The sequence below is a fragment of the Heterodontus francisci genome, chromosome 31 (genome assembly GCF_036365525.1).
Source record: "Heterodontus francisci isolate sHetFra1 chromosome 31, sHetFra1.hap1, whole genome shotgun sequence".
Lineage (NCBI taxonomy): Eukaryota > Metazoa > Chordata > Chondrichthyes > Heterodontiformes > Heterodontidae > Heterodontus > Heterodontus francisci.
This window is the reverse complement of record NC_090401.1, coordinates 51,405,947-51,694,304: the sequence shown is the minus strand read 5'-3', so window position 1 is coordinate 51,694,304 and position 288,358 is coordinate 51,405,947. Positions and strand designations below refer to the sequence as shown.

The 288,358-nt window shown below is 42.7% G+C and overlaps 5 protein-coding genes, 1 long non-coding RNA gene and 1 other non-coding gene across 17 annotated transcripts; 1 reads left to right on the top strand and 6 right to left on the bottom strand.

The window, feature by feature from the left end:
* Positions 1 to 27,495: 27,495 nt before the first annotated feature.
* LOC137347259 (syntaxin-12-like) lies at positions 27,496 to 56,813 on the bottom strand. Its single transcript, XM_068011574.1, has 10 exons — positions 56,726 to 56,813; positions 43,640 to 43,823; positions 41,567 to 41,636; positions 38,462 to 38,555; positions 34,627 to 34,764; positions 33,171 to 33,223; positions 32,517 to 32,622; positions 31,965 to 32,037; positions 30,791 to 30,873; positions 27,496 to 29,222 (listed from the first exon to the last, which is right to left on the bottom strand). The coding sequence occupies exons 2-10, from the start codon at positions 43,749 to 43,751 to the stop codon at positions 29,130 to 29,132; spliced, it is 822 nt and encodes a 273-aa protein (XP_067867675.1). The 5' UTR covers positions 43,752 to 43,823; positions 56,726 to 56,813; the 3' UTR covers positions 27,496 to 29,129.
* Positions 56,814 to 66,551: 9,738 nt separating this feature from the next.
* LOC137347258 (tRNA selenocysteine 1-associated protein 1-like) lies at positions 66,552 to 87,720 on the bottom strand. Of its 5 annotated transcripts, XM_068011571.1 has the most exons (10): positions 87,507 to 87,720; positions 85,312 to 85,409; positions 82,383 to 82,482; positions 81,389 to 81,444; positions 78,977 to 79,108; positions 77,791 to 77,910; positions 75,323 to 75,488; positions 74,271 to 74,304; positions 70,620 to 70,787; positions 67,980 to 68,070 (listed from the first exon to the last, which is right to left on the bottom strand). In XM_068011571.1, the coding sequence occupies exons 1-9, from the start codon at positions 87,531 to 87,533 to the stop codon at positions 70,651 to 70,653; spliced, it is 870 nt and encodes a 289-aa protein (XP_067867672.1). In that variant the 5' UTR covers positions 87,534 to 87,720; the 3' UTR covers positions 67,980 to 68,070; positions 70,620 to 70,650. The 5 variants fall into 5 exon arrangements, with proteins under 5 accessions (XP_067867670.1, XP_067867671.1, XP_067867673.1 ...); XM_068011569.1 differs by lacking the exon at positions 70,620 to 70,787 and having other exon boundaries at positions 66,552 to 68,070; XM_068011570.1 differs by lacking the exon at positions 70,620 to 70,787 and having other exon boundaries at positions 66,552 to 68,070; positions 81,389 to 81,441.
* A 7,513-nt stretch (positions 87,721 to 95,233) lies between these two features.
* On the bottom strand, positions 95,234 to 111,607 carry ppp1r8a (protein phosphatase 1, regulatory subunit 8a). Of its 3 annotated transcripts, XM_068011565.1 has the most exons (7): positions 111,512 to 111,607; positions 109,086 to 109,146; positions 106,445 to 106,598; positions 102,829 to 103,046; positions 102,159 to 102,303; positions 99,655 to 99,719; positions 95,234 to 99,117 (listed from the first exon to the last, which is right to left on the bottom strand). In XM_068011565.1, exons 1-7 carry the CDS (start codon positions 111,553 to 111,555, stop codon positions 98,758 to 98,760), a joined length of 1,047 nt encoding a protein of 348 aa, XP_067867666.1. In that variant the 5' UTR covers positions 111,556 to 111,607; the 3' UTR covers positions 95,234 to 98,757. The 3 variants fall into 3 exon arrangements, with proteins under 3 accessions (XP_067867666.1, XP_067867667.1, XP_067867668.1); XM_068011566.1 differs by lacking the exon at positions 109,086 to 109,146 and having other exon boundaries at positions 111,512 to 111,583; XM_068011567.1 differs by lacking the exons at positions 109,086 to 109,146; positions 111,512 to 111,607 and adding an exon at positions 103,749 to 103,858 and having other exon boundaries at positions 106,445 to 106,509.
* On the bottom strand, positions 108,118 to 108,278 carry LOC137347372 (small Cajal body-specific RNA 1). Its single transcript, XR_010968951.1, has one exon. It is a non-coding gene; the product is annotated as a small Cajal body-specific RNA 1 (non-coding RNA).
* A 26,953-nt stretch (positions 111,608 to 138,560) lies between the features above and the next one.
* Positions 138,561 to 170,703, bottom strand: matn1 (matrilin 1). 4 transcript variants are annotated; one of them, XM_068010986.1, is made up of 9 exons: positions 170,667 to 170,703; positions 169,649 to 169,884; positions 166,366 to 166,709; positions 156,353 to 156,575; positions 154,887 to 155,009; positions 151,838 to 152,242; positions 149,083 to 149,232; positions 142,715 to 142,802; positions 138,561 to 139,637 (listed from the first exon to the last, which is right to left on the bottom strand). In XM_068010986.1, exons 2-9 carry the CDS (start codon positions 169,752 to 169,754, stop codon positions 139,583 to 139,585), a joined length of 1,494 nt encoding a protein of 497 aa, XP_067867087.1. In that variant the 5' UTR covers positions 169,755 to 169,884; positions 170,667 to 170,703; the 3' UTR covers positions 138,561 to 139,582. The 4 variants fall into 4 exon arrangements, with proteins under 4 accessions (XP_067867087.1, XP_067867088.1, XP_067867086.1 ...); XM_068010987.1 differs by lacking the exon at positions 170,667 to 170,703 and adding an exon at positions 170,631 to 170,653; XM_068010985.1 differs by lacking the exon at positions 170,667 to 170,703 and adding an exon at positions 170,332 to 170,642.
* Positions 170,704 to 179,674: 8,971 nt separating this feature from the next.
* LOC137347254 (lysosomal-associated transmembrane protein 4A-like) lies at positions 179,675 to 229,563 on the bottom strand. 2 transcript variants are annotated; one of them, XM_068011563.1, is made up of 7 exons: positions 229,298 to 229,563; positions 200,731 to 200,839; positions 199,895 to 199,971; positions 197,075 to 197,206; positions 192,176 to 192,271; positions 183,724 to 183,822; positions 179,675 to 181,924 (listed from the first exon to the last, which is right to left on the bottom strand). In XM_068011563.1, the coding sequence occupies exons 1-7, from the start codon at positions 229,391 to 229,393 to the stop codon at positions 181,808 to 181,810; spliced, it is 726 nt and encodes a 241-aa protein (XP_067867664.1). In that variant the 5' UTR covers positions 229,394 to 229,563; the 3' UTR covers positions 179,675 to 181,807. The 2 variants fall into 2 exon arrangements, with proteins under 2 accessions (XP_067867664.1, XP_067867665.1); XM_068011564.1 differs by lacking the exon at positions 179,675 to 181,924 and adding an exon at positions 182,287 to 182,340.
* LOC137347256 (uncharacterized) lies at positions 228,996 to 250,677 on the top strand. Its single transcript, XR_010968913.1, has 3 exons — positions 228,996 to 229,372; positions 248,285 to 248,436; positions 250,432 to 250,677. It is a non-coding gene; the product is annotated as an uncharacterized lncRNA (long non-coding RNA).
* Positions 250,678 to 288,358: the final 37,681 nt, after the last annotated feature.

Here is a 288,358-nt window from a genome sequence, read left to right as displayed (position 1 = left end):
CAAGCAGGCTGCTTTGTCTTGGATAGTGTCAAGCTTCTTGAGTGTTGTTGAGCTGCACCCATCCAGGCAAGTGGAGAGTATTCCATCACACTCCTGACTTGTGCCTTGTAGATGGTGGACAGGCTTTGGGGAGTCAGGTGGTGAGTTACTCGCCTCAGGATTCCTAGCCTCTGACCTGCTCTTGTAGCCACAGTATTTATATGGCTACTCCAGTTCAGTTTCTGGTCAATGGTAGCCCCGAGGATGTTGATAGTGGGGGATTCAGCGATGATAATGCTGTTGAATGTCAATGGGAGATGGTTAGATTCTCTCTTGTTGGAGATGGTCATTGCCTGGCACTTGTGTGGCGTGAATGTTACTTGCCACTTATCAGCCCAAGCCTGGATATTTTCCAGGTCTTGCTGCATTTCTACACGGACTGCTTCAGTATCTGAGGAGTCACGTTTGGTGCTGAACATCCCCACTTCTGACCTTATGATTGAAGGAATTGGAGGATATGTCGGTTACTTCTTGTGTTTCTTTTAAATATAAAAACTTTTGTTTTTGTACTTTGCTCAGGTTTTACTCTTTGGCATCAGGAGATGGTTGAAACGCTTCTGTTGAAAGAAAAGCAGTCAAATAACGTTTGCAGAATTCCTGGACAGGCAGATTGTAATTGAAGCATTTACAGGAGTTCAGCAAAACAGGAAGACAGTTAAGGAAACACAGACATGAGAAGAAGCTACTACAAAACAAATGTTTGTTCCAGTTTGGAGCAAACAGTAGCTAATGCACGCGATGGAATCCTGCGCCAGTTGGCAGAACAATTTGAAGTTAACACCAGGGGTTGCTTTGTTTTGTCTGAATTATGTTGAAGTGGCACATGATATATGAGGAGCAGTGATAGGCACCAGGCCACAATACTGGCACATCCCATTACGCCACTAACTCTATTTGCAGGCCACACACACACATACCTTGCAATGACTAAGGACAACTGGTTCTCCAGGCTCTGGATCAGCACCATCAGCCACAAGGAGATCTTCGACATGGGGACTGATTTACCTGTGGCAGGCAAGTTCAATGCCACCAACAACTTTTTTTTGACTTTGCCTCCTACTAGGCCAGCATAGAGATCACCTGAAGTAACAGCCAATGTGGTGTCCACAATACCAAACAGAAGACTGATGCAAGGGTTAGCATGCCCAGTATTTTTAGCTTATTTCCCACTCAATAACAGGAATATGACATAGTTAGCCAATGACACCTCTGACGCTCGTGTAAAGTACAGCGATTGAAATTACAAGAACTCAACCTGAGGAATTATAAAAATGGACTTTTCTTTTCAAAAAAGTAGACAATGTGGTAAAAAGAAAATGGCCGTGGAAGGTTAAAAGACCTGGCTTTGTATATTCAAACTGTCTACTGTCTGGTACGAACTAAAGAATACATTCCAAGCTAAAAGGTGTCAATTGCATCGATCCTAAATCCATCTTGAAACATTCCTGAATTGAATGGGTTCTTCTGAAACAAAGAAGGTGTGAAGCAGCCACATTCTGGGCCATTGTTGGTCACTACAGGGAGGAGAATCTCTGTCTCCCAATAGAGGCAAAGATGTGAAACCATTTTTGACCTTAAAGGTGGTTCTCTGGAGCAAGAGGAGTGACACCCAGGAAGACGCATCACCAAAGCTTGTCCAGCTGAGAGTTAGGAGAAAATCCAACAAGCAAAAAAGGAAGGTGCCCTGCTGTGAATTCTACATTTTCAACTGATGCAGTAGAGAATTGGAAGTGATCCGCTGTCTTCAAACTGAACCTTTAACCAACAGAGACATCTACAAACACCTCAGGCATGCAACTAAAGAGAACTTGACCTCTGAGAGAATTCAACAGGTTTACCATAAACCCTGAAACCTACCTCACTTCGAGCCACTAACCTCTTTTCCTCTTTATCTGTCTCTTCGTGTGTGTGTGTGTGTGCGCGCGTGTGCGCGCGCGTGAGCACACGCAAGTGAATGCGTGAGTGGGTGCAGTTGCGACAATTTCGGGATAAGGTACGTTGTTCAATAAATAATTAATCTTCTGTTTTAAACCTACAAGAAAACCTGTCACTGTCTGTTTATTTGACAAATAAAACACAAAGGGGTTAAAACCCCAATAACAAAAAACACTTGCTGTGATGAGGTGGGAGTTGAACAGTGGGAATCACCCCCAACCCTCACCATGTGGCCATAACACACTGCATTGCTGCATTTCCCAAAACTGAGGGGTAATTGATGGTGTCTATATGGCCATCTGGGCCACAGATTCCTGTGCCTCCTGTCACACCATTACTCATTCCTTTTTACCCGGTGCTATCTCCTTAATTTCACTAACTCCATCTTTTGAGATGTGTGGAGCTGCACTGGTAATGTAAATGTTAGTGAGGTGGACGCAGTGTGCAGTGAGGTGGACGCAGTGTGCAGTGAGGCACTGTCATGTCTTGGGCCACTGGCAGTGTTGTCAGGTTCCTGCTTCTGGATTTCAGTGGCAGATAAGAAACAGGTGATACAATGCTGGCTCCAATATGTTGCAAGATACAAACTGTGTGTGATGTTTATGTGGCTGTGTGCATGCCTGTGTAAGTAGTGACTGATCAAGGGGAACAGATACTAGCCCCAAAGTTGGACAATGCATTTCATCTTTTTCTAATTCTTTCATCCTCTTATTGCAAGGATGGCCATGGTGGTTTCCTCCAAGGGAATATAAAGCTTTTAAGTTCTAAGCCCTCTTCCAGTTTGAGAATACTCCCTTGCAACTCTCTGCCATCTTATTGTGCTAACATTGAATATTGTGAGATGAAGAAGCCCAACTATTAACAGATATGTAACTCAAGCAGCAACCCATCCTGTGTGTCAATGAGTGGCTGTACATCACACTGTTAGTTTTGGGATCAGCTCAAGCTTTTACATGTCAAACTCTTCAAAAGGATTGAATATGCCAAAGCTTTCAGTTGTAAGCCACACAAATCCGGGGGCAGAGATCAGTTGTAATACTCCAACTGTTGCCCCAGCTGAGATCAGCTAACTCAACACAGTCCACAGATTGGACCTGAAACCTTTTAGTCTGAGTGGTTCAGTTTCAACTGAGAATCTGCAGCTTGAATGAAGGTAGCGCTAAAAAGAATTAACGTGAAATAATTGATCAGCACCAAACAGAAAAGGTCCAAAGATCTAACCTGACAAAGAAACATATTTATTCTAAACCTGCTAGTTATTGATGGTAACATCACTCTTTCAAATTGAAAGTACACGCCAGTTAACTGATAAGGCAGAAACACTTTTCAGACAGCGTGCAACACAGTAAAACATCCCTCCTGCCTTTTGAGTTACCAGCTGAGAAACACCAGGCTCCATCTTTCGTCACTTCTGAAGCTGTAATGTGTTTTGCTGGCATGAAAATTTCAGTGCTAATGTGCTTATCCATGCTAATGTTTGTTTGGTACAATGAAGTCTGTATTCCCCCACACCTCACAGCACCGGGAGGTACAACTACCATCTGGTCTGCAGGTGCAGGCCTGCTCAATCGGGCCTTACACTCACTTTTCCACAGTCATGTTTTGAACTCTCTCTCTCCCTCTTTTCTTCCTTTATTTACTTTCAATTTCCTGGCATCTATTTTGGTTGGAGGGTTCCCTGTTTAAAAAAAAATCAGTTTCCTTTTCAAATGATGCGTCTAATCTCATGAAACCAGCTGAAGTTCAAAAAGTACCATCAATTTATGATGGCTTTCAGATGCAGAAAAAATGGCAAGAACGGAAAGCGGAATAGGTGGTTACAGAATAATTACTTTATCAAAAAAATGAATAACTGTGATACTATTTTGGATCTATAAACAGTCATCCATTTAGTTTAGGCATCCTCAAGTACATTCTCAGCTATAAAGTGGCAGAAAGTAAATATACAGCAAAGCCTATGCAAACTTCAAATAGTTGACATTTTTTATGCAGTGTTTGAACTGCTGCTTCTTGCCACCTGAAAGAAAAGCAAAGCACGGCAGAGAGTTATGAAACTACAATCAAAATAGCATGTATTTTCTTTACGTTCTTTCATATTTTGTCTTCAATTAAAAAAATAGACCCAAACAGCTGGCAAGTTAAGAGAAAGTAGTTCTGTAAATTTACTTAGAATACAGGTAATACAAGCAGTTATCAGTAGGATTGTACACCTAATAATGCAGAACAAAATTAACGGTTCCTTCTACCCATATCCTTACAAGTTGGCTATACAATACCGAAGCCAGTGGGTACAGTAACCTGATTCTGATAGCTGGCTTTTCCTGTAAAGAATAAACATGTATCTAGATGGGGAAACATGGCGCACTGGAAATTTCATGTTTTTTTTTAAAGAAAGGCATAAAGAGTTCAGACATACTGTGAAACACCATGAAGTGAACTCTCCCTCTGAGCACAGCTTTGGGTGAATGGCAGGTGGATGTCCAGTCCATTGAAGAGGGTACACTGGCCAGAGATCAGTTGCCCCAGGGAGGTCTGTTGGGTCTGAGAAGCTGTATATCAGTAGGTAATGATTCAATAGTAACTGTTAAAAAGGGAGTTGGATATACACTTGGAAAGGAAAAATTTGCAGGGTGATAGGGAAAGAACAGGGGTGGTGAAGTGGGTCTAATCAGATAGCTCCTTAAAACAGCTATTACAGACACAATGGCCTGAATTTAACGCCCCCACCCTCGGCAGTGGGCTAGGAAGAGGGGAGGGGGCTGTAAAATCATGAGGGAGGCAGGGGGTGCCGTGCCCGTTGCCTACCCACCCCCCGCGGCTATTTTACCAGCGGCAGGGGAGAGGGCAAATGGCCTGCCCACCCCAGGCCAAATGAGGCCCTTAAGTGGCCAATTAATTTCCACTTAAGGACCTCCTCCTGCTGCCGCTGGTATCTTACCAGTGGTGGACAGGCACTTCAGCACCTGAGGAGGCCACCCTTTTATACCTGGAAGCCTCCTTGCGGGCTGGGGGAGCCCTCCTGATCGGGCATCCTGTGCCCCACAGAGAGCCCCTCCAGCAGCACAGGCCACCCCTGCTATAACAACTTCCGGTGCCCTACATTCGACCCACTCCCCTCCCACCCCCCACTTCGCTGGGGCCGAGCGAATTGTCCCTGGAGAGGCCGGCCTCCTACTTACCTTTTTGAAGGCCAGCCTCCATTGTCCTCTTCTTGCTGGGTGCAGTCTCAGCATTGGCCACTGCTCCGGGTGGCGCTGCTGGGATGAAGAGCTGCCGGCCTTCTGATTGGCTGGCAGCTCTTGGAGGTGGGACTTCCTGTCTCAGAGGGGCATAAGCCCCAACTGAAGCCAATTAAGGGTCTGGACCATACAAAATAGCAGCGTGGCTTTCAGGGCCTGCAGAAGTGGGCTCGCCCCCAGCTGGTTACTGCCTCACTGTTAAATTCCAGCTGATGGGCTGAATGACCTCCTTTCGTGCTATATGATTCTATGAGTGATAGGGATGGGCAGTAAATGCTGTCTTGCCAGTGACACATCCCATGAATGAACAAAAGAGATTCTAGAAAATAGAACTATTTTACTAGTTTTTTTTTTCACTTGTATGTAATTTGAGATAACCTTGATTCCTAACAGCTTGTTCTTGGCTTCTATGATTGGAAAGCAAGGAATAGGTCTAAATTTCACAGGCAGGTACACAAGGAATGGAGGTCCAGAAGAATTTACAACAGAAAATCTGACAACGGCCTTAGGTGTACAGAGGAAACTGTAAATAAGCTCTTGTAAAGTATTAGGACGATGACTGCCTCTACAGCTAAAAGCGATTCTTGCAGGAAAGGGAGATGGTTGAGAGTGTGAGAATGGCCAGTATAGTCTCAAGCAATGGCCCCTTAAAATTTTGTTGTAGTGTGTGGCCGATTTTTTCACTGCAAGGCGCCTTTAAATTTTTTTTGTTCAGATTAGGTGCAGTATTACAAGTATATTGTCAATATTTTTCATTAAAAAATGCTTAGGCATTTTCTGGTGTTTATTACTCCTCATTAAACCTACACCTAATGGATTGTGCAAAAACAAGTTTAGTCGGTATTGCACCCAGTAAGATTCTACATCTCATTCATTATAGACAAGCAAGGGATGAAACGGAAAGAAGCTATAAATAATGTATGATTCGTGATGTCCTTTGTGTCACTGTCACTCACGCCACTCTGGGCAACGAAAGTGGATGAGAATGCTCACCTTTTCCCATTTATTTTGCAAAAATAATGAGGATTGAAATAAAAGCGTACAAAAATAGGAATTATTTACTGGCAAAGATGCAGGGAGGATTTTTTTTACTTCAAATTCGTAAATTAGACCTTCAGGCTATTGCGAATAGAGATGAATATATTAAACATCTGAATGATGTTTTGTGAATTTTTACAGTCAACAGGGTGAGTAGGGGATGTTCATGCTGACGGACTGTGGAGTGGAATACTTTCTATTTTGGGCTGTGTTAATGTCAGCAGCAAACACCCTGGACATGGGTTCCTAGAATTCTGTGGCACCTCAAGCCCAATTTCTGTGGTAAACCAGACCAAATTCTGTGACACATCACCAAGTGAGCCACACATATTTATGTCTCACAAGCAATGCAGCAGCAGCAATTTCCAGACTAAAATAAACACCTCAGTTTTAAGAGAACAGCAATTGAGCTTACAGTAGCCGACGAGAAAAGTAAATGGAGAGCATCAGCTGAGGCAGAGATTTCAGCAACCAACAGGGCAGCAAACAGAGGTCAGCTAACCCATCTGCTTGCCAGCCAGTGAATCCGTAACTAGGCATCACCACACCCCAGCACAGCCACTCTGCTAGGTACCAGGCAGCCTGCAACTGCAGAGATGGATGGCTCCGGTTGCACAGGTTATGGGAGCAGGAACCATAGAACCTTGCAATGCAGAATGCAGCTATTCGGCCCATCATATCCGTGCTGCATCTTTGCAAGGGCAATCTAAAACTAATCGCACCATTCTGCTCTTGCCCCATGAGACTGTATCATCTTGTTTCAAGTTTTCCCTTGAAAGATGAAAGATTTTCTTGTGAAAATGTTCTCTGCACTGTCACCCCCTGTAAGAAGAAACTTCTCCTAACCTCACCTCACTGGCTGCATGGCAATTTTATATTGATGATCCTCAGTCATTCACTGCCCTACCAATGGAATAGCCTTTTCCTAAAAGCCTTCACAATTTTAAAAACCTCTGTTAAATCTCCTCTCCAGTGGAAATAATCACAGTATTGGGGCATGGGGGTCTGAGTGATTCCAGTGAAAGGACCTAAGCAAGTGTAATCATCAAATCTTACAGAAGGAGGCCATTTGGCCCATTGTGCCTGTTTGAAAGAGCTATTCAATTAGTCCCATTCCCCTGCTCATTCCCCACAGCTCTGCAGTTTTCTCTCCTTCAAGTAGTTATCCAATTCCCTTCTGAAGGTTACTATTTAATCTACCTCTCTTTCAGACAATGCATTCCAGATCAGAAAACCTGTTGCATTAAAGAAACCTCCTCATTGCACCTCTGGCTCTATTGCATAATATCTGATCATTATTTTTCTATCACTTACTGCAAACATACCTTTTCATGATTGTACATCTGCAGGTTTGACACCAGATTAAGCAGGCAGTATTTAGTATCTTCCTAAAAAGAAACCTTTCTACTGCACATGGGTGCAAAGCATTAGTCCAGAGAGAGGGTTAATTGCGGAATAATGAGCAGCTCTGTCTACATGAAAAACAGGCACATGGTTAAAAAATAAAATAATAAAAGAAAAATATAGAAAAGGCCAGTCATGCTCTGAAATTATTGTTTAGACTGCAAGGCTGTAGAGTGCCTAATCGAAAGATCAGGTGCTGCTCCTCGAGCTTGTGTTGATATTCACTAGAACATTGCAGCAGGCCAAGAACAGAAATGTGGGCATGAGAGCAGGGGGCGGGTGGGGGTGGGGGGTGGGGGCGGTGTTGAAATGGCAAGCAATCAGAAGCTCAGGGTTATGCTTTCGGACCGAGCGGAGGTGTTCCGCAAAGCGGTCACCCAATCTTACACCACAAGCATTAACACACTCTTTGCCTTTGTCCCATGACAACTTTGCTATGTAATCTCTCCTGCCCTCTGACCAATCACACATCTTCCCTTTTGTTCTCTTCCCCACCATCCCCCCTCACCCCCTTCATTTGCTTAAAACCTAATTCTTTTCTAACTTATGCCAGCTCTGATGAAATGTCACAGACCCCAAACGTTAACTCTACTTCTCTCTCCACAGATGCTGCCTGACCTGCTGAGCATTTCCAGCACTTTGTTTTTATCCCTTCTGCTGCACCATTTATACCATTGCTGTTTTTCATGAGGAAGACAGAAGACACTTCGCCACTTTCCAAGTTCTTAATTGTTTCCTACCATTATTTAGTAAAATGTGAGAGCCCCAAACTGAAACTGTGTATGGGGTACCTGCAAGGCAAACACTGCTGCAGTTCCTCAGCCCTGGCAACACTCTGATGAAGGTTTCAATGTCGCTAGGGTTGGCGCCTTCATGCTTCTTGAGGCAGGCGGTATGAGGAGAATGAGAGGAAAGAATAACCTCAGAAATAGGAGTCAATCTTTTTTTTAAAAAGGGTCTTGCTTTATACGGTACAGTTGCCTATTGTCTTCTTTCTTCCACCGAGGCTGAATTTCATGAAAAACCGAAACAGTATAAACGGTGTAGTAGAAGGGTTTCTGCTGTGGCTAAAGCTAAGGAACATCTACCCTGTCTGTCGCAGGGTAGATGGAGAGAAACTGTTTCCTCTGGTGGGGGAATCCCGAACAAGGCGGCATAATCTTAAAATTAGAGCTAGGCCATTTAGGAGTGAAATCAGGAAGCAGTTTTTCCCACAAATTGTAGTGGGCATCTACAACTTTCTCCCTCAAAAGACTGAAATTTTCAAGCCTGAGATCCTCATGTCACCTCTATTCCTTTTGCCAATCACCTTAAATCTGCACCTTCTGGTTATTGACCCTTCACACATTGGAAACAGTTTCTCTTCTCTTCAGCTTCTCTATCTAATCCCTTCATGATTTTAAAAACCTTATCAAATCTTCTCATCCTCTCTGTTCTAAGGAGAACAACCCCAGCTTCTCCAGTCTAACCATGTAACTGTAAACCCTCATCCCTGGAACCATTCCAGTAAATGCTTTCTGTACCCTCTCCAAAGCATTTACGTCCTTTCTAAAGTGTGGTGCCCAGAATTGGACACAATACTCCAGCTGGGGATGAATTAGTGTTTTATATAGGTTTAGAATCACTTCCTGGCTTTTATACTCCATGCCTTGTTTTTCACAGTGCATTTCTGCTGGATATTCCTTCAATTTTTGTTATTTTGTAAAAACTCAAGTTGCAGTCAATGAGTTAGAGAAGTATGTCAAGCACTGTCCAGAACTTCCTACCTGTAGCTAATCAATCTGTTGGAAGTAAACCACAACATTATGCAATTGACCTAATTAAATTTCAAACCTAATCTTGCATGTAAAAAATTTAAGGTTTCTCATCTCCCATAAGATTGATACATTGCAGGAGTTAACCAACAAGATAAAGGGGAGAACTGCAGCCATATTGTGCACTTTCTCATCCTGTTGCATGATGTCTAATGAAACTAAGTTTTCATATTGACCTTCACCTGGTTTTATTCCCTGGTATTAAATGTCCGTGCTAATTTTTTATTCGCTCACATGAAGAACTGACGAATGTATGACACCAGTTATTTAGCAACCCAGCCATTCCAGAGCTTGAATCTTTTTTTTTATCGTTCAAAGGATGTGGATTTATTGCCCATCTCTAATTGCCCTTGAGAAATTGAGTCGTTTGCTAGGCCATTTAAGAGTCAACCACATTGCTATGGGTCTGGAGTCACATGTAGGCTGAACCAGATGGGTTTTTACAACTATCGACAATGGCTGCGTGGTTACCGTTAGACTAGCCTTTTAACACCAGATTTATTAATTGAATTAAAATTTCACCATCTGCTGTGGTGAGATTTAAACCCATGTCGCCAGAGCATTAGCCTAGGGCTCTGGATTACTAGTCCAGTGCCATTACCTTTACACCACCACCTCCCTATAGCAGGTAATTGCTACAAGTGTATGTAATTTCAAATATGTAAAATGGATTATGCAATTCCCCCAAGACTATCTCACTGTTACAGCAACTCTCTGCTCTCAGTTCAGTGCCTCTGCTCATTGCTGCCAGAATACATTGCAGAATTTTGTAACCTTTTTTAACTTCTTACAGACTAGTTTTATGAAAGGTATCAATTTCAGGGGGTATCTGGAGAGTGTGATGTGGAGTCACCTGACTCGAGTCATGGTGCCAGCTTAAAGAACAGAGCACACTTTACTGACTTCCAGATGCTGGTTAAAAGTGGGATATTAGGCGAGAGCTAATGAAACAGTCAGCTCTCTTCGAACAACTAAATACCTCCTCAGCTATCCATTAGATAACCTGCAAAGTCCTTAAACTTGGCTTTGCATCAGGAAGTTGTTGCAGTGAAGCCCAGTATGAATGCCCACTTACTCAGCAATGAGGTTATCGATTGGAGGTGGTCCCTCACTTTTTGTCTTAACATGGTCTCACACTCAGATTACCAGCCTGACTCCAAATTATGCTACCGGCTTCACATCAACACACATCCTTATCCATTTCAAATCGATCAGCAGTGCAAGTGACTGCGAAAGAACATATAAGAACATAAGAAATAGGAGCAGGAGTAGATCATATGGTCTATTGCGCTGGCTCCACCCTTCAATATGACCATGGCTGATTTGCAGCTTCAACTCCATTTTCCCACCCATTCCCCATATCCCTTGATTCCCTGAGAGACCAAAAATCTGTCTATCCCAACCTTGTATATTCAACAGTGGAGCATCTACAACCGTCTGGGGTAGAGAATTTCAAAGATTCACAACCCTTTGAGTGGAGAAATTTCTCCTCTTCGCAGTCTTAAATGATCGGGTCCTTATCCTGAGACTGTGCCCCCATGTTTTAGATTCCCCAGCCAGTGGAAACATCTCAGTGTATACCTTGTCCATCCCCTTCAGAATCTTGTATGTTTCAATTAGATCATTTATATACAAGATGTGTAGAGTATATTCCTTGTGATGTGTGATGTTGACTAGAAGGTTAACCTGTGTGAATGAAAGCTCCCATATTTTTGCTGAATTCCTCAAGCGATGACAGAAGGCATGAAACAAAAAGTGAGTGCTTGCTAACTTGTTTATTAACAAACTGACAATCATTTAACTCCTAAATGATCACCTGAAACTTCCATTTCAGAAAAGAAAATCAGCTGATGGAGACACCAATAAAACAAATGATATGGCAATTCATTTCACTGCTGTTGGTGAGTGCTATTTGCTTGCCACATTTTCCTACATTGCAACAGTGACTACACTTTAAACAGACTTTATCAGCTGTGATCTGCTTTGGGACATCCTAAAGTCAGGAAAGGCACTATATGAATGCATTGATAGGATCAGTTAAAGGAAGGTGGGAGAAGTATCACGAGGGGCATGAATGCCGGCATAGGCCAGTTGGGCCGAATGGCCCTTTTTTGTCCTTTAAATTCTATGCAAGTTCTTCTTTCCTAATGGGAAGACGACAAAGGCTTGGGGAGGGCTACTATAGGGGGGCTGGGGGAAGGTGTATTAAGGAGTGCATGGAGATCGAGAGAGTAGCTGCAGCCTTGGTATTGGAAGCAGTTTGATGAAGGATAGATTGGAGTAACTGATGAAACATTTCATCACAACCAGTGTGGCCCTATTAGGAACAACTGTATTTTGCTCTCTGGTTTGTCTTCTGAATAGGTCTGATTGACAGTACAACTTTACCCATGCTCAATTTTTAAAACTTCAGTAGTGTAAACGTACAGGTTTTTAAAACACGGATATTACACTGATGCTTTATCCCTATTAAGGTTGCATCCCTGGTGGTTAGAGACCTGCATCATTAGCTCCATCACTTCATTCCTGATGGAAGGGCTCCATCTGCTGCTGATCCTGATATTTAACTAATCAGAATCATCCTTAAAGAGGAGAGGTATTTGCAAATAAAACAAAAAAATTCAAGTTAAATAGCTCCTCAGCTATCCATTAGATAACCTGCAATATATGTTTGGTTGTACTAAGGTACAGATACTATGCTTGCCAGTACTGACATTACAAGGATATAATGCCTCTCGGGCATTTATCATTGCTGAAACAGCTGAATAAGCAAGGAGACTGCGTCAGCGCTAGTACATGGAGGTCATTATGACCGACAGTGAGGTGCTGTTAGGTCCGCAGTATTTTGCTTTCATTTATTACTATTTAACAATGTTTTTTCCAGGAGAGCCCATTTTGTATAGTACATTGAGAGAGAGTACAAGAAGACTTGCATACAATATGCCAATTAGAATAGTGTTGGCTATATTACGCAGTAAAATTGAGTGATAAACTAGGTTCACCATTCTAGTTATTTCCTTTTGTTAGGACTCCGTGTATGAAAAAAACGACACTCAATATCCTTGGAAATGTGTTGCCCAGAACACTCCCTTTATGTCACTCACATCATTGACAGGGTGTATTAGCATGGTCCTGACACAGGGAAAATTTTGATCACAATTTTAAATAAAGGCACGGTATGGCATTGAAAACTAAAAAGTAAATGACAAAGTCATTCCCTGTAACAGAATATAGAAATTGCACAATGTGATATCAGTAGGAAAACCATAAACTGAACATGAAGATTTGGCAACTGTAGTAGAAGTGCGGTGGCCCTTTGACAAAGCACACCAGTGAAATGGCAATGATCAACCAATTGCTACTTTTCTTTTTTTAGGTGCTCTCTTCTCTATTTTACTAAATAACATGAGTCTGAGTACACATTATAGCTTGTAGCATAATCTCTAAATAATCTAAATGATTCAAGCTTCACCCAAATTAATAATGACATCATAATAAGCTCTGAGGTTTTTGGGACACTTCAGTTTAGAGGGTTCAGTCGCCTGCCATCATTTTTACAGTAACAAATAGTGATGCATGAGAGCATTCCATCTTGGAGATCTGGGACACTTCACTTACATATTTCAATATTTAAAAGAATATTTACTTTTAACAGCTGCCCTCCAGGTATCGAAATGGAGGCGGAAACTGCCGGTTCCAGAAGGCAAGTGCTTTTTAAGCACTCCTTGTGGGACAGGAGGAGGAATGTTTTCCCTGAGTTCTGAAGGAAACCTTTATCCTCCCTTCAGTCAATCTCAATCTCAGTCTCTCTCTCCCTCCCCCACCCCTATCATGATTGGTCATAATTAGATCCAGGTTGGGCAAGCAGTCTGCAAGATGGAATTATTAAGCTAGTAATGAGTTGTTGAATCCTGCTTTAAGTTGTTTACATCTGTAATAAATTTAGCAATTGTCCTTTTATCAGTAAATGCTGAATTATTAGAAATCTTAATGCAATGCAACTTTCCAAAGACTCGTAGCAATTTGCATCTTCATCTTTGGCCTCCTTATCTCGAGAGACAATGGGTAAGCGCCTGGAGGTGGTCAGTGGTGTGTGGAGCAGCACCTGGAGTGGCTATAAAGGCCAATTCTAGAGTGACAGGTTCTTCCACAGGTGCTGCAGAAAAATTTGATTGTTGGGGCTGTTACACAGTTGGCTCTTCCCTTGCGCCTCTGTCTTTTTTCCTGCCAACTGCTAAGTCTCTTCGACTTGCCACACTTTAGCCCCGCCTTTATGGCTGCCCGCCAGCTCTGGCGAACGCTGGCAACTGACTCCCATAACTTGTGATCAATGTCACAGGATTTCATGTCGCGTTTGCAGACGTCTTTAAAGCGGAGACATGGACGGCCGATGGGTCTGATACCAGTGACGAGCTCGCTGTACAATGTGTCTTTGGGGATCCTGCCATCTTCCATGCGGCTCACATGACCAAGCCATCTCAAGCGCCGCTGACTCAGTAGTGTGTATAAACTGGGGATGTTGGCCGCCTCAAGGACTTCTGTGTTGGAGATACGGTCCTGCCACCTGGTGCCAAGTATTCTCCGGAGGCAGCGAAGATGGAATGAATTGAGACGACGCTCTTGGCTGACATACATTCTCCAGGCCTCGCTGCCATAGAGCAAGGTACTGAGGACACAGGCTTGATACACTCGGACTTTTGTGTTCCGTGTCAGTGCGCCATTTTCCCACACTCTCTTGGCCAGTCTGGACATAGCAGTGGAAGCCTTTCCCATGTGCTTGTTGATTTCTGCATCTAGAGACAGGTTACTGGTGATAGTTGAGCCTAGGTAGGTGAACTCTTGAACCACTTCCAGAGCGTGGTCGCCAATATTGATGGATGGAGCATTTCTGACGTCCTGCCCCATGATGTTCGTTTTCTTGAGGCTGATGGTTAGGCCAAATTCATTGCAGGCAGCCGCAAACCTGTCGATGAGACTCTGCAGGCACTCTTCAGTGTGAGATGTTAAAGCAGCATCGTCAGCAAAGAGGAGTTCCCTGATGAGGACTTTCCGTACTTTGGATTTCGCTCTTAGACGGGCAAGGTTGAACAACCTGCCCCCTGATCTTGTGTGGAGGAAAATTCCTTCTTCCGAGGACTTGAACGCATGTGAAAGCAGTAGGGAGAAGAAAATCCCAAAAAGTGTGGGTGTGAGAACACAGCCCTGTTTCACGCCACTCAGGATAGGAAGTAGCAATTTAGTCTTACATAATGATGCATTGTTTAATATTTTGGTATATGCTCATTGTACCTCGAGCCTCTTAACTAAGAAATAAAATTCCCTGTTTCCTCCCTTACTCTCCCTCCTAGAATACACCTGCCCTCCTGTCAAAGAATCAGGCAGAAAGCCCAATCATACCAGAAAACAAGTTGCTGTTGGTCTCAACGTGAGGCCTGAGAGAGATTTCTCTTCTCTGTCTCCATTAATGGAGAGTCACCCAACCTCTATTCAACACCTCCTTACAGCAGTATGGTAATGAATCATGGTGGGGGATTAAATCTCCTTCTTGCCATTCCTTGAGAATATTTATCAATAGTGTTGTTTGGAAGGAAAATAAATACACTGGAAAGCAATCTTTTTTCCTTTTGATCGTGGATGACAGACAATTGTTTTAGTAGTACATGATAAACGAGATGTCTCCAGTTAATTTAGTAGTGTTATGGGAGAGGGGAGGTAATGTGGAACAGAGCATATTGTCATGCAGACCCCCACCTGCCAAGAATGAGGCATATTAATTTTGTCATATGAACATTAATTTTAAACTGCGGCTGGAGTGAAGAAATGACTTGTTTGAAGATCACCAGACACTGGGCTGGAAGTACATTTGCATACTAAGAGACGCTGCTTGTGGAGACAAAGAGCTATTCCTTGCTCCAATTAACCCAAATGGATTTTGATCACCAGACATTGAAGGTGGAAGGAAGTGCATTCCAGACACTGCTAAGATGATACAATCCACAGAGCCAGGACTGGTTAAACCAGCTGGTTACATGACTAACTGACTGGTCCAGGTTTTTTTGAACTAGCCACAGGACAGTTTGAATTGAAAAGGCAGTGTGCAACTGAAGCTGAAACAAGCAAGTGCCTCGCCTGGCTGTCTGTCTCCCTTGCTTTCTCCCAAGCCTCCGGACCCATGGAAGACACGAAAACCTCAAGAGCGAAAAGACTCCTACATCGGAACAAGTTGAAGTGTGAACTGGGCCCCAACAATTTGCAAGACTTACTGGCAACCAAGACTACACGCTGAAATTAAAGGACTGTAACTACCAGATATTGCCTCAAGCTTTTCCTCTTCATTCCATCTACTTTTTCTGTCTCTATCTGCGTGTGTGTTTATCACGGTCGCGTCACATATTTGTAGTTGTTAACTGGATTAGAGTTTAAGATTAATAAACTTTCACCTTTCTTGTTTAAATCTAAGGAAACCTGTTTGATTTCTTTGCCTTGCAAGTGGAACAGTGAACAAGGATTCACCAAGGGTGAGTTAAAAACACGGTGTTTTAAAAATTAAACCCTGTTACGGTTAAACCAGGCAAAGGCTGAGCAGGACCCCTAGACCCCTCCTCACCTGGTCATAACATGTAATTTCCAAAACCAACGGTTCTGACTGCATCCTAAGGTTGGTTTCCACATTAGAGCATAAAACTGAAGGTTCTGACAGTATTATGACTGGAAGGTCATCTGTACATATTGCTTTTAAGTACCCAGCAGTGGTCAACATCAGCACTGTACTGGGATAAGAGGGCACTCTGAAATATTTATTTTTTATTTATTTAGAGATACAGCACTGAAACAGGCCCTTCGGCCCACCGAGTCTGTGCCGACCAACAACCACCCATTTATACTAATCCTACATTAACCCCATATTCCCTACCACATCCACACCTTTCTCCTACCATCTACCTACACTAGGGACAATTTACAATGGCCAATTTACCTATCAACCTGCAGGTCTTTGGCTGTGGGAGGAAACTGGAGCAACCGGCAGAAACCCACGCAGACACAGGGAGAACTTGCAAACTCCGCACAGGCAGTACCCAGAACCGAACCCGGGTCACTGGAGCTGTGAGGCTACGGTGCTAACCACTGCGCCACCCTCAGATCTTTTATTAATTTTTTTTTTTAGAATGAAGCTTTGGCAAGTTAACTTTTTTTTTGATAAGATATGAAGAAAGATTGAATATGCTGGGGTTGTTCTCCTCAGAACAGAGAAGGCGGAGGAGAGATCTGATTGAAATGTACAAAATTTTAAGGGGCCTGGATAGAGTGGAAGTGAAGGGTCTACTCACCTTAGCAGAGAGGTCAGTGACGAGGGGACATAGATTTAATGTGATTGGTAGAAAAATTAGAGGGGAAATGAGGAAAAACTTTTTCACCCAGAGGGTAGTGGGGGTCTGGAACTCACTGCCTGAAAGGGTAGTTGAGGCAGAGACCCTCAACTCAAAAGGAGTCTGGATATGCACCTCAAGTGCCGTAATTTGCAGGGCTACGGACCAAATGCTGGAAGGTGGGATTAGAATGGGTGGATCATTTTTCGGCCAGCACAGACATGGGCCAAGTGGCCTCTTTCTGTACCTTAAACTTTCTATGATTCCAGCAAGTATAAAAGATGCAACATCGCAAAGCAAATTTGATTTGCCACTTTTAAATCATTGACACAAAATTCCCTCCAAGTTATCTTTGAAACACTCAGGCTTAATGATCAGTGTCACCCCCTTGTGCACAAGCTTGACATTGCATAATGATTTTTATACAATTTCGTTAGATAGTAGCTCAGTGAAATGTCGCAAAGCATGTTACAAAGAGGTGGACTGAACATCAAGAAGGTGAGGGAGATTAGCGGAGAAAATCAGTGATGTGATTGACAAGATAGGCTTTGAGGAGGTAGAAAGAAATGCAGCATAATACCACTCCAGTACAGTACTGAGGGAGCGCTGCACTTTTGGAAGTGCTGTCGTTCAGGAGATGTTAAACCAAAACACCGTCTGGCCTCTGAGGTGGCAATTAAAGACCCCATGACACTATTTCGAAGAAAAACAAGGGAGTTCTCATCGATGTTACTGCCAATATTTATCCCTTAATCAACATCATTAAAAAACAAACCTCTGGTCATCACATTGCTATTTGTGGGAGCTTGCTGAATGCAGATGTCAACCAAGAGCGACATCTCAACTCATTCCATCTTCGCTGCCTCCAGAGAATCCTTGGCATCAGGTGGCAGAACCGTATCTCCAATGCAGAAGTCCTCGAGGCGGCCAACATCCCCAGCGTATGCACCCTACTGAGCCAGTGGCACTTGAGATGGCTTGGCCATGTGAGCCACATGGAAGATGGCAGGATCCCCAAGGACATATTGTACAACGGGCTCGTCACTGGTATCAGACCCACCAGCCGTCCATGTCTCTGCTTTAAAGATGTCTGCAAACGCGACATGAAGTCCTGTGACATTGACCACAAGTCGTGGCAGCCAGTTGCCAGCGATCACCAGAGCTGGCGGACAGCCATAAAGGCGGGGCTAAAGAGTGGCGAGTTGAAGAGACTTAGCAGTTGGCAGGAAGAGAGAGAGTAAGGAGAGAGCCAACTATGCAACAGCCCCGACAACCAACTTTACCTGCAGCACCTGTGGAAGAGTCTGTCACTCTAGAATTGGCCTTTATAGCCACTCCAGGCACTGCTTCACAAACCACTGACCACCTCTAGGTGCTTACCCATTGTCTCTCGTGACAAGGAGGCCAAAAACAAAAAGTTTCCTACATTACAACAGTGAGCACACTTCAAAAGTACTTAATTGGCTGTAAAGCACTTTGGAATGTCCTGAAGTTGTGAAAAGCGCTATATAAATGCAAGTTCATTCTTTTCTGTTAATCAGTGGGGGAGCTGTTGTTCAAGCATATTTCTGAGTATTACTCCTACTGGCAACTTTAAACTTCTTGCACAGGGATGACATAAAATACACATCTTCTGTGATCTATTTCATTTGTTATCTGAAATTTCTCCAACCACCACTACCTGTGACAAACCTGTAACTACAATTTCTTCACAACACGGTTGGGGGGTGGGGGGGGGGGGGTGGAATAAGATCAGATAAGAGAATAGGCAGGTTCTACTGCTCAACATACTCTCCCCAGCCAGAACCAAAGTTTAGAATTGGGCGGATTTTCAACTGGCCGTTCTTGTGTAAAACTGGCGGAACGGACCGGCCGCCTACTATAGAAACAGAGCTATTTGTATCTCCATTTACTCAATAGAAATAAAAGAATGTGTGGTTTCTGTAATGTGCAGCCAATCCCTAACACTAGTATTGCACCTTAACAGCAAGTTGAAAATCTAATTTTGGAGCTATAATTGTAGTGGGTATTTTTCACAGTTCAAGTGGATCTTGTATGTATGTACAGTTCACACTCACCATGGTAAAATCACTCTCCTGTTGCAAAGCATTCTAAGCTATCACTTGCCAAGCAGATATATTTAATGAAACTTGTTTACTAAAAAGACTAACTTAATTAAGTTAAACATCATTACTATTGCGCCTGTAGGAAATGTGTATCAGTTTTATACAGAAAAATTGCTTCAAATTTAGGCTTTAAATTGCAGAATTTACTTTGCAATATTAATTAGCATTACTTAGTTTAGTTTCAAGATACAGCACTGAAACAGGCCCTTCGGCCCACCGAGTCTGTGCCGACCATCAACCACCCATTTATAGTAATCCTACACTAATTCCATATTCCTACCACATCCCCACCTGACCCTATATTCCCCTACCACCTACCTAGACTAGGGGCAATTTATAATGGCCAATTTACCTATCAACCTGCAAGTCTTTTGGCATGTGGGAGGAAACCGGAGCACCCGGCGGAAACCCACGCAGACACAGGGAGAACTTGCAAACTCCACACAGGCAGTACCCAGAATTGAACCCGGGTCGCTGGAGCTGTGAGGCTGCGGTGCTAACCACTGCGCAACTGTGCCGCCCATAGGTACAGGTGTATGGTCAATAATTTCGATCAATTCACAAATTAAATAGAAAAACCTCTGAGCTGATTAGCTGGCTTGATTCCATTCTTGGGAGTATATAAATTTCCATTTTTTATGCTACTATACATTACACTTATACTGAATTTCAGCTACCACCATTTTGCCCAATTACAGTTTTAATTTAACCTCATTTGTAGTTTCCTGCTGAATTTATCAGACTTAACTTTGGACGTGCTTTGCACTGTGATCGCTGCACACTTCTTTTTAGCCGTAGGTGTCCCAATACTAGCTGGAAAAAATGGTAAAGCAAAAGAGGTCAGTGGGTTTTATTACAGGTAAAGGCAGCAGCTGTCTGAAGCTGCAAGTGACAATTGTGGGCAGCTCTTTCCCAAGCACAATTCCTGATAGTAGAGAAGGAATGAAGAGATAAAAACAAGAAATGCTGAAATCACTCAGCAGGTCTGGCAGCATCTGTGGAAAGAGAAGCAGAGTTAATGTTTCGGGTCAGTGACCCTTCTTCACTCTTTGACAAGTCTATGTATTTTTTTTTTTAGCTGAAAACAGAACAAGATTGCCAAGGTATTCAGTAGCATGTAGCATATTCCCCTACCACTCTCTCACTCAAAGACATTGTGGACTAGAGCAAGCATGGACGCTATAAAAGTAGGAAAATTAATCCTGGGGAAGTTGCTTAAAGTTGTAGATGTAGTATTCCATTTTGGCACTAGAGGGTGCATATGGACCTAAAGTTCTCAATTCTCTATAATGGCCAAGTTGCTCTGCATCTATATCTGGGAGAGGCTCATCTGACACCTCTTATGCCATTAAGTAGGACATACGGGATGGCAAGGGTAAGAGGGAAGTCTTTATCTAAAATGATCCTTTTCTCCCCTCTCCAGGTTCCCTTTTTTCCTGGCACAACCTTAATCATAGAATCTTACAGCAGACAGAAGGGCACTCAGGCCACAGTGCAAATGCCAACTGTTGAGAGGACTATCCAATTTGTCCCACTCTTTTACATAGTCCTGCATATTTTTCCTTTTCTTTTATATATCCGATTCCCTTTTGAAAGTTGTCTGTTATAGCAATGCTGTCACTGATGTACTACTATAATGTGCTGTATTCTCTTGCCAGTCTGAAAATACTGTCCCCACACCTTCACTGTTTAAAGTAGACTCTTTCACATGACTGCTTGCATTGTTCTGAGGTCTCTAAATTGTGTAACACCTCATTAGCAGTTGTACAAGGCTCCCTGTGAACAGGCTATGCTATCCCTTGTGATCTATGATTTTTAGTCCTAGACTACACATTGACCCTATTTAGCAATAAACAGGATGCACTGGAATAAACATCATGTCCCCAACATCTGCCAATCGAAATCATGTTAGACCCACGCTGTATGGCTAAAAGCACTGATTCAGTTGATTCACAGAAACAAATATTAGGCAGATGCAATATAAATATATGCAAAGGCTCTATAAACAGAACACAGATTTTATCATTTTCCAAACTTCACCTTGGCTCATACCACTGTTGCCTTTGAATCAGAAGGTTATATATTCGATCCTTATTTCTACTATTATCTAGACTGATACAACACTAACTATGGCACTGTCAAAGATGCTGTACACGTGTGAGCCTGCTTCTGGCGAGCCTAGTGCAAGGTTACACTTTGGTAGTATGAATAAAAAAAGGGGAATATTTTTTCAAAAGGCGTGAAACTTTTAAATTTTGATGTTGAGAGACACTTGGGTATACTTGCACAAGGAACACATAATTAGCATGCAAGTACAGCAAGCAATTAGGACAGCAAATAGCATGTTGGCCTTTATTTCAAGTGGATCGGAGTACAAGAATAAAGAAGTCTTGCTACAATTGTATAGGCTTTTGGTTAGACCACACCAGGAGTATTGTGCAGTTTTGGTCTCTATTTAGAAATAAAGATATACTTGCCTTGGAGATGGTACAGCAAAGGCTCACTGCATTGGTTCCTGAGATGAAAGGGTCGTCCTATGATGAGAGGCTGAGTAAATTGGGCCAATAATCTCTCACTCTTCTAAATTTCAGAATGTATCTCATTGAAACGTACAAGATTCTGAAGGAGCTTGATAGGATAGACACAGAGGTTGTTTCCTCTGGCTGGGGAATCTAGAACACCGCGGCACAACCTCACAATAGGGGGTTGATCATTTAGGATTAAAATGAGGAGAAATTACTTTGCTGAGAAGATGGTGAATCTTTGGAATGGTCTACCTCAGAGGGTCCAGTACATTCAAGACTGCGATTGATCAGATTTTTTTGATATCTCAGAATCAAGGGATATGGGTTATGGGGAGTGGGCAGGGAAAGTGGAGTTGAGGTAGATCAGCCTTGATCATATTGAATGGCAGAGCAGATTCAAGAGGCCCAATGGTCTACTCCTGCTCCTATTGTACTTTGATTGAGGTGTGATGCTAAGGATCATATGATAGCATTCATAGAGCTGGGAGCTCTACCAACATGTGTCCTACAACCAGAACCACAACAATTTAATCGGGTCATTCTTCATTTGCTGTTTATAGATGCACATTAATGGTGCATGGATTAGATGTCATGTTTGCCTGCATAACAAGTGAATGCACTTCAAAAAAGAAAACTCTTTGGAAAGGGGAGGATGAGAATTTATGTTATGATAAATCAGGAAGGCATTGTGAAAGAATAGTGGAAGCAGATTCAATTAATAGCTTTCAGAAGGGAACCGAATATATATATATGTGAAAAGGAAAAACTTAACAGTGCTACATGGCTGGCGGGGGGTGGGGAAGAGCAAGGTAGTGGAATTGAGTATGTTCAAGACTGAGATTGATAGATTTCTACGTATTAAAAACATCAAGGGATACGGGGATAGTGCAGGAAAATGGTGTTGAAGTAGGAATCTCACTGAATGGCAGAGCAGGCTCGAAGGGCTGAATGGCCTGCTCCTGCTCCTATTCCTTATTTTATTAATTGGATAGCTCTCTCAAAGAGATGGGGGGGCCAAATGGCCTTTTGTGCTGAGAGATACAGTAAGGTGCTTTGGATGGCCGGAGGATGTGGTAAAATGCTATAAAAATGCTAAAAAAGCAAAATACTGCGGATGCTGGAAATCTGAAATAAAAACAAAGTGCTGGAAATACTCAGCAGGTCTGGCAGCATCTGTGGAGAGAGAAGCAGAGTTAACGTTTCAGGACTGTGACCTTTCATCAGACCTCAGAAAATGCTAGTTCTTTTCTACCAGTTCAGAAAAAGTAAAAATATAGAATATAGAAATATATTGATCACTACACCAGAACTAAAAGCTAGCTCTCAGGCCTGGGACATGTATATATTATTTCTGCATGAAAAGAATTGCAATTTTTTTGAAGATTGTCCTTAGTAGCCAACTTTAATGAGCTTACAGAACACAAATAATTGACAAGGTTGGTATTTGAAATGCAAGAAACCATTGAAAAATGAGCTCTATTTTGAAAGGATACTAATAGGTTGCAATTGTTGAAAATCTTAGTTCTGGCTGGAAAACCACTGTCCATCACTGAGCAATCATTTCAGAATTCAACAAAGTGAATGGAATCAATTGCCTATTAGTCGTATTTTAAGAAGTTTTACTCAAGTCCGATAGAACAAACTTTTGAATCCTCCCTTCCTCACACTTTTCAGTTATAACTTGATTTTATCTAGTCACTATTTCTCAATTTACCCAACCTGACTGACAGGGTTTCTCACTCTCTTTCAGCTCAGTATCTAATAAAGTCAGGAAAAAAAAATGACGGAGGAAAGCATGAGCAAATAATGCTTAGGATAACAGAATGATGAACTTTGGGTTTATTGCCCATCAGAAGGCTGTGAATTTGAGCTGACCATTCAGGCCAACATTCCACTGCAGTACCATTTTGTCCTTCAATTGAAAGGTTACACCACGTTCAGAACTGCGTGCTTGCTCCAATTGATGCCAAAGATCACAACACTATTCGAAGGGCAGGAAGTTTGCCTGAGAGTCTTGGCCAACATTTTCCTCAATCAACGTCAAAACAAATTTAACTGGTCAGTTATCTCATGGCTCTTTGTGGAACAAAGCTGGTGGAGAATAGCTACCAAATTTTCCAGGTTAATGGGCTTCAAAACCATTTAATTGTGAAAATGTTTTGAGGCACTGATGTGATAATTACATTTATTTAATGCCTTATTTGTATGATAATAAAAAGTAAATCTGAAGTCAAATGGGTAAATAAACACTTTCAAGTTCAGTAGGACATGTTTTGCTTTCTACCATCCTTCAAAGGTCCTCTAGGAAGTACTCCACTGATTTTTATAACTAAACTAGCAACCAAGTATAACCATTCAAACTGCCGCAGATCAGCGTTTATGCAACGTTGAACTGAGGTAATCACATGACTACAAAGGAAAGAGGGGGGCAGGGAAGTGCATCAATGCAGCAATTTTCCTTTGGTGGTTGAATTGCCCATTCCTGAAGGCAAAGGAAAAGCAAACGAGATTGACTTTGACAGTTTGAAAGTTATCATTAGAGGTCAACTGTGATGAATTACAGAGCATAAATATTTCTAACCTTGGTCATTATATTTATGATTTCGCATTGGTGAACATCTAAAGTTGCTTTGTATCAACATAAAGATGTTGTCCAGAGTCCTAATCACATCGAAGCCGTGAGATGTGCAACCAGTCTCAGGAAGTAGGCTCATACTAATTGGGGTTTGGGTCAGGTGCGATAATGTTCCAGTTTGGTGCAAAGTCAACTTTGAAACATTTCCAGGTGGTCCACACAGAGCCAGCTGGACAACTTTAAACAGGCAAAGGGTCCAATGCTTCTGTTCATTCTAAAAATTAACCAGCCCATTCTACAATGGAGCGAGTCTACCAAGTGCATATCACAGTCTACAGGAGAGCTCTCTGTAGTATAACAGCACATTTACTCACCAACATTTAATAAACTGAATATAAATATACACAGGCAACACACACACACAAATTGTCTGTTGACTTTCATCAACACACAGTCACTCACTCAGGATGGGGGGCATTTATTCATAATAGAATGCCAAAAACAAATAGCCAAATGTTGGCTTTTTCATAAATTATATATCGATACAATGGAAAATACAAAGAATGGAATGGCTTAGACTGGACATTTATGTTTCAAGTTCCTATTGAGCATGACCAAAAAAACAAACCATCAAAGCTGATGGCTGTTGGTTTTTTTTTTTTTAATTCATTCATGGGATATGGGCATCGCTGGCCAGGCCAGCATTTATTGCCCATCCCTAATTGCCCTTGAGAAGGTGGTGAGCTGCCTTCTTGAACCACTGCCATCCATTTGGGGTAGGTACACCCACAATGCTGTTAGGAAGGGAGTTCCAGGATTTTGACCCAGTGACAGTGAAGGAACGGCGATATAGTTCCAAGTCAGGATGGGTGTGACTTGGAGGGGAACTTGCAGGTGGTGGTGTTCCCATGCATTTGCCGCCCTTGTCCTTCTAGTTGGTAGAGGTCGCGGGTTTGGAAGACGCTGTCTAAGGAGCTTTGGTGCATTGCATCTTGTAGATGGTACACACTGCTGCCATTGTGCATTGGCGGTGGAGGGAGTGAATGTTTGTAGATGGGGTGCCAATCAAGTAGGTTGCTTTGTCCTGGATGGTGTCAGGCTTCTTGAGTGTTGTTGGAGCTGCACCCATCCAGGAAAGTGCAGAGTATTCTATCACACTCCTGACTTGTGCCTTGCAGATGGTGGACAGGCTTTAGGGAGTCAGGAGAGGAGTTACTCGCCTCAGGATTCCTAGCCTCTGACCTGCTCTTGTGGTCACAGTATCTATATGGCTACTCCAGTTCAGTTTCTGGTCAATGATAGTCCCTAGGATATGGATAGTGGGGGATTCAGCGATGGTAATGCCATTGAATGTCAGGGGGAGATCATTAGATTCGCTCCTGTTGGAGATGGTCATTGCCTGGCACAACTGTTACTTGCCACTCATCAGTCCAAGACTGGATATTGTCTAGGTCTTGCTGCATTTCGACACGGACTGCTTCAGTATCTGAGGAGTCACGCATGGTGCTGAACATTGTGCAATCATCAGCAAACATTCCCACTTCTGACCTTATGATTGAAGGAAGGTCATTGATGAAGCAGCTGAAGATAGTTGGGCCTAGGACACTACCCTGAGGAACTCCTGCAGTGATGCCCTGGAGCTCAGATGATTGACCTCCAACAACCACAACCATCTTCCTTCGTGCTAGGTATGACTTGAGCCAGCGGAGGGTTTTCTCCGATTCCCATTGACCTCAGTTTTGCTAGGTCTCCTTGATGTCAAGGCCAGTCACTCTTACCTCACCTCGAGTTCAGCTCTTTTGTCCTTGTTTGAACCAAGGCTGTAATGAGGTCAGAAGCTAAGTGGCCCTGGCAGAACCTAAACTGAGCGTCCCTGAGCAGGTTATTGCTAAGCAAGTGCCTCCTGATGGCACTGTTGATGATACCTTCCATCACTTTACTGATGATTGAGAGTAGGCTGATAGGACGGTAATTGGCCAGGTTGGACTTGTCCTGCTTTTTGTGTACAGGACATACCTGGGCAATTTTCCACATTGTCAGGTAGATGCTGGTGTTGCAGCTGTTCTGGAATAGCTTGGCTAGGGGCTCGGCCAGTTCTGGAGCACAGGTCTTCAGTACTATTGCCGGAATATTGTCAGGGCCCATAGCCTTTGCAGTATCCAGTGCCTTCAGTTGTTTCTTGATATCACACGGACTGAATCAAATTGGCTGAAGTCTGGCATCTGTGATGCTGGGGACTTCAGGAGGGGGACGAGATGGATCATCAACTCGGCACTTCTGGCTGAAGATTGTTGCAAATGCTTCAGCCTTATCTTTTGCACTGATGTGCTGGGCTCCCCCATCGAGGATGGGGATATTTATGGAGCCACCTCCTCCAGTTAGTTGTTTAATTGTCCACCACCATTCACAGCTAGATGTGGCAGGATTGCAGAGCTTAGATCTGATCCGTTGGTTATGGTATGCCTAGCTAGGTCTATCACATGCTGCTTACGCAGTTTGGCATGCAGATAGTCCTGTGTTGCAGCTTCACCAGGTTGACCCCTCATTTTGAGGTATGCCTGGTGCTGCTCCAGGGCTTGCCCTCCTGCACTCTTCATTGAAGCAGGGTTGATCTCCTGGCTTGATGGCAATGCTAGAGTGGGGGATATTTGGGCCACGAGGTTACAGATTGTGGTAGAGTATAAATCTGCTGCTGATGGCCCACAGCGCCTCATGGATGCCCAGTTTTGCATTGCTAGATCTGTTTGAAATCTAACCCATTTAACATGGTGGTAGTGCCACACAACATAATGGAGGGTATCCTCAATGTGAAGACAGGACTTCGTCTCCACAAAGACTGTGCGGTGATCACTCCTACCAATACTGTCATGGACAGATGCATCTGCAGCAGGCAGATTGGCGAGGACATGGTTAAGTATGTTTTCCCCTCATGTTGGTTCCCTCACCACCTGCCGCATACCCAGTCTAGCAGATATGTCCTTTAGGACGCGACCAGCTTGGTCAATAGTGCTACCGAGCCACTCTTGGTGATGGACATTGAAGTCCCCCACCCAGAGTACATTTTGTGCCCTCGCCACCCTCAGTGCTTCCTCCAAGTGCTGTTCAACATGGAGGAGTACTGACTCATCAGCAGAGGGAGGGCAGTAGGTGGTAATCAGCAGGAGGTTTCCTTGTCCATGTTTGATCTGATGCCATGAGACTTCATAGGGTCAAGAGTCAATGTTGAGGACTCCCAGGGCAACACCCTCCCTATATTTGTACTGTATTCTACAAAAACAATGAGGTGCAAGGTTATTCAAAGATTGATGGTCACTGAAAATTAGTTAGGAAAAGCACTTTAAAAAATTCCAGAACAGATTATCCTGGTACTGCTAGAGGTGCTATTTTTATATTGAGTAATGTGCATTATTGACTGGACAAGACAAAAAAATTCAAAAATAACACCTAATTTTACATTGAATTTTATTTCTTTAAATTTTCCCTTATTCTGGAGATGTTTATTCCTTTCAACCCATCCTCCTGCACATGAAGATGCAAAAATGGTATCTTAGTTTGCAATTTCTACTCCATTCCCAACTAGAGGCTCCATTACCTTGTGACAAATCCTGGTGAAATATCTTGCATATTCCCTCAGAAGGTTGAAATATATACATTGCTCTGACCCAGAACAGACAACAACAATGTTAGAGGTGCTGGCAGAGTTCAAATCCACAGATCATCCATTTGAAGCTTCACATTATTAGATCCATTTTTACAGCTCTGTTATACCCCTAATAATGTAATGATACATACATTGAATAATCAAACTTGCCCCACAAGCACACCCCAGCCAGCTAATCATAAAGCTCTGATGACTGCAGACACCTCAGTAGTTTATGCTCCTATTGTTCCAACTGAGCTACTTGGTGGACTGAGAAATTAGCAGGACAATTAAAGTATTGTTTTTGTAAATCACATAGACCAACAGTTCTGGTGTACTGGTATCGGTTGGACAGACACCTGTGGCTTTATAGAATAGAGGTGAAAGGAAGTTTAAGGGCTTTAGAATCGATTCCTCATTCCTTGCTATTTCTGCACCACTAGAATTGGAATTAGACCATCACACTGAAAAAAATTACTAAAATCTTAATGTTTTATGAAGAACTCTATTCAAGCCCACATGAAAGACACATAGCCCTGTAACAGGCAACTTAGTCTTTCCAAGGTTGAAAATTAGTCTCTTTTTCCACTGTTCATTATAAGCCTTTTGTTTTGATCTTGGAATGCTATAAGAAAACTAAAGTACAAAAAAATGACTGAAACAAAGCATTTTGGAAATCTGGAAGACCAATACCCATATGAAGGTTTGCAATGCACAACTCAGATTATTTTCGTAAACTAGGAAGGAACAAAAAAGTGGTAATAACCATCTCAAATCTATTTGACAGCAACAGTTTGATTACAGGAAGGATTCTTGTTCTCTGCTTTCATAGCATTGGCCAGGGATCAGTGATCTAATGTTTGCCAATTGCTGAAAAAATTGATATCCCATTGTCGATAATCCATATTTTACACTATTTTGCTTTAGACAAATTTAAGTCAAAGTATGTTGAACAGGGAAATTACATCATTGTGGCATTTGACCAGATGGAGAGGAGAGCAGTGGTGGTAGTTTTTTGACTTGCAATATTGATAAAAAGGATCATTGCCGTGTTGGACTCCCCCAAGTGTAAAATCTAGCTCAGTGACATTGAAAATCCAAGCCACTTGCACGTAATTACAAAACACATTTGATGATATAGCTTTACAGGCTTATTTTTGTTGCTTTAAGCAAGTAGCAATTTTTTTTTTTAATTTCACAGTGCACAAGCATATGGAAACAAAGGATAAATATTACATTAACTGATTATTGTGCACATAAAATAATGTAACCACTTTCTAGGTGTTGGTCTCACTTCATGAAATTCGCAACGTTCATAAGTTACACACCCTTCTCGTGAACTGGCTGAGAAAATTGTCCATGACTTTCATCGGTGTACAGTTCCAATTTTTCCCATGTAGAGAGGTGTAGTGTTTTGCATGGAAATTCTATTTGGCGGCCCACCAGATGATAAGGCCCAAAACGACACCAACCACTGCAAGAACTATAATCAGGATGCACAATTTCTTGCGGGATTTCTTCTGAAAATGCGAAAATACAATGACGAATAAGTCAATTTTATTTTAATGCTCTATAACACAAGTAGTATTACTGGAAAGTGGACACCATCCACTTTGGTCAGCCTCCATCAGCACCAAGCACTCATATTGTATAGTGCAATTATATATAGAGTAACTCTGCCTCAATGTGTCCAAACCTGAACCCAAAAGGTACACCTGCAATTGTACTGGTAAAACATTTTGCCTTTTCCTACATAGCAATAATGAGGCTCCTCTGAGAAATTGGTTAATTAGAGGGAAGTACTGTGGATCCATGTTCACTAGGAAGTGGATCAAGTGAATTCTCATTCACTGTGTCTTTTTTTTGGGAAGGCAAGACTTCCTAAAACATACAACTGATAAAATCAAATGAATGCCCAATACATTCAGAAGTGGAAAATTAAACTAAAGGGAATTATAAGGGTGATCCAAATTAAGGCTATAACTTGTCCTAAAATAACATTACATAAAAAAAGTGATAATGGCTTTGAACAAATCAGTAAATTTACTATTGTTTTTTGGGAGCAGCAATTGTGAGTGGCAGAACTGACTGACTCCCTTTATTTTGTTAGATACACTGCACCATTTCATTTTAAGTTAACACAGGTAAAAGGATCAAGGTCAATAAAACAGGAGATCTTCAACACTGAAGAGTAGACTGGAAATGCAGGGGGACAAAAAAAAATAAATAAATACTGGCTAGCCAAAATAAAGTTGAAGTTTTAAACAATTGAAGAGAAAAAGGTGAGGTTAAGATTTTGTTTTTGAGGTGCTAGGAAAAATAAGTTAAAAGAAAGAAATGGTGCAATTAATCTCAATTTCAACATAGAAAGAATGCAGGAGTTCCACAATATTACAATGTTCAGTGCAGGCAGAACATTTGGAATTTAGAGTACAGCGTTATAAACTTGTATAAAATATGCTACAATTAGAGTACAATTTTGGAAACCCCATTACAGGAAGAGCATTAAAACCAGAGAGTACATACAAGAATCAAGATGATGCCAAGGATGGGATAGTACAGCTATGAGGCGAGACGTGATATACAAAGACTATTTCCACTGAAGCACAGAAGATTTAGTCGTGATTTTGAAAACTATTAAGGGTTTTGATAGTCTTGCCCTATTCACCCTATTTCCTTGATTCAGGAGTCAGTGACAAGGGGTCAATTGAAAACTATTAAGAGTCGTGGAGAAGTTAAGGGAAATTTATCTATGCAGTGGGATTTAAGGGCATGCAATGTTTTGCCATGGACTGTTTGAGGCAGAGACCATCGAGTCTTTAAGAGAAAATGGAAAAAAAAATGTTTTAAACAGAGGAAGATGGGGAATAAGAGGGGTAAATCTGATTAGTTCTGGACTGTTCTAATAAAGAGCTGGTATAAACACAACAGACCAAATAGCCTCTTCCTGTACAAAACCTCTGATTCTAAAAACTCAAGAACAACCAAAGTAAATGTATAATGATGATATAATGGGAGGCAAACTTGCAATTTGAAAGAAGATTGCAATAGTGAGCAATGTGTTATTGAAGGAACAGTGCAATCCTACCTGATAATAAGCTGCCCTCTGCAACTGATGAGATCCTTGTTCAACATGTACTTCTGCGCTCTCCACATTTGCTTCTATGCTATCTGTAAGAAACAGGACAGTAAAAAAAACTTCAACCAAATGCGAAGTTTTAGACACAAACACCACAAAGCAATGTTTGAGGGAAACGTGTTTGGTATGAAATAGGGAACAGTTTCTTAGAGGCATCTTTAACAATGGTGATATGGGAGATCTATTTAAAGTCAAGGATAGGGGAGGCCCAAAATGGTTAATAGCTGAAAGTGGACTGTGAATGGAGCCACAGATAAGAACGTGTTAGCTGTCAGTTAGACTTGTTAAAAGCAAGAAACAACCAGACTTTATTGGTATTCTGTAAAATGACTGGGATGAGGGAGTGTACACAGAGGGTCACAGACGGATACAAATTACAGCTCAAAGGAAGCCATTTAACTCACTTGTAGCTCTGCTTGCTTCAATTTGCCATTAAGAGTAATCTCATTTCCTAGCTCTTTTCAGGTATCTTTATTTGGTTCTTTTGCAAAATCTTCTACCTCTATGGCCGTTTACTTCCTCTTTTTGGGACAACCGCACCGCCACCATCATCATTACAGAGCAGGACGCATGAGCAGCTTGGAAGCTGAAGAGCCTACAGTTGCTCAAAATGACACTGAAAAATAACTGGAACGGCGCATGGGCAAAACGTTCATCCCCTGCAGTTTTGTTGTCAGCAGATGCGTCCTTTTATCAAACACAAAATCATCTAGTGCCCAGTGATAATAGGCCCACAGTAGAATTACAACAGCAACTACACTTCAAAAGTACTTAATTAGCTGTCAAGCAGTTGTGAAAGGTGAATATGAATGCAATTGAATTTTATGCCTATTATGCAATTTTTTTTAAAACTAGGCACTAATTGGCAATCGCACTCAGTAGAATAGCTGGTGTGAAAAATGAAAAAAATTTACACTTATGTAGTAGGTGATTCTCTTAGGCTTGGGCCAAGGAACACTGGCTCTGCAGAGCAAAAATAAGCCTTACCCTGTGTCCACAGTGCTGTAGCTGGCCTGGGAGTCAGTGATGCTGACACAGGTGGATTCCAATTCCCAGCATCAACAACCCTCAACTTGAACACAAAAAGCTGAACAAAGGGAAGTATTCAAGAGAATTAATTTACCAATCATATCTCCTTGATCATGGATCATCATTGCTAAGTCTTTAAAAATCTGGTTGACATCCAAGATGTTAGCCTGGATAAGAGAATAAAGTAGTTTGAACACATTGCTTATACAATCAAGGAGAAAGTCTATGGAATTCACAACAGAGGTTAACAGTTTGTAATAGATAGGAATTTAAATTTTGCTGTTGTTTTACTTTACAAAAACCATTTCCAGTATTGGTGAATTTGCCTAGGCATAAAATATCATCTATATCTGGTACATATACAAAGATGCTAGATCATATAAAGTCTGGTGAAATTATAGAAGCAACAAGTCACTGCTCACAACTTTCTCTTCCTCCCTTCCCAGAAGCTACACAGGAATTCATTTTTAAGTTTTGTAGATTCAAATACAAAGATACCAAAAGATCAGTGACATCTGCAAGCAAAAGCTCAATCAACAGAAATTAACAGAACTTCCATCATTCAGTCAGCTTGTGTTACGCCTATACCCCACACACCCTAAATACACAATGCTGTATACATTTGACGAACGAATGAAAACTGAACCTCAAGCTGCTGGATTGCAGTCTCTCGCTCCTTGATGAGTTCCAGGTCTTCTTCAGTTATTGCCACCTCTTGAGACTGAGCTTGTTTCTGACTCCAGTCTTCGTTACTAAGAAAATAAAAACATCACTTGTCCAGTGCAGCTTTGAGCATTTTGTTACAAGTTGTAAGATTGTCTATTTTTCAGCCCACATAAAACGTTAGCAGTCATACATTCTTTTTTGACAAATTTTTGCATTTACTTGGTAAGGGATGTCAGTGCTGTGGACTGGTCCAAGATGTGGTACCAGGGCATTTAAAGCTTCCCATATTTTACTCCAATTGCTTGATTCATACTTCAAAAGCAATCATACAGTGGTAAGAATCTTTTCCCAATTCCACCATCAGGAATCTTTCGCATCTTATGAGTCACCCAACTGATGAAAATTTGCAAGTCAGTCCACTAGGAACAAGCTGAGACGATCTCAAATATGTACATGCAGTACACCCATACAGCCTGAGGGAAGCAACCTTCAACCAAGTAGTCTGAGGTGGATTTGTAAATGGAACCCAGAAGTGAAAAGTGTGCTATCCCTATTTTAGCACGCTGCCCCACACAAATATTTCAAAGCAAGAATGTTTTAAAAAGCTTTTTTGATAGTAAATGCACATCCTTACCTTTCGAATGATACAAGTGGTTCTTCCTTGTGCTCGTCATCACTGAAGCCACTCTGCAAACAGAAATTTGGTAACAAAAAAAAAAGCTGCATCATCTAAATTCGAGCATTTGGGGAGGTTGGGGCAGAGAGGATAGAGAAGAAACAGACATACATCCAGAACCTGGCTGAAAGTGTCCTGGTCCCCAATCCAAATCATATACAAGCTCAGTGTTGTTCTGTAGTGCCTCACTTCTGCCAGTATGCAAAGGAATAGAAAACTGCACTAATAGAGACAGCTCCATCAAAATGAGTGTGCCTGGCAAGTGAAGTATTCACTCCTTTTGGCCCATATTACACATTCAGGTTTGCAATCCTAATTACTGCCACTTTCCTGCAACAAACTGCCAAGTTACAAACAAGTAAAACTACTAGCTCATTTACAATTTTTCCATTGTAATCAAAAGTATTCAAAGAATTGCAGAACATAAAATTACTGTTAACTGACATTGGGCTTCCAAATGAATAAAATGTGCAAATATAAATTGACTAGTTATTTTCCCACTGCTTAACCAGATTTGCATGAATATTTCCTGTAGATGTAAAACATCCAGAAAAGTAAACAGGGGCCTCACACTTACAAAATTTTCTGTTCTTTAACCATGCTTATCGCCTTATTTTCAGTGACTCAGTTTAGCAACAGCATTTCCATTCCCCAATCCATCCCAAACTTAAAAATAAATTAAAGCTAGATATAAAATGGCTTCATTGTGCTGTGCAATAGCATGGTATACTACGTGTTTGTGGGGTAAAGGGAATAGGGGAAGAGAAATAAGATGGAGTTGCTATTGCTCACAGTTCACGGGCTACTCTGGCTTAGGTCTCAATCAGGGAATGAAATGCATTTCAAGGGAATCAGTAACCAAAGATTGTTGGTATTACTCAGCAATTAATAAAATCAAAGCACTTAAAAATGGAATACAGTTCTCATGATCAACCCTCAGATTCGCTTCCATTCATTAGAATTCATTCTATACCTTTGTATACTTTGCTTTTGCACTAAACTATTTGTCACATTTGAGTTCTAAGGTTAGAGTTGTGAAAAATGTTAATACCACCATGCCTGATCTTAAACAACATACTGGTTTAAAGTTTGAGGTATGGCCTGTATGCACCTTGCACATCCCCGATTGTCATCGCTCCACCATTGCCAGCCGTGTCTTCAGCTGCCTGGGCTGCGAGCTCATGAATTCACTCCCCAAACACCTCTCATCTCCTTTAAGACACTCTTTAAAACCTACTTCTGAACAAGCTTTTGGTCACCAGTTCCAATATCTCCTTATGTGGCTCTATGTAAAAAGTGTTTGGTAACTTCTGTGAAGCATCTTCACTTGTGAAACAGCTTCAGCTGTTAAACGATGTTAAAGGTACTATATAAATGTATATAAAGTTAGACTTCATGGACTGTTTTTACTTACTGAGAGGCGTGACGCTGCTCTTGCTCTAGCTACAGACTCTTTCTCTTTTTCTGCAGCTTTCCGCTGTGCTGCTTGGAAGTTGTTCAGAGCTGCAGAAAATTCATTCATGAGACGCTCCTTCTGCATTCGCTGCTGACGCTGAAATCGGAAAAGAAAACTCTTTAGAAAATTTTAAAACGTGCACGACATATTTGACATATTAACTGTGCATGCTCCAAAACAAGGTACAGAATTTAAATATTTGAACTTGTTCTACATTTCCATTTAACCTTACTGATCTTCCTACAATTATTTTGAAGAGGCAGAAGGCAGAATGCTTTCTACTTTGAATATTGTATTAATTCACACATACCCCACATTTTTTATTTTTAAAATTTGCTGAAGTTGGATGTGCTGCTGATATGCAACAAGGGCTCAAGTCTGTGGGATAGGTTACATGCAGGGACTGCCTACATGAGCACCTATTTCATAAATTTACCAGTAACCTGTTTGGCCAATCCTCCAGAATAGTATTTTCACACCTGGATACAATGCCAGAGCAGCCAGTAATGTAGAAGTACTGTATTGTTCAATAATCAGCCAGTACTGACTTTGTATGTAGAGATTAAAGCTATTAGGAAAGACTGCACAGAATGGGGTTTATTTTCTTTAGAAAAAAGATTTAGAGGTGGCCTGAGAAGTCTTTAAAATTATGAACAGTTTGGACAGGATGTGGAGAGAATGTTTCCACATTGGACAGAACTAGGGGCCTTAAGTACAAGATAGCACTAATAAGGGGAGATGCTGGTGTAGTGGGAATGTCAGATGCCCAAGCTAATGCCCTGGGACATGGGTTCAAATCCCATCATGGCATCTGGTGGAATTTAATTCAGAATAATTTAGAATTGAAAGCTAGTCTCAGTAATGGTGCCATGAAACTACTGTCGATTGTCATATAAACCCATATGGTTCATTAATATCCTTTAAGGAAGGAAATCTGCCATCCTTACCTGGTGTAGCCCACATGTGACTCCAGATCCACAGCAATGTGGTTGACTCTTAAAATGCTCTCTGAAATGGCCCAGCAAGCCACTCAGTTCAAGGGCAATTAGGGATGGGCAACAAATGCCAACCCATGGAAGAAAAGAAAAGTCTAATAGGGAAATAAAGAGGAATTTCTTTACTCAATATTTAGAATGTGGAACTCATTACCACAGAAAGTGGTTGAAGTATAAAACTTAAATGCTTTCAAAAGGAAACTAGAGAGCATGAGAAGAAAGGGAACTGAAAGCTATGCTGGAAGGTTGAGATGAGGTAGACAGAATTGGGGGGGGGGGGTGGCGGGAAACATATGTGGAGTATAAATACCAGCACAGACTGGTTGGCTGAATGGCCTGTTTATGTGTTGTATATTCTATGTAGGGAGATGGGGGGCAAGCTGTATGGAAGGCCATCAATCCAGAATCACAGTAAAATTTCCTTCCAAACTCAGCATACGAGTCCACAGTTAATTCATGATGCATTTTATTCCCTCACGTTCCCTATATTTTTCGACTACAACAGGAGTCTGCACCCTTCGGTTCCGCAGTCGCATAAGGCTGTTTAACATCTCATTTTCGACTCCCAACCTTTTCCAGTTGGATCGCATCGACATGCAAAAAGCCCCCAAAAAATTAAGTATAGTAAAGTAAGAGTTGTGTTTTTATTGTGGAGACAAAAGGCTAATCATTTTGCTGCACTTTATCGTTTCAAATGATTATTTTAACGAAAATCATCATGCTCTAAATAAATCTGTTCAAGTGGTATAACTACACCATGGTTATAGATAATGCCTTTGATTTGAGAAGTGTGTTTTATAGTTGTGAACATTATTGATTCTGAAATAGCTGAGATGATAAATTCTGAATATGCTATTAGAAGCTTTTTAAAAAGAAAACATGAGAATCAATAGCCAAAAAAATTGCCTCAATTCTACACATCTTAAGTTAAAATTTGTTTTAGGCTTGTATCCACTGGAATTTAGAAGAGTAAGAGGTGACTTGATTGAAACATACAAGATCCTTAGGGGGTCTTGACAGGGCAGATGTGAAAAGGATGTTTCCCCTTGTGGGAGAATCTCAAATTAGGGGTCATTGTTTAAAAATAAGGGGTCACCCATTTAAGACAGCAATGAGAAGGTTTTTTTTCTCAGAGGGTCGTGAGTCTTTGGAATTCTCTTCCTCAAAAGGCAGTGGAAGCAGAGTCTTTGAATATTTTTAAGGCAGAGGTAGATAGATTCCTGATAAGCAAGGGGGTGGAAGGTTATCGAGGATGGGTGGAAATGTGGAATAATCAGTTCAGCCATGAACGTATTGTATGGCGGAGCTGGCTCGAGGGGTCCAGTGGCCTACTTCTGCTCCTATTCCATATGCTCATAGGTTTTAAAGACTGACAAAATTATAGTTAAAGTCAAAAACATGGTAATTCAGAGTTAGGTCTATTTTAATTTTGATTTCCTTTCTATTGATATGGTTACGATCGAGGCGGGAGGAGTGTACTGTCTTTTCTAGTTCCACTTCACAGGTCACAACATTATATGTAAATGTTTATCCAGTACAGCCAATCGTATACTCTATTTTTTATCCCAGAATATTAAAGAAACCTGGTTGGTGTATTTTAAACAACAAAATTATCAGTTTATGATGAAACAAGATTTAACCAGTAACGAAGCAAAGCATTAAGACACGGATTGAAATATGGAAATTCCCTTTTTAAATTCCCCAATTTTACACACACACGAAAAAAGCAGAAATTCTCTCTGCAGAGGTCAGTTGCAGAAAAAAAATTACTTTGTCCAAATACTTTCTAATTCTTGATGAAAAAGAGAGAAGATATGGAAGGATGTCAGTTGTCCCTTCTTTGGTCTGGCGTCTGGGTAGAGAGAGACAGGTCACTGGGATCGTTTCAGAAGCAATCCACTTTGGAAATGTAGAGTAGGCTTTCTAGGAGAAACGTGGCATCAGGGTTTTCCGCCAGCACACGCTTGAATCACAGGATTTTTTTTCCCGGCTTCTCAGGAGCTATGCAACACCAGGGATTTTAGCTCTCCCACACTGGATCTTTGCAGGATTTCTTCAGAGGTAGAGAAAGAGGTGAGCTGGGTGGTTTATTTTTCCTTGGCAGGAAAAACACCAGCTGTCCTCAAACAGTTCACGCCCAACTAAACTGAAAATGTCCAAACCCCAAAGAGAGATTCGACCTCCTGACCTCCATAAACCTGGACATGTGGCTTCTCCAACCATTTTTTCCCCCAAGTCACCAAGGGTTCTGTTGTTTACGGAGCCCAAATCACAGGTGGTTTCCAGTACAGGTGGTTTTCAAACAACATCTAAAGTTCCTTTTGGTGAACTTGGAAAAAAAAAAATCCAGGGAATCTTTTCAGTTTCAACACAAGCCCTCACAAAAATAAAATTTCAAAAAAAGGAAGCATTTTCATAACATTATATAAACACATTTTTATTATATATGCATTTTACCAGAGAAATGCAGCAATTTGCAATGTATTTGGTTCAGAAATGCCAAACTTTTGTCTTGTGGTTCCCAATAGTTTTTAGTTTAGGCATTTTTTTTTTTTAAAAAGGCTCTTCAGGTTAAAAAAGGTTGGAGACCGCTGGCCTAAGAGAAGAACTGTTAAATTCATACCAATTACTGGCTATTCTGAGCTTGTTTGCATCAACTGGAATTTGTATTGAGATTGTGACTCAGTTCCATTTTAGACTGCCAAGGCTTTAAGAGTGAGGACCATCATTTCTTTGTCTGGACTGGATTCCAATTCAGGCTCCAGACATCGCAGGTCATCTTCTGTACAACTACGCACCTGTTCACTGTATGTTAAAGGCAGTGACCCGAGCTCTTTCAGGTGCTTGTTGGTTTCCTTGGCGAGCTGGTTTGTGTAGTGCTGCAGCTGTTGCCTACAAAATAAGGATAACGCATTAAAATTAAAGTGAACAAGTTTTCATGTTAGCTGATTTAATGGCAATTAGATTTTTTCTAAAACTTGGGATCTATAGATGAATATTTCATTGTAAAAATCTGTAATGATGATAATATATAAAGGACATAATTTTACAGTAGTGTATTACTGGATTTGGTATGAATGGAGCCAAAGGAAGTTATATCCATTAGTTGGACAATTACTGTATTTCAGTTTTTTAAAAAACTAGATGAAAGTCAGTATATCGCATGTCAGCTTTTCCCTACCAATACCATCTCCTTAAACCCTATTCTTCTGCCCCCTCTACCAATTGCATGGAGCTTGTGGACTTCTGCAACAAAGATGAAGACTATCCATTCAGCAGCCCTGCTTCATCACCACTCCCTCTTCCCACAAAACCAAACCTCCTCCCCCAAGTTCTCGCATTCCATAGCTCAAAACCTGCATTGCTCTAGGTTCTCTCCCATTTCCCCTCATGCCCTCACCAAGCTGGTCTTGAACACCTCTGACTTCCTCTACCCCATTCCCACTAAACTAACTAACCAATTTCTGTTCCTGGCCTCATGGCTAGATGACGTCATAAATAGTCCCTGCCACTCGCACGCTGTTGTCCTCTCTTTCAAAACCACTATCACAAAAAAAATCTTGAACCCCCACCCCCAGTCCTTGCAAACCACCACCCCATCTGCGGTTTCCATTTCCACTCCATAGTCCTTGAATATGTGTTTCAAATCTGTGACCATCTTTCCTTCAACTCCTTGAACCTCTTTAATCACCTGCTACAGTCTTGAAACAACTCGAACTAAATACAAATGATATCCTGTGACTGCAAATGTAGTGCATTATCCCTCACTTTTCTCGACCTCTTTGCAGTTATTGATGATCAGACACATTCGCCAACGCATCCTTTATTGTCCAGCTCGATGGCACTGGCTTTGCTTTGTTCAACTCTTGCCTATTCACAGTCAGACCATATCCAACAATGCTTTCTCTTCCTGCCTCCAACACCATTACCTCTGGACACCCACTGTGTTGTGAGACTGTCTCTCCAGCTAAACAATGGCAAGACCAAAATCACCACCTTAGGCAAGTGCTACAAAATCCATTGCCACAGGTTCCATCCCCTCCCCAGCCACTATTTCGGCTGAATGCTATTGTTTTCAACCACGATCATCTATCTGAGTTGAGATTATGAACCCATACCCTCTCCATCAAAGATGTCCACCTCCATAATGTTGCCAGTCTCTGTCCCTGCCTCAGTCCATCTTCTGCTGAAGCCCTCATCCAAGGCTTTGTAACCTTCAGACTCAACTATTCCAATGCTCTCCAGGCTGGTATCCCATCTTTCACTCTCCATAAACTTCAACTTATGCAAAACTCTGCTGTCTATATTCTATCCTGCAAAAAAAAACCTCTGCAGCCTCCTAATTCCACAACTCTTCCCAAAACTCTTCTTTCCTCCAACTGTGGCTTCTTGTGCATCTCATATTTAGCCATGGCCCTTCCTCGAAAGGACAGCATTTTGTATTATGTTCTGCCATTAAAGGAGAGCTATTTTAAAGACAAATATCCCAGCGATGCGGGTAAAACCTAAAGAATACTTCTAACTCTCTAGATAGAATCCACAGTAGGCATCAGTATTTCAAGGAGCTTTGTGCCAGTAAAAGCTGAAGAACTTTTGATCTCATCAGGGCTAGATTTCCAAAACTTCCCTCTGCTTTGCCAATAGACCATAAGACTTTATAAAAGTAGTACCAGTAACTGCAGCACCTGTGGAAGAGCCTGTTACTCCAGAATTGGCCTTTATAGCCACTCCAGGCGCTGCTTCACAAACCACTGACCACCTCCAGGCGCGTATCCATTGTCTCTCGAGATAAGGAGGCCCAAAAGAAAAGAACCAGTAACCAAAGAAATCCAAACATTTTGGATGCATGACAAACAGTATTTGGCGTCACACAAAAATAAAAGCAAAATACTGCAGATGCTGGAAATCTATACTAAAAACAAGAAATGCTGGAAATACTCTGCTTCTCTCTCCACAGATGCTGCCAGACCTGCTGAGTATTTCCAGCATTTCTTGTTTTTATTTGGCTGCACACAACTCAACTTCAACTCAGCAAAAGGTTTCAAAGTTACACATGCTCAGTTATTCCAAGACCACCAGAGGATTTCATATGATACTAATGCCGAAAGCTCGAGGACAGGACAAGTGGAAGACAGCAGTTCAAAAAAAAAAATCAACAAAATACTGACTCATTCCCAAACTCTGAGGGACAATGAACAGGGGTTACTTACAGTATAAGTTCTGCTTTTGCCCAATTTACTTAGTACCCTAGATTTTCCATCTGTCGTCCACTAAGAAAGCAATTATGGAGAACATTCTGCTAAGGCTAATTATGCTTTGCAAAGACCAAATCTGTAAAACACTTAAGAGGCAACTGAAATACAAGATCGCAATGTAGAATGCAGCATCTAAAAGAACCAAAAATTGTTCCTCGATACACCATGAAAACACGCCCAACTGCAAGAACCGGCATAATTGTGGCAACATTAATCAGGTTAACTAACTGCACACATATCCACTGATAAGTAGATATATAACATGACGCCACCCCATAAGGTTGAGCATGCAAGCAAGCTCTTAATCCTTCTCAATTTAAACCCAGACCCTGGGGCTCAATAAAATGAATATTTAAAACGCTTTTAAATTATTAAAACTTTTCCACTCAAGCTAGTAAATGCTTCTGTAGAACAACTGTTCGTTTGATTTAAAGAGATGCCTTGAGTGTAATATCTACTCTGCTAATAAGCTAAAATGGAATTATTGATAGATTTGTAACTTAACACTCACGAATGTACTATAAACAAGAGGGTAAAAATACATGGGTTTAACAGTTGTACAATTTGGCTGCAGATCTCGAATATTGATAACCTGTAGTACAAGCATACACGACTTCATTGTGCACACATATGCGCATATATACTTACAGCCTGTCCTGAAGCTCACTTGTATCTTGTTGCGTTCCTAGTTGTTGCACTATTGTATTTATCTGTGCAGCTGTAGGCAATAAGATAATTAAATTGACTTTGTATTTAAACACAATTACAGCAAATTCCTGAGACATCAAAATCTCTGATCAATGCAATTACTTAAGCATGTTTTGTCCAGCATAACCACTGCTGAATTATACAATAACAGAACAATTTGATTTTATCCAATTAACTGCTAACCTAAAGGGTACATTACACAGGGTTTTAACATTGTCCTTATAATCAGACTGCTACTTACTGGCAGGTGTAGCATTTTGCTCGGTGACAAATTTATTCTAAGATTATAGGGTTCAACTTACAATTCCAGGCTTTGAAATGTGAAATAAACACCATCATGAGAACAGTATACTAAGCTCTCAAAGTTCAGTATTAAAGGAACTTTTTAAAAACTACTTTTGTTCATGTCTATATATACACTTACATTGTCAAGAGCAGAGAGCTCAACTTAATAGGTTCCACAGTTTCTCGCAGTGCAAGATCCTAGAACTACTTTGTTGCAGGCAAATTTACAGGCAGGAATGCCATTCTAACACGGACATTTCCAATTATTATAATATAGCCATTAGTTTGATCGGAAAAAGGAAGCAGTGCTCAATTTTTAGTTCAGTTTTAAGTTTCTTCAACTTGAACACTACCAAAAATAGAGATGGAGCTGAACCCATTTTGTGCCACTAGCTCACTGAGATTATAAAGCATTAAGATTTTGTAAAACATTTTAAACAGACTGGCAGATGTCCCTGGCACTACTATTGGTAGGTGCAAAGACATAGTTTTATAAGGACAGAAGCATTACTGTCCATTGTTACATTAATGCAGAATGTACTATTCAGGTAAAGTGCATTTGTGTGTACCTTAGTGTCTCTAGTGTCATAAGGTGTAAATTAGAGGTCAATTATTACCAAGCAGATTCTCAGGTCCCTTAGAGTTCAGACTGACTTTCTTTTAAATATATTTTAATGTGCAATTCTGGAAGATGATTTCTAAGCATTTTTGTTGACAAATTTTTCCTGCATGTTAGAAATCAGGAACACTTAGCAAAGTACAGACAAATTTCCATAGACATTTTCCCTCCCCTAAGGCGAGCCAATCATTAAGTCTCCCATCTGGCAACTCAGCTCAGACTAACAAAACTTGCCCACTGAGATTCATTAAAATTACACATCAATTTAGGTAGCATATTATACTGGGCTTTGGCATTTTAACTAACGTGCAACTGTTACTTATGTTTACAAGTGATGTTGAAATAGCTTATGAATTGGATGTGCTGTATGGTGACTTTGCCTAGATTCTAACAGGATGGTGAGGCTTTACAGAGTGTACATGTGAAAACAGTAGAAACAAATATAAAAAAGGTCTCAAGCATTAACCAAATGGTGTGCTCAAATTGATGAACAGATTTGTGCTAATGAATTAGCCAAGTCTCAACATATAATAAACTTATTTTATCGGGAAATACAGAACTAAAACCCTCTTAGCAGGAGAAAAGTTATACAAGGAGGGAATTAAAGCCCAATATCATAGCTGCCAACATTCCAGCCCCACGTGAGGCAGGAATCCAGGAGTCAATTAACCCCTGCAATGCAATGTCCATTATCTCTTCTGTGCGCGCACACACACAGCCGAGATCTCTTCCCTTCAGCACAGTTCAAGTTAGAAATATGGCACAGCACACTAGTTTTGTTTTCCTGAAGAAAAGGAAGAAATGTTTAAATAGATACTTTACATAAAGCAAGTGCGGGCTAGATCCCAGGTTCCACAATGTAACTAATGTTTACTGTAGTTTAAAGCTTCATCCACCTCAAAGCAAAATTGATCCTACTGAATCAACATTAAACATATTTCACATTGAATACAACTTCCTTTCATTGCGCACATAAAATTCTCACATTAGAAGTCAGCTTGATTGAATGGCAAAATAACCATAATCCAAACAGGCTTTCCTAAGGCGGAAGGTAAGATTTCAGTATGACCTCTTCCAACGTCCTTGTAGCAGAGCTGATTGCAACTTACTATTCCGTGTGATCTTCTGGATGTTGGCACTGCATGTTTGAGTGAGGGTGTTGAAGTCCTGGGATTGAGAGTGGTAGCTGAAACGATTGTCCTCAATTCGTCCATAAGACATGGCTGCGTAAGAGGTCAGCGCTGACCCAAAGCAAACAGTGAACAGTCAGAAATGTCAGCACTTCCTACAAACCTGTGAGGATGAGATTAGGTAAGGAAAATGTTTAGAACTTGAAGCTAATATATCTGGTAAAACAGAACTAGTTAAATGCTTTGTTACTCCTAATAAGAACACAAGAACATAAATGAGAGTAGGCCATTCAGTCCTTTGACTCTGCCCCATCATTCAATAAGATCTACCTCAGCTCCAGCTTCCTGCACTACCCCAGATCCTTTGGAATCCAAAAATCTATCCATCTGTCTTGAATATACTCCACAAGGAGCATCCAAATCTCTCTGCCGTAGAGAAGTCTGAAGATTCCACTAACCTCCGAGTGAAGAAATTTCTCCCCATCTCAGCCCTGAATGCCGACCCCTCATTCTAGACTCCCCAGTCAGAGGAAACATCCTACCAGCAACTATTCTGTCAAACCCCTTAAGAATTTTATGTTTCAAGGAAATCACGCTCATTCTTCTAAACCCAAGAAATGTAGGACAATCCATTCACTCCCACGAATCAGTATAGTGAACCTTCATTACACTCTCTCTACGGCAAATATATCCTTCCTTAGGCAAGGTGACCAAAACTATATACAGTATTCTCACCAAGGCCATTGTAAGATACAAAAACAAGAAATGCTGGATTCACTCAGCAGGTCTGGCAGCATCTGTGGAAAGAGAAGCAGAGTTAACGTTTCGGGTCAGTGACCCTTCTTCGGAACCAAGATATATAGCTGACCCCTTCCACCTTCAAGAAGAACATTTTTCTGATCGGTTACCTGTAATAGCATCTGGCAAACCAAGACAAAATCTTGTTATTAAAAAAAAGTGTTATACCAGATATGTTGTAGAATTTAGCAGTACAAGAGCGGGCCATTCAGCCCATTGCACATGCCACGGCTGAAACTGTGGACATTCTTACTGAAGTTCTATGAATTTGTTTTTAAACAAGGGGCATCTCTAGCCTTGGTCTTCAGGTCAGCTGGAACAAGACAGAAATGCAAATCGCCAGGGCGCAATATCATTCCAGCTGCCTTCATAATAGATGACGATCCACCCATGACAGTAGAATCACTGACAATTCACACACTTAGGTAGCACGATTTCCTCCGATTGGGACAGTTTTCCTGATTGTCATAGATGCAGTGAACAATGAACATTGATGGAGATTGAACACAAGTCACAGTCTCAAAGCACGTCTCTACAACACATTAGTAATATTCATATTTAAATACAGCTCAGAAACATGGGTACACAGTATCAAATAGGTGAACCAATGGATTTGATTCCAGACCACTTGGCATACTAAAGATTAAGCCTCAGGACAAAATCTTAAAAGGAGACACGAAATGTCCTGGGCGGCGCAGTGGTTAGCACCGCAGCCTCACAGCTCCAGTGACCTGGGTTCAATTCTGGGTACTGCCTGTGCGGAGTTTGCACGTTCTCCCTGTGACCGCGTGGGTTTCCGCCGGGTGCTCCGGTTTCCTCCCACAGCCAAAGACTTGCAGGTTGATAGGTAAATTGGCCATTGTAAATTGCCCCTAGTGTAGGTCGGTGGTAGGAGAATGGTGGGGATGTGGTAGGGAATATGGGATTAATGTAGGATTAGTATAAATGGGTGGTTGTTGGTCAGCACAGACTCGGTGGGCTGAAGTGCCTGTTTCAGTGCTGTATCTCTCTAAAAAAAAATATGACTAATCGATGATCGCTGATTAATAGGATTTCAAGACCTCCGCCCCGGTTGGTCGATCACTACCAACTGTATGGACATCTTATGCGCCACCTGAGTCTGACCCAGTTAGAGCAACATGGAAGAGACCATGAGGCAGATCCAGGGCAAGATGGGATAGCAACGTAAGGGCCATGCTGATAAGGAGCACTTACTACTGATGAGGCATGTGAGGGTGCTGTACCATAATAGTTAAATGACACTGGCAGATTATCCCATTGTCAACTTGTGCCAGCTCCAAGTGAGAACTATCCAAATGCAGTCCACCATTAAAGGCAAATAAAAGCATTGCGTGCTATCATCTGTCCTCGGTGCGCTGCACAAACCAAACAAAGCTCAGATTAGGCCTGAATCAACTAACTAGCCCACACTAAAATAAAAGCAAAATACTGCAGATCCTGGAAATCTGAAACAAAACCAAAAAGTGCTGGAAATATTTAGCATGTCTGGCAGCATCTGTGGAGACAGAAGCCAAGTTAACCTTGCAGGTCAGTGACTTTTCATCTTTGTGTCAGACAGCTGTGGGTTCAAGATCCACTTCAGGACTTCAGCAAATTTTCTCGGCTGACAGTTCAGTGCAATACTGATGAAGCAGTGTATTGTCAGAGGCTAAAGGCCCTACTTGCCTGTTACGATTTGAAGGTAAAGATTCCCATGGCACTATCTGAAGAGCAGAGAGTTTCCCCTCATATCCACAGCCCTATGAAAAGCAGGTCATTTCACTGCTGTTCATGAGATCTTGTATGCAAGATGGCTGCTGCATACGAGTTATTACTTATAATAAAGTTTTTAATCTGATGGGTTTATTTGGTGGGTGGTGCCTGGGTACACATAGTACCCGAATGTTACAATAAAGTTTTGAAATATTTAATTAACCAACTGTCTTCCCACAATTACAGAACAGAATTTTGCAGAACAGCCTCAACAAGGTGGGGAGTGGGGGCAGAATGTAGCACGGGAGGTATGAAACAGGGATGGTGTAGGAAGGAGGATGGATGGGGACGTTATGAGACGGATGAAAGGAATGTGATGGGTATGGCATGAGAGGGATAGCATGGGAAGGATGGAATGGCGATTTAAAGAAGCACTGTTGCAATAAACTAATTGCACCGCAAATGTTTTGTACATCGCTGCTAGGTTAAAAGTAACTCTGCCCCATCATCAGGTAATGTTGCCATACTGCTGGCAGTAGCTGTATGAGAATCCCAGAAGGTTTTCACGATAAATACTTATTGGCCCAGATTTTGCAATGGTAATGACGGTAATATTGTCAGCATTTGCCATCATTACTCCACCAAAACTGGCAGCAACACCTGGAGTCCCCACATGTCTGGAACAATGTGAAAATCCAGAAGTTGCTGTCAGTGATTCTATGCTTCTCCAGAGGGTGAGCTGTTGAGGCAGCCCCAGACTGCAATCAATGGGAAATCAATTGAACGGAAGAGAGCTTCCACCTCTATGCTGTCAGTCTCACTGTTAAAAACCCTTTTAAGTTAAATCACCTTGAAATGAGGAGTAACTGGGTTTTTAAACAACATACAAACTTCATAATTACTGCTAAACACCCTCACCGGCTCTGGAAAGCTCATTTTATAATTGTGAAATAACGAATTACTCCATAATGATAATAAAAATCCTGCATTTTAAAAAATATATTTGAAGAAAATCTCAATTTTATCTTCTAGCGTAACCTATTTATTTTGCTACCTGAATATTTAACTTAACAAGGATACTGACTGATTTGCTGCCTGTCAATACTTCAGTGTGATTGGCTGCTTACCGTGCTCGCCAACCTCACTGCTGCTGCACACCGAGACATTACCTTGACTTGGCGTCACATTTAAAGTGCTGTCGGGAAAGGGGGAAAACAATGACACGGATCTTTGTGGGCAGATTTCTTCAAAGTCAACAGCAAGCACCCTTGCTTCGCCGCTGACTGCAAAATCCCAACCCTTCTTGCAATGAGAGATAGCTATTCATGCACGCACATGTCCTGTTTGATAACTAATTAAATATCTAAATGAAGTAGGTCACTTTATGAAGCTTCACTTACAATTTTATGCAATTTAATATGCAAATGCTTTCTACATCTATGCAAGCAATCACTGGACTACCTATTGACTGATTATTTCAGATTTACAGCACATGAGGGTTTCCTTTTCAGTTACAGCATTTTGTTTTCATTCCACCTATTCTCTCAATTTAAAAAAAAACTGGATAGGCCACAAACTAGCAACAAATAATTCACCGACAGAGTCACAGAATGGTTACAGCACAGGTCACCATTCAGCTAGTTAAGCCCATTCCAGCACTTTGCAAGAGCAATTTAACTAGTCCCAGTTCCTTGCCTTTTCCCATCACAAACCCACTACTCAGGCTGAATTGCTTCAGACTCCCTTTTCTTACTTTTAGGGAAAAGAGCAATTAGCTGTGTGTGACTGGATTTCACAAATGCTACAATTCCAAAATTGTATGGTCAATTGAAATCAATAATTGATCCAATTGGCAGCGAATATTCTGCCTTTAAATTATGGGCTTTCCACATTCATGAAATAAACTCAGCAGGTTACTGTTTACAGCATTCCATTTTATATGTGATCGAGAGGTCATTTGTGAATAGGAAACAATAGTTCAATCTGAATTGTGGATTGCACACAATTTCAATCAGTGCCGTTTAATTAGGCGAGTGATAGCCTGGTAATTTGTTGCTGAAGGGTTCATCTATCAGATAGATCAGTCTGCTAGCTTTATTGCCCTGACTGAGATAATGCTGCTGATTTCTTAGTAATTTGAAATAAAATTATTTTCCAAAGTTTAATTCTGAACCTTTGCCAAGTTATCTGATCTCAGCTGAGACAGCAACAGAAGTTCAGATGGAGATAATCCATCAGGGTTCTCATTCCAAATCATTAACGAGTTACACTTGCTGGTAAGTGTGCATATCAAGGACAGGACAGGATTGGGCTCAGCTACAGAACTGGACCCCAACAAGAGACAGCAATTTCAGGAAGGGGAAATGGGAGAGAAAAAGATATTTTTTAAATTGTTTGTGGTGCATTTATGGAATCCAGGACTTGCAATTTACTGATGAGTTCAGAGATTAGGATGTGATAATTAACAACTTTGAAAATAAAACATAAGTGCAATTACTTTCACCCAACACTTCACACAGCATGACACATTCTGAAATGCATTTAGAAGCAAACTCAAAGTACAGGAACATTCCAGTGTCTTGAGTGTGATGGCCTTGCAGTTATGTATTTACTCACTCATTAAACAGCCAGCAATGATGTTATGTCCCATATTCAACTCAGAACAAGTGCCTCTGCCTTGAAGTACATTTCCAAACCACACATTTTTCACATGGATCTTAAGTCAACAAGCTGACCTCATCCCATTAGGTGATCCAGCCAACAAAATACAGCAACATGGTTAATAAAAATGGCACAAGAGGCTTGGTATACCAAATGGCCTGCTCTGGTGAAAATCTGGTTCCCCTTAGCAGCATAGTTTGGTTCCATTCTAGGAGCATCCTTATCCGGTTCAGACATCCGTGGGTTCAAACCCCACTTCAGGATTTAAGAACATAATCTAAGATGACACACCAGTGCAGGACTGAGTGTACAGCATCAGAGGTGCTAGTGTTTGCATGGGGCATTACACTCATGCATCATCCACCTGTTCAGCTGGATGTAAAAGATCCCATGATATTATTCAAATTTGAGCAGCAGAGCTCTCCGAGTGTTTTGGCCAATATTCCTCCCTCAATAACCTCCAAAAAACACATTAACTGGTCAAAAGATTTATTATAAAATATTTCCTTCCTGTCCCAAGTACAACAGCTTACTTATAACTCCAAAATGCACTGTAACCTACAGACAGTAAGAGTTTCGATAGATATTTTTAAAAAAGAGTTAAAGTGAGCGTTGGTCCTATAGTAAGTGAGTCTGGGGAATTAACAACGGAAAAGGAGGAGATGGCAGATGAATTGAACAGGTATTTTGCATCGGTCTCCACCATAGACAATACAAATAACATCCCAGAAATAGCTGTAAATCAAGAAATGGAAGAGAGAGGAACTCAAGAAAATTACAATCACCAGTGAAGTAGTACTGAGCAAATTGTTGGAGCTGTGGGCTGACAAATCCCTGGTTCCTGATTAACTTCATCCTGGAGTCTGAAAAGAAGTGGCTAATGAGATAGACGATGCATTGGTTTTAATTTTCCAAAATTCCCCAGATTCAGGGAAGGTTCCATTAGATTGGAAAATAACCACTGTAACTTCTTTATTCAAAAAAGGGAGGGAGACAGAAAGCAGGAAACTACAGGCCAGTTAGCTTAACATCTGCCATAGGGAAAATGTTAGAAGCGATGAAGGACATTATAGCAGGGCACTTAGAAAAATTCAAGGTAATCAGGCAGAGTCAGCATGGCTTTGTGAAAGGGAAATCATGTTTAACCAATTTATTGGAGTTCTTTGAAGAAGTAATATGTGCTGTGAATAAAGGGGAACTGGTGGATGGACTGTTCTTAGATTTCCAGATGGCATCTGATAAGGTGCCACATCAAAGGTTATTGCGGAAAATAAAAGCTCATGGTGTAGGGGGTAACATTTTGGCATGGATAGAAGATTGGCCAGCTAACAGGAAACAGAGAGTAGGCAAAAATGGGTCATTTTCTGGATGGCAAGATGCAACGAGTGGGGTGCCACAGGGATCTGTGCTGGGGACTCAACTTTTACAATTTATATAAATGATTTGGATGAAGAAACTGAAGGTATGTTTGCTAAATTTGCTGATGACACAAAGATAGGTAGGAAAATAAGTTGTGAAGAGGACATAAGGCGGCTACGAAGGGATTTTAAAAAAAATTCATTCATGGGATCTGGGCGTCGTTGGCTAGGGCAGCATTTATTGCCCATCCCTAATTTCCCTTGAGAAGCTGATGGTGAGCTGCCTTCTTGAACCACTGCAGTCCATGTGAGGTAGGTACACCCACAGTGCTGTAAGGAAGGGAGTTCCAGGATTTTGACCCAGCGACAGTGAAGGAACGGCAATATAGTTCCAAGTCAGGATGGTGTGTGGCTTGGACGGGAACTTGCAGATGGTGATATTCCCATGCATCTGCTGCTCTTGTCCTTCGAGGTGGTAGAGGTCACGGGTTTGGAAGATGCTGTCTAAGGAGTCTTGGTGCATTGCTGCAGTGCATCTTGTAGATGGTACACACTGCTGCCATTGTGCGTCGGTGGTGGAAGCTGTGAATGTTTCTGGATGGTGTGCCAAACAAGCGGGCTGCTTTGTCCTAGATGGTGTCGAGCTTCTTGACTGTTGTCGGAGCTACACCCTTCCAGGCAAGTGGAGAATATTCCATCGCACTTCTGACTTGTGCCTTGTAGATGGTGGACAGGCTTTGGGGAGTCAGGTGGTGAGTTACTCGCCGTAGGATTCCTAGCCTCTCACCTGCTCTTGTAGCCACGGTATTTATATGGCTGCTCCAGTTCAGTTTCTGGTCAATGGTAGTCCCTAGGATGTTGATAGTGGGGGATTCAGCAATGATAATGCCATTGAATGTCAAGGGGAGATGGTTAGATTCTCTCCTGTTGGATATGGTCATTGCCTGGCATTTGTGTGGCGCAAATATTACTTGCCACTTACCAGCCCAAGCCTGAATATTGTCCAGGTCTTGCTGCATTTCTACACAGACTGCTTCAGTATTTGAGGAGTCGCGAATGTGCTGAACATTGTGCAACCATCAGCGAACATCCCCACTTCTGACCTGATGATTGAAGGAAGGTCATTGACGAAGCAGTTGAAGATAGTTGGGCCTAGGACACTACCCTGAGGAACTCCTGCTGTGATGTCCTGGAGCTCAGATGATTGACCTTCAACAACCACAACTATCTTCCTTTGCACTAGGTATGACTCCAGCAGAGAGTTTCCCCCCCAATTCCCATTGACTCCAGTTTTGCTAGGGCTCCTTGATGCCATACTCAGTCAAATGCTGACTTGATGTCAAGGGCAGTCACTCTCACCTCACCTCTTTTGTCCATGTTTGAACCAAGGCTGTACTGAGGTCAGGTGCTGAGTGGCCCTGTCGGAACCCAAACTGGGTATCACTGAGCAGGTTATTGCTAAGCAAGTGCTGCTTGATGGCACCGTTGATGACACCTTCCATCACTGCTGATGATTGAGAGTAGACTGATGGGGTGGTAATTGGCCAGGTCGGACGTCCTGCTTTTTGTGTACAGGACATACCTGGGCAATTTTCCACATTGCCGGGGAGATGTCAGTGTTGTAGCTATACTGGAACAGCTTGGCTAGGGGTGCGGCCAAGTTCTGGAGCACAGATCTTCAGTACTATTGCCGGAATATTGTCAGGACCCATAGCCTTTGCAGTATCCAGTGCCTTCAGTCATTTCTGGATATCACGCGCAGTGAATCAAATTGGCTGAAGTCTGGCATCTGTAATGCTGGGGACTTCAGGAGGGGGACGAGATGGATCATCAACTCGGCACTTCTGGCTGAAGACTGTTGCAAATGCTTCAGCCTTATCTTTTGCACTGATGTGCTGGGCTCCCCCATTATTGAGGATGGGAATATTTGTGGAGCCACCTCCTCCAGTTAGTTGTTTAATTGTCCACCACCATTCACAGCTGCATGTGGAAGGGCTGCAGAGCTTAGATCTGATCCGTTGGTTATGGGATTGCTTAGCTCTGTCTATTGCATGCTGCTTATGCAGTTTGGCACGCTAGTCCTGGGTTGTCGCTTCATCAGGTTGATCCCTCATTTTGAGATATGCCTGATGCTGCTCCTGGCATGCCCTCCTGCACTCTTCATTGAACCAGGGTTGATCTCCTGGCTTGATGGTAATGGTAGAGTGGGGGATATGCCAGGACATGAGGTTACAGATTGTGGTCGAGTTCAATTCTGCTGCTGCTGATGGCCCACAGCACCTCATGGATGCCCAGTTTTGCATTGCGAGATCTGTTCAAAATCTATCCCATTTCGGGCGGTGATAGAGCCACACAACACGATGGGCGGTACCCTCAATGTGAAGGCGGAACTTCGTCTCCACAACGATTGTGCGGTGGTCACTCCTACCAATAGTCATGGACAGAAGCATCTGCGGCAGGCAGATTGGTGAGGACAAGGTCAAGTATGTTTTTCCTTCGTGTTGGTTCCCCCACCACTTGCTGCAGATCGAATCTAGCAGTTATGTCCTTTAGTACTCGGCCAGTAGTAGTGCTACCGAGCCACTCTTGGTGATGGACATTGAAGTCCCCCATCCAGAGTACATTTTGTGCCCTTGCCACCCTCAGTGCTTCCTCCAAGTGCTGTTCAACATGGAGGAGTACTGACTCATCAGCTGAGGGAGGGCAGTAGGTGGTAATCAGTAGGAGGTTCCCTTGCCCATGTTTGACCTGATGCCATGAGACTTCATGGGGTCCGCAGTCAATGTTGAGGACTCCCAGGGCAACTCCCTCCCTACTGTAGACCACTGTCCCGCCACCTCTGCTGGGTCTGTCCTGCCGGTGGGACAGGACATACCCAGGGATAGTGATTGTAGTGTCTGGGACATTGTCTGTAAGGTATGATTCTGTGAGTATGGCTATATCAGGCTGTTACTTGACTCGTCTGTGGGACAGCTCTCCCAACTTTGGCACAAGCTCCCAGATGTTAGTAAGGAGGACTTTGCAGGGTCGACAGGGCAGGGTTTGCCGTTGTCGTTTCCGGTGCCTAGGTCGATGCCAGGTGGCCTGTCTAGTTTCATTCCTTTTTATTGACTTTGTAGCGGTTAGGTACAACTGAGTAGCTTGCTAGGCCATTTCAGAGGGCATGTAAGAGTTAACCACATTGCTGTGAGTCTGGAGTCACATGTAGACCAGACCAGGTAAGGACAGCAGATTTCCTTCCCTAATGGACATTAATGAACCAGATGGGTTTTTACAACAATCGACAATGGTTTCCATCATTAATCTAGCTTTTAACTCCAGATTTATTAATTAAATTCAAATTCCACCTTCTGCTGTGGTGGGATTCAAATCCATATCTCCAGATCAATACCCTGGGTCTCCGAGTTACTAGTCCAGCGATAACACCACTACGCCACTGCCTCCCCATATAGATAGGTTAAGTGAGTGGGCAAAGATCTGGCAAATGGAGTATAATGTGGGAAAATGTGAAATTGTCCATTTTGGCAGGAAGAATAAAAAAAGCATTTTAACTAAATGGTGAGAGATTGCAGGGCTCTGAGATGCAGAGGGACCTGGGTGTCCCAGTGCATGAATAACAAAAAGTTAGCATGCAGGTACAGCAAGTAATTAGGAAAGCTAACTGAATGTTATAATTTATTGCGAGGGGAACTGAACACAAAAGTAGCAGGTTATGCTTCAGCTATACAGGGCACTGGTGAGATCACATGAGGAAAGGTTGGACAGGCTAGGCTTGTATCTGCTGGAGTTTAGAAGAATAAGAGGCAACTTGATTGAAACATACAAAATTCTGAGGGGTCTCGACAGGGTGGATGTGGAAAGGATGTTTTCTCTTCTGGGAGAATCTAGAACTAGGGATCACTGTTTAAAAATAAGGGGCCGTCCATTTAAGACAGAGATGAGGAGAAATTTTTTCTTTCAGAGGGTCGTGAGTCTTTGGAACTCTCTTCCTCAAAAAACAGTGGAAGCGGAGTCTTTGATTATTTTTAAGGCAGAGGTAGATAGATCCTTGATAAGTAAAGGGGGTGAAAGATTATTGGGGGTAGGCTGGAATGTGGAGTTGAGGTTACAATCAGATCAGCCATGATCTCGTTGAATGGCAGAGCAGGCTTGAGTGTCCAAGTGGCCTACTCCTGCTCTGAATTCGTCCGTTCGTATGTATGTTTGTTTGTACCCCACTGGTAGTGGAAAGTACATTAGGGAAGTTGAAAACAGGCTGAGTTAAGGGCCCAGAGGAAAACAACCTTTTCTTGTTCTTGACTGACCTTGTATAAATAATTCTTTGTAGACAAATAACCTCTAAAAACTGAGGCTATTTGCTAAAAGATTAATGCCAATTATAAAATGTCTAATTTAACTCAACTGAAACTGTACTAAAAAGGGTATTTGAATGCATTTAAAAAACACAACATATCAGCAAGATCTTTCAGCCACATCTCAAATTCAAGTGGCCTGTCAGGAACTGGGATGAGGCAATATCATAATATCGCATTTGAAAGAGATAAATACACAAGGCCCATGAGCAACTGAAAGAAAAACAGTAATACTTTGAATGGAGGCAGTTCAACAGCAACAATAACCAAACTTACTGGCATTAACAACTCACTGGTTCCAATTTGCAACACTTTTGCTGGATAAATGCTCTCTTAGAACAGACCAGCCACCCAGAATGATCTCATCTACTTTTTCACTTTCAATTTTTAGACACAACGGTCACAGGCTGCCAGCCGCACACACTCAATTATTGCAAGTTTTGAGCCCCATATCTTATCCATTACCAAGACAATGCACCTGCATCATTATCCTCCAACCTCACTGAAACCCATATCCATGCATTTGTCATCTCAGACTCAACTTCTTGAATGCCTTCCTCACCAGTATTCTGTCAATGCCCTACATCAAATCCAAATCCTACCCTGCACTGAATCTTACCTAGCAATTTTCCAGTCCTCACTGGATACAGGCGTGGTGCCACAGGATTGGAGAACTGCTAATGTTGTACCTCTGTTTAAAAAGGGAGTGAAGGATAGACCAAATAATTACAGGCCAGTCAGTCTATCGGCAGTAGCGGGCAAATTATTGGAATCTATTCTGAGAGACAGGATAAACTGTCACTTAGAAAGGCACAGGTCAATCAAGGATAGACAGCATGAATTTGTTAAGGGAAGATCTCATTTGAACAACTTGATCGAAATTTTTTTGAAGTAACAAGGAAGATAGATGAGGGAGAGCAGTTGATGTGGTCTACATGGATTTTAGCAAGGCTTTTGACAAGGTGCCACATGGCAGACTGGTTAAAAAAAAAATCCCATGGGATTCAGGGAAATGCAGCAAGGTGGATACAAAGTTAACTCAGTGGCAGGAAACAAACAGTAACTGTCGACAGATGTTTTAGCGACTGGAGGGCTCTTTCCAGTGGCATTCCGCAGTGCTCAGTACTGGGTCCCCTGCTTTTTGTGGTATACATTAACAATTTGGGCGTAAAGAATGGAGAGGCTGGGATTGTTCTCCTTGGAACAGAGAAGGCTGAGGGGAGATGTGATTGAGATGTACAAAATTGAGAGGGGCCTGGTTAGAGTGGAGGTGAAGGGTCTATTCACCTTAGCAGGGAGGCTAGTGACGAGGGGGCATAGATTTAAAGTGATTGGTAGAAAAATTAGAGGGGAGATGAGGAAAAACGTTTTCACCCAGATGGTAGTGGGGGTCTGGAACTCACTGCCTGAAAGGGCAGTGGAGGCAGAGACCCTCAACTCATTCAGAAAAAGTCTGGATATGCACCTCGAGTGTTATAATCTGCAGGGCTACAGACCAAATACTGGAAGGTGGGATTAGAATAAGCACAGACAGAATTAGCCCATTGACCTCTTTCTGTGCCTTAAACTTTCTATGATTATCTCTGCCCTTGAAGTCTGCTGTGTTCTCATCCCCAATACACAGAATTCAAAATCCTCATCTCATTTAAGAGTCCCTCCATGGCCTCACCCCACCTTACTTCTGCATCCTCCTGCATCACAGTTCATGTTCCAGTTGTGGTCTCCAGTATATCCCCTTGCGCCTACAAACCTTCATCACCAACAGCTAAATTTGGCCCTACTCCCTTGTTTCTTCTCTCTCCTTTAAAGGCTCAAAACCCTTCAGCCACTGCTCTATTTCCCCTTCAGTGAAGCACCTATATTTAACTACATTATAAAGGGTGCCATATGAATGCAAGTCACCCGTGGACGCCTGCTGCCAGTAGCAACCAGTTAGGGCACAGGCAGCTGGCCAACCTTGGGAACTGCAAAATCATGTACCCAACACCAAAATTGCGCACGCGCAGTATCACCTACCCCCATAAGCTCACTATTTAGCAGCTGAGAGGAGTTCCCCGCCTCGAAACGAAAACAAAAACCCACCGACCGAGTGACAGTCCCTCACAGCGGTGGGGACAAACAGTTCACAACGATCGCCACATTCTCTACCCAAGACAGCCTAGCTTTATTTCAGAGCTTCCTACCAGCGGTGGGACTTTTTTGTCTCTTGTCGTTCTCGGAAGCCGCCGCTGACACCAACCGAGGCCCTGTTACGGTCACGTGATATGTATGTCACGAACGTAACCCCACCCTACCCATGCGCCATGACGCCATTGGGTTCCTGTCAATCAAATCATGACACCAGGGAACATGGAATTGAATGATACAACGAAGGAGGCCATTCAGCCCATCGTGTCTCTTTGAAAGAGCTATGCAATTAGTCCCATTTCCCTGCCATTTCCCCATAGCCCTGCAATGTTTTTCCTCTTCAAGTATTTATCCAATTCTCTTTTGCAGATAAATTTTTGGGATTGTAAACCCTGTCATCATACTTAGGGGGAGATAGCGGCGTAGTGGTAATGTCACTGAACTAGTAATCCAGAGACCCAGGCTAATGCCCTGGGGATAAGGGTTCAAATCCCATCACAGCAACTAATGGAATTTAAATTCAATCACTAAAGAAAGCTAGACTCTGTAATGGTGCCATGAAACTATCCTTGATTGTTGTAAAAACCCATCTGGTTCACTACTGTCCTTCAGGGAACAACATCTGCCATCCTTTCCTGATCTGTCTATGTGACTCCAGACCCACTGCAATGTGGTTAACTCTTAACTGCCCTCTGAAATGGCCTAGCAAGTAAAGGCCGGCTACCCGACTCGAACCCGACGGGACCCGATGACATGTATCGGGTTCGGGTCGGGTTGCACTTCCGGGTCCTGCATTCGGACTCGGGTCGGGCTGGGTCGAACATGCTCTACCACAGGTAAGTGGCTCCACCGTTAATTTAATTTTTGGACTTGAAAGTTGGTTTTGTTACAGTTATTTTAAGCTTGTGCAGATCAGCAACAAAGTGAAAAACAGATGGTCGGTTCGGGTCAGGTTGGGTGCGGGTAAAAAGGGAAGGACTTGGGCCGGGTCGGGCTCAGTTCGGATGTGGTTCCGTTGGGCTTGGCTTGGTTTTTTTTTGCAGACCCGAGCAGGCCATTACTAGTAAGCCAAGCAGTTGTCAAGGGCAGTTAGGGCGGGAAACAAATGCTGGCCTTGCCAGTGACACCCACATCCCATGAATAAAAAAAAAGAACATAAGAAATAGAAGCAGGAGGAGGCCATTTGGCCCCTCGTGCCTGCTCTGCTATTCAATAACATCATGGCTGATCTGATTGTGACCTTAACTCCACTTTCCAGCCTGCTCCCCATAACCCTTGTCAATCAAAAATTTGTCCAACTCAGCCTTGAATATACTAAATGTCTCAGCTTGCTAGGGAAGAGAATTCCAAACACTAACAGCCCTCTTCCTCATCTCTGTCTTAAATGGGAAACCCCTTAATTTAAAACTGTACCCCTTAGTTCTAGATTCTGCCATGAGGGGAAACATCCTCTCAGCAGCTAACCTGTCAAGCCCCCCTCTCATTCCCAGGGTTGCCAATCCTCCAGGAGATTAATCTCCTGAACACTGCTGCAAGCAACCGAGGGGAAAAATTATAGGGACATGGTATAGATAGACATCATGGTCGGCATGAACGCAGTGGGCCGAAGGGCCTGTTTCTATGCTGTATGACTGTATGACTCTATGACATTTTAAAAGAATGTTTTCAATTATTTATCAAAATATTGGAGACTTTGACTGGTTGGGGCAGTTGGAGGCAGGAGGTCATTGATGAAATTTTCAATAATACGCAAAACCCTACTCATTCCTTATCACAAGAAGTCTTCACTGAAGTAAAAACATTTATCTATGCTGAAGAGTACAGAAATATTGCAATGTCAGGCAACATTTTGAAATCTCAGCAGCATATTCAAGCAGGAACGGAGCTTCCAACTACAGACTCTCTCCATCACAAAGGCCATTTACTTCAACATTTGCCTGCCTCTGGCCCTACCTCAGCACGTCTGCTGTTGCCATGTTCAAGCCCGCATTTTTCACCTCCAAAATTTAAGATTTTCATACTCTCCTATCCTCCGCCCTCCTTAACTTTCAGCATAATCAAAACTCTGATGTCTATACCTATTCAGCACAATTTCTGCTCACTCATCACCCCTGCCCACACTGATTTATATTGCCTTTTCATCCCTCAATATCCTGGAATTACCTCCCTAAACTACTCTGCATCTCCACCTCCCTCTCCTCCTTTAAGATTGATCTTAAAATCCATGTCTTTGACCAAGCTTTTGATCACTCCTTCAGCTCAATGTTCATTTTTTAATTATGCCACAATGAAGTGCTTTGGGATGATTTTCCACATTAAAGGTGCTATATAAATGCAAGCCGTTGTTATTGTTGTTATATACATATAAGTGTGTGGCAGAGAAGCCATCATTCAAAATACCAGCAGAAGCAGGGGTCCAGCTGATGAAAGCAAACACATCCATTGAATGCCGAGGAACAGACACCTCTGCTGCAGTCATTTGAGGAGCCAATGATATTTTGATGGGATGTCACCTAACAAAGGTTTCCTACTTCAAAGATAAATCTTCACCACTTCCCCTTCCGAATTTGACTCTTCCACAGACATTTCATCATCTTTAATCCAGAGTTTGCTACAATTATCAACAAGGTTATGTTTTCCATAATCACTCTTATCTCCTTGCCAATGGTTCTGGATGATCCCATTTATCACCTATTATGTTATTACTAATGAAGAGCTGACTATTGCACTAGGATCAGATGGGGTTGGATGGGAAACTGGCTCCTATCCTACCAGGTCAGATCAAGCAAGGAACTAGCTGCTTCTGGGTCCAGTTGACAGGGGCTTCAGAATCAATTCAGGAAGATGGTCAAATGCTGAAAACCTCCTAAGTATGTAAATTCACTGGTCAAAAAAACTGAGGAAACTCTGGGAAAGTTGGAGATCACAAATTCACCTTGTATGGAAAGTTGGCATCTCTAGCATGTATGTATAGCATCTGTCATTCTGGTGGGTTGAGAGGAGTGGGTGAGTCAGCCGGGTTGTTGTGAATAAGTGCTCATTTGAAGTCAAGACAGACTGCTGCACTATAAATTAATGGCTTGATATTGTCCTTAATATTTTCCACTGTACTCCTTTCATGTTCGTTCTTTGCACTCTCATTTTAGAGACCTCCCCTGACAAACAATGCCACCTCATACCCTTTCTTTTCTTCTTGAAGCACAGATAGCCCTGCAGGTTTGACTTTACCCATCCATATATAGGTTACATCTTTACAGCAGATAAGAAAGTTTCTTTACGTTAGTGAATAAAACCTGCAAACATGATTTGTGAACCTGGAAAGTCCTAGATTCAATTCCTCCTCTATGTTTTTAGCTGATCTCAGCCAATTGGAGTGCTATGATTCATCTCCACAATTCTGTGCTAGGGAGAGGGAAAAAAAGCCAGGATTGTTACTTCTGACTACTATCTAGTGATCTCTGCAGGAAAGTACACATATTTGGATGTCCAAAAAGAGAAAGCAATGTGGTTAAACCATTCACATGCCTGAAGCTGGTGTGTGAAGCCATCGCCGACTTTGCAACTGTTTTGGTCGCAATCCAAATTTCTTGGCAATAATTTCTAGGGCCTCAGCGGTTTCTTTCCTGAGGTTCCCAAAACGAATCGCATTAGACTCAGGCACTTTGTCTTCTTTTGGCCTAATTAGCTTACCTGAAATTTTCATTTTATCCATCATAATATTGCTCATCTCGCTCTCAACCATTTCAGGATTCACCTTCTCAACTGATATTCTTTGTAGTAAAGGCCAATGCAAAGTAGGAATGGGCTCTTGTATGTCTAATGTCATTTAATACAGATAAATGTAGTGTTATATAGGGCTACTAACAAGCCTTGGAAATGTATGGCTGTTAAGCAGGAGAAAGACCTAGGCGCTATCATACATCAATCTCTTAAGGAAACAACAGGCATGTTATCACCACAATGACATAACTGTTAAAGGTAGTGCCATGTGGTTGTAGCAAAAACATATACTTGGACTGTATTACCTGGATAATCAAATGCAAAACCAAAATACTACATTGTTGTTGTATAAGATCTTGGTTAGGCCTTATCTAGAACAGTGTGTCCACTATTGGTCTATAAGAAATAGGAGCAGGAGTAGGTCATATGATCCATTGACCCTGCTGCATTATTCAATATCATCAATAACTTTTACACCAACTCCACTTTCCTGTCCTGTCCCCAAAACCCTTGATTCCCTTAGTTTCCTCGCATGCTAGGTGACAATAGAGGCCCTGGAAATTGCTCAGAGGGGCCCCTAAATTGATACCTTAGTTGCCATGACAGGCTTAGCGAGCTGGAGCTGTTTACTCTAAACAAGTATGAACTTAAAGCAGATTTGGTCATCTTCAGGAGTTGGAGAGGAATTTCCCAAATTTCTCCCCCCAGACCACCTCCAAATTGGCCTAGGGGTTTTATCACCTCTTCTAGGAGCTTGTGTGGCTAGCTTGTGGAGTGCAGGGGAGGGGGAAGTCCTGATGTTAAAATTGTACCACGATAGTATGGGACACGTTCAATGGACTAGCTGGTCTTTTCCTGTCTGCATTTTTGTATGTTTGCATTTGACCAAGTCTTGCACTGCAGCTCTGGACAAAGAATAGCCACAACATTGAATTTTACCAGTTGCTCTGCCCCATAAATTCCTTTCTCTCACCAAAGCAAAGACCAGAAGACAGGGTGTTGCAACATGCCAGATCACCGTTCTTTTAACTGCTGAAACTAGGACAAACTGATTGGAGGAATAACTTCAATCTACTGACTGATTTCTTTTTTAATTCGTTCATGGGATGTGGACATCGCTGGCTCAGCCAGCATTTATTGCCCATCCCTAATTGCCCTTGAGAAGGTGATGGTGAGCCATCCTCTTGAACCGCTGCAGTCCTTGGGGTGTAGGTACACCCACAGTGCTGTTAGGAAGGGAGTTCCAGGATTTTGACCCAGTGACAGCGAAGGAACGGCGATATAGTTCCAAATCAGGATGGTGTGTGGCTTGGAGGGGAACCTGCAGGTGATGGTGTTCCCATGCATCTGCTGCCCTTGGCCTTCTAGATGGTAGAGGTTGCGGGTTTGGAAGGTGCTGTCTAAGGAACCTTGGTGAGTTGCTGCAGTGCATTATTTAGATGGCATACACTGCTGCCAATGTGCGTCGGTGGTGAAGGGAGTGAATGTTGAAGGTGGTGGATGGGGTGCCAATCAAGCGGGTTGCTTTGTCCTGGATGGTGTCGAACTTCTTGGGTGTTGTTGGAGCTGCACCCATCCAGGCAAGTGAAGAGTATTCCATCACAATCCTGACTTGTGCCTTGCAGATGGTGGACAGGCATTGGCGAGTCAGGAGGTGAGTTACTCGCCGCAGAATTCCCAGCCTCTGATCTGCTCTTGCGGCCACAGTATTTATGTGGCTGGTCCAGTTCAGTTTCTGGTCAATGATAACCCCCGGATGTTGATAGTGGGGGAATTCAGCAATGGTAATGCCATTGAACATCAAGAGGAGATGGTTAGATTCGCTCTTGTTTGAGATGGTCATTGCCTGGCACTTGTGTAGCACGAATGTTATTTGCCACTTATCAGCCCAAGCCTGGATGTTGTCCAGGTCTTGCTGCATCTGGACACAGGCTGCTTCATTATTTGAGGAGTCACGAATGGTGCTGAACATTGTGCAATCATCAGCGAACATCCCCACTTCTGACCTTATGATGGAGGGAAGGTCATTGATGAAGCAGCTGAAGATGGTTAGCCCTAGGATACTACCCTGAGGAACTCCTGCAGTGATGTCCTGGGACTGAGATGATTGACCTCCAACAACCACAGTCATCTTCCTTTGTGCTAGGTATGACTCCAACCAGTGGCGAACAAGAACACAAGAAGTAGGAGCAGGAGTAGGCCATTCAGCCCCTCGCGCCTGCCCCACCATTCAATAAGATCATGGCTGTTCTGTTCCAGGCCTCAACTCCTCTTTTGGGCCTGCTCCGCATAAACCTCGATTCCCTGAGATTTCAAAAATCTATCTACCTCCTCCTTAAATACAAATAGTGACCTAGCCTCCACAACTCTCTGAGGTAGAGAATTCCAGAGATTCACCACCCTCTGAGAGAAGAAATTCCTTTGCATCTCAGTTTTAAATGTGTGCCCCTTTATTCTGTAACTATGTCCCCTAGTTCGAGATTCCCCCGCCAGTGGAAACATATTCTCAGCGTCTACCCTGTCAAGCCCCCTCAGAATCTTATATGTTTCAATAAGATCACCTCTCATTCTTCTAAACTCCAATGAAATTAGGCCTAACCTGTTTAGCCATTCTTGATAAGACAACTCCTTCATCCCAGGAATCAGCCTAGTGAACCTTTTCTGAACTGCCTCCAATGCTAGAATATCCTTCCTTAAATACGGGGACCAAAACAGTACGCAGTACTCCAGGTGTGGCCTCACCAACACCCTGTACAGTTGTAATAAGACTTCCCTATTTTTAAACTCGAACACCCTGGTAACAAAGGCCAAAATTCCATTTGCCTTCCTAATTACCTGTTGCATCTGCATGCTGACTTTTTGTGTTTCCTGTACAAGAACACCCAGATCCCTCTGTACTGCAGTATTTTGTAGTCTTTCTCCATCAAAATAATAATCTGCCTTTTTATTCTTCCTACCAAAGTGGATTACCTCACACTTTCCCACATTGAACACCATCTGCCAAGTTTTTGCCCACTCACTTAACCTATCTATATCACTTTACAGACTCTTTGTCTCCTCATCACAACATGCCTTCTCACCTATTTTTGTATCATCAGCAAATTTGGATACTCTACACTCTGTCCCTTCCTCCAAGTCATTAATATAGATAGGAAATACTTGAGGCCCTAGGACCGATCCTTGTGGCATCCCACTAGTTACGGCTTTCTAACCTGAAAAAGACCCATGGATCACAACTCTTTGCCTTATGTGTGTTAGCCAATCCTCAATCCATGCCAACACATTACCCACAATACCCTGTGCTCCTATTTTGTGTAATAACCTTTTATATGGCACCTTATTTTTTTTTCCTCTGATTCCCAATGACACCAGTTTTGCTAGGGCTCCTTGATGCCACACTCGGTCAAATGCTGCCTTGATGTCAAGGGCAGTCACTCTCACCTCACCTCTGGAGTTCAGATCTTTTGTCCATGTTTGGACCAAGGCTGCAGCGAGGTCAGCAGCTGAGTGGCCCTGGCGGAATCCAAACTGAGCATCAGTGAGCAGGTTATTGCTGAGCAAGTGCCGCTTGATAGAACCGTCAACGACCCCTTCCATCACTTTCCTGATGATCGAGAACAGACTGATAGGACGGTAATTGGTCGTGTTGGATTTGTCCTGCTTTTTGTGTACAGGACATGCTTAGGCAACTTTCCACATTATCGGGTAGATGCCAGTGTTGTAGCTGTACTGCAAGAGCTTGGCTAGGAGCATGGCTGGTTCTGGAGCACGGCTAGTTCTGGAGCACAAGTCTTCGGTACTATTGCCAGAATGTTGTCAGGGCTCATAGCCTTTGCAGTATCCAGTGCCTTCAGCTGTTTCTTGATATATGTGGAGTGAATCGGATTAGCTGAAGACTGGAATCTGTGATGCGAGGGACCTTAGGAGGAAGCCGAGATGGATCATCCGCTCGGCCCTTCTGGCTGAAAATGGATGCAAATGCTTCAGCCTTGATGTGCTGGGCTCCCCCATCATTGAGAATGGAGATATTTGTGGAGCCTCCTCCTCCTGTTCGTTGTTTAATTGTCCACCACCATTCACGACTGGATGTGGCAGAACTGCAGAGCTTACATCTGATCTGTCAATTGTAGGATCGCTTAGCCCTATCATGTGCTGCTTCCGCTGTTTGGCATGCAAGTAGTCCTGTATTGCAGCTTCACCAGGTTGACACCTCATGTTTAGATGTGCCTGGCATGCCCTCCTGCACTCTTCATTGAACGAGGGTTGATCCCCCAGCTTGATGGTAATAGTAGAATGGGGGATATGCCAGGCCATGAAGTTACAGATTGTTGCTGAATACAATTCTGCTGCTAATGGCCCACAGCACCTCATAGATGCCCAGTTTTGAGTTTCTAGATCTGTTTGAAATCTATCCCATGGAGCACGGTGGTAGTGCCACACAACACGATGGTGGTATCCTCAATGTGAATTCGGGAGTTCACCTCCACAAGGACTGTGCGGTGGTCGTTCCTAACAATACTGTCATGGACAGATGCATCTGTGACAGGTAGATTGGTGAGAACGAGGTCAAGTAGGTTTTTCCCTCTTGTTGGTTCCCTCACCACCTGCTGCAGACCCAGTCTAGCAGCTATGTCCTTTAGGACTCAGCCAGCTCGGTCAGTAGTAGTGCTACTGAGCCACTCTTGGTGACGGACATTGAAGTCGCCCACCCAGAGTACATTCTGTGCCCTCGCTATCCTTAGTGCTTCTTCCAGTTGGTATTCAACATGGAGAAACACTAATTCATCAGCTGAGGGGGCGGTAGGTGGTAATCAGCAAGAGGTTTCCTTGCCCATGTTTGACCTGATGCCATGAGACTTCATGGGGTCCGGTGTCAATGTTGAGGACTCCCAGGGCAACTGTATACCACTGTGTCGCCACCTCTGGGATGGTGATGGTGGCGTCAGGGATATTGGTAATGTATGATCCGTGAGTATGACTATGTCAGGTTGTTGCTTGACTAGTCTGTGGGACAGCTCTACCAATTTTGGCACAAGCCCCCAGCTGTTAGTAAAGAGAACTTTGCAGGGTTGACAGGGCTGGGTTTGCTGTTGTTATTTCCAGTTCCTAGGTCGATGCCGGGTGGTCTGTCTGGTTTCATTCCTTTTCTTAGACTGTGTAGTGGTTTGATACAACTGAGTGGTTTGCTAGGCCATTTCAGAGGGCATTTAAGAGTCGACCACATTGCTGTGGGTCTGGAGTCACATGTAGGCCAGACTAGGTAAGGACGGCAGATTTCCTTCCCTAAAGGACATTCGTGAACCAGATAGGTTTTATAACAATCGACAATGGTTTCATGGTCACCATTAGGCTAGCTTTTAATTCTAGATTTAATAATTGAATTCAAATTTCACCATCTGCCATGGTGGGATTTGAACCCATGTCCCCAGAGCATTAGCCTAGGCATCTGGATTACTGGTCTAGTGGCATTACGACTATGCCACCACCAATGATGGGAAAGAAATCCTGACATCACTATCTAAACCCTTATTTGCTTTCCCTACAGTCCCCTCATAAACATGAGGGAGGAGATATTACGTGTCCGGGGAGCAGGGTGGGAAGAGATAATTAGAGCGGGAGGAAGTTTGTATGCAGTATAAACAACAGCATAAACCAGTTGGATTGAATGGTTTGTTTCTGAATTGTTGACTCAATGTAATTCTATGTAATCTCATACTGCTTGTGCTTCTTTAATGAGTGATCAACTACTTGGCCCAAACCTCTTTCTTGACCTGTTACCTTGAAGACATACATTTTTATGCTACTAACGTGGCTGGTGTTTCCTAACCCGAGTTATGCATTTGTCCACATCAATTGACATCTGCCATGCATGGGCTCATTCGCCTAACTTATCCAAATCAGCGTGCAAACTATTGATCTGTTCTGAATTACTAAACCCTAGTACATATACTTATGACTCAATAAATTTAAAGGCGCTTCAGTTTAAGTCCTCTCTGTCTCATCAATGAAAACAATGAACAGACCCAATACAGAGCTCTGCAGAACTTCACCCATAATCAGGCCCCAATAATTTTTGACACTCTAGTTAGAAACAGATACTGTATTATCCAATACCAAGTGCAAATAAAGCTCAGAATGTAATTACATTAAAAACAGAAATGATAAAAGAAAATTGCCTTTATTTTACAAAATAAAATTGTTTTTACAGGCTCCTGGGTATGATAAAATCAGAATTTCAATAAAAGTACAACTGGAAAAATTAAAACATCAACGTTTGCGAGCAGAACTTAGTGACCTTAAATTAGCGCCCGACGACTACTTTTAACAGATAATTTCACAATGTATTGTACCCATTCATGAATTTACAGATCTGGAGCCCCATTGCATACTTCGTAACTCAGTAGTACTTTTAAGTGAAAGTGCAATCAGGGCATCAGAACTCTGCTGGAAAAAAGAACACCTGGAAAAATTTGGAAAATACAGTGAGAGATACAGAAGCAGAATTAGTGGCATTTTTTCATAAATCTTACATGCCCTGCTCACTGTAATTTTTAAACTTTAGCTAGGGTAAATTGTGCCTTCTTTTCCAACAAAGATGCAGTCTGCTATATGCATTTCTGAAAGTCAGAAGCAAACCAGACCCCATGGCTTATCCAAGTTTGTAAGCTCAAAAGTTTGGGTTGGAGGTGGATGACCAGGAGAATCTATACCAATATACTACACGCACTATAAGCATAACTTCCATTTTGATCATCCTAAAACCACAACTAAAAACATTGTTAAGAGGTCAGTAATGACATTTTAGCTGGCCTAGGGTTAGAATTTGACCAAAAAAAAAAAGGATAACAGGTACTCAGCAGTATCAAAATTCTTGACTTATATGTACATATACACACACACACCAAATGTAGTTAATAAACCAGTACTGTTTCAGACTGTAAAAACAGAGGTCATAAGTTGATAAACTTGCTAGACAAATGTCACATTTTTCACAAAAAATTAATCCAGATCTTTGTGTAAGGAACCTCTGTGTTTGTCAGTGGGTATTTGAAGTCCTTAGTCCTAAAACTCAAAATTGCACAAAAGTAGCAATAGATGCAAAGAAATGAGTTATAAGGCACTTAGCAGTGTCATGGTTCACACAATATTTGAGAACCTCTACTGGGGTCTAGGTGTGAGACACGTAGCTTACTTCTCTGGCTCACCTATTCCTCTATACAATTATATTTTAAAACATTCCTGAACTGTGAATGTATTATTTGGACAGCCTAACATTTTGGGAATCAGTTCTATTTTTGTTCTTAAAAAACAAAGGAAGAACATTTCTTCTGAAATCATCGATTTGCTTCAAACTTTGCATAAAACATGAACAAGAGGATGCAGCATTTATTAAATCTGTTTTGTCACAGTAAGAACCATATTAAACAAGAATTGTGCCGGAACCAGAAAATCTTGCGAACCAAGGGATTAAAACAAAATCCCACGATGGCGCTGATCATCTGGATGCTTTATGACTTTGCAGTAGCAATATTAATCTGCTAGGCTATAGCCGAAGCAGGAATTTCAGATGCAACACTGTCCAACGGCTGCCAATGGCAATTCATTAGGGCGTCATAGAACTCCTCACTCTGTTCCATGAACTGTGTGTTTGCTTCTTCGATATCCAAGTGAGGAACTGGATCTGGAACATAATAAGTGTGACAATGGCACTTCAATACACACAGCACACAATGGAGAACATGCTTTACTCTGTACGTCAGAGAAGCCTCATAGCTCAAATAACAAAAGTTTATGTACTGTGAAACCTTCTGAGGCCAGTGTGGCCAAAACATCAGATCAATAAATCACAATTCACGCTTTTCTCGTCACTCACTTCCCCTTCTTCTGACATTTGGAAGCACATCCTCTTTACTTATATTGTATTTCATTCCCAACATTGTCATTTGAGTATCTGTCTCTACTTCTCGTCATTCATTTCTCCCCATCTCCTAGTTTAATTTATTTTCATTTGCTTTCTGCTTCTCACTTTTTCTAACCTTTTAACCATGTCTCTTTTAGTTAGGAATATAGAAACAGCAGTAGGCCTTGTGGTCTATTGAGCTGGCTCTGCACTGTGTTAGCCACAGCACCTCTACCTTTTTAATCCCAATTCCCTACCAGTTTTCTTTATTTTCCTTGCTATGGCTCTTAAGCCTCCTTCCTGATGCTCTTTTGTTTCTTCTGAGGTGGAATGAGATGCTCAGAAGCTGATGTGGGAAGACTGTGGTGTCTGTTTACATATGGAGGAGGGCAAGCAGCAATCATTGGATGTTACAAAATAAAAACTGGAAGATTGACTCCAGAGCTTCCTCCCTCCACAATAAATCCTGGAACAGAAGACTGTGCTTCCCCCAAAAATCTTTCTAGCCCAAATTGTCAAATAAGATTCTTATTTCCTGCCTTCAAGTAACCTTGTTAACCTCTTGCAGAGTCTACTACACATATTTATAAGCTAGGCATCACCCCTTTTTTCTTCAATGCACAAAATACGATCAAGGCTTTAATTACAAATGATGGTGGCAATTATCTTCCTGTCAATGTTGCTAGCATTGTGGGGGTCACTGAAAAAGAAAGAAACTCACTTCAGATTAAATACAGCAAAACAAGCTTCAAAGTGGACAAGCAGTCTAATCAAGAACAAGAGGTCAGTCTCACACCTCATCATTTTGCTGTTGCAAGAACCAGTGAAACAGCTGCAAATGTAACAGACTGCAACAGTAGCTCAATACCTCATTCAGTTACCGCAGCACTGTCAGTGTCAATGCTACTGTATCAGGATCTGTTGTATTATTGTACCCCTACTCATAGTTAGACCAAGTGACCTCGCAGGACATGACAGATTTTCTATGCATACGCATCCAAACTGCACCAGAGCAGCCTTTCTTCTGCTCATGTCTCCCGATGCTAACCTCAGTAGGTACTGAGGCCAACGTCATTTGCATATCTTTAGCGGTGGGATGCCTGCAGCAGTGGAGCATGCCTAGCTTCCTCTTGTAATTCTAACACCATAGCAACACTGGACGTTAAGGACAGGAGATAATGCATAGTGATGCCACATTGTCGTTAGTAGACAATATGAATATGCTGGCCAATATTTGTCAGATATATTCAACGTCCGCCATGACTACTGGTGGAAAGTCATGAAGTAGTGGTCAGCAGGAGGGGCCTTAGTGGAGTGCCTCCTCCCATTTACTCCAATTTCCTCCCACTGTTCCACTTGCCATCTGAAATATAAGCTATAGCTCAGTGGACAGCACTCTTGCCTCTGAGTCAGAAGGTTGTGGGTTCAAGTCCCACACAAGGGACTTGAGTACAAAATCTAGGCTGCCACTCCAGTGCAGTACTGAGGGAATGCTGCAATTTCAGAGGTCCAAGACACCAACACCATTGCATTATAGCATCTTACTGCTCCAGCAATATTTACTTGCAGCAGAGAAACTGGAAGGAAACTGTAGCCTGGGGGGGAAAAAAAAAATCAAGGAAAATAATAAGAATGCATACAGGAAGAAGCAAAAACAGCACAAAAAAGATTACAGAATTGAGGAACTAAAACAGAGGAGGAAAAGAAATCCAAAGAAACAAACTAAAAGTTTAACATGGGGGAGAAGATGGTAGTGGTGTTAGGTGAGGGGAGAAATGTAAAGTTCGATCTAACACAGCCAAACTTTTTACATTTGCTGCAAATTTCTGGACCAGTAACCTCTTGCTGCAATAGCCAGTGGACTGCTGTGGACACTGAAACAGGACTAGTAATTTGGGGAAAAGAACATTTGGACACTTGCAGTGAATATCGATGCTATACTGTTCTTCATGAGTGTCTTCAACAAAGATGTTGCTTTGTAGAAGTGAAGAGGGCCACACTATGCGTTTGATTGTTGTACAAAGACTCACTAAGTGCCACAATCAATCACCAGTTGAATCCATTCATTGCAAACAGAGGTGAGAATGCATCTTTTCTAACCAAAAACAATGAAATAATCTGTTCAATTTACTCAAATCCAGGCATTGTCAAAACAAGGAAACTGGCCCATCATGATACTGTTTGGATTTAACCACTTGCCTCACATCGAAGCAGTTACAACTTCAAAGTCACAGGGATACTGGACATCCAGCCACTCATGAATCTCCCACAAGGCATTTAGGAGGGGCACCCACTGGAAGTAAAGTTTCTCATTGGAGACATAAACTTACATTGTCTCGCCGAGGCAAATGCGCCCCCTTGTCAGCAGAACATGGAACAGCACTGGTGATTGTAGTCGTGGAGAAGTCCTTGGCTCTGTCCACCCCATCCTCCTGGCTGAAGGAATATACCCGGAAAGGAGAGGCCTTGAGCAGGAAGAGGCATATTCCCATGATGCACTGAGCCAAATAAGCATAATCAGTGCATTAATGAGTCAGTTCCAGTAATGATCCCTTACAACGAACAGGAACTCTATTTGGCCAGCATGGCAGATGCTATGCCCGTTGTCTAACAATTAACTTTTCAATTTCTTTTTATCCTTGAAAAAATAGCCTTAAGCAACTGCCAAGATAAGAATTTCAGTTTTGCGGCAAAACATTCTTTCATGTGTTTTTTCTTTAGAATTTCCAAAGGAGGATGTGTTTTTACCAAATAGTTTTATATATGGTAACACTGTTAAAAGCAGTGGCACTGAGCCATACAGACCAGGAAGGTCCCAGATTCAATCTCAGTCTGTGATGAATTAGCTAATCTGAGCCAGGGTTACAGTTAGGGTGCTATAAGCAGCCTCCCTAGTTAGAGAGGGGAAAAATCAGCCAAGGTTTTCCACTCCTAATCTTTACCCAGTGCCTCTTGCTGAAAGGTGTGTGCATGGATGACAGGATTGTGCTCAGCTGTGGCATCCCCGCAACTGAACAGCCTGTCCAGATTCACACATTATGAATACCTACTTGAGTGAGGTACCATTGGGTGGCTGGTGCCCAAGGAACTGCAGTGCAGTCAGTGACTTCAAGAGAAATGGGAGAAAAAGGGGGGAAAACAAACGTCAAAGGCACATTTGTATAATTCCAATTTCACAGGGGAAGTTCCACCCTCCTTGAAACACAATAGAATAAGTCTCGATTGGCGCAGTGTAGGTTGTACAATAGTCCTGCAATATACTGTTCCATTAATGGTGTGTACGAATGTTCATGACACATTGTGGTGGCATGAAACCGATTTGAACAGAAATAGATTTTTCCAACTCAATGCAAAATAATGGTTAAGGACTATGTAGTATCAATTTTCTGTCAGTGGGTGCTTGGACACATTTCAGAATCAAACAGTGGCTCAGATTTTCCTACAATGGCAAGATCAGTGACAACACTATAAATCTCACTTTTAAGTGTGTCGATCTCCTACATCTTTTCCTGCATTTTTCATTGTAATGCGCTACAGCAAATCAGAAGCGGTGCAGTGAATGGCCGATGTTTACGTTTTAGCGCTTCTAGGTAGTGACCAAACATTGGAACTTAATACGACACCTGGCTGTATATTTAGCACAATGTTTCCTACAATGCGGTAATCTTATTGTGACAGATTGGAGTCGATAATGAAGAGGGAAAAACATTTTAAAATTTTCTAATGTACCTGCTCTGAGTTCCTTGTCAAAGCCAGTTAATCCCTGAATGCAGAGCAGTTTCACTGGCTGTATCAGAACAGAAACTGATACTCATTGATTGTCATGACTCCTTCTCTGATGTTGGCAGTACAGTAACTCTGATGGCTTGACTGATGTGGCAGCAGCCCAGGTGGGAATCAATGAGTATCAATTTTAGTTCTGTTACGGCCAATAGAACTGCTCTCCACTGTGGCAAAGAACTATCATTGGCAAGGGTATCAGAGAGAGTACGTCAGAAAATTGAAGTAAATTGTCCACTGAGTTATCAATTTTAATCTGTCGCAATAAGACCACCACACATCAGGAAACTTTTGTGTCTTGCCTGCCCCAGTTCTAATTATATTGTTTCAGTAATGTTTTTCACCTCAAAGCTAATCCAATCAGAGTCAATACTTTCTGATTAAGTAAATCGCTCATTTGATTTGAAATAAATTCTAATAACACAAATCAATTTTTCATAGTTAATACAGAATGGATCCTTTGAAATAAATAAAGAGTCTTTGTAAGTTACTGGGAGCTAAGCAAACAAGCTCAAGCCAACTGGGAAGCAAGAGGAAACTATCTAGAAGCAAAAAGGCACCCTGCTGCCAGGTCACCAAAGCCATTATGTTTAAATCAATTTGGAGCAGCACGAGAAATGACTTTAATCCAGGAAAATGGTGATTGCCATTGATTTTAATGGGGGTGGCATACAATAATTAACTTTTTTGGCAAGGGTACCAGTGACAGGATAAGGTTCCAGCAAAATATGACACAACGTAAGTCACTTCATAATTTTATTATTTTGCACCTTTTATGCGTCACTGCATCATAGAGGTAAAGTCCCCAGGAAAATCTGGACCAGCGTATTTAGGGGATTTTAAAAAAATGATTTAAAGAGGGAGTAGTACCCATTCAATACCATGTCAGAGGTCATGCTGTTGTATAGCTGAGTGTTATAGTGAAGGTCTACAGCAATCAATAGGTTAGCTTAGGGACATGTTTGGGAAATTCTACTTGCCTGAGTGAAAGGATTTAAGAGTTCCATATCCAATCAATCTCTATCACACATAAGTTAGGGTAATATGGAATACATTACCACAAACAACTATTGAAGGAGAGTTAATTACAAAATTTAGGAGGGAATTAGATGAACATAGGAAATACAAAAATATTAAAGGGTATTGGTAAAGGGCAAAAAAAATGAGATTAGACAGCTCCAATGTGGAACTAGCACCAGCAGATATGATGGGCAAAATCGCCTTCTTCCGTGCTGAAATTTTTTTACAAGATAGAAAGATTTTTTAAAAATACATCAACAGAGTCCATGTGGTGTAGATATACCCACAGTGCTGTTAGGGACGAAGCCCCAGGATCTTGACCCAGCAGCAGTGATGGAGCAGTGATATAGTTCCAAATCAGGATGGTGTGTGACTTGGAGGGAAACTTGCAGGTGGTGGTGTTCCTATATGTCTGCTGCCCTTGTACTAGGTGGTAGAGGTCACAGGTTTGGAAGGTGCTATTGGATAAGCCTTGGTGAGTTGCTGCAATGCATCTTGTAGATGCTGCACACTGCTGCCACTGTGTGCCGATGATGGAGGGAGTGAATGTTTAAGGTGGTGGATGTGGTGTCAATCAAGCGGGCTGCTTTGCCTTGGATGGTGTTGAGCTTCTTGAGTGTTGTTGGAGCTGCACTCATTCAGGCAAGTGCAGAGTATTCCATCACACTTCTGACTCGTGAGATGTCCTGGGGCTGAGATGATTGACCTCCAACAACCACAACCATTTTCCTTTGTGCTAGGTATAACTCCAACCTGTGCAGAGATTTCCAACGATTTCAATTTTGCTAGGGATCCTTGATGCCACACTCGGTTAAATGCTGCTTTGATGTCAAGGACAGTCACTCCCACCTCTTATGTCCATGTTTGGACCAAGGCTGTAATGAGGTCTGGAGCCGAGTGGTCCTGGCAGAAGCCAAACTGAACATCGGTGAGCAAGAGTGGAGGGATCCACATACAAAAACAAAGGTACCAAGGGTGAGAGGCTTCGCTATGGACTGCTGTTTTCTGACTGCTTTATTTTAGTATACTTTCTGAACTACACCTTAAACTTTAAAAATCTTTCATTTTACTATAAGAAAACATAAGATCAAACAAAGTACAGAGTGATCGAAACCACTTGTGTAAAGTTTGATTATAACTGTATTGAAACACTGAAGAGAAATGTTCAATTTTGCACTTACCTTCCAAAGCATCATCTCCTACTTCTTCATAATTCTGCAAACAAAACAAGTCATCTATAAATGAGTTTTTGTTTTAATATCTTCAGATAACAATATACTGCAGCTTACCTTTTCCCTCTGCCACCTCCTCACACAAAATACAATTTAAATGATACTATCAATGGTCATCTAGAATGCTAGGGCCCAAGTGAAATCGTTACTATTAATTTAAAGGCAACATAACTGAATTGTTTCATCAACAGGCAGGAGAAGCTCTGCATGCTACAATTGTGCAGCAACAAAGCTTTTTAGCAAAGCCAAATTAAGACTGTAGGTGGCCAAACATTGTAGCTGTTACAAAACCTCAAGAGGGGTGCAAGGGAGCAGTGGAAATAACAAAAGGAAAAGTAGTACATCATTATGATGGGCTTAGTGGCTGAATCTGGTGGATAGTTTCAACCCAATTCAATGCAAAAAAAACTTCATCTTTAATCACCAAAGCATTCAACCAACTTTACATTGTCCATATGCTTAGCAGCAGCAATGAAAGCGTTTTGTAGGAACTTAATTCTTCCTAACCAAAACATACAAAGAAAATGCACAATAGGGGGTATTCTGTAGAATAACAAGCCCACAAAGATGAAGATTTCAAAGTGCTCTCCACATTTAACACAAGACTACACTAATTCTATTTCTTACCATAATTGCTGCACTAATCGAATACTTGTTGGCAAGCTGTTTAAATATGGAACTCATAAGCAGGGCCTACACAACTCTTTCATACTTGCTGCACATGATTCACTTGGCTTCCTAATTGTGGAATAACTTCGATATTGAATAATCTGTCATCAAATAGCTTCAACTTATCGTCCATAGTTTCGTAATTTCAAATTGCTTCAGTATCGAAGTAGAAGGCTTACACAGATGCTATAAAATATTCTGTCTAGGACACATTTGACTACAAGACATTGTTGATTGTTTTTCATGAGACTTGTCAAACATAGCGTAACATATATACAAATTATGGTGGGGGGAGCTGGTGGTTAAGGTCTCTCAATTTTCAATAACTTTACCTGCATGGTGCTTTGAGTATAACCATATTGTTGGTAGCTGTAGCTATAGCTGCCAGTGTACTGATCATATCCCCACTGTGTATAGTAGTTCTGGTATGGCTGGTAATACTGGCTGTAGTTGTAGGTATATGTCTGGCTGTAGTCTGGTGGCTTCACTACACGATTTCTGAAAGTTAAAAGACATTTAATTTGTTACAACAGGACAAAAAGATAGTGTTATGTACACTAAATAGCTGAAATCTCTTCCATTTCAAGTTATTGCTGACTGCATGTTCTAGTTACCAAAAGAAACAATAAGGAAGCAAATGCATTTAACAAACATAACTAAGACCGCCTGCGAAACAGAACTTGACTATAATTAGACTCTTTTGGAACTTAGATCTTATTTTAATATCTTACACGCTGGATTTTAAATGTTAAATACTATAATAATATGCAGTGAAGCGCATTTCCAGCAAAGCATCTGCCAAATGCACCACTTTTTCAGAACCTGAACTATTTTGCCATTAAGTCAATGTTAAATGTTCTGGCTAAATGCACAGTGGTGTTAAAGCAAATTTGCTTAAGTGCAGAATTTTTCACAACTTCTAATGAGCCACTCACACAAATTCACAGATTCTCACTGCACCAAAGTTAATCACTCCAGATATACTCCTTTAAGGTCCCGATAAGTCCAAGTGATACATGACTATCGATCAACCACAATGCTCCTGAACAACTGCTTAAGTGAATGTCGACACTGCTACATTGCCAAACTGTTCTAAAGGTAGACCATTTAAATTCAACAGTGCAGATAAACGAAAATACTACCTCTTTAAACTCTAATTGCTCAAGCTATTAACATTTAAATATTTCACACGCACATTGCATATACTTTCTTTTGTCTCAGATAAACTTCAAGACTGGTGATCAGTCCCAGCTGACCAACACCCACTTCTCATCTGTTAGAAGCATTCTATTGAAACAGGAGAATCTCTAACAGTAGACAGAGAGAGACTACGTTTAAGAAGTCAGTCTTGGTTAAGCATTCTTGCTTGAGTCAGAAAGTTGTGGGTTCAAGCTCCACCTCAGAGTTCTGTGCCCATAATCGAAGCTGACACTTAGTGCAGTACCAAGGGCATGCTAAACTGTCAGAGGTGCTGACTTTTGAACGAGACGTTAAACTGAAGCCCTGACTATTCTCTTAGATGGACGTAGATGATCCTGTGGTACAATGCAAAGTTCTTCAGAGGATCTATTCCGGTGTCCCTCAACCAACACTAAAAACAGATTATCTGGTCATGTATGACATTGCTTTTTGTGGGACCTTGCCAGCTACAAAATGGTTACACAATTCCCTACATTACAATGGTGACTACACTTCAAATGTACTATATTGGCTGTAATGCACTTTGAAATATCCCAGAACATGAAAGGTGCTATATAAATGGGTTGTTCCAAACAAACTTAACAACGGTCTTGCTTTTCCTAGAGACTTCCTTACACTACTGTGTATTAGCTGATTTTTTTTTTTACAAAACAAGGATTCTCTCCGATTATCAATGGCCCCACTCCTCTCCAAAGTCTCTTTGGGTGCTCTGACTTCCACTTCTCTCACAGGGAATCAATCTGACTACCCTTATTCCTCCTGCCAAAATCACAGTGGTACAGTGCCTTGCTTGGTTCTTTTTTTTTAAATAAAAAGGAAGATTGTCTGACATTTTTCATCTGAACCAACTTGTAGCATTATTTTACAGGTCTGTTTATATTTGCCATGTACAAAGGAATCTCCTCATATCATGTCACTCATGTATCTACTCACTGGCACTCAGCTATTTCAATGACAGTTCAGCTAAATGTACCGCCTACTTAAGTGTATAATTTTAGTTGGCAAAAACAAATTGCTTAAAAGCAGGCTTCACTAAGTATAAATACATGAATTTCTCAAGAGTTTGGAGATTGGTACAGGGTTTCAAAGATGATAAAATCATTTTTAAAACCTTCTATTCATTGATTTAAATATAAACACAGGACCAGCTAAATCTTATACGTAAATAGATATTACAGCAACACCACCAAGAGATTTAATATGCTGCTGCTAATACTTTATTCTACTGCTTCAGTTACAGCTCTGTGAAAAAAATTAGGTTGTTGCAGTGAAACTTGTTAGGCTTTCTTTAGCTAGTGATAACTGGAGAGGTCAGCATGTAGGAACCAAGGGGAGATGCTGATGGTGAGGGAAGGAGAGAAACAGAATTAGTGAGAATGATTAAAATAAGCCACTAAATCGTGGGAGCAAATAAAACATGCTAAACTCCACCAGGTTTCTTGTATTCCATGTTCCTAGCATTATCAAGTTACAGAAAGTGAATTTTGCAGATTTGGTACATATAAAGTTCAAGAGTGGCAAAGGAGTAAAGGTTCAGAAGGGAAGGATAGTATAGAAAGTGTAACACCCAACTTTTGTGCTTTTCTCCAATGTTGCTTACGTTTTTGGTATTGCCACACTCAGTCTTAAAGCTTTCCCTCCAACTCCAACAGCACCTTGACACTCAGCAAGTGCTCGTTTCTGTTCAGCTTCATCTGAAAACTTCACAAAGCCATAGCCTCTGCAAAAGAAAGAAATTCTATTATATTTCTAGTCACTGTTATATTCCTAATCTAACTGCTTTTAGATGGGTGACCTGGGAAGGGGTGTCGGGGCTGGGGAAGGACAGATTGAAAGGTTGGGCTGCACAGACTTAGGAGTCAAGGGTTACATTAAACAGATAGATGAAAGTGAGTTGCAAGGCTCCGATTATGTCATGAACTAAAAAAGCTGCAGTTTGAGTAATTTATTTGTATTAATCACAGTTTAAATTTTTTTGTTTCAACCTCAACTTTCCCTTGCATCTAAATGCTGTTGAAATATACAAAATACAGACTTATTTTAATTTGAAGACATTGCACTTACTAAAGCACTAAGTGGAGCAACAAGTTAATTAATGAGATACTGGAACTAGCAGATAAACAAGTGCAGGATGTAAACACCATATAATAAGCAAATGTGTGACTCTTAATGCCCCCGGTGCAACTAGGAATGGGGGCAATAAATGCTACCTTGCCAGTGTCACCCACATAGCAAAAATTTAAATAACATTATATTTTAAAAGAACAGTTACCCCCAATCTTGCACACAGTTAATTAAATAACTGTTGCTGACCACAGCTTTTTTTAATATTGTACTATTCTTCCTTCCTGAAGTCTCCCTATACCAAACTTTTACTGGCAATAAAGATAATTGCAGACCTGATTCCAACCCTCTTTACACTATAGCCCGCAGCTAGAAAGGATGAAAAAGAGTGACCTAGGATGGCTTTCCCTTTAACTTTGGACCTCAGTGGGCAAGTGCTAGATTCTGCTTAGCGTCTACCCATTATGGTGTGGTTGACAGCAGGTTCTTGATATGATGGATTGTAAGCATCAACTTTCATCCTTCCACTCTCTGGCACGGTGTGTAAGTGTGTATAATAACAATGCATTGTGTTGCTCCATCCACAGTCATTTAAAACATTTGGTTTTAAGGCATTGCAAGTATAGATACTGGCTACATTGACAGCTTCTAGACTTTAACAGTGACGGCATCACAAAGAATATTGAATTTATTGCTAATGTAAATAGGTAACTGCTACATACTTGGAGTTTCCCAGATTGTCCAATACCACTTTTCCTCCTCTACACGTGGGGTACTTTTCAACAAAAAACTCGTAAAGCATCCCATCATCCACTTCTGGTGTTAAGTCGCCAACAAACAGAGAGTATTCAGGACTAGTGAAAATGTATGACAGAATATTAATACCCAAGTATTAAATTTTAAAAAAGTTGAAGTGAAAAGATTTAATATAAAAGCAGCTATTACTAAAATGATCACAAATGCATTAAACTAGAGACCAATTCTGCTTTATTTTCAGAAGTAGGTATATACTGTAAAAACATGCAAGTGCACAGCCAATCCATCTTGTTCCCTGAGATAACCAATTTAAATATCTTAACAGATTTGCAGCATGATTTTAATACAAGTAATGTTTAGTTTTCATATTTAGACACTGGTCTTAGGTCTTCATCAGTTTATGGCTCTTGGTTGGCAGGAATTAAGGTTGGTAATCGCAGAGACTACATGTTACTGAAATTTGTCACTGTTGGATAAAAAAACAGCATGGCTATTACACTGCATCACTGGCATGAATACCACCTCAACGTTTCTGGTTAGACAACAATTATTACGTTAAAGGTGCTATATAAATGTAAGAAAACATTCCTGTATTTCACAGGATGCAATCAGAAAAGAAACTGATATCAAGCCATTAGGACTGTTGGTTAAAAGGTTGGTCAAAGCGGTAGGCTTTAAGGAGAGTCTTAAAGGTGGAGAGGGAGATGAAGATGTTTAGGGAAAGAACTCCAGAGCTTTGGGATTAGATGGCAGAAGGCAGAGTCACCAATGGTGGGGCCATGGGAATGGGTAAAAAGACAGAGTTTATGGAGGGTAGAAGATGGGATGCCATCAGGAGATCATAGGAGTAGTCAATTCTGGAGAAAACAAAGGCACGGATGAGGGTTTCAACAACAGATAGGTTGAGGTTGAGGTAGGAGTGGAGACGGTGATGATACAGAGGTGGAAGTAGACGGCCTTGGTGGTGGAAACAATACGGGGATAAGTAGCTCAGCTCAGAGGCAAACAGGGCGGCAAGGTTGCGAACAGTCTGGTTCAGCCTGAGACGGTAGCCAGGGAGGGTGAGACACTTGTTAGTGAGGCTGAAGACAATGGCTTCAGTCTTCCTAATGTTTAACTGGAGGAAAGTGTGCCTCACCCAGGACTAACAGAGGCAGTAGAGATGGTGGTGAGATAGAGCTGGGTGTTGCAAGCATACATGTGGAACTTAATGTCATATTTTTGAATGTAGTCACCAAAGGTTGATGAGAGGTAAGAGCCAGCCAAGGATAGATCCTGGGGGGATTCCAGAGATCATGGTGTGGGGATGTGAAGAGGAACCATTTCTAGAGATTCTCTGGCTACAAATATATACATAAGAGTGGAACCAGGCAAGGACAGTCCCACTCACCTGAACAACGGAGTGGTTAGAGGAGGATTGAGGTGATCGACTGTGCCAAAGGCTGCAGAGAGTTTGGGAAAGGTGAGGAACGACAGTACACCTCGACCACAGTCACCAAGGATGTTATTTGTAACATTGATTAGGGCCGTTTCAGTGCAGTGGCAGGAAACCTGATAGCAGAGATGCAAACACGGAGTTCCAAGAAAGATAGGCAAGGATTTTGATGAGGAAAGGATGGTGGGGCAACAGTATGCAAGGACAGTGGGTGGATGTTTTTTGAATAGAGGATGATGACAGCAGATTTGAAAGGGTGTGGTAGAGTACCTAAGGAAACAGTTTACAATGTCAGTGAGTATGGGGGCCAGGAAGGGAACTTCAGTGATCAGCAGTTCAGTGGGGAGCAGGAGGTAGATCTCATGAACAAGATGATGTAAAAAAGAAAATGGTGGGAGATAGAAAAGCAACTAGAAAAAGGTATGGGTTCAAGGCCTGGACAGGATGGGGGGTGGGGGAAAGCTTGCAGAAGCTTGGCTTGGTGAGCAAAGGGAAGCAAGGGATTCAGCAGAGGCAGCTGAAAAGATGGTCTCAATGTTAATGACAAAGCAGTCCATGAGCTCCTCGCACATTGTTGGAGATGAGGATGAAGTGAGCATGGCAGAGGGTTTAAAGAGACAGTAGGTAGTGGAGAAAAGATGCCAGTGTTTATCTTTGCATCCCAAGATGATCCTGGAATGCAGTTTTGGCACAGCCGGGCAGGGTCTCATTGTGCTTGATGTCGTCACCCACCTTCAGTCATGAATGGCTAAACTAGCTGTATGCCACATGCATTCTAGTCTGCATCCCCTTGGACTTAAGGAAGCAAAGGTGGGGGACATACCAAGGGGAACAAACAGGATGGGAGAGAGCAAGGGTTTTACTGGGAACAAGGGCATCAAAAGCAGAAGCGAGGGAGTGATTGAACAGATCAACAGCTGCAATAAGTATTGTCGTGAATTACCTGTTATCTGGTTGCTTTCCATAAGTAGCATAGTTAAGCTTAAATCTTCTGGGCTGCTAACAGAAACAAAACAAATTGTTAATTATCATACTGTAGTTTAATATACAATTAACAAGTGACTGTATATTCAAGCATAAGGAGTGATTACTGCTTGTCCTCACCTTTAAATACCTCCACAGTGTTGCCCAACCCTACATCAGTAACCCCCTGCAGCCCGATGTTTGTCTCACATCATTGTCCTGATATTGATCCACTCTTCTTCATTCCATCTCTGGCAGATACTATTTCAATGTCTGTCCTCTGGAACACCCTCCTGAAATCTCTCGCGCCATCTGGCTTTCAAGCACATGCTAAAGAATATTACTTTCATCCCATTCTTTAAGCCCTTCCCTTTACTTCTATTCTGCTTATATTTTTCCTCTTCCGCACTATCTATTTTGGTCTCTGATTTATAAGGAACTGGGATGATTTTTTAACACAAAGATTGATATGCAAATAGATGCTATTGTAGAATGTCAGTTGTTTAAATTAATTTGAAAATTCTTGAATCCTGTTATCTTTCCCATCAAAACTTGAATTTGGGGCTGAGGTATTATGTGGTCCTAAAAAGTCACCAATCTCTGCATCTCTTGCGAAATAGGCCTCCATCAATCCTCACTCTTGAAGTAAAATATGAAGCACTCTGGGCTAGAAATGCACTGCAATGATACTCTGTTAGCCACTACTTATGCAATAGGCAAACTCTAGAATGTCCCAGTTAGCAAAGCTATTCAAATTAGGCAGATTAAGATCAGACTTGTGATGGTAGAAACATATTCTTCAGGTATTAAAATTCTCATTTGGCCGAGTAGGCAATCGGAGGGTCTGAGCAGAAGTTTACATTATTACAAACTAATGTATCACTGCCACATCACAGAGTCTTATTACTAGATTCATTTGCTACTTCTTCCACAATAGATATCTTTTTCCCTAACATGTTCACCAAAATACTTACAGGTGAAGCACCTGGAAGTTTTTTTCCATTGATTTTAAGTAGACATCGCTCTGCAGCAGCCTGGTCTGTGAATTCAACAAAGCAGTAACCTGCTGGCGTCCTGAATGTAAAAAAACAAAGTTAAAACCTTAACTGAAAACACCAAGAAATCATAACTTCAGTCTGAATGATGCACGTTACACACAATTCCAAAAATTTTCATGCTGTTTAACATGGGGAGTACCACAGAACTATGGAGTAAATAATGCAAGTTGAGAGGACCTAAAAGTCATATGCTTACCAATTTATAGCTTGTGGGTTTTTTTTTTTTAAAAACAGGTAATAAGAAAGAAAACTCGTATTTACATAGTGTCTTTCAGAACCTCAGGATATTCCAAAGCGCTTTACAGCCAATGAAGTACTTTAGAAGAGTAGTTACTGTTGTAATATAGGAAACACGACAGCCAATTTGCTTACACCAAGGTCAAAATGATCAAATAATCTCTTTTAGTGTGAATGGTTGAGGGATAAATGTTAGCCAGGACACCATGGAGAAATCTTTGCATAGTTCCATAGGGTCATTTATGTCCAACTGAGTAAGCAGACAGGGCCTCCTCAGTTTAACATCTAAAAGACAGCATCTCTGACACAGCCCACAACCTTCTGACTCAGAGATGACAGTGCTATCACCGAGCCAAGGCTGTACAGATTTGGGGGATAATCATGCAGACAAAAAGTTCTAACAGTCAACGTGTTAAAGTTATGAAGACAGAAAGAATTATTTTTTGTACTTGAAAACAGTGTTGCCAACACTTGTGATTTCATTACTTATTTACTGATTTCAGTCTATTGTTCTAATGTGTACAGACCAAGGGGATATACTGTATATACTTGTGTAGAAGTTGAATTTTTGAGATTAAATTGGGGAGGGGGGGGGGGGGGGGGGTCAACCTTACACAATTCATATTTTCAAACTTTTATTAACAAAATAGCCACCAAAGAGACAGACATAATTATTGCAAATCCATTTGTTTAAACAAAATTCATATACAATTTTACACAATTATTACAGTAAATTAAACAATTTAATAAAAACTAGTTGGAACTGAACATGCATTAAATCCATCAAAATCACTCATCATTGTCTGCAGCTCTAAATAATTCTGCCCAATCATCTGCTTGAATGACATCATATGGCTCATCATCAACAGCAGTTATGCTGTCATCATCATTCCATAAATATGCATCCCCTGTACCAGCGTGCATTGGAAATACCATATTTCTTAAAGGATCGCATGACAATATTGGTTTTGAGCTCATTCCAAGCATCTACAAACCATTCACATAAAGTTGCTAATGTTGGAGCCCACATGCTGCCTCCCTTGGCGAATGTTTCCTCTCCCTCTTGCATCCAGTTGCTCCACCTATTTCTGATACTGTCCTTGAAGGGCTTGTTGATACTGACATCTAAGGGTTGGACCACGCTGGTAAAGCCGCTGGGAATCACTGCAATATCGGTGTTCTGTGATCAAACTTAAGCGACATCATCATCTATTAGGTGCAATTTAAACATATCCCAGATGGGCAAACCTTTTTTCTTTACATAATCCACCTGATCACAAATTCCACCTTTTCTCAGCTATATTCTGCAGCCGCCTTCATCCATCCATCCTTTTTCATGAACATGGATAACAATGCCTCTTGGAAATTTCTGTTTGGGGATGGTTTTTCTCTTAAATATCACCATCAGCTTTAGTTTTGTCACTTCGGACATTCGAGAAAGTATGGTCGCGAATGTAGTCATCTCATGGCTGGTCGTTTTAACTAGTACTGTTTTTTCTCCAACTTTGTTCACGGTTTGATTTGCCGGCATATCAAAATTCACGAGAGTTTCATCCGTGTTGCCAATGCAAGCCAAACTGTATCCATTCTTCTTTCGATGTCAGAGTATAAATCAGTGGAATTTGGTGATCTTGTTGTCATACTCAGCAGGAAGACATTGTGAAATCTTAGTCTTTTGGGGAAGAACAAAATCGTGTCTCTGCATGAACGTGGTACATCATCCAGCGCTAACCTTGAAATCTGCTATGCATTCTTTCTTTGCTTCTTTCAGGGCACAGAGTCGGGAAACTATGTACCCATTCTGGCGACGTTCACTGACCCATTCTGCAACTTTACTTTATTCTTTGGCATCTTCATGAGCTGTGTGGAAAGCTTTCTCCAATCTCTGACATTCTTCTGATCGTTTGAATTCTCTTGCTGCCGCACAATTATTTGCCTTCTCTGCTCACAATGACTTTTAGATTAACTGCGCTGTGTATTTGTTGTCCTTCCTTGGCACCATATTAAAGAGTAGTGAAATTCCCTCAGTGTTTTAATTAACAGTTATCCTCAACCAACATTATAAAAATGAATCATTCTGATCAATTATCTCATAGCTGTGTGAATTAGTTGCCACATTTCACTACCTTATGAATGTGACGACGTTTCGAAAAGTGCTCCGCTGGCTGTGAAGTGCTTTGGTGCTATATAAATGTAAGTTCTTTGTTTCTGTAACTTTTTAACAATGTTTTTTAAAACACAATTCAGTTATAAAAAGAACATGTTTCAAACAGTCAATTCCACTTAACTGAATGGAAATTGTAAATCCCAAGTTCTTGCCACTTTCAAAAAGGTATACCTTCACTTGTCTTTTTGCTTTATAGGTGCATTTCCAGGAATTCAGTTTTATTCCAGTTTTTCAATATGTGCAGGCTTTTTAGTTATACCATTCTAAATCATTCCTTTTAATAAAATGTTAACTGCAAAAAACATGTGCACCTTCACTGGACTTTTCCATTGAGAGAAGAAAATTGAGGCAATCAAATAACTAAATCAATAAAATTTTAAGTCCATGGTTATGATATATAACAAATGATTCATCATTTATAAATATAAACATAGTTCTTACCCTGTCACTCGATTACGAATAATTTTTACACTTATTACAGTTTCACCCATTGTGGCAAATGCTCTGGAGATAAAATTTTCGTCCATGTAATTTTCCAACTGCAGAAAAAAGTACAGAATGAGGACAATGGTTATTTCAGTGTGCATCAGGTTAGTAGGACATCCATTTAACTTAAGGTGAATGATTTTGATTTTAGAAAGAAGTTCTTTGCTCAAAAGCCGATAACTGGCAAATTATTCTGAACAGTTAGAGGTACTTAGGATGCAGCTGGATGTTGACTGGGAGAACGAGAGGACTGGCAGGACAAGTTTTCCTTTTCTCACCCTAACTTTTAAAAAAAATCTTAGAGGGAAAGTTTATATTCGCTCCAGAACAAAACTACAATTTAAAAAAGAAATTAACTAAACTACACCATATTATGAGGGTCATTCATCACAAAAACAGATTATCTGGTCATTATCGCATTGCTGTTTGCTACGCTTCCGACAACAGTGACTACACTTCAAAAGTATTTCATTGGCTGTAAAGCGATTTGAGACATCAAGTGGTCATCAAAGGCACTGTAGAAAAATGCAAGTCTTCCTTTTTATGACAACACCCACCCAACTTTCTCCACTTGCTGCTCCCTTGTGTTACATATCCAAATGGAGGTGGACATTCTGCCCTCAGGCCATGGTTAATTCTGTTCTTAGCCAATTGCCAGGAGGCACATAACTGCTCCCTGACGTTTCCCCCATTCTTCTAAGGAGCCACATGTTGCCTACTCTGTGCATTTCTGCATTTAAGATTAAGTGAAATGAAGGAAACTGTATCAGTGCCCATAATACATTGGTGCTGTATGGTGCAGCTTCTGCATATTGCAGGATTGCTTATTTAAAAGCCTGTGCTCTCAACCATAATCTACACACACACACAAACCATCTAGATAGACCAGTAAGAACACTCCAGCATTTTAGCAGGGGAGCGGGTGAAGATGTAAAAAGGTAGGTTAACCACCATCCTCTTAGCTAAGGATGGTGAGAAAAAACTTTTAAATGACTCTTCAAAGAATAGACATGGTAGCATTGTAGTTATGTTAATGGACTAATAATCCAAAGAATGAGAGTTCAAATCCCATCATGGTAGTTGAGAAGTTAAATTCAGTTTTAATAAAACTTAGTACCAGTAAAAAAGTGACCATGATTGTCATTAAAATCCCAACAGATAATCATTAATGCCCTTACCTGACCCAGACTGTATGTGACTCGAGTCCCACACCAGAATGACTGACTCTTAACTGTCCTCTGAAGTGGCCTAGCAAGTCACTCAGTTATGGACAACTAGGGATAGCAATAATTGCTAGCCTTGCTAAAAACAAAAATAGAGAAAACCCTCTGGGTGAATGAGCGACATTTCCTACAAAATCCATCCTACAATATAAGAAATAGGAACAAGAGTCGGCCCCTTAAACTTGCTCCACCATTCAATAAGATCATACTGATCTGTGACCTCAATTCCACATTCCTACCCAATCCTCATATCCCTCGATTCCCCTAGAGTACAAAAATCTCGCTACCTCAGCCTTGAATATACTCAATGGCTGAACATGCACAGCCCTCCAGGGTAGTGAATTCCAAAGATTCACAACCCTCAGAGATTGACAATTTTAGATCAGTCAGAAGTTGTCCTTGGCATCACCAACAACCAGTCGATGAACATCAGATCTATAATAATGAACATAATCTCATTCACATACAAGTTGCTAATGGAGGTGACCTGCACTCCAGACTGGCAATTACACTGTGACAGTTGACACAGCAAAAAATATTGGCAACGAAATGTGACCTAAAGAATACAAAAGGAAGCAAAGGACAGGAAGTGGCTGCTCTATACATGTTCAACAATACATAGGTACTATCCACATTATATGATTCTTTACCTCCAAATATTTGCAAATAAATATTTAGAATTATGTATCAATGGATTTGATAAAGAATTACATTATACATCGAATTCACAGTTATTGTTTCTGTACATGGCAAAGTTATTGACTATTAATTCTATATTTGCTTGGCCAGTGGGCCTCAGTTGGCTTGTTGCAAGGTTGAGCTGCTCCCAGGGGCTCTCCTACCCTGGTTGCCCACGGCCGCTGATTGAGGTCGGCAGCTGCCAATAACCCTGGCAACGCGGCGCCGGCCTGCCGTCCTCACACTTACATCGCCCATCCACAGACTCCGCGACATCTTCCCCTCCCTCTAACTTATTTCGACAGTGGAGCTCCGGTGCTGGTCAGGGAGTATGAAATTAAAAATAATAATACACCGGCTTTGAAAGACAGAAACAACTAGAGAACAGCACAGAGTCAGCCAGGCCTGACTGGACTCGCCTTCCGCCTGAGCAGTAAACACCGGCGGAGCCTGCCCACCTTCCTCGCCCCACCTCCGCACCACAGCGCCACCCGCAGCAGCGGAGGACTCATTGCCTCGCCTGATATTTTTTTTATCCATTCGTGGGATGTGGGCATCGCTGGCTAGGACAGCATTTATTGCCCATCCCTAATTGCCCTTGAGAAGGTGGTGATGAGCTGCCTTCTTGAACTGCTGCAGTCCATGAGGGGTAGGTATACCCACAGCGCTGTTAGGAAGGGAGTTCCAGAATGTTGATCCAGCGACAGTGAAGGAACGGCGATATAGTTCCAAGTCAGGATGGTGTGTAGCTTGGAGGGGAACTTGCAGATGGTGGTGTTCCCATGCAACTGCTGTCCTTGTCCTTCTAGGAGGTGGATGGGGTGCCAATCAAGGAAGCTACTTTGTCCTGGATGGTGTCGAGCTTCTTGAGTGTTTTTGGAGCTGCACCCATCCAGGCAAGTGGAGAGTACTCCATCAGTCTCCTGACTTGTGCATTGTAGATGGTGAACAGGCTTTGGGGAGTCAGGAGGTGAGTTACTCGTCGCAGGATTCCTAGCCTCTGACCTGCTCTTGTAACCACTGTATTTAGATGGCTACTCCAGTTCAGTTTCTGGTCCAGTTTTGTTAGGACTCCTTGATGCCATACTCGGTCAAATTCTGCCTTGATGTCAAGGGCAGTCACTTTCACCTCACCTCTTGAGTTCAGCTCTTTTGTCCATGTTTGAACTAAGGCTGTAATGAGGTCAGGAGCTGACTGGCCTTGGCGGAACCCAAACTGAGCGACACTGAGCAGGTCATTGCTGAGCAAGTGCCGCTTGATAGCACTGTTGGTGTCACTTTCCATCATTTTACTGATGATTGAGAGTAGACTGATGGAGTGGTGGGGGGGGGGGGGGGGCGGTAATTGGCCGGGTTGGAATTGTCCTGCTTTTTGTGTACAGGACATACCTGGGCAATTTTCCACATTGCCGGCTAGATGCCAGTGTTGTAGCTGTACTAGAACAGCTTGGCTAGGGGCGCGACAAGTTCTGGAGCACAGGTCTTCAGTAGTATTGCCGGAATATTGTCAGGACCCATAGCCTTTGCAGTATCCAGTGCCTTCCGTTGTTTCTTGATATCATGTGGAGTGAGTTGAATTGGCTGAAGTCTGGCATCTGTGATGCTGGGGACTACAGGAGGAGGCCGAAATGGATCATCCACTCGGCACTTCTGGCTGAAGACTTTTGCAAATACTTCAGCCTCATCTTTTGCACTGATGTGCTGGGCTCCCCCATCATTGAGGATGGGGATATTTGTGTAGCCTCATCCTCCTGTTAATTGTTTAATTGTTCACCACCATTCACGACTGGATGTGGCAAGACTGCAGAGCTTAGATCTGATCTGTTGGTTGTGGGATCGCTTTGCTCTGTCTATCGTATGCTGCTTACGCTGTTTGGCATGCTAGTAGTGCTGGATTGTAGCTTCACCAGGTTGACAACTCATTTTTAGGTATGCCTGGTGCTGCTCCAGGGCATGCCCTCCTGCACTCTTCATTGAACCAGGGTTGGTCCCCCGTTTGATGGTAATGGTAGAGTGGGGGATATGCTGGGCCATTAAGTTACAGATTGTGGTTGAGTACAATTCTGCTGCTGCTGATGGCTCACAGCGCCTCATGGATGCCCAGTTTTGAGTTGCCAGATCTGTTCAAAATCTATCCCAATTAGTATGGTGGTAATGCCACACAACACGATGGTGGGTGTTATCAATGGGAAGGCAGGATTTCATTCCACAATGACTGTGCGGTGGTCACTCCTACCAATACTGTCATGGACAGATGCATCTGCGACAGGCAGATTGGTGAGGACGAGGTCAAGTATGTTTTTCCCTCTTATTGGTTCCCTCACCACCTGCTGCAGGCCCAGTCTAGCCAGCTCAGTCAGTAGTAGTGCTACCGAGCCACTCTTGGTGATGGATGTTGACGTCTCCACCCATAGTACATTTTGTACCCTTGTTACCCTCAGTGCTTCCTCCAAGTGATGTTCAACATGGAGGAGTACTAATTCATCTGCTGAGGGGGGCGGTAGGAGGTAATTAGCAGCAGGTTTCCTTGTCCATGTTTGACCTGATGCCATGAGACTTCATGGGGTCCGGAGTCGATGTTGAGGACTCCCAAGGCAACTCCAGCCGACTGTATACCACTGTGCTGCCACCTCTGCTGGGTCTGTCCTGCCTGTGGGACAGGACATACCCAGGGATGGTGATGGCGGCACCTGGGACATTGTAAGGTATGATTCCATGAGTATGACTATGTCAGGCTGCTGCTTGACTAGGCTGTGGGACAGTTCTCTCAACTTTGGCACAACGCCCCAGATGTTGGTAAAGAGGACTTTGCAGGCTCGATAGCACTGGGTTTGTTGTGGTCATTTTCAGGTCGATGCAGGTGATCCAGCCAGTTTCATTCCTTATTGACTTTGTCGCGGTTTAATACAATTGAGTGGCTTGCTAGTCCATTTCAGAGGGCATTTAAGAGTCAACTACATTGCTGTGGGTCTGGTGTCACATTTAGGCCAGACCAGGTAAGGACGTTAATGAACCAGATGGGTTTTTACAACATTCGCCAATGGTTTCAGGGCCATCATTCGACTAATTATTTTTAATACCAGAATTATTATTTGAATTCAGATTCCACCATCTGCCATGGTGAGATTCAAACCCATGTCCCCAGAGCAATTCCCTGGGTCTTTGGGTTACTTGTCCAATGAGAATACCACTATGCCACTGCCAGCACCCCCCTCCCGCATCCCCCCCCCCCCCAGACTGCTGACTAAAATAAAACATGGGCAATGTTTTGTGGGGGGGGGCGGGGTCGTCAGGTCAGGGCAAGTGGGAAGAGATGGGTGGGTTGGAATGAGAACGTCTGATGAGACACAGATAATATTACACTGCAAAAGTACTTAATTGACTGTAAAGCACTTTGGGGGGGGGGGGGGGGTGTTCCACGGTCATGCAAGGCGCTGTTATTGTAACTTTAGCACACTGCTGCAGGAAATCTGTAATAAAAACAAAAAAATGCTGTAAGTACGCAACAGGCCTAGCAGCATCTGTGAAGCAAGAAACAGAGTCAACGTTCCAGGTTATTGATTGAGATTGTAAGTTTCTTCTATTGGTTTTGTTCAATTTAAAATTTTATGTTTAAAATGTTCTTAGTTGTGCCTCCTGAAAAAATGGAAAGAGTTATGGGTGGGCTGGCACTTGTACATTTGTTTCTCTGAAGATGACACTAGGAAAACCCCAAATGTCATCTCACAGTTATTGATTGATTGATTCTGCTGTACCTTTCTAGCTTTATATGTTTTTTAAATATTTTTTATATTTAGAGATACAACACTGAAACAGGCCCTTCGGTCTGTGCCGACCAACAACCACCCACTTATACTAACCCTACAGTAATCCCATATTCCCTACCACCTACCTACACTAGGGGCAATTTACAATGGCCAATTTACCCATCACCTGCAAGTCTTTGGCTGTGGGAGGAAACCGGAGCACCCGGCGAAAACCCACACGGTCACAGGGAGAACTTGCAAACTCCACACAAGCAGTACACAGAATTGAACAAGGGTCCCTGGAGCCGTGAGGCTGCGGTGCTAACCACTGCGCCGCCCGATTTAAATGTTTCCAATTTAAAGTTATTTGGGACGGTCATGTAAGCCCCCAACTGCCAAGCATGAGGTATATTAATTTTGCCACATGGTCATTAAATTTCAAACAGTTGTTGAAATGAAGAAAGGACTTGTTTTAAAAAATTGCCAGATCTTGGCTGGAAAGACATTTGTATATTAACAGAGTGCTTGAAAGAACAAAGGACCATTCCCTGCCACATTCAACCCACAATGGACTTTTGATTACCAGACATTGAAGGTGGGGGAGCTCACATTCCAGCTTGACTGCTAAGATGGCCGAATACACCAACGGACATGGTCAAACCAGCTAGTCACATGACTAACCTGAGTTTTTTTGAATTTGTACAAACAGTTTGGGCAGAAAGCAGAATGCTCCTGGACTGAGAAGATCTCTCCTGGCTGGCTTGCCACAGCCTCTCCTATCTGCCTACTCCCATCTCTTTCCTCAAGCCTCTGAATCCACTGAAGACACATGAACCCCAAGAGAGAAAAGTCTCCTACAGTGAACAAGGTTTAAGAAGAATACTGGGCCCCAACGAAAAACAAGCTCTACCCACAATCAAAGACTCTAGAGTGAACTCTTCAGATATTGCCTCAAACTTTTCCACTTTATTTTTCTTTTGCTCTTTTCTGTCTCTATTTGCATGTGTGTCTCACATATGCATGCTAGCATGGGTGTATCCTGTATCTGTAGGCATCAATCCAATTAGAATTCAAGTTTAATAAATTTAAACTTTTCTTCTTTAACCCTAAGAAAGCCTGTTTTTGTGCTACGTTTTTTTGCCTTATAATTGGAAAGCAATGAACAAGGATTCACCAAGGGGGAGCTAAAAACACTGTTTAAAAATTAAACCCTGGTACGGTAAGACCGGGTAAAGGCTGAGAGGGACCACTTTCTCACCTGGTCGTAACAGGGATGCTGTCAGGATTAGCCAAGTGTGAGACGTAATCCTATTATCCAGCATTCAACTTGCACCTTTAGAAGATGAAGGTGACCGCTTCATTACAAGTTGTCTTCTGTCCGCCCTTCCATCAGACTTTAGGTCGACACATGCCAGCTAATCTACCATGATCAATTTGGGAGGCAAGCAGTTGCTTGCTATGTACCTTCAACAGATGGCATCAGTAATCGATGGGGAACGATACATGTCCAGGCTGTGGCCAGAGGACAGTGACAATACATCCACACATTCAATAGCAAGTTATACTCATCACCAGGCTGCTCGAGAGGACCTCATACCTTGTCCTCAAATGCAGGCTAGTTGATGTCTATCCCTTTTGAGAAAGCAAGAAAATAGTATCCTTCTGGGGACTAAGTGCCTCCTAAATGTCATGACTGCTAATGGAAAATTGGAACATTAGAACCCATCGTGGTATTGGCAAGCCTGGTTCTTTAAAAAAGGTTCGTCCTTTTGTTAAAAAAGGCAAATCTGCCAAAAATTGTATCTAAATCTAATTTTGCATTACCTGCATGCAAAGTTTTTAGCACAGTAAATTGTTTATGCAAGTCATTTGAACAACTACAGACACGTTGCAGTGATAAGCACACTGGTGGGGTTGGATCACAAGCGAGTCTCATGTTCATTTAAAATAAAAAGGTGGCTTATTGCACTATGTTTGTATTCTTTAGTAATAACAGGTCAAGCTCTCATCAGTCCTCACACTCAGAATTTTCACTAAATTTTCATGGAACACAATTCCCAACAGCTGTTGAAGGATAATACACAAAATAACTAGATTACTTCAAAAAAACTAAATCTATAAAACTTCAGTGAATGAAACTCCTGTAGCAGGTCTTTTTTTCCCTTCCCATCAGTTACTTATATGTCCCACGACAGATTTTAATCAGGAATGGGAAAAGGCAATTTCATCTCTTGTTTAAAAGCAATTATCATTTGCAACAAAAGGCAATAGAAATATACCCACAGTTTCCAGAAACAATGAAAATGTTATAGTTTATAGTCAAGTCCAACATATTTGTGGGAAGTGTACAAAAACAAACTAAATGAACTATGTAACAGAATTGAAGGGTTATATGAAAATGCAACAGCAATCAGTCTCCTTAGCAAAACATATGGAATTTTGCTGGCTTCATAATATAAAAATTCTCTTTTGCCTTCAGTTTCTATAGTACTCATGCTCTCACTCCACTCAATAATACAGCTGAACACTCACACTACTGTTTCAACATTCAACTGTGTGTATATACACTGAAGAAATATTCCCCGTTTACATCAGACACCAGTGTTATTCAGATAGGTTAAGATGATCAAAGTTTACTGAATTTTTTTTGGAATGCCTAAATAAAAGATCAAAGCAAGGAATATATGCTAAACTTTAAGTCACCGATTTTGTCTCAGCTGGAGTCTGGTGTCCAATTCTGGGCTCTACACTTACACTTTAGGAAGGATGTCACAGACTTGGAGAGGGTGCAGGATATTTATCAGAACAATTTCAGGGATGAAAGACTTCAGTTATCTGCGAGAGACTCAAGAAGCTGAAAGATTTAATAAGGGTGTTCAAAATTGAGATTGATAGAATAAATGAGAAACTGTTCCCACTAACACTGAGGACTCAGATTAGAATCAGTGTGGAGTTGAGTTTTTTTTTTAAAAACAGCAGCAGGTTACGATGATCTGGAATGCGCTGCCTGAAAGGGTGGTAGAAGTAGATTTAACAGTAACTTTTAAAAAGATAATTGGGTAAATACTTGAAAAGGGCTATAGGGAAACAGTGGGACTAATTGGGTAGCTCTTTCAAAGAGCACAATGGGTTGAATGGCCTTCTTGTGCTATACATTTATACTATTCTAATTGCTTGTACACTACTCCTTAGAATTCAGTTTTATTTTGCATTTAATAAGCAAGAATTTGGTTAAAAATTGAATTATCAGATTATTTCAATTCAGAGTAGACTGCAGTTAAGATCCTCAAATCAAGTTTGATATACAAATATTTCATTCAGAAAGCTAGTTTCACAAAATACCGTAATCGAAGTTTTCCTAGTTGTAAATATTCTGATCTACTGATTTTCAATATCAAGTGCCAGTGTTGATCCGATCTATTTTGAAATTTTGGTTGGAACAGAAAAGACAGTGGTCATATCATAGGACATCTGGGTTTAAATATGCTTGTAGTTGAACAATTGCTGAAAGAGTAGAGATATTAATCAAATGATAATATTCAAACTGTCTCAGTAACTCAGTTTCTAAGATATAGTCCTTCTGTATTAGCTGATTTATTTCAGTAATGCTTCAGTCATCTTTCTTAAAAATGTCCCAGCACATCAGGAGAAAGTACCCAATGTAAATGTAACTTGCAAAAGTACACAAAAACTCAAAGTCAGGTCATGTCACATAATAGTAACCAAGTACAGAACAACTAATATATAAAGAACAAGCGTTCATTTATAAATTCCTGAACTAAACCTCAAGCTACCCATAACTGAAGCTTCTCTTTATTGCAAAATTATGCAATTAATCAGTCTTTGTAGAAATGGATCAATTGCATCATGATCTCTTAGTACAGACATTTTATTTCTGTCACTGTGAAATCACTGTGAAAGAGTAAAAAGAAAACAGCACAAAGCAATGCTACAAATAGTTGTCAATTTGCAATTGTACATCAGGACACCAAATGGTAGTATTCAAATAAGTTGGACTCAAAATTTTGAGCGCAACAATTTTTACACAATGTTTTTATATAAACCTCATGTAATTCAGATGTTAGTGTCCTGAGCAATTAAGCCTATTGTGCAAATTACCACACAACTAATTCTTACCCAGACCGAAAATGGTTAGCAGATAACCTCAAATCAATACCACAGTCATTTATATGCCTCATTTTGCTTACCATGAATTTGAAGATGGTCATATTTTTAGTTATGCATTTTATTTTTTCTCATGACTTTTGTGGAACAAACTTATAACCAACCAACATATTTGTAACTCAGTATTTGATGTCTGAATGAGAAAACTGAAATTGCAAGTTTACATAAAACATAACATTTATTCTCAAAATTTTAAAGTCTCCACCAAACACAAGTCTGCTGAAAAACATAAGTTAATGTACCCTTCCGTACTTTCAAAGGGGACCAGTCATACAAAAAATAATTGTGTTAGCTACCAATTACAATAATGATCACACCCTCAAACCTACATTTAAAAAAAAAACTACAATCAACTGTTGAAACACAAAACAATGTTAGAGATCACATAAGCTGCCATACTGAAGTTCAGGACTGAGAAGATCGAAGGTGATGTAACACGTGTGCATTTGCAGTTGTTTGTCGAAAAATACCATTAAGATTTGGTCAAGTGAAAAACAGAAAAAGAAAACAAGCATATAATGATGCAGGCAACATACTAAAGCTATACATTTTGCCTTTATTTTGCATCCCCTCTTCCCCTTCCATTCTGTCTTTATGTTTCACATTTAAGTGCACTGGCCATTTTTTGCTGCAGTTAATCCAGACTTGCAACCTTTGAACATAATGAGGCTTCCCCTTCCCAGTGGGTCCTGCCCCAACCTGTTACTCATTCAGAATGATAAAATCTAACAATGCAGGCATATCACACTTTAAGCAAGTTTGCAAAAGATCATGGACCAAACTTTAAGTGTCTTTCATGAATGGTACAGCACAAAGAACGCTGGATTGAACTGAAGATAGCAGGTAACTGCAGATAATAGAACATCTTTCCGATACTGCTAGCTCCAACAAAGATGCTTTTCTCTTCCTTTCACCCTTACCTAGCACTTCTGTCTCATCACTCTTGAACTTTCTTGGCATCACTATTCTCAAATTTCTTCACCTTGTTTACTTTATGGGTCTTGGCCCTTCATCAGAATTTCAGTTGAAATAAAACTGCAGATATAATGTGCCATCCTCACCTCATCTATCGGCTAGTTTAGCCAAGTGCAGAAAACTGCAAGAACAGTGCAGTGCACTAACAACTTCCACACATTAAATGCATATCCAGGGAGACTGTTCCATGGAAACAGCAATTGGGAGATCAAATAGAGCTGGGAGTGGGATGGCGGTGGTTGGAAGAAATATGAAATCAAAATACATCTTCAGAAGCATAACCTGCTCTAAATTACCAGGACTTCCAGACACAGCTTTACCAATCTGATTTGTTTTTGGAAGATGGGTTCTTCACATGAAGTTGCTTTTTCTTTTAAAAATACTTTTGTTTCTCAAAATGCAGAACCACAATGTTAAAAAAAAATTGGTTGGAAATCTCAGACATAAGATGATTGTTCCCATATTAAACAGCCCCAAAACTGAACATTGGACTGGGACTACTTATCCTGTACCTGTCTCAAACAAGCTTCAATCTGTTTCTTCCATAAATAGGAGTCTGTTTTTCAAAGTTTCTCCAATGAACAAGGGAGTCCCTCATCTTAGCACATCTCATAAAATATCACTCCTCATAAAGACACAAGATGCAAACTCAGTGCTGGCAAGCAGATATACTTTTTAGCAACTTCTGATTTAACTCACTAGAACATGTTAAATACTGGGATGAATGAATGACTCAGATTCTATGGAGGCAAATTTCAACCAGTCTGAGTAAGACATGATTAATTATAAAGTAAAATAAAAGCTAAAAGTGTTGGTAACACACAAGTCCACCCACAACATTAACCTGTCTTTTCTCTTACTGATGCTGACTGAGCTGGTTCATATTTCCAGCTTTTGAGTAAATTTACAGTTTAATTGCAGTTTTTCTTTTTATCTATAATGATTAACTTCTAGATAGAAAGAGTCAGATTTGAAGGTTAATGCCAATCAAAACTGATTTGGTCTTTATCATAAAAAATAGCCCAATGTATATGATCGCAAACATTTGATTCAGTAATCCTAGTTCTTTTTTGGACTAGGACAAACCTTTAGAAAGGCTGGTCATATAACTCAACCAGCTGAGCTGATTTTGCACTTTTAATTTAGAACATTTCTTAAAGCTCTAAACTTTGCAAAGCAAGACATAGCATTGTTAGTGACCTCAAGATGTCCCAAGGCACTTTACAGCCAATTATGTAAATTTGAAGTGTAGTCACTGCTGCGATGTAGGAATGCGGAGCCACTTTGTGGACTGGAAGTTTGCACAAATGGTAATGAAATAAATGATTAGATAATCTATTTGAGGGATAAATGTTAGCCAGAACACAAGGAAAACTCCCCTGCTCTTCTTGGAATAGTGCAATGGGATCTTTTATCTCCACCAGAGGGGGCAAACAAGGCCCTGGCTTAATATCTCGTCAAAGATTGCACCTCGACAGTGCAGCATCAGCCTAGATTATGATCTCTAGCCATTAAGTACTTCAGACTTTGCCAGACCATTTCATCTATATTTCATAAAAGGTAATTTTAAAAATGGTGAATAATTAGTAATACATCCTCAATCACACATCAAACACCAAAGAACTTTATCCTCAAGTTAATTCATCATCCCTTAACACAAAAGGCACACTGGTGATAGCCTAAGGTATTTAAAAAACCAACAGTTTGAGTGTAATAATAGACCTTTTAGCACACACCAATGCAGGTAATTTATGCAGGGCTATTTGTTTTCCAAAAAATTTGCATGGTTTTAATATCACAACTGCCTGCTTCATAATAAACGCAACAAAAATGTTCATAATGGTTCATCTCACAACAAAAAACAGACACAAGAATAAAGCCCCATAAGAAAATTACCTGACTTTAGAACTAATTTCACTTTAAAGCAATTTGAAAAAATAAGGTTCTGGAAACTGGCATCTACAAAACATTGCAACCAGCGAGTTTCATTCCAGAAAAGAATCATGCAGCAATCAAAATAGGCCAAACTGTTAATTGTGGAAACCAGTTAAAGATCACTCAGTGACCCACTGAAGTAAATCATAAATAATTTGACTTGGTATAACATCTTACAATTTTTTTTTTTTACACTTACCACATTTAAGTGCAATTTGCTGAGTACTGCAATGAAAATCACAGTTTCAGAGTATATCTAAGCAGTAATAAATGACTTTCCCCAATCATAAACAGTGCACAGGTAGCGTCAGTGCTCTGCTTTCCCTACTAATCTAGAAAGCTGGATATAAAAATGTACAGTCCCTCACCCATTATCCTATTCTAGACACAAACAAAGCACACATGGCAGAAAAATAGTTTATGTGATTTTAGTCCAACAAACTTGCAATGCTGTACGTAATTTACACTGAAATACAGGTTAGAGGTACAAAGCAGTAACAGTAAATGTTGAAAAGGCTGTGAATCTATTACACAACTGTACAAACATCTGTACAAAGCTCATATAAATCTTAGGCATATTAACAGAATTAAAAGAAAGCCCCTCTCGGTCCTCAAATCCTAGGTGACTTTGTTCATTTAAAAAAAAACAGAACAGATGATCAAATAAGCAGTGATGGAGTAGGCTTCTTGCCAGGCCAGGCCTCCTTGGCATACTTCTTTTTCTTCGGCTCATTAACAGATTCTGCATTGAACACACCAGGGTTGGGAACGGGATTTATAGTCACAGTTGCTGGTACTACTGCTGGTGCCAAGTCTACTTCTGGGGCAGGATTTGGGAATGGCATGGGCAGTCCTCCTATCATTGCGGTTCCCATTGTATTTCCATGTAGTTGAGACGCAGAATCGCCACTAGTTGGAGGGAGGCCACCATATAAGCTAGCATTGAATGGGAAATTCTGCATACGCCTAGCAACTCCATCTTCCAGACCTAGCGAACTGGGGCTCTCCGTCTTCTTTTTCTGTAATTTTCCCCAAAAAATAAAAATGAAACTTTGGAAACAATATCGCTTTTGCATTCAACAATGAGGATTTTCTCATAGAACATAGAAGAATTCACAATACAGGAAGGCTAACTCCCGCGGTGAAACAATATTTGACACAACAGAATGTTAAAAAATGCATAACACTGATGCTGCTACTTGAAGTGCAACCAGTCTTGTAACAGTAATGTTTAGCATCTCAGGAAATTATATGTTATTTGAAAACCAGTATCCTATATATGTGCCTCCTATAAAAAACACCAAAGCGCTTTTTGTGTATCCAGTTAATTTAGCAAATTTAAAAAATAGCTGTTACAAAATACATTAAAAGATTGCTACAATTATTTGGTACAGGAAGTTAGGGTTTAAAAAAAGTTTAGAGCAAGTTTGTTGATAAGCAGTAAATACGAACTTGTCTGGACTGTGATCTGCAACAGTGAGCTCATTAAATCTTGAGCTCAAATATTTCACTTCCTAATTTAATTTAAAACAAAGCCAAGTATTGGCTTAGTTTACCTTGAGTGGAACCACTGCTGTCTGAACCATATTTCTGAAGCGACCAACTGAAGGATCAACATCCTCTGAAAAGGGAATGGGGCATTGCATCAGTTCAAGATTACTACAAGGGCAAACAAACTTGCATTTATACATCACATTTCAGAGCTCAGGCCATCTGAAATAGGTGCTTCACAGACAAGTAATTACTTTCCAAGCGTAGTCACTTTTTTTTTTGCAGGCAAATACGGCCATCAATTTGCCCTGCAAAACTGCAATGAGAATGACTGGTTAATGTAGAATTGGCAGTGTTGGTTGAAGAACAAATGTTGGCCAGAATTGCAGAAGAACTCCTTAGTCTTCTTCAAATAGTGCCTGCCACATGAGTTTTTACATGCACTCGAACAGGCAGACACCACCTCAGTTTAACATTTTGCCCCAAGAAAACAGGAACTTCTCACAAAGCAGCACTCCATTGCGGCTGTACTGAGATATTGGACAATAAAAAGGTGCATAGGTCCCTGGAGTGCGGCTTGAGCTCAATGTTCTGACTCAAAGGCAAAAGTGCCACCATTGTGCCAAGTTATTATGGGTCTTATTTAGGGAATGATCGGTGTGATGTTGTCATTTCCACACACCCACACCACCACCCCCAACCCATCCCCACGTATATGCTACTTTAGTTACAATAAATCATTATTTCCAGATAATGTGCCTGTTCAAACAACTATATAATTGTGGGACTAAATTATATTCGTGCAATTTTAGAATTACAAGAAAACATTAGCAGCTTACAATGTTAGAATTTTGCCCAGATCCAAATGGCATTTGAACACTAAAAGGATACCCTTTACAGCAGTTCATAACGTTGATAGCATGGACAAATTTATGCTTGACACAGCACCGCACTTTCAGTTAATATCTCTCAGGCAGATGCGGCATTAAGGATTTTTACTATGTTCACAAAAGTTAAACAAACAAACAGACAGCTACACTAACGACAAATGATTTGGATTCGGGAATCAAATACAATCTCAAAATTTGCAGACAGCACAAAATTAGGGGCTACAGTTAATAATGAGGAAGACGGCCACAAAATACAAGACAACATAACTAAACTTGCAAAATTAGTTAATACAGGTAAGTATCATGTGATGCATCTTGGTCAGAAGAATAAGAAGGCCACATATTCCTTGGAAAGCGAGACACTAAATGGGCTAGAGGAACATATGGGTCTCAAGCTACAGATACACAAATCATTAAATGTTCTAACAGATTAAGAAGGACACTTAAAAGTAAAAGCACTGGAGATTATTTCTTGGGAGATAGAACTGAAAAGCAGAGAAGTTATGTTAAAACAAACAAGAGAATCTAATCATCTCCCCTCGACATTCAATGGCATTACCATCACTGCATTCCCCACTACCAACATTCTGGGGGGAGAGAATGAGTCACCTTTGACGAGAAACTGAACTGGGCCAGCCACATAAATGCTGTGGCTACAAGAGCAGGTCAGATGCTGGGAATTCTGTGGCGAGTAATTCACCTCCTGTCTCCCCAATGCCTGTCCATGTACAATGCACAAGTTAGGGGTGTGATGGAATACTCTCCACTTGCCTGGATGGATGCAGCTCCAACACTCAAGAAGCTCAACACCATCGAGGACAAAGTAGCCCACTGGATTGGCACCCCATCCACCACTGACACACAGTGGCAGCAACGTGTACCATCTACAAGATGCACTGTAGCAACTCACCAAGGCTCCTTCAACAGCACCTCCTAAACCCGTGACCTCTACCACCTAGAAGGACAAGGACAGCAGATGCATGGGAACATCACCACCTGAAGTTCTCCTGCAAGCCACACACCATCATCCTGACTTGGAACTATATCATCGTTTCTTCACTCACTGGGTCAAAATCCTGGAACTCCCTTCCTAGCAGCACTGTTGGTGCACCTACACCCCAAGGACTGCAGCTGTTCAAGAAGGCAACTCACCACCACCTTCTCAAGGGCAATTAGGGATGGGCAAATGCTGGCCTACCCAACGACACCAACAGCCCCCAAACAAATTTAAAAAAAAAAACTTGTATAGAACCTTGGTTAGACCACACGGAGTACTATTCACAGTTCTGGTTACCGTATTATGAAAAAGATAGCGAGGCACTGACTGGAAAAGGTGCAAAGATCTACAAGGTTGATACCAGAACTAAGAGGTTATACCCATCAGTGAACTGTGAACAGGTTGGGGTTTTTATTCTAGAAAAGAGATTGAAAGGTGACTAAGATGTTTGCACATGTGCGAGACACCAAAACTAGGGGCCATAAACACAAGATAATCACTAATAAATTTAACATGGGCACTCAGATACATGCTTATGTCAGTGGCACACCAGAGCTGACCTGTGCTAAATTTTATTCATCTTGCTTGGCATTGCAGGCTGTGGAAATCATATGCCAAGTGTGTAAGCTGCAAATCATTATTTCGAGTGAGGGAATTGCATGACGTTTAAAGATGGTCATACCTGGATTTATTATCTCTTCATCGTCACTGAACGATACACGGTAGCTCTTTCTTTTACGCTTTGGCCTCTGGATCTCCAGATTTCCTTCTTCAATTGTCAGTGTAGATATTCTTTTGTTATGAGCTGTGTTAAATTCTGTCAAATTCTAAAGGAAGCAAAAAGAACATGAAATCTCAGACACATCTTTCACTAATTTGAAAATGCACTCTTCATGTCGAACTGCTTGGCCAATAAACTAAATTGACAGATATTGCTTGCACTTGCAAAATGGATTGCCAAACAAGTTTCAATCCTGTTCCAATGAAACATAGACCATACTAAAAAATTTCCCTCCTTGGTGGGAGCAGAAATGTAAAGGATAAAGAAACTGGTTAAAACTTTAAAAATGGGACTGATTAGGATGGGAAAACAAAATTGTATACTTAGAGTGGCAATTATATGACATTTTGTTGTACTGTTTGAAACGGGAGCTCAAAAAAGTTACAGGTCTTCATTATAGCTGCAAATAGTCAGTAATTACATAATTCTACAACTCTACACTAGTTCTACAAAAACCCAGTTGCCGTAGAACTAACTTAATTGCATAGTTCTAAGAATTTTTGATGTACTTCCTTAAAAGTCTATGTAGCTCAGCAGAAATTGATAGATGCTTATATAAACCTGTACTTACATCTAATTCCGTCTCCTCTTCAGGCAAACCCAGCAACCCCTTCAATTCATCATCTTCCGCAGCTATATCATCACCCTTGATTGCGGATGGCATTGTCTGTGGTTTTTCTCGTAGCGTGTATGCGCGTGTTGAGGCTCCAAATGACAACGTGGAGTCTATGGGAACCTGCTGTGGTTTGTGGGGCTCCAAACGAAGGTGCCCCAGGTACGTACCATGAGCTGCAAGAGTAATTACTTATTTAGCTGGTAAGCCAATTAAGTACTTAATGCAGAAATAAATGATTAGCTGGTTAGTCTAACTCAACCAATTTAAAGCACAACATCCTTCAATATTGGGAGGGGAGGGGAGGCAACAGAATTCCTCCATCCTGATGACTGAGTCAGCTTCAAAGAAATGAAGGCCTTCTCAATAAATCCATCAGTTCCCTTCTACTCTTCACTTAACAGAATTAATTATGTTGTGCCTCCCTACATATCCACATGCACATCCCAATTATACCAATACAAGAACATTACCAGGTCAAAACAATTGGGATAGAAAGAAAAAAGTATTGTGGTAAAGCAGTACTAAAGGAAGAGAAATGTAGCTGGTTTAAGATGGAAACCAACAATTTCAGGAATACAAGGGCAGTTGGAACTGAAATTGGGATACAAGAAATGGAATTTGTGAACCATCATTCAAGGAGGAGGATGACGACAATTTGTTCAAGTCACTGATCAGATATTCTGGGGCAGTAAGAAGAGGTGTAAGTAATAGTAAAATTATTGCACAATGGTGAAATGCTCTTAAAGCAGACAAAGCAATAGGCCCTGACACCACATTCAGAAGTAGCATTTAAAAACGTGAAACACATTTCAAAGAGATTCTCTGATTGAAAAGTTGCTACACAACTCCTGATCAAAAACAAGCAAGCAACGTACCTCAAAACTACAGGACCTCAAGATACCACTGCAAGGAAAATGGCTAACATAACTCCTCTTCAAAAACAAGCAGGTAACGTACCTCAAAACTACAGGACCTCAAGATACCACTGCAAGGAAAATGTTCAAAATTATTTTTAAGTGAGAAAGTGGTTTGGGATGGTGGGGAAAAACATAGCTCAACACCTTTTTAAAAGGAGAACCAGTAGGCATTCTGGGAATTGTGATCATGGTTAACTAAGTTATTTTTGGAAAATTTCTAATTGCCATACTGGACAAGGAAATGCAGTGTTATGTACATGCAACTTAAAACTTTCAAAAAAACATTTGAAAAGACAGTAAACTGGAACTTAATGGCTGAGATAGAGAGTTGTAGAATAGGGAGTAGGGTGCATGACAGAACAGACTCAAATAGGCAACAAAGGATGGACAAACAGAAGTGTTCAATCTGGTAGGGGTTGGTCTTGGAGGTGGGTTGTCTGTTGCTTGTAATAGAGATAGAAAAGCCTTATTTGGGCCTGCTCACAGTAAGTCAGCATATGCATATAACATTTCCAACCTTATATACAATGTAAAGCACAATGCATCATTCTGCTGAAGTGTAGCTACATGCTCCATTAAGGCAGCAGCATTTAATTGCTGTTAAAGAATGGGTGAGTTTATGCGGAACTCAATTAGAATCTGCAAAAAACTCTGACTCTGGTATTGGCTGTTCCTGGAGTTCAGTTACAATTTTTGTTTAAAGTGTGACACACTGAAACATAGCAAGACATTTTAGCATGACACTTGGTGTGATGGACAAAAATATATACTGGATAGGGGTTTTAACAAGTGGTGTGCCACAGGGATCGGTGCTGGGGCCTCAACCTTTTAGAATTTATATAAATGACTTAGATGAAGGGACCGAAGGTATGGTTGCTACATTTGCTGATAACACAAAGATAGGTAGGAAAGTAACTTGTGAAGAGGACATAAGGGGGCTACAAAGGGAATTAGATAGGTTAAGTGACTGGGCAAAGATCTGGTAAATGGAGTATAATGTGGGAAAGTATGAAATTGTACACTTTGGCAGGAAGAATAAAAAAGCAGCATATTATCTAAATGGTGAGAGATTGCAGAGCTCTGAGCTGCAGAGGGATCTGGGTGTCCTAGTATATGAATCACAAAAGTTAGCATGCAGGTACAGCAGGTAATTAAGAAAGCTAATAGAAGGTTATTGTTTATTGCGAGGGTCATTGAACACAAAAGTAGGGAGGTTATGCTTCAGCTATACAGGGCATTGGAGAGACCATATCTTGAGTACTGTGTACAGTATTGGTCTCCTTATTTAAGGAAGGATGTAAATACGTTAGAGGCAGTGCAGAGAAGGTTTACTAGACTAATAGCTGGAATGGGCGGGCTGTCTTACGAGGAAAGATTGGACAGGCTAAGCATGTATCTGCTGGAATTTAGAAGAGTAAGAGGCGACTTGATTGAAACATATATAAGATCCTGAGGGGTCTTGACAGGGTGGATGTGGAAAGGATGTTTTCTCTTGTGGGAGAATCTAGAACTAGGGGTCACTGTTTAAAAATAAGGGGTGGCCCATTTAAGAGATGAGGAGAATTTTTTCTGAGGGTCTTTGGAATTCTCTTCCTCAAAAGGCAGTGGAAGCAGAGTCTTTGAATATTTTTAAGGCAGAGGTAGATAGCTTCTTGATAAGCAAGGGGGTGGAAGGTTATCAGGGGTGGGTGCAAATGTGCAGTAATCAGTTCAGCCATGAACTTACTGAATGGCGGAGCAGGCACGAAGGGCCAAGTGGCCTACTCCTGCTCCTAATTCGTATGTTCGTATAACAATTTTTAAAAAACCTTGCATCTGGGTATCCAAAACAAGATCCTTTGCTCCATTACAAATTCTTAACCAGTCTGTGGGCAGAAGTTATGAAAGAAAATTGTTCTTAATAACCTGTATTAGAAACAGAAAAAGACCTAGTGTTTTTCCTTACCAATCAAGCTTTGAAGTCAATATTACAAAACTACTGCCTGGAAAATGCCAACAGGTCGTCTTAGTGGGTGGCAGACTTCAGAGAAATTGACAAAAGCTCAAGTTTTACAATTCTAAAGAGCGTAGTCATAGAATTATATCGCACTGGAGACAACCATTTGGCCAATCATGCCTGTGCCAGATCTTTGAAAGAGCTATGCAATCAGCCCCATTCACTGCCTCTTTTCCCCCATAGCCCTGCAAATGTTTCCCATGTGAACACAGAACAATAAAACCTTGTTTTGCAGTCCTTCTACCATTTGCCTGTCATCATTTTCAAGTGGTTTGAAGCTAGCCATAAATGTATCTGGAGTTTGGACTCCAAAGTCTCCAAAGCAGGAGCATTCATAAGAGATGATCCCACTTTACCCACGGCCTGCGTCATTGACTTCACAACTGCAAATGCCAATGACGTTGTCACATGTTTAGAGGCAGACAACCATTCTTACTGACATGTGGAAAAGCCAGCACAATGGAGTGGACTCTTGCAATTTTTCTTATTTAATTTATCTCATCAATAAACAAATGTGAATCACTGAAGCTCACCTTTATCTTATCATTTAACACAGCTTCTCAAATTGGTCACTTTTGAAACCCTGGAGTTCCTTAAACTTGGCTGCTGCAAACGTTTTCCATAAAATACTTGAAATATACAATATAATAGCACTTACTGCTGTTCAGGTCTATGATGAAAACTCGTTTCAAATGTTTGTGATAGACCAATGCAGCGTGGACTCTTGAACATGACTGATGGTCAATGGTAAAATCACATATGTCAGGGTTTCTTCCAAAGAGGTAGTATTTTTTCTCATCAATGATGAGTTTCTGGAGGAAAAGAACCAATACAAACTTACGATTTGTACCATTTAACCATCTTTCATTATTTACTGATCCTGTTAACAACAGTAAAAGAAAACAATATTATGGCAACAAATGGCAAAATATTAGAACTATTCGTTCAAGGATAGATGAGAGCTACTGGCAAAGGATTAGAAATGGCTGAGAATATTTGCATTTTACCTCAAGTACAGCACTTTTTAAGCCTTAGAAGGTATTTTCCAATACAAATTTATTGAATTTTTGGCAATTTAGGATAATATTGGCACAGAGATTTAGGGAAAAATACAGCACATTTAATGCAAAATGCTAAGAGCGTGTAAAAACAACTCAGCAATTAGTGGTGAGGAAGAGATACGCAGTGAGTTGTGAACCCCACAAATTGCCAGGCAATTTGCATCACTCCATCAGCCTCACAACAATGGGATTTTGACAATCACCCGTTGAGAGTTAAGACATTGCTGGATTTGAACCTTAAATATGAATTAAACTCGCTGCAGAAAGTTAGGGCTGTTATTTGACGACGCAAGGACCATTAATGACAAGATTTATATTCTTCTAAAGTCATTCGACTGCAGAGCCCCAGAAAAGGGAACTGAAACTGTGGAGTCTCACTCCAGCAGGCAGTAAATTGTTCCTAGAGACTTTTCTAAATTTTAACTTTTTATTTTTTCTTACTTTTCCTACCTGCCTTTTTTTCTTCTCACTCTTTCTTCCCCTCCTACATTATCTTTAATACAAAATGCCTGGCGCAGTGGTTAGCACCACAGCCTCACAGCTCCAGCGACCCGGGTTCGGTTCTGGGTACTGCCTGTGTGGAGTTTGCAAATTCTCCGTGACTGCGTGGGTTTCCTCCAGATGCTCCGGTTTCCTCCCACTTCCAAAGACTTGCAGGTTGATAGGTAAATTGGCCATTGTAAAAATTGCCCCTAGTGTAGGTAGGTTGTTGGAGAATTGAGGGAAGGTGGGGATGTGTGAGGGAAAATGGGATTAATGTAGGATTAGTATAAATGGGTGGTTGATGGTCAGCGTGGACTCGGTGGGCCGAAGGGCCTGTTTCGGTGCTGTACCTCTGTGACTCTATAACCCAGCCAAGCACAAAATGTAAAAAGCTGGCTGCAATAGGTTAAACTGAGCAAGTCATTTATAACAACTTGCATTTATATAGTGTCTTTCATGTAGAAAAATATCCTAATATCCACCTATCTTTAGTACCTAATTTTTGACTAACTTGCCATACTTTCTTCTCCGTTGTTGGCTCTGTTTCTTCCTAAATCCTTAAATTTCATTGGTTGAGACAAGATTGTTGCTGCAGTCATTGACCAAGTTTCCAGATACCCTGTTGAAAATTTGCACTTCCAGCAATGAAGCGCAAAATACGGAGCTGAAGGATGAGGAAAAAACACAACTCTGGGCATGCCACAGATGCCCCATTCCAGTAAATTCTGGGTCATTAATTCTAACAAATATAAGCTAAGAGATTTCTAACTATATTTAACTACAGGAGTTCTGTGCCTCTGAGGTATAACCCACAGTGTTCCTCTGCACACTGAGCTAATATGCTCAAGGCTTGCTTTGATTTAGCACCACTTGGACCCAACAATCACAGATTGTCTCAGATCTACAACAGAGCTGGGACATCGACAGCCAGGTTAGTATCTGGTGCATTCCTCCTAGATCATCTTTAATACAAAATGCCATGCACTATAGTAACCCAGCCAAGCACAAAATGTAAAAAACTGGCTGCAATAGGTTAAATTGAGCATATCATTTATAACAACTTGCATTTATATAGTGCCTTTCATGTAGAAAAATATCCTAAAGCGCTTCGCCTGAGATGCGATCAAAAAACAGATGCCAAAACAAAGGCTGAGATATCAGCAGCACTGGCCAAAGAGGTGTGTTTTAAGGAGAGTCTTAAAAGACAGGAGGGTGGTGGAGACAGAGGGCTTTAGCAAGGGAATTCCAGAGCATCGAGTTTTGGTGGCTGAAGGTGTACACACCAATGGTTGGGCAAAGTATAAGAGGCTAAAGACAATAGAGAGCATGGGGGTTGGAAGGTCATGAAGTGATTTAAAAATGAGGATGAGAATTTCCAATGCATTACCTATACTAGTTTACAATGCAGGTGGTTGAACAGTAAATCACCTCTTCAAATATTCAATAATTTTTCATACAATTAGACCATCACCCCTATTAGCTACTGGTTTTAGGTAGTTCCAAAGTAAAACCATCAGCTTCAGAGTTTACACTTTAAACTTGGACGATGCTTTAAACAGTATTCCCAGTTTATGGGGACAAATCAGATTCATTCAAAATCTGGACACAGCCCTGTTAAATGTTTGCCAGGCACGCTCATCAGACTCAATTATCAATGCAACTGCACTGATACTCCTGTGCAGCAATGAAGAAATATGAAACACCAATTTCCACACTTTTTCCCCCCCCAAAGGGAAATAAAACTCAAGTGTTCACCTCTACTAGCTTATCTCCTTTCACAACATCCAAATGAAGTCCTGGTGGAGGCTTCCCTGCCCTGAAATTAGAAGCAGCTTGTTAGCACATAACTGTATTTTAACAGAAAAGCAGTTACAGCACATCATCCGAAATCTTTGGATATTTAAAATCTTCAAATCCAAAAGCAAATTCTCACGAGTGCAGTCAAATCTTTCATACTAGAGGCAGCAAAATGACATAAGTCACTCAGAATGGATCCTTATTAAAGGACCTCTATGGTACAGAAGACCTGAATGAGCAAGAGGTTTGTGCATTACATGCAGAAGTAGTCAATAGCACAGCCTAAAGAGACTGGGTCCCTCTCGAAGTTTGTTTTATATTCCAGATTTAGCTATTTTGTTTTCCTATTGCTAGCTACATCTTTCAAACTCTCAAATTGTGTCATCTTTATACTCTAAATTGTGCTGTAATTGAAGCTGTTTCAATCCCTGATAAGACAGATAGACTTGCATTTCACATCCTCAGATCATTTCAAAGCACTTAACAGCCAATGAAGTTAGTCACAGTTGCAATGTAGGAAACACCGAGGCCAATTTGTGGACAGAAGCTCCAACAAACAGCAATGAAAGAAACAACCAGATGATTTTTTGTAGGTGTTGGTTCAGGGATAAATGTTGACCAGGACACTGGGAGAACTCCTCTGTTCTTCTTCAAAGAATGCCCTGGGATCTTTTACAATCTCCCCCATTCCCAGGCAGGGAGGTGGGTGGGTGGGGTGGGGGGCAGGGAGGTGGGTGGGTGGGGGCCACAGGGATTGGGGGGGGGGGGGGGGCAGAGGAAAGGGGGGGACGAGAGGATGGGAGGTGGAGGGGGGGGATGAGGTGGGGGGGGGGCGAGAGGGGATGGGAGGTGGGGGGGGGGGCGAGAGGGGATGGGAGGTGGGGGGGGGGGGCGAGAGGGGATGGGAGGTGGGGGGGGGGGGCGAGAGGGGATGGGAGGTGTGGGGGGGGGGCGAGAGGGGATGGGAGGTGGGGGGGGGGGCGAGAGGGGATGGGAGGTGGGGGGGGCGAGAGGGGATGGGAGGTGGGGGGGGGGGCGAGAGGGGATGGGAGGTGGGGGGGGGGGCGAGAGGGGATGGGAGGTGGGGGGGGGGCGAGAGGGGATGGGAGGTGGGGGGGGGGCGAGAGGGGATGGGAGGTGGGGGGGGGGGGCGAGAGGGGCATGGGAGGAGGTGGGGGGGAGGGGGCGAGAGGGGGATGGGAGGTGGGGGGGGGGCGAGAGGGGATGGGAGGTGTGGGGGGGGGGGGCGAGAGGGGATGGGAGGTGGGGGGGGGGGGCGAGAGGGGATGGGAGGTGGGGGGGGGGGCGAGAGGGGATGGGAGGTGGGGGGGGGCGAGAGGGGATGGGAGGTGGGGGGGGGCGAGAGGGGATGGGAGGTGGGGTGGGGGCGAGAGGGGATGGGAGGTGGGGTGGGGGCGAGAGGGGATGGGAGGTGGGGTGGGGGCGAGAGGGGATGGGAGGTGGGGGGGGGCGAGAGGGGGATGGGAGGTTGGGGGGGGGGCGAGAAGGGGGATGGGAGGTTGGGGGGGGGGCGAGAGGGGATGGAGGTTGGGGGGGGGCGAGAGGGGATGGGAGGTTGGGGGGGCGGGGGGGGCGAGAGGGGGAGATGGAGGAGGTGGGGGGGGGCGAGAGGGGGATGGGAGGTGGGGGGGGGCGAGAGGGGATGGGAGGTGGGGGGGGGGCGAGAGGGGATGGGAGGTGGGGGGGGGGGCGAGAGGGGATGGGAGGTGGGGGGGGGGGCGAGAGGGGATGGAGGGTGGTGGGGGGGGGGCGAGAGGGGATGGGAGGTGGGGGGGGGCGAGAGGGGATGGGAGGTGGGGGGGGGCAGAGAGGGGATGGGAGGTGGGGGGGGGGCGAAGAGGGATGGGAGGTGGGGGGCGGGGGCAGGAGGGGGAGAGGGGAGGGTGGTGGGGGGGAGGGCGAGAGGGGATGGGAGGTGGGGGGGGGGCGAGAGAGGGATGGGAGGTGGGGGGGGGGCGAGAGGGGATGGGAGGTGGGGGGGGGGCTGAGGGGATGGGAGGTTGGGGGGGGGCGAGAGGGGATGGGAGGTGGGGGGTGGGGCGAGAGGGGATGGGAGGGTGGGGGGGGGGCGAGAGGGGATGGGAGGTGGGGGGGGGGCGAGAGGGGATGGGAGGTGGGGGGGGGCGAGAGGGGGATGGGAGGTGGGGGGGGGGCGAGAGGGGATGGGAGGTGGGGGGGGGCGGGAAATCAGGTAGCTTATCCGTAGTTGCAAGGCAGCCACACCGCGCCTAGCGAAACAAGGCTGCAGCCTTCAACACAAAGCTGCAGCACTGGCCATCTCAATGCGCTGCTAATTGAGGGCTGCTCATTCCCTTCCCGCCCCCGGAGCTGGTTATAAAGGGCAAGTAGCGATACAGACTCACCATGTCGGGCAGTCAAAGACGGGTTTGAGCTGAATCGCCTGCATTTGAATCACATCGAGAAGCGAACCCGCTCCGGATTCTGGGTACAGAGGTGGGGGGGCGGGGCCCAGCCCAGCGTCATACGCATGCGCGCATGCTCCTCTCACGCCGCATTGCATACTGGGAATTGTAGTTTTGCCACCTGTGATTGGCTCAGTTCGGATGCGGCGTTTGAACTATAAATCCCAGCATCCTTTGCGAGTAGTGCTTAAAAGGGGCAAAAAATGTCGACATAGTCCAGTGGACAATGTTGGAGAGATTTGGCAGTGTGCATGATGCAGCTATGGGTCATATTGATTATACTGGTAGATTATTCTGCATGAGCCATAATTTTCTCCAGCTAAACATTGCCATAACCAACCCCTTGCCTGGCCATGTGCCTCTTTTTTTCTGTTTTGGCCTCCTTGTCTTGAGAGACAATGGGTTAGCGCCTGGAATTGGTCAGTGGTTTGTGAAGCAGCGCCTGGAGTGGCTATAAGGCCAATTGACAGCCAGTTGTTGTTGTGCACATCTTTTGGGCCTCCTTATCTCGAGAGACAATGGATACGCGCCTGGAGGTGGTCAGTGGTTTGTGAAGCAGCGCCTGGAGTGTCTATAAAGGCCAATTCTGGAGTGACAGGCTCTTCCACAGGTGCTGCAGAGAAATTTGTTTGTCGGGGCTGTTGCACAGTTGTGCACATAGGCACCAATGATATAGGTAAAAAACGGGATGAGGTCCTACAAGCAGAATTTAGGGAGTTAGGAGCCAAGTTAAAAAGTAGGACCTCAGAGGTAGTAATCTCAGGATTGCTACCAGTGCCACGTGATAGTCAGAGTAGAAATGAAAGAATAGTCAGGATGAATGCGTGGCTTGAGAGATGGTGCAGGAGGGAGGGGTTCAGATTTTTGGGACATTGGGACCGGTTCTGGGGGAGGTGGGACTATTACAAATTGGACGGTCTACACCTGGGCCGGACTGGAACCAATGTCCTTGGGGGTGCTTTTGCTAACGCTGTTGGGGAGGGTTTAAACTAATGTGGCAGGGGGATGGGAACCAAATGAGGTCAGTGGAGAGTAAGGATGTAGTAACTAAAGCCTGTAAGGAACTAGATAATGAAGTCAGCGTGACTAAGGGAAACAGTAGGCAGGGAGCAGATGATGAAAGCAAAGGGATTGGTGGTCTGAGGTGTATTTGTTTTAATGCAAGAAGTGTAGTAGGTAAGGCAGATGAACTTAGGGCTTGGATTAGTACCTGGGAGTATGATGTTATTGCTATTACTGAGACTTGGTTAAGGGAAGGGCATGATTGGCAACTAAATATCCCAGGATACCGATGCTTCAGGCGGGATAGAGAGGGAGGTAAAAGGGGTGGAGGAGTTGCATTACTGGTCAAAGAGGATATCACAGCTGTGCTGAAGGAAGGCACTATGGAGGACTCGAGCTGTGAGGCAATATGGGCAGAACTCAGAAATAGGAAGGGTGCGGTAACAATGTTGGGGCTGTACTACAGGCCTCCCAACAGCGAGCGTGAGATAGAGGTACAAATATGTAAACAGATTATGGAAAGCTGTAGGAGCAACAGGGTGGTGGTGATAGGAGATTTTAATTTTCCCAACATTGACTGGGATTCACTTAATGTTAGAGGTCTAGATGGAGCAGAATTTGTAAGGAGCATCCAGGAGGGTTTTCTAGAGCAGTATGTAAATAGTCCAACTCGGGAAGGGGCCATACTGGACCTGGTGTTGGGGAATGAGCCCGGCCAGGTGGTTGAAGTTTCAGTAGGGGACTACTTTGGGAATAGTGATCACAATTCCGTAAGTTTTAGAATACTCATGGACAAAGACGAGAGTGGTCCTAAAGGAAGAGTGCTAAATTGGGGGAAGGCCAACTATACCAAAATTCGGCAGGAGCTGGGGAATGTAGATTGGGAACAGCTGTTTGAAGGTAAATCCACATTTGATATGTGGGAGGCTTTTAAGGAGAGGTTGATTAGCGTGCAGGAGAGACATGTTCCTGTGAAAATGAGGGGTACAAATGGCAAGATTAGGGAACCATGGATGACAGGTGAAATTGTGAGACTAGCTAAGAGGAAAAAGGAAGCACACATAAGGTCTAGGCGGCTGAAGAAAGACGAAGCTTTGAAAGAATATCGGGATTGTAGGCGCAATCTGAAATGAGGAATTAAGAGGGCTAAAAGGGGTCATGAAATATCTTTAGCAAACAGGGTTAAGGAAAATCCCGAAGCCTTTTATTCATATATAAGGAGCAAGAGGGTAACCAGAGAAAGGATTGGCCCACTCAAGGACAAAGGAGGAAAGTTATGCGTGGAGTCAGAGAAAATGGGTGAGATTCTAAACGAGTACTTTGCATCGGTATTCACCGAGGAGAGGGACATGACGGATGTTGAGGTTAGGGACAGATGTTTGATTACTCTAGGTCAAGTCGGCATAAGGAGGGAGGAAGTGTTGGGTATTCTAAAAGGCATTAAGGTGGACAAGTCCCCAGGTCCGGATGGGATCTATCCCAGGTTACTGTGGGAAGCGAGAGAGGAAATAGTTGGGGCCTTAACAGATATCTTTGCAACATCCTTAAACACGGGTGAGGTCCCGGAAGACTGGAGAATTGCTAATGTTGTCCCCTTGTTTAAGAAGGGTAGCAGGGAAAATCCAGGTAATTATAGACCGGTGAGCCTGACGTCAGTGGTAGGGAAGCTGCTGGAGAAGATACTGAGGGATAGGATCTATTCCCATCTGGAAGAAAATGGGCTTATCAGTGATAGGCAACATGGTTTTGTGCAGGGAAGGTCATGTCTTACCAACTTAATAGAATTCTTTGAGGAAATGACAAAGTTGATTGATGAGGGAAGGGCTGTCGATGTCATATACATGGACTTCAATAAGGCGTTTGATAAGGTTCCCCATGGTAGGCTGATGGAGAAAGTGAAGGCGCATGGGGTCCAAGGTGTACTAGCTAGATGCATAAAGAACTGGCTGGGCAACAGGAGACAGAGAGTAGCAGTGGAAGGGAGTTTCTCAAAATGGAGACGTGTGACCAGTGGTGTTCCACAGGGATCCGTGCTGGGACCACTGTTGTTTGTGATATACATAAATGATTTGGAGGAAAGTATAGGTGGTCTGATTAGCAAGTTTGCAGACGACACTAAGATTGGCGGAGTAGCAGATACTGAAGGGGACTGTCAGAGAATACAGCAGAATAGAGATAGACTGGAGAGTTGGGCAGAGAAATGGCAGATGGAGTTCAATCAGGGCAAATGCGAGGTGATGCATTTTTTTTTTAAGATTAGATTAGAGATACAGCACTGAAACAGGCCCTTCGGCCCACCGAGTCTGTGCCGAACATCAACCACCCATTTATACCAATCCTACACTAATCCCATATTCCTACCAAACATCCCCACCTGTCCCTATATATTTCCCTACCGCCTACCTATACTAGTGACAATTTATAATGGCCAATTTACCTATCAACCTGCAAGTCTTTTGGCTTGTGGGAGGAAACCGGAGCACCCGGAGAAAACCCACGCAGACACAGGGAGAACTTGCAAACTCCACACAGGCAGGACCCGGAATCGAACCCGGGTCCCTGGAGCTGTGAGGCTGCGGTGCTAACCACTGCGCCACTGTGCTGCCCAACTGCGCCACTGTGCCGCCCATTGAATTGGAAGATCCAATTCAAGAGTGAACTAGACAGTAAATGGAAAAGTCCTGGGGAAAATTGATGTACAGAGAGATTTGGGTGTTCAGGTCCATTGTTCCCTGAAGGTAGCAACGCAGGTCAATAGAGTGGTCAAGAAGGCATACGGCATGCTTTCCTTCATCGGACGGGGTATTGAGTACAAGAGTTGGCAGGTCATGTTACAGTTGTATAGGACTTTGGTTCGGCCACATTTGGAATACTGCATGCAGTTCTGGTCGCCACATTACCAAAAGGATGTAGATGCTTTGGAGAGGGTGCAGAGGAGGTTCACCAGGATGTTGCCTGGTATGGAGGGCGCTAGCTATGAAGAGAGGTTGAGTGGATTAGGATTATTTTCATTAGAAAGACGGAGGTTGAGGGGGGACCTGATTGAGGTGTACAAAATCATGAGAGGTATAGACAGGGTGGATAGCTAGAAGCTTTTTCCCAGAGTGGGGGATTCAATTACAAGGGGACACGAGTTCAAAGTGAAAGGGGAAAAGTTTAGGGGGGATATGCGTGGAAAGTTCTTTACGCAGAGGGTGGTGGGTGCATGGAACGCGTTACCAGCGGAGGTGGTAGACGCGGGCACGATAGCGTCTTTTAAGATGTATCTAGACAGATACATGAATGGGCAGGAAGTAAAGAGATACAGACCCTGAGAAAATAGGCGACAGGTTTAGATAGAGGATTTGGATCGGCGTAGGCTTGGAGGGCCGAAGGGCCTGTTCCTGTGCTGTAATTTTTCTTTGTTCTTTGTTCTTTGTTCTGGAGTGACAGACTCTTCCACAGGTGCTGCAGGTGAAGTTGGTTGCCGGGGCTGTCACACAGTTGGCTCTCTCCTTACACTTCTGTCTCTTCTCCTGCCAACTGCTGAGTCTCTTCGACTTGCCTCTCTTCAGCCTGCCTTTATAGCTATCTGCCATATTGGCGATTGTTGGCAACTGGCTCCCACGACTTGTGGTCAATGTCACAGGACTTCATGTCGCGTTTGCAAACGTCTTTAAAGCGGAGACATGGATGGCAAGTGGGTCTGATACCAGTGACGAGCTCGCTGTACAATGCATCCTTGGGGATCCTGCCATGTTCCATGCGGCTCACATGGCCAAGCCATCTCAAGCGCCGTTGGCTCAGTAGGGCGTACATGCTGGGGATGTTGACTGCCTCGAGGACTTCTGCGTTAGAGATATGGTCTTGCCACCTGATGCCAAGGGTTCTCCAGAGACAGCGAAGATGGAAAGCGTTGAGACGTCGCTCTTGGCTGACATACGTTGTCCAGGCCTCTCTGACGTAGAGCAAGGTACTGAGAACACAGGCTTGAAACACTCGGACTTTTGTGTTCCATGTCAGTGTGCCATTTTCCCACACCCTCTTGGCCAGTCTGGACATAGCAGCAGACACCTTTCCTATGCGCTTGTTGATTTCTGCATCGAGAGACAGGTTCCTGGTCACAGTTGAGCCTAGGTAGGTGAACTTTTGAACCACTTCCAGAGTGTGGTCACCGATATTGATGGATGGAGCATTTCTGATGTCCTGTCCCATGATGTTCATTTTCTTGAAACTGATGGTTAGGCCAAATTCGTTGCAGGCAGCCGCAAGCCTGTCGATGAGTCTCTGCAGACACTCTTCCGTGTGGAATGTTAAAGCAGCATCGTCAGCAAAGAGGAGTTCCCTGATGAGGATTTTCCGTACTTTGGTCTTCATTCTTAGACGGGCAAGGTTGAACAATCTGCCATCTGATCTTGTGTGGAGGAAAATTCCTTCTTCTGAAGATTTAAACGCGTGAGAGAGCAGCAGTGAGAAGAAGATCCCAAACAGTATATGTGCGAGAACACAGACCTGTTTCATACCATTCAGGATGTGAAAGGGGTCTGATGAGGCACCGGTACGCTGAATTGTACCTTTCATATTGTCATGGAATGAGGCGATGATACTTAGTAGCTTTGGTGGACATCCGATCTTTGCTTGTAGTTTGAAGAGACCACATTTGCTGAGGAGGTCAGAGGCTTTGATGAGATCAATGAAAGCAACGTAGAGGGGCATCCGTTGTTCGCGGCATTTCTCCTGTAGCTGGCGAATGGAGAACAGCATGTCAATAATGGATCTCTCTGCTCGAAAGCCGCACTGTGCCTCAGGGTAGACATGCTCAGCCAGCTTCTGGAGTCTGTTTAAAATGACTTGAGCGAAGGCTTTCCCCACTGTGCTGAGCAGGGAGATTCCATGGTAGTTGTTGCAGTCACCGTGGTCACCCTTGTTCTTATAGAGGGTGATGATATTGGCATCGCACATGTCCTATGGTACTGCTCCCTCATCCCAGCACAGGCAAAGCAGTTCATGGAGTGCTGAGAGTATAGCAGGCTTGGCACTCTTGATTATTTCAGGGGTAATGCCGTCCTTCCCAGGGGCTTTCGGCTGGCTAGAGAATCAATGGCATCACTGAGTTCTGATTTTGTTGGCTGTACGTCCAGCTCATCCATGACTGGCAGAGACTGGGCTGCATTGAAGGCGGTATCAGTGACATCATTTTCCCTGTAGTACAGTTCTAGGCAGTGCTCCACCCAGCGGTCCATTTGCTTGCATTGGTCAGTGATCATTTCCCTGATTTAGACTTGAGGGGGCCTCCATTGAAATAAAAACAGAAAGTGCTGGAAATACTCAGCAGGTCTGGCAGCATCTGTGGAGAGAGAAGCAGAGATAACGTTTCAGGTCTGTGACCGTTGATTAGAAAACTCTCCACAGATGCTGCCTGACCTGCTGAGTATTTCCAGCACTTTCTGTTTTTATTTCAAATGTCCAACATCTGCACTTATCTCTCTTTGGTCTACTTGTCTCGAGAGACAATGGGTAAGTGCCTGAAGTGGCTATAAAGGCCAATTCTAGAGTGACAGACTCTTCCACAGGTGCTGCAGATAAAATTGGTTGTCGGGGCTGTTACACAGTTGGCTCTCTCCTTGCGCTTCTGTCTTTTTTCCTGTCAACTGCTAAGTCTCTTCGACTCGCCACGCTATAGCCCCGCCTTTATGGTTGCCTGCCAGCTCTGGCGAACGCTGGCAACTGACTCCCACGACTTGTGATCAATGTCACAGGATTTCATGTCGCGTTTGCAGATGTCTTTAAAGCGGAGACAAGGACGGCCGGTGGGTCTGATACCAGTGACGAGCTCGCTGTACAATGTGTCCTTGGGGATCCTGCCATCTTCCATGCTCACATGGCCAAGCCATCTCAGGCGCCGCTGCTTTAGGAGGGTGTATATGCTGGGGATGTTGGCCACCTCGAGGACTTCTGTGTTGGAGATACGGTCCTGCCACCTGATGCCAAGGATTCTCCGGAGGCAGCGAAGATGGAATGAATTGAGACGTCGCTCTTGGCTAACGTACGGTGTCCAGGCCTCGCTGCCGTAGAGCAAGGTACTGAGGACACAGGCTTGATACACTCGGACTTTTGTGTTCTGTGTCAGTGTGCCATTTTCCCACACTCTTGGCCAGTGGAAGCCTTTCCCATGCGCTTGTTGAATTCTGCATCGAGAGACAGGTTACTGGTGATAGTTGAGTCTAGGTAGGTGAACTCTTGAACCACTTCCAGAGTGTGGTCGCCAATATTTATGGGTGGGGCATTTCTGACGTCCTGTCTCATGATGTGCGTTTTCTTGAGGCTGATGGTTAGGCCAAATTCGTTGCAGGCAGCCGCAAGCCTGTCGATGAGTCTTTGCAGACACTCTTCAGTGTGAGATGTTAATGCAGCATCGTCAGCAAAGAGGAGTTCCCTGATGAGGACTTTCCGTACTTTGGTCTTTGCTCTGAGACGGGCAAGGTTGAACAACCTGCCCCCTGATCTTGTGTGGAGGAAAATTCCTTCTTCTGAAGACTTGAACGCATGTGAGAGCAGCAGGGAGAAGAAGATCCCAAACAGTGTAGGTGCGAGAACACAGCCCTGTTTCACGCCACTCAGGATAGGAAAGGGGTCTGATGAGGCGCCGCTATGCTGAATTGTGCCTTTCATATTGTCATGGAATGAGGTGATGATACTTAGTAGCTTTGGTGGACATCCGATCTTTTCTAGTAGTCTGAAGAGATCACATCTGCTGACGAGGTCAAAGGCTTTAGTGAGATCCATGAAAGCAACGTAGAGGGGCATCTGTTGTTCACGGCATTTCTCCTGTAGCTGGTGAAGGGAGAACAGCATGTCAATGGTGGATCTCTCTGCTCGAAAGCCACACTGTGCCTCAGGGTAGACACGCTCAGCCAGCTTCTGGAGCCTGTTTAAAGCGACTCGAATGAAGACTTTCCCCACTATGCTGAGCAGGGAGATTCCATGGTAGTTGTTGCAGTCACCGCAGTCACCCTTGTTCTTATAGAGGGTGATGATATTGACATCGTGCATGTCCTGTGGTACTGCTCCCTCATCCCAGCACAGGCAAAGCAGTTCGTAGAATGCTGAAAGTATAGCAGGGTTGGCACTCTTGATGATTTCAGGGGTAATGCCGTCCTTCCCAGGGGCTTTTCCGCTGGCTAGGGAATCAATAGCATCACTAAGTTCCGATTTTGTTGGCTGTACGTCCAGCTCATCCATGACTGGCAGAGACTGGGCTGCATTGAGGGCGGTCTCAGTGACAACATTTTCCCTGGAGTACAGTTCTAGGTAGTGTTCCACCTAGCGGTCCATTTGCTTGCGTTGGTCAGTGATTGTGTCCCCTGATTTAGATTTGAGGGGGGCAATCTTCTTGATGGTTGGCCCAAAAGCTCTGTTAATGCCATTATACATTCCTCTGATATTTCTGGTGTCAGAGGCCAGCTGAATATGTCTGCATAGGTGTTGCCAGTAGTCATTTGCGCGGCGCCTGGCTGTTCTTTGTGCAGCGCTTCTGGCTGCTTTAAGTGCTACGGATGTCAACTCGCTGGGCGCTTTCTTGTAGTTCAGCAGTGCAATGCTTTTAGTGGCTATGACAGGTTCCAGCTGTTCAATGTGAGATTGAAACCAGTCTGTATTCCTCTTCACACGTTTGCCATAGGTGGTCATTGCTGAGTCATAGATGGCGTCTCTGATGTGGGCCCACTTGGTCTCTGCATCCCCTGTGGGAGTGTTTTGAAGGGCTTTTTCAAGTGAATTTAGAAACTTGCGTAACAGCTGTGGATGAGAAATTCTGTTAGTGTTGATGCGCGGGCGGTCCTTCTGCTTGGAATGATGCAGCTTCTTTGGTTTGAGTCTAACCTTGCTGCACACCAGGGAGTGGTCGGTGTCGTAGTCTGCACTGTGGAAGCTTCGTGTGATTTGAACGCTGTTTCAAGAGGCTCGCCTTGTGACGATGAGGTCCAGCTGGTGCCAACGATGTGATCTTGGATGCCTCCAAGAAACCTGGTGACATCTGCACTATTTGGCTTTTATTTTAGTCTTCCATTGAAATCTTTGTACTGTCTCTGTCATCTTCAGATTCCACTACAGTCCGCCTTCCCATTCTCTACCTCCATAAACATCAGCTCTCTGAAAAATCTGCTGCCTGTATTTTATCCTGCATCAAGTACTTATCCTGCACCAAGTACACTATCCATCACTGCTATTCTTGCTAACCTACATCTCAGTTCCCCAGTGTCTGAAATTTAAAATTCTTATAGAAAGAGAAGTAGGCCAATCAACCCCTCAAACCCGCACCACCAATTAGATCATGCAATCTGTATCTCCATGTCCCTTGATCTTCTTCCCTATTAACAATGTATTGATCGCAATCTTAATAGTACCTTGTATTTAAGTCCTCTCCTTATCTCTGTAAGCCTCCACAAGCCCTACAACTCTGCCCCAAATTCTCAGTAACACTGGCTTTAGCCACTTGTGCGTTCACCCCTCTCTTTGGTACACCATTGCCATCAGCTGCTTTGGCCACATCTCTGAAATTTCCACTCTAAATGGCTATACTTCTCTACCTTCTTTTAAGACCCGACTTAAAACCCACTTTTTTGACCATAATTTGATCACCTTTTCTAATCTGTATGGAAAACCAAACCATTGTCTTAGACTCAATGGGCTGAATGGCTTCCTTCTGTGCTGTTATGACTCTATGATTATTCCCTAGCCACCAACTCCATCTCTCTTCCTGCCAACTGTCTGAGGCTGAAGCAGACTGTTCACAACCTTGGTGTCACATTTGGCCCTGAGATGAGCTTCAGACCACATATCCGTGCCATCGCTAAGACAGCCTATTTCCACCTCCGTGAAATCGCCCGACTCCACCCTGCCTCTGCTCATCTGTTACTAAAACCCTCTTCCCTGCCTTTATTACCTATAGACTTGGGTCTTCCAATGCAGTACTGGTCGGCCTCCCATATTCTACCCTCCATAAACTTGAGATCCAAAACTCTGCTGCCCGTGTCCTAACTTGCACCAATTATGTTCACTTATCACTCTTGTGCTCGCTGACCTACATTGGCACCCTAAGTAACTCCCCAATTTAAAACTTTTCATCCTTGCCTCACTACCTCTCTCTTCCTCATTTCTTTTTTAAGACATTCCTTAAAACCTACCTGTTTGACCAAAATTTTGGTCACCTGCCCTAATATCTCCTTATGTGGTTTAGTGTCAAATTTTGTTTGATCACCCTCCTGTGAAGCGCCTTTGGATGTTTTACTATGTTAAAGGTGCTATATACAGACAAGTTGTTGTGGCTGTTGTCCTTTGATTCAGCATTCATTTACACCTCTGTGAACAACAACAAACAACAACTTGCAAAACCAAGAAGCTTCACGGGAACGTTATCAAACACAGAGCCACCTTAGGAGAATGAGAACAGGTGACCAAATACTTGATCAAAGAGGTAGGCTTTAAGAAGCATCTTAAAGCAGGAGAAAGAGGTAGAGAGGCGGAGAGGTTTAGGGAGGAAATTCTAGAGCTTAGGGCCTCGGGAACAATGAAAATCGGGGGCGCGCGAGAGGCCAGAATTGGAGGTGCGCAGGGATCTCGGAGGATTGTAGGCCTGGCAGAGATTACAGAGATAGGGAAGGGGTGAGGCCATGAAGGGATTCAAAAATAGGGATGAGAATTTTAAAATTGAGATGTTGCTGGACCAAGAGCCAATATAGGTCAGTGAGGACAGGGGTGATGGGTGAACATTACTTGATGCAGAGCCTTGAGATGCTTTTCTAACTAGAATAAAGAAAGATTTATATAGTGCCTCAGAATGTCCCAAAGCGCTTTTCAGCCAATGAAATACATTTATGTTAAAGGTGCTATATAAATGCATGTTGTTGGTAAGGTCAGGCAGAAAAGGGATGGGTGACCACCAGGCGGAGTATTAGGCGCAGGCAGGTGGTACAGGTGTCCCCTGTGGCCATCCCCCTCTCAAACAGATATACCGCTTTGGATGCTATTGGGGGGATGGCCTCCCAGGGGAAAGCAGCAACAGCCAGGTCCGTGGCACCAGGGATGGCTCTGCTGCACAGCAGGGGAGAAAAAGAAGTGGAAGAGCTATAGTGATAGGGGATTCTATCGTAAGAGGTACAGATAGGTGTTTCTGTGGCTGCAAACGTGACTTCAGGATGGTATGTTGCCTCCCTGGTGCTAGGGTCAAGGATGGAGTGGCTGCAGGACATTCTGAAGGGGGAGGGTGAGCAGCCAGAGGTCGTGGTACACATTGGTACCAATGACATAGGTAGAAAAAGGGATGAGGTCCTGTAACAAGCATTTAGGGAGCTAGGTAGCAGATTAAAAAGCAGGACCTCTAAGGTTGTAATCTCTGGATTACACCCGGTGCCACGTGCTAGTAAGATTAGAAATAGGAGGATAGAGCAGATGAATACATGGCTGAGGAGATGGTGCAGGAGGGAGGGCTTTAGTTTCCTGGATCACTGGGTCTGTTTCTGGCAAAGGTGGAACCTGTACAAGTTGGATGGGTTGCACCTGAACCGGAATGGGACAAGCATTGTGGCTGGGAAGTTTGCTAGTGCTGTTGTGGGGGTGTTAAACTAATTTGGCGGGGGGTTAGGATACAAAGTGGAGATATAGCAGGAGGTAATATAGAACAGAAAGTGAGTCTGTCTGGAAGGCAGAGCAAATATAGAGCTGGTAAGGCACAAGTGAAAAATGCAAGGTTGGATTGCATCTATTTCAATGCAAGGAGTCTACTGGTAAGGCAGATGAATTTAGGGCATTGATTAGCACATGGGATTATGATATTATTACTATCACAGAGACATGGTTGAGGGAGGGACAGGACTGACAGCTCAATATTCCAGGGTATAGAATCTTCAGGTGCGACAGGGGAGGGGATAAAAGAAGACGTGGCATTGCACTGTTGATCAAGGAGTCAATTACTGCAGTAAGGAGGGATGATATCTTAGAAGGTTCCTCAATTTGGGTAGAACTTAAAAACAAAAAAGGGGCAATCACTTGGCTGGGTGTGTACTACAGGCTGCCAAACAGTCAGGGAGAGATAGAGGAGCAGATATGTAGGCAAATCTCAGACAGGTGTAAAAATAATAGGGTAATAATAGTAGGGGATTTCAACTTCCCCAATATTAACTGGGATAGTCTTAGTGCAAAAGGTTTAAAGGGGGCAGAATTCTTAAAATGCATACAGGAGGGCTTTTTGAGCCAGTATGTAGAAAGTCCTACAAGAGAAGGGGCGGTACTGGACTTAATCCGAGGGAATGAAGCCAGTCAGGTGGTAGAAGTGTCAGTGGGGGAGCATTTCGGGGATAGTGACCATAACTCTGTAAGATTTAAGGTAGTTATGGAAAAGGACAAAGATGGATCAGAAATAAAGGCACTGAATTGGGGGAAGGCCGACTTCAATATGATAAAACAGGATCTGGCCGGAGTGGACTGGGAGCAGCAACTGTAGGAAAGTCTACATCACATCAGTGGGAGTCATTCAAAGATGAAATTGTGAGAGTTCAGAATCAACATGTACCCGTTAAGGTGAAGGGTAGGACTAACAGGCCCAAGGAACCCTGGATGTCAAGGGATATAGAGGATTGGATCAGGAAAAAAAAAGGAGGCTTACGGCAGATCTCATGCGTTGAAAACAGCAGAGGCACTAGAGGAGTATAGAAAGTGTAGGGTGGTACTGAAAAAAGTAATTAGGAGAGTGAAGAGGGGACTTGAAAATACACTGGCGGGCAAGATAAAGGAAAATCCTAAGGCATTTTATAAGTATATTAAGGGTAAGAGGATAACCAGGGAAAGAGTAGGGCCCATTAGGGACCAACGTGGTAATCTTCGCGTGGAGCCAGAGGACATAGGTGAGGTTGTAAATGATTACTTTTCATCGTTCACTATGGAGAAGGACGATGTAGGTGTAGCGATCAGGGAAGGGGATTGTGATGTACTTGAACATATTAGCATTGAAAGGGAGGAAGTATTAGCTGTTTTAGCGGGCTTAAAAGTGGATAAATCCTCAGGCCCAGATGAGGTGTATCCCAGGCTGTTATGTGATGCAAGGGAGGAGATAGCAAGGGCTCTGACACAAATTTTCATATCCTCTCTGGCCACAGGAGAAGTACCAGAGGACTGGAGGATGGCGAATGTGGTACCATTATTCAAGAAGGGTAGCAGGGATAAACCAGGTAATTACAGGCCAGTGAGTCTAAAAATTCTGAGGGACAGGATTAATCTCCACTTGGAGAGGCAGGGATTAATCAGGAATAGTCAGCATGGCTTTGTCAGGGGGAGATCATGTCTAACTAACTTGATTGAATTTTTTGAAGAGGTGACTAGATGTGTCAATGAGGGCAAAGCAGTAGATGTAGTATACATGGATTTCAGTAAGGCCCCACATGGGAGATTGGTTTAGAAGGTAAGAGCCCATGGGATCCAGGGCAATTTGGCAAATTGGATCCAAAATTGGCTTAGTGGCAGGAGGCGGAGGGTAATGGTCGAGGGCTGTTTTTGTGATTATAAGCCTGTGACCAGTGGTGTACCGCAGGGATTGGTGCTGGGACCCTTACTGCTTGTAGTGTACATTAATGATTTAGACGTGAATATAGGAAGTATGATCAGTAAGTTCGCAGATGACACCACAATTGGTGGTGATGTAAATTGTGAGGAGGAAATCCTTAGATTACAGGGAGATATCGATGGGTAAAATGGGCAGTGGCAAATGGAATTTAATCCTGAGAAGTGTGAGGTAATGCATTTTGGGAGCACTAACAAGGCAAGGAAATATACAATGGATGGTAGGACTCGAGGAAGTACAGAAAGTCAGAGGGACCTTGGTGTACTTGTCCATAGATCACTGAAGGTAGCAGCACAGGTAGATAAGGTGGTTAGGAAGGCATATGGGATACTTGCCTTTATTAGCCGAAGCATAGAATATAAGAGCAGGGAGGTTATGTTGGAGCTGTATAAAACGCTAGTTAGGCCACAGATGGAGTACTGTGTACAGTTCTGGTCACTACACAATAGGAAGGATGTGATTGCACTGGAGAGGGTGCAGAGGAGATTCACCAGGATGTTGCCTGGGCTGGATCATTTCAGCTACAAAGAGAGATTGAAAAGGCTAGGGTTGTTTTCCTTAGAAAAGAGGAGAATGAGAGGGGACATGATTGAGGTGTACAAGATTATGAGGGGCATTGATAGGTTAGATAGGAAGAAACTTTTTCCCTTAGTGGAGGCGTTAAGAACCAGGGGGCATAGATTTAGGGTAAGGGGCAGGAGGTTTAGGGGGGATTTGAGGAAATCAGTTTTCACCCAGCGGGTGGTTGGAATCTGGAACACACTGCCTGAAGAAGTGGTTGAGGTAGGAACCATTACAACATTTAAGGAATATTTAGATGAGCACTTGAAACGCCATAGCATACAAGGCTACAGACCAAGTGCAGGAATATGGGATTAGAATAGTTGGGTGCTGGATGGCTGGCACAGACATGATGGGCCGAAGGGCCTGTTTCTGTGCCGTATAACTCTATGACTCTATTCCCTTCTATCTGGTTAATTTTAAAGGTTTTGAGAGCATCAGGAGGAGCATTTTTGTGTGGAAAATATTTAAATGGGCTGTACTGTCAAAGGGATCTAGAGCTCCCCTGGAAGCAAACAAAAACTATCAGTTGAGCCATGCTAACACTTTGGACAGTAAGCTACCCATTGGAGACTCACAGAGATGAACTTGCTTTGATTGAAACGAGAAAATTGAGGCAGGGTGTAGTCCATGTCTTTAAAACACCCAAAAAATCAACTTAGATTGTGAACCTAGTATCCTGCCGAGCTCAGCTGTCTGTGTCCTAACTCGCACCAAGTCCCATTCACCCATCACCCCTTTGCTCGCAGACCTACATTGGCTCCCAGTTAAGCAGAACCACAACTTTAAAATTCTGTTCCTTGTTTTCAAATCCCTCCATGGCCTCACCCATCCCTATCTCTGTAATCCGCTTCAGCTCCACAACCCTCTGTGATATCTATGCTGCTCTAATTCTGATCTCTTGAGCATCCCTGATTTTAATCCCCCCACCATTGGTGGTCATGTTGTCAGCTGCTAGGGTCTTAAACTCTGGAATTCCCTCCCTAAACCTCTCTGCTTCTCTACCTTGCTTTCCTCCTTTAAGATGCTTTTGGTCATCTGTCCTAATATCTCCCTATGTAGCCCAATGTCATAATTTGTTTCATAGTGCTCCTGTGAAGGACCTTGGACTTTTTGTTATGTTAAAGGTGCTATATAAATACAAGTTGTTTTTGTAGAGGACTGAAATGGGTCCTGGGCCGTAGTGTAAAATGGGCACTAACCAACTGGCAGTTCGTTTTACATGCTATCTGATTTTCTTTTCCATTCAGGTTTGTGGATGTTCCCCTCAGCTTGCCTTGAGCAGAACTAGAGATTTGAAGAATTTTTTTCCCCAGAATAAATGAATATACTTGACCTGACTTTCAGTGGTGGCGTTTGCCAAAAAGAGCTGGCTGAATATCTGGTTAGAAATCACGCTGAGGTTATACGGCAAGTATAGTGAGAGAGATGATGGAATAAAGCGTGAACCTATGATGGTTCCTTGGCTGCTGACGACAGGGACTGGGCATTGTTTCAGGCCGGTCTCTAGGATCGCTGAAAGTTCTGCAGTTTTGATTGGATGGCTTTGACGGAACTGGCCGTATTTCTCCTGTTTGATTGAATGGATGAGTTATGAGTCCATGATTGGCTGGATTGTACATAATCATGCAAGAAGTTGCTTGATGATCTGAATGGTCCTTTATCATTCTCTGCTTTTGCATGTTGTGGCAACACTGCCTTTTGGACCATTTAGGAAACCTGAGCTTATACAGCCAGCTGCTATGACAGTTGTGTCCACAATAAATGTAAGTATCATCACCTCATTCCATGACAATATGAAAGGCACAATTCAACATGGTGGCTCCTCATCAGAGCCCTTTCCTATCCTGAGTGGTGTGAAACAGGGCTGTGTTCTCGCACCCACACTTTTTGGGATTTTCTTCTCCCTGCTGCTTTCACATGCGTTCAAATCCTCTGAAGAAGGAATTTTCCTCCACACAAGATCAGGGGGCAGGTTGTTCAACCTTGCCCGTCTAAGAGCGAAGTCCAAAGTACGGAAAGTCCTCATCAGAGAACTCCTCTTTGCTGACGATGCTGCTTTAACATCTCACACTGAAGAATGCCTGCAGAGTCTCATCGACAGGTTTGCGTCTGCCTGCAATGAATTTGGCCTAACCATCAGCCTCAAGAAAACGAACATCATGGGGCAGGATGTCAGAAATGCTCCATCCATCAATATTGGCGACCACGCTCTGGAAGTGGTTCAAGAGTTCACCTACCTAGGCTCAACTATCACCAGTAACCTGTCTCTAGATGCAGAAATCAACAAGCGCATGGGTAAGGCTTCCACTGCTATGTTCAGACTGGCCAAGAGAGTGTGGGAAAATGGCGCACTGACACGGAACACAAAAGTCCGAGTGTATCAGGCCTGTGTCCTCAGTACCTTGCTCTACGGCAGCGAGGCCTGGACAACGTATGCCAGCCAAGAGCGATGTCTCAATTCATTCCATCTTCGCTGCCTTCGGAGAATACTTGGCATCAGGTGGCAGGACTATATCTCCAACACAGAAGTCCTTGAAGCGGCCAACATCCCCAGCTTATACACACTACTGAGTCAGCGGCGCTTGAGATGGCTTGGCCATGTGAGCCGCATGGAAGATGGCAGGATCCCCAAAGACACATTGTACAGCGAGCTCGCCACTGGTATCAGACCCACCGGCCGTCCATGTCTCCGTTATAAAGACGTCTGCAAACGCGACATGAAATCGTGTGACATTGATCACAAGTCGTGGGAGTCAGTTGCCAGCATTCGCCAGAGCTGGCGGGCAGCCATAAAGACAGGGCTAAATTGTGGCGAGTCGAAGAGACTTAGTAGTTGGCAGGAAAAAAGACAGAGGCGCAAGGGGAGAGCCAACTGTGCAACAGCCCCAACAAACAAATTTCTCTGCAGCACCTGTGGAAGAGCCTGTCACTCCAGAATTGGCCTTTATAGCCACTCCAGGCGCTGCTTCACAAACCACTGACCACCTCCAGGCGCGTATCCATTGTCTCTCGAGATAAGGAGGCCCAAAAGAAAAAAGAAAGAAAATGTGATAAAAATGTGAAGATTAACTAAGTGGATACCTTGAGAATAGAAACAATACAAAAAAAAGGATGCAGAAGCTATGCCAATCTGCAAACTATCAAGCAACTTGGTTAGAAGCAAGTTTCTCCCATGTCTGGATTTCTCTGCACTCATTCCAAATATGTTAACTCCCATTTGTGACATTTTTTCCCCTTATGGCCTTGCCAACTAAGGCAGCCAATTTAGTCCCCATTGGTGCCAATTTATAAGCACGCTGACAGCTATGCAGTCAGCACCCGCTAAGTTCTGACAAAACCAGCAAAACACATTGCAATTAGAGTCCTTACAGCTGGGAGAGAGAGGAAATATCCAACCTGGCTGGGATGGATTCAAATACATGTTCCAGACCTATAATGTCAATGTCCTGTGCCAGTCTCTTGCTGTAAGCTCTTTCCTTAACAAAATAAATTTAACTTTGGCAGGGATTAAAAGCCGAAACATAAACTTAACCATAAGGATATGAATGTTTAGTCAGAGAAGTACGTTTTCCTCCTCCAATGTGAGTTTATGCTGCTATTGTCTCCTTTACACACACTTTTATTTTGTCACTAAAATTAGCAAACTGAGGTTATGCATTTAAAAATTTTAAGTAAGTACTGAATTGGTATTACAGTGAGTAAGTGTGCTGTATGTGGCTCCAATGACCCTGTCTAGAAAGGAAAAAATTAACAGGCAGAGTTTCTCATCCTGACTGTTATCCAGTGTAATGACCAGGTGAGAAGGGGTCTAGGAGTTCCATCTCAGCCTTTGCCTGGTTTAACCGTAACAGGCTTTAATTTCAAACACTGTGTTTTTAGCTCCCCCCTAGTGAATCCTTGCTCACTGCTCCAATTTTAAGGCAAAGAAATCAAACAGGTTTCCTTAGATTTAAACAAGAAAGGTAGACGTTTATTAATCTGAAACTTTAATCCGGTTAACGACTACGAATATGCAATGCGACCATGTTAGAATGCATACGCGATAAATACGCACGCAGATAGACAGAAAAAGTAGAAGGAATAAAAGGGAAAAGTTTGAGGCAATATCTGATAGTTACAGTCCTTTAAGTTCAATGTGGAGTCTTTGGTTGCTGGTAAGTCTTGCAATTCGTTGGGTTCCAGTTCAAGCTTCAACTTGTTCCGATGTAAGAGTCTTTTCTCTTTTTGAGGTTTACATGCTTTTCGCGGGTACGGTGGCTTGGGAGACAGAGACAGAGAGAGAGAGAGAGAGAGAGGCATCCTTGTTCCAGCTTCAGTTGCACTGCCTTCTGTTCCTTTCTCTGTGGCACAATTGAAAAAACCCCAGGTTGCCCAGCAAGTTAGTCATGTGACTAGCTCCTTATTTGGAACAGTCTCTCTTGCAAGGTATTACCTTAGCAGTCTCTGGAATGTGCTTCCTTACACCTTCACTGTCTGGTGACCAAAATCCATTTGGATTTGGAGCAGGGAATAGCCCTTTGCCTCCACAAGCAACGTCTCTTAGTATTCAAATGTCCTTCCAGCCCAGTATCTGGTGATCTTCAAACAAGTCATTTCTTCACTCCAGCAACAGTTTAAAATCAATGTTCATATGACAAAATTAGTATGCCTCATTCTTGGCAGGTGGGGGGTCTGCATGACACCAGTGACTTAGAATCATGGAATGATATATCACAGAAGACTCATCGTGCCTGTGCCGGCTCTTTGGTAGCATTATCGAATTAACTCCACTCTCCATAACCCTGTAATTTCTTTCCTTCAAGTATTTATCCAATTCTCTTTTGAAAGTTACTACTGAATCTGTTTCCACCATCCTTTTGGGCAGTATACTCCAGATCGCAACAACTTGCTGTGCAAAAAAATGTTTCCTCATGTCACCCCTGATTCTTCTGCCAATCCCAGTAAATCTGTGCCCTCTAATTACTGACCCTTCTGCCACTGGAAACAGTTTCTCTTTATTTACTCCACCAAATGATTTTGAACACTTCTATCAAATCTAATTCTCCTAGAAAGTACATATTTGGAGATTGGTGTAAGACAACACTGGACTTGGCTCTGTTACCTTCTGTAGTCAAACAGGTTGCTGAGACACATGGAAAAATTAAACTTGGGCAAAGATCTGGAGGATTGCGTGAAGAAAAGCTCTTTCAGGAGAGGAGGGGAGCAAAGAAAATGTAAGAAGAATAATTGTTTCAGTTATTTGCCATTGAATGGAAGAATTTTCATGCATTTTAGCAATGAGCAACACAATTTCATCTCCCTATTCTGCTATGATGTTGGTCATGCCTGCACTATTGTGGAGTGATGTTTAGTGCAGAACATGTGGCATCACATAGGAGAAGGGCAATAGGATGTGGAGGATGAAGGATTCAAAAGAGACGGATCTGCAGTTCACTTTTGTGCTTTTCCAAGTAGCCAACTCAGTGTTGGATTGGTAGGGGATACAGGATATGCTTAGCCCAGGAAGGTCAGTTGCATACTGCATAAGAAGCTTCTCTACAAGATTAAAGCATCTGGTAATAGTTATAATATATTGAGCTGGATTAAGAACTGGCTGGAAGGCCATAGGCAGAAAGCAGTTGTAAATGGATTCAGATCTGTTTGGAGACTGGCCCATAGGGATCGTTGCTCTTTGCCATTTTTATTAATGGTCTAGATGTATGTGTTGGGATACAATCTGCAAGTTTGCAAATGATGCTAAGGGTTGTGTGAGTATTTGGGCTGTCGGCAATGCTTGACTGCTTCAGATGGATCTTGATGTGTTGGGGGATTGGGCTCAGACCTAGCAAATGATATTTAACTTAGCAAAGTGTAGTGTTGTGTGTGTGGGCAGGGAGAATGCTGAACATAGGTATATCATTCAGGGAAAAACATTAAAGCAGGTCGAGAAAGTAAGAGTTCTGGGTGTTCTGGTGCATAGACCTTTAAAGGTTCATGAGCAATGCTGTGAAGCAATAGCTAGACCAAATGGGGTGCATTTATAGGACAATTGACTAGAAGACAAAGCATACTATTTTGACCTTGGACATGACGTTGGTCAAGCTTCGTTTAGAATTCTGTGTCCAATTTTGTTCTCCTCACTTGGTGGGTAATTTTGAGGCTTTGGAAAGGTGCAGAGGAGGGTCACTAGACTATTTTCCAGTTTAAAGCATCTTGGTTATCAAGATAGGCTAAAAGAGCTGGGACTCTACAATTGAGAGAAGCGCAGACTGGAGAATGATTTGACCGAAGTTTATAAGATAATGAAGGGAATAGATTCTGTACAAGTAGTCAGTTTGTTCCAATTAAGTAGCTTAGGGAGGACTAGGGATCACAATTTTAAGTTGTATAAGGCCAGATCTAGGTTAGATGTCAGGAGGAGGTTCTTATCCCAGGAAACAGTGAACCTCTGGAACAGGCTGTTGGTTTGTATGGTGGACGCTGATGTGCTGAATTCCTTCAAGCAAGAGTTAGGCCGCTTTCTGGCTGGGTGTAGATCAACTTGTACATAAGTCAAGTACTGCAGGAAATTCAGGGCCAGAATAATTTCCTGGACTAGTTCTGATCACCTAAACTGACCAGGGAGAAATTTCCCAGATTTTTCCCCCCAAATTGGCTCTCCCAGAAGATCACATGGATTTAGGTGGACTGTGGAGTTGATATTTTGTGTGGGTCAGGCTGGTCAGTCAGAGGTTCTTTACCTATCCATCATTGATTGTATGCTCATAGCTGGTGAAACTGAAACTGAAGCCAGGTTATGCCAATGTTTCTACCCCTCCATTCCCAACCTGCTACGTGTCTTTCTTGGCTTTGCTGCTGCATTTGACTTCTCTTTTATCCACTTCAACTAAAGTTACCTTTTTACCAAAACCAAATATTTGTTACTTTAATGTATATAATAAATGTCTTCTTGATTCAGTGTTAGCATACTTAGCTCTGACACAGGAAAGTCAAGTCCCAATCCACTCAGAGTGCAGCATTGTTGCCTTTTGCTGTCTTTTGGATGAAATGTTAAACTGAGGTCTCATATGTCTGTTCAGATGGTATTAAAGATCTCGTGGCATTATTGATCATGTCATTCCTTAACCAGCACCAACAAAGAAGGTTAACTGATCAGTCAACTCATTGCTATTTGTGGGACCTTCTTTGCACACACTGCTGCCACATTTGTTTTAGAGAAAAAGAGTGTATAACTTCAGAGACATTGGGCAGGATTTTCACTGCAGGCTTCTGGAACCCACTGTCAGGGTCAAATGGGGGATCAGAAGCCCGCACTTTATGGGAAACAGACACTCATTGTGATTTTCCTGGAGGGGCCAAATAGTTGCCAGAGGACGGGCTCACCATTGAATTCAGGACGGGGGTGGGCTCTCGAACCTGAAGGGTTTATAGGAGGCTCTCCAGCTTGGAAGGAGATGAAGCTTGCAGTTCAGGTAAGAGAGAGAGGCGCCTCCATTATGAGGCAGCCCCTCTCCAAATTTTTAAACTTTTAAATTTAAAAATTAGCAACTGGGCCACCATTTTGGAGGGAAAACCCTTCCACAGGAAGGCCCTGCAGCCTCAGCTATAACCAAACAGGTGGGGAGAGCCTCAAAGCCTGCCTGCAGTGCTGGCTACCCCGGTCTGTCGCCGGGAGACTACCTCCAGGCAGCTGGCCTAGTCCCCGATGCTGTGGTGGGCCTGCAGGCTGACTAGAAAATTTAAATCAGTCTCTGACAATAGGTCTTTCACTAGCTCAATTGGTTACCTGCCACTTGCGGGCGGGTACTCTTGCCAACCCCCATCTCACCTCTGGGAAAATGGCCCAGGGGCAGGATGGTGCTGGCAAACTGGCACTCCGGCTGACGGTGGAAATTTCTGTGCCTGCCCACCTCTGTACTTGCCCCCATATAGGGCTAAAAATTCTTCTGCAAGTCGAACCACCCCACTGTGTTTATTTTTTAAACCTGCAGTAGAATAGACACTCCAGTAGTTATCTTACTAGACTTATAATCCGGTGGACATGAGTTCAAATCCCAATTCAGCTCAGTTTTTTAAATAAATGGAAATACAAAGTAAAAGTAGCCATGAAGTTGTCTGCTTGTCGTCAAACACCCAATTAGATCACACCTGCTGTTCTTACCTGGCCTGGCCTATATGTGACTCCTGCACAACATGGTAGATTTTTAACTGTCACTCTGAAGTGACCTGACAAGCTAATCAGTTGTACTAAACTGTTCTATGGTTGAAAAAGATGGCCAACTTCCACCATTTCAGGGCAACTAGAAATGGGTAATAAATGCCACACTTACACGCAAAGAGCGACCCAACTTTATCAATGAATTTTTGAAGAAAGGATATCACCAGAGTTGAAAATATGAGGTAAATCAGGAAATGGTGATTAAATTGAGACATTACTTGGAGAGGTGGTTGGGGGCGGGGTGGGGGGGGGGGGGGGGGGGGTGGTGGTGGTGTGGGTGAAGCGGGGAGGGGAGAGAGTGAGTAAAAACCCTTCAGGCACAGGAATATCCATGGTCAACTTAGTAGTGTCCATGAGAGGCGCTGTTGCTATAGTTATCCATAAGATGTAGAATCTCTTAGACCAAAACAGGCTAGGCAGGTTTAGTTTAGTTTAGAGATATAGCACTGAAACAGGCCCTTCGGCCCACCGAGTCTGTGCCGACCATCAACCACCCATTTATACTAATCCTACACTAATCCCATATTCCTACCACATTCCCACCTGTCCCTATATTTCCCTACCACCTACCTATACTAGGGGCAATTTATAATGGCCAATTTTACCTACCAACCTGCAAGTCTTTTGGCTTGTGGGAGGAAACCGGAGCACCCAGAGAAAACCCACGCAGACCCAGGGAGAACTTGCAAACTCCACACAGGCAGTACCCGGAATTGAACCCGGGTCGCTGGAGCTGTGAGGCTGCGGTGCTAACCACTGTGCCACTGTGTAGGGAAGGGGAGTATTTGCGGGGGCACTGTATCACTGTTTCTATCAAGAGTTTCATTTTATGATCAGTTGGTTATGGTTATGGTTTTACTGAGTTTTCAGTGAAGGATTTTTCTTAAAGTCAACAATTTATATTCTTCTTTGGCCTCCTTGTCTCAAGAGACAATGGGTAAGCGCCTGGAGGTGGTCAGTGGTTTGTGGAGCAGCGCCTGGAGTGACTAGAAAGGCCAATTCTAGAGTGACAGACTCTTCCACAGGTGCTGCAGAAAAATTTGTTTGTCAGGGCTGTTACACAGTTGGCTCTCCCCTTGCGCTTCTGTCTTTTTTCCTGCCAACTGCTAAGTCTCTGACTCGCCACACTTTAACCCCGCATTTATGGCTGCCCGCCAGTTCTGGCGATCGCTGGCAACTGACTCCCATGACTTGTGATCAATGTCACAGGACTTCATGTCGCGTTTGCAGACGTCTTTAAAGCGGAGACATGGACGGCCGGTGGGTCTGATACCAGTGGCGAGCTCGCTGTACAATGTGTCTTTGGGGATCCTGCCATCTTCCATGCAGCTCACATGGCCAAGCCATCTCAAGCGCCACTGACTCAGTAGTGTGTATAAGCTGGAGATGTTGGCCGCCTCGAGGACTTCTGTGTTGGAGATACGGTCCTGCCACCTGATGCCAAGTATTCTCCGGAGGCAGCGAAGATGGAATGAATTGAGACGTCGCTCTTGGCTGACATACGTTGTCCAGGCCTCGCTGCCATAGAGCAAGGTACTGAGGACACAGGCTTGATACACTCGGACTTTTGTGTTCCGTGTCAGTGTGCCATTTTCCCACACTCTCTTGGCCAGTCTGGACATAGCAGTGGAAGCCTTTCCCATGCGCTTGTTGATTTCTGCATCGAGAGACAGGTTACTGGTGATAGTTGAGCCTAGGTAGGTGAACTCTTGAACCACTTCCAGAGCGTGCCGCCGATATTGATGGATGGAGCATTTCTGATGTCCTGCCCCATGATGTTCATTTTCTTGAGGCTGATGGTTAGGCCAAATTCATTGCAGGCAGCCGCAAACCTGTCGATGAGACTCTGCAGACACTCTTCAGTGTGAGATGTTAAAGCAGCATCGTCAGCAAAGAGGAGTTCCCTGATGAGGACTTTCCGTACTTTGGTCTTCGCTCTTAGATGGACAAGATGAACAACCTGCCATCTGATCTTGTGTGGAGGAAAATTCCTTCTTCTGAAGATTTAAATGCATGTGAGAGCAGCAGTGAGAAGAAGATCCCAAACAGTGTAGGTGCGAGAACACAGCCCTGTTTCATACCATTCAGGATGTGAAAGGTGTCTGATGAGGCACCGTTACGCTGAATTGTGCCTTTCATATTGTCATGGAATGAGGCGATGATACTTAGTAGCTTTGGTGGACATCCGATCTTTTCTAGTAGTCTGAAGAGACCACGTCTGCTGACGAGGTCAAAGGCTTTGGTGAGATCAATGAAAGCAATGTGGAGGGGCATCTGTTGTTTGCGGCATTTCTCCTGTATCTGACGAAGGGAGAACAGCATGTCAATGGTCGATCTCTCTGCACGAAAGCCACACTGTGCCTCAGAGTAGACGCGCTCGGCCAGCTTCTGGAACCTGTTTAAAGCGACTCGAGCAAAGACTTTCCCCACTATGCTGAGCAGGGAGATTCCACGGTAGTTGTTGCAGTCACTGCGGTCACCCTTTTTATAGAGGGTGATGATATTGGCATCGCACATGTCCTGAGGTACTGCTCCCTCGTCCCAGCACAGGCAAAGCAGTTCATGTAGTGCTGAGAGTATAGCAGGCTTGGCACTCTTGATTATTTCAGGGGTAATGCTGTCCTTCCCAGGGGCTTTTCCGCTGGCTAGAGAATCAACGGCATCACTGAGTTCCGATTTTCGTGGTTGTACGTCCAGCTCATCCATGACTGGTAGAGGCTGGGCTGCATTGAGGGCAGTCTCAGTGACAACATTCTCCCTGGAGTACAGTTCTAGGTAGTGCTCAACCCAGCGGTCCATTTGCTTGCGTTGGTCAGTGATTGTGTCCCCTGATTTAGATTTGAGGGGGGCGATCTTCTTGATGGTTGGCCCAAAAGCTCTCTTAATGCCATCATACGTTCCTCTGAAGTTTCCAGTGTCTGAGGCCAGCTGAATGTGACTGCATAGGTGTTGCCTGTAGTCATTTGCGCGGCGCCTGGCTGTTCTTTGTGCAGTGCTTCTGGCTGCTTTAAGTGCTACGGATGTTAAATCGCTGGGGGCTTTCAACAGTGCAATTATTATTCAATATATTAGGAGAGAAAATAAAGCAAGTTTCAGTTTAAAAAGATTCTGTTGCAAGTCTGTCCACTGGGTGATTTACCCATCCTGGTCAACCTATGCTTCTCAGTGGAGCAAGATTTTCAAATGAATATCAATCCCCACTGTGGTTGACAGGGTCCTCAACCGTGTCCGGCCCATTTCCCACACCTCTGCTCTCACCCCTTCCCCTTCCTCTCAGAACCACGACAGGGTTCCCTTTGTCCTCACTTTCCACCCCATCAGCCTCCATATCCAAAGGATCATCCTCCGCCATTTCCGCCACATCCAGCGTGATGCCACTACGAAACGGATCATTCCCTCCGCAACACCCTGGTCCACTCCTCCATTACCCCGACACCTCGTCCCCTTCCTATGCAATCGCAGGAGGTGTAATACCTGCCCCTTTACCTCCTTTCTCCTCACTATCCAAGGCCCCAAACACTCCTTTCAGGTGAATCAGCAATTTACTTGTACTTCTTTCAATTTAGTATACTGTATTCGCTGCTCACAATGTGGTCTGCTCTACATTGGGGAGACCAAATGCAGATTGGGTGACTGCTGTGTGGAACACCTCCGCTCAGTCTGAATACATAACCCCGAGCTTCCTGTCGCTTGCCATTTCAACACCCTCCCCTGTGGTCATATCTGTCCTGGGCTTGCTGCAGTGTTCCAGTGAACATCAACGCAAGCTCGAGGAATAGTATCTCATTTAACAATTAGGCATGCTACAGCCTACTGGACTGAGCATCAAGTTCAATAATTTCAGAGCATGACTGGCCCCCCTTTTTTCTTTTTATTTTTCTTTTTTCTTTTCTTTTAGTTTGCTTCATCATTCATTTTTTTTTACCATGTGCCTGCCCACTTTTTTTTTCATGTTTGTGCTTTTGACCAGGACTGTTCATTATTCCGTCATTTAACACCCTCTGTGCACTAACGCTTTGTCTTTCACCATACCATTAACACACCCTCTCCCTTTGCTCCATGACCTTCTGGTCAGTTATTCTTTGTGACCCTCTGTCCTATCAACACCTTCCCTTGTGTTATTTTTTTGCCCCACCCCAGCTTTATTTGCTTAAAACCTATTACATTTCTAACCTTTGACAGTTCTGATGAAAGGTCACTGACCTGAAACGTTAACTCTGCTTCTCTCCCCACAGATGCTGCCAGACCTGCTGAGTATTTCCAGCATTTCTTGTTTTTATTTTAGATTTCCAGCATCTGCAGTATTTTGTTTTTATTCAATCAGTAGTGGGCTTGACTAGTTTGATCTTGTGATTTTGCTGGTCTGAATTCAGGCTACTCCCATTCATTTCATTTGGCTCATTCTTAACGTACCAAAAACAATATTCTAAATGTGGTTTGATCAGTGCATTGTAAAGTACTTACAATTGCTGTGGACTGTTTGCACCTCAGTCAACTTAAAACTCCAGTTTTTAGTGTGAAACAAGAATATTCTAATCAATGGAATCGCTGGGTTCAACAATCCAGCCAAAGAAGAAAAGTAATAATCTAAATAAAGAAATCATTGACTGGAACTTGGAATTTTTTAGGCCATTTTTATTTGTCTGTTTTACTTCCTGACATAAACTGGGTTTTACCAAGATGACAAAACAGAACATCCATAAAACCTCTGATACATTTGTATGATACCTTTTTTCTTAAATATACTTTCATAAATATTCAGATTGTAAAAAAGACATAAGACACTTTGCTTCTTGGTTTTGCATAACAATTTCATTTCTTTTAACTGTTCATCTTGTAATTATTCATAAAATCAAAGCTGATATAATGCAACAGTTTGCTTCCGTACTTCATGTGGTATTTCATTTTTGGGTCAATATCAATAACACATGTTCTGTATTGTGAGGCTGTTATTTTTACCAGTGGACAAAATGTATAGGCTTTGAAATTAAATATAGTTGAGAGATCAGAATATTTATTTATTTATTTAGAGATACAGCACTGAAACAGGCCCTTCGGTGCCGACCAAGAACCACCCATTTATACTAACCCTACAGTAATCCCATATTCCCTACCACCTACCTACACTAGGGGAAATTTACAATGGCCAATTTACCTATCACCTGCAAGTCTTTGGCAGTGGGAGGAAACCAGAGCACCCAGCGGAAACCCACGCGGTCACAGGGAGAACTTGCAAACTCCACACAGGCAGTACCCAGAATCGAACCTGGGTCCCTGGAGCTGTGAGGCTGCGGTGCTAACCACTGCGCCACTGTGAATATCAGTATCAAACAAGTAACTTACAATATAAATACAAATTATGTTTTAGTTTTACACTTGGTGACTTTCTTCTTTAATATACAAAATATACTGCAAAAATATTCAAAAGTTTCTGGCATATTTCACAGTGTGTTGTCCATTTGGAAACGACTGTAATTAACATTATTGGGTTCCTGTACTAGGAGAAGGTTAACTAGACTAGACACTTTAAAATAGATGAAAGCATTTTAATAGTTCAAATGCTTTTAATAATATTAAATAAGCAGGTTTTCAGTATATTACAATAGGCTACTTCATGATGATGTTAAGGGTGTCAGGAAAACTGCACCAGAATCTATTAGGCGAGAAGTCTGTTCTCAAGAGCTGCCAGTTTCTTTGCGAAGGCACCTAGTATAAAAATTGTTAAGGACAATATTGCATGAATCAAAACATTAAGCTGTAGTGCTTTATACAAAAGTGGCTTCAAACTTTTAATGAATTATTTATCTACATTATCAATCTTACATCTGCACACACTTAAGCTGGTCACACCATGATTCTGCCCTCCTGCCAATGATGGCACTGTAGCACCCAATTTCATTTCTCCCAGTTTGTCAGCCTTAACGCAGAGAAACACCTGTGCTCCAGCCAACTCTACACCGCTTCTTAAATCGCAACATACTGGGTGGATCAACTTCCTAAAATGATAAATAGTTACTTGTAAAGTAAGAGTATTAAGGGATAGAGAGAAAGGGCAATGGGTAGGATTAAAAAGCTGAAAGGTTGCCATTGCTAAACAAATGTAGAACAGGCTTGATGTCCCAACTGGCTTCCTCCAGTTCCAACATCACTATTATATATTCCTGAAAAGTGCTGGTGGCCTGAATACTGCTAATTTCACAGAACTTAAAGACCCAACTCCCCTACTGGTCTTCTAGTCCAGTTAAATTTATGGTCGCCATTGACTAGAAGAATAACCAGACCAGCCATATCAACATCATAACTGCAAGATCAGGGCGAAGACTGGGTACACTGCACTGAATAGTTCACCTTCTGATCCCTCAATGCCTCTCCACCATCCACGAGGCTCAAATTAGAAGTGTGATAGAATCTGCACCGCTTAGCTGGACAGGTGCAAGTGCAACAACACGGGAGAGGTTCAACAGCATCCTGGACCAAACAGTTTGCTTGATTGCTGCCCCCTCCACCGGCCTCTATATCCATCGCTGGTACACCATGGCTGCAGCATTTACACTCCACGAATACACTGCAGCAACTCACCAAGCTTACTTTAACAGCATTTCCCAGTCCTGTGACCTCTACCACCACAGATGTACCATCGCCTTGAAGTTCCCCTTCAAGTCATGAGCCATCCTTCATCATCACTGGATCGAAATCCTGGAATTGCCTACCTAACACTATAATTTTTTTTTATTTGTTTGTGGGATGTGGGCCTCTCTGGCTAGGCCAGCATTTGTTGCCCATCCCTAATTACCCTTGAACTGAGTGGTTTGCTAGGCCATTTCAGAGGGCATTTTAAGAGTCAACTAGATTGCTGTGGGTCTGGAGTCACATGTAGGCCAGACCAGGTAAGGACGGCAGATTTCCTTCCCTAAAGGACATTAGAGAACCAGATGGGTTTCTAAAACAATCGACAATGGTTTCATGGTCATCATTAGACTAGCTTTTTTTTAAAATTCCAGATTTATTAATTGAATTCAAATTTCACCATCTGCCGTGGTGGGATTTGAACCCATGTCCCAGAGCATTAGCCTGGGCTCTGGATTACTAGTCCAGCGACTATCATGGGGCATTATCACCACAATGACTCAGCGGTTTAAGAAGAAAGTTGACGAAAAACTTCCCAGGTCACCTAGAGATGTGCAACATATATAACCTTGCCAGTATTACACATGAAGGAATAATTTTTAAAAAAATCTTGATGCTAACTATCACAGCTGCACAGACAGTAAATTATACTAAGTACTGAGCATTCAAGTAACAACTATTTCTGCTGATCACAAATTCAGTGTGTGAAAAATCAATTAAAACATACCTATAAAATTCTTGTAGATAATTGAGAGTTTTTTTTATTTGTTTGGGGGATGAGAGTATCGCTGGCAAGGCCAGCATTGATTGCTCATCCCCAATTGTCCTGGAGAAGGTGGTGGTGAGCCGCCTTCCTGAACCGCTGAAATCCATGTGCTTTAGATACACCCACAGTGCTGTTAGGGAGCGTGTTTTATAGAGTCATAGTCATGTTCCAGGATTTGTACCCAGTGACAGTGAAGGAACAGTGATATAGTTCCAAGTCAGGATTCCAAGTGACTTGGATGTGAACTTGCAGGTTGCGGTGTTCCCTTGTTCTTCCAGGAGCAGAGGTTGCGGATTTGGAGGGTGCTGTTGAAGGAGCCTTGGCGAGTTGCTGCAGTGCTCTTATAGCCACAGTATTTATACGGCTAGTCCCTTTAAGTTTCTAGCCAATGGTAACCCCCAGGATGTTGATGGTGGGGGAATTCAGCGACAGTAATGCCATTGAATGTTTATGGGAGGTGGTTAGATTTACTTTTCTTGAAGATGATCATTGCCTGGCACTTGTGTGGCATGAATGTCACTTGTCACTTATCACTTATCAGCCCAAGCCTAAATGTTATCCAGGTTTTGCTACATGTGGACACGGACTGCTTCAGTATCTGAGGAGTTGCGAATGGTACTGAACACTGTTCAATCTTCAGCGAACATCCCCACTTCTGACCTTATGTTGAAGGGAAGGTCATTGATGAAGCAGCTGAAGATGGTTGAGCCAAGGACTTTGCGCCAAGAAACTCCTGCAGCGATGTCCTGGGGCTGAGATGATTGACCTCCATCTTCTTTTGTGCGAGGTATTAATCCAACCAGTGGAGGGTTTTCCCCCTGTTTCCCAATGACTTCATTTTTTTTTTAAAGCTCCTTGATGCCACACTCTGTCAAGTGTCACCTTGATGTCAAGGGCATTCACTCTCACCTCACCTCTGGAATTCAGCTCTTTTGTCCATGTTTGGACCAAGGCTGTAATGAAGTCTGGAGCCAATGAGGTCTGGAGCTAATGAGGTCTGGAGCTGAGGAGCCCTGGCAGAACCCAAACTGAACAGCAGTGAGCAGGTTATTGCTGAGTAAGTGCCACTTCATAGCACTGTCAACGACACCTTCCATCATTGCTGTTAGGTGTGTGGGTCGGTCACAAACAGCAATATCTGAATTACAGTAAAAGTTCAGAAGTGAACAGTTTACAAATTTTTCCCTCCATTACGGTGTTAAACCAAATTGTGGATAATTCTAAAATAAAAACAAGAAATGCTGGAAATACTCAATAGGTCTGGCAGCATCTGTGGAGAGAGAAGCAGAGTTCCAGATTTCCAGCATCTGCAGTATTTTACTTTTATATTATTGTAGATAATTCTATATTACTATTTTGTTATGATGAACTACACATGGGATAAAAAGGATATGTTTTGATGTCAGTGTTTTAATTATTTTCTCAACCTTTGTCTGGAACTCCACAAGTGACTCGCAAGCACATGGGTCTTTGAGTGGTGCAGCTGAAAGCAAAAACAAAGCACGTTAGGAAAAGCTACTAACATATTCCAGCCTTGCCATAAGTCACTAGCTGTAGTTGCAGCTGCAGGTTACGGTATAGACCTGTATAACATGAGCAGTGAAATGGCAAATGGAGTTTAATGCGGAAAAGTGCGAGGTGATTCACTTTGGAAGGAGTAACAGGAATGCAGAGTACTGGGCTAATGGGAAGATTCTTGGTAGTGTAGATGAACAGAGAGATCTTGGTGTCCAGGTGCATAAATCCCTGAAGGTTGCTACCCAGGTTAATAGGGCTGTTAAGAAGGCATATGGTGTGTTAGCTTTTATTAGTAGGGGGATCGAGTTTCGGAGCCACGAGGTCATGCTGCAGCTGTACAAAACTCTGGTGAGACCGCACCTGGAGTATTGCGTGCAGTTCTGGTCACCGCATTATAGGAAGGATGTGGAAGCTTTGGAAAGGGTGCAGAGGAGATTTACTAGGATGTTGCCTGGTATGGAGGGAAGGTCTTACGAGGAAAGGCTGAGGGACTTGAGGTTGTTTTCGTTGGAGAGAAGGAGGAGGAGAGGTGACTTAATAGAGACATATAAGATAATCAGAGGGTTAGATAGGGTGGATAGTGAGAGTCTTTTTCCTCGGATGGTGATGGCAAACACGAGGGGACATAGCTTTAAGTTGAGGGGTGATAGATATAGGACAGATGTCAGAGGTAGTTTCTTTACTCAGAGAGTAGTAGGGGCGTGGAACGCCCTGCCTGCAACAGTAGTAGACTCGCCAACTTTAAGGGCATTTAAGTGGTCATTGGATAGACATATGGATGAAAATGGAATAGTGTAGGTCAGATGGTTTCACAGGTCGGCGCAACATCGAGGGCCGAAGGGAATTCTAATTCTAAATGTACTGCCGAGTGAATGTTACTTAGATTTACACAATGCAGTTCCCATACCTTCCACTGTGATGCTCTTCAATATAGATATGTTGGTTGTAACACAATGTAAGTTTATTCAAGTGTAGCACTGTTGTGCCGAACAGACATGGCATAACAATAATGCTGGGGATTGACTCTTCTCTTTTCTCCTCATCTCTTTTCTAGGCCTGATGCTCCCATTCTGGGTCTCTTTTCTGAGCTAAAATTCTGTTCTGTTCTGAAAGGAGTTTGTTCTATTCTCTGAAGCAACTTCACTGATTTGTGGGGAGAATTAATACCAAATTAGCAAATTGTGGCCTTTATCCCTGATACACAAGATTATTTATAATAAGCACCTTGGGCGTAGGAACATAGGAGCAGCAGTCGGCCATTCAGCCCATCGAGCCTGCTCTGCCATTCAATACGATCATGGCTCATCATCCACTTCAATGCCTTTTTCCCCACACTATCCTCATATCCCTTTATGTCATTTGTATTTAGAAATCTGTCAATCCCTGCTTTAAACATGACTGAGCTTCCACAGCCCTCTGTGGTAGAGAATTCCAAAGATTCACAAACCTCTGAGTAAAGAAATTTCTCCTCCTCTCTGTCCTAAGTGGCTTCCCCCTATTTTGAAATTGTGTCCCCTGGTTCTAGACTCCACAACCAGGAGAAACATCTTACCTGCATCTACCCTGCCTATCCTTTTAAGTATTTTGTAAGTTTCAATGAGATCACCTCTCATTCTTTGAAACTCGAGAGCAAACAGGCCCAGTTTCCCCAATCTCTCTTCATGGGACAGTTCCGCCATCCCGGGAACAAGTCTGGTGAACCTTCGTTGCACCCCCTCGATGGCCACACACAGTACTCCAGGTGTAACAAGGTTCTATACAATTGAAGCAAGACTTCGCTACTCCTGTACTCAAATCCTCTTGCGATAAAGACTAACATACCATTAGCCTTCTTAATTGTTTGTTGCACCTGCATGTTAGCTTTCAGTGACTTATTGACAAGGACACCCAGGTCCCTTTGTACATCTACACTTTCTAATCTTTTACCATTTAAGAAATACTCTGCACATCTATTCCTCCTACCGAAGTGGATAACCTCACATTTTTCCACATTATATTCCATCTGCCATGCTCTTGCCCACTCACTAAGTCTGTCCAAATCCCCTTGAAGCCGCTTTGCATCTTCCTCACAACACACATTCCCACCTAGTTTTGTGTCATCCGCGAACTTGAAAATACTACATTTGGTCCCCACATCCAAATCATTGATATATATTGTGACCAGCTGGGGCCCAAGCACTGATCCCTGCAGTACCCCACTAGTCACAGCCTGCCAATGCTGTGACTCTCTGTTTTCTGCCAGTTAACCAATCCTTAATCCATGCCAGTTTATTACCTCCTATTCCATGTGCTTTAATTTTGTGTAGGAACAGAAAAAAAAAATCACACGACTGAAAGTCGGTAAACCTAAATCCTCTGTAAGGATTGGTGTGTATTCTTTTAAAAGGTAAATATTTACTATTTATTCTTCAAGTAATTACGTATGTTGGATGGTATGTAAATCAGTCTTTTGGAATGTAATGTTCATTCCTAGTACAGAAACAGACACTATTTACCAATAGATTTACCCCCTCTCCAGTTCTGGATGGAACAATTTAGGCAGAGTTTTATTGGGGGAGTCCCGACATCAGGGCCATATGCGTGTCCTGAGCCTGCACGGGCTAGCAGTCGAGCAGTGGGACTGCACTGGCAATTTTTCTGGAGGCAGCCATCTAACTGACTGCCACCAGGCCCGCTGTCCAATTAAGGGTGGCAAATGGGCTCTTTATGCTGCTGGCTCAATCAGAGGGACCGACAGCTCTAGCACCTCAGCAGCGAGAGGTGGTCACTGCTGAGGCAGGCGGAGAACATGAGGATGCTTCAACATAGATGGTCATTTAAATTTAAAAAACTTAGGTGGCTGAGGGCACGTAGGCCTCACTGATTGGAGGGGAAACCCCTCCAGCAACAGTGTTGGGGTTGCAGGAGCAGCTTTGCTGCCGGCCACCCCCTCCCTGGGCCATGGAGCTCCGGCTCTGATGCCCCTGAGGGAAGCGCTCGGAGACTATCTCCATGCAGCTGGTGGCCTCCCCACATGGCGGGGGGAGGGGGGTGGGGGACACTCTGCTGCTGGCAAAGTGCTGGCGGTCCAGGAAAAGGCTCTTAATAGGGCAGTTAATTATTCAAATTGGCTGCCTGCGTCCGCTCAGCAGGCAGCCGTTCCAGTATGCAACCCGCCCGCTGGAAAACGTCCCCAGCGGCGTGACTGCATCAGGGAGTTGTCCCACTGCGGGTCCCTGGCATTTTACTGGCCCATCTGCCTCCTGGCCCATCTCCCTGGAACAGGTAAAATCCCAACCCTTGTTTATTGTGTGGGTTGTCTAGTAATTTTTAAGATGTTAATTGGATACCAAAAACCTATTTTCTTGTAAACAGAGGTCCATTTTTCACACTTTTCTGCCATGTGTCACGATGTGGAAGAACTAATTGTTAAGATTTGCAACAAATTTTAATCTACAAAGCAAGCCATGATTGTTTAGGGTTGATTCTGAGATTGGGCAGTGTGGCATTCGCAGGGAGCACTGGTTATATAAATCATGGACCTGCAATGCTTCGTTTTCTATCAGTTTAAATTAATGGATAGAGAATCAGACACAATGGGCCTGTGATCACCTGACTAGCACTCTCTGTGGGCACTGGTCCATGTCAGGAATGCGCAGTCATAGATTTAGCCTTTTGTGTCTCTGTCCTGCTCTGTGCTCAGTTAGGATTTGTGAAAAGCTGGCTTGTTAACAGCAGGCCAGCAGAATGATATGATTGTAATGCTACAGAACATAAAGATCATATAAGTCACAGCAGTAACAGAGATTAAAGCACCAACATCCGGCAAGATCTTCCACTGGATGTTTTCGGATGCATGTGCTTAATACCATAGACACTGATGATTTGCCCTCTGGTTATAATAATCAGGAAATGCTGTGCATGCTGCATATGATTTTCCTCCCATCAAAATGAATGGACTAAAAATCTTGGAGAGACTTTTACAGCATAACGAATAATACTGCCAAGATTCCTTTCTCTCTCTCAATAGATGTTAATTCAATACTGTTGAATGTGTAAGTAGATTTGGTATTGATCCAGCCTAAGGCCATTACCCTGCACTTAACTAAGTTAGAGAACATCTGCCAGAATTTGGCCCAATGTCCCAACTCGTTTAGATCCAATTATGGAAGTTTCTTCTCCTGCACAGTCCTGATACTCGCGCAAATTTTAGTGTCATCTGCGACCCTGCAGACCATTCGCCCAACATCTTTTTCTAGGCCAGTTAAGAAAATAGTGAAATACAACAGCCCCAAGACCATCCCTGTGGGATATCAGTAGTAATGAGACACAATTAGCAACCAGCCTCCAAGCAAATCCACAGTCATTAATCACAACTTTCTGCCTCTGGGAGTGTAGCCAATTCCTAATCCATTGTCACAAGATTTTGTCCTATTGTTGGATACCTTACCAAAGGCTTTTTGGAATCCAGGTAAATGATGTCTAGTAGATGCCCTCATCCACTAACCTTTACACTTCCTCAAAGAACCCCAGTTAAACACAACATCCTTTTCCAGAAGCCATGTTGAGTGTCTGATGAACCTTTCCTATCTTGGGAATCACAGAGAACATTGCTTAGTATCCCTTCAAGCATCTTACTTATGATTGACATCAGGCTTATCGGCCTGTAGTTCCCTGGATCTGACTTTCTGAAAAGCAGCACCAGATAAGCATCTTCCCAATACAGAGGAAAATTTCCAGATCCCAGTGAGCTATTAAAGATAAGGGCAAGGGGCTTGCAAATCACATGCTCCAGATCCTTAATCACCTTTGGGTTAATGTCATCTGGACCTGCAGCCCAATCAACCTCAAGGTTCTTCATTCTATCTAAGTTATCTTCCCCTTTTATTGTAATATAACCAATTTTCATGTTTGCACACAACCCATGTCTGATAGTTAAGCATTATCCATAGGAGTATTAACTGATGCAAAGCTATCATTGAACACCTCTGCCATGATTTGAGATTTGAGATTCCTTTTGAATCTGTCTCTCAGTGATTCTAAGCAGTCTTTTATAGCCCTCTAACTCATAACGTGACTAAAAATGTCTTTGCCATTACTCCCACAGTTCTCAGTAATCTTTTCCTTTAATCTTTTAGCTGTTCCAATAGTTGTCTTTAATTGCATGTGATATTTATCTCTATTTTTTGTGAGTTTTCCTTTAATCTGTAGAAGTATTTTCAGCCTAATTTGTGCTTGCACATTTCTGGTTAACCGTTTAGGTTTAGTATTGCTATGTCTTATTATGCTGTTCGTTTGCAAATAGCCTTAAAAATAACACATTTATTCTCAGCATCTATTTTCCTACGTAATGAGGTTGTCCAATCAAGTTTTTTTTACATGAATTACATGAAATATACATCTCTGAAACAGGACATCTGGTCAAACATGTCTGTGCTGGTGTTTGTACTCCATTCCACCCACCTCATCGCTGCCTTTCAGCATATCTTTCTATTCCCTTTTCTCTCATGTACTTGTCTAGGTTCCTTTTGAAAGTATTTTTCAAGTCTTTAGGCAGTTTCTTGAAATTAGACCTCCTGATGTCAGGAACCAACATTAAATTGTTAATAAACATTGTTTGGCCAATAAGATTAAATCTAATTATGTTATGATCACCGTTGCCTAGGTGTTCCCCCACATCGGGTTGCGATACAGCTACAGGATCAGTACTGAACATAAGAATATAAGAACTAGGAGCAGCAGTAGGCCATTCAGCCCCTCGAGCCTGCTCCGTAATTCAATAAGATCATGGCTGATCTCATCTCGGCCTCAACTCCACTTTCATATAAGAACAACCCCATGTCACATCACTAACGTGTTGAGTTAAAAAAAATTATATTCACAAATGTTTCAGCTAATTTACATAGCCCACTTGATGGTTCAAATTTGATCTATTTTATACAAGGAAAGTTGAAGTCACTCATAATACAGACATGGCTAATCTAGAATTGCCAGCAATGTATTTCAGTTGCTACAAGCTAATCAAAACATTTTCTGCAATGCTAGCACCGTAATTCTTTGAGTAGCTGACACTGTCTTTTTGAAGTTAAGATATAAGTTCATGGATATAATTCAATATTTGCAGGCTGTTCTCAAGCTTTTGGCAATATTGCAGAGTCTTTAGAGTGTGCCAATATTTGCAAGATTTCCCGAACCAAAAAGTTTGAAGGTCTCGATTAAGACAACTATAACAAAAGACTGAATCGTATTGAAAGAATATTCCTTACCGCATATTTTAACCTGTAATTTGTCTGCAATTTCATCCATTGTCTTGAAATCTGCAGTATAATGATAATGATCCTTAACTGGATCTGAAGCAATTATCCTTAATTCTTCCTCAAGTGCATTTCCCACTCCAATCGCAAACATCCTAATTCCTGAAACAAATAAAAATGAATTTCTAATTACATTTTGAAAAGCTTTCAAGTATTTTACGCATAAAAATGCATTCGGACAAATATCAGCATTGCTGAACTGTACATTTTGTACTAAGAACTTGATATGGTGCTGTCACTATTGCAGACTTGGTTTTTTAGGATCATGTAACAGAGAATAGCAAATGCTGTAGTGCCATCCACTTGATGGATAATTGCAATAGATGCTCAACCCCTAGTCTTTGCTGAATTAACCAATTTTATCTGGAGCAGTAGTGTGTTAGAATTGGTCTTGGTGTTCTTGGAATATGATGGGGAAAAATCTACTCCTCCTGACCATTCAATGACTCCTGTTGGAAATGTGGGGAATGTATGATTGTTGGAACAGGAGGGCTTCATTATGAGGACCTCTCTGATTGATTAGTCTGCCATCACTTTTTATGCTGGCTTGCCAAAGGGCCTACTGTGCTTGAGGACTGTGATAGATAGACATGTTGAGGACTGTGATATATTCACAGAAATAGATGTTTGAGAATGTGATAGCTACACAGGAAGAGATGCAAAGGACTGAGATAGATATACAGAGACAGCTGTTGCAGAATGTAATACACAGGAACAGACATTTAGGGTGTGTGTGTGTGTTTCACATAAAGACTAGATATATAGGAATGTGTTACTTGGAATAGTTAGACATTTAGAAGTGCATTAGGTAGAAAATATTAGTTAATTCAAGGTGCGTTACACAGGGTAGCCTCATAGTTCAGCTGTGACGCTGGTACCTTGCTTTTGGAGGAGCTATCACATGAAATGTCTATAACTCAGTTCTTTAATTTAAATCAAATCTATTGCTTAGAATACATGATGTTTTTGTTTCACTGGTCTATTGATAACTATAAAGCTGAATTATTATATTCTATTGAGCGGAACAAAACATGTCCTTTACAGAATTTCATTTTTTTTTTGTTTCCATACAGCTTGTTAAATAAATTGAAATGTTGCAAATGTACCGGAATAATAATGTCATAAAATATTTCCTTATTAATGGATTCTTCTAAACATGTCCTTTAAAACTGTGATTCCTTATTAAATTTAGAAGAAAGTGGAACTTAAGTAAACCTTTTCCTTCCAAGTTGGATTAATTCAATGAATGAGTTTGCATTCCTAGTTCTTTATTTAACAAAAGCAATGGTTACATTTCTGTGAATGAAGAAGACTGGAAGCTGAAGAAATATAATGACCCCAGCAGGATTTAGAAGAGGTGTACTGGGAACAGTAAGAAATTATATAGTTTAAAACTGAATAATTGATGTTTAGGAGTGCAATTTGCACAATAGTGAGTGTTTAAGATTCCAATCGTAAACCTCATGAAATGCCACATAAAAGAGAAATTCAAATTGTATGACCCAAATCCATTAAAAAAACAGCTCAAGTCTGAGATGGTGTAAATCCAGTTTGCAGTGGGCATGAGCCCATACAATAAACCTGGTTCCATAATTTGGCTAATGTGGGAAATGGAATAATGCCACGCTGCTACAGTAGGGTGACTTAACTAAGACTAGGGCTGTGGAATATTGTTGGGATAGAGGAAGCCCTACTCTGCGTTTACATTTGCTACGCCTCACCTGGGTGTGCTTCATCACTGACAGTAGGTGTCCAAAACAATAATTATTTTACACAACAATACTGATGTCCGGAGTTCAAAAAATTAAGAATTTAGATTTAAGAGCAAAAATGCAGAGGCTAAAGAAATGGATACGTGCTCATTTGCATTTTCATTAGTTTGAATGAGCACTCTACAGCCTATTATTGCTCACAAGCACTGTCTGGTCTCCAGGCTCTTAGCAACATTGCCAGAAATAATCTTTAATTCTGCAAGCGATTCCCTCAGTCTATTAGCATTGATTTATTTTAAGTAGCCTGTGCATCACAAATGTGGTGTTATGGAGCAGCAGGTTCAGCCTGTCACATGGCAAATTTGGCACAATGGGAATTGGGTTACCATAGAAACCATAGAAAAGTTACTGCACAAAAAGAGGCCATTCAGCCCATCATGTCTGCGCTGGCTGAAAAAACTAGCCGCCCATTCTAATCCCACCTTCCAGCACCTAGTCCATAGCCTTGCAGGTTACAGCACTTCAGGTGCAGGTCCAGGTACCTTTTAAATGAGTTAAGGGTTTCTGACTCCACCACTGATCCAGGCAGCAAATTGCAGAGACCCACCACTCCCTGGGTGAAAAAGTTACGTTAAGGAACTAAGGACTAGATGGTAATTAACCTTGTCCTGAATGGTGAAAGGAGAAGTTGAGTTTAGTGGGGAGAGGGGAATTTTGCCTTGCTACTCTCTTACATTTTGTGGCATTTAACTTAACAGTGGAATTCGCAGCAGCCTGGGAAACAGGTCATTCGTTCACGTCCTGATTATAGAATCTTAAAGCACAGAAGGAGGCCATTTGGCCCATCATGCCCAGGCTGGCTCTTTGAAAGAGCTCTCCAATTCATCCCACTCCCCTGCTCTTTCCCCATAGTCCTGCAATTTTCTTCCTTAAGTGTAAAGATTACGAGTAACAGCTACATTTTTTTTTAAAGTTTATTTTTCTGCAAGTATTACCTTGATCTTTGACCTTCTGGGCAAAAGCATTAATGTAATCCTGTGAACGTCCATCAGTAAAGACGATTCCGACTTTTGGGATATTCTCTCTTGCTCCTTGAGAATGGATGAAAATTTTTTCAGACAGATGTTGCAGCGCCAGGCCTGTCATTGTTCCTCTCTCCATGTACTCCATTTTCTTGACCGCTGACTTGATGCTTTGTCTTGTTTTGAACTTGTTGAGAGGGAATTCTGTCCTGACTGAGCTTGAGTACTGAACGAGGGCAACACGTGCGTTCTGATCACCAATTTCTAGGGAATCCACAATCTGATTGATGAATTTTTTTACCAGTTGAAAATTTTCAGGTCTTACACTCTTCGACCCATCGATAACGAAGGCTAAATCAACACCTCCTGAACTGCAAGCTGTGAGCAAAATCAAAACCAAGAGTTAAAGAAAGAAAGAACTTACATATTTTAATATTCCCCTTCCTTCTCCCGGCCCCACTCCTTCCTGTGTCCACCACTGGGAAAAACTCTCCAAGTCACTTACCACTGCACTTTCAAATTCCCAGCTTTCTAGCCTTTGGCCCACAATTCATCATGACATTACTGCGGCTACCAATTTACTAAATCACAGTCTCTCCACTGCTTTTGATGCCCTTGTTCCCATTAAAACCACTACTCTCTCTCACCCTTGTCATTCCCCCTGGTATGCCCCTCATCTTTGCTCCCTTAAGTATAAGGGATGCAGATGTGAACATGTTTGTTGGACAACTGGTTTAACCATCCATTGCCAGACCTGGCTGGACCCACATAAAGCATTATCAGGACCTGTCTCCATCGCTAAAGCTGATCATTATTCAAAGAGCATCCAGAAATAACCCCTGGCTTATCTTCTCCGCTGCAAATTGCCTCCTCCACCATCCTCCAACAAGTGCAAGCAACTCATGGACTTTTTGTCACAACGATCAAGACCATCAGTTTAGCTGCTTCTGCTGCTTCCCTCCCTTCCCCTAGCCCCTTGGGCCAACTTCCCCCAATGATCCCTGCTGCCCCAGCCCTGAACTAATGTCTTTCACCAGATTCTATCCCATCTCCTGCCTTGCTGTCTCTGAGCTCATCTCAGAGAGATGACCCAACTTCTGCTCGCTCAATTCTATTCTGACCAAACTGACCACCCAACTTCCCAGGGTGTGTAAGTCTCTTAAATGACAGGTCATATTACATCTGAATACGGACAATGAAAGGCTCCCTTATTAAAATCTAGTGGCCAGAGATTTGATATTACAGCTTCAATAATGCACCCAAAGTTGTGGGCTTTCCCTCTTTTTTTATGAATTATTACATTATATGATATCATGAGCCAGAGAGATAAGCGAGGAACATTTCCTCTGTGCGCTGTGGAGATGAGGCCAAACAGAAGATATACTCAGGATCAAGGTCTTTGACAGACGATCTACGATGTAACTAGGTTTCCCCTAATCTTAGAAGAGGTAGGATCTAAAATGATAAAAGTTGGTCATTGTGTTGCATTTGGGTTAGAATGTTCAATCTAGACTCCTTTAGAAGGTTACTGTTAATAGGTGCATAAGTAGAACGACGGGAGAATGTTAACCCCTGATCCAAGCAATATTTCCAAATATTTGATGGACAGTGCAATATCCATTGAATCCCTCCACCATATACATCAACACAGGTGTGTTAACTTGTAGGAAGCATTACCCCCCCACCTCCCGATGCACCCCCCCACCCACCCCAGCCAACAACTTAATATTGTGTACAGATTTAGGAACAGTATAACGGGGGCATGCTAGCCGCAGAGGCAGTACAAAGAAAGAGGGGTAAGTTGATAAATGGGGTTGGGCACTAACGCGAGGGATATGTACATTGGACTAACTGCAGTTTAGAGTTGAACATATTGACATATTAAAGATCTTTGAGGGAATAGATGATTGGATCCCAGAATGATGTTCATTACCAACATATGCTCCAGGACAATAAAGTATGGATTCAAACTTATGAGAAAAGGTGAATACACAGTTAAGATATGACTTCTTCACACAGAGCGTAGTAAACACATGGAAAGCCCACTGAAGGCGATGTAGCACAGAACAGAGGACGAGCCTTATCACAAGCATCTCATGCAACATCACCTCTACTTCAGTAGCCATCAAACACAGGATTGGGTACAGGGCTATTCCATCACTTTCCTTCAGACTCATGCCTACATCTTGCGTTTCACTTTCACCTACTGACGCTTGCACCATTAATGTGTTCCCTACACATCCAAATCTACAGCTGTATTCATGCTAATGGGCTGATTTGAGAAGCTTGAGCACTGTGGGGAGACAGTGGGGGCATGGTGTCAATGTCACTGAACTAGTAATCCATAGGTCCAGGCTCATGTCAAGGGGACACAGGTTCAAATCCTATCATGGCAGTTGGTGGAAATTAAATTAAATTTGGAATTGAAAGCTATTCTCAGTAATGATGCCATTATTGATTGTCATTAAAAAACCCCATCTGGTTCTCTAATGTCCTTTAGGGAAGGAAATCTGCTGTCCTTACCTGGTCTGGCTTACATGTGATTCCCACAGCAATGTGGTTGACGCTTAACTGCCCTCTGAAATGACCTAGCAAGCCACTCAGTTGTCAAGGGAAATTAGGGATGGGCAACAAATGCTGGCCTTGTCAGTGACACCCACATCCCATGAAAGAATTTTAAAAAAAACGCAACTCAGCTCCATTTTTAAAACCTGCCAGTAGCATTCTGGCAAAAACTAGGACAAATTTAGACTTGTACATCCAGTCATGCACCATGAACAATCATGGAATTTACCTGATCATTTTAGTGAGTTGGGGAGGAATTTCCCAAATTCATCCCTGAAAATAGCTACACATTTATTTACCGCTGCTGTTTGGTCCATTTCAGGTGTTAGCATCACTAGCACTAGGATGGGAGGGCAAGCATTGGAGAGTCTGATCGTCTTACCTTGCCAGCGTTAAGTACAGGTTAGCTAACCTTCAGTTTAAAAACTTTTGGATTCCATGCTGAAACAAAACTTACTGCCACATGTTCTTCCATCCGGATTTAATGTGTATCCTTCATTGCAGGCACATTTGTAAGAGCCAGGAGTACTCACGCAGATATGCTCACAGTCATGGTCCCCGCTGGCACACAGATCCACCACTGAAACACAAAATTCAAGCTATGTCAATCACAATAAAAGAAAATATATGGAAACTTGTGTATCCAGACTCAGCTACAGAGAGTTTCAATAGGAATATTTGATAATAGAAATGTTTTGAGCTACAAGCAAAAATTGCCAGATTATGTTCCTCTCAAACTGTTCTATCTGTGCCTCGGTTGGTGATTTATCCTCAGACTCTTCTACTATTCACTTAGGTAATCATCTCATCTCCTATTCATTGTTTTTACCCATTAATGGCCTCCTCCATTCTCCTCCCAACCCTATAAACTCAGCTTCCTTCAGATCCTACATCTTCACTGCACACAAGCCCAATTCCCCTTGTGAAGCAATGGCTGAATCAACACAACCTGACCTGATAGAGATATTCAAAATCATGAGGGGTCTGGACAGAGTAGAGAGAGAGAAACTGTTGCCACTCGTGAAAGGATCGAGAACGAGAGGACACAGATTTAAAGTATTTGGTAAGAGAAACATAAGTGACATGAGGAAAAAACTTTTCACGCAGTGAGTGGTTACGGATTGAGTGGACCACCATATATAATGCTTTGCGATAGATAAGAGTTTAAACTGGGTGTAATTTTAATATACATGGCAGAACAAGAACTTAGGAGCAGGAGTAGGCCATTCGGTCCCTCACGTCTGCTCTGCCGTTCGATAAGGTCATGGCTGATCTGATAGTGGTCTCAACTCCACTTTCCTGTCTGCCCCTCATAACCCTTGACTCACTTGTCAATCAAAAATCTATCTAACTCAGCCTTGAATATATTCAATGACTCAGCCTCCACTGTTCTCTGGGGAAGAGAATTCCACAAACTACTGCCCCTCAGAGAAAAAAATTATTTTCATCTCAGTCTTAAATGGGAGACCCCTAATTTTTAAACGATGTTCCCTAGTTCTAGACTCCCCCACAAGGGGAAACATCCTCTCAGCATCCACCCTGTCAAGTTCCTTCAAGATCTTATATGTTTCAATAAGGAAAGATTACATGCAATTTGAGTTTTTGTTTTGAACTGTAGATTCTAAGCTTCAATTTGAATAAAGTACACAACTGCAAATGCCTATTTTGAAAGTGCTGCTCAGCATTCTATCTGGTAAACCTCCCGACATGAATCACATTATCAGGAAATAAAATGATTCTGTAAATGGAAGTAGACTGTACTTGCTCGAGTAACTATTTAATATGAGTACTAGTCCAGTGCGAGCACCCGCTGGTCAGTGCTCACCCAGAATTATGACCTAATGGGCATGAAGGCTGAGGCAGCCTCTTAACTGCTATGCTCCTGGACTGACACCATTCACCCATCTTTGGTGCTTTACTCACCGCAGAATGCTTCCTGGAATTTTTTGGAAAGTTTCTCTATCGCACTGTAGCTTTCCACATAGTCCAAGTGGTCTTCCAGGGGTTCACTGGCGATCTCACGCAGTGAGTTCATCTCCGCCCTGCCCACACCAATGGCAAAGATCTCAATGCCACTTTGTTTGGCTTGCGTGGCTGACTCCTGCACTCGGTCCTGGGGCCTGCCATCGGTCACAATGATGGCTACCTTAGGGTGGATGGGGCACAAAAATGGTCAGTTTCTTGCAGTAATTGTGAATGAGTGGACATCAGTACACTGGTGATTTTATTCTGTCGATGATTTTTGCTTTGGCATAAAGTGAAGCCAGGAAGGCACATGCGTCTGTGCTCATTACTATCATCACGTCATAATCGATAAACATTTCAAATGTAATTTTAGTCAATGCTTTTAAAAGTATTTAACCTTAGAATGATACTGGCATCGACAGTGGGTATTGTCCTTAGGCAGAAGTACACAGAGGGCACAGTTCCAAAGTCAGTGTTCTGGGCAGAGCGTATTAGATGCTTCACTGCTGTCACCATATTGTTACATTCAACTATTGGAGATTTTATGATTGTTGCTTGATGCATATTGAATTAATCTGTTTTCACAAAATAAAACTCAAAGCCGTGAAAGTAAATGATAGATTTAACATATCATTTTGGTAACTAAGTATTAATAGAAATTAATTTTTGTTTGTTTTGAAGAACTTTTTTCCCCAAAACAGTCATTGATTGAGGTACATTGTCTATTTTTTAATGTCATAGGAGAGCAGTGTGTAAATGTCTTTGGCCTGTTTTACCTATTGAAGAGGATGACATGTTACCAGTTAGTTCGGTTGTTGTTGATGAAGCTACCCAGTAGGGGTACCAAAAGCACCACACCAACTCTTCCCACTGTGTACTTTGGGGAGGAAGAAACTACAACGTCTTCACAAGAGTACAATATGTTTACTAAAGCTAATATTTTGCAAGATATACAATTTGTGTAGGGTTTAATAATTAAATGTAATGAGGCCCAGGTGGAACACTGCAATGTTATGATACAATCCTGCTCAATATTACTTCATACTCCCATTCCTAAAATAAAAGCAAAATACTGCAAATGCTAGAAATCTGTAATAAAAACAGAAAGTGCTAGAAATACTTGGCAGGTCAGGCAGCATCTGTGGAAAGAGAAGCAGAATTAACGTTTCAGAACTGGCAAAGGGTAGAAAAGAATTAGGTTTTAAGTAAGTGGTATGGGGGAGAGAACAAAGGGGAAGGTGTGTGTGATAGGTCAGAGGGCTGGAGAGATTAAATAACAAAGCTGTCATGGGACAAAGGCCAAGAGAGTGTTAATGCTTGTGGTGAAAAATATAAAAAAGGCCAGTCATGCTCTGAAATTGTAGAACTCAAGGTTGAGTCCACAACGCTGTAGAGTGCCTAATCGAAAGATCAGGTGCTGCTCCTCGAGCTTGCATTGATCTACCCTGGTCCACTCCTCCATCACCCCTGACACCTCGTCCCCTTCCCATGGCACCTTCCCATGCAATCTCAGGAGGTGTAATATCTGCCCTTTTACCTCCTCTCTCCTCACCATCCAAGGCTCCAAACACTCCTTTCAGGTGAAGCAGTGATTTACTTGTACTTCTTTCAATTTAGTGTACTGTATTCACTGCTCACAATGTGGTTGCCTCCACATTGGGGAGACCAAACACAGATTGGGTAACTGCTTTGTGGAACACCTCCGCTCAGTCCAAAAGCATGACCCCGAGCTTCCGGTTGCTTGCCATTTCAACACACCTCCCTGCTCTCATGCCCACATTTCTGCCCTTGGCCTGCTGCAGTGGTCCAGTGAACATCAATGCAAGCTCGAGGAGCAGCACCTCATCTTTCAATTAGGCACTCTACAGCCTTGCGGACTCAACATTGAGTTCAATAATTTCAGAGCATGACTGACCTTTCGTTATATTTTTCTATTTTTTTATTATTTTATTTTATTTTTTAACCATGGGCCTGTTTTTTCATTGTGGACAGAGTTGCTCATTATTCTGCCATTAACACTCTCTCTGGACTAAAGCTTTGTCTTTCACTACAAGCATCAACATGCTCTTTTCCTTTATCACATCACAGCTTTGTTAATCTCTCCTGCCCTCTGACCTATCACACACACCTTCCCTTTACTTCTCTTCCCCACCAACAACCTCCCTTCATTTGCTTAAAACCTAATTTTTAGATTAGATTAGATTAGAGATACAGCACTGAAACAGGCCCTTCGGCCCACCGAGTCTGTGCCGAACATCAACCACCCATTTATACTAATCCTACACTAATCCCATATTCCTACCAAACATCCCCACCTGTCCCTATATTTCCCTACCACCTACCTATACTAGTGACAATTTATAATGGCCAATTTACCTATCAAACTGCAAGTCTTTTGGATTGTGGGAGGAAACCGGAGCACCCGGAGAAAACCCACGCAGACACAGGGAGAACTTGCAAACTCCACACAGGCAGTACCCGGAATCGAACCCGGGTCCCTGGAGCTGTGAGGCTGCGGTGCTAACCACTGCGCCGCCCTTCTTTCTTAATCTTTGCCAGTTCTGATGAAAGATCACAGACCTGAAATGTTAACTCTGCTTCTCTCTCCATAGATGCTGCCTGACCTGCTGAGTATTTCCAGCCCTTTCTGTTTTTATCTCTTATTCATAGCCCATTGTTGCTTCCAGTTAGAAATGTTGCTTACATTCATACTATTCCCGAAGAAAGGTGACTACTCTTACACTTGCAACTCCTGTTGCAGTGCCCTTATGTCTCTATTTTCTTATGTTATGCAAGCTGCTGTTAACTATCTATTTCACAATGCAGTATAGTTTTCAATATGCCAGTCTCACTGGTCATCTTTTGCTGATGTAATGCAATCTGGCTCTCTGTGTTAATACTTTGTTGAGTCATTTGCCATTGCCTTACACGTCTTCAAAGCTTGTGAGAGGGTCTAGCACAGTGAACTTCTAAATAATCTGCCGTGATGTGAATAGCATTAGCATAGATGCATTTAAGGGGAAATGAGATAAAGTTGAGGGAGAAAGAGTAGAAGGATATGTTGATAAGATGAAATGAAGTAAGGTTGGAGGAAGAGCATGTGGAGCATAAACACTAGCAAAGACCAGTTGGGCCAAATGGCTGTTTATGTGTTATAATATTCTATGTAATACCATGGTTCCTCTCAAACCATGATCTGTGCACTAAGAGTTGATACCTGATCAATTTTTCATCAAATCAGGGTTCTCAAGGACTTTGTTCTCATCCAACACTATCCACTCTTTTACTGATGTCTCCAATCTACATTCATCAATTTCCTACAGTTACATGCCCTCAGCTCACAGAAACTCAATTGCTCTCACTGTACAATAGCTGTTATTACATCTCAATTTCCTCCAAGCCCTCTAATTGGTAAGTAAAATCTTTCTTTAAATTCATTGTGTGGTTTCTTCATGTCTTTGACAAATCCAACTCTTACCTCTAATGGCTGCACCACTAACGATTATTTGTCTGCCACCATATCACTAATGCCACTGATCTTAAAATGATCTCTTCCAGTTCTGAAACTTGACGAAAATGTGTTCCCTTTTTAATTCCAGATATTTCTTCACTCAACAGCTTCTGGCTAGTAATTAAAGTGTAACTCTGCCCAAGTCTTGAAACACTGGGTATTTGTTTCTATATCTGGGGCCGTTCATCTATCATTTATTTTTCAGACCAGAACAGAAGAGAAGAAATTAACTGATGTCTGATAGATTTTTCTTTTCTTTTATTTGATCATGGGATGTGGGCATCGCTGGCTAGGCCAGCATTTATTGCCCATCCCTAATTGCCCTTGAGAAGATGGTGGTGAGCTGCCTTCTTGAACCGTTGCAGTCCATGTGGGGAAGGTACACCAATAGCGCTGTTCGGAAGGGAGTTCCAGGATTTTGACCCAGTGACAGTGAAGAACCCAGCAATATAGTTCCAAGTCAGGATGGTGTGTGGCTTTGAGGGGAACTTGCGGGTGGTGGTGTGCCCAGGCATCAGCTGCCCTTGTCCTTCTAGTTGGTAGAGGTCGCAGGTTTGGAAGGTGCTGTCTAAGGAGCCTTGGTGCATTGCTGCAGTGCATCTTGTAGATGGTACACACTGCTGCCAGTATGCGTTGGTGGTGGAGGGAGTGATTGTTTGTGGATGGGGTGCCAATCAAGCGGGCTGCCTTGTCCTGGATGGTGTTGAGTTTCTTGAGTGTTGTTGGAGCTGCACCCATCCAGGCAAGTGGAGAGTATTCCATCACACTCCTGACTTGTGCCTTGTAGATAGTGGACAGGCTTTGGGGAGTCAGGAGGTGGGTTACTTGCCTCAGGATTCCTAGCTTCTGACCTACTCTTGTAGCCACGGTATTTGTATGGCTGTTCCAGTTCAGTTTCTGGTCAATGGTAATCCCCCAGTATGTTGATAGTGGGGGATTCAGTGATCATAATGCCATTGAATGTCAAGGGGAGATAGTTAGATTCTCTCTTGTTGGAGATGGTCATTGCCTGGCACTTGTGTGGCGCAAATGTTACTTGCCACTTATCAGCGCAAGCCTGGATATTTTCCAGGTCTTGCTGCATTTCTACACCGACTGCTCCAGTATCTGAGTAGTCGCGAATGGTGCTGAACATTATGCAATCATCAGCGAACATCCCCACTTCTGACCTTATGATTGAAGGAAGGTCATTGATGAAGCAGCTGAAGATGGTTGGGCCTAGGACACTACCCTGAGGAACTCCTGCAGTGATGTCCTGGAGCTCAGATGATTGACCTCCAACAACCACAACCATCTTCCTTTGTGCTCAGTATGACACCAACCAGTAGAGTGTTTTCCCCGATTCCCGTTGACTCCAGTTTTGCTAGGGCTCCTTAAATGCCATACTCGGTCAACTGCTGTCTTGATGTCAAGGGCAGTCACTCTCACCTCACCTCGGTTTCAGCTCTTTTGTCCATGTTTGAACTAAGGCTGCAATAAGGTCAGGAGCTGAGTGGCCCTGGCGGAACCCAAACTGAGCGTCACTGAGCAGGTTATTGCTAAGCAAGTGCCACTTGATAACACTGTTGATGACATCTTCCATCACTTTACTGATGATTGAGAGTGGACTGATGGGGCGGTAATTGGCTGAGTTGGACTTGTCCTATTCTTTGCGTACAGGATATACCTGAGCAATTTTCCACATTGCTGGGTAGATGCCAGTGTTGTAGCTGTACTGGAACAGCTTGGCTAGGGGTGCGGCTAGTTCTGGAGCACAGGTCTTCAGTACTGTTGCCGGAATGTTGTCAGAGCCCATAGCCTTTGCAGTATCCAGTGCCTTCAGTCATTTTTTGATATCAAGAGGAGTGAATTGAATTGGCTGAAGACTGGCATCTGTGATGCTGGGGACTTCAGGAGGAGACAGAGATGGATCATCCACTCGGCACTTCTGGCTGAAGATCATTGCAAATGCTTCAGCCTAATCTTTTACACTGATGTGCTGGGCTCCCCCATCATTGAGGATGGGGACATTTGTGGAGCCATCTCCCTCACCTCTGGCCTCCAACTTCTTCCAGTCCATCACAACCCTTCTTGTATCTCTCTATTTCATTGCTACTCCTATGGTCAGAGCTCCTCTGCCATTCCTCCCATGTTCCTCCCAGACAACAAATACCCCATATTATGTACTATTCCTTTCCGCTGTCTCCAAGTATGTTGAGATCAGCACTCACTTTCGCTCCTGTTCTAATTCATTCTTTTCTAGAACCTGAGCACCGTGTAACTCCTGGACTCCCCAGACTTCCCTTTCTTCTACAAACTGAAGGCTTGGATTCTCCAAATCAGGGTTTTCTCATTTAATTCATTTTTTCAACCTTGCACATCCCCGATTTTAATTAAAAGCAAAATACTGCGGATGCTGGAAATCTGAAACAAAAACAAGAAATGCTGGATTCACTCAGCAGGTCTGGCAGCATCTGTGGAAAGAGAAGCAGAGTTAACGTTTCGGGTCAGTGACCCTTCTTCCGAAGAAGGGTCACTGACCCGAAACGTTAACTCTGCTTCTCTTTCCACAGATGCTGCCAGACCTGCTGAGTGAATCCAGCATTTCTTGTTTTTGTTCCCGATTTTAATTACTCCACCATTGGTGGACATGCCTTCAGGTGCCCGTCCCTCAGCTCTGGAATTCCCTCCCTAAGGCTCTCCACCTCTCTGTACCTCTCTCTTCATCTTTACAACCTTCTTAACTTTCTCCTAGGTTTCTCAATTTAATAAAAAGTATTTTTGATCTTACCAACATTAAACTCCTGTCATTACTGAGATTTCTCTAACAGCAACCAGCAATACTCTGACTTAGTTTAGTTTAGTTTTGAGATACAGCACTGAAACAGGCCCTTCAGCCCACCGAGTCTGTGCCGACCATCAACCACCCATTTATACTAATCCTACACTAATCCCATATTCCTACCACATCCCCACCTGTCCCTATATATCCCTGCCACCTACCTATACTAGGGGCAATTTATAATGGCCAATTTACCTACCAACCTGCAAGTCTTTTGGCTTGTGGGAGGAAACCGGAGCACCCGGAGAAAACCCACGCAGACACAGGGAGAACTTGCAAACTCCACACAGGCAGTACCCAGAATTGAACCCGGGTCGCTGGAGCTGTGAGGCTGCGGTGCTAAGCACTGCGCCACTGTGCCGCCCATTTGGATGAAATTGGTTGAATTTGGATGAAATTTCAGACTCAGGAGGTTGAATTTTGTTTAGAGAACTGGGATTGGGATGTAAGGATACCAATTCCTTTAATTGTATTTACACTGTTTGACAAGTTTTTTTGAATTCATAAAATCATTTTTCTGGATTGGGAAGTATTTCCTCTCAAGCGGTCCAGCAACTTAATAGTGATAAACTTTACACAATTATCAGAATTCTGTATAACAGACCAGTATTAACATTCGTGACAGTGAAATTTCATTCACACTTTGTTAGAGTGTGCAGCCAAGCTTTTTATATATAAGGATCTGAAATCTGTAGGTCTTTATTTTGATTCTTTCTGCAGCAGCTGAATTGCTCCAGGCTTTTGTCTGTCCTGTTCCTAAATCAACCAACTGTGTAACTGTGACTCTGTAACACCAAACCTGTGATGATGCTCCTTCTGATTTTCCTCACTCCTCGTAGCCTCTTAATGGTGCCCCACCATAGCATGACTTAGATAGATGATCTAGTGAAGCCTGGGATGTAACAAGTGAAGCACGACATTGAATGAGTGACTTATGGGATTGAGCTGGCATCTCACTATTCTGCATTGCCACATGCTGTTGTCATTGCAAAGCAACAACAGTAAAGTTTACATTTTATGACCTTTTAGCTGGATGCCAGTTGCTGTTCACTGTGGCCCAATTTGTTTAATTTTTTTAGATAACATTTTCTTAAACACTGATCCTTCTATAACTGTAACCTCATTCAGTGTTGTGTAGACATACCTTGTCACACAATTCCACACAGCACACACACTGTACAGTACTCAGACTGTACCTCTAGAACTACGACAGGAGTCTCTTTGTATTCTGTGCAATTTTCAGATTGGTATTTACCATTTGAAAGAGATCCTTTTTTACTTGATGAAAGTCAAATGAAACCCAGAATTCTTAGAAAATATTGCTTAAGGGAACAGAAATGTTTGGACACATTGAACAGTGCATGGCTATGATATAGTTTGATGTGTGACAAAAATGACATTTGGAACTTGAAATTAGTTCATGGTAAAAGTAGTTGTTAATTTGTAGCAATTCTCATGAATGTCATCGACCTGAAATGTTAACCCTATGTTTCTCTCTCCGCACTTGCTGCCTAACCAACTGAGTGTTTCCAGCATCTTATGGTCTTATTTTGGATTTCCAGCATCTGCAATATTTGGGTTTTTGGTTGATTTTGTAAGGAGACAATTTTTAGCTTGGTTATGCCTAACTTATGCCTAACTTTGGAACTGTAATAATGAAAGAAAAAACAAACCAGCCGCTAAAGATAACCGCATCCCACCAACTTTCAATAAAATACCAGGGCACCGAAATAGCACAACTTTGAGAAGACAGAAGAACACTCCTTTTTCTTTAGATGGTAGTCAAGGGACAGAAGGCTCAGACAAAGAAAATCTCTTCAAAAGGTATCCCAAAACTTTATAAAAAAGGGCTGATGAGTGAATGGGACTTTGTGCGAGTTAAGACACAGGCAACAGAGATTTGGATGAGCTTAAGTTTATGGAGGGTGGAAGAAAGGAGACAATCTAGGACTGTGCTGGAATTTCAAGTCTAGAGGTAACAAAGGCATGGATGAGGGCTTCAACAAGAGAGAGCTGAGGCAGGGGCAGAGTCAGGTGATATTATGGAGATTGTAGTAGATGGTCTTAGTGATGGTGCAGATATGTGACAAGGGGGTTCCGTTCCTGATTGGTATTTTACGACTACTGCTATAGGTCCTAGTATTTGGGTGAGAACGGGACCAAGCTTCACACTAATGCTTTCCAGGGTCAAACAGCCTGTGAATACACGTTAAATTTGAAGAACTTGGGAGGGTTTGGAGGACAGCCTGCATTCATGTAAGGGTACTTTACTGAAACTTTGCCCCTCCAGGAGAGAAGGGGAGAAAATATTTGGGTCTGTTGACTAGAACTGAGCCTAAGTACCAATGACATACGATTGAATTTAGGAGGCTTTTAAATTGTGCAAGATCCCTGCGGCAGGTACTAGTTATGATTCACTGCATGAGCACCCAACGTCATTGGCGTAATAGGTAAGCACCCTTGAATGTCACCAACAAATGGCTTGTTTCATGTTCTTTTATATAGAATTATCTTTGTTAAGTCACAGGTTTCAATCTCCCATGGAAAATGTGGACAACCCTCAACCACTTGAGGATGGGCCAGGGAAGATGTGGCTACTTGCTTCACAAGTGAAACATGAGGACCAGCTCAAATTGTGACTGTGGCCATCCTAGTCAGACCATCGCCCACATACTGAACCCTTGTCCTGAGAGATCCATTCCTGGTGGTATCACAATCATTCACACTGCATCAGCTGAAGCTGAATGGATTGCTAACCTTGACGTTGAACTATGACTGCTTCCCCAGCCACACACATATATATATATATATATACACACACATAAACATACACATACACATACACACACATATCTTTGTTAAGTTTAAAGCTTCCAGTGATCCATACAGCCATATTGGTAGATTAAAATGTGGAATTAAACTTGCATATTCAATAGCCACAAAAATAAAACAAAGTTGACAATGTAATCTGTTTGAAAAACATCTGTTTTTCTTTTGAATTGAGATTCCTGGGTGTGTGCATTGTTCACAAATTACAGACCCTTGCTGCAGCACCAGGTTCTGCTGATCCTAAAAGTAGTGATCCTATTGTGATTGGGGAGTAGGAATATTGGGTGTCTTTTAAATTGCTTGAGAAGTGCACATGGACCTCAATGGATGTGTTCCTCTCATTCCCACTAACCTACTATAATGGTGCTTTTTTACCCATTGATCTGCCAACTTCTTCAAAGATCAGTATATTTAAAGATTTATCATACAGCTGACCTTCAGTTCAACCTTCTTCCTAAAATAGTCATCCGTACTGAATAAATGGTAAGCATAACATTTGAATTCTTTACACTTTCTATTGTGACTGCCAGAACATCAGTAATAGTGGAAAAGAAATCAGCTTTGTACATGTCATTTGATGAAATGTGAAAACTGTTCTTGGAAGGATGGGAACCTAGTGCTGCGCGTGAACACTTCGAGAACCATTCAAACCTTGCCATAAAATAAAACTAAGAGGATAATTATATTGGTACTGATCAAATTACTTTAAAAAAGTAACAATTTTTAAAACAGAAGGAGGAAAATATGAAAGATTTAAAAAATATTATTCAATTCCAGACTTTTCTTTAAAAAGAAGTTTATCATAGTTACCTTGCTAGCGGCATTGGATTTGACCCGTGCCCCATGAGACTCACTGAAAGCAATGTTGGTTGCGAATTGGATGGCCAGGCCTGTCATGGTGCCGGAAGAGAGTGGCTGGATCTGGGAGACAGCTCGCAAGATGCTGGCCTTGTTGCGATGTGCATTGAGGGTGAATTCGTTTTTGACAGTACTGGCATAGTTAACCACCCCAACTCGGGTGGCGTTTGGACCGATATTGAGGGATTCGATTACCTGGGACACAAACACTTTCACCTGTTCAAATTCAGAAGGGCGAACACTCCGTGAACTGTCAATAATAAAGACCAGGTCGGTTGGTTTAGTGCGGCACAGGCCTGTAAGAGAGAGAAAGAAAGAAAGGAGGAAGTGAAAGAAGGCAAAGCAAAAGTAAAAACAAAAGAGTTTTTAAAAAACTGGCTCTTAAGATGAAATTTAATTGCAGGGCATATTTTCATACTCTAGATAGATGCTAAAATCAGATATTGTGCTGAATTTACTGAAAAAACAAGCAATGCCTGAAATGTTCACTTTTGAATAATATAATACATTAAAGCTGCTGTTAAAAGCACTGACAGTATTGTTTTATTGAAAAATTCCCCCTCTTCCTCTTATCCTGAACCTGCTGCTTTATGTTGGGGTGCGGTTCTATAGTGAGAGCTCATCCTCCAGTATTTCACCCAACTGTGCATTACTGGATGTATGAACCTATACAGTAAGTTTCAACAGATAATTATATCATGAAGGGACCAGAGTTGAGGCCCTGTCCTCACCCAACATCTGTGTATGTTTCACCTTCCAGCAGGGGTCACTGAAGTCATGTTCTCCACTCTAGCCTAGGGACGCTGAGGCCAATTGAAGTATCTCTGCCACTACCTTGGTGGAATCAGTTAACTTAATGCAGACCAGGAATGAACCAGGGTCATTTTAGCTCCGCTACATCAACTGTTTCAACACCAGCTTTAATAACTGAGCCACTGTGGAAGTAATAACACAGCATCCTTTATTAATAATAGGTTCTGCTTGTAAATTGGTAGCATAATCTTTGTAAACTATTGCAGAATGCTGGGATCATGCACACACAATTCCATACAGATGGGTTGAATAAAGGTATTATGACCTTGAAAAAGCAAATTATTTTCAACATACAAGCCCATAAGGATCGAGTTCAACAAACATTTCACTTCCAAGAGAATTAGTGCTGATCATCCAAATGCTTGAAACTGATAGAAACATAGAAAATTCATAGCACAGAAGGAGGCCATTCAGCCCATTTTGAACATGCCGGCTGATAAAGAGCTATCCAGTCTAATCCCACTCTCCAGCTCTTGGTCCATGGCCCTGTAGGTTACTGTACTTCAAGTGTATATCCAACAGTTTTTTATATATGCGATGACGTTTCTGCCTCTTGACCCTTTCAGGCTGTGAGCAGCTCCCACCATTCTCTGGGTGAAAAAATTTCTCCTCAACTCCCCTCTAAATCTTCTACACCCCTATTTATTGACATCTCTGTTGAGGGAAATTAGTCCTTCCTATCTATTCTATCCAGGCCCCTCATAATTCCATGCATTTTATTTGATGTTACATAATAGTTTTCGGTTTGCAAACTGACTACTCAGGAAGACTATTGTTGTTTCTGAGCAGGTCTGGCAGCATCTGTGGAGAGAGAAACAGTTAACGTTTAAGGTTTGTGACCTTTCATCAGAACAGTTCTGATGAAGGGTCATCAACCTGAAGCATTAACCCTGTTTCTCCCTCCATAGATGCTGCCAGACCTGCTGAGCATTTCCAGCATTTTCTGTTTTTATTTCAGATTTCCAGCAATGGCAGTATTTTGCTTTTGTATTGTTGTTTCCATTGAGAACAGCAAGCAGCACAGTACCATGGAAAGCAACCTTAACAGTGCCATAAATCATGTCAATCATCTAAGAACTTGATAAAGAACCACACTATTCAGAGTAGAGAGGATTGTAATAGCCAATCTCAATACTGTTGATGGCACAAGCCATTATAGTGAAAGTGGAAAAAATAATTTTGGAACACTGAAGATGTTAGCAGCAGCTACTTGATACTTTACATTATTATTTTCATTGATGTAAAATACTGCTATCAGGGACCAAGAAAATGCCAGCATAGCTGCAACACCAGTTCTAGTCAAGTTAACCACTGCAGTAGTGGACATGAAAAGATCCTTTCCATTGATTTTTCCCCAACAAAGACATTATGAAGCAATAAACATTATTTAGAGGGCTCTCCTGATGTTGTTCTTGCTGTAGTCCCAAAAGGATCATCGGTATCTCTCCATTAAAGAGAGACACTTGGTAATATATAGCTTGAGGGTCACCATCTGCAAGTGTGGGGCGAGGCAAGGAGGCAGACCTCCATGAACTACCACAGCAGGTACAGGGATTGAACCCACACTATTGGCATCTTTCTGCATCATACTCTAGCCAACTGAGCTAACTAACCCCATCCCACCCCAGTGTATAAATAGGTAAATGCCCCATGTGTTGTAGTACAGAGCCATACAGACATGGAGGGTCCCTAGTTTTGTATCTAGCCTTTGTTGAGTTAGCCCATCTCAGCTTGGGTAGCTACATTGATGCTCCAATTGGTACTAATGTCTTTGGGATATTTTGAACAGTAAATTTAATTGATACAAAGCCTGATCCATACCCTACATGTTTCAGAAAAATTTTGCCTAGCGATTCAGTATACCCACAAAGCTGCAGAAAATTAACCAAAAACTCTAGTCCTTTGGCACTTTGACCAGTCAGGTTACTACATTATTAATTCTTCAAATTAGCATGAATATTCACCTGCATATTGAGTTTAAATGCCAATTACAATACACCTCAAAGGATTTCCTAAAGTCTAGTTGCACTCTTCAGCCCATTCAGCTCATTAGAAGTGACAATGATAGCAATAACAAGGATTTCAGCATTAAATCCCTGTAACCAAGATACCTTATAATGTACAGTCAAAATTTTACATTGACCATAATTTCAGAAGCAAAGTTGGAATACTGTCACTAATTGTACTATTTATTGATTTGGATGCAGCTGAATTCTTCCAAAATCATTTCAAGTTAGATGAAAATTCTTGACTGCAACTTAAGTAAACTAGTCTTACAAATTAGAAAAGAATAGCTTTTCTAAGGACTGGTGATCTTCAGTACATTATGGATTAGAAGGCTCTATACACTATAAAAGAATTGGGTGAAATATTTAGAAATCCTAGCTTTTTAAAACAATCATACGTGAATATATCCTCTTACCAGCTGGAACCTGTGGACCAGGTTTTACAGGTTTGAGTTTGGGTGCCCCATTAACCTGAACCAGGATTAAGGCAGAGAGGAGCAATCCACTGAAAAGTCCCTTCATCTTGATCAGAAGCAGTTGCAGGAGTTCAGGCTACAGACAGAGTGTGGCAGGCAAAGAGCGGTACTTGCTCTAGGTATTAACATGCCACCCCTCACAGAGGTTGGAACACAGCCTGACACGTGTAGAATACCTGAAAGGAGTCCAGGAAAAGCGTTGAAATCTAACTCAGACAAAAATTATTCCCCAGTCTTCAGCGGTTTATAGATAAAGAAAAACCGCGAGAATAAGAATGCTAAGAATTAAGCAGGCGAAAAAAGGAACTAAGTGTTAGAACACATTCGAGTGACATATTACTGTACTTAACATTTGAAGCGATAACAGTTTTTGACAGTTTTTGATCAGTATATAAAAGCTACTTTGTTTAGAGCTTTCTAATAGTTTTGAATTGTGTAGAGTGCTGGGTTGGAGCTTTTGTTTCAATAGTTTACATTTCAATATTTATTTTCCTTTTAACACTGTTACCATAACCAGCCGCACTTGGACCTAACAATCAGGCGGGTGACTCTGTTTTGTAAAAGTCATAGATACAGACCAGCAACACCAGATTAAAACCCCACAAGAAAGCCCAGTTCCTTACCTTTCGGGGATTTCATTTAAACGGCACGAGTACAAATTTGTCCACTAATTCCCCCCACCAACAGTGAATAAGCGGCAGATGTTATTGCACACAGATTTCAGACCGCCTGAACTTATCTGAAGTTTACTCTTCAACCCGACCTTTTGACTTTCAATAATCTCAAGAACGACGTGCTAAAGTTATTCTTGTTTTGCGATTGTGTCTATCATCTCTTCGTATATTAACACTATTTAAAACAGAACCCGACTCCCCACCGACAGTTGCCTATCATTGTGGCCCCATATGTGGCTTGTTCTCACCATTGACCATTTTCCACATGGTCTGAAAACACTGACCTTTTGCTCGGTAACCTATCTGTGCGATGCATTAATTCCTTCAAATTCTACAACATTGCTTAAGCCAATTTCCAAACTTCGTCTGATTTAATGATTGATTAACTGAATGGTTCTCATGTGTGGGTACATTCCAGATTACACATTCATAGAAATACACTAGGTTTGCCGGGATAAAGGAAATAAAATGATCGAAGAATACAGTTAGTTATTTTGGCTACTACCAGTCTCTATACATAATAGTTTAAATTGTTAAAGGGATAACGAGGAATAATTAAGAGCGGCACTCGTATACAGCAAGTGTTGAGTTTTAAAATCTGTTTAAAATTCCTGGTTTAATTTTGTTTTTATAGCTTTTTGGTTTTATTGCTTTCATTCGGAGATAAACAGGAAAATAACCGATTTTCCCCAAACCTGTTTAAATGAGGTGGGGACAATTATTCTTTGCATCAGTTTAAATGACTGGAGGAATTAAAAAAAAACAATTATAAAAATAACTTTGTCTTTTTTTGTTGCATTTTCTCCTATTATTACATAGAATTTAGAGCACTGAAACTAGCCATTCAGGCCAACTGGTATATGCTGGTGTTTGTGCTGCAGGGGAGCCTCCTGCCACCTTACTCCATCTAATCCTATCAGCGTATCCTTCTGTTCCTTTCTCCCTCATGTACTTATCTAGCTTCCCCTTAAAATTATTTTTAGAGATACAGCACTGAAACAGGCCCTTCGGCCCACCGAGTCTGTGCCGACCAACAACCACCCATTTATACTAACCCTACAGTAATCCCATATTCCCTACCACCTACCTACACTAGGGGCAATTTACAATGGCCAATTTACCTATCACCTGCAAGTCTTTGGCTGTGGGAGCAAACCTGAGCACCCAGCGGAAACCCACACGGTCACAGGGAGAACTTGCAAACTCCGCACAGGCAGTACCCAGAATCGAACCCGGGTCCCTGGAGTTGTGAGGCTGCGGTGATATTATTCGTCTCAACCACTCTATTTAGTAGTCAGTTCCAGATTCACCACTCTCCGATTAAAGTTTCTTTATTGGATTTATTAGTGACTATCATATTTATGACCCCCAATTTTAGACATTCCATAAGTGGAAACATTACAACCCTTCATAATTGTAAAGACAAAAGGTCACGCCTCAGCCTTCTCGAGAAAAGAGCCCCAGTCTTGGCTGATCACTGTAACAGTTCAGCTCTATTATCCTTGTAATCCTCCCTGTGCACCTTCTCTAGTGCTTCCATATCCTTTTGGTAATATGGAGACCAGAACTGTATACAGTACTGTCTGGTACCTTGAAATGTTTAAATATTTGGCCCTCCCCGCCAATTTGGAACACTTGCAAGCGCAATTTCAGCAAATGTTCTGTGAAATCTTACATAGCCTGAGGCAAACAATAAGCTGCTTACATCCAGCATCGGGGGACGCTACACCAATACTAATTAAAGCAGGAACAAACTTCAGCTCAGTAAATATTTACTTATTGACACTTTTCCAGGAATGCGTTTTACAACAGATCTTCATCTATGTGAAATGCACTATGTAAAAATGGCTTTTTAAATGGTAAACTTTTAAGGTCTGGATGAAAGCGGTTTCAGTGCAGGTGCTTGAAGTTCCTGCGTTTGGAGATTTACGATTGATCAGGCGATCTGAGCAAAGCTGCACCTTTTGCACAATTACACATTTTATGCCGAGAGTTTAACATGGTCAATGGGTGTAAAGGTGATCATTGCTTTCGGTATCCCAGGGCTCAATCACATTACAACTCCAACATTATTGCAAAGCTTTGGGATGCATGTCAGCGCCATTCCGATGCCTGATAACCGAGCATATCTCGAAACCGAATACTGCGAGGTTCCATCCAAAAGTCTATCTCACCCCATCACACTTTTGGGTTTGCTGTAACTCCAGCCCGCATGCATGAAGCTACGCTTCGAAAGTGTCACTGCGCTCCTTATACTCAAACTCGGGTTACCAGTAACTATGACAGCTCTTTGTTGACCATATCAGGTTGGCGGTTGGAACATGACCAGAGTCTTAGCTTTGCATATCTCCAACAAACTAGGCAGAATCCGAAAAAAAAATCCAGGTGGTTGGATGCTTTGAATTTCAAAGCTATGCCAACCTACACTTATTTGCAAAACTTTGAAAAGCAAACCGATTTCGCGGTCAGTTCTGAATACACACACGAGTTCAAAAGGCCGAGTCAATGATACGGTGGTGAGAAGTTTTACTCTCTGGGAAAAATAAATCATAAATGCTGCGTTGGATATCTGTAAAGACGAAGAAGCAGTCTGAAAAGTGACCACTTGCTGATCGGTGTCCTGAGTAATAATTATCGTTTAAAATATTAGCAACAGGAGAGAAAGGCTGTAAATAATTCAAAAGCCAGAAAAGACACTGCAATAATTAAACTAATTGTATTGAGTTTAGGATGCCCTATGGAGATTCCCTGGATCCATGGTCAGGTCCTTTATTTGACCTTCTGCTATAAGCTACGTGATGTACTCACTTAACATCATGCAAAGCTACTACTGAAAATCACATCGGGGCCAGTCTGGAAGATAATTTTATATGCATTTCTTTGTTAATTAATAACACTGCTCAGCTGCTAGACCCTATTTCCCATCCCACAAAATCCTGGTAATGCATAGGAGTGTATTGAGAAGCAGAAGCTGGCAAAGAAGAGACATTAGGCACCAGTTTGACTTGGTCAATCCTGACGACTGATCTGCTTTAGAAATGCTCAAATTTCTCTCTCCATTTACAAGTTGTACTTTTGATTTTTGTAGTCAAAGTAGTTTGTGAGGTCATTTTATAAAACAAGGACATCTGTTTTATTTGAGACCTGTGACACTATTGTCACAGTCGGACATTAGGTGCATCTTCTGTACCCTGACGCTTGTATAACATACTGGCCCAGATTTTGTGGTCAGCAATGAAGTGGTGGTGTTTGCTGCTGGCCTTGAAGAAAACTGCCCATAAAGATCTAGTAATCTCTGTGGCCTGGATTTCACCTTTCCTGCTCTTAATTTCATTCTGGTGTTAACTATCGGGGATCTCTGGCTTTCAGCAATAGTGGTGTCATCAAGCAAACTAAGCAGCCAATCACATTTAAGAATTCTCAGACCAGGAAGTAGGTTTTATTGCTCAATTCTTTTTTACAGAAAGCAAAGATTGGGACATACACATAGGATGAAGGTAGAAACTGAAATGTTAAACAAATGTTAAAAAATCTATGGAATTTATAGCATGAAATGGAGAAGTTTTTCAGGGCCAGAGAGGTAATCAATAATTATGATTTAGTATGCTGTTAAAAGCAAAATTACACAGTGTAACTTATTCCAGGGGTTTAACAGAAAGCCTAATGACACAAATGTCACATCAAATCAGTGATTTCTAATTGATTTCCACCTATGAGGACTTCAACAGCACACCCAGTGGAGGAGCAGGGAATCACCGACAGCAACTTCTGGAGTTCTGCGTTTAACTATGCAGATACAGACATCAGAAGTTGCTGTCAGTTCCACAGCATAATGATAGTGAAACTATTTGCATTCGCTGTCACAGAGGCTCTTAAAATAAAAGTTTTGGTGCAACGACACATAGGCACACTTTAAAAGCTTTTGAATATTATTTTTAATTTACAAAAATACTGTACACCAATATAACTAAAAATGGTTCCTTTTTAAAGAAAAAAGTCACTTTGTTACGACCAGGTGAGAAAGGTGTCTAGGGGTCCCTCTCAGCCTTCATCTGGTCTTACTGTAACGGCTTGATTTTAAACACACTGTTTTGAGCTCTCCCTTGGTGAATCCTTGTTCACCATTTTCCAATTATAAGGCAAAGAAATGTGCACAAACAGGCTTTCTTAATTTTCATTGGCCTCCTTATCTCGAGAGACAATGGGTAAGTGCCTGGAGGTGATCAGTGGTGTGTGGAGCAGCGCCTGGAGTGCCTAGAAAGGCCAATTCTAGAGTGACAGGCTCTTCCACAGGTGCTGCAGAAAAATTTGATTGTCGGGGCTGTTACACAGTTGGCTCTCCCCTTGCACTTTTGTCTTTTTTCCTGCCAACTGCTAAGTCTCTTCGACTCGCCACACTTTAGCCCCGCCTTTATGGCTGCCCGCCAGCTCTGGCGAACGCTGGCAACTGACTCCCACGACTTGTGATCAATGTCACAGGACTTCATGTCGCGTTTGCAGACGTCTTTAAAGCGGAGACATGGACGGCCGGTGGGTCTGATACCAGTGGCAAGCTCGCTGTACAATGTGTCTTTGGGGATCCTGCCATCTTCCATGCGGCTCACATGGCCAACCCATCTCAAGCGCCGCTGACTCAGTAGTGTGTATAAACTGGGAATGTTGGCCGCCTCGAGGACTTTTGTGTTGGAGATATGGTCCTGCCACCTGATGCCAAGTATTCTCCGGAGGCAGCGAAGATGGAATGAATTGAGACGTCGCTCTTGGCTGACATACGTTCTCCAGGCCTCGCTGCCAAACAGCAAGGTACTGAGGACACAGGCTTGATACACTCGGTCTTTTGTGTTCCATGTCAGTGCGCCATTTTCCCACACTCTCTTGGCCAGTCTGGACATAGCAGTGGAAGCCTTTCCCATGCGCTTGTTGATTTCTGCATCTAGAGACAGGTTACTGGTGATAGTTGAGCCTAGGTAGGTGAACTCTTGAACCACTTCCAGAGCGTGGTCGCCAATATTGATGGATGGAGCATTTCTGACGTCCTGCCCCATGATGTTCATTTTCTTGAGGCTGATGGTTAGGCCAAATTCATTGTAGGCAGCCGCAAACCTGTCGATGAGACTCTGCAGGCACTCTTCAATGTGAGATGTTAAAGCAGCATCGTCAGCAAAGAGGAGTTCCCTGATGAGGACTTTCTGTACTTTGGACTTCGCTCTTAGACGGGCAAGGTTGAACAACCTGCCCCCTGATCTTGTGTGGAGGAAAATTCCTTCTTCAGAAGACTTGAATGCATGTGAAAGCAGCAGGAAGAAGAAAATCCCAAAAAGTGTGGGTGCGAGAACATAGCCCTGTTTCACGCCACTCAGGATAGGAAAGGGGTCTGATGAGGTGCCGCCATGTTGAATTGTGCCTTTCATATTGTCATGGAATGAGGTGATGATACTTAGTAGCTTTGGTGGACATCCGATCTTTTCTAGTAGTCTGAAGAGACCATGTCTGCTGACGAGGTCAAAGGCTTTGGTGAGATCAATGAAAGCAATGTAGAGGGGCATCTGTTGTTACCGGCATTTCTCCTGTATCCGACGAAGGGAGAACAGCATGTCAATGGTCAATCTCCCTGCACGAAAGCCACACTGTGCCTCAGGGTAGACGCGCTCGGCCAGCTTCTGGAGCCTGTATAGAGCGACTCGAGCAAAGACTTTACCCACTATGCTGAGCAGGGAGATTCCACGGTAGTTGTTGCAGTCACCGCGATCACCTTTGTTTTTATAGAGGGTGATGATATTGGCATCGCGCATGTCCTGAGGTACTGCTCCCTTGTCCCAGCACAGGCATAGCAGTTTAATTTTAATGGTGAAATTTATTACACTTAAACTCTAATTTGGTTTACACCTAGAGATACACGACGGACCTATGCTAGCATGCAAACACGCTACACACATGCAGATAGGGACAGAAAAGAGCAGAAAAGATAAAGTGGAAAGGTTTGAGGCAATATCTGAAGCGTTTGTTACGGTTCTTCAAGCTCACTGTAGAGGCCTTTTGTAGGTTGATTTTGCTTTTCGTTGGGGCTCAGTATTCTTCTTAAACCTTGTTCACTGTAGGAGACTTTTCTCTCTCGGGGTTCATGGGTCTTCAGTGGGTTTCAGTTCCGTGAGAAAGAGATAGGAGTCAACAGGAGGAGAGGAGGTCTTCTCCAGTCCAGGAGAACAGAACTTTGTCTTCACTGTTTCTCCAACATAAAACTCTCAGTTCAAACTCTGCAACAGTTAGCCATGTGATTAAACTGGTCTGACCACATCTGTTCTGTGTATTGGGAGCAGGGGATAGCTCCTTTGTTCCAACACTGTCTGCTAGTATGCAAAAATGTCTTTCCAGCCAGGGGCCTACAACCCCTTGTAATAGGCCTTCTCTTCTTCCCAGCAACAATTTGAAATTTAATGTCCATGTGGCAAAATTAACGTGCCTCATTCTTGGCAGGTGGGGGCCTGCATAATACACTTTGTTATTTAAAATCAAGTTAATTACAGGTGACAGACTAGATACTAGTTTAAAAATGCTTTTGTGATAAACCCATTTTCAGCTGTATCAAACAAACTGTATCGTTAGCAATCTTAAATACATCCTGGAATATATTTTAAACCAAACTTTAAAAGAAAAAATTTTTCTGAAACAGTACCTGATTACCCTCATTCATGGCAGATTTTATGTTTGCTGATATGCAAATGATTGAACAGAAATTTTGGGGAAAAAGAACCACTTCTCAAAACTAGTACAATTTTGGGTGCAATTTGTACCTGGATTGCCGATGGCACCCAAAGCAGAAACCAGAGGCCACGGTGCCTGTAAAAGTCATTCAACAATTGTAGGTGGAAGTGCTCTCAGGCTAACAACTCTTTATTAGAGACTTGCGAGAGAGACTAAAGGATTTATGAGATAATGCCAGATGGCATTAATAAAATTTCCACATGCTAATATGATGGAAGACTTCATCAAGATGGAGAGTGGCGTAGTTGATTCTGAGACAAGGGTCCTGAATCTTAGTAAAGGAAACTACGAAGGTATGAGATTCAAGTTGGCCATGATGGATTGGGAAACGTTACTTAAAGGGATGACAGTGGATGGGCAATGGCAAACATTTAAAGAGTGCATGGATGAACTGCAACGATTGTTTATCCCTGTCTAGCACAAAAGTAAAACGGGAAAGGTAGCCAAACCATTGCTTACAAGGGAAATTAGAGATAGCATTAGATCCAAGAGACATATAAATTTGCCAGGAAAAACAACAGACCTGAGGATTGGGAGCAGTTTAGAATTCGGCAAAGGAGGACCAAGGGATTGATTAAGAAGGGGAAAATAGAGTATGAAAGCAAGCTTGCGGGAAACATAAAAACTGACTGTAAAAATTTCTATAGGTATATGAAGAGAAAAAGATTGAAGACGAATGTAGGTCCCTTACAGTCAGAAACAGGGGAATTTATTATGGGGAATAAAGAAATGGCTGACCAACTAAATGCATACCATTCTGTCTTCACAAAGGAGGACACAAATATCATACCAGAAATGTTGGGGAACACAGGGCTTAGTGAGAGAGGAACTGAAAGAAATCAGTATTAGCAGAGAAATGGTGTTGGGGAAATTGATGGAATCGAAGGCCGATAAATCCCCAGGGCCTGATTGTATGCATCCCAGAGTACTTAAGGAAGTGGCCCTAAAAATAGTGGATGCATTGGTGGTCATCTTCCAAGATTCTATAGACTCTGGAACAGTTCCTACAGATTGGAGGGTTGCTCATGTAACCCCACTATTTAAAAAGGGAGGTAGAGAGAAAGCAGGGAATTACAGACCAGTCAGCCTGACGTCGGTAGTGGGGAAGAGCACTTAGAGAACAGTGGTAGAATCGGGCAGAGTCAGCATGGATTTACGAAAGGGAAATCATGCTTGACAAATCTACTAGAATTCTTCAAGGATGTAACTAGTAGAGTTGATGAAGGGGAGCCAGTGGATGTGGTTTATTTGGACTTTCAGAAGGCTTGAGACAAAGTCCCACATAAGAGATTAGCATGTAAAATTAAAGCGCATGGGATTGGGGGTAGTGTATTGTGATGGATAGAAAATTGGTTGGCGGACAGGAAACAGAGTAGGGATAAATGGGTCTTTTTCCGAATGGCAGGCAGTGACAAGTGGGGTACCGCAGGGATCGGTGCTAGGACCCCAGCTATTCACAATTTACATTAATGATTTAGACGAGGGAACTAAATGTAATATCTCCAAATTTGCAGATGACACAAAACTGGGTGGGAGGGTGAGTTGTGAGGAGGATGCAGAGGTGCTTCAGGGTGATTTGGACAAGTTGAGTGAGTGGGCTAATGCATGGCAGATGCAGTATAATGTGGATAAATGTGAGGTTATCCACTTTGGTAGAAAAAACAGGAAGGCAGATTATCTGAACGGCTATAAACTGAGAGAGGGGAATATGCAGCGAGACCTGGGTGTTCTCGTACACCAGTCGCTGAAGGTAAGCAGGCAGGTGCAACAGGCGGTTAAAAAAAGGCAAATGGTATGTTGGCCTTCATAGCGAGAGGATTCGAGTACAGAAGCAGGGATGTCTTGCTGCAATTATACAGGGCCTTGGTGAAGCCACACCTGGAATATTGTGTGCAGTTTTGGTCTCCTATCTGAGGAAGGATGTTCTTGCCATAGAGGGAGTGCAGCGAAGGTTTACCAGACAGATTCCTGGGATGGCGGGACTGACAGATGAGGAGAGATTGAGTTGGTTAGGATTATATTTGCTGGAGTTCAGAAGAGTGAGGGGGATCTCATAGAAACCTATAAAATTCTAACAGGACTTGACAAGGTAGATGCAGGAAAGATGTTCCTGATAGTGGGGAAGTCCAGAACCAGGGGTCATAGTCTAAGGATATGGGGTAAACCTTTCAGGACAGAGATGAGGAGAAATTATTTCACCCAGAGTGGTGAGCCTGTGGAATTCACTATCACAGAAAGCAGTTGAGGCCAAAACATTGTATGTTTTCAAGGAGTTAGATATAGCTCTTGGGTCTAAAGGGATCAAAGGGTATGGGGCGAAAGCCAGAACAGGCTACTGAGTTGGATGATCAGCCATGATCATAATGAATGGCGGAGCAGGCACGAAGGGCTGAATGGCCTACTCCTGCTCCTATTTTCTATGTTTCTATATTTCTACAGCGCAACATGTATTTTTGCACTTGGATCTCACATCGAATATGAACTTCGAGTTTCCAATATTTAGGTTTTTGAACAACCCTTAGCAAAAAAATGTGTTGTTTGTATAATTTATTTATGTAAATAATCTCAATTTACAGAAGCAGAACCAGCTTAAGAAAATCATAAGTTACTGATTGCACAGAAATGTGAGGACAGCTGCATTTGCCACAATTTAGCCATAACAAAGTATCGCAGATTTCAAAATGTTAAGTAAACCTTCAAAAATATAAGCAAAGATTACATTCTATTCGTTGCACTTTTTCCACTCAAATTTAAAAAGGTACACTTAAATGATCTTAGAAATTTTAACCATTTAATGCTTCATCTCATTCTGGAAAGTTGTAGATTTTAAGTAATGCAAACAGCTAATATTGAAGCCAACCCTCTTTTCAAATGGTTTATGTCACAGATAAATGGAGAATTTTATAATGGATGCAACCACATCACTTAAAACACAATATAAATATGCAGTATTATAGAAACTGAAAATGCTGAGTCAGTATTAATCATAAACAGGAACAGACAATACCAAAACCTCTTGGCTATCCCATGCCTCAAAATGCAACAGTAAACACACAATGGTAAAAAATGTGATATTGAACATGTTTGTAAAGTTTTCATAAATAGTCCTTTCAAGTGGAAATGAAAGAAACCAACTGGTTGTCCAAGAAACCTCATTATATATGGATTTGACCAAATCAATCTTGAGGGAAGAATTTGTTTTTTTTAAGCTGTGGCAAAATCAAAGATATATAAAGAATAGGTTTATGATTTCATTAGAAATTAAGAAAAAGTCTTTTTCCCCCACTTACATGAAAATGAATTACTCTGGAGCAATATTTAGGAAAGTCAGCTCGACGACAGCTCAATTTTAACTTGTGGATCTTTAGCTTGCAACAGAGTAACTATCTGGTCGCCAATCTTAATTAAACATATGGTGAGCTTTTCCACTGCCAATAAAGGAATACAATACTTTTAAGTGTGGCTTACCTTCAGCTAAGTAATTAGAACCTGTTTAATATAAACCACACATAAGGACCTGACAACCTAAGAAGAAAAATGGGTTCTGTCCTGTTGCGTCTCAGTTGGAATATTGATTGCCAGTTTCCTACTAGACAGAAATCGATAGAAGCTTGAATCTTTTACAGTCAAACCCCAGTGCACCATGTTCTGCTGGTATATGCAACCTGCTGCAAGGAGGTCTAATCAACCTATACATTCTTTGACTGAAGGGCCACTGTACCGGAGACGATAGATGAAAGGAACGCGTGCCATATTAGAAGTTATGATTTGTGTGCTTATCCAGTATTTAAAGCTTTCCAAAAATGTTAGTCCATGAAAAAACATTCCTGAATTAGTGTGTAATGACACTGTTTGTGTGCAACATCCAAGCCATTAGGAAGCTGTTCCAGAATTGAGCATCATCTGATGATTGTCAAAAGTACAGTCAGTAAAGCTCTGAAAATACAACTATCAGATAAGTAAAACATGATGGGAGATGAATTTTTAAAGCAGGTAAATGCACTTGTGGGGCACTGTAGCTTTGAAGTAAAACTTTGCTTTAATAAAAAAAATCATCTACCTAAAATTCATTCCTGAAGACCTGTTGATGGGTTTTCAAAGGAGTTACACTCATCGATCGAGAAATGTTTGGATGGATTCCATAGTCAGTGAGTAGAAAACCAAACCATGCTATACCTACTGTGTATTTCCAGCATTTTATGTTTTTATTTCAGAAACTCTAGCCCATTATCTAATAGTTCAATGGAATTCCCATCAACCTTACTGGAACATACCTTCAATACAGTACTCTGTATAACTTGTAGATAGTGCTAACTTTTAACTCTTGAAAAGTGTCAATTCCAACACACAAGCATTGTCACCAATAACTATCAGAACCAGTAGTAGATATTTAACATGTACGACAGACAATACCGATCTGAACCTGAAATGCCCTTACTTCTGCAGGCTTTAACCTTATGATTTCCATCTTACACAAGCAACTCAAAAAAAAACCCTCAAAAATCACAAGCATAACAATTATAAAATCCATTCACAGGACTGCCAAATAAATTGCAAATAGAATGATGCTTCTAAAAGCTCAGCATGTCACTTAATACAATACTGCATGCTAACATTTTGATAGGTACTGAACATACAAATGTTCACATTTGGCCACTGTAAATTACATTGGCGTGTAGGACGGTGGAGATTCCTTGTGTGGCAATTCTTCTCGTGCGTTCTTTACAACCTCCTCATATAATGGCAACTTCATAATGTCTTCATAAGTTGGTGGCTGGATCTGGATGCAAGATAAAGTGCTTCATTACACAATGATATTAATGAATATAGTTCAAGTAAACCAGAAAGTATTTCAATTCGGCTAAGTGCATAAAACCATGGACATTTCAAAATGGTTGTTTAAACATCTCTTCAGCTCAAAAAAGTAGTACCAGCAGGAATGATTATAGAATTAATACTCATGGTATGGGCTGGTTTTAAAAGAATCATGAAGCAAATAGAACTCAAATAGCAAAAATCAATAGGTAAAGAATACACTAAAAACAGTGGTAATATAAAAACAATTGCATATATGCCCCAAATTCACATACATCAGCTGGGTTTCTTTTCTATAGATAATTTAGATAAGTTATAACTCTCTGTACTAAACTATACTCACTATTGATTTTTCGGTTTATCTTCCTGCGGAGACTTTTCCTATTTGAAAAACCCAAAGACAAGAAAAAACAATTTAAACATTCAAGAGGGATGCTGATATCTTAGGCCAAGGGAATTTTACTCATGCCCAACAAGCACAAGTTAAACCTATATTAAGAACACATTTTGCCACCTCTATTTGTTCCCATCCAAGTTTAGTGCACGTCATCTCAAGCTTCCTTTCTTTAGCCAATGAAATACTATGCTGCAGACATGTATTGTACTTCAGTATTATAACTGTACGCTTGATGAATGCACTGTCCAGTATATCTGCTATCAAGCCATATAATCAAGAAGGTTCCAGATTGATTCACTAGTTGTGTTGAGCTGGCTAAACTTAGCTAGGGCACCAGCAGGGTGCTAAAATTGCTAAGGAGGGTGGGGGTGTGCACTTATGACTCTTGCTGATTGCTATGCAGCAACTCACTTTAAATTGCACATATTATTATTTGAACTGATTAAAACAATCCCGACACTTAAATGGCCTGCAGATAGTCCAACATGACAGATGGTCAGTTGGGTGAGTTACCAGGGAAGACTAGGTAGTGGGCACTGTATTCTACCCTCTTAGGTTCCTGGGAAGGGAAGAGTTGGTGCAGCAGAAGAAAAGATGAGAGGTATTAGTTTTAATTTTCCACTGCCAGCAATAATACCATAAATACATACCAATTTCACAAAGTTGAGTACAAATCTACCCCTTTAATACAGTTTGTAATCTGAAGGCAGTTAACACTTGTGCTTAAAAGGATAACCTGCCTAATATACCAAAGGCAGGACATAGTTTTGATTGTACATTAACTGCTCACCCTTCTGCTCTTACAGTTGGCCTTTTACACACGTGAAGCCCTGAAATTTGAGATATATAAACTGCGCTGTTGAGACACAGAGCAAGGTGCAAAGCAAAATGAGCCCTGTTGAACATTACTGAGTTTGTAGACCCATACTAACTGACACTATGCTTTTCTAATGCCTAATGACTAGCACAAATGTACAATTAACGTTAATTTTGAAATACTTACTGATTATAAAATATACATGTAATATACCAGTCATGATCACAATTGTCCTAAATAACAAATTATCAGTGATAGAAGCTATTTAATAACAAGTCTGGGTGAAAATTCTTATTGTAGTTACGAAGCTAACAGATATTCAAAATTATTCAATCATTTGGGATCATAGCCACAATCTCAATATGCTCAGCTCCCAATGGCAGTATTATTAAAAGTGTTTGGTGCATACTTCGAGAGAACTCAAAGAGTTGGTTTTAGGACGTACATCTACTGATCATACCCAAATGAAGAAAGACTGCATATTTGATGTACTCATCTATTTCCTCCTTGTTGATAATCAAGCCATGATAAATTTAACAAATGACCTTACCCGAGAACGAAGTTCAAGAAGAGTGTCGACTAGGCTGCTCTCCTGTTCCAATTCCTTAATAAATTTGTAGCAATTCCATGAAGCGTGGATGAAGAAACACTGGAAAAAAAATCAAAAGATGACTTGGGTCAAATTACAAAGTTTATTTTAAAAGTTTTTCATACAATTTCATTGGTATCAAGTCAGGATTTCTGCTATGATTTGAAAAATAATTAAAGTATTTTAATAGGACAAATGCCAAGCAGTAAATAAAAGATGCACAAGGTTGGTAGGCAGCAATATATTAAGGCTCCTTAAAGTTGATTAGTTTACACTGATATTTTTTCAGGTTGACAAACAAGGAGTAAAACTTGTTAGGGGTAAGGTTACTGTGTGTTTGTTAAACCCCTTCCACTTGTTCTGTCCCTTCAAAAGTGATATTGCAGATAAACAGTATTATTCAGTTCTGAGGAAGCAATTACACCTAAAACAAATAATTTTTGTTTTCTCAAATGGATGCTGCCTAACTTTTTAAGTGTCTCCAGCATTTTCTGTAAAACTTTCGAGTTTATTTACTAAAGAAATCTGGACAGTAAGTTAAAGAAAGGAATTTATAGTGCAATTATTGCTATAGATCAAGTACATACTGGTTCAGAATGATAATATGCAGGTTGGGGGTGATATCAGTTCCCCAATACAAGAAAACCAGTTATTTTGGATAAAAAAAGTTACATCTCTCACCAAGGGCCATGCAGTTCATCCTTCTTTGCCTCTGTCAAAACCATCTTGTTCATTGGCGAAACTCAAACTTTTATTTATGAATTAAGCAGGCTTTAAATATGACCTACTATCGACACCCGAGCTTCCACTTTAAAAGGAATGGATTCAGTGCTCCAAGTTTACCATATCTGAAGTTTTTAGGACATGGCTGTACAACAATATATCTAGCAGTTAAGTTATTATTTCTAAAAGAGAGGAAAGCAGAGACAGAAAGGACATTCTGAACACCATCAGTATTCTAGTGCCGATGGAGTTCAGTTTGAAGCCCTCATTAAGGTTATTAAAGATATTACATAGAATTTACAGCACAGAAACATGCCACTCATTCCAATTGGTCTATGCCAGTTTTTATACTCCACACAAGCCATCTCCCATACCAATTATCTTTCCCCATCATATCCCCGTAACCAATTCCTTTCAAGTGCACGCATCAAGCCTCACCTTAACTATGTCAATGTTATTGGCTTCAACCACTTCATAAGACAACAAGTATATTTGCCACATGTAAAGAAATTCCTCCTAAATTCTTTGCTTGATCAGGCTTGCTGTGATGGAAACATCAATCCCCCATCAAACCCTTTCATAATGTTAAAGACCTCCATCAGGTCTCCTCTTAAGCTTTCTCTTTTCCAAAAGAACCCCAGACCCTCAATCGTTCCTGATAATGGCATCCTCTTAATTCTGCCAAAATCATTGTAAATATTTTCTACATTTTCTGCAGTGCTTTAATATTGTTTCTGTAGTGTGGAGACCAGAACAGCATGCAATATTCCAAGTGTGATCTAACCAAGGTTCTAAACAAATTTAACATTACCTCCTTTTTGTATTCTATTTCTTTTAAAAATAAACTCCAGTACTTAGCAGTCTGGTTTTATCAATCTGTGTTGCAACCTATAGCAAATTATATATTGGCATTGAGATCCCTTTGCTCTTCTACCCCATTTAGTTTATCTAAGGAATAAGTGACTACCTTATTCTTTCTACTAAAATGAGCCACTTCATATTTCACTGCACTGATTTTTATTTACTATTCATCAGCCCACTCCGCAAGCCTATTTATGTTTTCCTGTATTTTGGTGCAGTCTTTCAGGTTATTAGCTATACACCCAATTTTAAACACCATAACTCCAATTCCTGAGTCCAAATCACTTATGTATATGGTAAAGCACTGGTATCAGTTCGGATATCCAATGCAGATTCCTGCAGTACACCACTTGCTGCTTTCTGCCAGTCCGAGATCTTTGCTTAACTTGTATTCTCTGTTTTCTGTTTTGTAGCCATCATTTACTTCATTCATTTAAGGCACCAGCTCAGGAAAGGAGATAAAATAATGTCATGTATGTGGTGGCTGGGCTATAATTTATTAACCAATTACAACTGGGTAGATTTAGTGAATTCTAACGGTACAACAGTTTAGACTGACACGATGCCTGCTTGGAGAGGTACACTATCAAACCCCTTCAGAATTTTAAAGACTTCTATTAGGTCAGCCTCAGCTTTTCCTTTTCTAGAAAAAGAGCCGCAGCCAGTTCAACCTTTCCTGGTAAGTATATCTTATCAGTTCTGATATCATCCTTGTAAATCTATTTTGCATCTTCACCAGTGCCTTTGTCTTTTTCTATAAAATGGAGAACAGACTGTTTACAGTACTCCAAGTGTGGTCTAACCAAGGTTCTATATAAGTTTAACATCTCTGCTTTTCCATTCTATTCCTCTATAAATGAGCCAGTGTTTTGTTTGCTTTTTTCCAGACCTTAATAACCTGTGCCACTGTCTTTAGTGATTTGTGTAGCTGTGCTCCTAGATCCCTTTGCCTCTACACCATGTAGACGCATCATCTAAACAACATGTGGCCTGCTTATTCTTCCAACCATAATGCAACACCTCACACTAACCTATATTAAAATTAATTAGTAATTACACTAGTTCTTTACCATATTAAATACAAATGTCCAACTGTACCACCAGATGCTAGTTACAATTCAAGTTCACACTGTACAAATCCTTTACATATGTATTACATTATATGTAGTGATGCTATGATGTTTCATAGAATATATTGATAATTACATCTTTCATTTCCTCTTGAGAATAAACAAGTCTATTCCACAGGATGAACTCAAGTTCATCACAAGTTAGTGAGTTTTCCATTAAAAATGGTGGTCAGTGTTAATTAATTTTATATGTCGTTACCTCTAGGAAGGAAGAAAATTAGAAGAGGGAAGGAAAAAAAAATAGTTATCAACATTTCGTGTTTCAAAAGCTCTCCTGAATGAAAACAAAGCTACCAAAGTGGCCATTTTCCAAGCAAAAAAAGAATTCAGGTACATAACTTTGGTTTTGATTTCACTGAGGAGCAGCATGTAGATGAGAAGTAGGGGGGCCAAGGCTAGATCCAAAGAGGGACTACAGAGGTAAAAGGTACAGGAGTAGGAAGAGAAGCTATTGCATATGTGATTCTCTGGCTAAGATTTGATAGGTAGGAATGGAACCAACCAAAGGCAATTCCACCCAGCTAGATGACGATAGAGAGGCATTGAAGGAAGACGGTATGGTCAACCATGTCAAAGGCTGCAGGAAGTCCAGAGTAGGGATAGCTTACCATGGTTACGGTTACATAGGATGTCATTTGCCAAGCAGTAGAGATCAACACTAGTCAGCCCAAGGAATTTCAGGTCACTATTCTATCCGATCACTGCTATCCAAAACTTTTTTTTGGCAGTAACACTGCATCTGTTTTGTTGTATGAAACATTAGCATGAATTTATGAAGTTAACAGACACGAGAAAACGAGTATAGGCTATATCCCTGCATTATCCATTTGTACAGATAAGAATGGTCAATAGATAACTGATGTGGTGGCAATGGATGTATAGCTGTAAGGATGTTTCCTTCCTTCGTGGTTCATATCGCATATATAATAGGCTCATATATTATCTAAAAAAAGTTTTCTGGATGTGCACTTTTCTTCAAGAAAAAAGTATGAACAGTTTATTATCTGGCCAAAGATGGCAGCAGCAAACTATTTTACTTGTTTCAACATAGTATCAATGCATTTAACAACATTTGGCTATCCCAGTAACATGCATCAACTTGAGCAGAAATACATAAAGTAGTACATATTAAGGAATGTTAAAACTGAACAATAAGATTCTTAGAATGAGAGAACAAAGATAGAAACAGGGAATTTGCCATTTGGTCCGCTGTGTCTGAACCAGTCGAAAAAAGAGCCATCCAGTTTAGTTTAGTTTAGAGATACAGCACTGAAACAGCCCCTTCGGCCCACCGAGTCTGTGCCGACCATCAACCACCCATTTATACTAAGCCTACACGAATCCCATATTCCAATATCATCCCCACCGGTCCCTATATATTTCCCTACCACCTACCTGTACTAGGGGCAATTTATAATGGCCAATTAACCTGCCAACCTGCAAGTCTTTGGCATGTGGGAGGAAACCGGAGCACCCGGAGGAAACCCACGCAGACACAGGGAGAACTTGCAAACTCCGCACAGGCAGTACCCAGAATCGAACCCGGGTCCCTGGAGCTGTGAGGATGCAGTGCTAACCACTGCGCCACTGTGCCGCAGTGTCGCAGTGTCAGTTTAATCTGACATTCTAGCTCTGGGTCCATACCCCTGTAGGTTACTACACTTCAAGTGCGTATCCAAGTATATATATTTTTAAAAAATGTGATGAGAGTTTCTGCCTCTACCACCTTTGCAGGCAGCGAGTTCCAGACACCCCCAACCTTCTGGATAAAAAAAAATTCTCCTCACATCCCCTCTAATCCTCCTGCCAATTACTTTAAATCTATGTCCTTTGGTTATTGACTTCTCTGCTAATGAAAATAGGTCCTTCCTATCCATTCTCCTAGGCCTCCTCTGTTCCAAAGAAGTGAGGTGAGAGTGATTGCCCTTGACGTCAAGGCAGCATTTGACTGCGTGTGGCATCAAGCAGCTCCAGCAAAACTGGAGTCAATGGGAATCAGGAGAAAAACTCTCCGCTAGTTGGAGTCATACCTAGTGCAAAGGAAGGTGGTTGTGGTTGTCAGAGGTCAATCATCTCAGCTTCAGGATATCACTACAGGTGTTCCTCAGGGTAGTGTCCTAGGCACAACCATCTTCAGCTGCTTCATCAATGACCTTCCCTCCATCATTAGGTCATAAATGGGGATGTTCGCTGATGATTGCACAATTTTCAGCACCATTTGCGACGCCTCAGATAATGAAGCAGTGTGTGCCCAGATGCAGCAAGACATGGACAATATTCAGGCTTGGGCTTATAAGTAGCAAGTTATATTTGCCCCACACAGGTGACAGGCAATACCATCTCCAACAAAAGAGAATCCAAACATCTCCCCTTGACTTTCAATGGCATTACCATCGTTGAATCCCCCACTATCAACATTCTGGGGATTACCATTGACCAGAAACTGAACTGGACCTGCCATATAAGTACTGTGGCTACAAGAGCAGGTCAGAGGCTGGGAATTCTGCAGCGAGTAACCCTTTTCCTGACTCCCCAAAGTCTGTCCACCATCCACAAGGTACAAGTCAGGAGTGTGATGGAATACTCTCCACTTGCCTGGATGAGTGCAGCTCCAGCAAAACTCAAAAAGCTCGAAACCATCCAGGACAAAGCAGCCCACTCAATTGGCACTCCATCCACCACCGACACAGAGTGTGAAGTGCTGTAACCTGCGAGGCTACGGACCAGGTGCTGGAAGGTGGGATTAGAATGGGCAGCTAGTTTTTTCAACTGGCGCAGACATGATGGGCTGAATGGGCACTTTCTGTCCCGTAACCTTTCTATGGTTTTATGGTTCAGTGGCATCAGTGTGTACCATCTACAAGATGCACTGCAGCAGCTCAACAAGGCTCCTTCAACAGCACCTTCCAAACCCGCGACCTATACCACCTAAAAGTACAAGGGTAGCAGATGCATGGGAACACCACCACTTGCAAGTTCCACTCCAAGCCACACACCATCCTGATTTGGAACTATATCGCTGTTCCTTCACTGTCGCTGGGTCAAAATCCTGGAACTTCCTTCCTAACAGCACTGTGGGTATACCTACCCCAAATGGACTGCAGCGGTTTAAGAATGCAGCTCACCACCACCTTCTCAAGGGCAATTAGGATGGGCAATAAACGCTGGCCTGGCCAGTGACGCCCACATCCCATGAATGAATTAAAAAGAAATGACCAGAACTGTATGCAATACTCCAGCTGTAGCCAACTAATGTTTTATACAGTTCTAGCATAATCTCCCTGCTCTTAATTTCTATACCGCAGCTAATGAAGGAAAGGATCCTTTAAGCCTTAATCACTGTATCTACTTGTCCTGCTACCTTGAAGGACCTGTGGACATGCACCTCCAAGGTTCCGCTGTTCCTCGACACTTCTCGTATCCTACCATTTATTGTGCATTCTGTTGCCTTGATTGCTCTCTCCAAATGCACCACTTCACACTTCTCCCGACTGAATTTCATGTCACTTTTCTGCCCACCTGACCAGTCCATTGATATCTTCCTGCAGTCTGCATCACCTGCAAACTTCTTAATCATGTCCTCTACATTCAAGTCTAAATCATTGATGTATATCACAAAAAGCAAGGGTCCTAATTCTGAGCCATGTGGAACCCCACTGGAAACAGTTTTTCAGACAAACATTCATTACCCTTTGCTTCATGCCATGGAGTAAATTTTGGATCCAACTTGCCACTTGCCCTTGGATCCCATGGGCTCTTACTTTTCTGACCAGTCTGCCATGTGGGACCTTGTCAAATAACCTTGTTAAAATCCACGTCGACTACAAACGTGCTACCCTCATCAGCACTCCTGGTTACCACCTCAAAAAATTCATTCAAGTTAGTATACATGACCTTCCCTTAACAAAGGGCGGCACAGTGGTTAGCACCGCAGCCTCACAGCTCCAGCGAACCGGGTTCAATTCTGGGTACTGCCTGTGTGGAGTTTGCAAGTTTTCCCTGTGTCTGCGTGGGTTTTCTCCGGGTGCTCCGGTTTCCTCCCACATGCCAAAGACTTGCAGGTTGATAGGTAAATTGGCCATTATAAATTGCCCCTAGTATAGGTAGGTGGTAGGGAAATATAGGGACAGGTGGGGATGTGGTAGGAATATGGAATTAGTGTAGGATTAGTATAAATGGGTGGTTGATGGTCGGCACAGACTCGGTGGGCCGAAGGGCCTGTTTCAGTGCTGTATCACTAAACTAAACTAAATCCATGTTGCCTGTCTTTGACCGATTCGTGCCTTTCTAAATAACAATTTATACTGTTCCTCAGAATTTTTTCCCAATAATTTGCCCACCACTGAAGTTAGGCTGACTGACTTGCAATTGCTTGGTCTAAACCTTCCTCCCTTTTTAAATAATGGTACAACATTAGACGTTCTCCAGCACCACACCTGTAGCCAGAGAGGATTGGAAAAATAATCAGAGCCTCCACTATTTCCTCCCTCACTTTGCTTAGTGACCTGGGATATATTTAATTTGGCCTGGTGATTTATCCACTTTCAAAGATGTTAAACCCCTCAAACCTTCCTTTATTTATCCCATCCAATATTTGCACTCCTCAACAACTACAATGTCTGCATTGTTCCCCCTCTTAGGTGAAGACAGACACAAAGTACTCATTAAGAAACATGCCCACATCTTTTGTTTGCACAACCAGTTACCTTTTCAGTCTCTAATTGGTCTTACTCTTTCCTTAGTCAACCTCTTGCTCTTTATGTATTTACAAAACATCTTTCGGTTTTCCTTGATCGTACTTGTCAACATTGTTTCATGCCCTCTCTGCTTTCCTAATTTACTTTTTAATTTCACCCCTGCACTTTCTATACTCCTCTGGGCTTTCTGCAGTATTGAGCTCTCAGTATCTGACACAAGATCCGGATTGTAGATTTTAAAAGCTGAGAGTAATGGAAGAAAAGGACATAACAGGCAAGAGAAACTGGGTTTTACACATGCAGGTACTGAATATAAAAGCAAAGAAGTGATTCTGAATTTCCACAAGCCATTTGTTAGGCTACAGTTGGGAGTGTTGTATTCATTATAGAAAAGATGATGCTCAGGAAAAGGGTACACCAAAGATTCACTAGAATGCTGCTAGGAATAAACTCCCTACCCCTCACTCAAAAGATACAGGGAGGGTTAAAAGGAGGGAATCGGAGACATTTTCATAAGGTTTTGAGTAGGTAACTAGTGAAAGATCGTCTTCACTTTTTGGCAAATCAGTAATAAGGAGGCATGTACTTAGGATCATCACTAGAACAAAAGCGGAAAGTTGGATAACATTTTTCAGAGGGTTGTTTGGATAAATATTTAGAACTTGAGAATATGAAATACAAGGAAAGGGCAGGTAGATAGATTATAGTACATATTCTGATGGAAGATCAATGACTAACAGACACAATAGCTAAATGGCCTTTCTGTGCTGCTAGTGCCAAGAATCTACAAAATGTCACATCAACACTGGCAATAACCAATGGGTTCAGTTCAGACTCCAGATATACATATTTGATTAAGTATTAGATTTTGCGAACTATTTTAATAATCCTGGTGCTCATCCTAAAATCATTTCAGTCCGAGCCAACTAACAGGATACAGTTTATGCTGTTTACTTTAAAGACACCAATGTAAATTTAGCATTCAAGATAGTTATTTCTTACCTTCAAAAACATAACGAATATGAACATAGCTGTGTACGTTAGCATTGCTTTAGTGGAGCCTGGGCCAGTCATGATTTCTCTTTCTGGGAAATAAAACTTGGCAGGAAAATTATCACTTACTTAGAAATACAGGTCATGTAACATTAACTGAAAACAGTAATAAAAAGAACTTTCAAAAGTCACTGACTCTTCACATTACTATATGAAGTGCAAGTCTATCATACCATTCTCCCTCTTAGATATGTTAAAAGGGACTGGGTGGTGAACAGTCAATTATCATTGCATTTCAAAGCAGAGTTCAAATCAAACCCCGACTTATGGGATGAAGATTCCTTCTGTATGCTGGCTGTAAAAATCCTACGTGATCAAACAAAATGGATAACTTCCCAATTCACCAAAACAAGACATTGCAAACGCCACACTCCATCTGGGCAACAAAACCCCACAGCTGTAGGCAAATAAATAAGCTTTTACATTAAAAAGTAATCAAATTTATGATTATATTAGAGAATGGCAACATGTGTCTTGAGTCTTGAGATCAGAACCTGGCACAGTGGCGCAGTGGTTAGCACCACAGCCTCACAGCTCCAGCGACCTGCGTTCAGTTCTGGGTCCTGCCTGTGCGGAGTTTGCAAGTTCTCCCTGTGACCGCGTGGGTTTCCGCCGGGTGCTCCGGTTTCCTCCCACAGCCAAAGACTTGCAGGTTGATAGGTAAATTGGTCATTGTAAATTGCCCCTAGTGTAGGTAGGTGGTAGGAGAATGGTGGGGATGTGGTAGGGAATATTAGCATAAATGTGTAGTTGTTGGTCGGCACAGACCCGGTGGGCCGAAGGGCCTGTTTCAGTGCTGTATCTCTAAATAAATAAAAAAATAAACATTGTGTTGCAATGATGAACTCCAACTTACCAATTTTCTGTTTTTTAAAAAAATCGATAAAGAGTAAGTGAACTTACATATCTTCAATCAAATCTCAACAACTTGTATTTAAATAGTGCCTTTAATTTAGAAAAACATTCCAAAGGGCTTCACAGTAGTGTTAACAGGCAAAAATTGACACTGAGTCAAAGAAAATATCAGGAGGGGTGACTAAAAGGTTGGTCAAAGATGTAGGTTTTAAAAGAGAATATTCAAGGGAGGAAATTAATTTTAACTTCCCCTATATTGACTGGGACTCACTTAGTGCTAAGGGCTTGGATGGGGCAGAATTTGTAAGGAGCATCCAGGAGGGCTTCTTGAAACAATATGTAGATAGTCTAACTAGGGATGGGGCCGTACTGGACCTGGTATTGGGGAATGAGCCCGGCCAGGTGGTCGAAGTTTCAGTAGGGGAGCATTTCGGGGACAGTGACTATAATTCCATAAGTTTTAAGGTACTTGTGGATAAGGATAAGAGTAGTCCTCGGGTGAAGGCGCTAAATTGGGAGAAGGCTAATTATAACAATATTAGGCAGGAACTGAAGAATTTAGATTGGGGGCAGCTGTTTGAGGGTAAATCAACATCTGACATGTGGGAGTCTTTCAAATGTCAGTTGATTAGAATCCAGGACCGGCATGTTCCGGTGAGGAAGAAGGATAAGTTTGGCAAGTTTTGGGAACCTTGGATGACGTGGGATATTGTGAACCTAGTCAAAAAGAAATAGGAAGCATTTGTAAGGGCTGGAAGGCTAGGAACAGATGAATCCCTTGAGGAATATAAAGACAGTAGGAAGGAACTTAAGCAAGGAGTCAGGAGGGCTAAAAGGGGTCATGAAAAGTCATTGGCAAACAGGATTAAGGAAAATCCCAAGGCTTTTTATACGTATATAAAGAGCAAGAGGGTAACTAGGGAAAGGGTTGGCCCACTCAAGGACAGAGAAGGGAATCTAAGTGTGGAGCCAGAGGAAATGGGCGAGGTACTAAATGAGTACTTTGCATCAGTATTCACCAAAGAGAAGGACTTGGTGGATGATGAGCCTAGGGAAGGGAGTGTAGATAGTCTCAGTCATCTCATTATCGAAAAGGAGGTGGTGTTGGGTGTCTTGCAAAGCATTAAGGTAGATAAGTCCCCAGGGCCTGATGGGATCTACCCCAGAATACTGAGGGAGGCAAGGGAAGAAATTGCTGGGGCCTTGACAGAAAGCTTTGCATCCTCATTGGCTACAGGTGAGGTCCCAGAGGACTGGAGAATAGCCAATGTTGTTCCTTTGTTTAAGAAAGGTAGCAAGGATAATCCAGGAAATTATAGGCCGGTGAGCCTTACGTCAGTGGTAGGGAAATTATTAGAGAGGATTCTTCGGGACAGAATTTACTCCCATTTGGAAACAAACAAACTTATTAGTGAGAGGCAGCATGGTTTTGTGAAGGGGAGGTCGTGTCTCACTAATTTGATAGAGTTTTTTGAGGAAGTGACAAAGATGATTGATGAAGGAAGGGCACTGGATGTTATCTATATGGACTTCAGTAAAGCCTTTGACAAGGTCCCTCATGGCAGACTGGTACAAAAGGTGAAGTCACACAGGATCAGAGGTGAGCTGGCAAGATGGATACAGAACTGGCTCGGTCAAAGAAGACAGAGGGTAGCAGTGGAAGGGTGCTTTTCTGAATGGAGGGATGTGACTAGTGGTGTTCCGCAGGGATCAGTGCTGGGACCTTTGCTCTTTGTAGTATATATAAATGATTTGGAGGAAAATGTAGCTGGTCTGATTAGTAAGTTTGCGGACGACACAAAGGTAGGTGGAGTTGCGGATAGTGATGAGGATTGTCAGAGGATACAGCAGGATATCGATCGGTTGGAGACTTGGGCGGAGAAATGGCAGATGGAGTTTAATCTGGACAAATGTGAGGTAACGCATTTTGGAAAGTCTAATGCAGGTGGGAAATATACAGTAAATGGCAGAACCCTTAGGAGTATTGAAAGGCAGAGAGATCTGGACGTACATGTCCACAGGTCACTGAAAGTGGCAACGCAGGTGGATAAGGTAATCAAGAAGGCATACAGCATGCTTGCCTTCATCGGTCGGGGCATAGAGTATAAAAATTGGCAAGTCATGCTGCAGCTGTACAGAACTTTAGTTAGGCCATACTTAGAATATTGCGTGCAATTCTGGTCGCCACACTACCAGAAGGACGTGGAGGTTTTGGAGAGGGTACAGAGGAGGTTTACCAGGATGTTGCCTGGTCTGGAGGGCATTAGCTATGAGGAGAGGTTGGATAAACTCGGATTGTTTTCACTGGAACGACAGAGGTGGAGGGGCGACATGATAGAGGTTTACAAAGTTATGAGCAGCATGGACAGAGTGGATAGTCAGAAGCTTTTTCCCAGGGTGGAAGAGTCAGTTACTCGGGGACATAGGTTTAAGGTGAGAGGGGCAAAGTTTAGAGGGCATGTGCGAGGCAAGTTCTTTACATAGAGGGTGGTGAGTGCCTGCAACTTGCTGCCGGGGGAGGTGGTGGAAGCAGGTACGATAGCGACGTTTAAGAGGCATCTTGACAAATACATGAATAGGATGGGAATAGAGGGATACGGTCCCCGGAAGTGCAGAAGGTTTTAGTTTAGGCAGGCATCAAGATCGGCGCAGGCTTGGAGGGCTGAATGGCTGTCCCTGTGCTGTACTGTTGTTTGTTCTTTGAAAGACAGGTGGAGAGATGAGTTTAGGGAGGGAATTCCAGAGCTTGGGACCTAGAGGTCAGCCAATGGTGGGAAAAGGGAGTTGCAGCAACAGACCTCTTGGAGGATAGTCATGCTGGAGGAAGTTCCAGAAATAAAAGGGAGAAGCCGTGGAGTGATCTAAACACAAGGATGAGAGTTTTAAATTCAAAGCATTGCTGGACCAGGATGTGATCTAGGTCAGCAAGTACATGGATAATTAGTGTAGGTTAGGATATGTATCTATGGATTGTAGTTTTTGGCTAAGCTCAAGTTTATGTTGAGTTTGGGAGGCAATAAAAGCATGGATGATAGTTTCAGTAGATTGGCTGAGGTAGGGGTGAAGATGGGTGATATTATGGAGGTGCAAGTAGGTGGTCTTTGTGATGAAGAGGATATGGGGCCAGAGGCTCAGCTCGGGTCAAATTGGAGGCTGAGGTTTCAAACCGACTGGTTTAGCCGGCGAAAGTGGCCAGAAAGGGAGTCAGAATCAGTGGCGAGGAAATGGAGTTTGTGGCACAGTCAAAGACAATGGCTTCAATCTTCCAGCATTTAATTGGAGGAAATCGCTGCTCCTCCAGGACTGGATATTGGGCAAGCAAACTGACAATACAGAGGCAGTAGGGAATCGAGAGAGATGGTGGTGAGGTAGATCAGCATCTGGAACCTGACGCCATGTCTTCAGATGTTGTTGAGGGGCAGCATGTAGATAAGGAATGGGAGGAGGCCAAGGATGGCTCTTGGGGGCCTCTAATATTAACGGTACGGGATGGTATTAGGAGCCATTGCTGGATATTCTCTTTCTACAACTAGATTTTTAAAAGGGGAACCAAGGCAAGGGCATTCCCACTCAGCTGGACAACACAGGAGAAGGTTACAGGAGGGTGGCATGGTCAATTGTGCTAAAGGCTGCAATGAAGTTGAGAAAGATGAGAAGCAATAGTACACCACACTCACATTCAGAGACAATGCCATTTGCTGACTGGGGCCATTTCAGTACTGTGACCAGCACAGAAACCTGACAGGAGTTGTGGGAAAGGTGGACATGGAATTGGGAGGCAACAACTCCTGGGGATGGAGTGATGGTGGGATTGATAAGATTTCCAAAAGAAGAGGGGGACAGTACCCAAGGTAAAGGGAACCACCGTTATCATTCGTATCTTATTCAACCAAGAGCAAAAGTACAAAGAAAAATTAAGTGAAAAAAAGGAACAAGAACCATTCCCTTTCAAATGGAAAATCCAAAACCCTGAGCACAGAGATAGGTACTTACCACATTTTGAACATAATGCTTGGCATGCATATATTCTGGAAGTTCAACATAGATGCCAAGCACTTCTATGCAATAGATGATGAAGTCCACAATCAGGTAACATATAAATGGAGCCAGAAAGTGTGGAAAGTACTAGGTCAGAAAATAGAAAAAAAAAATCAGTAGAAGTACTTGTTTCCCTGTGCATGTTTTCTGGATGATTGGGAAATTGAAAAACTGTGAAATAATTACTCGTTGAAAATGTCTTACTTCATATTTCAGAGAAGAGGTTCCCCTAGGTTACACTGGTATTTCTCTCTCGCACCCCGCCATTGCGGACAGTGCCTCCTCCCCGCTCCTCTCCATTCAGAATTGCAGACAGACCCTTCCCTTAGTGACTGCTACAGACAGGTCCTTGGCTGCAGCCTCTTGCCAGCAGATTCTCAATCTCGCCTGCCAGCCAGGTAACTAGTCTGTCCGGGTATCAGGCAGGACTCTGGTAAGACTTATTCAACGAGGTCCAGCCAATCACATCCCTGACTTTGTCAGGTTCGCTGCCCTTGATTTTGGGAAGATCGAAGCGGGCTGTTCGGATTGTGGGACTGTGAGGTGGGAAGCTGTAGAGGGAAGATCTCCAGAGGAGATGAGGTCAGTGACAGTCCTGGAGACAGTTGCTTGATGTTTGGTGGTGGGGTCATGGTCCAGGAAGAGGTAGGAAGAAGTGTCTGAGAGTTGGCGCTGAGCCTCTTTTCTTCCCCAAATCCAAAAACAGGACTGTCCCGGTAGACCCATCGTTTCAACCTGTTCCTGCCCCACTGAACTTATTTCTTCCTATCTTGACTATCTTTTCTCCCCTTGTCCAGTCTCTTCCCACCTACATCTGTGACTCTTCTGGCGCCCTACGTCATTTCGACAGTTTCCAATTCCCTGACCTTAACCACCTCCTCTTTACTATGAACGTCCAATCTCTACACCCTGACCATTTTGGTGGGGGTTGGAGGTTCTACGCTTCTTCCTTGAACAGGTACCCAACCAGTCTCCATCCACCACCACTCTCCTCCGCCTGGGTGAACAATGAATAACTTCTTCAGTGCCACTCACTTCCTCCAAATAAAAGGTGCTGCTATGGGTACCTGTATGGGTCCTAGCTATGCCCGTCTTTTTTGTGGGTTATGTCAAACATTTCTTGTTCCAGTCCTACTCAGGCCCCCTTCCCCAACTCCTTTTCTGGTACATTGATGATTGTATTGGTGTTGCTTCCAGCTCTCACCCCAATCTGGAAAATTTCATCAACTTCGCTTCCAATTTCCACCCTTCTCTCACCTTTAATGACACTTCCTTTCCCCGACTTTTCTGTCTCCAGCTCTGGAGATAGGCTGTCCACTAGTATTTATTAGAAGCTCACTGACTCCCATGGCTACCTTAACTACACTTCCTCACATCCTGCTTCCTGTAAGGATTCCATTCCATTCTCCCAGTTTCTCCATCTCAGACGCATCTGTTCTGATGATGCAACGTTCCACAACAGTGCCTCTGATATGTCTTCCTTTTTCCTCAACCGAGGAGTCACCACACTGTGGTTGACGAGGCCCTCAACCGCGTCCGTCTCATTTCCCGCACTTCTGGGAGGGAGGGGAAGGGGTGAGGGCAGAACTGCGACAGGGTTCCCCTTGTCCTCTCTTTCCACCTCACCAGCCTCCACATCCAAAGGATCATCCTCCACCATCTCCTGCGTGATGCCACCACCAAACACATATTCGCCTCCCCTCCCGTCAGCATTCTGAAGGGCCCACTTCCCCTGCGACACCCTGGTCCATTCCTCCGACACCTCGTCCCTTTCCCACAGCACCTTCCCATGCAAATCGCAGGAGGTGTAATATCTGCTTTTTTACCCCCTCTCTCCTTACCATCCAAGGCCCCAAACACTCCTTCCAGGTGAAGCAGCGATTTACTTGTACTTCTTTCATGTTAGTACACTGTATTCGCTGCTTACAGTGCAGTCTCCTCTACACTGGGAGAGAAAATACAGATTGGGTGACCACTTTGCAGAACACCTCCACTCAGTCCAAAAGCATGATCCCGAGATTCTGGTTGCTTGCCATTTTAATTCACCACCTTGTTCTCTTGCCCACATTTCTGTCCTCGGCCTGCTACAGTGTTCCAGTGAACATCAACGCAAGCTCGAGGAACAGCACCTCATCTTCCGATTAGGCACTCTACAGCCTTCCGGCCTCAATATTGAGTTCAATAATTTCAGACCATAAGCCCCATGATTTTTGTTTATTTATTTTATTTATTATATTTTTATACATATATTTTCTTTGTTAATTATTTATATTTTGACCATGTGCTAGTCTTAAACTTATTTTTCATGCTTTTGCTTTCGTCCAGAGCTATTCATTATTCTGCCATCAGCACTCTCTCTGGACTCATGCTTTGTCTTTTGCTACAATTATTTAGCACTCCATTTTCATTCCATGATCTCTGTCATTTAATCACTTTCCCCCGCCATCCCAATACAGTCCTTCCTTCTTGTTCTTCTTCCCCCTCCCACTTATTCAAAGACTGTTATATTTCCACCTTTTGCCAGTTCTGATGAAGGATCACAGGCCTGAAATGTTAACTTTTTCTCTCTATACAGATGCTGCCAGACCTGCTGAGTATTTCCAGCACTTTCTGTCTTCAAGGTGGTGCTATGTTGGTTTACAAAATGCACACTGCACTCAGATTTGCAATACAAGTTTTACATTATAAAAAGGCTAGCAACCTTGTGATTTAAACATTTTTTTTTATGCAGATAACTGTCTGATAACTTTAGTATAACAATCAGTAGATCCTTACCTTAATAATTCCATAAACTCCTAGGCCACTGATAGCAGTCATGAAAATGTCGAAGACAAGAGATGTAAAACTGTCCACTGAAAGACATAGTATATTTTTATATATTAATGGAAAATGGTTGTGAATAGCAAAACTAAGCTGGGACAATTAATCATATCAAGCAGTGATGAGTTACAGAAGCACTGTATTTTACTTTCAAACTGTAGTTTACTTAAAATCAAAACCCCTTCCATAAAACTATGCTTTAGATTAATAGCCTATATTTTAATAATTATAAAATTGAGAACTGAAATTTTATTCAATTAAGTCTTCAAGCTCTTTTGTAATTTAACAACCAGAACATTTTTGATATTGTGCTTCTTTGAGACTAAGAGAATGGTTTAAATTTTGCTCAGCACTATATATTTGATCTAGATCTAAGCATCAGGACCAACATTCAGGATCAAAAGGGATACCAATCTTCATTTAACTTAAAAAGGTGTTGTCAAAGGTGAATAAGTCACTTTTGCAAGTCTTTCTCCTTCCCTCTTCCCCACACATCCACCCAAACTTGGGTTCAATTACATTTCTTTACCAGAAGTTATATCTATTGCTGGACTAAATTACATTTATTTTCACCTCTGCTGCATTTGATAGAGTGCAGTATTAAAATAGAAAAAGTGAATCCTAAAACCTTTGAATTTAACATTTTATTATAATGTGAGATTGCTACCACAAGCTAGTGTGCTAAAATAAACTGGCATTCTGCCTGTGCACATTTCCAGAGCATACTGCGAATTTTCTAATCTAATCCTCATTAAAAAATTAAGACAACAGCATCGAAAATATTCATTTACCTTTGTGAAAAACACCTTCAAGGTGAATACCAACCATAGAGACATCTACTTTCGAATCTGGCCTGAATAATCTCACCAGTTCAAATGCAGCCATTATTGTCCAAACAACCTGTCAGAACACACAGCATTTTGCTATTACTTAATGCATGAAGTAACAGTGGTCATCCAACATACAGTGTGAACTACAAGATGCACAAGACTAGACACAAGTGCCATTTCCAAGTCCTAATGTTGCTCAGTTACAACACATTTTATTTCTTTAAGTTTCCATTTTTAAATATTTGCAGAATATAATTTTAAAAAGATTGTGGCTGCCACTTTGTTTCATGAATTAAAGATTTCCACAAAAAATGGAGAAAGGATATAGTGTAATGAGTTGTCAAACATCTGCACAAATGAGGATGGTTGGATAAATTATGAGTCAATTAGTTTGTAAATAGCAGATATTTAAGGTATATTCTTGCTGCCTACTGCAGGCACTAGTGATGAGTCTTTCAACCTTTATTATTAAAAAAAATTAAATTCTGCTGCAATTATTTATTCTACATGCAAATAACTCATGTCCATCAAACAACAAAGGGCATTAAAAGTATACATCATAGTCTGACCTGATAGAAAGAAGGGTGTATATTTCTATAAAACCTTTCATGTCCTCTGGATGGTTCAAAGTACTTCAGAAATGCAGTTGCTGTTGTGAGGCAAGAAGCATGGCAGCAAATCTGGATACAGCAAGATTCCAGAAATAGCAATTAAATAAATGGTCAGGTAATTTTAATTTTAAGGTGTTGGTTGAGTGATAATTATTGGCACAGGACATTAGGGAGAACTCCCTTGCTCTTTTTCTACAGTGCCATGGAGCCTTCAGGCCCACCCGAGAAGGCAGGCGGGGTCACAGTTTAATGTCTCATCCACAAGACGGGTAGAGGTCTTTAAGATAATGAAAGAGTCTGATGGAGAAAATGTTCCCACTTGTTGAGGATGATCAAAACGAGAGGCCATAAATGGAAGATAGTCACTAATAAATTCAATAGGGAATTTAGGAGAAATTTGTTTAACCAAAGAATTGCAAGAATGTGGAACATGCTACCACAAGAAGTAGTTCAGGCAAATAGCATAGGCGCATTTAAAGGGAAACTAGATAAGCACATGAGGGAGAAAGGAATAGACGAATATACTGACACAGTTAGATGAACAGGGGTGGGAGGAGGCTCATGCAGAGCATAAGACACCAGTATAGACTAACTGGTGATTTCTGAAGTAACAATAGAATTTCTAGTCTTAAGCACACTAGCTGAAACTTGTATCCAAATTTTTAATTCTGTGCTTGTTGTAAACAGGTGACTGTCAATTTAGAAAAAAAACACATGTAATGCTGTGGCAGGTTAACTTCCTAAATGATAGCATTTTAGTAAGTCCTCCTCCTTTTACCATAGGCTCTTTTGGTAAAGTATAGAGAAAGTCATGAAAACCCTTCATGCCAAATGGGAAATATTAATTTCATCGGTTGGAACCTTACCTGAAACTTTTACTGGAAATTGTTACAAATAACTTTGGAAAAGAAAAACTAGCAGCTAAAATGGCCATTGCAATTTACATATGAAACACCAACAGAGTAGACTGGAGACAACATGACTGATTCAACCTAGCTAGAATAATGGGGTGCTCCCTGATTAAATTACCTGAAATGGCTTTATCAGTACGGTCATCAAGGGCCATCAACACCCACTAACTTTGAAAGAGCCAACCCCCACCAAGTATGAAAGGACAGTTTCAGGAGTAAAGCCTTGAATATCAGAAAAGCTACCAGAAGGACTTCATGAAAAACAAAAGAGGCTTGGGAATGTCATGCGAATGCTTGTGCAGCTTTGGAGAGACTAAACTTTGACTCAGAAAGCAGAGAACAGTAACTGAGAAGCCATCCACAGAGTCTCCCTCCCTTTCCAATAAAGATCCCCCAGCTGCAACTGGTAAAGCCTCCAGCCGACAGACCACCATCACCACCAACTAGGCGACAAGGATCAAACCCCCTTTTTCTGCCTTCCGGAACCTGAGAAGCAAGCCCGCAACTATGCATGTGGCCCAGCGAGGACTTCAGGACAACTGAGGACTCTGGGACTGATATTCAGCGTTTAAATTCTGTTTATTCCGAATTCTACTCCAACCACCCAACTCTGTTTTTCCCTCTGTAATCTATTTGCATGTGAGACTCTAGTGTGAATGAGTGAGTGAATGCGCGCGTGATTGCGTAGTGTATTTTTAGTAATTTTAACCGGTTTAAAGTGTTAAGAATAATGAACTTACAGCTTTCTTTATATCTCACTCTTTCAAGGGTGCTCACATCATTCCTATTGTGTGGTGACCAGAACTTGATGCAATACTCTAAGAGCTTTATAAAGGTTCAGCATAACCTCCCTGCTTTTGTACCCAATACCTCTATTTATGAAGCCCAAGATCTCATATGCTTTACTAATTACTCTCAATATGTCCTGCCACTTTCAAAGATCTTTGCACATGAACTCTGAACCTGTACACTCTTTAGAACTGTGCCATTTAGACTATATCGCTTCTCCCTAGCGCCAAAATGCAACACCTCACATTTCTCTGTGTTAAATTCTATCGGCAACATGTCTGCCCATTTTGCTAGCCTATCTATATCCTGTTGCAGTTGACTGGTATCATCCTCACTGACTGCCACACCTCCAAGTTTGGCATTCATCAGCAAATTTTAAAATTCTATTGCATTTCAAGATCTAAATATATATCTAAAAAAAAGTGGCCCTATCACTGAACCTTGGGGAACACCATTGTCCATCATCCTCTAGTCTGAAAAACACCGATTTACCATGACTCGCTGTTTTGTCCTGAAGCCAATTTTTTATCCAAGCTGACACCGACTCTCTTATTCCATGAGCCTCACTTCTGGTAACCAGTCTTTTATGTGGTACTTTGTCAAAGGCTTTCTTCAATCCACGTAGACAACATCCATTGCTTTCCCTTCATCAACTTGTCAAGTTCCTCTTTGAAGGGTCCTCTTTTACTAGTTAGTAGTAAAGGGTGATAACTCAAAATAAATACATCCTGATGTCTAAATTAGCTCTGTCTACAGATTTTACAGGCTTGACCTCTAGTCCTATATTATGTATTTCAAATAACCTATCTAACTGGACTATGCTCTGTCCTTTCATCATTTTTTAAAACTAATATATATTCTCTAAGCCTACATTTCTTAAAAGTTAGTAGAACCATAGAAAAAGTACAGCACAGAAGGTGGCCATTCAGCCCATCGTGTCTGCGCCAACTGAATAAACTATCCAACCAAACTAATCCCACCTTCCAGCACCTGGTCCATAGCCCTGCAGGTTACAGCAACTCAGGTACATGTCCAGGTACCTTTGAAAATAATTGAGGGTCTCTGCCTCCACCACCATTCCTGGCAGTGAATTCCAGACACCCACCACCCACTGGGTGAAAAAGTTTCCCCTCATGTCGCCTCTAATCATTCTACCAATCACCTTAAATCTGTGCCATAAATAAAAGCAAAATACTGCGGATGCTGGAAATCTGAAATAAAAACAAGAAATGCTGGAACCACTCAGCAGGTCTGGCAGCATCTGTGAAAAGAGATGCAGAGTTAACGTTTCGGGTCAGTGACCCTTCTTCGGAACTGACAAATATTAGAAAAGTCACAGGTTATAAGCAAGTGAGGTGGGGGTGGGGCAAGAGATAACAAAGGAGGTCTAGATTGGACCAGGCCACATAGCTGACCAAAAGGTCACGGAGCAAAGGCAAACAATATGTTAATGGTGTGTTGAAAGACAAAGCATTAGTACAGATTAGGTGTTAATACACTGAATATTGAACAGTAGCAAGTGCAAACCTGAAAAACAAAAAATCTGTGCCCCCTGGTAACTGACCTCCCCGCCAGGGGAAACAGAAAATTCCTGTCCACTCTATCTAGGCTCCTCAATTTTGTACACCTCAATCAAGTCACCCCTCAGTCTCCTTCGTTCCAAGGAAAACCCTAGCCTCTCCGATCTTTCCTCATAGCTGTACCCTTCAAGATCTGGCAACATTCTTGTAAATCTCCTCTGTACTCTCCAGAGGAATTATGTCCTTTCTGTAAGGAACTGCAGGCAATACTCCAGCTGTGGCCTAACCAATGCTCTATACAGTTCCAGCATCACATCCCTGCTTTTGTACTCTATACCTCGGCCAATAAAGGAAAGCAATCCATATGCTTTCTTTACCACTCTGCCCATTCAACCAAAACATTGATATTACTCTGCAGTCCACCTCTTTCCTCCTCACTGTTAACTACACAGTCAATTTTTGTGTCATCAGCAAATTTCCCAATCATGCCACCCATATCTAAGTCCAAATCATTAATATATGTACCACGAACAGCAAGGGACCCAACACTGAGCCCTGAGGAACACCACTGAAAACCGCTTTCTATTCACAAAAACAGCCGTCGACTACCACCCTTTATTTCCCGTTACTGAGCCAATTCTGGATCCAACCTGCTACCTTCCCCTGTATCCCATGGGCTTTCATTTTACTGACCAGGCTGCCATGTGGGACCTTGTCAAATGCCTTACTAAAACCCATGTAAACCACATCCACTGCACTACCCTCATCAATCCTCCTTTTCACTTCCTCAAAAAACTCAATCAAGTTCGTAAGACATGACCTTCCCTTAACAAATCCATGCTGAATATCCATGATTAATCCATGCCTTTCTAAGTGACAGTTTATCCTGTCCCTCAGAATAGATTCTAACAATTTACCCACCACCGAGGTCAGACTGACTGGCCTATAATTACCTGGCTTATCCCTCGCACCCTTTTTAAACAATGGTACAATGTTCGCCGACCTCCAATCATCTGGTACCTCACCTGTATCTAGTGAGGAGTTGAAGATGATCCTCAGCCCATCTGCCATTTCCTCCCTGGCTTCCTTTAACAACCTGGCATGCAATCTACCCGGTCCTGGCGACTTATCCACTTTCAGGGATGTCAGACCCTCAAGCACTTCCTCTCTCATTATGCTTATCATATTTAATATTTCACACTCTTCCTCTTTAACTACAATGTCTGTATCAACCCTCTCCTTTGTGAAGCCACAGACAAAAAAAACTCAAGAACCCTGCCCATATCTTCTGCATCCCTGCACAGTTCCCCTGCACATCTGATAGGCCCTACCCCTTCTTTAGTTATCCTCTTGCTCTTAATGTACTGATAAAACATCTTCGGGTTTTCCTAGATTTTACCTGCCAATAATTTTTCATGTTCTCTCTTTGCTTTTCCAATTTCCTTTTTTACTTCACCCCTGCACTTTTTATACTGCTCCAGGCTTTCTCAACTGTTAAGATATTTGTGATCGTCATAAGCTTTTTTTTTGCTTTAACTTACCCTCTAAACTTTTAGATAACCAGGGGCACAAGATTTGCCAGTACCACCCTTTATCTTTGTGGGGACATGCCTACACTGTGCCCGTAGTACCTCGCTCTTGAATGCCTCCCACTGATTTTCCTTCAAGTAGCTGTATCCAGTCCATTTTTGCAGGTCACCTCTCAGTTTCGTAATATTTGCCTTCCCCCAATTTAGAACCTTTGCTTTGGTTTTACCTTTGTCCTTTTCCACGATTATGTTAAAACTAACTGTATTATGGTCACTATCTCCAAAATAGTCACCCACTGTTACTTCATCCGCTTGCCCAGCTTCATTACCAAAGACTTTATCTAGAATTGCGCCCCCTCTCGTTGGACTTGTTACGTGCTGGCTAAAAAAGGTCTCGAACGCAGTTCAAGAATTTTGTCCCCTCTGTGCCCTTCACACTGTTTGTATCCCAGTTGATATTGGAGTAGTTGAAATCCCCAACTATTATTGCCCTAAAGTTTTTGCACTCAGAAATCTGCCCACATATTGGTTCTTCAATCTTCCTCTCACTATCTGGGGGTCTTTAGTACACTCCCAGTAATGCAGCTGCCCCCTTTTTATTTCTGAGCTCCACCCATATGGCCTTGTTTGATGATTCATTTAGTACATCATCATTCCTCCTCAAAGCTGTTATTGATTCCTTAACTAATAATTCTACGCCCCCTCCTTTTTTAAATCTCCCTATCATGCCTGAAAACTCAATATGCAGGGATGTTGAAGTATCATTCTTGCCCCTCTTTAAGCCAAGTTTCCGTTACAGCAACGATATTGTGTTGCCACGTGTCTACCTGTGCCCTCAACTCATCGGCTTTATTTACTATACTTCTTGCATTTAAATAAATACCATTCAACACTGCCAAATTCCTGTGTTGCACACTTTTTAACCTTTGCTTCTTCTGCCTTTCAGAGTCACTCGCTAATTTTGCTAATTTTCTGCGTCCTGTTCTCTGCCCTGAAATTGTATTTAAGACTGCGCTCAGGTTCTCCTCTCCCTGCCAAACTAGTTTAAACCATCCCTAATAGCACTAACAAACCTTCCTGCAAGGTTATTTGTCCCAATCCTGTACAGGTGCAGACCGCCTGGCTTGTACAGGTCCCACCTTCCCCAGAACCGGTCCCAATGCCCTAGAAATCTGAAGCCCTCCCTTCTGCACCATCTCTCCAGCCACACATTCATCTGGTGTATTTCCCCATTACTATACTCACTAGCACGGCCTTGGACATAATCCAGAGATTACTACCCTTGTGGTCCTGCTTGCTAATCTCTTTCCCAACTCTCTAAACTCAGTCTGCAGGACACTATCCCTCTTACTTGCTATATCAATGGTACCAATGTGGACAACGACCTCCGGCTGTGCACCCTCGCCTTCCAGAATGTTCTGCAGCTGCTCGGTGATATCCATGACCCTTGCTCCTACCATCAACATACCATCCTGAAATCACATCTGCGACCACAAAAACGCCTGTTTCCCTAACTATAGAATCCCTTACCACTATTGCTCTCATCCTAGTTCCTCCCTCCCTGCATAGCTGATAACCCTAATTCTTGAATCATATTCGCATAATTAAGAAGGATCACTGACCTGAAACGTTAACTCTGCTTCTCTCTCCACAGATGCTGCCAGACCTGCTGAGTATTTCCAGCGTTTCTTGTTTTTATTTTAGATTTCCAGCATCCGCAGTATTTTGCTTTTAATTTTGCATAATTAAGTCTTATTTGAAATCATTCTTGTCACGCTATGTACCGCCTCTATAGCATCAATAGGCTTCGTCATATGCAGGGACCAAAACAGACAATATTCCAAGTGTGAACCAAAACATTAAATAGTGTAAACATATTCCTCAAGTTGTACTCAATAGTCTTGATAATACAATCTAAAATTCTATCTCCTTTCTCTACAGCTACCTCACACTCTTATGCATCTTAACTGATCAATGACTATTCCTCAGGACAGACATTTCTTGACCTTTAACAGTTAACCCTACATATTGTAATTATGTCTGGGGTTTCCTTACCAAGTGCATGACACCGAACTTGTCTGCATTAAAAAGTGCCACGTAACAACATAAAAAACAGGAAGAGTAGGCCATACAGCTCCTCAAGCCTGTTCCGCCCATATAAAAAGCTCATTTCTGATCCTCAAATTCAACTTCACTTTCCTACCCGATCCCCATATCCATTAGAGTCCAAAAATCTACTTGATCTCAGCCTTGAATATATTAAACGACTAAGCATTCACAGCCAGGTAAAGAATTCCAAAGATTCACAACCCAAGTGAAGAAATTTCTCTTCATCTCACTTCGAAACAGGTGTTACCTAATCTTGAGAATATACTCTCTAGTTCTAGATTCTCCAGCCAAAGAAACAGCCGCTCAGCATCGATCCCGTCAAACCCTCTCAGAATCTTATGTTTTGAGGAGATCACCTCTTATTTTTCTTAACTCCAGAGAGCATATGCCCATTCTACTCAATCGCTCATCAGACAACACTCCCATCCCAGAGATCAATCTATTGAACCTTTGTTGAATCCCCTCTAAGGTAATATTCTTCCATAGGTATGGAAGCCTAAACTGTACCCAGTATTTCAGGCGTGGTCTCAAGTCCTGTACAATTGCATATGAAACATTCGCCCACCTTATTAAAATGAGCCAGTACTCTATTAGTTTGGTCTGAATTACTAGCCACCATGCACATTATTGCATCATTGATCAATTTAAGGAGTTAGTCCTTCCTCAGAATCAAATAAAATTAACACTGATCATAGTACAAAGCCTTGTGAAATTCTGCAGACAAGTGGGTCCCAATTATATCCATTCCATTAATAACTGCAATCTGATCAAACTTCACTATGGGAGTATCTTCACCACAAGGACTGCAGGTGTTCAAGAGGATGGCTCACCACCACCTTCTCAAGTGCAATAAATGCTGGCCCTCCAACCAATGCCTACATCCCATGAATGAATAAAAGAAACCCTAATTTGACTGAAAAAAAGATTATGTGCCACATTTTTAACAAGACATAATTTCAACTGATGCTGGCCTTCCTCTGAAAATGGATGAGGCTGCCTGCAGTAGCACAGTAATATAGGCAAAAGTTTGTTAAATGCAGGAAAATGATGTGAATCACAAAGCACATTTTATTGCTTGCACGTAATTGTATAAAGCACTCTTCAACTCAAATATAAGGTTTGCAAAGTAAATTTTTCCTTGAGACGGTATCATGTATTCTGCTTCCACCACAGTTTCTGGTAGGTTTCTACTAACGGTTTCTGCTAACAACTTGCTACATAAAATAATTCTCCTAACCTTACTCTTTGTTCTTTTGTTGAGGGCTTTCAACTTCTGTCCTCTACCTACTAATCCAACCAGTGGAAATAATCTTCCCCAATGTACCTTATCAAAACCCTCCACAAATCAACAACTCCTCTGTTAGATCTTCTCTTAACTTTTTCCTAGTGAAAAGTGTAAATCTTCTCATAATCAAAGCCTCTCAACCCTGGTATCGTCTTAGTGATCCTTCATTCCCTCAACGGCCTTGACACCTTTTCTAATGTAGTGTGCCCAAAATTAAATAATATTCCAACAAGTGTTATGACCGAGGCAGGAGGAACGCACTGTTAATTCAGTCCCAGTTCTCCATGTCACAACATATTCTTTAAATTTTCCCACTTATTGACACAGTCAACCTGATACACTATTTTCTCCAGAATAGAACACACTAACCAGGTTTCTTTACTGAACAACAAAATTAACAGATTATAAAACAAGTCTAGTAATGACAAAACTAGTAATGAAGTAAAACCATATCACAAACATCAAATTTTTAAAAACTCCCCTTTACCTCAGTCCCTTCACACACACACACATATTAATGCATATACTGGTTAACAGAAAAGATAAAAAAGGATTTTTAGATCAGAGCTCTATTACAGACAAAAAAACACATACGGCTAGATCATTTGCTGACCCCTGAAAAACAGAAGAGACACGCTGCACCAAACCAAAATCTCTGAGCACAAACAGAATCTTTAGAATCTTCCAGAATTAGCTCTCTTCAGGCAGCGTTGAAAAGTAATTTAGTAGGCCTTCTTGAAATACAGGAAACGAGACGAATTCACAGTGAACTTCACAGAGTCTTTTAGGGCATTGCGAGAAAGCGACCTGGGTTGTAGTCTTCTGTTCTTCTTTGGAATTCTCTCCTTCTGCTGTCCTTTTTTGACACTTCAGCAGCACTTGACTTTTAAAAACATTCAGCAAGAACTTGGTCTCTTCCTCCAGAGGGTAAAACACACACAACCAAACAGCTTGGCAGTTTTCTGTCCACCGAGATGTTCTCTGTTACTACTGGGCTCGTCTAATCAAAGGAGCGCTTGTGACTTCTCTGCCCTTGTTGCCAGGGATTCTGCCTGAAGCCGAACCCGAGCCATGTGATAAACAGCAACACTGTTGCCAATCTGGCTCCCTCAGTCCTCTTGATTAAAAAAACTGATCCAACATTTATTTAGCTTAAACTATAAATTCCTTTCTAAAACAAAATTAACAAAACAGAATCACTTTCATAACACCAATGATTTGCATAGGTTTAGCATTGCCTCGCTGCTTTGTAGTCTATACCTTATTTATAAAATCCAGGATCCGAAATGCCTTTTGTCTTCTACTTTAAAAAAAACATTTATTCCCTTAGCAAGAGAGAAAAACACAATACTTTCGAGTGCCTATTGTTTTCAACACCCACACTACTATATTGTGTAGCATTACAGCCACTGATAAATAGAATTGTCATTAAACAAGTGAGGGTTAAGGCTATATGCTACACAGAATGCTAAGACGACAAAAAATTTGAATAGTTTCATAGAATTACAGGATATTACAACACAGGAGGAGGCCATTCGGGGTCCATCAAAGAGCAATTCAGTTATTCTCACTGCTTCCCCAAATCCTTGCCATTTTGTCACCTTCAAGTTTTTTTTTCAATTCCATTTTGAAGGCTAATATTGAATCTGCATCCATTAGCCTATCAGGCAGTGCATTTCAAAGGGATACAGTAGCATAAATAGTTATGTTACTGGACTAGTATTCCGGGGCCTGGACTAATAATCTGGAAGCACAAGCTCAAATCCCACCATAGCAGCTGGGGAAATTCAATTTAATTAAATTAACCCGGAATACAAAGCTAGTGTCAGTACTACTAAATGGTCATAAAAAAACAAATCTGGTTCACTAATGTCCTTTAGGGAAGGATATCTGCCATCCTTACTAAATATAATCAATATGTGCCTTTAGATCCACAGCAATGTGGTTGATTGTTAACCACCCCTGAAACAGCCGAGGAAGCCACTCAATTGCATTCATGGCTGCAGCTCAAGGCAATTAGGGATTGGCAATAAATGCTGGCCTTGCCAATGACGCCCACATCCCATGAATGGAATTTAAAAAATCCTAACCACTCGTTGCGTGTTAAAGGATTTTCCTCACGATGCCTCTGGTTCTTTAGCCAATCACCTTAAATCTATACCCTTTAATTATCAATCTTTCATCCACTGGAAAAGCTTCTCTATCTAAACTGTTCATGATTTTGAACACCTCTATCAAATCCCCTCTTAGCCTTTTCTGCTCCAAGGAGAACAACCCCAGCATGTCTAGTCTATCCACATAACTATAATCCCTCATTCCTAGAAAAGGTTCTAGTTAATCTCTTCTGTACCCCCTCCAAAGCCTTCATGTCATTCTAAAGTAAGGTGCTCAGAATGGGACACAATACTCCATCTGGGGCCAAACTAGTATTTATATAGGTTTAGCACAACGTCCTGGTTTTTGTACTCTTAGCCTCTATTTATAAAGCCCAGGATCCCATATGCTTTATTCACCTCTACTGCCACCTTCAGAGATTGGTGCACAAACAACCTTAGGTCTCTCTCTTCTTGCACCCCTTTTAAAACTGTACCATTTTGTAAGTATGGTCTATCCTCATTCTTCCTACCAAAAAGCATCACCTCACACTTTTCTGCATTGAATTTCATGTTATGCATCCACCCATTCCACCAGCCTATGTCCTCTTGAAGTCTATTATTTTCATTACTGTTGACCACACTTCCAAGCTTCGTGTCATTGCAAATTTTGAAATTGTGCTCTGTACCCCAAAGTCCAAGTCCTTAATGTTCATCATAAACAGCAGTGGTCCTAGCACTGAACCTTAGGGAACTCCATTATATACCTCTCTCCAGTCCAACAAACAGCCATGCACAACTCCATTTTCTATCCCTGAGCCAAATTTGGTATCCATGCTGGTACTGCCTCCTTTATCCCTTGGGCTTCAACTTTGTTAACAAGCCTACCATGTGGTACTTCATCAAATGCCTTTTAAAATATAAGGACTTAACAGGCACAGGAGCGGGCCATTCGGCCCCTCGAGCTATTCAATATGTTTATGGTTGATATTCTACCTCAGATGCATCTTCCTGCACTATCCTCATACCCCTGGATTCCCTTTGTTACAGCCAGGTGAGGAAGGTGTCTCAGGCTCCTCTCTCGGCCCCTCTCCTGGTTTGGCTGCAACAGGGTTTAACTTTTTAAACACCTTTTTTTAAAGCTTCTCCTCAGTGAGTCCTTGCTCACTGCTCTCTAATTGTAAGGGAATCAAACAGGCTCTCTAAAGGTTTAAACAAAGTGTAAGTTTATTAACCGTAAAACTCTAACTCAGTTAAAACTACTAAAAATACGCGACGCAATCACGCTAGCATGCATATGCGATAAAGACACACACACACACAAATAGATAGAGGAGGAGAAAGAATTAAGGGGGCGGGGGGAAAGAGAAGGTTTGAAGTAGTAGATGGAATTCAGTTACTGGTTCTGGGTTTGCTGTGAAGTCTTTGATTGAAGTTAAGTCTTGCAGTTCTCGGGGCCAAGTGCACACTTTCAATAAAAGCAAAATACTGCGGATGCTGGAAATCTGAAACAAAAACAAGAAATGCTGGAATCACTCAGCAGGTCTGGCAGCATCTGTGGAAAGAGAAGCAGAGTTAACGTTTCGGGTCAGTGACCCTGGTTCCAAAGAAGGGTCACTGACCCGAAACGTTAACTCTGCTTCTCTTTCCACAGATGCTGCCAGACCTGCTGAGTGATTCCAGCATTTCTTGTTTTTGTTGCACACTTTCAAACTTGTTTCGCTAGTACTAGAAGACTGCAGGGTCTTCTGTATTGAGGCTTGTTACTTCAGTGGGTCCCTGGAACTTTGCGCGAGAGACAGAAAGAGACTTTGCTTCTCTGGTCTTCAAAATGCAGTCTGTCCAAAACCTTACTGTGAGCACAATTCAATCAATTCCCAGGTTAGTCAGGTGTGTAGCTCTTTGTTTGAAATAGCATCACCTGCAAAGTTTGTTGATCCTTCAAAGCTTACCAGACACACTCAGTGGGGGGGAATGCTGCTCTTCAAAAGACATTGAGAATCATTATCTGTGTGTCATCACTACTGACAAAATCCATCTGGCTAATTGAATCAGGGAGTACTTCCTTTGTCTTTCTGTGCAACTGTCCCTCAGAATTCAAATGTGCAGCCATGTTTTCAGCCACTGCTCTGTAGTCTTTTTAAACAAGTTATTTTCAATGTCCAGTAAACATTCAACTAGTGTTCCATATGACGAAATTAATGTTTCCATTTGGCAGGTGTGGCTTCCGTCACACCTTGGTATCCAAAAATCTGTCAATTTCAGATCTGAATATACTTAATGACTGAGCATCCACAGCTCTTAGTGATAAAACAATTCCAAAGGCTCCACAGCCCTTTGAATGAAGAAATTTCTCATCTCAGTCCTAAACCGTCAACTCTTTATTCTCAGACTGTGAGCCTCCCTCGTTCTAGACTCCCAATCCAGGGACGTATCCTCCCGGGATCTACCCAGTCAAGTCCCTTAAGAATTTCATATGTTTCAATGAGATCATCTCTCATTCTTCTAAACTCTAGGAAGTGTAGGCCCAGCCTACCCATTCTCTCCTCATAGGAAAATTCCCTCAACCCAGGAATCAGTCTAGTGAACCTCCATGGTTTTCTTCTAAGGCGAGCAAGTCCATGAACACAATATCAACAGCACTACCCTCAACCCCCCTCTGTTACCCAACTCAATCAAATTCATCAAACATGATTTTCCCTTAAGAAACTCCCATTGAAATAATTTAGACTAATAGGCCTGGAAATTTGGCGTAGCACTTGTTTTTCAGGCATGATACTGCATCCCAAGTTCCCAAAATGGCAGGCAGGAAGCGTGCACATGCTTGGGACTGCAAGTATGGCGGCTGCCATACTGAGCAATGACAAACAAGAGGCATCATATAACCAAGCCTGAAGCAGTTGTTAGACCCTTTGCAAATGCAAATAAAGGCCATAATGCCTGCTGGAGGTCTGCACAGCAAAACTGGTTTGCCCCAGGACAAATAGCACTATCAGTGGCTCAAATCCAGGAAGCTAGTCTCATAGAACACCTCCAACAAAAAAAGTTGTTACTGACCTGAACGTGGAGCTGGGAGGATCACTCCTGCATTAAGGGAGCCTCCTGATTGTTGCCACTCCTGCAGAGATCCCCGACCTTGCCACATGGACCCTATATCTCCTGGCCTCAAGATCCCCTCTCCCCAGCCACCTCCCAGCCCAGAGATGCACAATCCCTGATCTCCCTCTGCCTTGGTGCTAAGATCCCTGATTTCCCTTTCCCCTATTTCCAGATCTTAAGTATGTATCCAGAGGGTGAGGATTGGGGAGACAGTGCCCCAAAATGTACAACATGTACTTGTACATCAGAACCTTTCAAGGTTATCCTAATGTTGCAATGCATAGCTGTAATCAATTTCCAGGATATGCAGTTCCATCAGTGTATATGCAGGATTGAAGTGAATATCAAATAAATCCAAAGTCACAAGATAGTTAAGTTATATCTAGGAATTGAATCAATTAACTTGATTTTTGTGGAAGGGAGAAAAGACCATCTGAATACAGCATACACTCTGCACTACACCCAGTAACACTTTTGAGTGCAAGCATGCAAAGTATTCAGAAAACGTCAATTAATTAACTGATCTGCAAAATAACCACTTCCTTGAAGAAAAATTTTCAGTCATGAGCAAATATAACAAAATCAGCATTTAGGCAACCTCAAGGAAATGGCATAAGTGATAATTCGAACAAACAATGCTAAGTTCTTCTTTGGCCTCCTTATCTCGAGAGACAATGGGGAAGCGCCTGGAGGTGGTCAGTGGTTTGTGGAGCAGCGCCTGGAGGGCTATAAAGGCCAATTCTAGAGTGACAGGCTCTTCCACAGGTGCTGCAGAAAAATGTGTTTGTCGGGGCTGTTACACAGTTGGCTCTCCCCTTGTGCCTCTGTCTTTTTTCCTGCCAACTGCTAAGTCTTTTCGACTTGCCACACTTTAGCCCCGCCTTTATGGCTGCCCGCCAGCTCTGGCGAACGCTGGCAACTGACTCCCACGACTTGTGATCAACGTCACAGGACTTCATGTCGTGTTTGCAGACGTCTTTAAAGCGGAGACATGGACGGCCGGTGGGTCTGATACCAGTGGCGAGCTCACTGTACAATGTGTCTTTGGGGATCCTGCCATCTTCCATGCGGCTCACATGGCCAAGCCATCTCAAGCGCCGCTGACTCATAATGTGTATAAGCTGGGGATGTTGGCCGTCTTGAGGACTTCTGTGTTGGAGATACGGTCCTGCCACCTGATGCCAAGTATTCTCCGGAGGCAGCGAAGATGGAATGAATTGAGACGTCGCTCTTGGCTGACATACGTTCTCCAGGCCTCGCTGCCATACAACAAGGTACTGAGGACACAGGCTTGATACACTCGGACTTGTGTTCCGTGTCAGTGCGCCATTTTCCCACACTCTCTTGGCCAGTCTGGACATAGCAGTGGAAGCCTTTCCCATGCGCTTGTTGATTTCTGCATCTAGAGACAGGTTACTGGTGATAGTTGAGCCTAGGTAGGTGAACTCTTGAACCACTTCCAGAGCGTGGTCGCCAATATTGATGGATGGAGCATTTCTGACGTCCGGTACCATGATGTCCGTTTTCTTGAGGCTGATGGTTAGGCCAAATTCGTTGCAGGCAGCCGCAAACCTGTCGATGAGACTCAGCAGACACTCTTCAATGTGAGATGTTAAAGCAGCATCGTCAGCAAAGAAGAGTTCCCTGATGAGGACTTTCTGTACTTTGGACTTCGCTCTTAGACGGGCAAGGTTGAATAACCTGCCCCCGATCTTGTGTGGAGGAAAATTCCTTCTTCAGAGGACTTGAACGCATGTGAGAGCAGCAGTGAGAAGAAGATCCCAAACAGTGTAGGTGCGAGAACACAGCCCTGTTTCACGCCACTCAGGATAGGAAAGGGGTCTGATGAGGTGCCGCTATGTTGAATTGTGCCTTTCATATTGTCATGGAATGAGGTGATGATACTTAGTAGCTTTGGTGGACATCCGATCTTTTCTAGTAGTCTGAAGAGACCACGTCTGCTGACGAGGTCAAAGGCTTTGGTGAGATCAATGAAAGCAATGTAGAGGGGCATCTGTTGTTCGCGGCATTTCTCCTGTATCTGACGAAGAGAGAACAGCATGTCAACGGTCGATCTCTCTGCTCGAAAGCCACACTGTGCCTCAGGGTAGACGCGCTCAGCCAGCTTCTGGAGCCTGTTTAAAGCGACTCGAGCAAAGACATTCCCCACTATGCTGAGCAGGGAGATTCCACGGTAGTTGTTGCAGTCACTGCGGTCACCTTTGTTTTTATAGAGGGTGATGATATTGGCATCGCTCATGTCCTGAGGTACTGCTCCCTCATCCCAGCACAGGCAAAGCAGTTCATGTAGTGCTGAGAGTATAGCAGGCTTGGCACTCTTGATTATTTCAGGGGTAATGCTGTCCTTCCCAGGGGCTTTTCCGCTGGCTAGAGAATCAATGGCATCTGAGTTCCGATTTTGTTGGCTGTACGTCCAGCTCATCCATGACTGGTAGAGGCTGGGCTGCATTGAGGGCAGTCTCAGTGACAACATTCTCCCTGGAGTACAGCTCTAGGTCGTGCTCAACCCAGCGGTCCATTTGCTTGCGTTGGTCAGTGATTGTGTCCCCTGATTTAGATTTGAGGGGGGCGATCTTCTTGATGGTTGGCCCAAAAGCTCTCTTAATGCCATCATACATTCCTCTGATGTTTCCGGTGTCGGAGGCCAGCTGAATATGTCTGCATAGGTGTTGCCAGTAGTCATTTGCGCAGCGCCTGGCTGTTCTTTGTGCAGTGCTTCTGGCTGCTTTAAGTGCTATGGATGTTAACTCGCTGGGGGCTTTCTTGTAGTTCAACAGTGCAATGCGCTTAGCGGCTATGACAGGTTCCAGCTCCTCAGTATGAGATTGAAACCAGTCTGCATTCCTCTTCGCACGTTTGCCGTAGGTGGTCAAAGCTGACTCATAGATGGCGTCTCTGATGTGGGCCCACTTGGTCTCAGCATCCCCTGTGGGAGTGTTTTGAAGGGCTGTTACAAGTGAGTTTAGAAATTTTTGTAACAGCTGTGGATGAGATTAGTATTAGTATTAAAATAGTAGCCTTGGCAAGATTTGTCAGTGGCCTGAAAGAACTGTAGTTACACAAAGCAATCACATCTGTTTTTACAAATATTCAGAATGACTGAATTTCACTTCTAGACTTGTAATCTTCAATTTGGCAAGGCGTGATGAGAAAAAGTCAAACAGTGTATTAGATAACTTTTTAACCACAGAAAAGGATTCCTGATACAATCTTTCATGACCCTACAGATCACTGTATATCATCTGAAAGGATCAATGTATTCTCAAAAACTTAAATTTGTCATTAGTGTCACAAAACAAATTCATAATCACTTAAACCAAAATGTGCGTCAAATGTAATTTTTCTTGAATCCCAACACAGCAGCAATGACTTCCCCATTTGACACATTGGGCTGAATTTTACTAGCCCCTCGATGTCAGGGGTCGTGGTGGGGGCCGTAACATTCTGCCGGGAGAGGCCTGCCTCGACCCTGGACGTCGAGAAAGCCCCGCCACATATTACGGGCAGCAGGGGGAACCTCGGTGCAGTCCCGCCCCCCCCCCCCCCCCGCCACTAGGTTTTGGGACCTAATTACCATATGTAAAGCGCTACTTACCTCTCCTGATTATGCATCCCGCTGCCTCTTGCCCCAAGCTTCCACATTTTATGTTGAACGGACGGCCGTCACACGCCGTCCCATTCATGAACATAAAAACCGACGGGACATCAGAAGCAGGAGTACGCGACAGTGAAGGTAAGTCCAGATTTACAGGGGCCTGAACTCTGCATACCTGAGGGGTGGGGGGGTGGGGGGGGGGGAGGAGAATTACAGGAGCCTCAGCTCTGCATTCTTAAAGGGAGGTGGAAGGGATTACTGGAGGTAAAGCTCTGAAGACATGAATGGAGGTACTGTGTATCTTCCCTCCATAAACAGTGTACACTCTGCTTTTGTTTGTGTGTGTGAAGGAGCAATGGCACTCCAGTCTAGAGGCCTGCTCAGGTCGGGAGAAAAGAACCTGACTGAACCACAGCGGACCAGAGTCTGACCCAGCCCAAGTCCCTCAGATTTTGCCCCGAGCCCGATCCGACAATCTGTTTACTTACCTTCCTGACATGGAACCTGCAAGAAGCTGCAGTGTATGCGTGATGACGTCATAATGACGTTACTAGCTCTCTGCGCAGACTCAGTTTTGTCCCGGACTCCCAGTTCTGGTAAGTTTTTTAAAATTTCAATTCTTACCAGCAGAGCACTTACCGTGTGTGTCCGGCCTGACCCAAGACTGTAAGCCGCACCCTGAAGATGGGCCCGACCCGACCCCAACATATCTCGTTGGGTTCGGGTCGGATAGCAGGCCTCTACTCCAGTCACTGTGTGTGTGGGGAGGGTGCCAGAAAGGATAGGAGCGTTAAGGTTATATGGATGGTGGGGGCAGCTGATGGGATCTTTATGTGGTCATGCTGTGTCACTCTGAGCATGAGCCAAGATGGGCAATGACATGCCACACCACATAGTTGATCCATGAAACCACCAGACGTACTTGTCAAAACCAATCCCTGCCCTGTTAGGAACCTTCGAATAAATGAAGGATACAACTTTATTTATCACATATAAATGGGTGATGGCTCATCCTAGACTGTGTGATCCGCTTCTCCTGGAGATCCATATGCACCGGAGGCAAAATCAACAAGCAGGTGCAGTACACATAGAAGCCCCCGGTTGTGAGCAGCAGCCCCCAAGGGTAGCTCACCATTACAGGTCGCCACGCATCTACAGGCCCCACATGACGTGCCATCGGATGTCAGAGCACCAGTGTCAGAGGCGATTGTGCATGTAGAGAGGGTGGTGACACGTCTCTGTGCCCTGCTAAACGATGACCTGCACCCCATGGGTTCGTTGGATATCTTATGCCTGCGGTTCTCATAGTGGCAGCGGCTCTTAAGCTTGACACCTATGCAGCATTTCTGGGGCCCACTGGAGACCTTTGTGGGGTCACACAGTCAGCAGAGCACCGCTGCATCAGGGAGGTCACCGATGCCCTGCACCGGAGGACCACTGAGTATGTCCACTTCAGGAGGAAGCCTCACAGCCAGGCCCAGAGAGCTATCGGTTTCGGTACCATTGCTGGATAACCAAAGGTTTTAGGGTCCATAGAAACATAGGAGCAGGAGTAGGCCATTCGGCCCTTCGAGCCTGCTCCGCCATTCATTATGATCATGGCTGATCATCCAACTCAGTAACCTGTTCCCGCTTTCCCCCAATATCGTTTGATCCCTTTCGCCCCAAGAGCTATATCTAACTCCTTCTTGAAAATATACAATGTTTTGGCCTCAACTGCTTTCTGTGGTAGCGAATTCCACAGATTCACCACTCTCTGGGTGAATAAATTTCTCCTCATCTCAGTCCTGAAAGGTTTACCCCATATCCTTAGACTATGAGCCCTGGTTCTAAACTCCCCCACCATCAGGAACATCCTTCCTGCATCTACCCTGTCAAGTCCTGTTAGAATTTTATAGGTTTCTAAGAGATCCCCCCCCTCACTCTGCTGAACTCCAGCTAATATAATCCTAACCGACTCAATCTCTCCTCATACGTCAGTCCCGCCATCCCAGGAATCAGTCTGGTAAAACTTCGCTGCACGCCCTCTATAGCAAGAACATCCTTCCTCAGATAAGGAGACCAAAACTGCACACAATATTCCAGGTGTGGCCTCACCAAGGCCCTGTATAATTGCAGCGAGACATCCCTGCTCCTGTACTCGAATCCTCTTGCTATGAAGGCCAACATACCATTTGCCTTTTTTACCGCCTGTTGCACCTCCATGCTTACCTTCAGCAACTTGTGTATGAGAACACCCAGATCTCGTTACATATTTCCCTCTCTCAGTTTATAGCCACAGATAATAATCTGCCTTCCTGTTTTTGCTACCAAAGTGGATAACCTCACATTTATCCACATTATACTGCATCTGCCATGCATTAGCCCACTCACTCAACTTGTCCAAATCACCCTGAAGCCTCTCTGCATCCTCCTCACAACTCACCCTCCCACCCAGTTTTGTGTCATCTGCAAATTTAGAGATATTACATTTAGCTCTACTCTACTAGTTACAGCTCGAAGAATTCTAGTAGATTTGTCAAGCATGATTTCCCTTATGTAAATCCATGCTGACTCTGTTTGATTCTACCACTGTTCTCCAAGTGTTCTGCTATAAAATCTTTGATAATGGACTAGAATTTTGCCCACAACAGACATCAGGCTGACTGGTCTATAATTCCCTGCTTTCTAGCTACCTCCCTTTTTAAATAGTGAGGCAGCACCCATGTGGCCATCATGCCTCCTTCCAGGATACCACCTGTAGACATGACCAGTAAAGGAATCCTCTCTCTAGGTGCAGCTGGTATGTGATCACTGGCGATGCTTCATGCAAATCTGTGCCCGCTTCTCAGGCAGCTGCCATGACACCTGGGTCCTGCCCCAGTCCCAGCTGCCACTGCTGTTCGCCGAACTGGCTCAGTTGGGGGGGGGGGGGGGGGGGTGGCTTCTTGGAGACAAGGGCTATCCCTTACAGACATGGCTCCTGACACCAGTGAGACCCCATCACTGCTGCAGAGAAGGATACACCGTCAGCCACTGAGCTACAAAAGCCACCACTGAGCAGGCGATTGGGTTGCTGAAAACATGCTTCCAATGCCTGGATAGATTGGGTGATGCCCAGTATTACGGACCGAAAAGGCCAGCTCCTGTCTTTTCTGCTCGCTGTGCTCTGCATAATTACACAACCAATAGGGGGCAGGCCTGACATGAGGAGGAGGGACATCTACAGGATTCCTCCTCAGACTATGAGGATGCTAAGGACCTACAACAGGAAAGGTGCATGAGAGGGCAGATGGCACCCAGGCTCTGCATGCAGGGGTAGCAGAGAGCTAGGGATGTAAGGCAGTGGCTTACCAGACAAAGGCTTGGTATTCTGCTCCATAGGAACCAACATCAGCTCTGCAAGCCACACATCACCCTCGCTAATCTGCAGCATCTCTCTTCAAGCTAGACCCCCACCTGCCAAGAATGAGGCACGTTAACTTTGTCATGAACATTGATTTTAAACTGTTACTGGAGTGAAAAAAGACTTGTTAAACAGATCAACCATGGCTGGAAAAGACATTTGCATATTAACAGACGGTGATTGAAAGGACAAAAGACTATTCTCTGACACATTCAACCCACAATGGACCTTGATCACCAGGTACTGTGTGCAAGAGGAGCATTCCAGAGACTGCTTAGGTGATACAATCCAAGATGTGGTCAGACCAGTTAGTTACATGACTAACCTGCTTGGCAACCTGGGTTTTTCTGAATTGTACAAACAGTTTGAACTCAAAGTCTGTTTGCTCCTGGACTGAGACCTTTCCTGTCTGCTCCCATCTCTTTCTCAAAAGCCTCTGAATCCACTGAAGACACATGAACCCCAAGAGAGAAAAGTCTCCTATAGCGAACAAGGTTTAAGAAGAATACTGGGCCCCAACGAAAAGCAAGATCTACCTACAATCAAGAACTCTACGTTGAGCTCGAAGAACCTGAACAAAAAACACTTCAGATATTGCTTCAAATTTTTCCACATTATTTTTCTTCTGCTCTTTTCTGTCTCTATTTGCAGGTGTGCATCGTGCATGCATGCTAGCATGGGCACGTCGTGTATCTGTAGGCGTTAACCGAATTAGAGTTTAAGTTTAATACATTTCAACTTTTCTTCTTTAAACCCAAGAAAGCCTGTTTGTGCTGGTTTCTTTGTCTTATAATTGGAAAGCGGTAAACAAGGATTCACCCTGGGGGAGCTAAAAACAGTGTGTTTAAAAATAAAACCCTGTTATGGTAAGACCAGGTGAATGCTGAAAGGGAACCCTAGACCTCTTTCTCACCTGGTCATAGCACTCTGTAAACTATTAAAGGCAGTAGCCGGCTTAGCCAATGTCCATGTCACTACATCTGTGGAGACGCTCATGAGTAATGGTGGCATGGCAATGATGTTATTGCATACATTGGCTCTCCTGAAGGGCCAACGGTGCAAAGGGATGTGACATTGGCGCTACATGCTGGCACACATTATTCACACAGAGAAAAGGACACACATGTTGGTGAAGAACATTTCGTGAAAGGCGTATTTACATTGCTGTGACACCCGTGCATTCCCATTTGCATCAGTGCGTTCTGTTTAAACGCTTGTGTGTGCCCCTTATCGGTGCAACTGACTGAAAGGAAGGCTAATGATCTGATTACCCTTTGGCTATGGATGACTTTGACAGTTTTTCTCTGCGCACACGAGGTCTGGAGGGCCCCAGCTGGCTGAGGGAATGATCGTTCATCCTCTTCCGACATTGGACCCTTTGACGCCGGATGGCCCCACAGCTACTCACCTCCCCTGCTACCTCCAGCCAGGCTGCCTTTGTCAGGTGGGAGGGCCTCTTCTTACCATCGCTGGGGAAAAGGATGTCCCGCCTTGCCCGCTCAGCCTGGAGGAGAGTGAGCAGGGAGGCATCGTTGAACTGTGGGGCCACCCTAGAGCACCCCTCTGCCATCCTCTGTTTTTGGTGTGGACTTTTAAATGCAAAGGTGACTCCACAGTGTAACTGCTCTAACTTCTGGCTGCAATGTTTTTCTTGCACATGTTTGAAAACCAATGCAGGACTAGTGAGGAAATCTGTGCTGTTGTCATGGTTTTTCATCCATACACATCGACACATGTTCATGTACACTTTGCTTCTGCACCTGATCATAATTATTGATGTAATATTTCTAGTTGGCAATGGTTCTTGAATGAACATATTTATTTATTTTTATTTAGAGATACAGCACTGAAACAGGCCCTTCGGCCCACCGAGTCTGTGCCGACCAACAACCACCCATTTATACTAACCCTACAGTAATCCCATATTCCCTACCACCTACCAATGTTCCTGCTTCTTTACAAAGATCGTTTAATGGCAGTTACATGTCTTTTCACATTAAAGGCCTGCTCGGGTGTGCAATCGAAACCCGACCCAAGCCAGACAGAACCACATCCAACCCAAGCCCGACCCGGCCAGAGTCCTTTGATTTTTTCCTGCACCCGACCTGACCCGACTACCAGAATGAAGTTGATTATATCAAAGAGGCTGTGCTCTACCTTGGATGGAATCGCTCACTGTAGACTAGTGTGGAGTCTGGATGCACGTTTCCCGCCTTGACGTCGTACTGTTCAAAGCTTTTCCCTCCCTGACCAAAAGGCAGCACTGTGTCCGATCCGGCCTGACCCGAGCCTGAATGCCGGACCCAGAAGAGAGACCCGACCCGAACCCGACACATGTCATCAGGTCTGGTCAGGTTCGGGTTGGGTAGCCATGTTCTATTTCACATATCAGTTAGCAGAGAAATGAATACAGATTCCAAATGCATATTAGTCTGCGGCTTTTCGCAGTCAGGTAATTAGAAGTCCATAGTATGCAGATATTCTTCAATTATGGTTTTATTTCTGTTGTGTATTTGCCTTTTATGGTATATTTAAGTCTCATGTCCTGGTATGTGCAAAATTATCCAGGTGCAGCACGCCTACAAGAAGGAATGTTACACTTGAGTGGAAGAGGATCGCAAGTTCACAGGACACTGGGACGCAGCAGGGTAAGTATGTGGCAGCAAAGCAGAAAGTGCTGAGGAAACTCAGCAGGTCAGGCAGCATCTATGGAGAGAGAAGCAAGGTTAAATTTAAGGTCTGTGAACGTGGTCATAGACCTGAAAGTTAACTCTGCTTCTCTCTCCCGATACTGCCTGACCTGCTGAGTTTCTCCAGCACTTTCTGCTTTGCTGCCAGATTGACAGCAGTGCCAATCTTCAAGAGTGAGGTAAGTATTTCTTTGGCGGCTGTCAGGAAGCAGGTGCTGGGTCGCTTTCACAGATGTGCTTCTCTCTCCATAGATGCTGCCTAACCTGCTGAGTATTTCCAGCACTATGTTTTTATTAAAGGCAGCATCTCTGGTTGATAAGGATGTTAAAATAAAAGCTAACAGAATTCGAGGTTTTATCTCAAGTGGTATAGAATATCAAAAAAACAAGGGATAATGATAAGCCAGTATAAAACCTAATAAGACCTCAACTAGATTATGTGCAGCATATCTTGTTTTTATTTCAGATTTCCAGCATCCGCAGTATTTTGCTTTTAGATTACGTGCAGCATTGGGTTCCATGCGATGCAAAGGATGTTGAGGCTTTCGAGAGTGTAAAATGCAGTTTCAATGGGATTCTGCCTGGTATGATGAATTATACACAAAACCACTAAAATGGGATCTTTTGTGTTAGAAGAATGCAGATTACAGGGTGATAAATTGTACTTGGGTTATTTAAGTCATCAAACCCCAATCTGTGTATTTATGCAAGGACCCAGCTGGCTTTAGGTGAGAGGCTTTGCCACCTGCTTGGAAGAGCAGGTTAAAACTAAAGATGGCAGGATCCTCGTGAGACTTCAGCGGGTATGTCACCTGGCTGATTTTAACTGCCCACCTGCTGCCAGCCAGGTGGAGCTAAAACCAATTAAAACTAGTTGGGCCGAATGGCCTGTTTTGTAATTTCAATATATTTTAATTTCCATGTGAAATTCTCTTCTCTTTCCTATGCTTCTCAATCTCTTTCCTGATTTTCTTATAGTTAAACACAGGGGTGCACATTGTGCACAAATGCTAAAAAACCTAGGTACCATATTTTGTGTCTAAAATGCAGTCCCACAATTTTTTTTTTTTTTTAAAAAGATGTCCTATATTCGGACAATGCTCGACTCAACAACGCACCCATTCTCTTTGCTTCCCTTCGATGCAGGTTTAGCAGCTGTCAATGCATTTTCCAAAGCAGTGCTTTTGGTCTTAAAAGGAGTCGGCACTTCGAATTCTGCTTTTTCCAGAGTCAGACACCTCTGGGTTAGCCTCCGGGACAGTTTAAAGCACTGCCTTCCTTTATAATCAACGGAGCATGCAAGCTACTCGGACAATACCTGAGCAAAGCTCCAAAATGGCAAGACTTCACAGGATCAAAAATACTCTAATCAGAACATGGAAATTTTCTAAAGCATATTAGTGCTCCACAATATATCCATGTGATTTTAATTAATAATTCAACTTGTTTATCTCCAGATTAGAGGCACGTGTCGTCTGCTTCTAACTTCTGTCACTCATTCTGCTTTCATTATTGACTAAAAGTCCAGATGACTGTTTTGGTAATTTTTTTTAAAATTAGGAATCCCAAGATGCACATTTTCTCTACATATATTAAGTTTTAATGATTTCTAAACAGATTTCCAGACAAAACCTGCAAGATACATCCTTTATCCAATGACAAGACCCAACAATATAAGAGATATTCTTGACCCACCAAGGGACCCAATCTTAAAACTGACCTAAAGCAAAAAACTGAGCATGTTGGAAAACTGAAATAAAAATTTAAAAATGCTGAAAATGCTCAGCAGGTCAGGCAGCATCTGTAGAGAGAGTTAATGTTTCAGGTCAATGACCTCTCATCAGAGCATCAGGTCATTGACCTGAAACGTTAACTCTGCTTCTCTCTCCACTGATGCTGCTTGACCTGAGTATTTCCAGCATTTTCTGTTCTTATTACTTAAAACGGATCTGCTGTGTCGGTTTTACTCCTCATTGGAATGGTGAAGCAGTCCAATCAATGCAGAAGTGACATTTACTATTTTATTCATGTATGGTCTACCTTCTGAAAAGCTGCTGGTAAATGTTCCTTGATAAAGGCTCAGCAAAGTGAGCCTTGCAGATATGAAGGCAGCCAGATCACTCGAGCCAGTTTAGCTTTGAGAACAGGCAGGAATTAACCCAGGGCCAAGAACTTATTAAAAATGTCTGGCTGATGGATTTTCAGGATGATTTGTTTGCTGCAATATTCTAATAATAGTGGAAAAAAAAAACTTAGAATAAAAATTAATTCATTTTGAGACAACAAGAATTTAAGTACATATTTGTTCTGAAACAATTTATAAACACCGTTCATTTTTTTGGGAAGTGAGTGGGAAGAGTTAACATTAAGGATGTCTTCAAGGTTTATAAAGAGAAGGTACAGGGAATTAATTACATGAACAAATTAGAAGTTTAAAATAGGAACAGTGATATTATTCCCACATTATTGCTGACACTTTTTTTTTTAAAAAGAAAAATACATAACCAGAAACTAAGAACCTTAGTTAGGCCACACTTAGAATATTGCGTGCAATTCTGTTCGCCACACTACCAGAAGGATGTGGAGGCTTTGGAGAGGGTACAGAGGAGGTTTACCAGGATGTTGCCTGGTCTGGAGGGCATTAGCTATGAGGAGAGGTTGGAAAAACTCGGATTGTTTTCACTGGAACGACGGAGGTGGAGGGGCGACATGATAGAGGTTTACAAAGTTATGAGCGGCAAAGACAGAGTGGATAGTCAGAAGCTTTTTCCCAGGGTGGAAGAGTCAGTTACTAGGGGACATAGGTTTAAGGTGCGAGGGGCAAAGTTTAGAGGGGATGTGCGAGGCAAGTTTTTTTTTTTTTACACAGAGGGCGGTGAGCGCCTGGAACTTGCTGCCAGGGGAGGTGGTGGAAGCAGATACGATAGCGACGTTTAAGAGACATCTTGACAAATATATGAATCGGAAGGGAATAGAGGGATATGGGCCCCGGAAGTGCAGAAGGTGTTAGTTTCGGCAGGCATCAAGATCGGCGTAGGCTTGGAGGGCTGAATGGCCTGTTCCTGTGCTGTACTGTTCTTTGTTTAGTTTAGTTTAGAGATACAGCACTGAAACAGGCCCTTCAGCCCACCGAGTCTGTGCCGACCATCAACCACCCATTTATACTAATGCTACACTAATCCCATATTCCTACCACATCCCCACCTGTCCCTATATTTCCCTACCACCTACCTACATTAGGGGCAATTGCTAATGGCCAATTTACCTATCAACCTGCAAGTCTTTGGCATGTGGGAGAAAACCGGAGCACCCGGAGGAAACCCACGCAAACACAGGGAGAACCTGCAAACTCCACACAGACAGTACCCAGAATTGAACCCGGGTCACTGGAGCTGTGAGGCTGCAATGCTAACCACTGCGCCGTCAACAGAAAAACAATTTTTCCAAAAGGGAAACTGCACAAATGAAGTTATTTTTTGTTGTAAAACAAAGGTACGTCATTTATTCAAAAAGGGTTAATAAAAATGTACCACTCTTTTATATTAGATATCCCTTAGTGTTACTAAGACTGCCTATTTCCAAGCCAAACACTGCTTGACTCTGTCCCTGCCTCAGCTCATTTTCTACTGAAGTCTTCATCCACATGTGTTACTTCTGGATTTGATTATTCTAATGCACTCCTGGCTGGTTTCCTCCATTCTACTCTCTGTAAACTTGAGGTCATCCAAAACTCTGCTGCCCATGACCTTGCAACACCCTGTTCTTGCTGAGCTATGCTGGCTCCCAGTTAAGCAACACTTCTATTTTAAAATTCTCATCCTTGTTTTCAAATCTCTCCATGGCCTTGCCCCTCCCCATCTCTGTAATCTCCCCCCAACCCTACGAGATATCGGCACTCCTCAATTCTGACCGCTCGAGCTTCTCTGATTTTCATTGTTTCACTATTGGGGACCATGCCTTAAGCTGCCTAGACCCTAAGCTCTAAAACTGTCTCCCTAAACCTCACTGCCTTTTTAACCTCTTTTTCGTCCTTTAAAGACAGTACTTAAAACCAATCCCTTTGACCAAGCTTTTGGCCCTCTGCCCTAATGTCTCCTTATGTGGCTTGGTGTCAAATTTTTGTTTGAAAATGCTCCTATGAAGTGTCTTGGGTCGTTTTACTATGTTAAAGGTGCTGTTACAGAATTGTCTTTTACAGAGCATTCATATAAAACTAAATAGCTGTCAGGAATCTTACTTGCAAAAATGATTGGGGCGTGGCTATGCCTTCAAGTGCCTGGCCCCTGAAATCCCCTCCCTAAATCTCTCCTCCTTTAAACCTAACCACCTTGACCAACCTTTGGTCATCCGCCCCAAGCATCTCATGTCATGCGACATGTTTGGTGTCAAATTTTGTTGGGATAACACTGTGAAGCGCTTTGGGACGTTTACACTACCCTTAAAATACAAGTTGTATTTTCTTCTTTTAAAACGCATAATCTATGTTGACGTGTTATTTCTTTTTAAAGTTTCCAGAAAACTAAAACAAAGTTATAAAAATTACTTCAAAATTTCAAACGGAAAAACCGTTTCTAACGGCAGCGCCTCGCGCCGCCAGCTCGCGCTTGGAGACGGTTGGGACAAAAATGGAGCGAGGAGGAGAAACTAAAAACACATGAGTGGGTATTTCCCTCTTCAACTCCCTTCTCCACCCCCCCCCAAAAAAAAACAAAGGTCCACTGCTCACAGCAGGTGTCTCTTTTTATTATTTAAAAAGTCTGGTCAAAGACAAAGCGCTCTCTCTAGCATCCCGAGCGCCATTTTATCTTCATGCCCTTCCCCACTTATAAGGGGGAGGGGGGAAAATCTCCCCAATTCCCCTCCACACAACTTATTTATTTATCCTACTCACTGTGTAAGAAGCAGCCAGAATGATGGTTCCAGTTCGGACATGGCAGCAGAGACATCTGTGACTACCGTGATACAGGTTGGAGACAAATCGGACCATGTTTGGCGCTGTTGTTTTATAGTATTAACTGATTTTTTTTTTACCATATGAAGGGGTATAAGGGGAGGGGGACAAGCTGTTGGTTCTAATGTCACCGCACTCTTCCTCTCTCAAGGACCAAACGGCGCAGGATGGAATTTGCAGCTTCGCCACTTCCTGCTTCTATCTCCTACATCACATGACACAACAACATGCACAATTTTTCCAATTTTTAAAAACGTTTTGTAACTTTTTTTTGGGCCATCTTTATTCTCCATCTCGCAATAGGTCGTGAATCTAATAACACCAGCCGTTTTAGTGCTTTAAAAAAGACTTTTTTAAAACAAAAATTGTTATATAATAGCCAATTTATACTCTTCTACACATGACGTCATCTGTCAGGGAGTCTATTGTCCGATTTGGATTGTCCACCGTTCATCTGTTTGCCTCTCAAGTGGGAATCAATGTGTTGACTGGCGCTGTCTTTTGGTCCTTGCTTGCCAAAAGTGCATTAAAACAAACCCCAAAGCTCCACCAAATCAAAATGAAAGGGGCATTGCCCCTTGGTAAACAGGCCAACATGTTTTCCAAAACGATTAGCCCCCAGAATTGTGGACAAAGGTTTGTGCAGTGGAGCCTTACAAGTCTGGATCTCCCACTGTTTAGATTCATAATGATATACAAAAAGATAGTACTTATTCAAACTTATACAATTGTGTTATAGATTAGAGCTGTTTGAAAAGAAATCTCTACTTTTACCCAAATCTTAGATAACCTTGTGCTGCTGACAGACAGAGCATTATGCTGCTGTAACAGTTATTTTGGTGAACAGTATTGACTGGTTTTAATGCAGTTTTCAGAGTGTGCTATTCTTTACAAGGGCGTAAGTGTGGATTTCAGTTTGCACACGAAGTCCCAGAAGCTGTAATATAAATGAATGACCAGTTCATTTTTTTGTTTTACACTTAAGGGAGAAATGTTCAATGGAATACTCCCTCTTATTCTTTGAATACTGCGATGGGGTCTTTTCTATCCACTTGTTTAACATCTCGTGAAGGACAGCACCTTCAACAATGAAGTACTCCCTCAATACATGACCATACCTTGTCTTCTTTCTTGCTGTTTAATCTTTATGGTGCCCAGCATCACAGGCATTTGTCCCCTCAACAAAAAGGAATGTGAGAAGTTTCAATGATTTAGATAAAAGCCATAGCAATTATTTAACTTTAATTATAATAGGGCATAATATAACTTTTGTTCAAATAATATTAATCAGCTAATGAAAATAGAATACATTTATTCACTTTATTGCCTTTTGCTTTTAAAACAAATGCAAAATCCCCAGTTTGAACATAGGTGGATTCCGAGCAGCATATACAGCCCCGACAAACAAATTTCTCTGCAGCACCTGTGGAAGAGCCTGTCACTCCAGAATTGGCCTTTATAGCCACTCCAGGTGCTGCTTCACAAACCACTGACCACCTCCAGGCGCATATCCATTGTCTCTCGAGATAAGGAGGCCCAAAAGAAAGAAAAGAAAGAATACATAACAAACAGAAAAACCTAGTCTGTGGACTAATCACTGCTAAGCACATGTATTATAATAAGGTAGAAAAAGTAAGGCTGTTTACCTTTAGCTACATTTCATCCTAACCTGCAGAATGATAATCGTAATGTAGTGCATAGTCCTAGATATAATTTTATGTAAGTCAATGATTTATCTGTTCCTTAAAAAAAATCAGACAAAAAAACTTGCCTAGTTGATTCAATAATTATTTGACCTAGAAAGCTACAAAAAGCTTGTTCATTTTTTCAATACATAATCATTATTTACATCAGGAGATTGCCAAGTTTCAACAGAACTAGAAGATTTAGTTTTAAATGAATGGTTGACAGTTTGTTTTTAAATTAAGAAACCTAGATGGAGTATTATTACCTACGTTTGCAAAGAGAAAGAGTAAAGTCAAGCTAAATCAATGTCATACTTCATCAACTTGGATTTTAAAAACCTGGAGGTGATGGCACCATTGAGGATTGAATGACTGTTGGGAAAGAATAAATTTGATTAAGGGCCATTGCAGTGACTCTTGGTTAGCTATTGGAAAAGCTATGATGGACAGAGAGTCTGGAGGCTGAAGATGAGAGGAGGATTAGCTGCGAAATGATGGGATTTTTCTTGAAACCTGTCCAGGAGTAGAAGAAAGGTGCTGGAAAAGCGTCCCCAAATTTAGGAGATGGACCTGGACCCTATGGAGAGCTAAGATTGATAGAGGGAGAAATAAGGAATAAACATGAAAGATGAGACCAAAAGGCTTGGAAACACATTTAACAATGGTGGAGATATGTAAATCTCATTTGAGATCAGGATATATAAGTCAAAATGTCCACTGATGAAGGAGGATCAAGGTGGAACCATCAAATAAAGAGCTGTTAATTGAGCCTACAAGAGACTGTTACTTCAAAGAATTGGAAGAGCAATGATTTTCATCGTCCCATTGAAGGATACAGAGGAGAGTAAGAATTAGTGATTCAACTGTTGCACTGCAAGAGGAATGAAGGTTCAACTTTGAGTAAGGTGTGAACTATGGGATTTCCATTGGAAAAGTAACTAGATTGTCAGCTTTGTGTAGCTTTGACCTTAGAACTTCTACTGCTCTGTAGCTGTCGGTTTCTGACTGCGGAACAAAGTTCTCAAATACAGGATATCTACGTGCTCATGATGGCACTAGTGCAGAGGAGCTTATGTAGCAGCTAAATATTTTTGACCTACTGATTCTATATATTCTTGGAGACCAATAGTACAAGAAAACTGAAAGAAAACCATAAGTTCAAATTTGAATATGGCAGCTGGATGAGAAACATGGAATAAGCAAATTATGTTTTTGACAGCCTAGACAGCCCTTAAATAATGTCCAAATCTTAGTGGTTGGCATATTGATGCACCTTGTTAGTACTGTGAAGTAAACCTAAAATCATTTCTATTTTCTGGGAAAAATAGTAAAAACTCAAAATACATAGACAACTGAATTACTTCACTGCATATGGTATCAAGCATGTAATTAAATGAGTAGTTAATAAAATTAATTGTTAAAAAAATCACAGCATAATTTAAAATGTTAACTCGCTTAATTTAAGCACATTTTTAAATTGATGGCTATTTACACATGTTACCATATGCACCCATATTTGTTACTTCAACAACCAAGGAAGAGATCAGTTTCAAAATACAGATGAAAGATCTTAGAAATAGCACCTGAGATGCAACTTAATTAACCAGCCTGCAGCTGCAGTTGTTTTTTCCTATGCATTCGTGGATGTCTAGTAATACCTCATCAATGCTGCGAGAAAATGTACTGAGTGGTTTGGTGCAGAGCTATAAGGACCTGAAGGTTCCAGGTTCCAACATAGTCTAGGCTGAGCTTTCAACATGGGTGGCATGGTGAACGTTAGAAATTGGCCTTTGTGTTCCTGGGCTAAGCGGAGGGACCAATGTTCTTGTTCTTGATCACCATCTGTTGCTCAAGCTGAAAAGCATGTGTGTATATCTCAGGTGAGGACAGGATCAGTCTAGGTCGTGCTGACTATCTGCTGAGCCTCTAGATTTTAGGAACAGCATTATTTTAGTGCCAGCGTTAACCCATCCATTTTAAATAGTTAACACCAGCATTAAAATGCCAATTTGTAATTGCAGTCTTCTGTTTCCAGGCTACACTTAAAGATCTAAAATACTTAGTAGCATCAAAATAGTGGATTCTATTCCCTTGATATTGCTAGTTGTGCAAGTGGTGGATTTTACAACTAGCATGAAAAATATACTTTTATTTTTTAAATAAGTTTTCAAACCAATGATGTTCATAAGAAAGGCAGAGTTGTGATCAAAAAGGGAAATGTATGGAAGCCTGTTCATAGCATTTGAGCTTTTACAAACAGTTTCTTTCTTACCTTTTTGTGGAGAGGGGAAATAGTTTCTTCAATTTCTGGTACATGTTCTGGCCATTTCTCAGAAGCAGCAAAATGAAAAATACCAGTGACTGTGCGAAAATGCACTGGAAGAGCAGATGTTGCATTTTGGCATCTCTGACCAATTTAATACAGACAAGGTTGGTATTGAAGTGTTGTTTTTGGAGTTAAAGTGAGATCACCAAGAGTTATAGTCTGGCTTGCAGCTAAAGCTGGGGGTGGTGCTGGTGGTGGTGGGGGCGGGGTGCGGGTAAGAACTGTGCAATTAATTAATCTAGACAACCCAACCATTAAAGTTATCATCCTTAATCTGAAAGAATGGAGGGCCTGTGAGTGTGTGTAGGTGGGGTGAGGGGAGGGGGGAGGCATTTAATTAAACTGCCCTAGCCATCCAGGTTAATTATACTGAAGTAACAATGCTAGTTCTGAAAACAGCAGGAGTTAGTTGTCAAAGAGCCCATATCCAGGGCACAGGCAATGGTGAATTATTTGGTGGCTCTGCTGGCCATCACTCAGACAAGGAGTCAGGAGTAAAACAGGAAAACATCCTTCCTTGGAAGCTTTCAATAAGAACTGTCATGCAGACATTCACCTGCCAAAAATTAGGAATATTAATTTCGTCATATGAATGATTTTAAACTTTTGTTGGAGTGAAGAGATGACTTGTTTGAAGATCACCAGACACTTGGCTGGAAGAACATTTGCATACTAAGAGACAGTGCTGGGAGAGACAAAAGAATTGCTCACTGATTCAATTGACAGAGATTGGGCTGGGCAATGGTGATCCACATCTTGTCAGGGTAAGAGACAGCCCTACACCGCACCCCACCCCTCCCACCCGCCCAACACCGAGAGCTTTGAAATCCACAAAGGCAGGACTGGTTAAACCAGCTGGTCACATGACTGACCAGCTGATCCAGGCTTTTGAATGAGACACAAGACAGTTTGAATTGAGACGGCAGTTTGCAACTGAAACTGGAACAAGGAAGCCTCTCTCCTGGCTGTCTCTCTCGCTTTCTATCAAGCCACTGCACCCACGAAAGACACGTAAACCTCAAGAGAGAAAAGACTCCAACATTGAAACAAGTTGAAGCGTGCACTAGGCCCCCAACGAATTGAAGGACTTACCAGCAATCAAAGACTCCACGTTGAACTTAAAGGACGGTAATTATAACTCCGATATTGCCTCAAACTTTTCCCCTTTATTCTTTTCTACTTTTTCTGTCTCTGTCTGCATGTGTGTTTATCGTGTATGCATGCTAGTGTGGTTGCTTCGCATATTTGTCATCGTTAACCGGATTAGAGTTTAAGATTAATAAACTTCTACCTATCTTGTTTAAATCTAAGGAAACCTGTCTGATTTCTTTGCCTTACAATTGGAGCAGTGAATAAGGGGGAGCTAAAAACACAGTGTTTCTAAAATTAAACTCTGTTATGGTTAAATCAGGTAAAGGCTGAGAGGGAACCCCTAGACCCCTTCTCACCTGCTCGTAACAGAACAAAGAGACATATGTTCAAGGTTCGTTCCAATAAAGGCCATTGAGCCTGTCAAATTACAGCTGGGAGTAGCCAGAAAAGAATAAAACAAGAATAGAGTCATAGAGAGATACAGCACTTAAACAGGCCTTTTGGCCCACCGAGTCTGTGCCGACCAACAACCACCCATTTATACTAATCCTACATTAATCGCATATTCCCTACCACATCCCCACCATTCTCCTACCACCTACCTACACTAGGGGAAATTTACAATGGCCAATTTACCTAACAACCTGCAAGTCTTTGGCTGTGGGAGGAAATTGGAGCACCCGGCAGAAACCCACGCGGTCACAGGGAGAGTTTGCAAACTCCGCACAGGCAGTACCCAGAACCGAACCCGGGTCACTGGAGCTGTGAGGCTGCGGTGCTAACCACTGTGCCACTGTGACCTTGGGCCTATATTCTCTGGAGTTTAGAAGAATGAGAGGCGATCCAATTGAGACATACAAGATTCTGAGGGCTTGACAGGGTAGAAGCCGAGAGACTGTTCCCACTGATCAGGGAATCCAGAACACGGGGAGAGTCTCAGGATAAGGGATCAATCATTCAGGACTGAGATGAGGAAAAATTACTTCACTCAAACGGTTGTGAATCTTTGGAATTCTCTACCCCAGAGGGTCGTGGATACTCCATCGTCGAATACATTTAAGGCTGGGATAGATTAATGAGTTATCATCCCATCCGATAACCAGATGGCGTAGTGCTTGTTTTTGTTTTGTGTGTGGCAGACATTATAGAAGTTCAAAAAGTCTGGAAATACTATACTGTTCAAACACATGTATTCTGGAAAAAAATGCCCGTTTCTTGATTTTACATTGACATAGACTCACCAGAGTGTTCATCAGTTATGCCTATTGGAAAAGCGAAGAGTACTTGAAATTATATGAGGAGAAAGTTCAGCAACAACTTGCATTTATATAACACCTTTGATGTAGGAAAGCATTCCAAGGTGCTTCACAGAATCAGATACTTCATATGACAAAGGGATCTCGTTACACCTCCGGATTATGCTATCATATGTTTATATATTGAATAGTGAAAATTAGCTCCTGATCATAAGGGATGCAAGTCTACTCACAGGAGAAACCAACGATACTAACCTGAAAGTATACCTAGGGAACAGCCAAGATTTAAAACTATTTACCTATTGAGGTATTAAGTTGTCGCATTGTCAAAGTGGACAACAGAAGTTCCAATAGCAAGTGTAGCATATTGCCATTGGGAATGGAAGGAATGTTAATGGCTAAATTATTTTTCAAAATTTTATGTTCAAATGTATTGAATTCTGTCCTCCGATATAGCTTATCTTTATTATTATATCTTGTGCACATGATTAAATATTTTATTTTATCTAGCATATCCATCCTGCGCCTCTCATATTTCAAACATTACACTTCAGACAGACAAGTATAAGAAGCATTAAAAAAAAGACAAGCTGTCATTCCCTTCTGCATTTACTGACCTGAAATAAACTGGGCTGGCCTCTTAAATAAAAGGGGCAATAACCAGAGCTTCTATCTACTCTGCGCACCTGTTCATTCTTTGAAACATCTCTATGAAATCATCTAGTAATTTCCTCTGCTCCAAGAAAAGTAGCCTCAATTTTTCAATGTCTTTCTTCAGATTTATATTTCCTCTTACCAGTCAGCAACCCTCTCTATTGTAATAATGTCCTTCCTATAGTGTAGTGCCTAAAACTACTCACTATGCTCCACTGTAGCCTTCCTACAGTTTTATATTGATTTAGAATTACGTCTCTACCTTTATATTCTATACCCTTTGCCATATGATCCAGTATTTCAATATGTTTTTTTGACCTTATTCACTTGAAGTGTTGCTTTTAATGTCTTTGAGCTGAACCCTAAAATCCTTCTGCTGTTTAAGCCTTTTCTCATTCAAAGTATAATTATTACTTTTTTTTTCCAATACGTACCACCTTATATTTACTGACATAGAATTGCACCTGCCACTCCTTTGCCCATTCCATCATCTTATCAATATGCCTTCCAGCTTTCTTTGGATCTTAGAATTATTTACTTTACCTCTTATTTTAGTATCATTTGCAACTTGGACATCATTCCTTCTGGGCTGAATTTTATCAGCCCCTCGAGGCTGTAGGTCACAGCACGGGGGCCAATAAAATTCTGCGGGGAAAGGCCTGCCTCGGCCTGAAACATTGAGAAGAGTCCGCCGCATATTGCCCGGCGGTGGAGGGACCTCAGTGCGGCCCCTGGCTGCCTGGCAGCGGGCCCTTCATCAGCATATGCAAAGTAACATTAATCATATGTAAATAAACTTACCTGCAGGCAGTGGCTGATATTACGGCCGCCGTTCGTGCTTTGCGCGCATTCGGAACTAAGCACGGCATTCCGAGGCGAGAACCTGGTGGGGAGGGGGGAGGAATAAAATGTTCAGGGTGGGAGGGGTGGGGGAGCGAGGAAAACAAATGTTATTGTTTGTGTGAATGGTGGGAAGGGGTTAGAGGCCAAATGTTAGGAGGTTACGGGGGAAAGTTGGGGAAGGGAATAAAATGTTTTCTGACTTTAAGTGCCTCTTAAAATGACCGTTGGGGGTGGGGGGGGGGTGGAGTTGGGAAAGGGCCTCCATCACAAAATTTTTTATTTAATAAAATTTCACAATGCTACAAACTTTAAATATTAAAATTATACTGACGGGCTTAAGCCCTTTAAAAATGGCACCTGCGCCTGCGCAGTGGTGCTGGATGCTGTTGCTGGGGACGTAGCGGCTGCCCCATCTACATCAGCGGGGGCAGCCGCTCTGCCTCTTCTATTTAAATGAGGCCTTGCGTGTAATATTGTGGGGGCTCAGGGATGGCGCATCCGCACAGGATGCAGGCCGCCATTAGAGTGTGCCACCGCAAAGTATGGCGCACTCATCTATGTCCAAATCTTTGATATTTGCAGTCAACCGAAGTGGCCCTAGAACAGAAACCTCTGGGACACTGTTACCTATTTCCATCCACTTTGAGAAACTACCCTTAACTCCTACTCTCTGTTGGCTACATTCTAACTTATTTTAATCCAATTTTCTAGCCTCTGCCTAATTCCATGCTGCTTGATCTCCTGTAGTGTCCTATGTGGTACCTTATTAAAGGCTTTCTGAAAGTCCATGTACATCATATGCACTGTGTTTCTTCTATCAACCATATCTGCCACCATGGGCTGAATTTTTACGTCCTGATGGGAGGCAGGCGGGTGCAGAATTCTGCACTGCCGGCCAGCATGCGGGTTCTCCAACTCCATCCCGTCCCCCCGAGCCATTTTCCCAGAGGCTGGTTGGGGGAGTGACAGGGTTAGTGCCTGCAAGCAGCAGGTAGCTTAATCAACTATTAGGGTTTATTGTTGGAGGCTGACTGGGATTTTTCAGGTCCTGGAGGCAGCGGGGGAACTGTGCAGCTGCCTGAAGGCAGTCTCCCGGTGGCAGACCAGGGGGCAAGCACTCCAGGCAGGCTTAGAGGCCCTCCCCACTTGCCAGGCTTAAGCTGCAGCTCCAGGCTGCCTGTGGAGGGGCTCTCCTCTCAACATTGGTGGCCCAGTTGCTTGATCTATTTATTTTAAATTTTAAAAATTTGGAATGAAGGCACCTCCATCTTGGGAAGCCCTCTCTCTCACTTAGTTTGAATGGCCAGTTTCTGCTTCTTCAGTGCTGGTGAGCCTCCTATTGACCCTTCAGCTTTGAGAGCCCGCCCACTGTCCTTATTTGGATGGTGAGCCTGCGTTCTGGCCATTAATTGGCTTATTTGGGGGAAATCACAAGTGATGGACAGTTCCCTACAAAATGTGGGCTTCTGACCACCATTTGAGCCTGACAATGGGGTATAAAAGCCACAGGGAAAAACCTACCCCATATCTTCAAATAACTTTGCTTTCAACCATTCCTTAATGTTCTACCATGTCTGTCTCTCTCATACTCATGACTTTCCTCTTATTTTCTCATTGGCAACTTGAACATTGTCCCATCAAGTTGAGCACTTGATTGTTCATCACATTTTGCATCAAACTCATGCAAAACATCATGTAATGCACCTAGATTTAGAATGCTTCCAGTCTTATAAGGCGCTATCACATGCATACAAGCTTCAAGTTTCAGATATAAGTGAACTAAATAAAGCATTTCAGTATCTTAAAACTGTGTTGTCTGATTAAGCAACAGTTGATAACAGCTTTGCATAGTTTGTAATTTATAACACGATAAATCAGCATGTATTACAATGGAATAACATTTATTAATTCTGTTTATCATGAATACAACAGAGTAAACTTTAAACATAGATTCCCTTGTCTCTGTTCTGTCTAGATTTCATATTTTTGCTATGAATGTGTTTTATGTGCCAGAAATGCCTGTGTCTGAATATTGGCCATTTTCCATATAAATTTTAGATAGGAATTCTTGAATAGATATTACAATTTCTTACTAATGTCCAGTACAAATGATAGATACTGAAAAAATAATGAGGCCTGATGTACAAGAATTTCTTTTTAAAATGTATACAAGATGATTATTTTGGAAACTTCCTACTTTATGTTCCAAATTGATCAGCCACTGTTTTTGACCTCGATGTCTCATTTTAGATACAGTAAGTATGCCACTGCAGCAGTTTAGTATGGACAACTCCAACTGTAGCTCTTTCAAAATGGTAAGTGGCTGCTATTAATATATAGACAGATTAATACTGGAAAGTTCCCTCCTTCAACTCAAATTCACTGCTGGGGGATCCTTGGGCGATGCTTAGTAGGCTACAACTTTGATAATATGGCAGATAATTATCATAGGATTCAAATGCAAGGCAAAATAATAATTGCCTCCTGAGCCAATGGGCTGAATCTTCTTTGCCCGCCACCAATGTCGTGGAGCCGCTGCAGTCTTCTGTGCGGCGGCTCATTTGAATAGCCGGGGCAGGCTGCCCGCTCCCCCCACCCCCTCCCCAATCACGTGGAGGAGGCGGGCTGTCCGTCCCCGACAGTGGCGCAGCTGCCTGTGCTCAAGCGCTGATGCCGTTTTTAAAGGGCTGTCAGCCCTACCGAGAGATTAAAATATTTAAAGATAAAGTGAATGAAAAAATACATTTATTTTGCCCTCTCCCATCCTCCCCCACTAATAATCATTACATTGATTATTTGTCCTTTTCCCCCCAAAACACTTACCTTTACAATCTGACCAAAGGTCCATTCTTCATCTGTGCTGAGTTACTTGTGGGATTGTGGTAAACCATAGTCGTCTGCATAAACCTTTTCTTTGTGGTTAGCTTTTTTTTGGCCCATCTGCAGGCATCTCTAAATTTGCTTTTACATTCATCCTTGTCTGGCTTTTACACTTATCTTTGTTTTGGCCTGGTGGATTATGGATATTTTGGGGCCAATATCTTTTTTTTCCCTGCCGACTGAGCTGAGTGCTATAATTAGGATGTCAACCCGCTTTTTGAGCACTTCCTCAATAATGAAGACTCTGATCCATAAATTGTTTTGCACGTGACATTTTAAAATGTGGTTATATGCAGTCCTTCACATGCAGATATGAGCATTTGGTTGGAAATTGCACTTGTAGCTCACAGGAATGTATAAAGTTGCTTAGATGCTAATTCAGAATACAGAGAAAATAAGAAGCTCGCATAACACAAATATGAAGTGTGTGTAGTATATGTAGCAAAAATAGGTTATTATGAAATTAGAAATATCCTTGGCAATTTAGTAAATAATTGTTTAGTGCACTTGTATGACAGTGCTCTGTCTGCTATTTGAACACGTATGTTAATCCTTAGTTAATTGATTTAATGGGCTAGGATCTCTTTAAAATAGCAGACAGAGGAATGTTGTACAAATATGTTCAGTGTTTATCTACCAATGTTGTTAATATTGGTATGGAAACAAACAAATATACTGTCAGTGGATATAATTGTAGTTTCTTTTTGAGCCTGTGCTTTGAAGTTCCTCTTTTCAACAGTAATCAGAAGAATGTCTGTTTTTCTCCAAAATTAATAACTGCTAAAAAACACAGGACAGTGCAGTTTTAAAGAATACAATTTTGCATGCATACATTAATTTTATGGAGAAAGGTGGAAATTCTCCCATTTTTGTTGAAAGAGGAATTTTACTCCCATTTTGCTCTGTAAATGTCTATCTAGTTTTTACTTAATGCTCACAACTATTGTAAGAGACGAGGATATTATAATATTGATAGGGATGGGTCCACTTTTTCACCTCTCAACTGACTGAAGACAGCGTGTTTTTTTTAAAAAAAGTGTTAACTCCTGAGTGCTTTAATTGCCAGGAATAGACAAATGACAGGTTTTCTCAAAGTTTTAAAAGAAAGATAAATGTATTGTTCAATACCCGAATATACGCAACTACACCTGCTGTCACACTCAGATATACACACGTTCAACAAAAGATTTCAATTATAAAAAGTAGAATGCATTTAGGTCTTATTATTTAAAGAGTTCTTTGTTACACTTGCTTTTCCCCTGCGGCGAAGACTTGAAACAATGCTGGCCAGGAATCCTTTTTTGGTCCACTGAAGAAAAGCTCTGGAGGTTTAGGAAGATAGATTCACTGATGTTTTATGTTCGCTGTAGTAGATTTCTCTTGTTATACTCCAGTCCGGGTTGAATACTGCAAAAGCTATGGGCCCTGACAATATTCCGGCAATAGTACTGAAGACCTGTGCTCCAGAACTTGCTGCGCCCCTAGCCAAGTTGTTCCAGTACAGCTACAACACTGGCATCTACCCTGCAATGTGGAAAATTGCCCAGCTATGTCCTGTACACAAAAAGCAGGACGTCCAACCCGGCCAATTATTGCCCCATCAGACTACTCTGAATCATCAGTAAAGTGATGGAATGTGTCATCAACAGTGCCATCAAACGGCACTTGCTTAGCAATAACCTGCTGAGTGATGCTCAGTTTGGGTTCCGCCAGGGCCACTCAGCTCCTGACCTCATGACAGCTTTGGTTCAAACATGGACAAAAGAGCTGAACTCAAGAGGTGAAGTGAGAGTGACTGCCCTTGACATCAAGGCATCATTTGACCGAGTATGACATCAAGGAGCCCTAGCAAAATTAAGGTCAATGAGAATCAGGGGGAAAACCCTCTGCTGGCTGGAGTCATACCTAGCGCAAAGGAAGATGGTTGTGGTTGTTGGAGGTCAATCATCTGAGCTCCAGGACATCACTGCAGGAGTTCCTCAGGGTAGTGTCCTAGGCCCAACCATCTTCAGCTGCTTCATCAATGACCTTCCTTCAATCATAAGGTCAGAGGTGGGGATGTTCGCTGATGATTGCACAATGTTCAGCACCATTCGTAACTCCTCAGATACTGAAGCATTCCGTGTAGAAATGCAGCAAGACCTGGACAATATCCAGGCTTGGGCTGATAAGTGGCAAGTAACATTCGCGCCACACAAGTGCCAGGCAATGACCATCTCCAACAAATGAGAATCTAACCATCTCCCCTTGACATTTAATGGCATTACCATCGCTGAATCCCCCTCTATCACCATCCTAGGGGCTACCATTGACCAGAAACTGAACTGGAGTAGCCATCTAAATACAGTGGCTACAAGAGCAGGGCACAGGCTAGGAATCCTGAGGCGAGTAACTCACCTCCTGACTCCCCAAAGCCAGTCCACCATCTACAAGGCACAAGTCAGGAGTGTGATGGAATACTCTGCACTTGCCTGGATGGGTGCAGCTCCAACAACACTCAAGAAGCCTGACACCATCCGGTACAAAACAGCCCGCTTGATCGGCACCCCATCTACAAACATTCACTCCCTCCACCACTGACACACAGTGGCAGCAGTGTGTACCATCTACAAAATACATTGCAGCAATGCACCAAGTCTCCTTAGATGGCACCTTCCAAACCCGCGACCTCTACCAACTAGAAGGACAAGGGCAGCAAATGCATGGGAGCACCACCACCTGCAATTTCCCCTCCAAGTCACACACTATCCTGACTTGGAACTATATCGCCATCCTTCACTGTCACTGGGTCAAAATCCTGGAATTCCCTTCCTAACAGCACTGTGGGTATATCTACCCCAAATGGACTGCAGCGGTTCAAGAAGGCAGCTCACCACCACCTTCTCAAGGGCAATTAGGGATGGGCAATAAATGCTGGCCTGGCCTACGACGCCCACATCCCATGAATGAATAAAACAAAAGAATGGCAAAGCCCTGGTATGGTTCCTCAGGTGGAGTGTTCAGGCCAACTCAAGTCTCTGCTTACATGTAGCTTAAAGCTGGTGGCCTTAGGCAGGGTCTTTTCTGTTTGTTGGCATAGATGTTTTTCTGTCTGCCGAGAATATGGCTTATTAAAACTCCTTATTAGAAAGGCTGCGTTTGCTGACAATGCAGCCACTAGGTGGCGCTGCACCGCCACATGCGCCAATGCAGCCTGTTCAACTAAAACATCACTGTCAGCGACGTTCAGGCAGCTGCCACCAGGACTAAAGATGGCACTGCTCAAATAATCACACAAAGGCAACGTAAACACATGGCAGCACACAATGGTCGGAGAGATGGGCTGGCTGGGGAATGGCAGGAGAGATTGGCTGGCTGGGGAATGGCTTGAGAGAGCGGAGGGCGGGGGTTGGTGGTGGGGAATGGCCGGAGCGGGCGGGTGGGGGTTGGAATGGCCGGAGAGAATGGGTGGGGGGAATGGCCGCAGATCGCGGGAGATCGGGGTGGGGGGGTGGAATTGCTGGAGAGAGTGGGCGGGGAGGCAGGAGGAGAGTGCACCCGCCGCCACTAAGGTGTTTGGCTGCTGTCTCCCCGCTTCCCCCCCCCCGGTCTCCCCGCTTCTCTTCACCCCCCCCGTTCTCTTCCCGCTCTCTCTCCGCTTCCCCGCTTGGTCTCTCTCCTGCGTTATGCAATGACGTCATCTGGGCATGCGTGTACCAGTCCTGACCGTTTAGGTGATGACGTCATCTGCACATGCGCCATCCGGTCCTGGCAATGCGTACGTGCAGAGAGCATGAGCCCATTTGTGCATATGCGCAGGTTGGCGCAGGCGGTTGACGTCCCTGCTGGCTGCGTTGTCAAGAATCACTTTGTATTAGAAACCTAGTTTCTGTTATATGACCAGAGCATCTCTTTCCATTGTCCTCAAGTAGTTTCTGATGGTTGGGCCATTGTCAGACAATGGAGTCTGGGTAACACTTATCCACATACCAACTTAATAAAGTAGAGCTTTTCACACCCATTTTCTGGACTTCAATCTTGGCGTCAAAGAGTCTGCAACAATATTGTTAACCCAGTTTTTTAATTAGTTGGAGAAATGCAGCTATTAGCACAGGAACGGTTGTTTTGCATTTTAATGACTTCTCAGATATGTCCAGACATGAAAATTAGCTCACGGTTTTTGCACTTCCAAGTGTATTGGCAGGAAAGAAACGGTCATTTGACCTCTCAACTCCATTTTGTTTTACAGGAAAGTACCCAGTGAGTTTAATACTTCAGAAGTTCATAATTATAGTTCATAAGCTCATATTGCATGAGTGTGACAATATTTATTTAAAACCGTATTCTGGATATTAATAAAATATATTGTTCATCTTCAGATAATGTTACAAATAGATTTAATACTTACTACACCTCCAGGTTCTGTGATGACATGACAAAATGGCCAAAGCAAATTGAAAAACACAGTGAAGATAACAGGATGATACATTTAACCTCAGTCAAACTTTTAGTTATAAAAATGGAAATGTACCATGGCATGCTCCTTGAAATCTTTCCAAATGTCTGAAGCAGGAATCTAGGAGAAGTGAGTAGTTTATATTCACAGTTTTACAAAAAAACAGCTTCGTGTTTCCTTTAGCCAGGGCTACTTCCTACCACATTGAGGCATCTGTAACAGTACCTCTATTTGCCTATTAGTTTTTTGCAGACCATTGGAATGCAAGGCCATCAAAGGGCACTCAGTAACATTTGGTCCCTGAGAACTGCTTAAAACTAGCAATCAAAATAGTGAATACCTTCCACACAGTTTCAGTGATTTGCAATTTATAAAGAACATGGTCACAATTTCTATTTGTTTTTACACATTTCAAACCAAGATATTACATTCAAATAGTGCCCTAGACAGAAGACTTCTGTCTGTGCAGTACTCTGAGAATATCAACACAAGATGTTGAACAGAAAACCAGGTTAAAATTCTGAAGCACCTTTTATTTCATCAGGAAATACCGTATCTTCCTGTGACTCCATTTATATGTGTCCTGTCTCCTAAAAATCCAGAAACATAGTCAATTACCTGACTAAGAAAAGTTTTTACAAATCAACTCATTTCCTTTTGCAGCTGAAATGACAAACCATAAAAATAATTTTGTACTTAATGAATCTTTCATATTTTATGTCCACTGTAGGTACAAGCAAAGAGAAGTGCAATGGCATTTCAATATTACATAGTTTCTCTTAGACTCACTAACATGATAACAATTAGGTGACAATCCATGCCTTTATTACCTCTAGACTCAACTATTTCCATACTCTCCTGGCCAGCTTCCTACCTTGCACTCTTCGTAAATTGAATTCATTCAAAACTCTGCTGCCCATATCTTAACTCGCACCAAGTCTTGTTCATCCATAACTCCTGTGTTCGCTGACATACTGGCTTACAGTCCAGCAATGCCTCAAGTTTAAAATTCTCATCCTTGTTTTCAAATCCCTTCATGGCCTCACCCCTTCCTACCTCTAACCTCCTCCAGCCCTACAGCCCTCTGAGATCCTTCATTCCACCAATTATTGCTTCTTGTGCATCCTCAATTTTCTGATTCTTATGAAAGGTCACAGATCTGAAAGATTAACTCTGTTTCTCACTCCACTGATGCTACTGGATCTGCTGAGTATTTCCAGCACTTTCTGTTTTTATCTCAATTTTCATTGCTCTATCATCCAGGCTTGGATTGATAAGTGGCAAGTAACATTCTCACCACACAAGTGTCAGGCAATGACCATCTCAAACAAGAGAGATTCTAACCATCTCTCCTTGATGTTCAATGACATTACCATCGCTGAATCCCCCACTATCAACATCTTGGGGTTACCATTGACCAGAAACTGAACTGGACCAGCCACATAAATACTGTGGTTACAAGAGCAGGTCAGAGGCTGGGAATTCTGTGGTGAGTAACTCACTTCCTGACTCCCAAAAGCCTGTCCACCATCTACAAGACACAAGTCAGGAGTGTGATGGAATACCCTCCACTTGCCTGGATGGGTGCAGCTCCAACATTGCTCAAGAAGCTCGACACTATCCAGGATAAAGCAGCCCGCTTGATTGGCACTCAATCCACCACCTTCAACATTCACTCCCTTCACCACTGACGCACAGTGGCAGCAGTGTGTATCATCTACCAGATGCATTGCAGCAACTCACCAAGGCTCATTCGACAGCACCTTCCAAACCTGCAACCTCTACCACCTAGAAGGGCAGCAGATGCATGGGAACACCACCACCTGCAAGTTCACTTCCAAGGCATATCATTTTGACTTGGAAATATATGGCCATTCATTCATCATTGGGTCAAAATCCTGGAACATCCTACTTAACAGCATTGTTGGAGTACCTTCACCACATTGACTGCTCACTACTCCCTTCTCAAGGGCAATTAGGGATGGGCAATGAATTCTGGCCTTGCTAGCAATGCCTGCATCCCGTGCACGGATAAAAAGAAAGAAATGCAAGTATCTGCTTTTCTTACGAATCCATTAAACCTAACTGACCATGCAAAACTATTTTTCAAGGTTGACATATCTAGCAATAAATATTTAGTTCGAGTTATTTTGAACACAGTGTCTCGATAAATAAGGAAACAGGACACTTTGTCCCTGTTCATTTTCACTAATATTCCATTAGTGAGTGTGAAAAGGAATTGGATCAGATGGGCCTCACTAGTTTCATTTGTGTGTTTAACAGCACTGCAACATGGACCAGAAAATATATTCTTTTCGATTTTATTCCCTACAGAGCTTCAAATAACATCTACCACTTTCAACAGCAATCCTCGGCACCACATGCTTGATGTCAAGATTAGGCACAACTTTTACAGACACAAGATTACAAACAAGTAACTGGAAAAGACCTGGAAGGCTTTTGTGAAAATCATTTTATGTATCATTTCAGGTTTATTCTATTCATTTTTCATCAATATTTGTAGAAAACCCTCACATTAGTTGAAGTGTTCATTAATTGTTTCATTTATTGACAAAAAACAATTTTCAGAAAAAACACAGAACCCAGAAATCTTTATAATGTGTAAATATATCATCCTATGTAATATCAATTTCTTTTTTCCTTACAATTTCTTTCTGAAAAACATCTATTTCATTTGCAAACAATGCTCTATTTTGTTCATAATTTTTTGTAGGACTAATGTTCCAATCTCCCTGCTGCAATCTGACAGCTAGTTCTCTCTCTAAAACTGGCAGAGATCTACAATTTGACTCTCATCCATTTGCCAGATGGATATACAAACCTGGATTTCTCTAGTAATCCACACATGTAGGAAGATCATGGAATCTTATGAGTGCTGCGGCGTTCCCGACAGCGGGACCAGAAGTTGTCGCAACTTCCACTTTCACCGCAAATCTGTTTCCCATGCGATTTTGTATTTAAATTAGCCATGTGACAATGGGCATGGAGAACACATGGGATCGTGGGTGGGGGTGACCTATTATTGGTGGAACCCGCCATCACTGCCCCAAGCACCATGATTGCCACAGATATAAAACATTCTATGCTTGCAGCCTCAAGGATCAGCAGTCTTCCATTCATTTAAGTATCTAACTTAAATTGAAGCTTTTACTTAAGTCAAAATGTTTTTGCCTCCCTTATTTTGTGAAAGTCACCACCAACTTCACATCATTTATTTTCCCTACAACCAAAGTGAATCTCACGGTAGCGAGCAGGCACGGTCTCAACCCACAGTTCAGTGATGCCTTCCTGCAGGTTCTCCTCCAGGCCATCAGGGAAAGGTAGGAGGTCCTCTTCCCTGAAGATGGAGTCAGAAGACCATTCCGCCTCACCAAGGCGGCCTGGTTGGAGGTAACAGAGGAGGTCTCAAACTGTGGGGTAACTCGTAGAACATGGGTGCAGTGCCAAAAGCGAATCAATGATTTACTCAGATCAGTGAGGGTAAGAGGTCCTGGCAAAGCTGCTCCATTGTTTTCTTCCATGGCTCTGTGTCTTTTAAGGCAGATGGTAAGCAAGGAATGCAATGGAATGCGTGAGCAGCCTTGGTGCCATTCACTAAATGATGAAGATTGGCATTGTTTATGTGATTGGATGTGTCGTGCGAAAGCCAATGCAGAATGAGTGATGTTGATGCATAAATGCAATGGTTGTGATGCATTATTTGCCATGTCATTAAATCTGCACTGTCTGCTGCAGGATAAAAGAAGCCACAACCAGCGTGAGCGTGCTAGGAAGGGAGGAGGGGTCCCTGACATAAGGCTGCTGACCACGGTTGAGGAGGAGGCGTCAGAGATCGTGAGAGGAGGGAGGCAGGGTGAGCGGAGATGGCGAGGCAGGAGCCACAAAGCGTGAGGATGAAGTGCCTTCTCTGTTCGCAGCCAAATGTGGAAACTGAAGGAAATTGTGTGAACTCATGTGAAGCACATGCTTTAAGTGCCTCTGTTTGTGTCTCCACTGCAGGTGCCCACACTCGAGTTGCAGAATGCCATGTAGCCCAAAAATCCTCCTCTGTGGAGGAAGAAGCCAATGTCCCAGAGGGTTCACCATCACCTGCCTCTTATTACACCTCCGCCAGTGCATTTACATCCACATGTTTTGCAGGGGGTTTAAGATTAGAATCTGTGTCACAAGCTGGTGGTGACGACACAGACACACCCTAGCAGCTGAAGGAGCATGTGCCAGCCGGGTCCCTTGACAATCGGAGGAGCATGGCGACCCGACCCGAACCCAATGGGACCCGACGATGTGTCGGGGTCGGGTCGGGTCGCTCTTCCGGGTCTGGCATTTGGGCTGGGGTCGGGTTGGGCCGGGTTGGATACACTCTATCACCACCACCGGTACATGATTCCAATTTTAATGTACTTTTTAAACAACCTTTCAAATCCAGTTACAGTTTCTGTTGCTTATCTGCACAAGCTTAAAAAGCGAAAAACGGAAGCTAGGTTAACTGAACATTCCAGTGGTCGGATCGGGCTTGGGGAAAAAATGAAAGGACTCGGGCCGGGTTGGGCTCGGGTCGGATGTAGTTCTGTCGGGCTCGGGTTGGGTTTCATTTGCAGACCCGAGCCGGCATTTAAATCGGAGGACTGCTGGTGACCAGGCCCCTGCTCAGCCCCACACTCAAGATGATCCTCTGTTTGTTGCTATGAGATGTCTGCTGGAAGTGCAGCAAAGTCATGTGAACAGAGGAGGCTGAGGTGACTTAATAGAGGTGTACAAAATTATGAGAGGCCTAGATAGAGTAGACAGGAAGGACCTGTTTCCCCTAGCAGAGAGGTCAATTACCAGGGGGCACAGATTTAAGGTGATTGGTAGAAGGATTAGAGGGGACATGAGGAAAAACATTTTCACCCAGAGGGTGGTGGGCATGTGGAATTCACTACCAGGAACGGTGGTGTAGGCAGAACCCCTCAATTCTTTTAAAAGATACCTGGACATGTACCTGAAGTGCTGTAACCGGAAAGGCTATGGGCCAGGTGCTGGAAGGTGGGATTAGATTGGGTGGCTAGTTTTTTTTTTGGCTGGCACGGACACGACGGGCTGAATGGCCTACTTCTGTACCGTAATTTTTCAGTGGTTCTATGGTTCTAAAATATGTCAAAGATGCCTGAGGTCATGTGTGACTTTGCACGTGCCATGGAGGAGTCCATGCAAGGCAGGACATCTGCTATGTCCCAGGCATTTGGGCATTTGGCTTCCTCAGTCGAGAGTCTGGCGAGCTCCGTGGCGTGTCTAGTTGAGCACTCAAGCCATATGCGATCTGACCTGCACCACATCGTTGTTGACGTGGGCTCCATGCAGCAGAGTCTAAGCAAGAGGGGGACAAGGAACCTGGCCCTCCCTCCAGGTGCTTCTTCTCCTAAGGGAGACAGGCAGGTGCCATCGTATACACAGATGGAGGAGGAGCATGTGCCAGCTGCCATGGGGCCTTCCTCTCAGGGTACCCTTAGCTTAAGCAATGTCTTACCCCCGCCCCCCCCCCCCCCCCCACCCCACCAACGTTGACCCCCTTACCTCCAGCAGGCGAGCACACAGGAGTTACTCAAGCACCATTGCTGCAGACCCCTAGTAGGATGGAGCCATCAAGGCCCTGTTCCTCCAGAGGATGCCCGCCACAGTCATCCACAGCAATGGTGCAGCATGCTGAGCAGACTGCCTCCACCTCAGCTGCTAATGTCACGGTAACATCTAGACGTAATGGGAGAAAAAGGAAATTGAAAGAGCTTTGATCACGAAAGTGGCATGAATGCTGTACAAATTGTCACAATTGCAAAGATTTAACAATACATTTTTATTTCTTGCAAAATTTGATCCACTCTCAGTAATGTTTTCCTTGGTTACAGATAGATACAAAGACGTTTTTTGGAGGCCTATGGCAAGAAAGCAATGATCCTTCTAAAGCATCTCAGGAAATGTCCATATCTCCTTGGAATTTGAGCCTTCACTCTTCAATGATGTCTGTTTTCTTGTTGATGATTTATAACTTTTTACAATATTGTCTTGCCTTACTTTTGTTTTCTACGGTCATAACTTAACACTGTTTGCAGTGGTGTGTAGTTGCATTCATCATAACCCATAAATGATTTCAAATGCCAATCACATGAAAGTGCAGCAATGCTTCGTTAATATTGTAGAGATGAATAAGACCTCATGCAAAAGGGAATTTCTGTGGGGAATTTTTGAGTTTCTCCTCCCAACGTTCCTTGATGATGTGGCTTATTGTTAGCTGAAACATGCATAAATGAGGTTCTCCCTGATGTCCCTTGCATGTTTCTTCATGGCCCTCATATGGTTGATGGCATTGTTGTCCTCCTCCTCACCCTCTTCATAGTCATCTTTATCTGAGGAGGACTGGTGTTCCTCCTGTTCCTTGCCTGCAGAATGTTGCTGTGTCTAATTGCAAGGTTGTGCAAGGCACAGCAGACAACAATCATTTATGATACCCTCTGGCACGTACTGAAGAGCCCGTCCAGACCAATCAAGGCAACAGAATTGGATTTTCAGCATGCCAGTCATGCGTTCAATGATGGCTCTGGTGGATGCATGAGCAGCATTGTACTTCTCTTCAGCAGCGCTTTGGGGATGATGTACTGGTGTCATCAACCATGTACAAAGTGGGTAACCCTTGTCACCCATCATCCATCCGTCTACTTCGGCTGGTTCCTTGAAAACTGCTGGCAGCTGGGAGTTCCTAAAATGTAGGTGTCATGACAGCTCCCTGGGAAATGTGTGCAAATATGCATGATTCTTCTATGGTCGTAAACCAGCTGTACTTTTAAAGAGTGGAAGCCTTTGCAATTGACAAAGACAGCAGGCTGGTTGCAGGGAGCTCTAATGGCCACATGAGTACAGTTGATCACCCCTTGCACTCTGGGGAAGCCAGTAGTGGCGCCGAAGGCTGCAGACCTTGCTGCCTGGTGCTCCTCGTCTACAGGTAAGTAGATGAAATCATTGGCACGTTGAAAAGGACATTGGTCACCTATTTGATGCACCTGTGGGTCACAGACTGTGAAATGCCACATATGTCGCCCATGGACCCCTGGAGGGAACTGCTGGAGGAAAAATTGAGTGCTGCAGTCATGTTGAGGGCAACTGGCATGGGATTTCCACCAAAGCTGAACAGATGCAGGTCATGGTGCAGGATCTGACAAATTTCTGTGACCATTTCACATGATATCCTTAGACGTCTCTGGCATTGCCTGTCTGACATTTGAAGGTAATTTGTCCTTGTCCTGAGGATAAAATGATGTGCCAGTGCCTGTCTTCAATGAGGCTGTTCCTCGATGTTACCATTTGGAGCATTCTCACCTTCCTGTTCTGCCTGTTGCTGGTGCTCAGGCATCATGAGTTGAGGGAAAAGAGCCCTCCTTAAGTCTCCCCCATTGTTGTTCTTCCCGTGGTACTAGACAAATTCGGTGTAATAAGACACATTTCACTGTGGCTTTTCTGCTGTATCTCTAAACATAAACATGTTGAAACATTCGTGAACCGGGTGACACAGGAATATCACTTGCTGTTCACTTAATCTGGTAGGTAGGACTAAGTTGTAACTGTGTTTAGGGTAATGAGTATTCATCTTATTTAAATGAATGCTAAGCTGCAATCCGCCTCTGTGCTGTGGGAACTCCAGATCGCCGAAAACCTGCCTTTGACTTAATTACTCTAAAATATCCTGCCGTCGAGAATTCGAGAAAACACCTCAGGCCTAATTATATCACCCCGCATGCCGCCAAATCCGCGGCAGCATAAAACTCCCCCAGTTATCTCTAAGCATTATTCATTGAAAGCAAAGCAGAAGGAAAAAAGGAAAAAGAAGTTTAGGGAGGATTGGGGGTGGTGGTGGGAAACAGGCCTGGCCACAATAAAGGTTCTAAGGAGTTTCTTGAAAGCAGGACAGAAGATTTCAAGCCAGAGGGGTCTAAATAGAGAGCTGTAGAGGACAAGTATGTAATAACTGAATGAGCAGCCACCAATGATGAAGTATAGGGAGCAGGTGACAAGGAGTAAACTAGTGTCAGAGGTGTAAAGGACGCACACAGGAACATATTGTTCAATTCAGAGCTGAACTTTCTCCTCTACATCAACTCCAATTCCAAATCAGTTTATCTTCACCGCTGCAACATTGCCTGCCTCCATTCCATCTATACCCCAATACTGTGAAAACCCTAGGTCATGCCTTTATCATAGTGAGACTCAACTTTTCTAACAGTCTTCCAACAAGTCTTTCCACATCAACCATCCACCAATTAAAACTCTTCCCAGATGTTGTCCCAAGTAAAGGCCTGCTACCCGACCCGAACCCGACGGGACCCGACGACATGTGTCGGGTTCGGGTTGGGTCGGGCCCCTCTTCCGGGTCTGGCTTTCGGGCTCGGGTCGAGTCTGGGTCGGGCTCAGGTCAGGTCGGGCCGGACACATATGGTAAGTGCTCTGCTGGTAAATATTGAAATGAAAAAACTTACCTGAGCTGGGAGTCTGGGACAAAACTGAGTCTGCGCAGTGAGCAAGTGACATCACTATGACATCATCACATTTGTGCTGCAGCTTCCTGGAGGTGCCGAGTCAGAAGGCAAGTAATGGGATGGTCGGGTTTGGCTCGGGGCAAAATCAGAGGGACTTGGGCCTGTCGGGCTCGGGTCCACTGTGGTGCGGTCGGGTTCGGGTCGGGTTCTTCTTCCCGACCTGAGCAGGCCTTTAGTCCCAAGCTCCTGCCCGATCTATCTACTTTGACTTTCAATGGGGTTTCCCACACCCCAGTAAAATGTCTTCAAAATATGCGTCTTCACTTTCAAGTCCCTCCAAGAATTAACCTTGTTACGGCCAGGTGAGGAGGGGATCACAGGCTCCACTCTTGCCCCTCCTCTTATTTGACCATAACAGGGTTTATTCCTTTTTAAACAGTGGTTGTGCTGACCACCTCAGTGAGTGTTTTACCTTTAATGTGGTTGTGAAAGAAAAAAAATAAGACCTTTTTTTTAGTTTAAACAAGAAAGAGATGAGCTTATTATACTTAACAATCTAAACCTGATTTAAAAAAAAATATACGTTACATATTCACACGAGAATCTCATACACACACAAATAGAGTACAGAGTGAAAAGCAGATTTTGTGGTTGGATTAGAATCCAGAATGAAAATTAAATACACAGCCTGTGAGGTTGAATGATTTGGTGGTCTTCTGGCTGAAGTTGTATTGAAGTCTTTGGCTGGTCAAAGTGCACTTTGTGGCCGGCCCGCTTGACGCGGGACTTTCTTGGAGGCAGACTCATATATGGCTCTCTTCCCTTGCTCTTTAGCAATCTTTAGGCATGGAGGGTCCACAGTCACAGATGGTTTTCAAACTTGTGATGTTATCTGGGGGAAGAGAGAGGGAGTCACACACCCTTTTCGCAGCTGCACAATCCAAGATACTGGGCTTGGCTGTCTGTTCAAGGAAACTCCCAACTTTCACAGAGATGGACAGACGGTCACATAACTGCCTGAGGGTATTCTCTGGAATCTTCTAATGAGATTCAAGGTTTGGAATTGGCTCCCCAGGCCCCAGGATGCCAATATTTACACTAGGAGGTGTTTGCTTTTTCACAGTCAAGGTGTTCGGATTGCCTTGAATGCCATGCTAATGAAGCAATCTTGGGTAATTCAATCACTTAGAGCAAGCCATTATTTTGGGTCCATGCTTCTCAGACCTCTGTCTCTGGTTGGGGCCTTAGAATGTGAAAAGGTGTTTCAGATGCAAATTGTGGTCACCCTCTTGGCTGTCAGTCTTTTTTTTAAAGTTAACTGCAGGATTTTTTCCATTAAAAATGTAATGTAAGTTTCCAACTGATGAATTAATTTTGCTTATTTGGCATATCGTTTTTTGACAACCTCTTTAACGCCAGTTTTCTAATACACCCTGTTGGGTAGGGGTGTGGAGGAGTGTTATAAATAGGCATTCCCTGAGATCAACTGTGGACTAATTGTTAAAATTTTCTCCAGATTGTTTGCCGTCTCTCCCTGGGTAGAGAACAGCTTATGTGAAGGCCAGTCAAATCATTTACAACTAATTGCCTTCCTTTCTGTGTACATTAAAAAAAAAAGTTTCAGATTTGATTTGCGTGACGTGTGATATTTGAAGTATAATGGAAATGCTAGACCCATGACTTTATATATAAGTCAATAAAAATTTCACCTTATGCAGACAATTACGCCAAATGTCCAGGGCTAAAACTGTACATCATTAGATCCTAATTTGCATATTTAAAGGGCCAAATGACCTGAAACAAGCAGATATTCCACACACCCGTCAAAGCACGCTTTGAAGATGACAGCAACCAGGGTGCCAGCATAAACTGTCATTTTTATGCCGCTACTGCCTTGTTTACTCCAGGTGGGCCAAATTAAAATCTACCCCTTTTCTCTTTATTTTTTTCACAAAAATTGAAGGGAAGCTATTTAAATAAGATTCCAATATGCTTATGGGTCAACAGTTAAATATGGATACTGAAAGAGGCCATTTTCTTAGCAGCTTAACAGAGTGGTCACAAACAAAATTAAATTGAAACTACATCAAGCTGATTGAACTTAGGAACATAGGAACAGGAGTAGGGTATTCAACCCCTCAAGCCAGCTCTGCCATTTAGCTGGATAATGGATGATCAGTACCTCATTTCCATGGCAAGCTATTTGGATCCTGATCATCTGTTGGCATGTTACTTATACCATTGGACACAAATATTTCATCTGTCTTTTCACTCACTCCCAACATCCAAAAATTCTTGGTACATACATGGAATATTTCATCTGGCTCATAGCATATAAATCAATATTTTGAGACACAACAGATATGATACCATAGCATACAGAACCTTGCTTTGACACAAGGGCAAAGAACTGCCAAAGGAATTAGGACAGACATTCCATTCTTAAACATTGATACAGGTGTCACCTTCTATTTAGTTAGTTTTATATTGTGATAACTTTTTTCCACGTTTAAGATGTCAAAGAACTACTGCCTTTTTTGAGTATGTATACAAATAATTTGTTCTGAATCTATTCTTATACAGCACAATGAACCAAGTTTTTGGGTTAAAATTACTCCTTGTTGTGCCAAAGTGAGCAAAAAGGACCAATTTTAAGTGCAACATCCCTTGCCCAATCTGTGTCTGTGTTATGGGCATTGCCACATTGGTAACAGCTGCTTTGCATGTGTCCCGGATGGCTGGCTAAAACAGGTGAAATAATATGCAAATTAGGAGTTCAACACCTGTTTTGGGCCACCTTGCAGAGATCGATTTGGATTGAGCAGAGCAGAAGGCAGGACTCTTAATAAGTCGCTGTGACCTAAACAGCGACTGTAATCAAAAGGTAAGTTTATAAAAAAATTTTTTTACAAACTCTTTTCCTGTGGGGCAAGGGTGAGCAGGAGTGCTCCCATGATTCCACACCACTAAAGACCTGCTGCCCTACCATTTACTGCTCCACCTACCCCACCCCGAAACTAACCTTCAGGCTGCTGTAGGTGTGGCAAGTTGCTTGACATTCCGAGTGACTGTAAGCAACACAAAATAGAGTCCAAAAATGACAAGAAACTACAATTCAGACAGGTGGAAGTTGACTTAAAACATTTTTAAAGTAGTGCAAGGCTTTTCTTAACTTGGGCATCACATTCCAATTTACGCAGGCACCAAGCTACCCGGAAGAAAGTTAGCACTATTGCAAATGTAGTGCCATTTAGGATAACTTTTGCAGAAACCTTAATGATATAAAATCATTTTTCATTGCCAATAAAGTTAAAGGATGCTTTAACAATGAAAAGGAGCTGTACAGGATGAAGATTATAAAAAATGTAAGTTCTCTTTTTATATCTTTCTATTATTTGATAACAGCCGATTGTAATCTGGGACAAATATTGTTTCACTTACTGACACAATCTGCAATGCTACAGATTTCATTTATGTTTCAAAGATAGTAATAACATATGTAGTATTTTGTCCTTTCTATATTTTACTTGTCCTTGCCTAGACATTCTGAAGTTACTGTACCACCATAAATTATAGATTCTTACACTGGCATCACTATAGAAAGTTGCAGTGTTGAACAGCTTCCAATGCTGTTTGGAATGTCCCACATCTGTCAACCATTTGAGGCTTCTGACAGTTTTTGCAATCGTTTCTTTTACTTTCCTCAACATGGCAACCCACTCTTACATCCTGTCCGAGAACAGATCTGTGTTGCCTTGGAATCAGTATGCCTGTACAAAATTCCAATGTAGTTGCCCAGATTTTGGAGTGGGTGACACCATATTCCTTGACTTTACTCACTAATTTGTCTACATATGTTCTGAGCAACTAATAGGTGATAATTTCAAAGGCAGAGATATCTTTGGGAGACCAGCATTTTAGAATATTGTGTTCTTTTGAGGGATAAAGCCTGGACTTATTTTGTGTTGTATGAAGGCAAAATATAATTTAGCCCTCGGTCTTTACATTGATGTGCAGATCAAGCAGTGCCTTCTTAACTGCTCTCCAATATTCCTAGTGATAGTTCTAAGCTTCCCTGAGGATACTTCTATAATGACATTCTAACTGATCCTCAGAAAAGTTTCTATATTTTGATTTCAACTCCTTCTCTCTCATTCTTGATGAGGATTTCCTGTAAATTGGGTCATCCAAGGAACTCTTCTCCCTGTTTTATTTTGATATTGTCCTAGTCAAGTCTGAACTTATTCAATGTCAATTCTAAATAGAACTTCAGTCTATTGATTTTTCTTATCTGCAGCAGGAAACAGCTCAGTTAATGCATTTTATGATAGAATAGTTATATGGCTTGTCAATTAATTCAACCTTCCATGAGTCCATATTTTACACTTCTTCCTTGATTCTTTATTTTCTTCTCAGTAAGCTGTGGATCACCGTAGATCTGACATCAAGTAATATATATCTATTTTAACTTCAATCGTTTGCAAAAAAGTTCCTCTAATTATGTAACTTTGACTTACTGGATAATTACTAGATATTAATCTGTGGAATTCAGATATGATTCTTTTATATCTGATTTGTTTAACCACACTTCCTCGTCATTTACAGGCCTAACTTTATCAAAGCAGTATTAAGACTCTAGAGCAAATGAGTCCAAGCTTTTGCCCTCATGATCTGCTTAGGTGCATAGCATGGAACCTTGTGGGTGTCATGTCTAATATTACCTGATTTTGGTGTTTTATTGCAGGATTTATGCACCAATGAATCAACAGTGTTAAGAATAGCCCTTTCCAAACCAGGCCTACAAATTTAAACAGAACTAAACAGCAAATAGGAAATATAACTCAAATAGGACAGAGTTCCCTGCGCTTCAAAGACCATATTGTCAGTGCCCAAGAGCCACTTATGGCTTTAGGTTTTCACGATGGACAACTCTGCTGTACATTATCTAAAGTGAAAAGGTGTTCCATTCTCCAGCAGTATTATGCCTCATTTTAATAAGTACAACATTCACCAGCAATATAAATTCAAAAGACCCCAGAATTGAATTATAGCAGTGAAGCATCATCAGTATTCTGCATTTTTGGTGAGTCTAAAATATATCAGAACTTTTTGACAGAAAGGCGAGTACTTGTTCTAGACTTTAAAGTGCACTTCAGCACTCCATAACTTAAATGGATGTTCTTATCTCATTCGCAGTATTGAAACATTAGGCTGAATTTTACTGACCACCCCGGCATCGAGTTTCGTAACGGGGTTTGGAGGGGCCCGGCGCGTTATTACAGGCGGTTGCGAGGCCTCATGGCGGCGCCCGCTGCTGGGCAACGGGACCCCAACTTGAATATTGAAATAAATTGAAATGATTGATTTAATTAAGCTCACGTCGCCGCCTGATGTCCCACTGTGATCTCCAGCCCGGCCGCCAGCACTTCCGTGCCTTCGGATCCCCATCCGGGGAAGCGAGGCACAACTCTGGTCGGAGTAGGGGGGAGGTAAGTTTATCAGTGTGGGGGCGGGGAGAGTGGGGTCAAATTAATGTCATGGGTGTAGGGGATGGTGGGAAGGGTTGTAGTGGAACATTTGTGCAGTTTGGGGCGAAGGTCAGATGGTAAAGTTAAGTGTTTATGGGTGGGAAAGGGCAAATAATTAATTTAATTGTTACGGGGTGGGGGGGGGGGGTGGGTGTGGGTGGGAGAGCAAAAGAGATGTATTTTTAAAAATTCAATTTACCTTTAAAAATAGTGTCAGCTGCCCATGGCGCAGCACCTGCACACAGGCAGCAGACGCCATTGCCGACGACGGACGGCCCGCTCCCTCCACGTGATTGCGGGGGGTCGGGGGGTGGTGGCGGTCCGCCCTGGAATGCAAATGAGCCGCCACATGGAAGATTGCAGCAGCTCTATGGCGTGCGGCTCGCACAGGCAGGCCGCTGTTTTTTCATCTCGCTGCCAGTCTCGGTGGTGAGATTATGAAATCCAGCCCATCGTAACCAAGGAATGAATCTTTCATATTTATGTTTTCTCAGTGAATTCTCAATTCATTAGAGATGCACCAAAGAAATACTGTGAATAAGTGGGCTAGCTGGACTGAAGGTCTTCTCCTTGAAAGTTACTATGTTACTCTCTACACCTTAGTAGTCAGAAAGAACATGCTGCCAACTTTTTGTGCTTCACTTAAATTTTTGTTGGCACTTAAAGCCAAACAAAGGGTAACCAAATTGGCTCCAGTTCAGTAAAAAATGTATCCCTAGAGCCATATGTCTCTTCATTTTCTAGTCAGAACCACTTAGTAGGCAACTTTGTTGATTGCGTGTAAAATGGAATGTCAACTTGGAACTGTTTTATAATTTTTTTTTTTTACAGATTTTAATGAATAAAGTATATTTTTGGGAAAAAAATGGCAAGGGTTGTGAGGAAACTCGCATTCTGTATCGAAAGAAACTGATTTCTTTTGCACTTTCTGGAATGTCAAATTGGAACTGGTTTGTCATATGTGTTTTTTTTACAGATTTTTATGAATAAAGTATATTTTTGAAAAAAAAATGAAAGCAAAAGATTTGTGAGTAACCTATGTATGCAAGTGTAATTTACAATAGCATCAGTGAAATTCTTATCCTCAGTAATTGCAATGAAAAGTTTGAGCATCCTTAAGGAAATATTTTGGAGCCAAAGAGTAAATGTTTCTGGAATTAATTCTGGAATCAAGGTTGATAGCTTTTGAGTTACAGTACTGTATTCCTGTTATTGACTGCTTACATGCTTGAACTGCATTACCTCAAAGCAGTATAATTGGAGAAAAAGGAAATTTAAATGATAACCAAGGTAAGTAGAATTCTAGAATTTCAGCAACATTTGTGTGAACTTCAGAAGAAAAGTGCCGAGAACCTGTGGGACATCACTTCCATGTTATTACCAATAACTTAAATATATTTTAAACAAAAGTAAATTGATACATTAATAAAGGAATTGAAAACAAGAGCTTGCATTTATATAGCACCTTTCACTATCTCTGGATGTCCTAAAGTGCTTCACAGCCAATAAATTGCTTTTCAAGTATAGTCATTTTTGTAATGTAGGAAATGTGGCAACCAACTTGCATAGTCCCTCAAACAGGAATGAGATAAAGAACCAGATAATCTCTTTTAGATGATGTTGTTTGAGGGATAAATATTGGCCAGGAAACTGGGAGAACTTCCCTCTTTCAAATAATGCCATAGTATCATTTACATCCACTTGAATGGGCAGGCAGGACCTCGGTTTAACATCTCATCCAAAAGAGAGCACCTGTGACAGTACAATATTCCCTCAGTACTGCGCCAGAGTGTCACCCGAGATTATGTGAAGTAGGGCTTGAACACATGACTTTGTAACTCAGAGGCAAGAGTGCTACCACTGTGCTACAGCTGAGATCTTGAATATTTTTAAATCTTTTATTAAATAATAATTGTACAGAATATAAAATAGATTCACTTTCTTACTTGATCACTCACAGCACAGTTCCATGATTCAGTCTTTCATTGTTGCTCTGTAGCTTAATTGAAAAAGGAATTCAAATACAGTACTGGATGGAACAGTAATGATTATTGGCTATGTCATAAATGGAGTTTCCATTGTGATTGTTTGCAGATAGGTCAGATCAGGGTTATCCAACCTTTTCGTGTGTGTGTGTGTGTGTGTGTGGGGTGGGGGCGGGCACATTACAATTTTTGTCTTACATAGGGGGCCAGTGAGAACATTTCAGAAAAATAAAGGCATTAAAAATGTATCTCTTAATCAAAACAACAATAAATGTGCATTTTTGTGAAGAAGCTTCAAATGAGAAGGTTAATTTATTGACTTACTTTCTCATCACTATGTTGGACACTGATTTAGTGAGTTACCTGGCATTTTTTTGCTTGCACAAGTTCTTTCTTTCTTTCTTTTGGGCCTCCTTATCTCGAGAGACAATGGATACGCGCCTGGAGGTGGTCAATGGTTTGTGAAGCAGCGCCTGGAGTGGCTATAAAGGCCAATTCTGCACAAGTAGTATGACAGAAAGCACACATGCCAAATGGAAAATATTAATTTTGTCATATAGAACACTGCTTGAGACTTTTTACTGGACATTACAAATAACTTTAAAAAAAGCAGAACAGCTAAAGATGGCCACGCACAATTTGTGTATGAGAAGACAAAGGCCGGCTGGGAGACAGGTAATTATCTAGTCTAGCAAGAACAATAGGGGTGCGCTCTGATTCAATTAACGAGAATGGTTTTGTCAATAGTGATCATCAAAAACCGTTGACACCCTTTGACTTTGAAAGAGCCAAACCCTCTCTCCACCAAGTATGTCTGAAGAACTTTGAATTTCAAACAACCTTCCAGAAACTTCTGTTTTCAAACAAAGAGGTAGTCACATGACATGCCTGCTGGTGTAACAGAGTTTTGTGAATTGTGTCAGAATAGAAAAAAACAGTAACTGAACTTGAAGAAGCACCCTCTCTCCCTCTCCAGCAAAGTCCCAGCGGAGTATCAGCTGCAGCTAAACCTCAAATCTACAGACCATCACAGGCAACAATTAAGAGGATGGATAAAACCTCTCTTTGGTCTTCCAGAACCAGAGAAGCAAGCCTGAATTGTGCACGTGGCCCCAGCGAGGACTTCAAGGCTTTAACTTCAACAAAAAACATTGAAACTCAGTATTTGAGTTTTATTTATTATGGACTTTACTTCAACCTCCCAACTCCTCCTCCCCTCTGTATCTATTTGTGTGTGTGCCTCGTGTATGAATGTGAGAGTCGCGTATTTTAGTAATTTTAACTTGTTCAGAGCAAAAAGGTTAATAAACTTGCATATTTCTTGTTTAAACTCAAGAAAACCTGTCTGTCTCATTTGCAATCATAATTAGAGTAACAGGAGCAAGGACTCACTGAGGTGGTAAGCTAAAAGAATAAAAGAAAAGAAGAGTGTTAAAAGTGTTAAAAGAATAAACCCTGTTGCGGTCAAACCAGAGAAGGGGCGAAAGGGGAGCCTAAGACTCCTTCCTCATCTGGTCATAACAGTAGTCAATGTTTGCCCGCACACTTCTTGTAACAATGTGGAGTATTCCGGACAGATGTCCATCTGTCAGGACTGATCATGATCACTATCTCTCTCTCTCTCTTTCTGACACACTCTCTCTCTCTCCCTGACTCTCACTCTCTCTCTCTGACACACTCTCTCTCTCCCTGTGTCCCCCTGCTCTGTGTCGTGCTCATTCTCTCTATCCCTCCCCCTTTCTCTGTCTCCCTCCTTTCTCTCTCTCTGACCCCTTTCTCTCTCTCTCCCCCTCCCTTTTTCTCTCTGTCCCACCCTTTCTCTCTCTATCTGTGCCTGTATCTCTCTCTCTGTGGTCCCTCCTCTCTCTCTCTCTCTCTCTCTGGCCCCCCTCTCTCTCTGCCCCTCTCTCTCTTTCTCTGCTCCCTTTCTCTCTCTCTCTCTCTCTCCCATCCTTCTTTCCCTCTGTACTGCCTCAGCCCCCCTCTCTCTGTCCCCATCTCTCTCTCTCTCTCTGCCCCCTCTCTCTCTCTTCCCCCCTCTCTCTCTCTGCCCCCTTCTTGCTCTCTGTCCCCCCTCCTCTCCCTCTCTCTGCCCTGCCTCTGACAGTCTCTGCCCCCTCTCTCTCTCTCTCTCTCTCCCCCCCTCCCATTCACTCTCTCTCTGCCCCCTTTCTTTCTCTCCGCCCCCCACTATCTGCCCTCTCTCTCCTGCCACCCTCTCTCTCTGCCCCCCCTCTCTCTCTGCCACCCCTCTCTTTCTGTCTGCCCCCCTCCCTGTGGGCATTATGTTGGACAACCCTGGGTCAGATGGCTGTTATAAACAATGCAAATATCATTTCCTTGATTTTTTTGCAATGGTAATGTAGTTGCTCATTTTCAACACAGTGGCTGCTCTTTTAAAAGAAAACAATTTACAAATAAGCAACTTAAATGGCAAATCTGATCTGTTTTGAGACTTTTTTTCAAATAAGGTCTGCAACTACTATACTGGACAAAGCTATCAGTATTGTCAGGCAAGCCCCCTACCTACCAAGACTAAGGCACACATTATTTCGCCACATGAACGTTAAAACTTAAAATTGCAAGCCCCTGACTGGAAAAACATTTGCATGGTAACGGACAGTGTTGGAACAAAGGGCCGTGCCCTGACTCATTTAACCAACAATGGACTTTTGATTACCAGACATTGAAGGTGGGGAGTGCTAGCGTTCCAGGTTTATTGCTCAGATAGCAGAATCCACAGAGAAAAAGTGGTCAGACCAGTTTTAGTCACATGACTAGCTGGCTGTTGAGATTTGAATTTCCAACAAGGGATTTGAACTCAAAGAGCTCCTGGTTTGAGAAGACTTCTCTCCTGTCTGCTCTCATCTCGTTTCTCACCAGCTTTGGAATCGATTGAAAACACATGAACCTTAAAGAGAGAAAAGTCTCCTACATGAACAAAGTTTCAGAAGAACACTGGGCCCCTACGAACAGCAAGATTACATACAGGTGAGGTGAGCTCGAAACACAGTAAACAAGAAACTCTTCTGATATTGCCTCAAACCTGTCTTTGCTATATTTTCCTCTTTTTTCTGTCCCTATCAGCATGTGTATATCGCATGTGCATGCTAGTGTGGGCATGTTGTATATCCATAGGCGTGAACCGTATTAGAGTTTAAGTTTTAATAAACTTCATTTTTCTCCTTTAAACCTGAGAAAACCTGGTGTATTGGTTTCTTTGCCTTATAATTGGAAAACTGTGAACAAGGATTCACTAAGAAGGGGGAGCTCAAAACAGTGTGTTTAAAAATAAAACCCTGTTACAATAAGACTAGGTAAAGACAGCAAAAGACCCCGCTAAACATTTCTCATCTGGTCATAACAGTTTGTATACCTGGGGATAAACTCTTGGGTACTTGTCACTTTTGGTATGGGTGGTAAACTGGCAATAATGGATTGATTGCTGATTATTTCCTTCAATGGAAGTGATAATCAGGCAGAGTGCATAATGGTGGCTGATCCATAACCGCCTGTTCCAAATGTGAAATTACCCCATTGTGCCCATAAAAGTAAGGCTATTCTAGAAGGAGTTCAAAAGCATCTACTCTTTATGTAGAATGCCAGTATCAGTTAGATACAGGTTCCCTCTAAATAATTTGTCTTCACCATAACATAGAATCATAGCAAGTTTAAGGCACAGAAAGAGGCCACTTGGCCCATCATGTCTGTGCTGGCCGAAAAACGAACCACCTATTCTAATCGCACCTTCCAGCATTTGGTCCATAACCCTACAGATTACGGCACTTAAGATGCATATCCAGCTTTTGAATGAGTTGAGGGTTTTTGCTTCAACTACTCTTTCTGGCAGTGAGTTCCAGACCCCCACCACCCTCTTGGTGAAAAGGTTTTTCCTCATCTCCCCTCTAATTTTTCTACCAATCACTTGAAATCTATGCCTCCTTGTCACTGATCCCTCTGCTAAGGTGAATCTGTCCAGGCCCCTCAAGATTTTGTACATTTCAATCAGATCTCCCCTCAGTCTTCTCTGTTCCAAGGGGAACAACCCCAGCCTGTCCAATCTTTCCTCGTAGCTGCATTTTTCCAGTCCTGGCAACATCCTCGTAAATCTCCTCTGTACCCTCTCTAGTGCAATTACATCCTTTCTGTAATGAGGTGACCAGAACTGTATTCAAGTTGTGGCCTAACAATACAGTTCCAGCATAACCTCCCTGCTCTTATATTCTATACCTCGGATAATACATCAGAAGAGCATTCTCAGCATATCATCTCCATTGCTCCAGCACTATTTTGGCCTCTACAAAGAAACTAACAAATGAATATAAATTGGTGTTAATTGGTGGAAAGTTTTGTTTTTTAATTGTCTTGCTCTCAAAACATAGATGTATCAACAACAGCTTGCATTTACATAGCACCTTAACATAGAAAAGCATCCCAAGCTGCTTTACAGGAGCATAATCAGACACTGAGCCAATGAAGGAAAGTTAACAGCAGTACTGAATAGGACCGGTGATCAAACATTTGGTCAGTGGTGTCTTTTTAGATGGGGCTTCATGGATGAGAAGAGGTGGCAGTGGAGTGTTGCAGAGGTTTTGGAAGAGAATTTCAGCGTGTAGGGCCTAGATGGCTGAAGGCATGGCCACCAATTGTGGTGATTGTTGTGAGAAGGGAGCAGGGGATGCAGAAGAGACCAGAGTCGGAGCAATGCAAATTTTTGGGCGATTGCTGGGGTGGGGTGGCAGTGGTCGTAGGGCTGCAGGTGGTTACATATATAAGGAGGCTTGAAGCCATGAAAGGACTTAAACATGAGGGTGAGAATTTTACTTTGGAGGACTTAGGGTATTAAATGAGAATGTAGGTCAGTAGGGGTAATGGATGAACAGGACCTAATCTGGGGTAGGTTTTTGGCAGCTTAGTTTTGGATGAGCTGTTATTTATGGAGGGTGGAGGATGGGAGGCCAACCATGTGAACATTGGAATAGACGAGTTTGGAGATGACAAGATAATAAATGAGGCTTTCAGTTATATCCTTCCTGATATTGCTGCTGGAGTTCTTCCAGCAGTCACAGGGGTTTAATATTCTAATATTTACAATCAATTAAGGAGGAATTTCAATTCAATGTCATGGAAGTACAGTAGAGTTTTGTTACAGGGTTTCAAAATTAGATGTTTTGTTTATTTGATGTTGATGCGATGTATTAGCCTGTCAACTCTCATTAATTCTGAGTAAGACTTACTGACTTTACTATACAAATGTAACTTATTTCCCTACAACTCAAAAAGCCCAGCTTTGTTCATCTTGAATGGGTTAGAAATCTGTCTCACTAGTTGCTCTCATAAAGTCTTACTATTGGCAGTGGTCTTGCCTGAACTACTAGGAAATTGAGATATGCAGAATACAATGTGCATTCTGGGAATGAGGAAAGCCAGGCAGGAAATTGCTATGTCACCAAGGGTTAAATTGATGAACTTCAGCATGAAGCTGTGAGCTGATCTTCTAAATAACTGAATTTTGACTTTTGTTGATAAAAATCACATTTCTGTTGCAAATATTAAATCACACAACAGCAACAACTTGCATTTATATAGCACCTTTAACATAAGCACCTGTAAAGCACCGTGGAATGTTTTATCAAGCAAAAATTTGCTACCAAGCCACATAAGAAGATCTTAAAGGAGGAAAGTGAGGTAGAGAGGCAGAGAGATTTAGGGAGGGAATTCCAGAGCTTAGGGCCTAGGTAACAGAAGGCATGGCTGCCAATGGTGTGATTAAAATAGGATTAGAGGTTCAAAGCAATGAACCTCCCATAATTAACGCTGCCAGTTTATGAGAAAATGTAAAGCTGCTCCAGTTGTGAAATGACCTTTTCATTACTCAGTTTCCTCTGTGAACTTGACTGCATACTTCTCGTCCTTCAAATTAAAATTTTGGCTGTGTATTTACTCTCCCAATCACATGCCTATTATCTTAGTTTAATGAAATACACAGTATGCTGAGAACTGTACTATGCCTTCAACAAATAAAGTTTGATTGAATTTCTTTTCTTTATAAAATTTAAAGTATTTCAGCATTGCTATGCCATTTGCTGGAAGTATATTCAAATTCTTGAGTTTGTAAGCAAAACTCCCTTACGTCGATCTGTTACAAACAAGGCCAACTGTTGTATTCAACGATATATACCAAGAGACTTTTGTTCTTGACATTAATCTTGCTGATACCAACCATGCAAAGTTTAGAGATAAGTACCAAAGCCTACTGTGTATACAACCTTGATAATGTACTTAGGTCAGCTACTAGGGTGGCAATAATTAGATAATTTTTATTCATGTATAAACTTATTTTTTATTGTAAAGTAATTTGCACCCTTTTTCAGGTTAGGGTATAATATTCAGTATTGGAAGGTACATTTCTGGCCATAATGAGGCATTATAAGGTTAAAAGAGTTATTTTTTCTATGAATTAGGGATTAAAAAATCAAAAGAAAGGTTCATCTTCCTACAAGGTTGAATTTCATCTCAATAATAGTAACTGGACATATCTGTGTGTTAAAAAGCTTGCCTCATCTTAGAACATAAAGGCAGTTTCTGATGAGGAGGAGTAAACCAACAGAAATTCTCCAAGAATATTTTAGTAACCTGCAGTTTACCCCAAAATAGATCGTAACAGCATTTTTCAGTTAAGTGGAAAAGGTATAGACTGGACAATCGCAATACTTAAACAAACCTGATCGTGTAATAAAAGGACTGCTTCTTCTTCAACAAGAACACTAATTAAGTACTAAAAAGACCGAATCTCAAATAATCCATATTAGTCGTGTCACACAACATCACACAAACAGTTCTTTCTTTTAAGTACATATCAATAACTTCTTGGAAAGTTTAGTTTTTATGTTTCATGATCACAGTTTTCATATGGCCCTCAATAAAGACGTTTTGATGTGTATATAGAAATTACTTGGATATTTGTGGGAAGACTAAGTATGAATAAGGGAGTGTGCAAAGGACCATTAATAACACAGTTGTTGAATCTTGGCTTATTTGAAATAATGTGGTTGCTTATCTAAACTTCTTTGAAGAGCAGCAGAGGTATTTTTGCCCATTAAAAAATGTTAGCAAAATATTGGAATAGTACTATAAATTAAGATGGAAAGTATAACGTGCAATGATTTAACAATCTAACGCTTTCCTGACAAATCGCTAATCAAAAATATGAAAAAACTCAATTATTTTTGTTTTAATTTAATAAAATGAGGAAATCATTTTTAATGTGTAGTATTTAGCCTTTCCTTTAAATTCTAAATGGCTTTCTTACTTTAATCCCTACTTTCAATTGGTAATTCATATTTTACTAAATAACTCTATACTTTGTAAAAGAGTAGGTCATGATGGACAAAGAATAGGCTTCGAGAACAATTTGGCACTGTTGGAATTTAAGTACTAATGGTGATCTACCCTTTGTGCTGTCAGTAAATCTTGTACGTATTCAAATGTTCACTTGGAACAAACTGCACAATATGGCAGCCACATTCATTTTTGAGCTCAGATGAATATAACTTATGGAGTAGCAAGAGATGCTAGTAGCAATCTTATATACTTTGCTGGTTTCAGCTCTGTTTTATTTTTGGCCTAACTTCTTGCCTTGGAAGAATGACTGAACAAAACATGTAGATGTGTCCTTTCACCTCCAGGTTCCTTGTTTTGACTCCAATGGAAACTGATGGCGATTCTATGTCATAGCCCTACTTGCACTTCAGTCTCACACTCCTGATCTTTGGCCATCCACACCTGGGAGGAGCTTAAAGTCAGAAATCTCTTCATGAGTTTGCTCCTGGGTCTAGCAAAGGTGGCCATCAACAGGCCAGACTGGCGCAGCCAATGGGATTGTTTGCTCTGGCTGCTTGCTTCTCTGCCACGGCTATACCTGTGATGAGGTGAAAGAGTACGCAGTGTTTGCTGATACACTTGAGAACTTCTGCAACCACTGGGAACTGGAGGGACTGGAGCGCATTGTAGAAACAGCAAATAATAATATGATTATTTTGCTAAGTTTCATTTGTTTGGTTTATAAATTGGATTTCACTGGCCGGTATTTAATAGAGGCGACAGGGGTCTTTCCTGCTGGCTGATGAGCAGGCGAGAGCCTCGCATCATCTCTCTTCAGGAAGGCCTGCCACATTACGTGCCAATCAGGCACTGACTTGGGCAGCAGTGGACCTTCCCTGGGATTAAGGACCCCGGGGGCAATGTCACGAAAGTGCTTCCTTTTTAAAAAATTTTTCTTTGAGGATTTGTGCTAAAACTGAAAAGATTCCATGGATGTGTTTTTTTTTTACCAAGTTCACCAACAAGACAAGATGTTGTTTGAAAGCCACCTGTTCTGGAGGTCACCTGTGATTTGGGCTCAGAAAACAACAGAATCCTTGGTGACCTGGGACAAAAATGGTTACAGAGAAGCCGCATGTCAAGAGGTTGGGAGGTTGACTCACTGGGGTTTGAACATTATTTTCAGTTTTAGTTGTGGTGTACACTGTTTGGAGACACTTGGTCTTTTCCTGCCAAGGGAAGAGAAACGACCCAGCTCACCTCCTTCTCTACCTCTTTGAAGAGATCCTGCCAAATCCAGTGTGGGGGAAAAAGATCCTCGGTGCTGTATAGCTCTGGAAAAGATCCTGCAATTCAAATGTGTGCGGGCGGAAAAACCTTGATGCCACATTTCTCCTAGAAAGCCTACTAGAATAATTCTCGACATCTCCAGAACAGACTGCTTCTTAAAAGAACCCAGTCACCCATCTCCGTATACCCGGATGCCAGACCAAAAAAGGGACAACTGACTTCCTTCCAAATCTTCTTTCTTTTTTCGCCAAGAATTAGCAAGTATTTGGCCAAAGTATTTTTTTTTTGTTTTTTTTTGTTACAGACCTCTGCAGAGTGAATTTCTGTCTTCCAGTGTGTGTGTGTATTTGGGGAATTTTTAAAAAGGGAACTTTCATATTTTAATCGGTGTGTTAATGCTTTGCCGCTTTAATGGTTAAGTCTTGTTTTATAATAACTGATAATTTTGTTGTTAATTAAAGAAACCTGGTTGGTGTATTTTGTTCTGGGATTAAAACAAAATAGAGTATATGATTGGCTGTATTGGTAACCTGGTAACCATTTAAATAGATGTTGTCTGCTGTGGAGAAGTGGCATTAGAAAAGACAGTGGACTCATCCCGCCTTGGTTGTAACACTGAGAACTGCTGACCAATCAGGGGCCGGCAGCTCTTTTACTCAGTGCCACCGCAGAGGTGGTGGCCACTGCCAGTAATGCACCCACCTAGGATTATCAATGGACCCAGGCCACAGGTGAGTGAAGGCAGGAGGGGTTTCGTGGGGTGGGGGTCTCGAGGGAGGTGGATATAGGGGGGTTGGCAGCAAGGACAGGGGTTGGTGCGGGGTGGCTCTCAGCAGGCAATAACCCCCCCTTCCTGATGCCAGATTCCTCAATCAGGCCTGTGAACGAGGGATAAAAACAAGAAATGCTGGAATCACTCAGCAGGTCTGGCAGCATCTGTGAAAAGAGAAGCAGAGTTAACGTTTCGGGTCAGTGACCCTTCTTCGGAACTGACAAATATTAGAAAAGTCACAGGTTATAAGCAAGTGAGGTGGGGGTGGGACAAGAGATATCAAACACCAGGAGGGAAATAGAAAGCAATGAAGGTGAACAGGGTAAAAGAGACAAAGGGAAATCCCGTCGGAGAGAAGAGCAGAACTTCTTCAAGGTAGGCATTCCTGTGAACGAGGGATGCTGCCTGAGAGTCAGCAAGCAAACCACACAGGTTTACCTGTTGTGCTCCCTGCGTGGTGACAGGCCCAACCACAGCTAGGCTAATACCGGTGGCGACGGGAAGAGGCCCTTAATTCGGCATTACCTGCTCACACAAGTGCCTCAATTGGCAGTGGGGTGGGAAGGCCATCCACCTTCCTGCCATGGACATTATTGGGGTGGATGCGGGAAGGTGTCGGGGTCCCCACCTGCCAACTTACCGCCCGATTAAATGCTCTCCCTGCCTCCAAACTCGCCACGGGGGTGGGGGTGGTGGTGTGTGTGTGTGTGTGTGTATTAAATCCAGCCCATTGTTTGTGCCCCTTTAAAAATGGGCCTTTTTTATTTAATTTGATTTTAATTAGTGACACCTGCGATATCTATATTGGCCAACCAGAAGAGGAAATGGAGATTTTTTTTTTTCTGTTCCCTGTATGAAATGCGTTTGTGGTGATTTCAACCCATTTTCTGTTCAATGCCTGTAGCTCAGGTCTGATTAGCACGAAGTTGATAAATAATTTTTAAAAGGCCATAGGGATCACTGCTATGTTTTATTTGTTATTGTTTTAAATTTACTTTCCAGTGGTGGTGCTATCTCTTTTTCTCTTTTGGGCCTCCTTATCTCGAGAGACAATGGATACGCGCCTGGAGGTGGTCAGTGGTTTGTGAAGCAGCGCCTGGAGTGGCTATAAAGGCCAATTCTGGAGTGACAGGCTCTTCCACAGGTGCTGCAGAGAAATTTGTTTGTTGGGGCTGTTGCACAGTTGGCTCTCCCCTTGCGCCTCTGTCTTTTTTCCTGCCAACTACTAAGTCTCTTCGACTCGCCACAATTTAGCCCTGTCTTTCTGGCTGCCCGCCAGCTCTGGCGAATGCTGGCAACTGACTCCCACGACTTGTGATCAATGTCACACGATTTCATGTCGCGTTTGCAGACGTCTTTATAACGGAGACATGGTGCTATAGGACTAATTAAAATGGAAGCAGAGGGCTTTGTGTTCCATTAGATAATGACATGTCCCACAGTCCTTATTCAGATGTTGGAGGTTCCATGTTGCAGACATTTGAATTGTTGGTCGCGAAGCATCATATTTGGCAAATATAGCAGGGCTAAAACTCAGGTGGCCAATTAAGTTAAATTAGAATTTGAGGTTTTGAATGGTGACTGATGTTAATTGCAGCCTTGAGAAGGAGATAATTATTAAGTAATTTGAAACAGTTTTAAAAGAAGTGGTTACTTTCTTTAAAAATCTGGCAGTTGTTTTTAAGAATTAGCATTATCTTGGAGTCAATGATTTTGGATCTGAAGTAATTTTGTTTTTGCAAATTTTGGAACAATTCTATTTACACTTTAATGCAGGAGTCCCTGGTTTTAGAAACAATTTACCAAACGACTGAAAAGTTTTTATTCTGTTTTAAACTCTGATTTGTAATTTTCTTTTTCACGAAGGTGGCCCAGAAACAACAGTAGATTGCTAAAAATAATTAGTATAAGGTAGGTAGATAATTTGCAGAGAGGGTTTAATTGTTTCATTGGTTAGTTATGCTACACAGAGAATTAGTTTTGACTTTGCATTAATATCCAGTATATAGAGTAATTCAAGTGTGAAGCCATTGGAATAAAAATTTTTTAAAAATTGCATGTGATTCAGTGGACTGTCTGAGATCTTTTAAAATGCCATTATTAATATTCAATTTGGATGTTAGTGAGTGGAGTCCTATTTTTTCTGGACAATGATGCTGAGGCAATATCTTAAAGGTGTCATAGAACATAGAACATAGAACAGTACAGCACAGTACAGGCCCTTCGGCCCATGATGTTGTGCCGAACCTTTAACCTACTCTAAGATCAAACTAACTACCTACCCTTCATTCTACTATCATCCATGTACCTATCCAAGAGTCGCTTAAATGCCCCTAACGTATCTGCTTCTACTACCACCGCTGGCAGCACATTCCACGCACCCACCACTCTCTGTGTAAAGAACCTACCTCTGACATCTCCCCGAAACCTTCCTCCAATCACCTTAAAATTATGCCCCCTGGTGATAGCCCTTTCCACCCTGGGAAAAAGTCTCTGACTATCCACTCTATCTATGCCTTTCATCATCTTGTACCCCTCTATCAAGTCACCTCTCATCCTTCTTCGCTCCAATGAGAAAAGCCCTAGCTCCCTCAATCTTTCTTCGTAGGACATGCCCTCCAGTCCAGGCAGCATCCTGGTAAATCTCCTCTGCACCCTCTCTAAAGCTTCCACATCCTTCCTATAATGAGGCGACCAGAAATGAACACAATATTCCAAGTGTGGTTGAACCAGGGCCTTATAGAGCTGCAGCATAACCTCGTGGCTCTTAAACTCAATCCCCCTGTTAATGAAAGCCAACACACCATACGCCTTCTTATCAACTTGGGTGGCAACTTTGAGCGATCTATGGACATGGACCCCAAGATCCCTCTGTTCCTCCACACTACCAAGAATCCTGTCTTTAAGCCTGTATTCCGCATTCAAATTCGACCTTCCAAAATGAATCACTTCACACTTTTCCAGGTTGAACTCTATCTGCCACTTCTCAGCCCAGCTCTGCATCCTGTCAATGTCCCGTTGCAACCTACAACAGCCTTCCACACTATCCACAACTCCAGCAACCTTCGTGTCATCGGCAAAATTGCTAACCCAGCCTTCCACTTCCTCATCCAAGTCATTTATAAAAATCACAAAGAGCAGAGGTCCCAGAACAGATCCTTGTGGAACACCACTGGTCACCGAGCTCCATGCTGAATACTTTCCATCTGCTACCACCCTGTGACTTCTATGGGCCAGCCAATTTTGTATCCAGACAGCCAACTTTCCCTGAATCCCATGCCTCCTTACTTTCTGAATGAGCCTACCATGGGGAACCTTATCAAATGCCTTGCTAAAATCCATATACACCACATCCACTGCTCTTCCTTCATCAATGTGTTTTGTCACATCTTCAAAGAATTCAATAAGGCTTGTGAGGCATGACCTGCCCCAAACAAAGCCATGCTGACTCTCTCTAATCAAACCATGCTTTTCCAAATAATCATAAATCCTGTCTCTCAGAATCCTCTCCAATAATTTGCCCACTACCGACATAAGACTGACTGGTCTATAATTCCCAGGGTTATCCCTATTCCCTTTCTTGAACAAGGGAACAACATTTGCCACCCTCCAATCATCTGGTACTACTCCAGTGGACAGTGAAGACGCAAAGATCATCGCCAAAGGTGCAGCAATCTCTTCCCTCGCTTCCCGTAATATCCTTGGGTATATCCCGTCTGGCCCCGGGGACTTATCTGTCCTCATATCATTCAAAATTTCCAGCACATCCTCCCTCTTAACCTCAACCTGTTCGAGCATATCAGCCTGTTCCACGCTGTCCTCACAAACGACCAGGTCCCTCTCACTAGTGAATACTGAAGCAAAGTATTCATTTATGACCTCCCCTACCTCCTCCGACTCCAGGCACATGTTCCCTCCACTATCCCTGATGGGCCCTACCCTTACTCTGGCCATCCTCTTGTTCCTCACATAAGTGTAGAACGCCTTGGGAATTTCCTTAATCCTACCCGCCAAGACTTTATCATGTCCCCTTCTAGCTCTCCTAAGTCCATTCTTCAGTTCCTTCCTGGCTACCTTGTAACCCTCTAGAGCCCTGTCTGATCCTTGCTTCCTCAACCTTAAGTAAGCTTCCTTCTTCCTCTTGTCTAGCTGTTCCACATCTCTTGTCATCCAAGGTTCCTTCATCCTACCATCCCTTCCCTGCCTCATCGGGACAAACCTATCCAGCAGTTGCAGCAAGTGCTCCCGAAACAACCTCCACATTTCTATCATGCATTTCCCTGAGAACATCTGTTCCCAATTTATGCTCCCCAGTTCCTGCCTAATAGCATCGTAATTCCCCCTCCCCCAATTAAATATTTTCCCATCCCATCTGCTCCTGTCTCTCTCCATGACTATAGTGAAGGTCAGGGAGTTGTGATCACTATCACCGAAATGCTCTCCCACCGAGAGAACTGCCACCTGGCCTGGTTCATTGCCAAGCCCCAAGTCCAACATAGTCTCCCCTCTAGTCGGCCTATCTACATATTGAATCAGGAAACCTTCCTGGACACACCTGACAAAAACTGCTCCATCCAAACTATTTGCACTAAGGAGGTTCCAATCAATATTTGGGAAGTTGAAGTCACCCATGACAACAACCCTGTTACTTCTGCACCTTTCCAAAATCTGCCTCCCAATCTGTTCCTCCATGTCTCTGTTGCTATTGGGGGGTCTATAGAAAACTCCCAACAAAGTGACTGCTCCTTTCCTGTTTCTGACTTCCACCCATAATGACTCAGTAGACAAACCCTCCTCGACGACCTCCCTTTCTGCAGCTGTGATACTATCCCTGATTAACAATGCCACTCCCCCACGTCTTTTACCTCCCTCCCTATTCCTGTTGAAACATCTAAACCCCGGAACATCCAACATCCATTCCTGCCCCTGTGATATCCACGTCTCCGTAATGGCCACAACATCGTAGCTCCAAGTACTGATCCATGCTCTAAGTTCATCACCCTTATTCCTGACACTTCTTGCGTTAAAATAGACATGCTTCAACACATCATACTGGCTGCAACTTTGCCCTGTCAACTGTCTAACCTTCCTCACAGACTCTCTGCACTTGGTATCTGCCTGTTCAACAGCTACCCCATCCACTGATCCGTGGCTCCGGTTCCCACCCCCCTGCCAAACTAATTTAAACCCTCCCGAAGAGCTCTAGCAAACCTCCCGCCCAGGATATTGGTGCCCCTCCAGTTCAGATGCAACCCGTCCTTCTTGTCCAGGTCCCACCTTCCCCAGAAGGTATCCCAATGATCCACATATCTGAATCCCTCCCTCCTACACCGGTTCTGTAGCCACGTGTTCAGCTGCACTCGCTCCCTGTTTCTAGCCTCACTAGCACGTGCACCGGTAACAATCCTGAGATTACTACTCTGCTCGTCCTGCCTTTCAGCTTCTAACCTAACTCCCTATATTTGTTTTTCAGGTCCTCATTCCTTTTCCTAGCTATGTCATTGGTACCGATATGTACCACGACCTCTGGCTGCTCCCCCTCCCCCTTAAGAATCCTGTGGACTCGATCCAAGACATCCCTGACCCTGGCACCCGGGAGGCAACATACCATCCGGGAGTCTCGTTCGCGATCACAGAATCTCCTGTCTGTTCCTCTAACCATTGAATCTCCTATCACTATCGCTCTCCTATTCTCCCCCCTTCCCTTCTGAGCCACTGAGCCAGGGTCAGTGCCAGAGACCTGGCCACTGTGGCTTTCCTCTGGTAGGTTGTCCCCCCCAACCGTATCCAAAACGGTATACGTATTATTGAGGGGAACGGCCACAGGGGATCCCTGCACTGTGCGCCTATTCCCTTTCCCTCCCCTGACGGTCACCCAGCTACCTTTATCCTGTAACTTAGGTGTCACTATTTCCCTATAACTGCTCGCTATCACCCCCTCAGCATCCTGAATGATCCGAAGTTCATCCAGCTCCAGTTCCCTAACGTGGTCTGCGAGGAGCTGGAGTTGGGTGCACTTCTCACAGGTGAAGTCAGCAGGGACACCAGTGGTGACCCTCACCTCCCACATCCTGCAAGAGGAGCATTCAACTGCCCTAGCTTCCATCCCCTCTGCTCTAAATTGACAACAGAGATTTGAAAAAAAAAGGAAAACCTTACCTTACCAAACCCTCCACACAAGAGGCCTTTTTTTTTTGGTTAGAGGAGGAGGATGGGTGGGAGACACTACACGTGTAGTGTTTCGGGTTTAGCAACTGCCCAAATATATAGGTTTACTTACCCAGCAGTCCCCTTGTCCGTCAAAACAAAAGGTAAGTTATTTTAAACTGAAACTCACCTTCCCAGCTGACACCTCGCTCGCACTATCGCTGCTTCAGAAAAGCTGCTGCAGGTACCAATTTTCAATGGCACCTTTTAAGTTGTATTTAGTTAAATAATACATATTAAAACAGTCAAAACCAATTTACCTGGAGCAGAGCAATTCCGTATCTAAAAAGATATATGCATTATTCAAGATGCAATGGCAGAGTCAACTGCACATGAGAATTTGTGAAATCCCTCCAGCGGTGTAAGTGTAGTGGAGTGCCTGATGGTGACCTCTGCTTCTGGCTCCTCTGGAATCAGGGAAAGGTTATCTCATCAGCATATGGTTGGTTCTCGATCTGTCATAATGCCATACAGCCTGCCAGAAGGGAGGTAGGAAAAATGGCACTGGCCAACCACTCAAGTGGAAGCCAGTGTTACTGGCTTTAAAATGTTAAGAGTTCAACACATTTGGCCTCCTATATATCAGGAGCGTATCACTGGGCCCCACAGAAATTCAGGACCCAAGTCTGAATGTTTAAAAGGGTAATATTATACAATTTCCTCTTTTGTACTATCCAGTTGTCAGTTAATATTATGTATTTTGAATAAAATAATCACCAATGGTAAAATAAAAAGTTTGGTATTTTAAGATTGGAAGCAAATTGATGTATCTATTCTGTGCTGCCATCTTTGTAGCCACCCTTGGGCAGGAACTCATTTTAAACAAGCTTTCAAGCACAACCGGGAAATGCTGCTAAGTATTATTAATAATAAAAGTTGGTGTTCCACAGCCAAGAACTGATGGATCTAATCCAACTCTGGAAAGTGAGTTTAGAGAATCAGACATGTGACCTTTGCGATAAAGCAACAACAGTTCAAGCACTGAAAGTGGCACATAATTAAAATAATTTGCTCTTTGATTTATAAAACCATTTTGATACATTTGTGAGAACTGGACATAGTTTCATACTTATGATTCAACAGCTGAGCCATTATAATGTTACTTTTATTGTTTCATAGAATCATATCCACCACCCTTTCAGAAAGTGCATTCCATATCATAACTGGTTACAATCTTTTAAAGAAATTCTCCTCAGCTTCATCATTGGTTCTTTTGCCAATTACCTTTGTCAGTACAGAATGAAAAACAAGCAGAAAATACCAGTGGATCATTCAAAAATGTAAAGAAGTTGCTTGTTAATTTGTGATAAACAGAATATTAGATGTGTACATGTGAAGACGTTGGGCAGCATTTTTAGAACCCTCGGCGAGCTTTATCAAGGTGGGGGAAGGTGAGCCCCGGAAACCTGCCTGACTAATACGAACATACGAATCAGGAGCAGGAGTAGGCCACTTGGCCCTTCGAGCCTGCTCCGCCGTTCAATAAATTCATGGCTGAACTGAATACTCCACATTTACACCGAGCCTCGATAACCTTCCACACCCTTGCTTATCAAGAATCTATCTACCTCTGCCGTAAAAATATTTTTAAAGACTCTGCTTCCACTGCTTTTTGAGGAAGAGAATTCCAAAGACTCACGACCCCCTGAGAGAAAAAGTTTCTCCTCATCTCTGTCTTAAATGGGCGATTTTTAAACAGTGACCTGTAGTTCTAAATTCTCCCACAAATGGAAACATCCTTTCCACATCCACCCTGTCAAGACCGCTCAAGATCTTATATGTTTCAAACAAGTCGCATTTTATTCTTCTAAATTCCAACGGATACAAGCCTAGCCTGTCCAGTCTTTCCTCGTAAGACAGCCTGCCCATTTCAGGTATTAGTCCAGTAAACCTTCCCTGAACTTCTTGCAATGCATTTACATCCTTCCTTAAATAAGGAGACCATTACTGTACATAGTACTCCAGATGTGGTCTCACCAATGCCCTGTACAGCTGAAGCATAACCTCCCTACTTTTGTATTCAATTCCCCTCGCGATAAATGATAACATTCCATCAGCTTTCCTAATTACGTGCTGTACCTGCATACTAACCTTTTCTGATTTGTGCACTGGAACACCCAGATCCCTCTGCATCTCAGAGCTCTGCAATCTCTTACCATTTAGATAATATGCTTCTTTTTTAATCTACCTGCCAAAATGGACAATTTCCCACTTTCCCACATTTTACTCTATTTGCCAGATCTTTTCCCAGTCACTTAACCTATCTATATCCCTTTGTAGCCCCCTTATGCCCTCTTCACAAGTTACTTTCCTACCTATCTTTGTGTCATCAGTGAATTTAGCAACCATACCTTTGGTCCCTTCATCTAAGTCATTTATATAAATTGTAAAAAGTTGAAACCCCAGCACAGATCCCTATGGCATACCACTCGTTACATCTTGCCAACCAGAAAATGACCCATTTATGCCTACTCTGTTTCCTGTTAGCTAGCCAATCTTCTAGTGATGCCAATATGTTACCCCCTACACCATGAGATTTTATTTTCTGCAATAACCTTTGATCTTATTAAATGCCTTCTGGAAATCTAAATACAATATATCCACTGGTTCCCCTTTATCCACAGCACATGACTCAGCTCCTGACTTCGTGACAGCCTTGGTTCAAACATGGACAAAAGAGCTGAACTCAAGAGGTGAGGTGAGTGACTGCCCTTGACATCAAGGCAGCATTTGACCGAGTATGGCATCAAGGAGCCCTAGCAAAACTGAGGTCAATGGGAATCAGGGGGAAAACCCTCCGCTGGCTGGAGTCATACCTAGCGCAAAGGAAGATGGTTGTGGTTGTTGGAGGTCAATCATCTGAGCTCCAGAACATCACTGCAGGAGTTCCTCAGGGTAGTGTTCTAGGCCCAACCATCTTCAGCTGCTTCACCAATGACCTTCCTTCAATCATAAGGTCAGAAGTGGGGATGTTCACTGGTGATTGCAGAATGTTCAGCACCATTCGCGACTCCTCAGATACTGAAGCAGTCCGTGTAGAACTGCAGCAAGACCTGGACAATATCCAGGCTTGGGCTGATAAGTGGCAAGTAACATTCGCACCACACAAGTGCCAGGCAATGACCATCTCCAACAAGAGAGAAGCTAACCATCTCCCCTTGACATTCAATGGCATTACCAAAGCTGAATCCCCCTCTATCAGCATCCTAGGGGCTACCATTGACCAGAAACCGAACTGGAGTAGCCATATAAATACCGTGGCTACAAGAGCAGGTCAGAGGCTAGGAATCCTGAGGTGAGTAACTCACCTCCTGACTCCCCAAATCCTGTCCACCATCTACAAGGCACAAGTCAGGAGTGTGATGGAATACTCTCCACTTGCCTGGATGGGTGCAGCTCCAACAACACTCAAGAAGCTCGACACCATTCAGGATAAAGCAGCCCGCTTGATTGGCACCCCATCTACAAACATTCACTCGCTCCACCACCGACGCACAGTGGCAGCAGCGTGTACCATCTACAATATGCACTGCTGCAATGCACCAAGGCTCCTTAAACAGCACCCTCCAAACCCGCGACCTCTACCAACTAGAAGGACAAGGGCAGCAAATGCATGGGCACACCACCACCTGCAAGATCCCATCCAAGTCACACACTATCCTGACTTGGAACTATATCGCCATTCCTTCACTGTCGCTGGGTCAAAATCCTGGAACTCCCTTCCTAACAGCACTGTGGGTATACCAACCCCAAATGGACTGCAGCGGTTCAAGAAAGCAGCTCACCACCACCTTCTCAAGGGCAATTAGGGATGGGCAATAAATGCTGGCCTGGCCAGCGACGCCTACATCCCATGAATGAATACAATAAAAAATGTAACTCCCTCAAAGAACTCCAATAAATTGGTTAAACATGATTTCTCTTTCACAAAACCCTGTTGACTCTGCCTGATTACCTTGAATTTTTTTAAATGCCCTGCTAAACCATCTTTAATAATAGCTTCTAACATTTTCCCTAAGACAGATGTTAAGCTAACTGGCCTGCAGTTTCCTGCTTTCTGTCTCTGTCCCTTTCTGAATAAAGGAGTTACATTCACTATTGTCCAATCTAACCGAACCTTCCCCGAATCTGGGGAATTTTGGAAAATTAAAACTATGCGTCAACTATCTCACTAACCACTTCCTTTAACACCATAGAATGAAGTCCATCAGGACCCGGGGACTTGTCAGCCCGTAGCTCCAACAATTTGTTCAGTACCATTTCCCTGGTGATTGTAATTTTCTTGAGTTCCTCCCTCCCTTCCATTTCCTGACTTACAGCAATGCTGGGATGTTACTTGTATCCTCAATAGTGAAGACCGATGCAAAATATCTGTTCAATTCATCTGTCATCTCCTTATTATCCATTATTAATTCCCCAGACTCACTTTCTATAGGACTAACGCTCACTTTGTTAACCCTTTTCTTTTTAAAATATCTATAGAAACTCTTACTATCTATCTGATTCAGGAATAAGGCCAATTAAAGTATTCAAGGAGTTCATTGAGAGGTCCTTGAGAACCAGTTTGGGGTTTTGTTGGGAGAACATGGGGTTCATGCAAGGTCAGGGGCAAAGCAGGTGCATGGAGGCGGCAACACAGCGGGGAGCCAGTCATGGCCGCACCATCAACTTAGGTGGACCCATAAAAGGGAGCACGATTGAGAGGGACGCTCAGCCATTGGCACATAGTTGCCATCGGGTACGCACAGGTTGCGGGAAGAGTGTTATATATGCATTTGAGCACTGCGGGGGATCGTCATCTTCTTAGCATTGTGGGGGCAGAAGAGGAGGGGGTAAGGCTTCCACAAATTACTGGGAGCCCAGCTGAGTGCAAGAAAGGCAGCAGCTGGCAATGAGAGCACGACTCTCAGATTTTGGGTCTAGTGGCGATGAGGAGCAACATCCACAGCAGGAGTGGCAGAGATCCAGGCCTGAGAACAGCAGTGCAGAGGGACAAAGGCAGGAAGGCAACGAAGGCCATACCTTCAGCATAGGATCGACGGCCAAAGATGGAGCTACCTTGACATGTTGGAGAACCAGCACTGCAGGAGACTGTCTATCTGTCTGGATAGATGCAATGAGGGTTCTGCCCATGTCGCGTAATACCTCACATCTCGTCGCACTGCTTGCCATGCCTTGCCAGTAGCCGTCAAAGCCATTGTGGCATTGAATCTCTTCTCCTCTGGCTCCTTCCAAGGATCAGCAGTGGACCTTGGTGATGTCTCGCAAATGGCAGCACACCACTGCATCTCGCAGATCACTGATGCCCTGTTTCTGAGAGGCAATACATTCACTTCCAGCCAGATAGGGCTTCACCGGCACAAAGAACAATGGGTTTCGCTTCCATCACTAAATTCCCCCAAGTGCAGGGCATCATTGATTGCACCCATGTGGCCATCAAAGCACCGAATGACCACCCAGTGAACTTCATCAACTGAAAGGGCTTCCACTCCCTCAATGTTCAACTAGTCTGCAACCACAAGAGCTTCCTCCATGTGTGAACTCACTTTCCTGGCAGCTTCCATGACTCTTTCATCCTCCTGCAGTTGAGGGTGCCTCAGCTCTTCATTCCACCCCCCAACAAAGTCTGTGAATGGATTCTTGGGGCAAGGGTTATCCCTTGAAGAGGTGGCTACTAACCCCTTTACAAAACCCCAAGATAGAGGCGTTACACCTGCAGTCATCTGTTCACAAGGACCATTGAGCAGGCCATTGGGCTTCTGAAGATGAGGTTCTGAAGATGGAAGTTTGGTGCAAAGCCCATTTACTCGTGTAAAAATGGTTTCTGCCCATATTGTGGTGGTGGAATGGGAGAAGCCACAAGGAAATTCACATATGTTGAGATTTTCTTTTCTCCCCTTGTCTCCTGAATGTGGTAACTTGGGTTGGGCTGCCATTCCACTTGTGCCAGAGTGGCCACTATTCATTGCTGTGTCTGTATTTTGACTGGTGGGATATCCCAGTCGACCATGATACTATCCTCAACTGATATCTACATGTCCACACTTTCTATCTGGCAATGGGTAGGGGAGTAATTGGATAATGATCTGGAACTGTAACTGTTTGTCTTTACTTCCAGCCCTCTCCCCACCCAAAACAATCTAGCCAATTCTATTCATTATTTTATTTATCCTGTCATTTTAAAAAAAGTTATTGTCTTGCAGCTAAAATGTGCAGGAGAAGTCTGTAGAGTTTCTGGTATAAATAAAATCTGCATTGACGCAGGAATGTTGTGCAGGTAAAACTGATCTTTGGTAAGTAGTAGAAGTCAAGTTAATTTGAGTGAAATAAATAATATGGTTTAGTCATGAAAATACAAGCTTGGTTTGCCACACAAGGGTGAACATTGTGCATAATGTGAGGGGATGTTTTGGTATAAATCAAATTATGTGGCCTTTATAAGAAGGAATTGGCAAACAGAACAGAAACACTACAACTTTTAATGAATATTTTTCAAGGAATTTTTGGTGCTGTTTTCAGTGGCCTTTGCATAGCCAGAAGATAAATTTCATGTGTGTGGACTTGAAATATAATAAATCAAACTGATGTTTTTTTCTGTAATTCCTTGCAAAGTTTAACTGCAATCCCACTCAAGTAAGGTGTTGATAGACAAGAAACTTTTAGACCAGGAAATGGGTTTCTGAATTGGAGGCCTTACTGTACTTTTTATACTTTACTTTTTATACTTGAAAAGGTGGGCTGTGACACATTGCCAGCTTTACTGACTAAGAATGCTTTAAAATGTTAAAGAAGTTACATAAAGTGCCTTATCTTTTGGATAAGGTATTTACCCTGTTGAAGATGGTTTACCAAAATTGCTGGGTTTCTATAGATTCAGAAATGCCAGTGGTAACTAACAAAGATACATTCTGCCCATTTTTTTATCGCCATCTTCGTCATCACAATTCCAAAAAATTAAAAATCCTTGCATTTATCTTTTGCCATATTACAACAGGGGCCAGACCTTTAGAAGTGAAAAACGGTCAGGACTAAAAATTGGTGTGCACCGTTTTATTGGGCACAGGGGGCATGTTTCACAACCTGCCTGTGCCAGTTCCGGTGGAGGTGGGCAGCACACAAATTTCATGCTTCCACCTCATTTCCGTGATTGTAGTGTCGTGCTGAGTATCTGCCATGCTGCTGGCTGCCTTTGTGCACAGAAGGGAGCTGAGTAGTGTTCACTCATGCGGAGCTGCCTGCCTTCTGTTCTTAAAGGCAGTCTGTCTATCTTAACAGGAAGCTGCACTGAATGACAAGAGGCTGCTGCTGTATACTATTTCTGCAATTCTATACAAAGAAATTGGAACACCAAGGCAGAGGGCTCCAGGGTCATGGATGTAATGCTCAAGGTATTAGAGGTGGACAGGAGAGGAGATAACCTTGTTCTGTGGGGGGCCAGGAGTCCCTCAAGGACCACCCCCTGAAGGAATTGGGAGCAGGGGACCAAGTAGGTCCATTCCTGGTATCTGAACCCAAGGACCTGGCACCAGTGCCATGAGGTCTAATGATTGGCCAAGGTCATTGAATGCGTATTCAAATGACATCTCCTACCTACCACACCACCAACTTGTCATGCCGTTCAATGCACCACACCCTCAGCACATGGCCCTGGCACTCAGGACTCATGCCTAACATCTAGATACTCCACCTTACCCTCGCATACCTACCAATGCTGCCAGTTTCGCACCCACCTCTCACTGCCTCCACATACCAGCAGCTATTCAACTATGGAAGGCACATCACCCAATCAGTGCAACATAATCACTGGCATTCTGCCTTCTATCTCGCAGGACAAGGTGGCACACAATAGAAGGGAGCAGAGCAGAGTCGGCGGGGGACAAAAACGCCTACAGCTCCTGAGCCCTATGGAGGAGATGGTTCTCCGCAACGTGGGACCAGATGCAACAGAGCCCATGGCATGTGACGTCCCTGAGAACATTCAGGATGAGGGTATGTTCCTGCCTTATGCCCCTTCTCGACTCTCTGATCACCCTCATCCTGCAATCTGGCATGATGAGCAAGCTGCAGACGGTGTCACCATGAACCTCTTGCTTTCCACCCTACCCCCTCCCCTCATCTCCAATCTTCCCCTTCTGATTTTCTGTTTTGTGACACCCAAGAACTGCTGCCTGCTTAGCTGCAGCAGCCCCTGGAGGAGGAGAGAGACCCACACCACTGATGAAGAGACCCATCACTTGATCTGACACTTGCAGCCACCAGCTCAGATACTGCACTGCATGTACCTTAAAGGCTAATATAAAGTGAGTCACCGGGCATGAATGGGTGCAGCCAGGCCTGGAGTAATGGATGGAGTAACCTCCCGAAAGGGGAGGTTGCAGACAAGTTCTACTCCAGGGGACTGGCAGCCTCCTGTCACTGTCAAGGAACATGGAGGAGTTTGGCTCCATCTTGGCAGAGGGCATCGCACAGAGCTCGCCTTCTCCAAAGTCTCTGCACCATCTCCCTGCCATGTTCCAGACTCAGAGGCACTGTCACTGCTGCCTCCATATCTGTTACAAACTTTTGTGTGGACAGGCCACCTACTCTTCTTCCCTCCCTGTGAGGATGCAGCAACTCGCCCTGCCAAATCCTGGAACTAACCACAACACCTCCAAAAACACTCCAGAGTACTTTCAGACACTTTGTAATAGTAGAAATTCTTCAAAAATACCTGCAAGTTGGATGACTGGCCCTTTGAATAAAGCTAGTGCAGGGCCTGTCTCGCAGCTGAATGCTTGATATTTGGTGGGTGATGTGCAAATTCGTTGAATGGACCTGCATGGTCCAAGTTTGGAAAATGGGCATCACATCAGCAGGTAAGGCTGTGTGACATCATATCATCATCAGTTCAGTTGCTTCTGGCATTCACAGAGGATGCCTGCTCGTGCCCTACTCAAGATGGTTCACTATGCAGGTCACACCGGAAACAGCTGCCGGCACAGCACCTGCTGGAGGATGATTGGCTTCAGTAGTCTCCAGTGGCTCTATGGATCCAAATTTTGTGCCCTCAAAGTCAAAGTGTTGCTCCAACCCAAAATTGCAGGCATGATCTTGTTTTTCTCAAATTCACTCAATCTACGGGGACTTTCTATTTCTATGTAATCGGTAAAAGCCATTTCGGTTGTTAAAAACATATAGCAAAGTATTATATATTATTTCAAAGTGATTCTTGACAAAGCAACTGGCAGGGACGTCATCTGACTGCGCCAACCTGCGCACATGTGCAAACGGGCTCCTGCTCTCTGCGCTTGTGCTGTGTTCCGCATTGCCAGGACCAATTGGCGCATGCGCAGATGACGTCATCACCTAAATTGCCAGGACTGGTACACGCATGCCCAGATGACATCATCACATAACGCGAGAGAGAGAGCGAGCAGAGAAGCGGGGAGAGCGCGGGGTGTGGGAGACAGCGGGGGCGGGGTGGGGGTTGGTGGGGGAGGAGCGGGGAGAGAGCGGGGTGTGGGGGAGAAGCGGGGAGAGAGCGGGGTGTGGGAGACAGCGGGGGGGGGGGGGGAGAAGCGGGGAGAGAGTGGCTGAAGACCTTGGTGGCGGGTGCGTTCTCCTGTCTCCCTGCCCGCTCTCTCTGGCAATTCCACCCCCCACACCCCCCCCCACCCCTCCCGATCTCCCGCTCTCTCTGGCCATTCCTTCTGCCCCCCCCCACCTGCTCTCTCCGGCCATTCCCCCCCCCCCACCCACACCGCCCGCCCTCTCACCCTCCCTCTCCGGCCATTCCGCCTGCCTGCTCTCTCCGGCCGTTCCCCCTCCCCCCCACCACGCCCGCCCTCTCTGGCCGTTCCCCCGCCCGTCCTCTCTCTCCGGCCATTCCCCAACCAGCCGATCTCTCCGGCCATTCCCCAGCCAGCCATATGTTTACGTTGCCTTTGTGTGATTATTTGTGCAGCGCCATCTTTAGTCCTGGTAGCTGCCTGAACGTTGCTGACAGTGACGTTTTAGTTGAACAGGCTGCATTTGTGCATGTGTCAGTGCAGCGCCACCTGATGGCTGCATTGTCAGCAAATGCAGCCATTTTATTTAGTAAAATGTGAAAATGTTGATATAGCTAGTCTTGCAGGATGGTTTTATTAAATGAAATTGTTGATTTTTTTTGCAGAAGAAATGCTCAGACTTGTAACTTAACAAAATCTCACAAATGTGTTATCAATTCCAATTCTAGGTCTACCTTTCCTTTAGTTTCCTATTTATCTCCCACCAGCTGCAGGCTCTTGAATTCAGCTCCATAGGTACAAATGTCATATCATCTGCCTCTCATTGATTAAAATGATCTCTACCATTGTGAAATGCACTGTTACCAGCAGTCTACCAAAACACCTTAAAATTGGAGAAACAAGTTGCCACTGAACAACATCTTTATTCGAAAAGAAAATTGCATTGCAATATATTTTGAATAAAGGCAATTGAAGAGAATAGGCATGGCAATATTCCTTTTCTGTACATTTATTGTGAATTGGTTCGACCCATTATTTTAAATTGTACAGACTTTTGATACATCCTGTCATAAAGTGTGCATGGAAAATATAGTTAGATGCGCCCCAGAATTTAAAGGTGACTTACCCTTTTGAATGGCACAACTAAAGTGTTTGGTTCATTTTTCAACACAAAAGACAAAGGAAATCATGGAATTGTGCTACTATTCATGCTACATTGTAATTCCCTGAGACTTTTGTGTTGTTCTACTGAAACTGTAAAATTATGTGAATGGACTTTTATTTGTATATTTTTTAACATGTGTGTGTATATGCTTTGACATTTCACCATCAAAAATAAGTTATCTTTGTGTTCATTCTGAAGTAGAGTTCACGAGGTAAGTTCAACATCATTAAAACAATTGATATAATCTTTGAATGTATTTACATTCATGTTCAAAATAATTGATCAAAGTACAATCTCTCCTCTTGAACACAACAAAATACTTCCTCGTCATGAAGTGTTGGTTTTGGTGTATATTCTACGCATGGTGTGGGGCACCTAAATGCCTGCACATGATGTTGATGGAAGTAGGGGTTTTCTAAGATGAGACTTTTTAGATAGCTTAAATTGATAATGCCAACCTCTAAGTAGTGGGGTGGAAAAAAATCTATCACTTAGAACACTCCTGAACTACATCAGTTGAACGTGCCCATAACCGAAACAATTTCCTTCAAATGATCCAGTTCAGCACAAGGAAAGGATTTGACATTCAGAATCCTCTCAGGTCATGTTGGTACTGTTCTGCTTGATGAAGGTGGGATAGGCCATTGGCAGCGGCAATTTTGACAGCCCCAATTCGCTATTGCGCTCTTTACAGCTTATTAAGATTACTTTTTTTCCAGGAAATTTCATCTTATTCTATTGGTAACAGGAGCTAGATAGTGTTTTTTAAAATTTGTTCGTAGGATATGGGCGTCGCTGGCCAGGCCATCATTTATCGCCCATCCCTAATTGCCCTTGAGAAGGTGGTGGAGAGCTGCCTTTTTGATCAGCTGCAGTCCATGTGGGGTAGGTACACCAACAGTGCTGTTAGGAAGGGAGTTCCAGGATTTTGACCCAGCGACAGTGAAGGAAGGGCGATACAGTTCCAAGTCAGGATGGTGTGTGGCTTGGAGGGGAACATACAGGTAGTGGTGTTCCCATGCATCTGCTGCCCTTGTCCTTCTAGGTGGTAGAGATCGTGGTTCAGAAGGTGCTGTCTAAGGAGCCTTGGTGCATTGCTGCAGTGCATCTTTTAGATGGTGGCGGAGGGAGTGAATGTTCGTGGATGAGGTGCCAATCAAGCGGGCTGCTTTGTCCTGGATGGTTTGAGCTTCTTGAGTGTTGTTGGAGCTGCACCCATCCAGGCAAGTGGAGGTATTCCATCACACTCCTGACTTATGCCTTGTGGACAGGCTTGGGGAGTCAGGAGGTGAGTGACTCGCTGCAGGATTCCTAGCCTCTGACCTGTTCTTGTAGCCATGGTATTTATATGGCTGCTCCAGTTCAGTTTCTGGTCAATGGTGACCCCCAGGATGTTGATAGTGGGGGATTCAGCGATCGTAATGCCATTAAATGTCAAGGGGAAATGGATACATTCTTGTTGGAGATGGTCATTGCCTGGCATTTGTGTGGCGCGAATGTTACTTGCCACTTATCAGCCCAAGCCTGGATATTGTCCAAGTCTTGCTGCA

Coding starts and splice junctions, on each gene's coding strand:
- LOC137347259 (XM_068011574.1), bottom strand. CDS start 43,751: ATGTCTTATGGACGAATTGAGGACAATCGTTTCAGCTACCACTCTCAA. Junction 34,765..38,461: donor CTTTAACATACAGTGAACAG/GTGCGTAGTTGT, acceptor TTCCGATTTCAG/CGTCAGCAGCGAATGCAGAA. Junction 29,223..30,790: donor AGAGGGCAGCTTATTATCAG/GTAGGATTGCAC, acceptor TCGCATTTTCAG/AAGAAATCCCGCAAGAAATT.
- LOC137347258 (XM_068011569.1), bottom strand. CDS start 87,533: ATGTCGCGGAGTCTGTGGATGGGCGAT. Junction 82,483..85,311: donor ATTCGTAATCGAGTGACAGG/GTAAGAACTATG, acceptor TTTTACATTCAG/GACGCCAGCAGGTTACTGCT. Junction 81,445..82,382: donor AACTTCCAGGTGCTTCACCT/GTAAGTATTTTG, acceptor TGTTTCTGTTAG/CAGCCCAGAAGATTTAAGCT.
- ppp1r8a (XM_068011565.1), bottom strand. CDS start 111,555: ATGCAGGCGATTCAGCTCAAACCCGTCTTTGACTGCCCGACATG. Junction 106,599..109,085: donor AAGGAGATAAGCTAGTAGAG/GTGAACACTTGA, acceptor CTTTTCCTCCAG/AAACTCATCATTGATGAGAA. Junction 99,118..99,654: donor CAGCAGTGGTTCCACTCAAG/GTAAACTAAGCC, acceptor GGAAAATTACAG/AAAAAGAAGACGGAGAGCCC.
- matn1 (XM_068010986.1), bottom strand. CDS start 169,754: ATGAAGGGACTTTTCAGTGGATTGCTCCTCTCTGCCTTAATCCTGGTT. Junction 149,233..151,837: donor CCAGAAGGTCAAAGATCAAG/GTAATACTTGCA, acceptor TATTTGTTTCAG/GAATTAGGATGTTTGCGATT. Junction 139,638..142,714: donor ATTAAAACACTGACATCAAA/ACATATCCTTTT, acceptor AACAATTTTTAT/ACTAGGTGCCTTCGCAAAGA.
- LOC137347254 (XM_068011563.1), bottom strand. CDS start 229,393: ATGGTCCGATTTGTCTCCAACCTGTATCACGGTAGTCACAGATGTCTC. Junction 197,207..199,894: donor GAGTTTATGGAATTATTAAG/GTAAGGATCTAC, acceptor TTTCTGACCTAG/TACTTTCCACACTTTCTGGC. Junction 183,823..192,175: donor TATTCGTTATGTTTTTGAAG/GTAAGAAATAAC, acceptor TTTTTTTTCCAG/TGTTTCTTCATCCACGCTTC.